Here is a 288,358-nt window from a genome sequence, read left to right on the forward strand (position 1 = left end):
TCATCATGATATATGCAAATCTTGAAATCAGAGCCATTTTAAAACCATACTAGGCTTTCAATAGGTGGAAAATTTAATAAATGTATCTCAGGAAGAATATTCTACCATACACAAAACAAAAAAGTTTCTCCTGGGGGGGGGGGGGCTGGGTGGCTCAGTCATTAAGCGTCTGCCTTCAGCTCAGGTCATGATCCCAGAATCCTGGGATCAAGCCCCACATTGGGCTCTCTGGTCCACGGGAAGCCTGCTTCTCCCTCTCCCACTCCCCCTCTGTGTGTTCCCTCCCTGTGTCTCTCTCTGTCAAATAAATAAATAAAATCTTTAAAAAAAAAAGTTTCTCCTGGCACAGAAAAGCTTGATACTACAAACTTCTTTACATTGCACTCACTCACACTGAATGTGAGATTTGTCCTGTTTCCCTCAGAGTTTATTAGAATGATACCCAGATGAAGTCCCAATAAAAAAGAAGATAGCAGGAGGGGAAGAATGAAGGGGGGGAAATCGGAGGGGGAGATGAACCATGAGAGACAATGGACTCTGAAAAACAAACTGAGGGTTCTAGAGGAGAGGGGGGTGGGAGGATGGGTTAGCCTGGTGATGTGTATTAAAGAGGGCACGTTCTGCATGGAGCACTGGGTATTATACACAAACAATGAATCATGGAACACTTCATCAAAAACTAATGATGTAATGTATGGTGATTAACATAACAATAAAAAATTTAAAAAAAAAAAAGAATGATACCCAAAGACTTCTGATAGGGTAAAAGGATGTAGATCTGCTTTCTCAGCCCCACTCTGCTAAGCACAACTGAAAACCCTGTAAATGACTCAAGAAACTACAAAAAAAAGTTCTGAGAGATGGTAAGAAGAATGCGATCTGGTTTGGGATCCCAGAATGAGAGGAACAGCACAGTGATAGGCACCTGGCATCTTCCCACCCAACAGAGGAAGTCCACTCAGACCTAGCATGTACTCATGTTTGATGTAGCAACAAAAAGTAGTTCATTCTTCCCCCAGACAGGAGGGAGTCCTTCTGACAACATCAGGTGAGCTGGACAACACTGCCTACAAGGAGAGTTATTTGAGATCCCTGCCAGAAGTAAGCTACCAGTGGAGGCACTCTCCCTTGCTGGGCATGAGACTTCTCCTTTTCCTCTAAGAGATACTGATATAAAAAGAGGACAAATGGAGCAGGTAGGAGAGAATTAGCTGGAGAGAATGACCTGGTTTGGGAAGCATCTTTGTCTCTGTGGGTCGGAGACTCTCCTTCCCCTTCCAGAGACATCAGAAGAGTACAGGTGAGAAGAGGGGTGGACAGTGGATGAATCCTACCACCCTTGCTCCTTCACTGAGAGATATCCTGCTGCCAGACCTGGGGAAGCCAGTAGGAATTAGTGGGAACCCCAGTGACAGTAGATTAACCAAACAGACCAAAGTAACACTATCAAGGCTCTGAAAATTAAACTGACATTGGAAACACAGCCCATAAAACTAACCAACACCCACATGTTAAACCTAAACAGGTGAATACTGCTAAAATAAAAGACTTATATAATATCCAGTCTCCTAACATAATAGATAAAATGCCCAGGGTAAATTAAAACCTGAAATCCAATACCCGTTTATGATATTCTCAGAAATTCTCAGAAAAAGGAATTAAAGGGAAAGTCCTCACCTTGATAAAGAATATCTGTAAGAAGCCTACAACTGCATGCTAGTTAGTAACATGAAAACATATGAAAGTATATTACTCAATGGTACAGGTAGATATATATCTAAATTCAAAAAACTCTAATACTGTAATGATACCATATAAATTACTTTTAACTCTACTAGAAAGACAAAAAGACAAAATGATTTAAAATAACTATAGCTACAGTACTTTGTTAATGGTTACACAATATAAAAATCTATAAATTGTGATATCAAAAACAAAATATTGGGGGGGCAAAAATGTAGTTTTTGTATGCCATTAAAACTAAGTTGTTAACAGTTTAAAACAGACTATTAGAATGTTAAGATGTTTTTTGTAAGCTTCATAACCACAAAGCAAAAACCTATAGTAGATACACAAAAGAGAAGAAGAAAGGGCGCCTGGGTGGCTCAGTTGGTTAAGCGACTGCCTTCGGCTCAGGTCATGATCCTGGAGTCCCGGGATCGAGTCCCATATCGGGCTCCCTGCTCAGCAGGGAGTCTGCCTCTCTCTCTCTGACCCTCCCCCCTCTCAGGCTCTCTATCTCATTCTCTCTCTCAAATAAATAAATAAAATCTTTAAAAAAAAAGAGAGAGAAGAAGAAAGGAATCAAAGCATATGACTCTAAAAATGATCAAATCAAAAGAAAGACAGCAAGAGAGGAACAAAGGAACAAAAGAACTGCAAATGAATTTTTAAAAATGGCAATAGTAAGTTCTTTTTTTTTTTTAAGATTTTATTTATTTATTCATGAGAGAGAGAGAGAGGCAGAGGGAGAAGCAGGCTCCCAAGGAGCAGGGAGCCCGATGCGGAACTCGATCCCAGGACCCTGAGATCATGACCTGAGCTGAAGGCAGACGCTTAACCATCTGAGCCACCCAGGCGCCCAAAAAATGGCAATAGTAAGTTTTTACCTATCAATAATTGTTTTACATGTAAATGGTTAAGTTCTGCAGTTGAAACATACAGTGACCAGGTAGATTAAAAAAAAAAAAAAAAAAAGACCAACCTTATGCTACATATACATGCTGCCTATGAGAAACTCACTTTAGCTTTAAGGACACACAGAAACTAAAGTGACAGAATGGAAAAAGATACAAACCATGCAAGTAGAAGCCAAAAGAGAGCAGGGGTAGCTACACTGATATCAGACAAAATAGACATTAAGTCAAAATCTACAAAAAGACAAGAAAAGCCATATTGTAAAGATAAATGTAGATATATCTTTATTTACAATTGTAAATATATATGTATCCAATCAGGACCCCTAAATAAGTCAAAAATTAACTAAAGAGAGAAAGAGACAGCAATACAATAATAATAGAGGACTTCCAAACCCCACTTTCAACAATGGATAGATTATCCAGAAAAAATATCAATAGGAAAACACTGGAGTTGAACTACACCTTAGATCAGATGGACCTAAGAGACATTGAGAACATTCTATTCCATAGCAGCAGAATATACATCCTTAAGTGCAAACAGAAAATTTTCTAGAAAGGTCATGTGGCAGGCCACAAAACAAATCTTAACAAATTTAAAAAGACTGAAATCATATCAAATATCTTTTTTAATCACTATATTGTACACCTGAAACCAATATTATACTGTATGTTAACTGGAATTTAAATAAAAATTTAAAAAATAAATTAAAAACAAAAGTATTTTTTAATCAAATAGCATGAAACTATAAATCAGTAATAGGAGGAAAACTCACAATATGTCGAAAGTAAAAAAACAAACTCCCCCCCCCAAAAAAAATACAGACTCCTGAATAACCAAAGGATCAAAGAAGAAATAAAAAGGAAACCCAAAAAATATTTTGGGACAAATAAAAATGGAAATATAATATACCAAAACTTATGTATGCAGCAAAAGCAGTTCTAAGAGAGAAGTTTATAGCAATAAATAGCGACATTAAGGACACAGAAAGATCTCAAACAATCTAACTCTATACCTCACAGAAACAGAAAAGAATACATTAGCCCAAAGTTGGCACAAGGAAAGAAATAACAAAGATCAAAGCACAAATAAACACAATAGAGACCAAAAAATGAAATACAGACATATTAGTCACTCTGTTCTGCTAAGACATGGAAAGTATATTTAACTTAGTGAATGGTTAAAAGAGATGAGTTAGAATTCTATTATACACACTTTACGTATTGAATTAGCATTAGTGATGTCTAAGATGATAAAAAATTGATGACTAATACAGGTAGATGGAAACTAATACAGGCAGTGGTGCTAGTTTGAGCTCCAAAGCCAGCCTCAATTTGAATCCTGGCTCCCCCTTGCAAGCTGTATGATTTGCATAAATTACTTAACCTTTCTGTGCCTTTGTTTTCTTATCCATAAATGGTATAAAATTATAACTAACCCAGATTTCTATGAGAATTAAATGTGTTGATTACAAGTAAAGTGAATAGAACAGTGTTTGGTTTTATTGGTAGAGATCAATAAATGTTAGTTTATCAAACAAAAAGTAGAAGCAGAACTATAAATACAGGGAACGAACGGAACTGATGGTTGCCAGAGTGTGGGGGGTGCAGGGATGGGCAAAATGGGTATAGGAGAATGGGAAGTACAGACTTCCAGCTATGGAATGAATAAGTCATGGGAATAAAAGGCGCAGCATAGGGAATATAGTCAGTGATACTGTCATAGTGTTGTATGGTGACAGATGGTAGCTACACTTGTGGTAAAGCATAGCATAAGGTATAGAGAAGTTGAATCACTATGTTGTACACCTGAAACTAATGTAACATTATGTGACAACTATATTCAAATAATTTTTTTAACTTAGTTTAAGAGGAAGAAAAAAAGAGCCTCCCTTGAGAGTTCTAGACTGTACGTACAAATGAGGTATTGAAGAAGTACTGAGATTGTGCCTTATTTTTTAACTGTTTTATTGCTGGTTATCAAATTATGTTATTTGGTAGAACATAGTGGGATAGTCTACAGCATTGGCTTTAAAAAAAAGGGGGGGGGGAGATTTGTTTTCCTCTAATTTTTAGTGCTAAGCTACAGATAAACTACCAGTTCTGTTGGATGGGAGTACTGTTTTGTGTGATAGGCAGCTATTTCAGTTAGGTCTACCCTACGAAGTATGCATAATGTGCTTTCAGACTTGACCAGGATCAACCCTGCCATCTAGGGTCATCCATGACCATGGTCATCCTATTATTACAGTTGATTAAGGTGGATAGCTGACCATTTGGGATAATTAGTTTCTTTGTCTCAAGCATTTAAAACTGGGATTGAAATATAGCATGTAGCTAGTTTCTGTTAATATTCAAACTGAGAAGGTATTTATTTTTTTTAAAGATTTTATTTATTTATTTGAGAGAGAATGAGATAGATAGAGAGAGCATGAGAGGGGGCAGGGTCAGAGGGAGAAGCAGACTCCCTGCTGAGCAAGGAGCCCGATGCGGGACTCCATTCCGGGACTCCAGGATCATGACCTGAGCCAAATGCAGTCACTTAACCAACTGAGCCACCCAGGCGCCCTGAGAAGGTATTTATATGGAGAAACAGGAGAAAGCATTTGGCTGAGAAAAGGATTAATGAAATGTCCATGAAGAAACAGGAATGAAAGATAATACATCCGTAAAAGACAGAGAGACACAGGTTTATTTCCTGGGTGTTTTCCAGGCTCCAAGTCAATTTCTCCTTTTTTCCTACCATCAGGTTGAGTGAGGTCTTTAGTACTATTCTTAACCAGAAAGCTTTAACCAAAACAGTCAATTTTTTTTCACATGTAGGAAATGGGTAAAGTAGTAATTCCTGCTGATCAGGCCTCTTCAATCAAATAAAATGGAGAAGCAATTGTGTGGGAAATTCCAGCAAAAAAGCAGCTGGAATATTTGGGCCAGAAGTAAAGAGAGGAATAGAAAGAAAAACTACTTTTTCTAAGTTTAATTAATCAGGCCGTTGCCTACACATAGATTAAATTTTCCCAGAGGATAGCAGTTCATAAAAGCATTGAAAATCAGAGTCCTTAGATGTGCAGTGCAGTAGATTCTACATTTGGAAAAGATCTCATCTGTAGTTAAGTTAAAATCTCCCTGACAATAGAAGAGTCTGTAATGAGTAAGAATATTTATAAAGCCCAAAGCTCAGAGTATCTAAGTGAAGACTAATTGGTGGTGATAGATATGCACTTTCTACCTCAGAACCCTCTCTGTTTCCCAGAGCCAAAGAGGCACTCATGTTATACTAGAATTTTTAGCTATATCTTTCTGAATGCAGAATTTTCCAAACCTGTAAGAATATTCTTTTTTTTTTTTCAAAGCTATCAGAATATTTTTAAGGGTGGAGAGTCCTCCTATGAGATCCCTGGAGTACCCTAAAGGACCTTTCACATTCATAATCTGGTTCTACTTACTCTTAGATTTCCCAAGGATTCACTGATTCATTCATTCCATAAACATTTATGGAGTAACCTCTATGTAGCCAGTTTAGAACTAAGTTTCTAAGAGGCAGGTATTGAGTCTTTTTATCTCAAAGAATTTGAGGCAAGGAAATAGAAAAGTAGAGAAATAGCTGCAATAACATGTCAACAGGAATATAAACATGAGTGGTTTGAATCAGAGAAGGGCACCTTCTCTTTTGCACAGAGGTACAAGAGCAAAAGTTTCTTGGGATAGATAAATTATGAATGAGTCTTTATGTTTGGGAAAAGAGAACCCTCCCATCAGAAAAAACAGCATGTGAGCAAAGCCATGGAGAGATGACAGAACACCATGTGGGGGATGGGGGGGAGGGATGAAACAGGCTGAAGATGAAGGCAGGGATGAAGTCTAGAAGGGGTTTATAGGCTTACACATTGAGATTTTGTCTTAAAGGCACTGAACTCATACTGAAGGACATAAAGAAATGACATGCTCAGATTTCATACATATCACCTATTTTTCATATTAAATAATGATGAAAAGTAACAACCACCATTTACTGAGCATCTATAGCAGGTTACTAGACCCTGTGCAGGATAACTAATATCCAGAAAATGATTGGGCAAGGAGATATGGAAAGGTTTATCAAGTTATGCTTAGTTGACCAGGTGATACCTTTTTGGAACCAGAACTGAAATCTAGATCTGAGTTCATGTCTTTTCTACTATACCACCTGCTTCCTGAATCAGAATCTATTTTAGCAGTCAAATTCCACTGCCTCTTTAATGTGTTCTTCTTGGTGCTTGCACTGGCACAGGTCTTTGGGCTCTGAGAGAAGTCAAGGCTCCTGCCTATGATCAGAAAATGACTGTTTGAGAGTTATATTGTTAGGACAATACGTCACTACCTTTGCACATCACACCCCTAAAAAGTGTTTATGTGCCTCTACTATATAATTTCTTGGTTTCCCATTAAACTATGTTTTCTTTAAGGACAGGGAATATGACTTATCTTCTTTCCCAATAATAATGATTTAAAAATTATTTACACTGTTCTAGGCAGTATTCTACGCAGTTCATGTCTTTAAAATCTATTCAGTTCAACCCTGTGAAGTATTGTTCCCATCTTAAAGATAAGGGAACTAAGGTACCAAGTGTTTCAGAACTGTCTAAGGTAACTCATTAAGTAAGTGCTGGATTCAGAATTGGATCGCAGGCTGTGTGAATCTGTACTATGCTATCATGTTTACTTTGCTTGGCTTGGCACATGGTAAGCACTCAGTAATTATTTGTTGATAAATGAATGAAGAAACTAATTAATTGATTCATCATATTTTGAAAATGAACAACTCTTAAGTAGTCATTCTCCAAAACAAAGTTGTTCACAAGATTTTTGTTGTATCTAAGCACACAGACGATTTAAATTAAATGCTGGTAAAAATGAGCTTAATATATGCAAACAATACTGTGAATGGAGTCTGAGCCTATATTTGTCAAATAACCAGACTAAATGAATATTCTAACTACCAACTTTGGTTTTTCTTATGTACATTCTGGTTTTATTTTTTTTTTATTTTATTATGTTAGTCATCATACATTACATCATTAGTTTTTGATGTAGTGTTCCATGATCCATTGTTTGTATATAACACCCAGTGCTCCATTCAGTACGTGCCCTCCTTAACACCCATCACTGGGCATTCTGGTTTAAAGTACTTGAATCATCAGTCCTGAAACCACCAGCTTGGTCTATACTATCACTGAGGAGTCTATACTATCCTATGGTACCCTATGATATCCTATGTACCCATCATGGAGGATTCTTCCTAGAGCATATGATTATCTCTTCAGGCATGTGCTAGGAGCAGGTGAAATTCTACAGCAGACTTAAGAGTACTGTCTCATGAGCCTTCCCATCCATCACTCACTTACTCTGAAACTTCTTTCTCTTAGTTTTCCCTGTCTTTTGTTTTGCTTCACTTTTAACCTACCTTTATCTACCTCCTCATTTATCTTCCTCCACTTTTCTCTAGATCTCTGTTTGATTTGGATTCAACATCTACCTTTGAAGCCAGTGCAGCCTCTGTATCATACCATTAAATGCTAGCCCTCTAGTCATACCTGTGTTCTTCACAGGTACGAGGAACTCCACAGTCAATCTTACCTGAGGTCTCAGGGGGCTCAGGGTGGTGAGGGGGGACTAGTTTTTATCTTTCCTCCATTGCCATAGCAGAGGGACCATATTTGTAAAATTTATTTTTAAGTATATCTTCCTATTCAGCTCACTTACTCTATCATTATATCATGAGAATTAGTTTCAGAAAGGTTTAGTGCATGGAATGAAGGCATCTGGATTTAACAGGCACTCTGCAACTGATTTGCATGCTGACTCACACAAGCATGGACTTTTTTGTCTGTCTCTCTCAAATGAAGCAAGTGATGCCTCTCCTACCTGTCCACAGATACTACTTGGTTCAAGTGATATAACCTATGTAAAGTCTTACTGAAAATATCTTTTAGGAGCAAAGTAAAAAATAAAATCAGAATATTGAAGTACGTTATTCAGAGACAAGAATTTAAGCAAGCTCATTTTTTTTATACAGAGAAAAGAAATGGTTTTTCTTTTGTTAATAATGTGATAAATGCTGAAGTATTTGTAGGTAATATAGAATTAAGTATAATAACAGATAAGTATAGGTTTAAAAAAAAGTGAAAGAGACTCTCCCATGTTAAATTTCGACTACTAAGGAATTTATTTTTCTTACAGAACCTTTGAAACTGTATATATTTTTTGGTATCTCTCACTGATTGGAATTAGGCTTAATCCAATGGGAACACTTAGCACTTATCAAATTTTCTCTTTAAATTGACAGAAATAGTGAATGTAACTTTATACTACTATGTGTATACTTACAACTTTCTCTTCAGTAGAGTAGAATTTACTTTTTGCTTTTATAAAATGTAGAACATTACTTAAAAAGGAGTTATTATCAAGTAAAGATTAAGATTCTAATAGCTGGAATTCAAGTTTTACAGCTTAGAACTTAGTGGCTCAAAGCTTGGTAAATAAGCACCTCTCTGAGCCTTTTAAATAGTATTTGAGCTGAGTTAAGTTTATGAGTTAGCTATAAAATTATAATTTGGTTCTGAAGAGAAAAGCTCATTTAGTGGCACTCAACAAACTAATATAGTGACCCTAAATCCCAACCTGACTGTTTAGTTATTACTACATACCACTATGAAGACTATTAACAGGCCTAATTAAGGCATCAATCACCTATCAGAACTTCAACAACCCTACAGTAACTCTTTTTATGGCATTTTTAGCAATTTGCTCTAATGCATGGGGCCCAAATACAAATGAATTGGATATTAGAGGCCCTGATGAGAGGAGGCCATTTGGCAAGCATTCCCAGCCCCTGTATTTCTACAAGCTCGCTGTAAAGCAGACCGAGTACCTTCTAAGAAGGACAGAGCGAAGCCTGAACAGGCATTCATTGACCACAACCCAATATGTTTCCAGGTTTTTAGACCCATGTAGGCATTCAAACAGAATAATATAGGCCATTGGGCATTTCCAGGTTTATAGACTCTTTTCTGTTCAGACTGCACTATCCAGAACAGTCATCTATGTGGAACTAATCACCTGCATGACAGCCACTTTGTATGCAGCTGTGTGGGGAAACTTTCTGAAGAGCGCATTAACACTTCTGACCTACTGTGTTAATGGACCTGACTTTCTCCACTGAATATCTCTCCAAAAAATCAAGGACACTTGAGTAAAATAGGAAGGGAAGAGCATTATTTGGTAAATCACCATGAAGTCACATACCTTAGTTCATCCTGATGTAGCCTTTAGTATTTCCTAACTGATTTTTCAGTTGGGAAATTCACAGAAGATCAATCCAGACTCCCCAGTGAAATCACCCTGGCTTCCTGCTTCATGGGTCATCAGGGCATCAGGGAGGGAGGAAGAGACAGGTGTGGAGTAAATGGCTGCACTGCATGAATACCACTTTCAAAATCTCCAGAGAATACAAATTTCATGACTGGGCAGCAGGGGAGGGGGTAGATGGGAGGATGGTAGTGGTAAGGATATGATTGATATTTGGGGGATACAGCATAGTAAGGTTGTTCATACTAAGACAGAGATATGAGTGACAAAAAAAAAAAAGAGAAGAGATTTGTTGCATTTAGCTTTGGTAAAAATAAAAATAAAAAATTTGCCTGTTGGTATAAGAGAAATTAATATTTGAGTAAGAAGGGCTGGCAGAACCAGATTGGAGTTTCCTGCTTTGTTGATATTCACATGGTTATTACGCGTGAAACAAAGGCCACATTATTCCATTAAATGAGTAGAGTATGGAAAAACACTCTTGGCACTCCTGGTCTTCCTCTGCTCCCAGCTATGCTGAATTTATCTGTAATAAAATTTATCCAGTGGCTTTCCAATTAAAGCACCACACATATTAGGTCTACTTCTAATCCAAAATGCCATGGAGACTGTTGTGGAATTCTTTACTTCTCAGTTGGGGGACTTAGCTAGGATGTGGGCTCAGTAGTGTATTATGATCACAATGTCTTCAAAGAATGAATAATAATCTGGAAAATGTGATCCCCAAAGTATAGAGAAAGATAATGCAAATGATTTTTCACTAAATTAAAAAAAAAAAATTCTGCATTGGCTGCAACCCCAAATTTATACATTTGCCTCTAGCAAAAACATTTTTGAAAATTGCAATGTGTACCCCACGTGGGACTGGTAAATGTTGCTTCTAGACTGGGCACATTGTCAATCTCAACAAAACCTGGATTATGTTGTTAAGGAAGAAGTAGAGACCCACAACCAATACCTTGACTTAAGAACCCCACCTCCCAGTGCCCACAGTCTCCAGCTATTCCTGGGACTGAGAGCTCTACCCGAATACCAGAGGCATTATAAAATGAAATGTTCTATTAGAAGAAACAACAGGGAAAATAATATTTCTTCTGAGGTTTAATTCCTTCTTCTTATTAATAAAAATGGCTTTTTGTTGATGTTGTTTTCCTTGAGCATTCAAATTCTATGGAGGGATATTGTTACTGTTGAGTAATGTCAGATCAGTGGCTAATGCTGCATCCCTAAATGCTTGTGGAAAACATTATTGTAAAGTTTATCATTAGAGCTTGAGGATTGTCATTAATTTTAAACCAAAGCCATTCAAAGCATGAAATGTCCACAATGATGAGCAACTCCTTAAAAAGATGCGAAAATAATTGTGCAGATTTCTTACAACTGCTCAGTCGATTTTAAAAAAGAAATATTGTTGGTATTTTTTCCATTCTTCATAAGGGATTCGTCTATGCTCATAGCATAAGGTGACTCATCACAACTCTGTCACAGTGAGTGGGCAGAAGGCATAAGCCAGAACTCCAGCATTATCCAGCAGCTGTCACTTCCATTTAAGGGACTGGCACATCCTCTCATGGACGCTTCCTGGGGCAGCCTTTTGCAAATTACTCACCTAATAATTGGAAAAACCTGGAAGGAGTTTTCTCCAAAATAATTTTAGGAGTTGACTTAACATGAATGGTAAGTTAGCCTTATTAGTATTGTTTAAGAATGAAATGTTTCTTATTGAGAGATCTCATGCAGATTTGGGGGATTTTGTAGTGCCATTTCTTACTTTAGATTATAAAGAGTGCTTTTTCCAGCTATTGGTTGGTCTGCAATTTGGTCTGCAATTTGGTACTTACTTTGGTCAATTCTTTCCTTATGGGAGAAAGTTATCAGTTAGAAATTATAAAGTTCCTGGAAGCAGCTGAGACACCACCACTCCTTACAACAACAACAATAAGTGGTTTAAATAAATTAAGGGATCTGTGTTTTCTTCTAGTAATGATAGTCTCGAGATAGGCTGTCTGATATTGGTACTATACTTCATTTTGTTATGTATAATTCAGGCCATTAACCCTCATATTTGTTTTCATGAAATGGTTGCTGTTCCTGCAACCCTCACATCTGAGTTTCAGGACAGTGGCAATAGCAAAGCCACGTATAAAAGCTGGTATGTCCTTAAAGAATGATACTCTTCCAGGGAAACTTCTGTAAGCTCTGCCCAACAATTTCCATTAATGTCACACAAGTCAGAAGTCTAACCCATGGATATCAGTACCCCACGTGGGACTGGTAAATGTTGCTTCTAGACTGGGCACATTGTCAATCTCAACAAAACCTGGGTTATGTTGTTAAGGAAGAAGTAGAGACTGGATATTAATAAGCAGCTAATGGTCTTTGTCATAGAAGGACCGAGAGAAAAATCTCTGTTCTCCCTTTCCCCTATCCATCACCCACATTCAATCCTATTCCCAAAGAGGGAGAATTAGCCACCCTGATTCATCAGAGATTAAAATTAATCTTGTCCGGTTTATTAAGAGGCAGAACAGTTGGCCTAAAAGATACAGATTTGCTTCTTGGATCCTCTCATGTGCCCTGTGGCAAACTAATAGACCTTTATGCATATATTCTATTAGTCTGAACTCCAAAGGGGAGGAGGAAGGCAAGAGACATCATGAAGCCCCCAGAGAAAGCAGCCTATGTGTTGGTTAAATTTTGAAATTTGCACTACACAGAGTGTTGTCAACTTCCTAGTTTGTTTGCACCTTTTCCTACCTCTCTACCACACTCATTTTCTGTTGGGGTTAATGTACAGCATGAAATCAGCCATAATACCTGGCTTGCTAAAATGTAACATGGAGGCTGCTGAGGGCAGGGGAGGTTTTGGAGAAGGGCGTGGGCCTTTGGAATGCTGGGGCCCCGTGACCACTATGCCATTGGACTGTCGCAGGGAGTTACCTTCCCCGAAGCTTTCTTAGCCCAGACAGCTGCCCCATGATCTAAGAGATGTATGCATTGTCCCTTAGGCTATGTTTAGCAGAACTCCTTGTAGAACACGCAGATTAGCATATTGTATATTGCCCGAAAACAGATCCTCCTAGTTTCAGTAAGACCCCTCGTCACACATCACGTGCTTGAGAAACAGAGATAAGGATTTGTGATCCTCCTGAAGGACCAAAAAAGTGGGAGCAAAGAAGAGCAAAGGGTCTTCGTCTCTGAGTGTTGACCCCCTTGCTGCCTTCTCTCTTTCACAGCAAAGTTTGGAGTCACCTTTCATCCATTGGTATAGGGATTGCAGGCCATTCCCGGCAGTTTTTTGTCTTAAGCGACCCAGGGTCTTCTCCTGATCTCTCCTACCAATGAAGTGCTTCCACCTGGTTTCTTTGTGCAGCATTGTTGACTTCCTTTCTGCTTGGGCCAGCCCTACATGCTCCACCCAGTTTTAGCAGAGTACTCAGCCCCTACACTGTCAGAAGGATTTCCTTGTTTTCCTCCACTAAGTGGGTAGCTTCCTAAGGATAAGGACCATGGCTTGACTTTTTGAATCTTCAGGGACTATCAGTATAGCTCTTAATGGTAATTAATTATTACTTAATATAGAGATGGAAACTAATTGCACTGAATCATGAGTTCTAAGCAGGCCAAAGTATTATCTTTCATAAGAAGCTTAGAAACTCAGCAGAAGTCAAAATCTTTATTTGTAGTAGTGGTTTATAGAGTCTGTTAGAAAGACCTACGTCAGGGAATTTTTAACGGGTATGTATGAGAATCACTTATGGTTCTACCTTTAACACTAAGATTCCATTCAATTTTGGAGGGGTGTGGGACTGAGGCTTCTATATTTTTACAATTATCCCCTAGGTATTCTACTTCATAACCTAGATCAAATTGGTGCAGAGATAACCAGTAGCATACAGGTTCCTTTACTCCCCTTCCCTGTGAGCAATGCTGTTTGGTCAGCTTTCCATATGCAGAACTCCTCAACGTGGGCTAATTCAATCACGTAGGGAGGGTCCAAAACTCCAATTGCCTAAACTACACTCAGGAAAGTTAATTTGGAATTTTGGGGGAGTTACCCAGTCATCAGTAAAATTTAAAGCTCTTCTGGTCATTCAAATGAGTAGCCAAAGTTGAAAGTCAGTGACATACAGAGATTCTATAAGAATTTTTACCTGCTGCCATAAAACAACAACAAAATAAAATATGAGCAAATAAATTAAACCCTACCAGTGACTTTAGCCATTAGTTTTACATGCCTAAATTTTTCATACCAGCTAGACATTGGCTGGGTATTAAGTAACTGCTTCATTCCAGGTGCCTCTTGCTGGCTTTGGTGCATGCGTGTTCCCAGGTCTTTGAACCTCTCATTCTTACTCTGCCCTCCAGAATATGTGAACTTCTAAGTTTTGTTCTCAAAATGGATCCTGACACACTGCTTTCTCTGATCCTTGCACATCATTCTCTTTCTATGACCCGCTGCCTTGACTCTTACCCATGACTTGCTTTACCTCTCATATTACCTGATCCCTTGAGTATTTCATTGTTACCATGTCCAGCTTTTTCTCTGCTTTCTCCATCTTGATCTCAATGTTACGTGTGACACAACATCACATTTTGATAAATATTCAACAACAATCTGTAGTATTCCAAAATTCCATGTAAGTATAAGGAAATTAATGTGAATTTTCAAAGAATTAGAACCCATTCTGATTTTTAACACATCCATTCATTTGCCCTGTTTTGCTTTCATGCACATGACCAGCCAGAGCACAGATGGGATGTGTGCCTCTGAATGTCTCATATTCTTACATTTGTCATAATGCCCATGGACAACCCTCCCAATTTTTAAGGGACGCTTCAACATCAGTTCTTAAATAAAGATTTGCCTCTCAAATGGCCCACATCACTCCTTTGCTCCAGTCCTCATGTTTTCACAGCTCTTTAGACATCTGCACATCCATGCCTCAGGCTTGACTTTGTCATTAGGTTGTCTTTCCTCTCACACAGGAGCTCCTCCCTCAGCCTCTAATTCCCTTTCTAATGATTTCACCAGCCCTTCACAGTGAACCTTTTATTCCACCCCCCCACCCGCCCTGCTCCTTTATGACGGACATGTGGTTGAGCGTTTTTCGCAATGCCTTTTGCATCCTTCACAAGCTTTCCCCTACCCTAACAATACTGCCACCAGTCTTCTCCCATTAATCACACAGTACTGCTCCCCTCCAAGTTCACTATTTTGTAATATGATTTCTCTGCTCAAACACTGGGAATGGAACACCTCAACCGAAGACTAACTCCTGGATCCTTCCAGGCCCATCACAAAATGGTTTTATACCTTATCACAGGGGACATCTGCTCTCCTCACAGTGAGCCTCATTTCCTATATACAATACGGGCTTTTCCAGATCTGAACTGTTATTCTCACTGAATATGGCACTCTGTTTAAATTTTATTCCTTTTGTATTTTTCTAATATGTCACCAACTGTATTAAAACTCCAATCATCATAGCTCAGTGCATTCTCCCTCTTCTGAATATAAAATACTTCCACCCATTCTCATTATACTTATTAGTTTCTTCCTTGTACTGTCGTTATTTATGTATAGCTTGTCTTTATTAATAACTTAAACTTTCCTTGATAACACAAAGCTTACTTATGTTTATATCACCCCACAACCCACACCATAAACACCTGCTCATTGACCTTGTCCATAGCAGTTTCTAGATAGTTATTGAATTATTTTAAATAATTGAATATTGGATTAACTAATTAATTCAATTAGTTAATGAACAAAAATATTCTTCTGAACAAAATGTATGTTTGTATTAGGGAAAAAAAGTGCTTCTATTTTATAAGGTATTTACATCTCTTTCTCTATTCCTTCACAGAATTGCTTGAAAAACAAATCAAATGCTAGCCTCCTGGCAGTAAATTATTGGGTAGCAATGGCATAAAAGTAAGACTGTTTAAACATTCAAGTCCTACAGAGTCAAACAGAACTCCTAGGCAACAGGAATTAGCTATGTGATACATTTAAGTATGAATGTACTTGCAATATTTGTACAAAAATAATGGAAACTGAATGTTGATTTCTAGGTAGGGGATTAATATGGGGGTATTGAATGCATCATATTAGGGAAAGCAAGATGTGTCTTGGCAGGACCTTTGAGATGCTCATGTGAATGTAATATCTCGGCACCAAATATTTTTGTAAAAAAAAAATGTTGCTTATATTATAATGGATGACAACTGGAAACTATGGTGCAAAATATACATTAAGTAATCACTACAGAACCAAGTGGTTGAGGTAAATAAAACTCTCTAGGGTAGGGGCGCCTGGGTGGCTCAGTTGGTTAAGCAACTGCCTTCGGCTCAGGTCATGATCCTGGAGTCCCGGGATCGAGTCCCGCATCGGGCTCCCCGCTCAGCGGGGAGTCTGCTTCTCCCTCTGACCTTCCTCCTTCTCATGCTCTCTGTCTCTCATTCTCTCTCTCTCAAATAAATAAATAAATAAATAAATAAATAAATAAATAAATAAAACTCTCTAGGGTAAAAAAAAAAGTCATTTTGAAAAACTTAAGATCTTAAACGAAAACATGTTTGGGAAACAGATTTCATGTGAACCTACTGAAAGCCACACACACACACACACACACACACACACACACACACACACACACAAACTTGCACCAAAACGAATCAACAAATATAAAGAAATTGACTTTAAATTACTTAAAATTTGTGACACTCTGGTCAATTTCTATTTTATGCTCATACATTCTCATTACTGCCAGTTTCAAGTGGATTTTTTTCTTTACATAATATGCATTTTCAGTGAGTGTATTTCAGAGTGGGTCTTCATCCAAATATCAAATCCCTTTTTCCATTTTAGAAAAAAATATTTTCCTAATGCCTTTACTGATAGGTTTTAGAACACTTCCAAAAGCACAAATTTTTTTCCTAACTCTTCTTACTGACAATAGTTCAGTATCAGTTCCGTTTAAACTGTTCTCCAGCTTTTAAAAATGATTTTAAGACATTTTTCAATAATATCTCCTCCTTATCAACCTTTAACATTCCTTCCCCCTTCTTTTTTACCACATGATATTTCTAAGTTTCTACCAATTCCTAGGTGATTTTACTTTATTTATTCTGGATTTGAAATTTTTCCAATAGATCCAGAACTTTGTGAAAGGGAGATCCTGTGGTTTTACAAAGATTTCTGAATATATTTTATACATAACTTAAAAGCTCATGTTTATTGACAAAATCAGGCAAAATTCTTGAGTTAATTCTATTTTTAAAGTATCATGATTCAGTTACAAGTGAACCCCACTATTTTCCTAGAGTTTTTACAGAGAAAAGTTTTTTTTTTCTCTCTTTCATATTTTGCTTTTCATGAGTTATTAAAACTTCCCTTGGTATTTGACTTAGGGCTTAGCAAAAAATATTATATACAATTTTTGAAAAACTGAGATGCCTTAATATAGAGTATTTGTCATCATAAAATGGTTTTCTGTAGTTGAGATTTTATCGATTGATTCTTACACTTCTCGTTGACCTAAGAAGTAAATATTGACAAATGGAAAACTCTAATTACATTCTTCATTGTGGGAACATTCCTGGACAGGATAATACATTTTGCTTTTTTGAGCAAAATCTTTACAGAATATGAAGACGGAATGCAAGGGGTTGAACAGAAATACTAGATTACTCTAATAAAAAAAGAGGAAAAACATCTTAATAGCATATATTCCCTACATATCTCTGTTGCCAATAGTCAGAAATATATAAGTAGTATTAATGACCTGACAAATAAAATGTTTTATGTTTCTATAAAAGCATCATAAGAACTACATTCTAGCTTCAAATGTTTTGTTGATATTTCATGGCCATGTAGGACTAACTGGAAATGGTCTCTTCTCAGTATGTAAAGCAGAACAGTTTCATGCCTAGGGAATCTAAATTGGAGCCAGTGTACTTCTGTATCCTTTGTAGCCCATAGTGATTGAAAAACAACAACAAAAATAGCACCATTAAAAATGGTCTCTATTCCATTTTCGACTAATTATAAAGGCAATTTGATTTAGGAGAGGATGCCCTATCAATTTTGCAGCATTCTTTTTCACCATGATGCTATCTCAACAAACTGATTATAGTAGGGAGGAAAAAAAAAAAGAACCGACTGCACTCTTAGAATATTCTAAGAACTCCTAGATGTACAATATAAACCTCCCTTAATATGTATACCTTCCATATTTTTTTGTCATTGTTTACCTACCAAACTCTAAACAAATCATGTCCTAGAAGCAATAAAAGTCACTACATCCTTCTTCAGATGCCAAGGAGCAAGCTGAGTCAATTCCAAATACACAGTGCTGAGCAACAGACCTAATTCTTAAATATAAGCAATTTGTTTTGGAAAAAGGCATTATCTGCTGTGAGTTTTTATCATCGTATTATAGATGCTCCCTTCTCTCTCAAAAATGCCACCAGAACAATGCAGTATTTTATTGGGTTTTAAAGTAGCAGCACTTTTTATCCTTGGATATCCAGATACTGTATAGACCTGCTATCTAAAATGTAGCCAATTCAGGGCGCCTGGGTGGCTCAGATGGTTAAGCGTCTGCCTTCGGCTCAGGTCATGATCCCAGGGTCCTGGGATCGAGTCCCGCATCGGGCTCTCTGCTCCTTGGGAGCCTGCTTCTCCCTCTGCCTCTCTCTCTCTCTCTCTGTCTCTCATGAATAAATAAAAAAAAAATGTAGCCAATTCAAATTGGAATGTGCTATAATTGTAAATAGCATACCAAATTTCAAAGGCTTGGTACCAAAAAAATGTAAAGTATCTCATTAATAACTTTTATATTGATTAAATCTTAAAGTAAAAATTTTAGATGTATTGAACTAAATGTATCATTAATTTACTGATTTTTAAAAAAAATAATGTGGCAACTAGAACATTTGAAATTACATGTGTTTTGCATCATATTTCTATTGAATATGGCTGAGAGAAACTGAACTACCCTTTCATAGGATTTTCTTTCACAAATTGATATACATTGACATTTATAAACTACTTCTGGTTGGAGCTATCACCAAAAGAGCTATGGTATGGTACTTGCAAAATCGAAGATGGCATCATTTACAAAAAGCTCCATAATTATGTAATGGTAAGAATTCATTAATATCATCATTAATTGTCACACAATTTATCATTTCTCCCTTGGTCTGAATTCAACAAATTGCTCTTAAATTTATCAGTATTTGGGAGAGGGAATATTGTTACGTGGCAACTTCTTGAAGACTAACACAGGATCCCTAGAGAAAATTGTGAAAGCCTCTCTCGTTCTTTGTATTTGGTTTTCCAACTTGTATAAACTGTGTGTTCTATCCAAATGTGGTTCATGTTTTCTTCATTATAAACCAGGCTTGTGGATCAAATGAAAATCAGGATACCTAGGAGTCAAGAAGAAATAGCTAGAGGAAATAAAAAGACAACTCAAGTTTAGTCTTTTGCAAATCATAAACCCTGCAGTGCACATTTCAGAGGAAAAGGCAGCTGCTCTACTAGGGAAGGGGCAGTAAGCTAGCCTTTGGAAAGGTGGACTGACAGAAAAATGAAAGAGAGAGACAGAGAAAGACAGACTGACTCACCAACACAGAGCTATCTTAGGCATGTGGATCTGTCCTTTCTCCTAACCCTTCAATTGTTCTGGCTCATAAGAGAAAATAACTTGCAATAACTGCTTCTAAGACACCATAAAATAATGCATTTATTAGGAAGTCTTTACATCAGGCAAAACTTGCATATTTATTAAAGAACCATTTTGCTTTCTTGAGTGGTAGTTTCTGATTCTTGCATCTGCAAACCAAACGCACAAGAAAAAAGGATCTGGGAGAACTTGAACCACAGAGAATATACTGTTGACTGTATTATTTTAATTTTTCAAAGGTCAAAATATTGCTTAAGAATACTCTTAATTTTAAGGAGACTGGTGATCTATTTACACAGCAATTAAAGTTTCTCGGATGTCTTTCTAACATTTTTGCTTGGAGGGTCTCAAATGTCAAGCTATTTAACTGGTTATGGACCACTGAAACCAACTGTAAATCTGTGGTCCTTTGACAATTGAGCTTATTTTTCTCCTGAAAGTCTTTTCAGGATTATGGATGTCTCGGTAATGATAGTGGGTACGAGACCAATATAAATTGGCAGATACAATTCTCTTTCTGCCTGGAATAATGTTCTACCAACTTTCCTCTGTGGATTGTGGCTTTTTTGTTTTCAGTCCTACGTGATGTATTCCCATAACGGAGCCCAGTGTTTATTGAAAAAGAGATGATCCCTTTTAGCAAAGAAGGTCCCAGAAGGAAGCAATGAGGAGCAGGTGTGTTTTATCTCAAGCCCAGCAGGCTGTCCTTCTACAGTAGGCTCCTCTAGCAGCCTAGCCAGCTGTGCAGTGCATATGGAGTGGAGGCCAAATCTATGCCTCGGCAGTTGTGCCCACATCACTAACTTCAACCACAAGCTGCTGCTCACAGCATCCTTTACTTCTTGGAAATGGCTGCACCAGAATGAATCTCATTTTCTTATACCTACTGAAACACCCAAGCTTGCTCGCTCACTCACTCTCTCTCATACTCTCTCCCCAAGCAGAGATTTCAGAGATCCATCATCAAACAGGTTATTTTAAGGTAACAGCTTTGTAACAAGAAGACTTAACCGTGGTATATTTACATTATATAAAGTAACTTGCTCAACTGACTTTGTCTGAGTTTGGGTTCCCCTGTGGCAGACCTTGAGACCAGGATCTCTTGTAAGTATTTGTGCGAAAAGTGAAGGAAACAGTAGGGAAAGTGAGACACAGGAGTGAAAGTACATAATCAAGCCCACTACCATTGTGGATCGCTGAAGCTTAATTCTGCAGGGGAAATCCTAGGAGCCAGTGTGAAGAGCATGCCTCCAAGTTCTCCCACACAAGGGACAAGAAGAGTGATGTATTTTTTTCATCACCTCCCTTTAGTTATTGGTTAAGCACTGCACCCACGTGGTCCTACGTCCTCAGCAGAAATGGTTCATGCTTGGGTTGATGAACCTTGCTCACTAAAAAGAGAACGACCTCAGGTAAAGAAATAGAGATTCTGCAATGGAAGACAGGTGAGCACGTACCAAATCGGTAAAGATAAGGGGATACAGGTGGCACACATACAATAGTGGTGACAGTTTTGTTACTCAGTTGAACAACTGAATCTTTTCAAGGGGACCTCTGTAAAGAATACGCTAGCCTAGTCTAGTTGCTGTGCATTTATAGTCAAATTTAATAAATGGGAAATTTGGGACAAGTTCACCCACACTTCCACTTAGTTCATCTCTGCCTGCCTTTTCTTGTTTATACAGAAAACATGACTTAGAAGTTTGTTTACTCTTTTTGCTGCAAAAGTTCTCAAATTTTCCATTGTCTAATTAATTAGCTCCTGGTTTTGTTTGGAATCTGATTCAAAACTAATAGCAAAGTTTTCTTAATACTTAAGCCAGAGTGATTGTTTTGTGAAATTTATCAGGTATCTCTTACTTACGCATTCTGCTACTTTCATCCCTCCCTGATCTCATTTTAAAGATGTTTATATTTTGCATTTGATCATCCACTGCAATAATTTTATAAAATTTTCTTTCTCTTAAAGTCCCATATTTTATGGAGCAATACTGATCAAGCAAACAAAGAACAACAACAACAAAACTATTCACATTGCAAAGGCTAATGGTTAACATATGCTTATAGTTATTTCTCCCGTTTATATTTGATCATTCTAATATGTACATGGTATACTTCAGCATTTAAACTGGCATGTTCACATATCCTGGGAGACAGGTAGCTTCTCTAGCATCTTCTAATTTATGTTAGTGGTCTCTTTCACATTAGGGACACCAGAGTATATGTCTTTGATCCACTGGTCTCATACTTGTCTTCACATGACCCTGTGCTTTCCACTAGCTGTTCCATGCCATGCATCTTATATCTCACATTTCTAAATAAGATTCTTGCAAAATTAAATTTTAGAATGCAGCTTCCTATATGAAAATCTTTGTTTCCATTTTTGGATTCCTTTTTCAAAATGGTTTATGGCTCAATTTTGAAAGCCTCACACTGAGTTAAGATTGAAATGGGTTGAATTGCTCTGATATAGATTAAACAGTGAGAAAGCAACAATGGAAATGCCACCATCTAATTTATTTCATGTTTAGATGATCAAAGAGATGTCCACACAAACAAGGCAATCACGCTGTTTTAAACAGCCCTTTCAAATTTCCTGAGGCTCTTCTATTGAATCATTATGGACACATGGAGTTAAATTTAAGGAAATCGATGGGAGTGATAATGAACAATCCTATAAATGAACCTTCTCTGCATTTCTTTTTAGCTCTGAATTATAATGCAATCTTGGCAGATCCTAAAGTATAGTGTCTGTTATATCTGTTCCAAGCACTGTTCCCTGAAAGTGCACAAGTCTGTGGCAGGACTATCAGAGAAACCAAGTTGAATAAAAAGATGGCTGAGTCTTTAACGCTAAGTGTAAGGAAAGCAAAGCCTGAGGAATCACATCTATGGCCAATATGGGATAAGGTACCTATTAATTTCAGTAACAGAGGAAGGAGTCTGCATTTGTGATGGCCTGAAGTGCATTTTCAACCTAAAATGCAGCAAACATCAGTAGGTGAGGAACATTTTCTAAATGTCCTCAAATACCTCATTAATGTATCATAGGAAAGAATACTGAAAAGCCCTAGGCATGCTCCCAAATATTTAGATTCATCTCTTTTTCAAAAAACAAACACATAAACAGAAGATTCAAAATGAAATATTTAGTATTTTAAGATATATCTGTATCTATATATAGACATGGATATAGATAGATAAATATAGATAGATATGCTAGAGATGTTCACATTAACTTCTATGAGGTGTTTGGTCCATAATTAACACTTACATATCTATTTACACATCTATATATATATTGCTGTATAAATAAGGGTCAGAGAATGTTGCATTTCACCTAAGCCCTATGATCCTGGAAAATAGCAAAGTTGAGAAATCTCCCCACCCTTTTGTGTTCCTGGAAATGGCTTGCAGTTAGATGTCTCCCTTGTTTACCTATGATAAGCCCAAAAACCAAAATGCACCCTCTGAATTTCTTCTTATCCGGATAAGTGATTAGCTGAGTTGTTTTGTCCCTACTGATTGATCAGAACAAAACACTTTGAGAGAAGGAATACACAAATGAACAATGTCCAGACCATATATAAAAATAGAACTGTGGGGCCCCTGGGTGGCTCCAGTTGGTTAAGCATCTAACTCTTTTTTTTTTTAAAAAGATTTATTTATTTATTTGAGAGAGCGAGAATGAGAGAGAGAGAGTACATGAGAGGGGGGAGGGTCAGAGGGAGAAGCAGACTCCCCGCTGAGCAGGGAGCCCGATGCGGGACTCGATCCCGGGACTCCAGGATCATGACCTGAGCCGAAGGCAGTCGCCTAACCAACTGAGCCACCCAGGCGCCCCAAGCATCTAACTCTTGATCTCAGCTCAGGTCTTGATCTCAGGGTCATGAGTTCAAACCCTGCAATGGGCTCCACACTGGGCGTGAAGCCTACTTAAAAAAAAAAAAAAAAAAAATAGAAATTTGACCCATAGCCTGCAACCTGTTCAGGGAACCAAATCCTTACCTACAACAAACCACCCAGGAAGCCAGCCTGCTCTAAATCAGACTTGCAGGAAGCCAGAATGCTATCTAAAGTGATAACTCAGAAAGCTAAACAATTACCTTTTTAGCAATCAGCCTACAATGGCCAGGACTTGATTAATAAACTATAGTGTTCTTAATTCTTTTTCCTGTTTTCAACTTTGGAGCTACCAGAGAAAGCCAAATGTGCAACCCTCACCAATCACATAGGAAACCCCACTTCTACTTAGCCCACCTATAGCTTCCTCAAAACAACAGCCTCCAATCAGTTCAAACCTGAGCTTCCCCTTTTCTCCACTAGAAAGCTTTCTCATTCTGCCTGCTTTTATGTCTCTGCCAAACCCAGGTGATGATGGCTGAAACCCCTGACTTAACAAGCTTTGAATAAATAACATTTGCTTCTATAATTTGGTTGCTCTTGGTTTATAATACTGCTTGTTAACCAAACTTTGGTCAAGCTTGTCTCTTTCCCCCAGGTCCCGGAACTTTGGCCCACCCTTGGCGCCAGCCAGCATATGACCTAAAAGCCCCTCCTGAGAATAGACTGGCCCCAGAGTGAAACAGCATGTGGTCTACTGCTCACCCTTCATCCTACTTCCCACACCCAGTTCCTCCCTGCCCTGTTCACTCCTCTCTGTAAAAGAAAAATTGTTTTTGTGGAACCTTCGAGACACCTGCCTATCTTTATGGTGAGAATGTTCTGACCGTGTTGCATTAGCGCCTTCCCCCTTGCAATAATCCTTTCATATCAGGTCTCCTCTTATCAGGTCTGAATTTGTTTTTGTTTTGTTTGTTTTGTTTTATTTGACAGAGGATTTGTGAAGAAGCTGCTGATCTATATGTATATTTTGCTTATGTTTAAAATTTTATTTTTATGTGAGAGTAAGAAAGATAATTTCTGTATGGCATGTGGCAAGGTGCCACAAAGTGCCTGACCAATGACAACACAATGAGTACCATCAACATATATGAAAAACTAGATGATTGTCCCAAACTAGTATTAAGACTGGAGATGAGGAGGGTTTTCACACAGGAATTCTCATGAGTAAATTCATCTACTTATCTAGAGAGAACAAGCTCAGTATTCAGGGAGAAAAGCTTTCACTGGATGTAGTTAGCCAAATTCTTAACATTTTTCCTCAGATTTATTGAGACCAAAAGAATCATGTGCTTTTATTGAATTTCCATTAGAAAGACATGAAAAAAAGTTTGACCTATCAGCCAGAGGTGATCAGCTTCTATTTTCTTGATATTCTAAAAACAAAGGTCCCTTTTGAGTAGGAAAGAGGTACAAACGAAGTGTCTAAAGCACTACCAGAAATGCAGGAGAGTTCTGTCGAGCCTCAGTCAGTCACCCTATCATGTCAGTGATACTCTTCAAAAGACAGCCTATTTTTGCCACAATTAATACTTTTGAAATCTTCTTAATTATAATACTGCTTCACATTTATTTATGGCTATTTGCCAATCACTATCCTAAAAGCTTTTTTGAGTAGTATTTTGTTTAATTCGCACAAATCCTCTCAGATGTAGGTATTATTATCATCAACTCCATTTTACTGATGAGGAAACTGAGTCACAGAAACACTAAAAACCATACCCAAGTTCATACAGTAAATGTTGGAGCTGAGAACTGTGCTCAAACCAACAGACTTCATTAATATTTCCTCCAATCACTATGCTAACCTGCTAATTTTATAAAAAGCCCCCAGATAGAATGGCCACCCCCATCTCTTCACCTGATATATAAATGCTTACTGAGATTATGGGACTGTTTGGTACAAAGCATTATCTTGGCAGACCCTGACTAATATAATTATATAATTAAATATCACATGGACCATATTATTATCGTTATTTAATGAAAAGGTCAGAGCATTTAAGTAACTTGATCAAGATAATATATTAATGAAGAGGCAGTCAGAACACAAAGATGGGAAAGTGTTTTTTTTTCATTATGTATTACTGTCTTCCTAAAATGTTTAAAGTCACTGAACACAATAGGATGAAGGCTATAACAAGGAAATTAATTCAAGTAATATGTGACTTAAAGTGGAGTAAAATGAGAAAACAAGGACTAGAATTGAAGAATAAAAGAATGGAGTAATTTTTAACAATTTATCAGGGGGAGATTCAGGATATTCAAATTTTGAAGTATCCCCAAGATCCTCCTTTTGTAGTGCTAAGTGAAGAAGATAAACCATTTAGCAAGCAAGTGCTAGATTCCCTTCACTGTGGTAAATAAAGCAGAAATTATTGGGAAAATTCTCTTCTTTCTGACACTTATACCCATACACAAAATCCTTCTAAGAAATACTCAAATTTTACCTTGGGGGAAATCTATACCTAGAAGAAGCAGCAACAAAAGTATTTTGAATTCTGTAATTTATCTTGTCCAACAGAGAGGATATGCGTTTATATCCAAACACTGCTTGACATTTATATGTGAAATACAATGCAAAAAAAAAAAAAAAGTGAGATAATTAAATAGACCATTATAAAACAATGTATGCATGTAGTAGTGGCTGGATTAATTCAAACTAATCTCCTTTTCCACATGTTAGTGATAAAGGAAATAGAATTATGCAAGTACGAACAACAGAAAAAAGTTTCAAGAAATTAAAAAGTTAGTGGGTTTATCTTCAGAGATCATATACTACAAATACACACACACACACACACACACAGCCCATTAACCACTGGGATAAATCTTGGATATACTGAATTATTAGTCCTCATTGATGGCATGAATGCTCAATTTAAATAGTTGCATTCTTACCAAGCACCATTATGGAAGAAGTAGCTTTTTGCCCTGGCTTCCACTAATAAAAATAATTGGACTCACACTGCCATGTTTGGACTTCCTATTGCCAAGCAATAGGTACATACTTAATACATGTGTATCATTCAGAAGACATAAACCATACTGGGAATTTGAAGGGAGAAAACTTTATGTACAGAATTATCAACTGGGTGGTGGAAGGTTAAAAGGAAACTATAAGGTATACAGAAGTAGAAAAGGCTTAACTCAGCTACTACTCTCCCAAGAGCTGAGGAAATGTGAACAAGGAAGGAACAGACTTAGACTATCACCCCGTTTCCATTTTAAATTCAGACCCCTTTGGAGAGTATGTTACTGCTACAATACCAGCCTTCCAGATATGAAGAAATTTGTGAGTGAACCTACCAGAGCTTAGATGCAAGAGTGGCCTGCCAGATTAGAAAAACCTGTAGGATTGTGAAAGCCAGAACTAGTCTATGAAGGTTCCTGAAGAGAGTACTGTCAGAACTCCTATATGCTGATTCACTGGCTGGCCTATGCATGGAAATAGCACACAGAAGCAGGAAGCTCCTTCCTCTTACACTGTCCCTCCAGCTCCTTCTAGTGACACACCCGACAGCTGCAAAGGGAGAAATGTCTACAGGGTACAGTTTCAGTACCTCAAAGGAGAATAAAGACGGGGAGATTTGGAACTGAGAGGCAAGGCATTTAAGTGGCATAGCACGTATCAGGGAGAGCAGAAATGCACCATAGTATATTTCCCACTTCCAGATATTTTCCTTTTTTAAGAAAACAGTCAAATGTAGCCTATTCTGTTTCACTGTCACATTCTGAACGAGTCAAAATTCCATGGGGAAAAAAAAATACAAAAGAGAGAGAAGTCAAAAATCCTGTCAAAACTTGGCTCAAAGGCAACTCCAGCAGTCTGATCTAGTCACTGCTGCCTCACAGCAACTTACATAGAGATGTCTCCCCTTACACTGGGATGTTAGTCTAATTAATTGAATAACTTTCCATGAAGTTATCAGAAAGACAAAGTGACATGAATGTCTTATTTAGCCACATGTTTCTGGAAACATTGATACTTTAATTATGTACATCTCTCTATAAAGAAGCAAAATGAAGAGAGATGGGGTATATGTCAATGTTCTTCAACCTGCTTTTATGGAATAGGGGACATTTCAGACAATTGAATGTTAGATTAACTTTATTTGCCTCATTTCCCTATGATTAATTGTATGATTCTTCACCAGAACAGTTTAACCTAATAATATGCCACAACAATCAATAAAGATATCCAACTAATCAAGGTGGCAAATACTCTTTCATACTTAGATTTTTTTAAATGATTATTTATTTATTTGAGAGACAGTGAGTGAGAAGGAGAGAGAGAGAGAGAATTTGAAGCAGACTCTACACCAGGCACAGAGCCCACGCGGGGCTCGATCCCACAGCCACGAGATCATGACCCGAGCCAAAACCAAAAGTTGGACACTTAACCAACTGAGACATGCAGGCACTCCCAGATTTTTTTTTTTTTTTTTCAAATTCAGGTCAGTTCAAAAAAGTACTCTTTTTTCTTTTCCCTTCATATTAATAAACTTTTTTTTTTAGAGCAGTTTTAGGTCAAAATTGAGCATAAAATACAGAGAATTCCCAGGTACCCTCTGTTCCCACACATATAAAGCCTTGCCTGCCATGGGCGTCCTACATCAGGGGTACATTTGTTTCAATCTATAGACCTACCTTGACACATCATTATCATCCAAAGTCCATAGTTTACATTAGGGTTCATACTTGGTGTTCTACATTCTATGGGTTTGGACAAATGTATAATGATATTTATCCACTGTTATAGTAACATACAGAGTATTTTCTCTGCCCTAAAAATTCCATGTGTTCTGCCTATTTATCCCTTCCCTCTTCCCTAACTCCAGGAAACCACTGATCCTTTTACCGTCTCCATAGTTTTGCCCTTTCCAGAATTTCATATAGTTGGAATCACACAGGATGATGACTTCTCAGATTGGCTTTCACTAGTAATATGCATTTAACTTTCCTCCATGTCTTTTCATGGCTTGATAGCTCATTTGTTTTTACTGTTAAATAATATTCCATAGTTTATTTATACATTTACCCACTAAAGAACATCTTGGTTGCTTCCCACCCTTGGTAATTATGAACAAAGCTGTTGGACAGAAGTTTTAAACTCATTTATGTAAAAACTAGAGAGTATGATTGCTGGGTTGTATGGCAAGAGTTTATTAAGAAACTGCCAGTGTCTTTCAAAGGAGATGTATTATTTTGCACTCCCACAACCAACTAATGAGACTTCCAATTGTTTCACATCTTTTTTTTTTTTTTTTCCAACTTGGATGTTATATTTATTAAGCAGAAAAGCACCTGGGGAGAAGTAGATCAAAAAAAACATCTGGAGCTCATCTACTTGTAAATCTACATAAATAATCTCTTCTGTTTTCCACATCTTTGCCAATATTTGGTGTCAGTGTTCTGGATTTTGCTCATTCTAATCGTTGTGTAGTGGTATCTCGTTGTTTTCTTATTGCTGAGTTTTATCAATCAAAGTACTTATGTATAATTAAGTAATTGTGGTCTATACTACAAAAGTATAATTTCCTCTTTAGTTCTCCTGTTATCAACTGTGTAGATGAAAGAAAATAACAAGGAGTAGATAAGAATAAAATACACACTATATCAGATCAAACAGTAACCCAAAGAATTGATGGACTGTCACAGGGACTGTATTAGTAAATAACATCAGGCACTATGGTTACTACTGTTACTACTACTACTACTACTATTACTACTACTATTAATGATAATAATGGCAGCTGCTGCTATTTATTAAATAAAGATTTTGTGCCGGCCTCATTCCACATGTTTCTTAATCATTAATGTACAGGCCCCAGTAAGGGAATATTGTATTTCTGGTTTTTATAGGTAAAATAAAGACTCAGATATTGTTAAATTACTTTCCTGTGGTCACATATATAGTAAACAGAAAAACTGATATTCCAGTACAGGTTTTTCTAATCTCAAACCAATTCAAGTTTTTGCCATACTATACTGCCTAGTCAAATGGAAATCATGTTGTAGAGCTTATTCCTGCCACACAGGTGGAGAGAGGACTTTGTAGCAGTCACATCCGCCTCCTCCCTCCCCTCACTGTCCCTAATTGCTCAGGGAACTACTTGAAGGAGGCACAGAGTGCTTTTTTCTCAAATCAACTCCTAAGCTTCCTGTTATCATCAACTACTTGCACCTTAACTTCTCTCTCTCCACTCTCAAATTTCTAATTATTCATTCTCTGTTTAAGGATTCTGCTCAGGCCTTGGCTGTGATGCATGCCTTCGTATTTCCTTTAGTATCCTTGGCAGAAGCAGCAATATTCCAGCAGCATTTAGTCAGTTTCTTCCACTTGTGACAACCAAAACTATCTTCTGGGTATTATGATTATCATGAATTTTGCTGATCAGATATTTCAGAATCGTCATCATTTAGACACATGGGCCAACCGTACTTGCTGACCCCTCGTGGTTGAGTAAGGTATGTGACTAGTGATGACCATGAGCTATAAGAACCACAAATGTGTCTCCTCTGGTTAGAACATTTAATTGCCAGTGCAAGACTCCCTTGCCCCACCCCACCCCAACTTTTTACTTCCTCTAACTCAATGTCCAGTAACATTCAAAATCCCAGTTGATTTGTCTGCTTAGGTTGCTAAAAGACTATTAGAAACAGAGCACTCAGTAGACATATGTCTTCATAAGAAAGAAATCTTTGCTTTAAACAACTTGGGATTTTTAGGATTGCTTATTATAGAAACTGTTACGGAATGTGTTATAGAAATTTGTTCTTAGAATTGGGGTACTATCATAAAAAAAAACTAAAATATGTGACTGACTACAGAGAGAAAACTAATATTGAGAGTTGGACCTATGACAATCCATGGAATGGACAGGCAAAATACTAGGTAATAATTCTGCCTGAGATTTGAAAAGCAGATAATAGAGCTAATATATATTATGACTTTAGAGATAGATGTTAAAAAATAGAATGGCAATATTATGTGTGGATTGGCTTCTTTTTGGTTGCATTTAATATGGTTTATTTAAGAAAAAAATATCCTACTTGCAAGAAGGAATTAGAGGAAATAAAAAGAGTTCAGGAATTTGTGGACATGAAGAACTGGGCATGGCAATTTATTAATAATCCTAAATAGTAAAAGATACAGTTGAGAAATGCTATGAGCAAGAAAAGTCAGTCAGAACTCAGCATAATGGCAAATGGCAAATCTAGGGTAAATTCAGGCACCAATGGTTAAAATGACTGAAGAAGTTGAGATACCTGGGAATCTTAAGAGTTGAACAAATTTTTTCAGGGTAAGGAGACTGCTCTCCCACCAAACTGATAGGCTCAGTGTATCCACTTTAAATCCAAAGATAGAGAAATGTCTAGATCTAGGCATATGGCTAATAACACATGGAACTCTATAAATTCAAATAGGTAAGAAGCTCTAAAGAGTTTTCTCCCAAAGACACAATATCCTGGACTAAAAATATTTTTGACTGTATGAAATTTGCAAAAATCCTCAGGAACTTAAATCCTTTATAAACAGGAAACAAGCTAAAACATCTCCTCAACTCCTGGTCCCACCCTCCTGGGAGAACTTATTCTCCAATGTCTACTTCAGAAGTGGCCAAGGAGAGGATGAAAATGCAAGTGTTAGGAGATAATTCTCCATGGCTTTCTCATGCTTCTGTCTATCTTGCTAGCAGAGGCATTAACTGGTTTGTTCTGGGCAATCTTTGTAAAGATATTTGTATAGTGAGCAGCTGTGGAAAATAGAAATAATGTCTATTCAGGCAAAAGTCTGGAATGTTTACTCTACAGTATAATGAAGATAATGTATCCCACGTACTGAATCAGGTACTTAATCAGGTACTCTTACTGCTCATTTTTAAGACATGAGTTCTCTAAGTTCATGATTTTTTTTTTTCATAATGCAGCCCACTGTGTGATCAAGTATCATCTGACCCTCTTTCTGTCTCCCTGAGGGAACTGGGGCTCAGGGGACAGGCACAAGAAAATGCTGATGTTCTGACTAGAGCTATTGCTATGAATAATAAGAATTTTTATCTCTGTCCCAGGAGTCTCATGTTTTCTGCCAATATTTGTGAAACTGTGGCAGGCTAACTTGTTAAAAGTTATAAATATGATAGAATCTCAGGTCTCAGGCCTTTTTGTTAGAAAGACCACAGATGATAATGTCAAGGCTACTCACACTCACACACTGTGTGTAAGTATATATGGAGTCAAATTCAAATCTTAAGAGGTTATTCCTAACCAGTAATCTCAAGGTAGGGGGTCCTTTGTAATGTCTGCTCAACAAGATATTAGAACTGCTACAGATTAATGAATTTTTTATGTTCCCTATTTTTGTCTTTTCTAAATATCAGTGTTTGTTGTCATATTTATGCAGTTTCTAGTTTCTGTTCTATTACATTTTTTTGATTTATATTCCTTCATAATTCTGTTTCATCTTAATTACTATAATTTTTTATAAGTTTTGCAACTACTAAATTCTCCCATTTTTTTTCTCTTTCAAATATATCTTGATAGTAGTGGTCCTTTCCACTTCCATAAAAATGCTGGAATTCAGATTGTCAACTTAAATACGCACACATACACACATACCCCAATTGTTGGAATTTGTATTGGGGTTGCTTTGTATCTAAAGGTTAATGTGTGGAGAACTGCCTTATTTATACATTTGAGTGTTCCAGAAACACTGTGTATTACTTCATTCATTTAGATCTTCTTGAATGATCCTCAAGAGTTTTATATTTTGTTCTATACCATTCTTATGTATCTTTGTTTAGATTTGTTCCTAGGTACTTTTATTTTGATACCATTGGAAATTAGACACAGATTATTTCAATATCTGTTTGTTAGTTTTACATAGAAACACAATCTTTTTAAAAAATATATTGATTTGGGGTGCCTGGATGGCTCGGTCGTAAACATCTGCCTTCGGCTCAGGTCATGATTCCAGGGTCCTGGGATGGAGCCCTCCATCAGGCTCCCTGTTCGGCCAGAAGCCTGTTTCTCCCTCTCCCACTCCCCCTACTTGTGATCCTGCTCCCCCATCTCTCTCTCTATCAAATACATAAATAAAATCTTTAAAATACATATATATATGTATATATTGATTTAATATTCTTCACAAACTTTCTTATTAAAAAGAATGTTTAACTAAAAACCCTATAGATATTCTTCCATACATAGCGTAAGTGAATAATGATTTTTCTCTTCCTAATTCCTTAAGCTTGATTTGTTTTTCTTAGATTATTCTACCTGTTAGTGACTCAAAATTGTTAACTAGTAAATGCTTACAGTTAGAATAGCAAGCCACTTTGTTCCTTTTCTCAAACATTTCACCTTTAAGTAAGATAGCTGTAGATTTTTATCCTGCTAAATTATTATATTCCAATCACAGAAGAAATAGGTATCTTTGAATTTATATAAATAAGGCATAAGTTAAATAATTCATTTGTTTAATAAAATTATATAGAAATATTTATTGGCTACAGCTGTATCTTGAAAACAAGCTCTAGCACATCTCTTTGATAAAACTTTCTATGATGATGACAATGCTCTCTACTGTCTATCTATACTGAGCCTTTGAAATGTGGGCTTGTGGAACTGGAGAACTGATTTTTTTTTTCCAGAGAACCAAATTTTTAATTGTATTTAAGTTTAATTAATTTCAGTTGCCATGTGTGGCTGCTGGTTTTTATCTATTGGATGTCGCATCTTTAGAGAAATTATTTTTGTCAAATAGAGGCCATATCTAGTACAAACTTACATCTGGTGTCAAGATTTAAGAGAACAAAGAGTAAAAAGAAAACATCTGAAACAAGATAGTAGGAAGGGAAAAATGAAGGGGAGGGAATTGGAGGGGGAGACGAACCATGAGAGAGGATGGACTCTGAGAAACAAACTGAGGGTTCTAGAGGGGAGGGGGGTGGGGGGATGGGTTAGCCTGGTGATGGGTATTAAGGAGGGCACATACTGAATGGAGCACTAGGTATTATACGCCAACAATGAATCATGGAACCCTACATCAAAAACTAATGATGTACTGTATGGTGACTAACATAATAAAATAAAATTAAAAAAAAAAAAAGAAAAGAAAAAGAAAAAAACTAAACAGGAAAAAAAAGAAGAAAACATCAGGACACATTTTAAAATCTCTTCACTCTTTTCACATATTCCCCAAATTTTTGATCACTGCAAAAGTAGGAGGGAGACGTCTCTATCATTATCCATAATAGAATGAGACAGTTTTATTTCCACAGTGATGAAGATCCCAAAATGCTTTTCTTCTTAGTAATATTTATGTGGCTATGCCTCCACTTAATACAAAATATTTCTCCCCTCTCACACATTCCATCAGGAAAAACTTTTATTTTTTTAATTTATTTTTAATTAATTAATTAATTTTTTTTTGAGAAAGAGAGAATGGACACACAAGCCGGGGTAGGGGGGAGTGGGGGTGGGACAGCAGAATAGGGAGAGAGAGGGTTTCAAGCAGGCTCCACACTCAGTGCAGAGCCCGATGCAGGGCTTGATCTCAGGATCCTGACTGAGCCGCCCAGGCACCCTGGGAAAAACTTTTAAATTTTCAGATGACAACTAAAAAATCTGATAAGCTAATGTGGTCAAGAGTATCAGTAGTTAGTGGGGCATAAGAAGGTTTCTTTTTTTTTTTTAGATTTTATTTATTTATTTGACAGAGAAAGACACAGCGAGAGAGGGAACACAAGCGGGGAGTGGGAAAGGGAGAAGCAGACTCCCCGCCGAGCAGGGAGCCCGATGCGGGACTTGATCCCGGGACTCCAGGATCATGACCTGAGCCGAAGGCAGTCGCTTAACCAACTGAGCCACCCAGGCGCCCGGGGCATAAGAGGATTTCAATCCAGATTTATTTACATTGCTTCAAACCTCCAGAAATATTATCTTTTAACAAAAAAAGAATAGATTTCAGATGGCCTTCAGAAGGCTAAGGAAAATTTATTTATGAAAGGCTAATCATTTAAGATGCTAGAAGCCTTATGAAGTGTTTGAGCTGGCAACCCTGACCTTGAAGATCAGAAGTCACATTAAGCACTGTCTTAGTTTGTACTGCTGTAATGAAATACCACAGACTAGGTGGCTTAAATAATAAACATGTATTTCTTATGGTTCTGAAGGTTGGAAATTTGAGGTTAAGGGGTCAGCATGGTAGGGTTCTTGGTGAAGACCCTCCTCCTGGTTATGTCCTCACAAGACCCTCCCCTGGTTCAGGCATGCAGTGAGATCTCCTGTTGCTTTCTCCTTTTTTAAGGGCACTAATCCATCATAGGGGCTCCACCCTCATGACCTCATCTAAACCTCATTACCTCTCAAAGACTCCACGTCCACAAACCATCACATTCATGATAAGGGCTTCAACATTTGAATTTGGGGTAGACACAAACATTCAGTTCATAGTAGGCATAAACCATATATTAAGAAAGACCCTGGGGGGTGGAAGAAGACAAAAAGAATGGGGGACAAAATAATATGTGTTTACCAATATCCCACATTCAATGCACTGTGCTACACACTGAATTCTGTTCAAAAGAATAGTTTAAAATATATGGTGGAAGGGGCGCCTGGGTGGCTCAGTTGGTTAAGCGACTGCCTTCGGCTCAGGTCATGGTCCTGGAGTCCCGGGATCGAGTCCCACTTCGGGCTCCCTGCTCGGCGGGGAGTATGCTTCTCCTTCTGACCCTCTCATGCTCTCTCTGTCTCATTCTCTCTCAAATAAATAAATAAAATCTTTAAAATAAATAAATAAATAAATAAATAAAATAAAATATATTTTCTATGGGAGAACAACAAAATTAAGCCTAGGGTGGATACTGATGATTGAACAATCATGCCTCTCTGACTCTCTAGTATGGTTTCCAGCATTTTTTTGATTCTCCATGATATTTGATTCCCATTAACGTTTCATTCATTAATGACTTCTACTCTAACAAGATCAAATTAAAGGGATATATCTTATTCTTGTTAAAATCATTTTTATTAAAATTTGATTTACTACCCTGCTGTTTTCTGCCACTTGCTATGATAGAAAGAGAGCATTACAGCATTTATCAAACTGAGTATGAAAAGAAATTTTGCTCTAAAGAAATTTTGTGGGTTCCTGGCATTTAGCATTTTTGGCAGGAACACATATAAACCACTCAATCCAGTCAAGCTTTCTTTGAAAGGCTGAGGGCTGTAAGGAATATAATAATTTGATTCGATTGTTCAATCTTCTTTTCATTTTCCTCACCACACCCATTTGCTTGTAAGATACTTAACTTTTATTTGAGGTAAGAAGAGATTTACAGTGATACCAAGTATAGCTTGACCTTAGAAAAACAGGGGAAAAAATCTAGAAGCTATTCCTATTAAAGAAGTTATTCATTTTTATAAGTTAGTTGAAAAATAAAAATGAGAAGTCAAGATATGGTACAAATTTTAACCCATTTCCAGCATAGTGTTCCTAGTTCCATACTCAGAGTGGTATCGCCTACTGCCTGAAAGATTGAAGGAGGCACATAGTACACTGTAATGCCCTTGAAATATTTTGACTACACCTTGAATTCTAGGTATCTTTCATAACTCCAGTAGGTGATTGTTAAAAAGCAATGTTCTTATTCCCTTCATAAATTAGGTAAAAATCATACTGAGTAGAGAGCTGGGAAGGTGGATAGAGGAAGTCCCAGGGGGTGGGAAGCAAGGGGTTTGATTTTTTAAAAGAAGTTTCAAAAGGAAAATGGGTGTTCACTGACACTAAAGTGATAGTCAGGCCCCCACCAACCACTTCTGATTATATTTCCCATGCAAAAGTTCAGACAAACCTAGACAATCTAATGAAGAGAGACAGTAACAATGGTTCATTGACAGGTGCGGAGTATCACAAGCAAAGCTGCATGTGATATAGACAGCCTACTGAATCTCCTTGTACTTAGATATTGTCTTATTCCAAAAATGCTTTTTTCGATCAAATATAAATCTAATGATGATGACCCCCCACCCCCCAAAAATCAGATGAACATATGTTCTTGAGTGGGGATTAAATGGTGGCAACCACATCAGAAATTTCAGTATGGTATTAGACAAGAATGACTTGGAGAGGTCAAGTCTCTTCATGGCTCTATTTTGCTTCACTTTGTTTTGGAGGAGAATGATGTTTATCAATGCTTTTGAGCAATAAAAGAAAATGGAACAATGTCTTACATGAATTAATTAGGCTAGATGAGAAATTACACTTAATGTCACCGAAGGAGAAATGATCTAAACCTAACCTATCATTACAATAGATGCCACAGAACTGTAAACCACTCACAGCTGCCAGCAGGTAATCCTGCTACATGTGGGAAGGATGCAATGCTTGTAATGGCTAGTGCGCCTCTGGCTGCAAATAATAGAACATCTGATGAAGGAAGCTTAACTATGACAAAGAAAAGATAACAACAGTTGGCATTTATTGAACAATTTCTATGCAATGAGCATTTTTCTAAGTGTTTTTTTCTATTTTATATCTTACTCATCCTCATAATAACTGAGATATGTTTATTATCCCATGTTTACAGATGAGAAACCTGAGGCCAAGAAGAAGTCTATACTATAAATTGACAGAACAAAAAATCTCCACACAATTAGAAGCACACAGGTAAATAGCCAATGACTGGTTAACTGGGTAATTAAATGATTTCAAGGCAACTGATCAGCGTCTCTGTGATTTTCTTGGATTTCCTCATGTGGTAACAAGATGGCTTCTACATCTCTAAGGGGATGTTGTTTCCCAAATAAATTCTTGGGGACACAAAGGCAGGATAAAGCCTATAGAACTCATATAAGCATTTTGGACAGTAACCTTAGGGTGGAATTTGCCCACTACAGGATGCCAGCCTGACAAAACATGAAACTTATTAGTACTCAAGGATGGTTTTAGTCAGTTTCCTTAGGACTCTCTCTCTATTGATCATTACATTTTTTTTTTTAAATAAAACACAACAAGACAAATGTGAGGTGAGATGAAGAACATAATGTCACCAAGAATTTTTAGGCAGACAGCTCTGATGAGAATAACTAGTACTCTGACAGGTGAATTCTAATTTTTATGGGATAAAATAAAACTCACAGACTGAGAAGTTTAATAAAATTGGGGCTCAGATGCAGCTTAGGTTAGGATCATCAAACAGAAGAGATGAAACAAGCTCAGAAGATATTTCTAGAAGTTGTCCGGTAAAAAGGTCCTAGCCTATGTCATTAAGATTTATTGCTGACTCTTAATGCCTCCTCCAAATTGTAAAAATTCCTTTCCTCAAGAAAAGTGTCCTCTTATATTATAGTAACACAGAGGTTTATTGATTTCCCAGAGCATGAAAAACACCACAAAGACAATTCTGAAATGGTGTCATGTTAGGGGAAGTGCATGTACACTTTTTCTTGCTCAGGGGCTCAGAATTTCTTCAAGGAAAATAACATAAGAAGGAGAGTCTAGGGATTGTTTGATTTCTCCAGGTGAGGGTGTCTGCAAGGGAGGAGAGGATCTAAGAGAAGAAAATTTAGGCAAGTCAAAAGCATCCTATGATTGCTATTACATAATTTATGATCATGCTTCTTTAGTATAAATAAGTACACTAATATTTGTGAAATAAAATTTTACAAATTTACAGAATGGCAACCCAGATGGTGTCTTAGGAGAATTCTTTCATACTGTTGATGAATGGTTACAAGTGTTAAAGAAAAAAAGATCTCCATTTTTCAAAAGCCAGTGTAACTCTGCTTCCAAAACCTAAAAAATAAAGCAGTATAATACTATAGAAGAAAGTTTTCCTGTATATTAAAAATGTGTATTGGAAAAATAGTGCTTTCCCTTCAGAATGTCACACAATCACATATTCATTTTTCCATTTCCTAATTCCACTGAAATGATAGAAGTATCCAGATAAAAATAAATGCAGAGCATTATTGCAATAGCAAGAAAAAAACTAGATGTTCAGAAACATTGAGGAATTAACTATAGAAAGGAATAGAAAAACTTGAAAGGGACACTATTTACTTCCAAATATGAAGTCTTTCCTCAACCTTCATTGCTTTGAAGGATTCTGGTTTGTTCCACTGCTACCCTTGCCGCCTTCTTCTTCCTATTATTATTTTTTAAACTGACCAAAAATGTATAGGGAAGATAACTGGAAGAAGGTAGGAAAGCTAAGTAAATGCATCTGAGAAATGAAATTTTCTACTCAAAGAAGAAAAAAAAATGTTTTAGAGGAAAGGGAGAGGAAGACTGGAAAGTTTTGGTAAGGGTAGGGTAGTTTGACAGCTGGTGGTAAAATGCGTTTGTTTGGGTTTTTTTCTTCATCAATGAGCACATTCTCAACTTTTTTTTTTTTTTGATTCTTTCTTTCTGAAATATATTTTACTTACTTTATAATCAGCTCTTTTAAAAACAAAGGTAAACTATAAGAAGGACTATGTAATCTCTAGGGCTGCTGGCTAGAAGAAAAAGAAAAAAGGATAAGAGGTATGTACTAATCTGTACAAGGTACTTTGCTTAACACTTTACATACATACATATTACTTTGTTTATTTTTTACAAGGGCACTGTCAAATAGCTATGCATTTTTAAACTTTTGATTAAAGTTTAACCCACATGCTGTAAGGTGCATAAGTCATGAGTGTATGCAAAATGAAAATATCCACGTAACTGTCACCTAGAAGAAAGAATGCAATTTCACTAGTGTCCCAGCTCCAACTTCACATTCCTATCTTGTACTTAGAACAATGAATACATAATTAGTTGATTTCACAGGTAAGAAACATGAGAATCAGAGATTATCCAGGCTCACAGAATTATTGAACAAGATATCTAAATATTAGTGAGCACTGAACTCATGTTTCATGACCTTCGTGACCTGGCCAATGGCTACCTCTCCTCCAACTTTATTAGCCCCCAAATATTATTTATTTTCCAAAAAAATCAGTGAAGATCGTAACTAGAGGTGTTCTGAGTTTCTTTCTGCCTGTAGTGTACTAAGATTATTTCTGTGGTTCACTCACTGTTATGCAGGTCTTTGATCAATCGTTGCCTCCTCAGAGACCACTGTATGTGAAACTGCATAACCTGCTTAGTTATTTTTTGTTGAGAATTGAATATTTGAATATTATAAAGTGGTAACTCTGGAAATTAGATTCTTCTCTTCCCTAGTGTGCTTTATTTTTAACTAATTTACTTATTTTTGATTGTTAAGGCAGTAGTGGTCCATTTGTTTAGTGATTTTCCTCAACTATTTTTGCAAAAACTATATTCCTTTTCATCTGTGGTCACTTGTCTCTTTCACTCAGCTTCTGTTCAACTAGTGTTGTGGTTTCACAATGTCGCATTTTTAAAGAGGTTGATTTGAACCAGGAACTAAAATAAAAAACAAAAACCTCCAAAACAACCATTTTTGGAGATATTCTTTATTAAGTTAATGAAGTTTCTATCTATTCATATCGTTACTTTTACCTTGACTGAGTGTTGAGTTTTTTCAAATGCTTTTTTTGCATCCATTGATATGATCATATGATTTAGCTTGTTATTGTGAATATTATGTAAATCCATTTTTGAATGTTGAATCCGATTTTCAAATCTGGAATAAATTCAATTGGTAATTGGGAATATTTTTGTTTATACATTCTTGGATTTGATTTGCAAGTAGTTTGCTGAGAATTCTGTATATACATTCATAGGAGATACTGATCTGTAGCTGTTTCTCTGTCATTTCTTTATCAGCTTTTATGACAATTTTGGCTTCACAGAATGAGTCAGGAGATGTTACATCTGCTTAAATTTTCTTAAAGATGTTACAGAAAATTGGAATGATTTTTTTTTCCTTAAACATTCAGTAGCATTTACCATCTGGGCCTAGTACTTTTTAATTTTGGAAAATTATTGATTATTGCTTAAATTTTTTAATAGTTATGAAGCTTTTCTGATTATTTATTTCTCCTTGCTTAGTTTTTGATAGTTTATGTCTTTCAAGATATTAAGTCCTGTTCATCTAATTGTTCATATTACTTTATTTTCCTTTAATGTCCATGGGCTCAGTAATGATGAATTCTCTTTCATTTTTCATACTATATGTGGTGATTAACATTATGTGTCAACTTGACTGGACCACTAGATGACCAGACATTTGGTCAAACATTATTCTGGGTGTGTCTATAAGGGTGTTTCTGGATGTGGTTGGCATTTCAATCAGTAGACTGAGTAAAGCAAACTGCCTTCTTTAATGTGGAGGGGCATCATCCAATCAACAGGAAACCCAAATAGAACAAGAAGGCTACGTAAGAGATAACTACTGTCTGGCTGCTTTGAGCTGGGGTGTCTGTCTTCCTGTCTTTTAGACCCAAACTGAATATCAAGCCTCCCAGCTTTGGAATAGAACTTACACCATTGACTTTCCTGATTATTAGGCCTTTGATTTTCTGTTTTTTTTCTCTCTCTCTCTTTTTTTTCTCCTTGGTTTCTCTGGCTACAGGTATACAATTTTATTGATCTTTTTAAAGAGTGAGGTTTTGATTTTGTTGACTTCATCATTTCTCTGTCTTCAATTTAATTGATTTTGTTATTTTTATTGATTTTATTCTGATTCCTTTAAGTTAACTTATTATTTTATTTTGGTTTTCTAAGGTGAAAGCTTAGATTATTGATTTCAGATGTTCATTCTTTTCTATTATATGTATTCAATGTTATAATTTTCCACACATCTTGCTGTTTCAGTGGTCACTGCCCAAAAAAACAAAGAAATAAAGCCGGCAAGCCACTTTTCAGTCTCAAGCATTACTGTCCTTAATTGCTAAATTCTTTCTGGTAACATTATTATGTTGCCTTCACAGTTCTCACACTGATATTTAAAGTATGTTCGATACACTGTTTGGATATGCTGGTAACTGCCTTGCTTTTGAACAGAGTCAACAACACCATAGTCTAGGCAGATGAGTTCTCTTTGGGCTACAGCCTTGGCTGAGTGTGACCCCAGAAGACAGGGTGAGTTATGTATCCAGCAGAACATATTTGGCAGATGGAGGAAGCATATGAGAATAAGACCATGGCTATTGCAGGGATTCTGTAATCTTACTGTTTTATCTTGCCATGTGTTGTATGTAATGGTGATTCATATTTCAATGTATTGAAAACTTTTCATTTTATTCAAGAAATGTGTCACATGTTAAAACCTTAAAAGTTTCTGTAATCTCAAAAAAAGAAAAAAACACTACCTTTTTTGTATCCCACAAATGTTGGTAAGATATATTTCCATCATAATTTAAAGCTCAAAAAATTATTTTTTATTAAGACTGTCTCTTTAGTGTTACAGCTCTTTTAGAATTTGTCTAGCAGGTTTTCCGGTTTTTACCGGAAGACCCCCCCTCCAAAAAAAAAAAAAAAAAAAAAAAAAAAGACTGTCTCTTTGACCCATGTGTTATTGAAAAATATATTTTTCAATCTCCAAGTATATTTGTGATTTTGTAGCTATTTTTCTTTTATTGATTTCTAATTTAATTCCATTGTGGTCTGAGAGTACATATTGTATACACTGTATACATTCTATCATTTTAAATATGTTAAGGTATATTTTCTGACCCAGAATGTGGTATATCTTGGTAAATGTTCCATGGGAACTTGAGGAGAAGATGTATTCTGCTGTTCTTTGGTGAAGTATTCTACAAATGCTGCTGATATCCAATTCACTGATGTTGCTATTGAGTTCTGCCTGCTGGATCCATTTATTACTGATAGAAAGGTGTTGAGGTCTTCACCTATAATAGTTGTCTATTTTCTCTTCTAGTCTAGTTCTATTAGTTTTTGCTCCACATATTTTGATTCCCTGGTATTAAGTACATACACGTTAAGGACTATTTGTCTTTTTGGAGAATTGACCCCTTATCATTATGTAATGCCCCCCCCCTTTTTTATCTCTGATGATTCTCCTGCTCTGTAGTCTTTGTCTGAAATTAATATAACTATTCCATTATTCCACCTTTCTTTTCATTAGTGTTAACATGGTATATCTTTCTCTATCTCTTTACTTTTAATCTAGTTTTTGTTTTTTTGTTTTTGATAATAGATAGGTGGGTCTTGTTTTTTATTCTCTCTGACAATCTCTATCTTTTAAATGTTGTATTTAGACCAGTCACATTTAAAATGATTATTAATACATATGGTTTAATATCTACAGCATCTGTAGCTGTTTACTGCATTTTTTTTCTTGCCGTCCTTTACCGCTTTCTAGGAGTTTTAATTGAATATTTTATATGATTCCATTTCCCTTCTACCATTTAATTTATACATATATGTGTGTGTGTGTGTGTGTGTGTATTTAGTTGTCGTCCTAGAGTTTACACACTTGAATAGTGGTGATGAAGTTCATGCAAGACCATGAACACTAAGGGTCGGCGAGATTAACAGACAGAAAGGAGAGCTGGATGTGAGGTAGAATAAGAGAGGAAAAGGTGAAATCGATTAAGGAAACTCATTAGGACAAATTGAAACTGAATCTGATTCAGCCCCGATTACTCTGATGACATACACAAGTTAAACCTTTCATTATGGAGCTGCACTTGTGCCTGGCCCAGAACTAGAAGTAGGAGGTCCTGTGGGATTCCAACACCTAGAGGCCAGTTTGCTGCCCCACCCAAGCAAGATGAGCCAGAAGATCAGCAACGTGTATGAGCTACAACAGTGCCTACACTTTATACCAACCTTCAGAGCTGCTTCACTTTTACCTTCCATATCTCACATACGTTTGTCTTGTGATCAACTCTAAAGCGGGACTATAAAGAAAGGTAATTTCTAGGAAATGTAGTATCTGTTCAGCAAGGTCAGATGTGTAGAAACTATAACACACAGCCTTTCAAAATACATATGGAAAAATAACTGTGTAAACTAGCACATGAAGAATGAGATAAACAACACAGATAATAATTCTTGCAGGTGAGGAGGAAAGGAAAGTTTCTTTCAGTTTAAGGCAATATAAGGACAAACAGAAATAATTTTAAATTGAAAATTAATGTTTGATACAGCTTTGATTGGGGGATGGATGTAAAGTGGCGAAGAAGTTTTGGTTGAATATATAATGGGTAGGAAAGTTAATGGGACTGGGGGTAGAGGGACATAAATAGACTACTTTAACTAGAGTTGAATAACCATATAGGGGAGCAATAGAAAATAAACCTGGAAAGGAAATGTAAGGCAGTTTGATAACTCACTGGTATAGTGAGACATTATTATTAACTAAAGTCCATACTTTACTGAATTTCCCTTAGTTTCTACCTAGTCTCCTTTTGTTGTTGCTGCTGCTATTGTTGTTCTGGAATCTCATCTTGGATCCTATATTACATTTAGTCATCAGTCATGTCTCCTTGGACTCCTGGCTTTGACAGTACCTCAGATTTCCCTTGTTTTTTCATGAACTTGATAGTTTTCAGAAGTATGGGCCAGGTATTCTATTGAATTTTCCTCAACTGGGATATATATGATTTTCTCTTTTTTTTCCTTATGATTATATTGGAGTTATGGTTACTTGGGAGAAATACCACACAAATCAAGTGCCATTATCATCACATCATATCAAAGGGTACATACTACCAACAAGACTTATTACTCTTGCTGTTAACCTTGATCATCTACAGAAAGTGTTTGCCAGGTTTCTCCTATAAAGTTACTTCCTCTTCCTTTTCCATACTGTACTCTTTGGAAAGAATTCACTATGTGCACCCCACACTTAAGAAGTGGGGAGCTATCTGGTAAGCGCTGTGAATTGTGCAAGACTGTTGAATCTCAGATCTGTACCTCTGAAACAAATACGGCAATATATGTTAAGAAAAAAAAAGAAGAAGAAAACAGCAGGAGGGGAAGAATGAAGGGGGGGAAATCGGAGGGGTAGATGAACCATGAGAGACGATGGACTCTGAAAACCAGAGGGTTCTAGAGGGGAGAGGGGTGGGAGGATGGGTTAGCCTGGTGATGGGTATTAAAGAGGGCACATTCTGCATGGAGCACTGGGTGTTATGCACAAACAATGAATCATGGAACACTACATCTAAAACTAATGATGTAATGTATGGGGATTAACATAACAATAAAAAATTAAAAAAAAAAGAAGTGGGGAGCTATGATACACCTCCTTGAGGACAGAACTGTGTATAAATTACCTAATGGTTTCTTGCCTGAAAACAAAGGGATGAAGAAAGGAAAGAAAAAAAAAAATTTTAACGATTTTATTTATTCATTTTAAGAGAGCAGTCACAATTGGGCACATGGGTAGGGGGAGGGGCAAAGCAAGAGGAAGACAGAGAATCTCCAGAAGATTCCCCCTTGAGTGTGGAGCCAGACTCATGGCTCAATCTCACAACCCTGATCATGACCTGAGCCAAAATCAAAAGTTAGGTGCTTAACCGACTGAGCCACCCAGGTACCCCAGGAAAGAAAATTTCTTAAAACAACTATTAACAATATAGCAAATGTGATAACTAGAATCAGCTTATTTCAGTGTTCTATTAAAATGGTGTACGTCATTCCCTGTATCATGAAAAACATCTACGTCAATTAAAATATGGAATCTGTCTTAATTTCTTAACAACGAAGGAAAGAAGAGGCATGCTTAGAGGTCTAAAATATACAATAAAACACTAGAAATTATGAAAGAGATTCAGATAAAATTTCCTGAGAGTTAATAATTAGAAGTTTATTTCACTGGCAAATTTGTAACATTGCAGACTTTTGACTAGTGCTGGAATTATTAAGAAAAATTCCCATTAAATTTGAAGCTGATAATGCCCCTGTCCTGGAATCTTAATGCAACTGGACTAAAATTCAGAGAAAGGGGGCCATAGTACTGGCCAGGATATTGATCTTGATTTTACCAAGAGGACCATTTTGTTCTGATACACAGTGGTGACAAGGAGAACTATATGTGGGGCCAGAAGATTCACAGAAGAGCCCATTTATACATTTATAACCAGTATTTCTGGTGAAGAAAACAGTGGCTGCCCAATAAAAACAAAACCCACCAAGAACTTAAATTATTATGTATGGAGTATATTGTTAAAATGTTGAATGTCTGCCAATATGGCAGTTGAAAAACATTTACACTTTTAGAGTCAGTTCTAGTAAAAGGCAAAATTGAAACCAGATTTCAAGGGGTTAGAGACTAAGCAAAGATATTTTTAAAAAATGAATAAAAGGGAAAGTGAAATTAAAGAGTAGAAAAGTCGGCCCATCCAGGAGGCTGGATAATAAGGAACTATCAGGCGTGGGACTTCAGTGCTGTTTGCTTTCCTTTTGTCTCCTAATTCAGCTATTTACTTCTCCTGAGCCAATGAGATGATGAAAAGCTACTGCTATCTGTGTGTCAGAAAAAGTTGGGCTCCTTTTGGCTCCCAAAGAAAATACCGGCAATAAATGACAAGAACAACTCCTTAGCCCAAAGTCCAAAGTAAGCCCCAAGAAGAGTGTGTTGGCATTCTCTGACAAAGAAAAGGCAATTTAGAAAGGGAAATAAAAGGCAAAAGGTCTTCCTTGCTTTTGAGGTGGGACAAGAGAGTAAAACAAAATAATCTGAGCCACAAAATATCCATTGATGTATACTGACATAAATAGTTAAATAAATAAGATAATAAATAAAAGAAAGAAAAAAAAAGAGACAAATCTGCTGCGTAGAGATATTCCAAATAATTTAGGTAGATACTTTGCCTTTAAAGAGGTGGAACACAATTCTCTATTCATTAAGTGTGGGCTGTGTGCACAGAAATTTCATTACACCATGTACATTAAGTGGAGAAGAAGAAACCAGACAAACACTACCTCAGCCAGCCCATCAAGGTCAACATCAGCATCGATTAGTCATGTTAGTTGTATGTACTCCTTGGTGTAATGAGAATGGCATCTTACCTCTGTGATCTTCCTCCCAAAACTCAGACCCAACCGAATCATGAGAAAAACATCAGACAAACTCAAGTTGGGGAACATTCTACAAAATACCCACCAGGACTTTTCAATATTGTCAAGGTCATCAAAAACAAAGGAAGACAAAGCAACTGTCACAGCCAAGGGGAGCCAAAGGAGACAGGACAACTAAAAGTAATGTGATATAGTGGAAGGGACCCTGGAAGACAAAAAGGATATTAGGTAAAAATTAAGGGAATCTAAATAAAGTATGGACTTCAGTGAACAACAATGTATAAGTATTGGTTCATTAACTGTTGCAAATGTACCATACTAATGCAAGATATTAATCACAGAGGAATCTGGGTAGGGGGTATATGAGTACTCTGTACTATCTTCATAACTTTTCTGTCAACCTAAAACTATTTAAGACTAAAAGTTTAAGAAATAGGGACAGTACGTAGGAACAGATGATAACACTGAGGAAAAGACAAGGTAGTGAATTACACATTCTGCATGAAATTACTAAAGTATACAGAAAGGAGTATATTGACAGTGCAGAAAATGTGTGAAGTTCAAAGTATGCAGCAGGTAGAAGGGGTATAAAATGAAGGGCAAAGAGCATCAATGTCCTATCAGTGAAGTACCTGGACACAGAAAAGATTTCACAAAGAATGTGTAGCTCTTCGCGTAAATGCATATAAATAAGGAAAACGACAGAAAGGCAAAAAGAAAATAGGAGTAGACCTGAGTCAATGGCCTAGCTATTCCCAAGGAACATGACACTTGTTTTTAATGAAGAAAAACTGCTGTACAAAACTCAACTCACACCTCTATGTGTTCTGGTAATTAGTTGTTGATATTGAATAGTAAAGCTTGATAAGAGTGCTCATTAGACCAGCAGACAATAAGATTTTCAAGAATTGGGACTATATTATTTAAATTGTAGCATCTAGCAGTTATTATGTAAATGTTTGCTAAATGAATGAATACTTATACATTTATTACAATTGCTCTTCCTTTTCTCTGTAACAATCTTCGCTATTGTGTACGTGTGTCTGTGCATATGTGCACACTGGATCTTTTTCATTCAGCTCATTGTTCAAATATCGTCATAGAGAGGCTTTTCCTGATCGCTAACATGAAATGGATTGGCTGTCACCCACTGCTGTCACTCCCAATCCCTTTACCTTTTTGTATTTTCTTTTTAACATACAACATATCTGAAATTATTTATTTATATGTCTTTGTTCATTGCCAACTAAGTTGTAAGCTTCCTGAAAACTTCAGTCATCGCGGTTTATCCCAAAATGATATTCAGAAATATTAACAAATTAGATTCCACAATCTAAAATGACAAGGTTGAAAAAGTGAAAGCAAACATAATTCAGAAAGTTCATAAAATCAGTAAACTTAAGGATATAAAATTCACCAAGACCTAAAAGGCAGATATACTACAACTGACTCAGCCTTAAAGCACACATTTTTTGATGCACTAAAGGCTTATTTTATATGTTAGGAACTAAATGTCCATTATTCTATAAAGCAATTTGGATTTAATATATGAGCAGAATCAAGAAAAATTGAAATAGAGACTTGATAACAGTTTCATAAACGTTGCTGCATCTACCAGAATCTCCAATTGTGTCCCACAGCCCGACCCTGGAGGTTTTTATCTTACCTATCTAAAATATCCTTCCTCTGTGGTATCATCTTATGTAGTGGCTTTAACTATCATCTATTCACTGACAACTCTTAAATGTTTCTGTTCCAGTCCCCTCAATTCCAGAATCAAATAGCTAACTACCCACCTAACAGCTTACATAAAGACATATTCAATATTTGAAACTTAACATTGTCAACAATTAACAACTGTTAATTGTCCTAACTGTTAATTCTCTAATACGTGTGTTGCCTCCCACCTAATCCATCTCAGTTAATGAATGGCATGTTCTTTTTTTTTTTTTTTAAAGATTTTATTTATTTATTTGAGAGAGAGAATGAGAGACAGAGAGCATGAGAGGGGGTAGGGTCAGAGGGAGAAGCAGACCCCCTGCCGAGCAGGGAGCCCGATGCGGGACTCGATCCCGGGACTCCAGGATCATGACCTGAGCCGAAGGCAATCGCTTAACCAACTGAGCCACCCAGGCGCCCCAATGAATGGCATGTTCTGATCAGTAATTTTAGTTACCCTTCACTCTTTTCTGTCATACTTCACATATAGTATGTGAGAATGTCCTAAGGATTTATGTTCAGAATATGTCCAGAATTAGTCACCTTCTCAATTCCTCCACCGAAATGCACCTGATGCAAGTCACTACCATCTCTCCCCAGCTACTGAGGTAGCCTCCTAACTGGTCTCATGTCTATTCCGTTGCCTTTTTTCAATGCAGTAGCCAGAATTATCTTTTTAAAATATAAATCAGGGCAGGGGCGCCTGGGTGGCTCAGTCAGTTAAGCATTCGACTCTTGATTTCAGCTCAGGTCGTGATCTCAGGGTTGTGAGATGGAGCCCTCCATAGGGCTCCACACTGGGCATGGAACCTGCTTAAGATTCTCTCTCTCCCTCTATTGCTCCCCCAACCCTAAAAAAAAAAAAAAAAAAAAAAAAAAAAAAATCAGGGCATGCCGCTGCTTTACTCAACCCTTCAGTTGTTTCCATTTCTCTGAGGGCAAAAGCCAAGTTGTTCAATGGACAAGGACCCACCTGATTACCTTTCTGATCTCATCTCTTGCTGCTTTCCCCTCATCACAGTCTTCCAGCCACGTTGAATCCTTGCTACTTCTTAAACAAGCCCAACATGCTCAGTTCAGGTCTTTGTGTGTATTGTTCCTTCTGCCTTAAATGATCTTCCCTCCAGATATGGGCATGAGTGTTTCTTAATCTGCTTCAGGTTTTTGACCCGAGTACCACCTTCAGTTAAATTTGAATTCCTCCCACCCAAACCTCCCTTCCAACATGACAGTGCAGATCATCATATCACATGTTAGATATTTAACTGATTTATAATATTTATTGCCTCTCTCTTCTTACCAAGCTCCATGAGCGCAGGGATGTGTGCCTGAATGATGCTGAATGACGACTCCTCAGAACCTAGTTCTGCGTATGGCATTATGGCATAAGTGGTCATAATTTGTTGTATAAATTTAGTAAATATGATTAAAATAGAAGAAAAAAGTTTACTATTTGAAAAAAAATACATTGTTTTAGACAAAAGCTTTCCAAAGAGTGAAGCAGTGAAAATATTATTATATATGTTGTAAATAACAAGGGCCGCTGGTCCATGTAATTACCTCAATTTTCCACATCAGTACCCATGAGGACTATTAAAATACTTCACATTTGCTTAGTGTTTTAACTTGTAAAGCCCATGGGTTGCCTTTGCTGATCTTCTAACCATTATACTACCATAAGCTGCAAAATCAAAGCAAAAAATAGATAATTCATTTGTGAAACAAAAAAAAATTGTGGAAAGAGATTCTTAAGACAAAAGAAAAGAAGAAACAATAAGCACAGTGTGCTGATAACAAGACACATTAGTTATTATAATAATAATCTGCTTGGGTTGTTATAAAAAGATAGCACAGACTGAATGGTTTAAACAGCATACACTTACTTTTTGTGTGTGTGTGTGTGTGTGTTCTCTCTTCTTTATTTTTCTGCTCTTTTTTTTTAATTTTTTTATTCTTATGTTAATCCCCATACATTACAACATTAGTTTTAGATGAAGTGTTCCATGATTCATTGTTTGTGCATAACACCCAGTGCTCCATGCAGTACGTGCCCTCCTAAATACCCACCACCAGGCTAACCCATCCTCCCACCCCCCTCCCCTCTAGAACCCTGTTTGTTTTTCAGAGTCCATCATCTCTCATGGTTCGTCTACCCCTCCGATTTCCCCCCTTCATTCTTCCCCTCCTGCTATCTTCTTCTTCTTCTTCTTTTTTTTTTTTTTCTTAACATATATTGCATTATTTGTTTCAGAGGTACAGATCTGAGATTCAACAGTCTTGCACAATTCACAGCGCTTACCAGAGCACATACCCTCCCCAGTGTCTATCACCCAGTCCCCCCATCCCTCCCACCCCACCCCCCACTCCAACAACACTCAGTTTGTTTCCTGAGATTAAGAATTCCTCATATCAGAGCATACACTTACTTTCTCACAGTTTTGGCGGTAGAAGTCGAAGATCAAGGTGTCATAAGGGCTGGCTCCATCTTAGGCTTCCTTTCCTGTTTTGCAGATAGCCAAGTTCTTGCTGTGTCTTCACAATGCCTTTCTTTTCTGTACATTCAGAAAGAAAAAGAGAGACCTCTGGTGTCTCTTCCTCATCTAATAAGGATACCCATCCTACTGGAGTGGGGCCCCAACCTTATGACTTTAATTACCTCCTTATTGGCCCTATTTTCAAATACCGTCACAATTGGGATTAGCACTTTAATGTATGAATTTTGAAGGGACACAATTCAGTCCATAACATGCACATATTCACTTTTTACATGAGTCAGGATAGTTCAAGTTGCAAGGAATAAAGACACTCTACCTCAGTAAATGGACATTTATTATAAGATACATCTCAGGATACAAAGCTCCAGTAACCTTGTTGTTTTTTAATGTACTGAAAATGCAAATATTTATTCCTTACCGTAGCACTTTGCCATCAGCTCACTAAGTCACCCTTTTTTATCTATTATCTATCTATCTATCTATCTATCTATCTATCTATCTATCTATCTATCTATCTATCTATCATCTCTCTATCTTTGCTTCTATGTCTCCTGGTGATTGACTCTCTGTCTCATATTCAGAACTCCTGAGAAGGAATAAGATTTTCCTGACTTATCACAACAGAATACTGAGGGGCCTGCTGGGTAGAACTATTTCACAAAGCCTTTTTTTAGCTGAATGATCCACCTACTAATGTCTGTCTTTTTGCTCTGAACTACTCTCTCTCTGTCCAAAGGGCTATGATTATTTTATGGTGGTAATGTACTAATAGTATTCCAAATGAGAGGATTTCCTTTCTTAATTATCTTTCAAGAATTCCCTATAGCAAGCCCATTCTAGTCTTGAGCTCTGGATATAGTTCATCCAGTATACTTTGTCTAGTTATTAAAAGAGACTTGAAGTCTCCTAGCCATTGACCATGACCACTTCTGACACTTAACAGGTGCCATACGAGTCTGCTGTGGGAGAGACTGTAATGCTTATTAAATATCCATTTGCAACCCTAAGTTTTAAAATATTTTGCAGAGCCATGAGACTTGGCTATTGGCTTGTGTAGAAAAGCAAAATATATAGCCAAATCAGTAAAAATATACCTACAGACAAACATGCATGGTTCTCTAGTCTCTCTTTTTATAACAACCAAAAGGTCATTTTTTTTTTCCCATGGGTGTGTGTGTGTTTCAATAATGGAGGCACAAGATAATGGAGCATAGCATAATCAAGCAATAGTTTGTCTTGAAAACCATTAAATGTCATCTGCCAGGTTGTTTGTAAAATTATTTGGGGGTTATTGTTATCACAGCATAGCCTTTCCTATTGGTTATTAAAAACAAAAAAGAGAGAGAGAGAAAGAAAAGGAAGAACTTGTTGAAACGAACAAAGGCCTAAAATTCATGGCTTTAGTTTAATAGTTAAGCTTCATTGTTGAGAGTGAGGGAGAATAAACTGTAAGTCCAAAAACGTAGTGGCCCACATAATAAAATGGCAAAATACTAGGCAATACTCTTATCTGTGGAAACCTGGAAAACAATTCCTGTATTATGAACTTTTAGCTCTGCACAAAGAGCTCGGCAAAGGACATTAGTGGTAGGTTTCGCTTGTTTTCAGATGCATCAGGAAGGCACTGAAGGAAAGAGCTGAACTCAAGGAAGGACTATTGGCTTTGTGAGCAGAAATGAAGGGAATGGAGAAATCTCAGAAATTGAGGAATAGTTGCAGTGTAGAAAAGCCAACTTTCAAGTGCACACAATCAAGGGGCACCTGGCTGGCTTAGTTGGTGGAGCATGCTACTCTTGATCTCTGGTCATAAGCTGAGAGTCAAATACTAGATTGAGAGAATTTAACAGATATCTAGCAAAACCTTTTAATTGATTGGATTGCCTCTGAGGAAGATTAGACTAAGGTGCAGCACCCAGTAAATCCTCTCCGTTTATGAAATAATTAGTAGGGAAACTTATAATAATGACTGGCTCTTTTAACTCATCACATAAACTCAAAGTACCCATCTTTAAATCCATTAAGTGTGTGAGAGGGTGAGTGGTAAGGAAGAGGGAGACGGTAATATAGAGCAAGGAATCATGTCCAGGATGAAAAGTATATTTGAAATAGAACTGTGGGCAGGATTACTGTCACGTGAAATGGATGAAATACAGTTCATTAGAAGCATAGTCACCAAGTTTTAGAATCCAGACTGAAAGAGACTATAACTTAAAGAGCATTGGGACACTAACCTTTTATAGAAAAAGTGGGTTGAGAAAGCTGCACAGCACCCAAAAAGAGGTTATTTCCCAGACTTAGATATGCCCAAGATGGATAACAGAGAAGGAAGACTATTAGAGAGAGAAAAGAATCTTGGAGGGTGTTGGACAGTGGAACAATTCTCAGGGTGAGAAATTTGGGCCCAATCAACAGTTTCCTTGTTTGGGGTGGGGACTCACACAATGTCTGCCCAGTGGGTTTTCAGAGTATTTATATAATTCTTCTCTGTCTTGAATTGAAATATTTATTTTAGCTACATCAATCCTATTTACCACTGCATATTGGGTGGGATAACATGTCTTTTTAAGTTATTTGGTCTTGAGACCAAGAGGAACCAACTGTAAGGTCAATGTAGAGAGCACCATACACTACCTAGGTATCCTAAACTTTGAGCTGCATACTCAAGAAATGTAGGGGTTGTCTCCCTCTGGAAAAGGGAGTAAGGGGAGAGCTTGAGACCAGGATGGCTGACTATGACAGAAACAATAATGTTCACCTGTATTCTGACAGACATTTTCCAGCTTCCTTAAGATCTGCACAGTCATATGGTAGTTCTACTCAATAGGCTGGGAGGGAAAGCAACCTCGGCCACCTACTGGTTTTATTGGTAAAAATCCTTGCATACCTTTTCAGCCTGTTGTCCCTAACACTGCCTGAGTGAGAAATAAACCTTTGCTGTGTTAAGCCTATGGGATTTCATAATTAATGTTTTTTAGCTGCACGAAATATTCAATCCTAACTAAACTTATGCCTGGTAGCCTCCCATTCCTGCTATGGTCAATAGGACTATTTCAGTTTTCCTTTCTCATTTGCATTTTTTGGGCTCAGGTAGGAATATCAGGCAAGGGCTATTTTAACCTCTGAAGGTTTTCTTTTAAATGACTGGCAGTGCAAAAATATTATTTTGTATCCTGGAAGGGATTTTAAAGCAGGAGTGAGTCAGCCAGATACACGTGATAAATGGCAATTCCACTTTTTCATCCCATAGTTGGTGGTCTTTTATTATTTCTTCAGTATTGAGCAGCATAGGCCACTGCTGGGTTTAAGTTTGTATCAGTGAACCCAAAAAGTTACGAAAGCTACCAAATATGGCTCATATTAACACACAGTGTGTAATCTCCCCATGCACCTCCACAAACAAACAAGGAACCAATCATCTCAGTATAATTACCTATCTGATAAGCTTTCTCATCAGGAGCCCTTAAAATTCATATTTATTCATTCTTTCTTGGTTTCTTTTAGAAGATTCTATAAAAATTCCCTCATAATCCATTTCTTTCTTTGTTAATCTGACTTTTTGACATTTTTCTCAGGTCCACAGGGCATTCTGACAGCATTTGGTCTACTGTAGGGATAAAGCAAGAACAGATTTATATGGTTTTTAAGTGTTGGGAATCTCCAACACCCCAGACACTTTCAATTCTTCCTAAATAATCACATTCAAATTCCTGGGTGCCAGACCTTTGACTACTAAGGTCCTGATCTTAACCATGAAATCCTATTATCTTTAGACCTCATTTCTTTAAAATGCACCACACATATTCAAGGGCTAGTTTTAAGTTATCTCAGAGCATCAGTTACAGGGAGAAAATATACCTTAAAATGTTCATCTGATAACACTGTCTTTTTTCCCCTTTGTCTTGTGTTTTTTTCTACCATAGTCATTTTGAGGTATGAGAAGTAAACTTTTCCATCTACTGTGCCTACATCACTTAACACACTGAAGTATTCCAAAGCTGCAGCCAGAGCTCTTTTAGTCTTTTGGTAGAGAAATAGTTTATATAATAGCTTAATCATCAACTTCACAGACAAATCATGAGCTACTACATGCTACCTTCAGCCTTGTACCACTGCATAACCTCCAAGCCTTTATGAGGATCGATCACTTACAAGTTAACTCGCAATAACTATTTTAGATGGCATTTTATTTTTTCATACTACAAGGAACATGGACTGGCTTTGGTTGCCTGTTAATGGTGGTTAATTTTAAGAAAAAAAAAGTTTCAAAAGCTGTATAAGCAAGACTCTTGAACTGGAAACTCATTCAGGTCACAATTACTATCCCTAGCAGTCCTCTATCCCGGGGATGCAATGTCTAAATTTATTTCCTTTTTCCCTCTCGACAGTTGCATATACTTACATACTTCACACACACACACACACACACACACACACACACACACACACACACACCTAGACACAGACACATACGTGCACTTTTCCAGGTCCATAGGTTTTTATTTCCTTTTCTTCCTATAGACTTGCTCAGATTCTGTTGCCACTGTATCCTGTTGTTAGCTGATGCTTTCACAGTAAAACTAATTCTTGATTATGTTAGTTCAGCCTGTCATGATCAAATACAGAGTACTTTTGTCCAGCAGAAACTTTAAGACCACCTCTTAATTTAATTCCTGGCCCAACTATCAAAATAGCTGATTTAGGGTTAGTATCACGTGATGCAAGATATGACGATCAATACAAAATGAACCAGCAAGCCTGCTTTCCTTAGATGCGGCCTATAGGGAAAGAGAGAGTGGACTAAGGAAGGCCTTCTTAAAGTGGTTAAAAGTGAAGGTGATGGTAGATATATTTTGGGATATTGCTGATGAATTGAATGAGACAGATAAAGAGAAAAATAAAAGATGAATAACAGATTTTTGACCCAAACAACTGGTGATTTGCAATTTACTTTACTGCATGAGAGAAGACAGGGACAGAAAGGATAGGAGGAGGAGCATCACATTTCACTTTGGGTATGCTAAATATGAGAGGCCCATCAGATATCTCAGTGCATTTGCTAAATCAGCAGCTGGCTGTATGTATCTAGTAATCAGAAGAGAATTTTGGCTGAAGATAGAAACTTAGGGATTACCAGCATTCTTTTAGAGGCTGTGGAGTGAAATTTATGACTATTAAGATTGTAGGAAACAGCTATGTATTACCATATATAAAGATGGCAGTAAACTTGGAGGTGATAAAATAATAGCAAGAGTGATAAGGGGCTACTTTGCATTTTTTAACACTTTATAATTTTTCAATGAGTAATCACAGCAATAGTCTATCCTTAATGAATCATGTCAGAGAGATAGGGGAGTTCCTAATGTCTTTTAATATGAAGACTGAAATACCAATTGTTAAAGTTACTTATACACAGATACATGCATAGACCACAGGAGATCTGGAACTAGCTTTTAGATTGTCCTCACAAGCCTATACTTGCTACCTCTACACCTTATGCTTTAGGTAGACTGACATCAAGAAAGGAGACAAAGATATCTCCAAACCTTACCAAGATTTCATATTTTATAAAACTGGAAAAATGGATTTCCCCAACAATTTTCTACTTAGGACAATGAGGGTAACATGGGAATTCCCCCATATCTAAATCTAGAATAGGGTTCCTATGAGGAAGAGATGCCTATTTATGATGTACTGTCATCATGTGTGATATTTGCCTAGATATTAAGGTTAACATGCTGGGGTTATATTCTATTTATTTCTAGAATTGATCCTCCACCAACATACATTTCCAGGTTTTTTCTCTTTGCAAATGGTCAATCCAGTTCCTATAACATTTACACTGCTGATACAAAGTCACAAGGCCAAATGCTGGGAAAGATGAAAATGTGTTTATTAAAATCATGCTTGTGCCTTCTCAAAAGCAATGCAAAGGACAGGATAAAGTCTAAGTCCCAGGGATACGAATTAAGAAAATCTTATAAAGTAGAAATTTGAACTTGTTTTTCTTTCTTTTCTTATTTTTCAACAAGAAAATTAACTTTTAGTAAGAAAATTCCTTGCCTGATAAAGATACTGCACCAAGAGGATTTTTATCAACACTGGTAGACATAGATACCTACCATCTTTTACCATTTCTTTTGGTATGTGTGCCCTGGTTTTCTAAAAGGAAACTTTCTTCCTCTCAGCTCATGTGGCCATGTAGGTCTGACCTCAACTACTGATTTAAGGAGAGCCAGGCCTACTCATTCAGGGCATATCACTTCTCTGACCACAACAATTAATCCATGGATGGCCACGTAACTCAAAAAGCTAATGGTATTCCTTCTCAAGCCTTTGTTAGGAACTATTAAAGAAAGAGAATTCTATCCTCACTGAAACTCAGTTGATAGGAAACTCACCTTGACATAGGTGGGGCTCACAATGTTGAGAGAGGCTGTTAAAGAATGAAGCCAGCAGAGAAAATAGAAAGTCTGACCTATAAAGAAATGGGACCTGATGACTTTGCTTGAATCTCTGTACATTAGAATTATAAAGCATTTATTTTCTCCTTATGCCTACTTAAATAGTTTCTATGTTTCACGCAACTGAAATATTCTCTTTTAACAAATTGATATTCAACTATAGTTATTTTTGTAGTATGGTCTCCAAGCTGTGCCAATGCTAAGATTCAAATTTTGCCTACTTATAAAATACTGGAAATTTTTGAAAGACATTGTCATGAAGGCTTTCACTTTAGAGGAACAAATAAAGAAATTAATAGGGAATCTGATTCTGGAAAAACCAGTCAATAGAATGACATCGGTTCCTTACCAGATCTCTTGGAATGGATTCAGATGACTATAACCTGAGGGGTCAGAAATCTAAAATAACAGAAACTCTTGACATTGATAAAACCATTTCAGTGTGTGTGTATGGGTATGGCTGTGTGTGTGTGCATGTGTGTGTAAACTGGGAGTGAGTACTGAGGATTAGATGATAAAATGTGACTGGAAACTCTACACTTACAGAAAAAATTTGGCAACTTTGGTAACTGGGAGGGAACACAACTGGTGGTCATCAGTTATCTTTTAAGGAACAAAAACGGCAGTGAGAGCAATGAGGCAACCTCTGGTTGTTTCCTGAGTCAAGAGCATTAACAGGAGAAAACCAGAATTAGAAAGGAAAACCTGTAGGATACTTCTTGGTTACTCCTGTAGGATCCACCTGGTGGATATTTATTAAGGTAAGGGGAAATTTCAAGAAATAGCAAGTTAAGAGATTTCAGAGGTTGTATGCTAACAGTTTAGAGACAGATCATGAAATTTAGATCATTAGTATCAATTTGAGTTCTATCTACCAACTATTTCATATGAGGATATCATGATGGCATTTTTTGAATTCCTTTTTCTTTAACCCAAAACCCAAAAGCATAATTTTTTCTTTACTCTTCGAAAAGAAAAAATATCTCTGCTCTGCTAGTCTTTAAAAATATCCTATTTCTAGACGAACCATGAGAGACGATGTACTCTGAAAAACAAACAGGGTTCTAGAGGGGAGGGGGGTGGGAGGATGGGTTAGCCTGGTGGTAGGTATTGAGGAGGGCACATTCTGCATGGGGCACTGGGTGTTATGCACAAACAATGAATCATGGAACACTTCATCTAAAACTAATGATGTAATGTATGGGGATTAACATAAGAATAAAAAAATAAATTAATTAATTAATTAAAAAACAAAACAACAACAAAAAAATATCCTATTTCTTAGGGGCACCTGGGTGGCTCAATCTCAGTCATTGAGCATCTGCCTTTGGCTCAGGTCATGATTCCAGGGTCCTGGGATCGAGCCCCGCATCAGGCTCCCTGCTTGCGGGAAGCCTACTTCCCCCTCTTCTCCCATTCCCCCTGCTTGTGTTCCTTCTCTCACTTTGTCTCTCTCTGTCAGATAAATAAATAAAATCTATAATATATATATATATATATGTACGTATATCCTATTTCTTAGAACCCTGGAACTTAACCATTGGAAAAAGATCTCAAAAATACTGCTATAGTTCTGTTGTTTTAGTCTTATTAATAGAACCCTTTTGGAGATTCAATGGTCCTTGGAAATCACCCTTAGAATCTTCTGCTTTATTTGAAATGATTGGATAATGGGTACTTTTATGGATTTATTCCCCTCAGAGATTACTTTTATACTACTAACTTATGTTTTTATTTAGGATGGTTGAGAGATGGGATATTATAGTTAAATAAATGTTATGGTAAATTATTACTAGATACTGGTATCATCCAAGTGTAATGATTTATTTATTTATGTATTCCAGGAGCCCTGTATATGATCTCCCTTAAAGAGTTATTATAAATTAACTGTCCTATAGGAACTCCCTGTACCTCCTAAGGCCAAAGGGCTTCCTACTTAGATTTTCCTACTTGTGACTATCTCTCCTTTTGGACTTCCTGCCATAGTTGACCCAGATATGAAGTTAATCACTTTTCTTATTCATCTCAACTTTGATCTTATCTATAGCCAGTACAGTCTTAGTTACCAAATCTAAAGAGTCAAGAAGTTTAATAAAATACACATTAACGCTAAAAACTTCTTGAAGTATAGTTTAGATTTCAAAATACTATGTAAATAATTTTAGCAGTGACTATTATTTGCTTTTATCCTCTTTTTTTTTTAAATTTTTTAACCTAATTTCTATGTTTTATCCCCTAACTCACTAGTTTTTGTTAAGTTCAAGTGTTTACATTTGGATTTTGCCATGGACACATGACACTAGGAGTATTTAGCATATGACATTAACAAAAGATATAACCAATTAACATGCATCAAGGAATACAGAAATTGATATCTTATTCAGAAAAAAATACAAAAATCTATCATGTTTATGAATATGCCTGATCAATCTACATATAAGCAGTGACCTTTTATATTTTCCTGGTTCTGTGTTAAATCTTAGAGATAATCAATGGATGTATCAAAATCCCTCCTAATCCCTAAATCAAAGTTGGGTGCTTTTGGCTAAAGAAATTCAAAATACTTTTAAGAAAACTATTTATTTCACCACTTCAAAATAAGCAACTACCTGGATCAGCTTTGTAAAAGTAAAGAATTATGACCCAGACACTGTGCTAAGTCTTTTGTATGTTATACCTTTTCTCTTTTACTACTACTAAAATTCATATTACCACATCACTAACCTGTTGTACTGGGCTATTCATCACTGAACTTATATCCTGACATCATGTGTATGATCCCTACTCAACACCAATAAGATAGAGATAGAAAGAAGCAACTGCAAATCCTAGGAAAATCTTTATAACAAAAGAATTGGGTCCTCAGTGGATAAAGTATTTACAAAGTAACCTCAGGCACTAAAAGGGAAGTAAAAGAGTCAGTCCGTGTTTTACACTGGCCAGAGAGGAATCTTCAGTTATAAAAGAGAGACAAGGAAAAGAAAAAGTAGCTGATGAGGCTGTTAGCCACGGATATCCAGAGCAACTATATGCTCATTAAGTATCCCCATCCTCTAGTAAATGAACATCGAGTAATGCCAGATTTTCCTTTTTTCCTGTTTCAAAGCACTGTTTCTTCTTGCTGTCATGAAGTCTACCATCCTAACACTAGCTGGGTCTTTCTTTCCCAACAAGACTCATTTTACTGCAATTTTCTGACAGTCTCTTGCCCCATGCTCCCACTCTATCTCTTCTTTATATCAATGATTTTGTGTTAATGTAAATGTGTTATCCTTTATAATGGTGTTTTCCATTTCACTCCTGGCCTTCTAGAGACAATCACTTAACCTAAAGGGACAGTTTCAATGGGAGGAATTTTAAGCAACATTCCAGATGAGCAAGAGACATTTTCACCAGAAGAGACTTACAACATTTCTGAAACCAAAGTGAATAATCTGCCTGCTCTTTTTCAGTTGTGAATTGACCTTCTTAGAGCCCTCTACTCTAAGACAGCATCTGGACCATACATATAAAAATTCTAAAAAAGTAATTAACTATTAAGATAAACTCATTATTCACCACAAGTTCAAGGACAAAAAGCAAACATGTTAATATTGGTTGATATAACTTGGCAAGATCACAGAGATGGTTAGAATACACATGGAAGAGGAATCCAGCTTTCATGACACTCTTCCCCACATGGTCCCATAAGGTTTCTACAGACTCATGGTCCTATTTGGTCATCCCAGCCCATAAATTCACATTGTCCATGCCAATAATTTGTCTTTGTATTAATTAATAGGCAAAAGATGCAGTTTTGGCCTTGATTTCTTTTCAAAAGCACTTAAACTGTAGGAGGTCAGAATAGGTCACCCCAAATATGTGATTTTGGCATAAAAATTATTTTGAGCTGAAGACAACTGAGAAGCAAAAAAAGCTCTCTGCCCACCCTACTCCATCTTCAATTTGCATAAAAGTAGGTTTAGGCTTTAATCACTGGTGAATCTTACCAGCCCAGAAAAGATATCAAGAGGAATCTACATAACAAACCTTACTAAAACAACACTTATTTCCCATTAGATTCCCTATATATTTACCTTCCCATGGTTTGCCTCACTTGGAAATATAAACCCTTTTATTCTGTCTTGTCGTTTGTCTACAAATTTGTTGTTCTTTGTTAAGATGCTATATAATCCCAAGTTCTAACCACTCGTTGACTAAGCTTCTCCTTTATATATGTGAACTACATGTATGAATAAATTGCTTGTTTTTTTTCTCTTGTTAAGCTGTCTTTTGTGAGTCTAATTTGCAGGGTCTCGGGGAACCTAAGAGAGTAGAGGAAAAAGGTTTATTTCCTCCCCTATAATACAAAATACAGAGTTTAAATAATATCAGAGTGAATTAGTTAATCTTACTAAGAGAAAAATCTTGGGCGCCTGGGTGGCTCAGTCATTAAGCGTCTGCCTTCGGCTCAGGTCATGATCCCGGGGTCCTGGGATCGAGTCCCACATCGGGCTCCTTGCTCCGCAGGAAGCCTGCTTCTCCCTCTCCCACTCCCCCTGCTTGTGTTCCCTCTCAGGCTGTGTCTCTCTCTGTCAAATAAATAAATAAATTCTTAAAAAAAAAAAGAGAGAAAAATCTTACCAAGATTACCAGAAACATATATGTGTTTAAAGTAAAACTCTAATCTCTTCCATAGAACTGATCTCCTAAGATATCTATTTGGAAATATTTGGCAAACATAATTAAATATAGTCACTGTTTATAATTCAAAGCATTACATCTGAATTTGTTAAAAATAAATCTGTGGTAGTTGAAATGGTTTCTGTGTTAAGGAATAAAAGTGAATGGAAAAGACTGTTTTCAGGCAACTTTTTGGGGAGATACACTGAAAGGTGGTCAGGGTATACAAAGGTATACAATCAACCAAAGATTTTGGCCTGCCTTTCTTTCTTTCTTTCTTTACCAATCAATCAAACAGTTTTAAGAGATTGTCTAGTCAATCTCTGAGATGTCTTATATGCAATCTCACTATGGCTGATTTCTGCTTCTTTGTCTTCAGCCTCTATCCTTTCCTTTAAGAAAACCCTCTCCCATACAAAAACTTAATTTTTTTCTTACTTCATCTGACTGAAATGGTTTCTCTACAGGCATGGTATTTTTCTTGGAAATTGCTTGCTTTCATTCACACTTGGTACATATTTTAAAATTTAGACATACGAATATACATATAAAACATAAATAAGATACAGCCTCGGTTAAAAGTTACTAGTGATATTTACTCATTTTTTTCTTTCAATATTTTAGATTCATAATGATGAATCTTTGCTTTATAAAAACTTGGACTTAAATGATTATTTTTGATACCTCATCTATTTATGTAAATTCTGTAGTTTCACTGATCTATTTTCTCAAAAGAAAGATTGCTCACATAATAAGTCATATTTTTCAGACTAAAGTGTTCCATTTGGAAACTAGGAAAATAAAGAATCCACTCTTTTCACATACAATCAATGAGCTCAACTGCATTTTCAATGACATATTTAAGAGGTGGGATAAGGCTATCCTGCTGCAAATCACAAATTTTACTCCATGTCTAAATGTTCAACTGCACATGAAATTATAAATCATATTTTCAGTATATGTGTTTGAATGTAATTTTCACTAATTCAAGTAGGCCTCTCATTTCAGAAAATCAAAACATCTTTATGGAGTACCTTCTGAATGTCAATTCCTACTAAATCTCAGGGGTTCAACGATGTATAAAGATGATGTCTTTACTCAAGGATCTCACAGATTGTATTTGCATATTTAAGCTTTCTTTTGAGCTCTGGGGGAAATATGCTCTCACAGCTTAAGATTTATGCTGCAAATTGAGCAGTTCTTTCATAATGTCTGATTGGATAATGCTATTTCTTTTTTGAACAATTTCTGCTTGCATATAAAAATTTGTTAAGGAGGCAAAATTCTAATAACAATTTCATTTTATTAATAATGGAGGAAAATATTCATTTGCAGAGAGCAACAGTTCAGGCCACTTCCAATCCTTTTATCCTCTCTTTTCATGCTTTCCTGGGAGTTAAACTTACCTAAATAAATGTGTGTGTGTGTGTGTGTGTGTGTAATATATATATTTTTAAATATACACATTTTATATATTTATATATAAGTATGTAAATATAAATATATATAAATACATAAAAATGTATTTTTACAGGAATAATACTTTTACAGGATAATATTTAAAACATTTAATTACAAGTAAGGCATGCTCACTAAAGCCAGAACTTTCTCCTGAGCAAATGAACAGATATTATTTATAACTGTAATAATTATCAGTTAAATATTAGCCCTAGTTTTAGCAAATGGAGTTTGGGCTATCAATACATCATCACTGACATCAAGCAGCAGAGTCGCACTACAAGAGTTATTTTTTTCGGGGCGCCTGGGTGGCTCAGTCATTAAGTGTCTGCCTTCGGCTCAGGTCATGGTCCCAGTGTCCTGGGATCGAGCCCCACATCGGGCTGCCGGCTCCGCGGGAAGCCTGCTTCTCCCTCTCCCACTCCCCCTGCTTGTGTTTCCTCTCTCGCTGTGTCTCTCTCTGTCAAATAAATAAAATCTTAAAAAAAAAAAAAAAGAGTTTTTTTTTCTAATTCATGTTACTTTGGGCAGGAGGATTTTGAAAGGATGTCAGTAACAGTTTTAGAATGTCTCTGAACATTTGCACAAAAATAAATATATGTGTGAGGATAGCAAAACAATCATATGGCCAGCACCCACAACAAAATTAAGTGACAAGGCACATCCATAGTCCCCAAAATGCAAGTGGAACAACAACAACAACAACAACAAAAAAAAAAGACCTGTGTTGTATGCAGTAGTATAGAAGGTAGCAGAAGGAAGGAGAAGAGAATTTGGAGGTCCCATTGGAGAGCTTAATGGAGCAAGGTAAGAACAGTTGCAGGCAATGGAAAGTGCCTTCAAGTCTCCAATGAATGGGGGAATTGACTGTTCTGAGGTAAAGTCAAACGGTGCTACAGTATTTGGGGATCTCTGAACTCTTGAAATGACCCACTAAAATTCTCTTTCAGGACAAAGCCCTCAAATTATGAAAAATTGTTGAGGTCTACTTGTAACTGATGTATGATTTTGTCACATCATGATTTGGCCATTTTGGAAATACTCGTCCACAATATTGTGCAATTCTTACAGACATTTATACATTTCATCATATGATATGAAAAATCGCATTCTTAATAATCTCACCCCAAAATTCTTACATTTTGAGAAGCTGTCAAGATTATGGTGGCCGATAACTAAGTTTTCCTAAAGTTTAATGTTCATTTGAAAGTAGAGATTTTTTTATGGGTAACAAATACAATCAGATTTTCTCTTGAAATTACAGGCTGAGTTTGTTATTTTTCAAAAATATTTCTTTCAAAAATCCAAATCTGAATAACCGTAATTTATTTGTCAGCCATTTTTTTTTTCCAAGTAAAAATAGTGTTTCATCAAAAAAGTAACTAGTTCAGCTTTCAAATCACACAACGGAACAAAACAAATGCTTTTCCTGAAGACACTCATTATACTTTAGTATGCAAGAAAAGTGCTTATGCATATTGCTTATTTTATCACATCATATATTAAAAGGACATATCCTTGTTGGTTGACATTTAATGAAGCTAATATTTTTAAATTACTTCATCAAAAACACTCTTAAAAGAAACTGGTTTTGGTTGTTTTCTTTCCTGTAAGTGTAAGACAATGAAGAATACAATGCCTACTAGTTCTATTTGGTGTCACTGCTTTGTTTGCTAAATGCCAGCATTTTTAATGCCCCAACCCCACTGATTTTGCATCAGCAGTAAAATGTTAATGTGGTTATTCTTGGATAAATTACGATATATGTTATGTATGTATATGTGTATACACACACACACACACACACATATATATAGAACCAGCACTACTTGTGTTTGTTGCCAAGAATTCACATAGAAATCTTCTAAAACTAGCTAGTGCTGATACAAGAAAAATATAAGCAAATAATAACAAAGTAGATTAAAGCTGCATATTTTTAAAATAAATTTCAAGAAATTAAGAAAATAGTATAAAAATTGAAATAATAGCATATATTACAATTAGATAAACTCATAATGAGGTAATTGGAGAAAAGGAAGATTAATTTGAAAAGGTACTGAAAGAATTTAGGGAAGTTTTAAAAGAATTAAAATAAATTATTTCAGAAATGAAGAATTGATGAAACACAAAGGTGAATAAACAACATGAAAAACTGCTTCAGATAACTAAAAGATGTGAAGGGAATAAATTTCAAAATGAATTAAAAATATAAAAAATGATTTGATTAATATAACATAAGCAAAGAAGAGTCAATTTATATTTAATAATAATCCGGGAAGAAGAAAACTAAAGCAATAGAAAATTATTAAATTTATACTACAATTCATAATTGGAAAAGCTTAACTAAATATGAAAAGTAGTTTTTAACTATTATTTATCTATTAATTAAACAGACACACTGTGTATCTGGAAAGCCAACCCATAGACATAAAGTCTAATAAAATTATTAAACTTAAGATATATTATGGGAGAAAATCATTTAGACATCCAGGTCCCAAATAACATAGCAACAACTTTTATAAAGCAGATATTACAGAAGATAAAAAAAAAAAAAGACACATACAGACTATAGACTACTAACAGAAGACTCTAATGCCTCTCTCTCAACCCAAGACAGATGAAGTGAGCAAAATAAGTAATATTAGTAATATTATATTTATAATATTTATATTAGTAATAATATAAAAAATATAGTATATATATTAGTAAAAATATAAAAAAATTTAAGAATTACAGGGTAACAGAATATGCTATCCTAAAATATGCCACTCTGATGTAAGGATTATTTTGAGATGAAGACAAATGAGAAGTAACAGATACAGGAAGAGCTCTCTATATTTCCCCTATTTGCCAAAAACAGGACTAAATTTTTAAAGGTGTCCCCCCACCTACCCCTCCTCTCTACCAAGAAAGACAAATGTTCATCACTGGCTATAAATTAAGACCCTTTATAGGCCAATAATACTTATATATATAAAACAGTGAACTCCAGTTCTGAAATTAAAATTTCTTTTCAAAATGTACAGTGAGCACTTCTTAGAAAAAAAATTACTAAATGACCATATCTTAGGTTACAAGGAATATCTCATAATTCAAATAATATAATTTAAATAGTGTTCTATCATTACTGTGTAATAACACCAGACATTATTTTAAAACAAGTTTTTAGCACTATAATAATTTTTTTAAAAAGCCATACATATTCTATTAAATAATTCATTGGTCAAAGAATCAATTAAACATTTGAAATTTGCTCACTTAATAGTAATAAAACATGACATAGAAGCAATAAGATACAGTAGCAAAAGTGCTTAGTAAAGGAAAATTTTCAGCATTAAAACCAAACAAAAATGCATTAGTAAAACAATCAAAAGTCAAAGAATAATAATAAAGTCCACAAAAATAATGTACAGAGAATAATCTAATAAAATAAAAGGATAAATTAATGAGTTAGAAAACAGGAAAACAGTAGAGGAAATAAAAATATCAAAATACTGCCTCTTGGAGGGGGAGGCAAACTAGAAAACTCATAGATAATTTAATTTAAAAAAGCAAACAAAAAAGACAAACACAAAAGCAGAAATGATACTGCATATCATTCAAATTATGTAAAGAAAAACAAAACAATAACAGAAATATAAACCACTTTGAACAAATATATCCAAATAAATGTTACGTCCTAGATGAAGTAATTTTGAAAATCATTGGTAATAAAAATTTGAATCAAATTAGAGATAGACTAGAGACCAAGATGGCTATAAATAAAATAAAAACAGCCCCCTCACACACACACATATACACACTCACACAAATAAAACAAAAATGAAGTAGGCTGAGAGGTTTTCTTAAGAAATTTCTAAAAAAAAAAAAAAAAAAAAAACCTTTTAAATATCCGTATTGCCAATGTACCTTAAATCATTCCAGAACATGGAAACATAAGCAAAAATGTCCACAATTCCTTTATGAAGCAAGCATAACACTGATTCAAAAACCAGAGAAAAAAATCACACCCAGGAAAGAAAACTATATACCAATCTCACTTTTAAATATCAAGAGAATTTGATATTATATTTGAAACTTACATAGCATTACTCCACTGTTTCAAGGGCACTCAGTATTAGGAAATCTATCCACAATTCATATTAAAATATCTAACAAGAAAAAAAATGATCCTCTCAATAGATACCATAAAGATATAGGACAATATTCAATACCTGTGTAGGCTAAATGTACTTAAAAAATATCTGAACCCAATAATTATCCTCCCTCTTACTGGGGAAACACCATACTCTCCCATTAAAATTACAAACAAGAAAAGGACATCCCATATATTCAGCAAATGTGAATGGGCTAGTGAAAGCAATTAGAGGCATAAAAATGAGAGAGAAAGAGGTAAAAGTGCCTCTACTTGTTGTTATATATTGATAACCTCCTAAAACAATCACGGTAAACCTATCCTGAAAATTAAGTGATTTTGTAAAGTAGTTGGTTCAAAAAACAACATAGAAAAATTCAGTAGACTTCATGGATACAAAGAAAAACCAATTCTAAGAAAGAGAAGAAAGTATTTACTAAACTATTTACTATAGCAAACAAACGAGAAAAGAAAATAGATAAAAATAGGCTAAAATAAGATGTGTCAATCCACATGAGCTAAACTACAGAACACTTCTGAATGAAACATAAATCCAAACATGCTGTGTTCTTACTTAGGGAGGATCAGCTTTATTAAGATATTACTTCTCCTGAAGTTAATTTATAAATTTAATACAATGCCTCCAAATAGTGGGTATTACCATTATTATATTATTACAATATGCACCAGTAATAAGGCATGAGGAATACATCCTGATAATCCTACAGAGTGATCTCTAGGATTTATTTTTGAGTGAAAATTTTAGGTGGAGAAATGTGTTTTAATATGTTACTGTTTAAGAAGCTAGAGATTAGTATCATCTATGCATATTTTTTCAAATCATACTATTTAAGATGAATACATAATCCATTATTTGTAAGTGGTATGTATGGGAAGAGAATAAAGAATAGGATCTAATTTTTATTTCTTTTTATATATATATTTAATTTTTAATCATCCAAATGTTAGATTATATACAACAAAGTTGAGTGTAATAAGCAGTGCTTAAATACATAAATAAAACCAATAATTCTAACTTTATATTGAGTATAAAGTACAAGTATACTGAATGGACTTTTTTTCCAAATGATTTTTAAATACATTAATCTCTATACTCCAAGGATTGGGAAAAAAAAAAGTAAATTAAGTAGTATGATTTACTAATTTTATTATTAGTGGCAAGTTTGACATGTTTTCCCTGAGATTGCAATGTTGAATTATAGGTTAAAATAAATGAGTAATTATTCAGTTTTATTAAATGGGTACTGAAAGCATAACATTTTATTTTTTTTAATTTATTTTCTTGCTCTGTCCACTGAAAAAGCCTAGAAACAATGATCAATCCAATAGCACTGTGCACTTCTATTGCTCAAATTATAATGTGTAAATACAATTACACACTGTAAAGAAGAAAGCTCCAAGTCCAGGGAAAGAAATACAAGAAAACTCATAACATTTTGTCATACCACAAAGAAAAGAAGCTGTCACAGGCTACCTGGATTATAACAAAAGGACTCAGGAATGAACTTAAGAATCAGCTCGAACAGTATAAAAAAGGCATGCTGTAAGCATCAGTTTGGATAATAACTTCAAACGGTTAAAACCCATACTATATGTTCAAATTTGTAAGTTTCTAATAATTTTAAAACTAAAAGAATTCCTCAGTAAATTTGTTGGAGAATGATAGGAAATCAATAATCATTTTGAAAAGTTTTAAATAAAGGGGAAAACTGAGGCATTTATCCTGCCTTTCCTACATGTACTATAGGAAAAGGTTTGATGGCAATAAATTTTCTTTATAGGAAATTTTAAATTAACTAAGAAGGAAGAGATGTAGAATTTCAAACTTTGGGATATTTAACAAATGGACCAAGCAAAGTTCATAAAAAAGTTTGTAAGAACACAAAAAAACAATATCTTAGACAAAAAGACCCACATAAGGGGAAAAATTACTTGCAAATCGCATATCTGATAAGAGATCAATATCAGAATATTAGAAGACTCTTAAAAATAACCCAGGGGCACCTGGGTGGCTTAGTCAGTTAAGCCTCTGCTTTTGGCTCAGGTGATGTTCCCAGGATCCTGGGATCCAGCCTGGAGACTAACTCCCTGCTCAGAGGAGAGTCTGCCTCTCCCTCTCCCACTGCCCCTCCACCCGGGCTTGTGCTCTCTCTCTTTCACTTGCTCTCCCTCTCTCAAAAAAATAAATAAAATCTTAAAAAAAAAAAAAAAAAAAAAAAAACTTAGAAAGTGGCAACCATTCTGGCTGGACATTTCTCTAAAGAAGGTAGACAAATGGCCAATAAGTAAATGAAAAGGTTCTCAGTATCATTAGGCATTAGGTAAATGCCAATCAAAATCACAGGATACTTCACACTCACTAGGATGGCTGGAGACTTTCAAATTGCTGGCAGTAATGTAAAACAGTGCAGTCACTTTGGAAAACTGTTTGGCAGTTCCTCACAAGCTAAACCAGTTCCCATTTGACCAAGTAACTCCCCTTCTAGGTACATAGCCACGACAGTTGAAAACATGTCCACACAAAACCCTGAATATGTATAGTAACATCATTCAAAATAGCCCCAAAGCGACAAAATACCAAATGTCTACCAACTGCTGAGTGGATTAAGAAAATGTGATATATACATTGGGATATATAATGGGGAATCTCTCAGCCACAAAAAAAGAATTAAGTACCACATGCTACAACACAGATCGACTTTGACAATATTATGCTCGGGCGCCTGGGTGGCTCAGTTGGTTAAGCGACTGCCTTCGGCTCAGGTCATGATCCTGGAGTCCCGGGATCGAGTCCCGCATCGGGCTCCCTGCTCGGCGGGGAGGCTGCTTCCCCCTCTGCCCTCTTCCCTCTCGTGCTCTCTGTCTCCCATTCTCTCTCTCTCAAATAAATAAATAAATCTTTAAAAAAAAAAAAAGAAAATATTATGCTAACTGAAAGAAGCCAATCACTAAAGTCCACCTATTGTATGATTCCATTTACATTAAATTTCCAGAATTGGCAAAACCATACAAAAAGAAAACAGACTAGTGATTGTCAGGAGCTAGGGAAAAGTGGACATGGAGGTGACAGCAGAAGGTTATAAGGTTTCTTTCTGGGATGACAGAAATATTCTGAAAACAATGACAATACTTGCACGACTTTGTAAATATACTAAAACCCACTGTATTGTACACAGTAATTTTTTTTTCTTTCTTTTCTTTTTTTTTTTAAAGATTTTATTTATTTGAGACAGAGAGAATGAGAAAGAGAGAGCATATGAGAGGGGGGAGGGTCAGAGGGAGAAGCAGACTCCCGAGCAGGGAGCCCGATGCGGGACTCGATCCCGGGACTCCAGGATCATGACCTGAGCCGAAGGCAGTCGCTTAACCAACTGAGCCACCCAGGCGCCCATACACAGTAATTTTTTTAAGTTTATTTAAGTAATGTCTACGCCAAGTTGGGGCTCAAACTCACGCCCCCAAGATCAAGAGTCATATACCCTACAGACTGAGCCAGCCAGGCACCCAGGACTGCACACTTTAAAACATCATTTATATGGTTTTATGAATTACATAGATCATTAAAAAATAAATTTAAGCAGAAGGTCATAGAAAGAGTTGGGATATCCCGGTCTTTTCAGCGTTCAAAAAGTCAGTTTACTGATCACAAATAGAAAATGACAGGATTAAAATCTTTTCAATAGATTAAGATGAAGCTCAGATCAAGGATGTAGTCTTCTGTTGCTACAGATGGTCTTAAGTTAGCTACTAATATTTTGAGTGATAGGGAGAGAAGTTCTCATAGCCTATTCCTCCAAAGATTTGTGTACATTCTTAAACTGTGCTTTAAAAAGAATGTAGGTTTAGTTGCTGACTTTTTTTTACTACATTATATTATTATTTAATAGTATTTAATATTATTATTTTTAATACTAAAAAGGTGTAAGCCTGTATTAACCAGCACGTGACTACATACGACTTACGAAGGCATTTGGGCTCCCAAGTGTCGGAGGCAAGAGGCTAGGGATGCTGCGCTACTTACTCTCCAAGCGGACTTACCTATGTTTCCCTTTCCAAATGGGACTGTTTATTTTGGTTATCCCAGCCTTGTCCACTGTTGTGTGGAGAACAGAAAACTGATCGTTTTAAATTTTCAGTCTTCAGGCCTTACTGTGGGATCATTTTACAACTTATAACAGACTTTGACTCACTCTGATTAGGGCCCCGCAGCCCCGGGATGGATGGACCTTCCGCAGCGCATGCGCTCTGGGGCTTAGCAGGTTCGGAGAATTTCAAAACGGTGCCCGACGGTGTGGCGTCAGCAAGTTAGAGTGAGATCCCAAACCGGCGTCCACCAGTGTCTGTGTGGCTGGAGAGAGTTCTCAGCAAGTTCCCGCCTCCGCCACAGACACTTTAGGATTAGTAAGTGTGTCTCCTTCACATACCCTCCAGGTGCTTTTCAGAGGGGACTTTACGCTGCATGCTGGTGCCGGTGAGTAGTTGCCCATATGGGCCCTTTAAGAGGAGGTTCTGCTTTCCCTAAGTTCTGTGATTTTCCTCTCTGTAATTCCCGTTCGTCTTCGGAGCCAGGAGTGTGGGTGCTCCGCTCTGTGCAGGATGTAGGGATTGGAGTGCCTGACGTGGAGCACAGAGCCCTTGCTTGTCAGGGAGAAGGGCTGTGTTCTGGAGATGCCTTCTGATGGTAGATTGCCACGCCTGGGATGTTTTTCGCTTTTTGTTTGTTTTTTGTATTTTGCTTTTTGATGAGACCCTACGTCTTTCACCCCTTCGGATGCTGCCCTTTTATCGTTTGTTGTGAAGACTCAGTTCGTCCAGTTTCCAAGTCTTTTTCTTGTCTTCTATTTTGCATGTTTTGGGGGGTTTTTTTAGGAAGGGCGTGGCCTCGCACCCGCGTGATTGTGCGTGTGCGCATGCCCGTGTGCACGCGGGAGGTGGGGGAGAGAATCTGAAGTAGCCTCCCCGCTGAGCCGGGAGGCGCGCTGGGGCCTCCATCTCAGGACCCTCGGGTCATAACCTGAGCCAAAACCTAGGCTCTGTGGCTCAACTGACTGAGCCATCCAGGCACCCCTCAAGTCTTTTTTTGAGGAAATTACTGCATGTGTTGGTGTGAATTTGTTTTGTCTGTGGGAGGAGGTGCGTGCAGTCTCTGTCTACACTATCATCTTGAACCCTGTCCTCCCAGAAATCCTGCGCTCTGTGCTGGAAAGCATTGGGATTATGTCCCTTGGGGTGGGGTCCATTGTGCTCTGTGTAATGGGGAAAATAAAATGAGTCCTTGAAATGTATCATGTTCAGAATTGTGGACTGAGCTAGCGGTCGTTAGCGCTCCCTGAATGCTACATTTATTTCCCTGAATGCTCCAATCTCTTTGCTATTAGGGTGGACACTGAGAGCTGTCCAGAAAAACGGACTGCAGGCAGGTGTGATGGGTATTACTTCAGAGAGATGGCAATTGAAAGCTGCTGTTGGGTGTCTCCTTCAACCTTGAGGTTACAGCCCAGAGACATGTGTTTCAGATAACAGGTGAGAGTAAAACCATATATATGACACCTGCCGTATATAAAACATCATGTGAGTGAGAAAGCTTTATTTCTTTAGCATTTTTTTCTTTAATTGCACCAATGAGTGTGTGTCTTACTGTAACTAATCCATTGGCTTTCAGTAACTCAACTTTATTAACCTTACAGTTTACGTATATAAAAATTGGGATAGTGATTGTACTTAATTCCTGCAACCACTTTAAAGGTGAAATAAATCTGTTAATGAGCTTATCCTGGTGTTACTGAAACTCAAGTTCAGCTTCCTGTCTCTAGAAAATCCTTTACTCAAGAGATGAGTTTTGATTGGAAAGGAATATGAGCTTTACTCAGGAAGCCGGCAAGGAGATGGTGGACTCTTATCCAAAAAGGCCAACTCCAAGCTTTCTGTCTGGCCCAGAGATTTTTAAAGGGATTTAGGGCAGTTAATCAGTAAGGGGAGTGCAGTGGTCATAATATTTCTTGATTCCCAATGTTTTTTTTTTTTTTTTTAAATCAATGTCCCTCTTTCAGGGGTTATCTGGATTGAGAAACAGTTGTCAAGAAATGGCAGGACTTTACTACAAAATTCCCTAAATTGATAGTGGGACAGGTAGCTGCATACAGACTCACTGCTATCCAGTGTGACGATGGGCTGTGGAGTCCTTTTCCTTTGACTTGGGAAAAAACCAGTAAATTCATTATGGGATGATTATTCAAAGGGAGCAGGTCCAAGGGAATAGCATAGACCATAAGGGAACATTACAAATGATGCAGTGAAAATCAAAACGTGATTGAATATGCTGATACTTTTTAGTGAATGATGACTCTTTTAGCTATATCATTTGAACTAAAATACCCATTTATACATTTGACACGTTAATTGTTTTATTTTGTTCTGTTTTTTAAAAAAGGATCCTAATGTTGTAGCAAACAGCACAGTACCTGGCGCATAGTAGGCACAAAGTATCCTTTAGTTATTACATGATTTGAAGTCAACCTTGATGTTGAAATTTACCATTTATCCTGGGCAAGAGAATTTACAACTTGTTCTCCCCAGAGGCTCAAAATCCAGTTACATCATACAGATCATTAATAGTCACACATGGTGTCCTAAAGGGATAGAGAGTTGGAATCTAATGACAATTACTCCCATTAAAAGTGCTTATGAATGGGGAGGCTGTGTTACCTGTGTTTCCTTTGCTTTTCCCATTGGAATATGCCTTATGTAATCCATCAATCAGGAGAATTAATGGTGTGACTAGCAATTCAGGCCATACAGAGATAATCAAGGCATCATAAATCGTGTTAGAGCAAATATAGCCTGCAAAATGGGACTGCTAGCACAGCAATCAAATTTCAAAACTGCCTGCCTACACTAAAAACTGTGTCAATAATGAAGAGCAAAGGTGAAAAGAGAAAATGTCATCTAGGAAAAAGTGTACCAACTATTAGGAACAGAGGGTGGAACAGATTTGGGGGGTCTTCTGGGAGGAAAAGTGAGACACCTTCAAACAAAGGATCTGTGTAAACACGCTCCCTCCGCCTCCCCAATCCTCACTGCTCAGTGCCTTGAGCTGTCTCTACTGAAAATGTCAGCATTTAGTCTCTTACTGCATTTGGTAGGATTTACTATCTCTTCAGAGCCATACACTGGGCACCTGTCTTACAGCCATTCTCTTTGTTCTTACATTCTTATTTGTTGCACCTTCACTAAGGAGATTGCAATTTCAGATAGCTAACTTCCTAGCCTGCCATACTTACAACCAAAGCCTGGATGAAAGAATTTGAAAGGAATTCTGCTTAAGACTTCTGGAGAAAGTTACCTTTCCTGATAAAAACATAGTCACTGCTTGCCTATCTATCCTGGGATATTGCTGTGAAAGGACATACTGTCTGGGGCAGTTGCGGTTATCCTGAACCTAATGAAGGGGCCAAATAAATTGATCTGTTAAACTGCCCCTAGGAGCACCCAACTTTAGCTCTCTTGGGATATGAGTAAATAAAGGTTCTTGTCCTTCAAGCCAGTGCTTCTTAATCTTTACCGTGCATACAAATCACTTGAGGATTTGTTAAATTAAGTTTCCGATTCAGGAGGGCCTGGGTGGTGCCTAAGAGTCTATATTTCTAACAGACTCTCAGGTGATGCCCAAACTGCCTACATAATCGGGTAACACATATTTCAGCCACTTTTAAGTTTGCGTTGAGTTACTTGAAATCAGATACATACTAAGTGGCAACACTGAATAGTGAGGGACTTGGAAGTTTAATCCAACCTAAAGGTATGCATGATGAAGCTTAAGAATTTACCAGCTAAAAAATTCATAGATAGGATTATCACATATGAGGGCTTTGAGGTCATTATGGTCTGTGTTCAAATCCTGGTTCTGTCGTTTACAAACTGTGTGACCCTGTAGAAAATCATTTAACCTCTCTGAATCTTGATTTCATCAAATAAGTGTCTGTCTCATATGGTTGGTTTGGGCATTCGGTGAGATTATATGACAAAAAGCCTAGGTGTTGAACATATCTGAGTTCCTCTTCTATTGATGATTTTGCATTTCTGTATTGTTAAGCTTCACTCATGCCAAAGATTACTTAGTTAAAATGGTACAATGTCTGATAGAAGACAGATTGTGATAATTAGCCTAGAGACTTTCCTTCTCAAGCTGCTCTATCAAAACCCTGTGATACTTGTATCAGACTATCTTAAACTTAATTGGAAATCTGAAAGAAAAATAATCAAAATTGTACTTCGATATGACTTTTTTTTTAATTTGCCTTGTCTTTGATGAGAAAGGGGATTTTTTAATTTACAGACTCTTTTACAAAATTGCTGGAATTTTGCCAAATGAAGTGACTGTTAGCAGATTTGATCAGTGGTAAACAAAATCTATTTCCTATAGTAATAGAAAAGTGGGAAGTAATGCAATTTTCCTAAGTCAGATTGCAAATGGGATTGTGGATGCCAGTTATGGCTCTAAATGTTGTAACATGCTTTCTGGATTTTAATGTTTGAAGACTAGGTGGAGTTTTCATGTTTACAAGCCTGGGTGCTTTGATCAACATAATGTTTTTGAATGCCCCTTGGAATGATTTTGGAATGTTCTTGGCATAATGTCAGAGCAAGGGATTTTACTAATGATATCCTAGGCATATAGACATTGTCTTCTCGGCAAGGGTTTCCATGGATGGGAATAATTCTCGTGTATCTCTGATCAAAAACAAAGTATATTTTAAATATTACATAAGTCCTCTTGACATCAGGGAATCCATGTAGCTTCAAATACGGGTATAGATACACTAGCCTATCATTTCCCTTTCAGTGTTATTGCTATAAAATCATTCTCAAAAATATCTGGAACTGTATATTTAAATATTCAGAATCCTTTGTCAGATGAAACCTTTCCTACCTTTATAAAGCAGAATGGCTGAGAACAGGGGCTTCTCAGATGGCTAGAGCTAGGTTTAGGCTATTCATTCATTAGTTATATAAAATGTGGGTGCCTTACATACTCCTCTCAGACTGCATTTTCTTTTTTTCTTTTTTTTTTTTTTAAGGTTTTATTTATTTGACAGAGAGAGAGACAGCGAGAGAGGGAACACAGGCAGGGGGAGTGGGAGAGAGAGAAGCAGGCTTCCCGCGGAGCAGGGAGCCCGATGCGGGGCTCGATCCCAGGGTCCTGGGATCATGACCTGAGCCGAAGGCAGACACTTAACGACTGAGCCACCCAGGCGCCCCATCAGACTGCATTTTCTTATCTGTAAAATGGGAATCAGGGCATGTTGAGAAGTTTAATTTGATAATAAAAGTAGAACACTTGGTACATGCTTGGTGCTTAGTAAGCATCCAGGAAATTTTAGGTAAAAGCAGCTTATTCTAAACTGAAAAGGAAGCACTTCTTTATTCTCATTTTGTTTGTTCATCCTTGTGGTAAACTCCTGTGGGCAAAAAGCTTTCCCCAGAAAATAGGGCCTGATGCATGTTTATTTTATTTTGAGAAATGATTCTAGGAGATACAAGTGAGGAACTGAGCCAAGTGGAATGGGGAAGGGGCAAACAGAACAGTGTTTCTGCCCACAGTCAGCTGTGGGCAGCTGAGTCTCATGGGGCATTCTAAGGAAAGAAAATGGGGGGGAGGGGAACGCCTGGGTGGCTTAGTTGGTTAAGTGTCTACCTTCCACTCAGGGAATGATCCCAGGGTCCTGGGATCAAGTCCCACATCAGGCTCCTTGCTCAGCGGGAAGCCTGCTTCTCCCTCTCCCTCTGCCTGCCGCTCCCCCTGCTTGTGCTCTCTCTCTCTGTCATATAAATAAATAAAATCTTTAAAAAGAAAGAGAAAGAGAGAGAGAGAGAGAGGGAGAGAGAGAAAGAAAATGGGGAACATATACTCAATTGCTCCTCTCTTCCATTAACTGGGTTTCAGTGTGGATACGTATTAACATCCTCATGTAGATTCGTAATGCATAAGTGATGAGTGTTGGTTCCAGTAGAGAGCTAACGTTACTTCAGAGAATCCCCAGAACAGAAAGTGAGAGTGCAGCCGAGGGGTCAGGTTTTATTTATGCACTACTTATTGCTGTATGATGTGAAGATGGGGAGAGCATTTGAGGAGGGACACGAGGTATTTCATACATGATTCTTTATACAAACCATGTGCCCTCAATGACTTTGAAACTTGAGAGCAATTCAGTTCCAGATTCTTCTGTTTCAAAGCCTACCGCTTGACAAATAATTCCCTGTATGGTAGAGACCAATGTTCTGGTCACCTCATTCTAGTAGATCTACAACTGGAATGTGCAGGACCCTCAAAAGTAATTTCTATATTAAACATCCAGTCAGAAAAGACACACTGTCAGGGTGAACCGAGAACCATGTTTTTGTTTTTGAGACCCAGGTTTTGAAGAGCATCTTCCTTTAGTTTCCAGGAAATTCAAACAGATCCCATGGTCTCTTTAGTCTCTAGCTGTTGAATTAGAGATCTCAATGGAGGCAGTGGACATTAAAAAAAAAAAAAAAAAGAAAGGAAACAACACTTTTCTCTTTTAAAATAGTTTCAAAAAGTTATGTGTTTATGGATGATTTGATACTGCTTACCTGTTTTTGTTGAATTTTTTATTTTATCTTGAGTTTTTTAACTTTAAAGGGCAAATCACACTTGAAAAGCTTGCTGCTGGAGTTCTAGGAAACCCTCAATGCACAAATTCACATGAAATAGTTGGATATAACCAAAGGCAAATATATAAAGGACAAAGTTCAGTTACGTGATTCCTTTAATAGTTGGTGTCTGTGTAGGTGAGCATTCCCTTTTCTAAAGTGGCCCAATGATTAAAACTCAAAGAATCATGGAGATGAAAAATTTCCACCTTCCTATTAAACAGTATGTCTTCATTTGAGATCCATTTAGCCTTTAAGGTGAAAGTGGGTTCCAGACAAATGTCTTTCACATTAGAAACTGTATTAAATTAATTGAAAGATAGATAAACATTGATAATAGTAATAAAACAAGAGAAATGATGAACAGTAAAAGGTAAATGCTTTTAAAATGTTGCTCAAATAGACATTCAATAAAACCACATCTTTCAGACACCATAATTATTTGCATCATAAAAAACTCTAGTGGTTGAAATTTAAAATAGTGATTAAAAAGCTTCAGTTGGACTTCAAATCAGCCTAAAAAGAAATTTCCATCTTAATAAAATAGGCAAAACTTTCCTTTTAAACATTAAACTTATTTTTTAAAAAATGTGTTTACTATTCTTGAAAAAGACCTGAAATGGGTCTCTCAGAAAAGTGAGCCTTTCCCATTTTAAACTGAATCCAGCGGAGCAGTGAAGACACAATTCCAAAGCATCCAGAAGAAAAGTCGAATATCCAAAAAACAATTTATATGCTTCCAAATACCCAGAGTTGGGGGTTGATCCTTCAAGAAAATGGGAGAGTTACTGAGCAGTTCTGTGACATTTTTGAGTTTGCTCCTGGTGTCTTGATGTCATGAGAATCCAACCTGTCCTGAGGAATTTGAGAGAAACCACAAAAACAGTACACTGCCTAGGTTTATCTAAACTTCTAAGCTCGATTACAGACTTTCAGACATTTTCCGACAGATCCCTTAAGTCACCAAAGTGATTTTAGTCACCAAATTTAATATTCTCATGACTTAAATTTAATCTCATGACTTTAATCTCATGACTTAAATTAAATCTCATGACTTCATACCGTCAAGTTTATTTTACACTCTCATTTACTTACTACTGCAAGTCAATACAGCACAAGAATTAATGCATTTGTGCCTTCAACTCAAATTAAATAGCAAACACTGCTGTTTGAACTTTTTTGGCCAATGAATAAAAAATATTTCATTTCTAATTCTCACCAGAAGGATTTAAATTAAACAGTAACAGATGAAGTGAGCAGGCACAGAATACTAAATAGGAACTGGCAAATGAAATAATCCAGTTCTTTGCTTTTACAATGAAAATGAGAATTGATTCTGCATTGAGAGAGAGAAGTAAAATGACCAAGTGTTTTAAAAAAAGCCTTCTCCACCAAAAGAGCAAAATAGCACTCGGTGGCATTGCATTGTTAACAAAATTTCTTTATCAGAAACTATAATTTAATATTTAAGTATCTAATTTACATGTGACAAGGTATCATATTCAAAAAATTAAATTGCAACTAGAAAACTATTAACCACTAAAAACAATACCAAACACAACCCAAACATTTATAGGAAAGCAATAGCTAGAATCTGAATTGGAAAAAATGTTTCATCATTTTTGGCTCATTAAACAAAGCATCCATTATAGCCTGTAAAAGAGCATCTCTTCTAATTCATCAGAAGTTTATCCTTTGTAGCATGAATAACATGTAAAGATAGATTTATTAACTGTATATGCACACGTGTGTCTGTATATTCTGAGACACACTCGTGTGTTGATTTAAAGATACTGTATCTACTGATAAGTGGCTGAACTTTGGAAGGTGCTGAAATCCATATTTCTACATGACCTTTGACCCATTTAATAATGTCTTTTTATAAACAGAAATTACATAAAATACTGTTTTTTATTAACTGAGTATTTTCTTAAGCATAATAATAGACAAGGAATTGCACTTATTGTAAAGATACAGTAAGGTGTTAGGTTGCAGCTCAGCCATCAAAGATCAGGGATGTGGTACTGATAAGTATGCATCATATGCAAAGATGATGGTGGCCACCGAAATTAAAATGAGAGCAACTAGTTACAGAACAAATTGGGGGATAACAGAAGAAAACATGCACTACTCCTACTTTAATGCAAAACTAATTTCTCCCAGGAAACCAACCCTTTAACCTTCCTTACACAAAGAAACCGGTTCTGCACCCTTGGCAACACAGTAGACTAGGACATCTGTATTCAAATTCTAGTTCATTGTCTCTGAGTGTGCTGTTCCAGTGTCATCTCCTTAAGCTGCCCTTGAAATTCTGGAGCATGTACAATATTACAGTCTCTTGGTTAGGTTTCATTGAGCCTCAAGATCCCCTTCAGTTCTATATAAATAGGGTCCATTATTCATCTTCCTCTGGTTCCTGTGGTAACACAGGGATTTCTTCCTTTAAACAATCACTGAAGAATCTGAGGATTGTGTTGTAGAGATGATACTTGCTCTTCTCAGATACATTATGGCCTTCATCTGGGTAGACCTAACATATTGAGGGGGAAAGAGAGTGAAAGTTACCAAAACAGATACTGTCCCTCAAAATTCATTCCTTTAGCCCCAGTGGCAAGGGAACTTTGGAAAGTAATATCTGACCAAAATCTAACCTAATTTAACTCTGGGTTTTTTGTGCTAAACTTTTCTCTCTTTTTTAATTACAATCCTGTAGTAATAATTGAGACAAACTACAGCTTTTTATGTATTTAAATTAGAACTAGGTTGGAAAAAGTAGAGCTTTCTATGTTCCTGTTGACCAGGACAGCATTAACATTCCCCTTAATTTGACTAAATTTAAGACCCATTTCTTCCTGACTCTAAGGCCTTGACCTTTCTTCTCTTAGAGCTATTTTAGAAAACTTGCGATTGTAAATTCTCTGCGCCTTTGTATGTAAATCTTCTTCCAGTCTTGCCAGTTCTACAATTTAGGAAATGTCTTTGTCAAGGACCTAAAAACCATCTCTCTGAAATGTAAATATTGAAGGGGAGAGCAGCCCTCCCTGTGGGAGGGTAGAACGCATGCTCCACATTGTAAAACTACCTCCTGTCGTAAACAGGAAGTTTACTTTTCCATTTGGTAAGGTGAACTACCCACCGCAGATGGCCTATGATTCCCTCCGCCCCAGTTACTGTAAACTCCCCAGCCCTGTGTTTCAACAGAGTTTAGTTTCTCTCCCCTCTTGCAATAGACTTAAATAAAGCCTGCCTTGTCTGTTTAACCTTGTCTGGTATAAGTTTTAATTTGACAGTGTCCCCTCTAATATAAATGACATAAGTGTTTGTTTCTAAAATTACAAAGACAGGTATTTGTCAATTCCTGGGTATAAAGTTTTTATTTCTTTAATTTTTTTAATTTTAATTTTTTTACTATTAAGATGACATCACTTTTATTTTTTCTTTTTTTAAATTCTTTTTCAAACTTTTTATTTTAATTCCAGTTAACATACAGTGTTACATTATTTTCAGATGTACAACACTGTAATTGATACAAAAATATGGAACATATTTCCATACAAAAAATATGGAACACTTCACAAATGTGTGTCATCCATGTGTGGGGGCTGTGCTAATCTTCTCTGTTTCGTTTCAGTTTTAGTATATGTGCTGCCAAAGTGAACACCTGCCTCAATGATCTAAATAAAGCCCCCTACTCCTTCACATTGTTTGTGGCATGATCTATTACTGTTTATTTCTACATCTTCTTCATTCATCATTCTGACCCTGGTACCTGTGCTTATAGATAAGTTGAACTACTTTTGGTTCTTTCAAATGCTGAGAAATTAAAATCGCTTTTTTTTTTCCTCCCTTCTGTGACTCCTTCCTCAGACTGAAAGTTCTCAAAGGTGTAAAGTCTGTCTTACCCACCTACCATAATGACCATAAAGTAAATCTTTGGTACTATTCACTACATGTGGTTGAATGCACAGATGTAAATGTTTTCTTCTCTCCTTTTTTCTCAATATCGCTTCAAACCACTTTTTTCCCTATCTTTTATGATAAAGGTGATAGAAAGTGAGGGAAAAATGAAGGTACTAGAGGGAAATGGAACATGACTCTTTTAAAAACAATTCATTATTAGTGATAGAAATAAAAGTCTGAGAAGAAAAAGACATTCTTGAAAGTTTTTGCAATTCACATAAAGCATGAGCTTCTCAGCATTAGGAAAAAAACTCACAATCTTTGGTACCTAAAAATCACAGTTAAAAAATAATAGCAAGGGGGATGGAGTAGTACAGAAGCTGTGTTCTATATCTCATAACTGAAAAACCAAGGTGGGGAAAACAGCCTTATGAAAAAGTAAAGTGACTTACCTGCATAGTATAATTCACTCCAGCTTTTATTAGGTGTTTGATTAATTCTGCTGAATGCTGGAAATGGACTTTTGCTGTAAGAAATTAAATTCTATTATTTGATGGAAATGCATTTATTAGAATTAGAACTTTTTATATCATTTTTTTTCAAGAAATTAAGTATTATACTTTACATACATTGCACATTTAAAGACTGATACCTGGTATGGGGCGCCTGGATGGCTCAGTCAGTTAAGCATCTGCCTTCAGCTCAGGTCATGATCCCAGGGTCCTGGGATCAAACCCCACATCAGGCTCCCTGCTCAGTCAGGAGTCTGCTTCTCCCCCTCCCTCTGCCCCTTCTCCCACTCATGCTCTCTCTCTCTCACTCTCTCTCTCAAGTAAATAAAATCTTTAAAAACATAAATAAAATAAAAGACTGATACCTGGCAGTCACTTGAAAATCAGTAAGATACAATGCTGATGAAACTTTAAGGTTTATAAAAAAAAATACTGAAACAGAAACTACTTCTAAGGCTCTGCTGATTGTACAAGATAGTATTTAAGTTTATTTTATCATCTGTTATTTCTGGTTGTTCACATATGTTACACAATTATAACAATTTTAATGCAGTGAATGCCTATCTGCATAGTAATATAGCAAACCATCTTTCTGTTCCTTTCTGAGCATTACTGGGGCTCAGTCTCCATTAGATACTGACATTCTGTTTTATTTTAAATGAGAAAAAAAACTACACCATGTTGAGAAATTAGTCTACATCTTGTTATTGAAGGGCTCAGTATTTAATGTGGATCATACTGGTTTCTTCTGTTTCCTTCTAGCTTCCCTCTCTGCCTGAACCTGAGGTCCAAAACTCCGAAGTATGCAGCACAGTAGACCAGGGTTGAATAGAACTGCCCTAAGTAGCTACGAAGTCTTGGATGAATCACTCAAATCTCTTTGTACAGCACTTTGCTCATATGTTGCCTGGCTATTTATTCCTATACTTTGTGCATCTTCAAATTTCTGTAAATAACTTTGTTTTTTTTAAAGATTTTATTTATTAGAGAGAGAAAAGAACAAGCACGAGCAAGGGGAGGGGCAGAAGGAGAAGCAGATGCCCACACTGGGCTCGATCCCAGAACCCCAGGATCATGACCTGAGCTGAAGTCAGGCGCTTAACTGGCTGAGCCACCCAGACCCCTGTAAATAACTTTTAAGCCAACCTTTTTTTAAGTGTCTTTGTCAGACTAGCTGTGACACTAGTTAATCCTACCACATAGCAGACAATAAAAGATTCCAAAGATCATTTAAATTTTTTTTAAAATCTACCCAAGATCCTTTCAACATCTTCCTATTGTACTCCATGGGAGTATTACCATGTTACTTCTAAATAAATTTGCAAATTGCTGAGTAAATGTAAGTTATGAGAAATGCTGATAAGTTGGGGCAGTGACTAAGGTAAAATGACCCCTTATATTGCTCATTTGTTATTTAAAAAAAAAAAAAAAAAAAATTGAAAGGGACTCCAGACTTTCTCTTCATGGATGGAACTGAAAAGATAAATGTACAAAAGCATAGTTTTTTTTTTTTTTTTTAAGATTTTTTATGACAGAGAGAGACAACACGAGAGAAGGAACACAAGCACGGGGAGTGGGAGAGGGAGAAGCAGGCTCTCGGCCGAGCGGGGAGCCCGATGCGGGGCTCGATCCCAGGACCCTGGGATCATGACCTGAGCCAAAGGCAGACACGCTTAATGACTGAGCTACCCAGGCGCCCCTAGTTGGATTTTTTTTTCTGTTTAGTTTCTGGTATGAAGCCTGTTGATATTTGTTGTTTGTCTACTTCCTAAAACAGGAACATTAAAGGTATAATTGTCTTAGTGAACTAATTTGCTGGTTGTTTTTGATGATGATATTAATAATGGTAGTATTATAAGGTCATTGAGCACCTATAATCTGCCAGATCCATATGAGGTGTATGTGTGTGCATGTGTTTGTGCTTTTCCTTTGAAGTGACCAGTGCTGAACCTCTGCTTGCATATTATCAGTGGGTGAAGAACCAGATCCGTGCCTAAGTGAGGTAGGAAGAACATGATTTACCTTAATAGCTGCAACATATTGACAGAGAAATTTGAATAGCACTAATATATTCTAGGGTAATGGCCAGACGTGAAATACTTTAACCTCAAATATAATTTATTCTCACAGTTGAAGCTTCAGAGCACAATGAAAAAGAGCCTTCATGCCAGATTCCAACCCCCTTTCTTTGAATTAGTGGTTGTATGATTTTTGGCAAGTTATATAAATTCCATAATATTTATTTTCCCAATCAGTTAAACAAGATAATAGCCCTGCTGCCCAATATTTTTGTGAAAATAGGTAGTATAACATTAAAAGCTTTTGGCACATTTTCTGAAATATACTCAGTACTTAGTTTCTATTTTTTGTTACTACTAAGATCTTAATACCTAGAACAAGATTCTAATGTCCATCAAAATGTTTATTCTCTTTTACATAATGTTTCATCCAACACAGGTATGGCATCATCTAAGTTCTATTTTTTAAAATTTTGTAATAGTTGTAGATTTTCAAAAAAGTTGCAAAGACAGTAGAGAGAGTTCATGTAGATGGCTTACCCAGTTCCCCCTATTGCTCACAACTCACATTATTATGGTCCATTTGTTACAAGGAAGAAACATTTAGATATCATGACACCTTAATCTCTTACGATCTACGAGAAATTTTCAGACTTGTTTTTGATGACCTTGACAATTCTGAGCAGTATGGGTTAGAATATTCCTCATCTGGGTTTGTCTGATGTTTTTTTCATGGGTAGACTGAGGTTAAGGGTTTTTGGGACAAGACCATATAGAGATAATGCCATTCTCATAAAGTGGTATCAAGGGTGCATACCATCAACATGACTTGTTACTGTTGATGTTAACCTTGATCACCTGGCTGAGATGATATTAAGTTTCTCCATTGTAAAGTTATTCTTTCTTCCCTTTTCCATACAGTACTTTTTTTTTTCTTTTTTTAAAGATTTTATTTATTTGACAGAGAGAGACACAGAGAGGGAACACAAGCAGGAGGAGTGGGAGAGGGAGAAGCAGGCTTCCCTCTGAGCAGGGAGCCGGATGCGGGACTCGATCCCAGGACCCTGGGATCATGACCTGAGCCGAAGGCAGACGCTTAACGACTGAGCCACCCAGGCGCCCCTTCCATACAGTACTCTTTAGAAGCAAATCACTAAGTGCAACCCATTCTGAAAGGGGAAGAAGAAAGTTAAGCTTTGCCTCCTTGAGGGTGTGTATCTACATAAATTTGGAAATTCTACCTTAGGAGGATTTTTGTCTCTTCTCTCCCATTTACCTGTTTATTCACACACATACACTCTGTATATACATACACTGTATATTAACATATATACATATCTACACCCTATATGTGTGTGTGTGTACATAAGTACTGATCTAAACTCTAATAATGACCTGGCATGCTGTAAAGTTAAGTTAAAGAGCTGATACCATCTTTGCTATTAAGACCTTTTTAGTGATATTCTCTGTGAAATGAGGTAAAACTACTGAGGCAGGACAGGATGGACCAACAAAAACAAGTTCAGATGTTAGGACATACTGATTCAAGGCTTTGACTCCCTTGAAATTGATTTTTCTCATCTGTGAATGGGGCTATAAATACTCGGTCCTCGGTTGTAAAGTATCACATAAATATATATGTATATATATTCTTTGACCCCTAAACACTTCAAAGTGAATATAAAATTATATTTATTACTAGTAATATCAATCACATCCATCTCCAATGTTTAAAGTGATGAAAAAAAGGGAAGTGACATAAACAAGCATTTTAAAAGGTTTTTGTTTTAACTGTGAGTGATCCTATCAGAATTTTCTCTGTGCTGGCATCTTTTTGCTGTCCTGCTTTTTTCAAAGTTACTTTCGATTTGAAGTGTGCTGAATAACACCCCACAGTGGTAGTCACTAGCCATATGTGGGTATTAAAATTTTAATCAATTAGAAATAAACAATTTAAAATTCGGTTCCTGATCATATTAAACACATTTCAAGTACTCAAGAGCCGTATGTGGCTGGTGGCTACAGTGTTCTACAGCGTAAATATGGAACATTTCCACCATCCCAGAAAGTTTTGTTGGATGGCGTTGCCATCGAGGCTCACAGCTTCTTTCCTCTTGGTCCCGACATCCTTCTTCTAACTTCCTATTATACATTGGATTCTTTGTGCCACTATCCTCTGCTATCTTCTTCAAAAAGTTTACAGGGCCCCTTGGAAGCAAGTTCTTAGATGTACCCCTTTGTTCAAGGTCAGACCCCAAAACAGCAGCAGCAAATACAATACTTACTGTCAGCAGTCCCATGAATTATTAATATATTTTCTTCTTTTAAGCCATGAATATTATGTAGCACACTGGATGCCTATAAAGGAAAGCACAAATATCTATGTATATATAGATCTACCTGTATTTGCAATTTGACTGAATTTTTAGAACAAATATACTCTTCTTTCTTCATTATTTTAAATTTGTTACCTGGTAAGTGCTTTCTTCCCGAGATGGCATACCAAGGTATCTTTCAGAGAAGGCTGAGGCTGGGACCCAAGAAAACAGAAATTTAAGAATAAACTAGAAACCATTTGACTAGTGTATTTCATTATTTAATTTCTACATTTCACATTTAATCGTCATGCTCCAGTAAAACTGATTGAATCAGGAAGGTGATAAACAGTTGAAAACCTCTCTGATAACACATGATAAATGAGCTCAATTGAGCTCTTCTGCATTGGGATTTTCTTTTTTACAAATCAATATGTTATATTAAGTCAATCTGTAGGAATTACTCACCATACAACTTCAAGTCTGTGATGGGTGCAATCACTGATCCACATTTAAAAAGCTTTTCATCTGATTTTAATATCATTGATGCAATATAGCCACCATACCCCTGGCAAAATAAAAAGTATATATATATATGTATATATATATAGAGAGAGAGAGTGAGAGTGTTTGTATCAGTTATCCTTGGAGATATTTTTAGCTTTTGATCACTGGTAATATACATAATAGAATGTCTTACAATGTCCCAGACCTGAGAAAAGAATACACTAAGATCACTTTGTACAGATGAAAATTTTGAAAAGAATTTAAGTTTTTATATAACACGCTATTTGAATAACTTTAGGTAAAATAGAAAATCAATTATATATCAACATTGTCCAATGTTTGCTCTTTGATTTCATGTGGTATATCTGGGAATAACTCCAAATAATTAAAAGGTAAGGAAATACAGCACTTATTAAATCATATATCATTTTCAGCAAATCACATATATACATTTAGTGAAATATTTAATAATGATAGTTATGTAGAATTAGGAAAGGAGAATTAAATATTTAAAATCTATTATCGCAAATACAGATTCTGCTTTCAGTTCCACACACCTAAATATTTGAAGGAAGTGAGGTTGATAATGTTGCTAGTTACATGAGTTGGATTATTGTTTAAATTTAATTTTAAATATCTGAATTTATCTTGCAATGCTGTTGAACTAATTTAATTATAAATTCTTAAAAAAATAAAGATGTCTAGTTTTCTTTTTTTTATTATATATATATTTTTAAGATTTTATTTATTTATTTGACAGAGAGAGCAGGAACACAAGCAGGGGAGTGGGAGAGGGAGAAGCAGGCTTCCTGCCGAGCAGGGAGCCCAATGTGGGACTCGATCCCAGGACCCTGGGATCATGACCTGAGCCGAAGGCAGACGCTTAACAACTGAGCCACCCAGGCGCCCTCCAGTTTTCTTTTGTAGCCTATGATTTGACCGGGAGAATTCCAGAGGAGATTTTAACAATTTAGTAGATTGGGGCTAAGGGCATGACCTACTGAGTTACATATTCATTTTAGAAATTAATTTTTAGCCGGGCTCTGGGCAATGTTCATCTTGCTGGACATCAGAGTACCCTGGGAGATATTTAAAAAAAAAAAAAAAAAAAAAAAATTAAGACCCAGGACTTAGCCTCAGCAATTCTGATGCAATTGGTTCATGATGAGGTCTACTTTTGAAAGATTACCCAGATGACATTAGTGTGGTCCAATGCGATAGGAATCTGTTATTCTCACTAAATTCTTGAGATGAGAAATACAGAATTTCATTTATGCTTATTTGGAACATTATTTTTAAAAGTGGGATGATTGACATCAAAGTCCCAATTGCAAAGATTACTTAAGTGTCTGAACGAACCTATGTGAAGAGTAGCAGAATATGCCACTTTGGCCTATTGATTATTTTGAGCTGCAGACACTTGGAAAAGAGCAAATGCAGGGAAAGGCTTTCTCTGAACTCCACTTATCTGCCTAAAGACGGATCCTCCAAAAGGAACTCAGTTGTCATAGATCCCTCCCTGGGAATTTCATCAACCTAGAAGATTGATTCTTTTCTTTTTTTTTTTTAGTACTCTTTTTTTTTTTTTTAAGATTTTATTTATATATTTGAGAGAGAGAATGAGTGAGAGAGAGAGAGAGCATGAGAAGGGGGAGGGTCAGAGGGAGAAGCAGACTCCCTGCTGAGCAGGGAGTCCGATGCGGGACTCGATCCCGGGACTCCAGGATCATGACCTGAGCCGAAGGCAGTGGCTTAACCAACTGAGCCACCAGGCGCCCTAGAAGATTGATTCTTGTCACTAGAAGTCCACAGCACACCTAGAGAGACTGTCATAAACTATTACCCTTCCCATCTATTCTTCTAAGGGCCCATTCCTCTTACCTAACAATCATTCACTCTCCTAAAAGGCCTATATCCTGCTCTCCTTTTCCTATTAAGGTGCTATTTAAGCCTGAATTTTAAGCCCACCTCAGAGAATTACTCACTTTTCCCTGCGTATGTCTCATGTATGTATGTCAATTAACTTCTGTTTGTTTTTCTTTTGTGAATCTGTCTTTTATTACAGGGGTCTCAGATAAGAGCTCAGAAGGATAGAAGGAAAATTATTTTTCTTCCTTTGCATATGTTAATTTAGTACTGAAACATTTAGCTAGTATCGAGAAGCTTGAGCAAATCTTCTTCACCAATTGGTAAATGAGGGAAATAAAATTATCCTTTACAGAGATAAACCACCACAGAGTGTCTTTATTCATTCTTTTTGAAAGATACAAAAATATCCTTAGGTCAGCAAAGTTCCGAAGCATTAGCCTTAAAAGTGTGAAGGCATCTAAAGAAAGAAGTGGGGAGGGGGGAAGAAAAATAATTTCCCTCTCTCTTTCTGAGTTCTCGGCTGACATGCCTTGTAATAAAAGATTATCAAGAAAAAAAAAGTTTATTAACATGAATACCTCACATACACATGGGAGATATCCAGTGAAACTGAATAATTCCTTGAGGTGGCCCAAGGCAAACCTCAAATACCATCTTTAGCCAAAGACAAAAGAAAGATGTTGGAGGGAGCTCAGTTATGGGAGGTTACCAGGAAAAGAACTATAATCAAGGTTAAGCTTTGTTAGGCAGATTTAAATCCAATTTGGAGTCAGTGCCTTCTCCATTAATAAAAGTTTCCTATGATTTAGAGTCAACCTTCTCATCCTGGTACAGGGAGGGAGACACAAATGGAGATTTCTTTTATAAATGTAAACGTCTCTTACAAAAGACTAATTTCTATTCTGTTTCCAAAGCTTCTCCTGTGTCTGCTGTTTCTTAAAATAATCAGCTCAAAAAAATCCTTATGCCAAAGAGGCATAGTCTGCTCCCCTTCAGAAGTATGCAGGGTGGGATGAGTTCTGCAAAGTAAGTAAATAGCTATTATAGAAGAAAAGTGTAGAGATCCCCTAAAAGTTCTGTCCTTAAAGGGAGCTTTTCCAGTGTATTGTCCCACGTTCATGGACACGGAGTTAAGACCAAGGTGTTGTAGCCAGAAGGTTTCAGGTATTTCCCATGGGGCAACACTGTTCCCACAGTGAAAAATGCACATCTCAGTTGGTAACTTTTCTGGTTCTAATTAGAGCAGACTTTTCAACTGATGATGATTTTGGTTGTTCATATAACCTGATGACTTTGAGAGAACAGCTGAATATTCCAATCCATAGAACAACTGTACATCACAATTTAATAATAGAAAATAATAAATTGGTATTATGTTTTTTATCTCTGTTTCACATAAATCTCAGTCTGATTATCTCCAGGAACTAAGTAGAATGGTGTCTTCCAAAGGAAGGGCAGATTCTAGAACAGTGCTTCAAAGTTCATTCCAATCACTGGGAGATCTTCTTAAAATGTGGGTTATGCTAATTCAGTAGATCTGGGGTGGGGCCCAAGATTTTGCATTTTTAACAAACTCCCAGGGAATGCCTAGAGGGAAATTATTTTTCCACATTTTAAATAATAAGTTCTTATGCTATAATAATATTAACAAATATACCTACCCAAACATCTCCCTAGCTTCAGTCAGCATTCCCTAGACCAGTGGAGATTTAAACATATATCTCAACGCTCTCTGAAACAACTTAGTCTGTGGAGAATGGGCTGTGGAGCTTTCCATGTGATTTTAAAGTGAAACTAGGGTTGTAAATCTTTGCTGCTGCATAAAGAGTTGCATTTTACTATTTTTTATATGAAAATTTGAGATTAATGAAGATAAATACTCTTTAAGATTTAATGATAGTGAAAGCTGTTGAATAAAATTCTCTCCATAGCATTCAAAAACCTAATCCAAAATGCTGCCTTAATTTGACTTATTTCAGCAAAATAACTTCTATTTTTAAATGAAAATCAACACTGGGAGGCATTAGAATAAATTAAATTTTAATTGCCCACCTTCCTCTGTACTATTTTATATTTACTCACTGAATGCAAGAGTAGATCATTAAGGAGTTCTCAGAAAATATATCCCGGACAAGGGTAGGAATCGGATGTAAGTTCTAGGTAGACAGAAGATGGTGATTTTAATTTTTAAAACAACTCCTGTCCAAGAGGAAGATGCCAGAAACTGTGGGTCATCATACTGACTTAGTCAATTGGAGGGTGTTTTTTATTTGATACAAATCAAAAATAGTTAATGGTATAGGCTTTTCTGTTCAATTGTGCTGTCATTTTATTGGTTTCTCAGTAATCACATTTTTCCATTCACTGTTACATCCTTTCCATTTGCATAGCATTTTAGCATTACTTATACAATTTTAACAGATTTATCTTTTAAAAATTTTTATTCAGTGGACCTAAATATTTCCTGAGAATATTTTATCTTAAAAAAGTTATATTGTGGGGCACCTGGGTGGCTCAGTTGGTTAAGCGACTGCCTTCAGCTCAGGTCATGATCCTGGAGTCCCAGGATCGAGTCCCGCATCGGGCTCCCTGCTCGGCAGGGAGTCTGCTTCTCCCTCTGACCCTCCCCCCCTCTCATGTGCTCTCTGTCTCTCTCATTCTCTCTGTCTCAAATAAATAAATAAAATCTTAAAAAAAAAAAAAAGTTATATTGTACCCATGATAGAAGAAACTGAATCCAATAGATAGATGGACATAGAGGAGCCAGGGGGTGGGGTCTGCAATAACCATTTTACTGAAAACATATCTTCATCATGTGTTTTCAGATATTCGTTAAGTGACTTTTTTGAGTACTCGAAAGTTGATGAATACAGTCAAAAAGAAATACAGAACTGAGAAAAAGGTTTTTCCTAGCCTTAGACTTAAGATTCTTTGTGAACCACATCACTTATGGCACACGATATTTTGAAATAAAAACACACTACTTATGAGTAACACAATTTATTGCATTGTATTATTTTACATTAAATCTTTTTAATTTGTTTAATGTTATCACAAACATTTTATCACAATTCTTACAATCCCATCTTGTATCCTTCATATTATATATATTAAAAGCTTTAAACCTTAAAAGTGACTGCCACTAACAAGCCCTATCTCAATTGAGAGTATATAAAACTATAAGTAATAATTACCTCCCTAGTTTTTTTCTGTTTTTTTTTTTTTTTTTTTTTTTTTTAATATTTATTAGAGAGCACAAGCAGGGTGGAGGGGGAGAGGGAGAAGCAAACTCCCTGCTTAGTAGGGAGCCTGATACAGGACTGGATCCCAGGACCTTGGGATCATGACCTGAGCCAAAGGCAGATGCTTTTGGTACTGACTGAGCCACCCAGGTACCCCCTAAGTCAGGTTTTAACAAGCTTCCATATTAATGCATATGTTTGTACTTTTTTTTTTTTAACCTTCCTCAGATATCCATGTTTCTTGCCTTCTCAAATTCCCTTTTCCTAGGTTAAATGTGATTTCTTAGTCAAATCTTTCCTGTCTTAGAAATGGAAATTGCTGTATCTTCCTTAATCTTGGGCCCCGATTTTCCTCTCTGCTTAATTTTCCTTAATTGTTCTATCACTGACATTTTATATACTTTACTGATTTTTTAAATTTGTTTCTTTCCTCACTAAACTAAAAATTCCCCCAAAATGTGTGTGTGTGTGTATGTGTGTGTGTCTGTACGTACGTATGTGTATGATTGCCATATGTCCAGCACTTTGAAAAGTAGTAGGCACATAGTAGACATTTGATAAATGTTTGTGAAATTAATTAATTTTATTCCCCATTGATGTAGCCTGGTAATCATAGCAATATCAGTTCTACATATGATGTTTATAGGTTTTGAATTTTGCCACCTACTCAATTCATGTAATTAGGTTGGTTTTTTTTTTTAATGAAAGTCAGAAAATTTTCTAGTTTTCTTAGCTTTAACACTTATAATGAGAAAATGAACATAAGAATTATTATATATTTGAGGTTAGGTTAGGTTCTGGGGATAACGATATGAAGTTTTTTTAAAAAAAAGTACTACCTATCAGTACTAGTGGGAAGTACCTAAGGGAGTAATGCAAAGGGATTTCATAACTCAAAGGAAGGCTGCTGAAAATTAATAACCTAGCCATTCAAGTCAATAATTTAAGAACAAAATAGATTTAAAAAGTAGAAGAACTAAAATAAGGATAGTAAGGGTAGAAATTAGTGAAATAGAAAAGACAAATTGAGAATGACTAAGCCAAAATATGGTTCATTAAAAGAGTTAAGGATGGGGAGATGGAAGAGAGACAAGCAGGGGGAATAAGAGCAATTAAGAGGAAGTGCTCTAGCAAAGGCAGAAGGGCACTCATAAACCAAATGAGGCGTCAAATGGGGCACTACCCCCATTAGTGAAATGATTAAACATATAATAGAATATATACTATGCTTCGACAACACTCTTTAAAAATATATGAAATGTAAAATGTAAAAATGTAAAAAAACTTTTAAAAATTCTTTTAAAAGTACTAAAACTGATTCCAGAAGAAATGGAAAAATCTTAATATTCTTGTATTGATTAAATAAATTTAAACATTAAATATTTCCAACAAAGAAAACAAAGCCTCATATAGCTTTGTAATCTAATTCCTAAAAAGCAAGATCATTACTCCCTAACCAATTTTATGAGTTTAAGATAACTTAATTTGACACTGGAATGAAATAAGTACATTCCAAGAAAAAAAAATATAAGAACTATAGAGTCTTAAAGCTAACAGCGTTCCTTTATATGATCAGAAAGCTAACTTCTAAATTATAATTCGGTTACAGATACTCATATTTGTTTAATTGAAATGGGATATTTTTTCCATGTAAAATCTAATTGTTTCATTTGTTTATATCCCATGTCTTTTGTATATTTAGATTGCCAGAGTCAGTTACCTGAGGCTCATCAGTTCCCTAATAAAGTGATAAATATGGGGTTTTGAACTTCTAAATCTGAGGCCTTGAACTTTATTTTTTCCTGTTTGCAGACTAAAATCTAACTTTTTGTTAATATGAAGGACTCCCTGAAGTCTGTGCCCAGATTTACTCTCAATGTTGTCACCTCTCATTCCTTTATGTGAGCCTTAATTATAGTCAATCACTTTATTTATGTTCCTCAACTATGCTCTCCCTGCTGACACTGGGCATTATATGAAAGCCTTCTCCTTGTCCTCTCCTTGCTGAATGACTTTTACCATCCAGTAAAAGTTCCACTTTCTCTGTGAGTCATTTCACAACCTTCGGAATCTAAATGTCTGTAGCAATGAACGTTTGTATAGCTCATTTGATCTTTTAGACTAATTTATGTGTGTAGTGAGTAGAGCCTTGAAATAGATAAGCCGTAAGTCCTTCATAATTATTACATGTATCAGGACCGTTAAAGAATAAAGTGTTCTCCACTATATGCACTTTTTTATGTGTGTGTGGTAAGAAACATATAATATTTACCAAAGTAACCACTTTTAAGTGCACAGTTCAGTAGTGTCAAGTGTTTTCACATTATTGTGAAACAGATCCCTGGAACTTTTTCATCTTGCAAATCTCAAATTCTATTACCTATTAAGCAGTCCACTTTCCTTTTCCCCTCCCCCTGACAACCACCATTCCACTCTCTGTCTTCATGTATTTCACTACTCTAGATAAGTTACGTAAGTGGGATCACACAGAATTTGTCCCTCTGTGACTGGTTCACTTCACTGAGCACAGTGTCCTCAAGGTTCATCCATGCTGTAGCATATGATAAGACTTTGCTTTATGCACTTGTTAATTTGTCTGGAGTTTCCATTTTTGTGGAATGATCACTTTCTTAGACATTTCCATTTTTTTCACTAATATCTTTATTGTTAGCGATGGGCTTTCATTTATTTGTTTGTACTTATGTCAGAGGAGCACTGTCCCTATTGATCTCTTGAGTATTACTGAGAACAAGAATAAAATAAAGCAAAGACATGATGCACTGCAGGTATCTGAAGTCAGGGAAGAATATGTGCTGATTTACATGTTACTCATTTGTTAAACAGCTTTTCTTATACCTGTCAGTGAACACCAGTAAAATTTATACTCCAGTAAGATGATCAGATATTCCTGTCATGTATCTCTGGGTTCATTTATGGATAGTAAAACATATTTTGTGTTTAAATCCATGAACAACAATAATTTGCTTTGTCTCTAAATTAAAATAGTACCAGATCTCCTTCCTTTCATCTTAGTGTCTGTGTGGTGTCTAGCCTCGTGATACAGATAAACTAGGTGACTAGTAAGTATCTATATGGAGTCTGTTTCCCTACTGTGAAAATGATGTTGAAACTGACATAAAAATTATGGCAGTGAGAAATAAATATCATGCAGAAAACACTAAAGACATAATTATGCATATTGGTCATCTTTTAGTTTCTAAGCCCTGTCCGTCTTCCCCAAGGCTGTGGTACTTGATCCTTCTATAGGGAACACCCTGCCTCAAGAGGTTTATAGGACTGGCTCCCTTTTGTTATTTAGTTATCAGCCTAAATACCACTTAATCCAAGGGACCTTAGTTGACCACTTAATTCTAATAACATTGGCCCTTCCTAGAGTTAACTTTTGTCTACTTATTTTTTGTTTTCCTTATAAGACGTACTGCTATATGAAGCTATGTTTTTAATGTATGTGTTTATCTATTTCTCCTTTCTAGAAGATAAGCTTTATGAAAACAGAATTTTTTGTTGTTGTTCAGTTGTTGTTCTACTTCTAATACCAGCGCCAATTAGATAATAGTTTCATGATTAATAAATGACAGAATGTGTATAGTATTAATTATAATATTACATTTTAAAGAATAGTACAGAGATATCATAGTAAAGTGAAGAAATTATATGTACAAATACAAACACATAATATACACATATGTATAAATATGTACTTTATATACATATAAAAATGCATATATACAACATTTCTATTTACCTTTCCAAAAATGCTTAATCTTTTGGAGTCAATGTATGGCTGTTTCAGTAAAAATCTGCAATGAGAAAAAAAATAGTTATATTTTCTTGAGTCAAATGCACATGGGAATTCATTCTGGGCATCCACACACGCGCACACATACACACAAAACCCAGATCTCAAATTAGGAATACTTTAGTGGCTGGAGCTCTATTCATGTTGAAGGATCATAGATTCCAAAATCTTGCTACTCAAAGTGATGGTCCGGTTGTTGATACAAATGCAGAATTCTGGGCCCCATTCCAGACCTACTGATCTACATTTTGACACTATCCTAGCCAATTTCTTTATACTGTTTTAAAGAACCTCCTAGATTTCTTGGTCACTCATGCCTGTGTGGGAATGGTATCTGTGAAAGTTTAAGAATTGTAGTTAACTGGGAAGTAATAGACATGTAGATTATTGTAAATAAATAATAGAGTGGTTAAATTAAGGTTTCTCCCATTTTTTTTTTTTAAGATAGGGAGTGGGGAGGGGCAGAAGGAGAGGGGGAGAGAGAATCTAAAGCAGGCTCCATGCCCAGCACAGAGGCCAGTGCTGGGCTCAGTCTCACAACCCTGAGATCATGACCTAAGCTAGAATCCAGAGTTGGGACGCTTAACCAACTGAAACACCCATGCGCTGTAAGGTCTCTCCCATTTTCATAAACCCAAAGTAAATTTTAATTCCAGAGGGGAAGTAAGATAATTGTTTTATTTGGTGCTAAGAGTGAAAAGTACTTGAAAAAATGCACTAGTCTATGTGACTAACTTAGAAAAACTGTCCATTCGCTAAAGGATAAATCTCTGAATCAATATTAGTAGTATTAATGTATCATATACTTAGCTTCTGTCATTATAAGAAAAACAGTAGGAAAATGTGCACCCACTTACTTCACAGCTGCTATTTGGTCCTTTACTTCCACTGAACCTAACCTTCGATGAATCTCCTGCAAAATTTTCAGGCCCTGGAATCCACTTCCTCTGCCATCAAATCGTGCCGTGATGACATTATCTGTGTCAACAAGTACTGAATCCCAGTCAATATGGAACTTATCTGTAACCAGCTGGCCTCCTGGTTCTTCATCCCTGTAAATACCAACACATTGGACCAAAACAAGAGCAATTGGCACTTTAAAAAGAGAAATTTTAGCTTTCACACAGTTTAAAAATTTTGGAAAAGACCCATGTGGGCTATTAAAATTTCTGTTAATTCTTGATAATAAACCTGAAAGTATAATGCAATTTTCCTTTGTGAAATTTCAAATAAAAAGTTCTCTAAAGAACTGAAAATATGAAACAAGATTTAAAACTGTTCTAGGAGATTTTAACTCATTTTTCAAATGAGAGAAATGAAGGAAAATACATTCACATTTCATTGTCATTTCTAAAGAATAATGAACAAGTTGACATAAAGGTCCTACTTTATTGAATTTCTTCCAGTGTGTTTTAGAAATGTCCTGCAGATGGTATACAAAGGCCAAAGGATCTGATAGAGATCAGAACCATTTATGGAGACTTAATAATAGTTTAATAAGCATATAAGGACAACAGACCCAAAATGAAGTCACTTTTACTAAATTTCACCAAAACTTAATACCTAACTTAAATGCAATTTCATCCTTTCCCAGGATTGGAATTTTAAACCAATCACATTGGAATTTCATGATCTATACTAGTGAGGTAATCTACATGTTAAGACCCTTCCCGTAGCCCCCATCTTCCCCTTAAGGGAGGGTGACCTGGGATGAAACAGTCTTACTTTCTTTTGCTAAAACCCTTCTGTCCTACCCCATTCCTGCCTATAAAATGCTTCCACTTTGTACAGGTCTATTTGCTAGATGGGATGCTGCCCAAATCATAAATCATTGAATAAAGTCAGTTAGATCTAAATTACTCAATTGAATTTTGTTTCTTAACACAAGAAATGGACAATCCTAAAGAATTTCTGACTCAAAAAGAAATATTGCATTAACATTCCCTGTATTTTTTTTTTTTTTTTTTTTTTTGGTGGTGGAATTCTCACTAAAGAGAATTTAAGGATACATTGAGGAAAAATTATTTTGCATCACTAAAGTTAACAACAAGAAAAGGAAAGACATATGTTTGAAAAATTTGAATGCTATAAGTAAAGAAAGACATGCAGGTTATAAAGCATGAACATTGTCTCTGGAGGGATAAGGTGATAAAATTTTAAAAAGTCAGATTACAATGGTACAGTGGTAGCTTATTTTCTAGAATATAGAAAAGGTAAAAAAGCAGCCTCGCATAAAATCACAGATTATCTAGATCCAAACCTAGATATAGTTCAAACATGCATTTGTCCATGTGATAGATTTAAAGAGCATCAAACATGCAATTTTCTGAGAACATCTCCAATTTTATTTGAGCTGCATACCAGAAATTTTCACCCTATTCACTCTCCTGTCAAGACACCAAACTTTCTTGGTTGCTTTATGCAAATGTGTTGCTTAGAAGCACCAGTACATTACAATACACAAACTAATCCTCATCAACAAGCTTTAAGGTTATCAGATTTGCTAAAGAAAATAACTTCTGGGCAGCAAATGGAACTGAACCGGGGCTGTGTGAAACCAGTGAGTTTAGGTAAAGGAGGAGGTAGGGAATGGGACAAAATAATGGACAACTAAAATTTACTAGATGCTGTTATCAGCTAAATTTTGTCTCTCAAAATCCATATGTTGAATCTCTGACGCCTACTGCCTTAGAATGTGACTGTATTTGGAGATAGTGCCATTCCAGTGGTGAGTCCATTAAAATCAGGACTTTAGGGTGGGCCCTTATCCATTTGACTGGTGTCCTTAAAAGAGAAAATTAGGACACAACAGAGACCTGAGGTACAGGAATCATGCAGAAGAAAGACCTGTGAAGAGGCAGCAAGAGGGAAACCAGCTGTAAGCCAAGGAGAGAGGTTTCAGAATAGGTAAAACCTGCTGACACCTTAATCTTAGACTTCTATTCTCCACAACTGTGAGAAAATAACATTTCTATTATTTAGTCTGCCCAGCCCTGGTAAACTACTACAGATGTCTTTTGTGGTTTAAATACTTAAGATCTATTATTTTATTTACTATATACTACCAAAATTTATTTAACCTTTCTGGGGAGGAAGTTGTCTTTTGCATGGCTTGTTACATGTATTATTATTATTCTGTAAATAAACTGTGCCATGAAAGTGGGTTAATCATGATCTCCCTCCATCCCCCTTTAAATCACACAATTAATGATGATCCCATGACCCAAATCTAAATCTGTTTTGTCCTTCCATGGTGTCTGCAATCTTTAGCTCTTCTTGTAATTTTATTTTTAATTTTAATTTTTAGTTTTTGCAACATTACCTCTTTATCAGATTATTGGGAATTGTTACTACAAATATCCACATGCTTGTGCCTAGAATTCTGATTGCCTAGTTCAGAATTAAGTGTGGAGTTGCTATTTTTTCCAGATTCCCAGGTGATACTGATATAACTTGTCTATCATTTGAGAAATAGCATGAATCATTATGCTTAGCACATTATGCCGGAACACAGAAAATGCTGTTGAACTAGATCTTTTCAGGGAAAGTAGGCTCATGTGAGGTTTTAAATGGAAGGACCTTAAAAAGCCTTTAGTTTATATAAAGATAACTATATTTTGAAGCTTGGGGATTTACTGCAAATACTAGAAAGCAAACCATGATTCACAGAGAATAAGGTACAATGATTAACTTCAGTTTTTAAGCTGAGTAAAAATATGACCATATGAGTCCCAATTTACTCTGAATATAATAGATAGGCAAGAAACTAAAACTCCCAAGTTTCAGTTTCCTTATCTTTAATGATGGCAAGATACTGTCCTTTTCCTCAAAGAGTTTTATATGCATTAAATGACATAATGTATTTGAAAATACTCTCTGAAATATAGTAAGCAATTTAAGACAATTATTAAATTCATGAAACAATAGAAACTTATTATTCTTTTGTTTGCAGCCAGTGTTGCTTATTTTGAGCATATATTCTTACAGTTAGAATTGGAGAACTGTATAAAAGCTTTGGGCCAATTGTGCAGAAATTAAACTGGGCAGTGTCTATGGATAAAGGTATTGTGCCATGTCATATGAGATATTATGTCAGATGGACCAATGATACCTAAAGACCTATAAGAAAATACAAAAGTGTAATCCACAGATCCTTGGGAGTGATGATCAGAGTGCTGTCCTTTATTAAAGCAGAATTTTCCAACTTTACACACTGGCAGCTGCTCTAAGGTAGCATTGTAAAATGTTTTGTTGACATGGAAGATAATTTTCCAATTTACTTATGAACTATTGCATTGTTCACAGCTACTTAATGAGTTTAAAACTAAGTGTAGACAAAATGTTAATAAGTCACAGACATCTTACGGCAGGCAAATAAATTATTTTTTAAATACAGTTTAAAATAACGCACATTTTTCAAACTTAATGATTAATAAATGGTTGTAGATTTTTATAAACAAAAACCTTCAATCCCTTACTCAGGCTTGAAATACCCAGAGGAAAAAATAACAATTCCACTCCTTTGGTATTTTCTCTAAATGGCCATTTTTAACTTTCAACCTTGTCTTCACAAGTTTTCAGTGTTAGAACACACAATGATATCAATACATTACCAGTCAATGACTTTAACACATTTCTCCCTCTAGGTGGGTTTGTTGTTCTTTCTTTTTTGGTGCATGGTACAGGCATATCTATTTCAAGATGAGTTATGAAAGAACATGAATTGGTTATGCAGAATTGGTGAGCTTCAATTTATTTGGTTCTTCTTTGTCTTTCCCTGAGTGTCATCTTCATCTCTTTTTTAAGCTCTAAGTGCTTATTATTTTTTTAAAATTTTAATACCAGTATAGTTAACATACGGTGTTATATTAGTCTCAGCTGTACAATCATCTTCATCTTTTTTACTATGCTATTTTGTTTTACTCTCTGTTTTAGAAATCTCTGGGGGCCCATAGAAAGGAGGGTGTTTCAAGGTTGAGAGTAGGGACATACAGTTTTGTTGAGGGTTGCGGTAAAAGAACAATCCCACCTGTTCTAAGCAGTGGAAAGATTGCAGCAACATGAAATGTGTATTTCCTAACACAGGCAGCAAAATCAAATTAAGACTAAACTTTTCTTAGAAGTTAAAGTCTTGGAACATTTATTTCAATACTTTCAGCACTAAGCATGTCTGTATGGATGAAGAGTTCAGGGTATGAGCATATAATAAAATATAGAAAGAAAGATGAGTAAACACAATATCCAGTAGACTTCTAAAATGACAAAAGAATCTTTATGACTTAACACCATGTACATCAAAACTGAATTCAAGTGAAGACCAACCAAACTGTTCAGACTACGTGTTTGGTCAGGTTCACAAATTGCTATTTAAATTCATGTAAAGAGAGCTGAAGATCTACATTTCGGTCCTGACTTTGTTAGGATATGCTGAGTTACCCTGAGTAATTATATGCTGCTTTTATTTTTATTTATTGTTTTTTTTGTTGTTACAAAGTAGTATGTTGTAAATAGTTAAGATCACATCCAGTACATTTTAAGAAGTCTTTTCCTAACCAGTAAAACTTGGTTACAATAGATGGAAGGAAAGTATTTTTGAAGGAGTATACTTTCCTTGACTAGTCTATTGCATGGCAGAATTTCTTTTCCTACATGGTAGAATTTGAAAACTGCTACACTAATAGCTGCTCATCTGTCCACTGGGGCGTGGAAGGAGGGGCCACAATAGAAGGTGAGTTTGACATAGGACATTTGCCTTAAACAATATTTGTCTTGCCTTAATCTGGAATTTACTTAATAGAAATTTATAGTTAGTGATGGTTTAGTTGTAACATATGAAGTTTGACCTCTTTCAAGCAATACATGCATAGTGATACATACATTGGCTAAGGGCTTCTTGGCTAATTCCTTCTATTTCTCATTTTAAGATCCTTAGATTTCTTCTCATGGGTGGATTGTTCTACATGCAGAATAACAAAATGACTTTTCTCATATATTTACTTATTGCAACATGTGAGAAATAACATTATTTTTTTCCTATCAGAGAACTGTTTCTTGTCCATATCCCCGTCTTCTTCCATTAAGAATACCACTAATATCTGCAACTTTCTGATCCGTGGTTTGTTTACAATATAAGTTTTGGCTGAACAGCTTTGTTTTTTTCTGAGTTATAGGGAAGTGTTTGATATGGTCAGTGTTATTTAGGCTTCTGCCTACATCCTTTCTTACATGGCAAAGCCTGTGTTTCTGGTGGTGGTTATGATAAGGCCTACCTGATAATAACACACAAAATTAGGCTTATCAACCAAATTCTCAAATTCTATTACTCTTCAACACTTGTGTTCATATACTTGCATTCATAGATCCTGTTCAGTGTTAAACGTTTTAGAAAAATTGCATTAATCCACTGGGGTTAGGGATTATAGAAATGTGGGGTGCCATCCTGAAAAGGGTACAGGTGGTATGATGATAGGACCAGACTGAGTTGAGCCCAGGTGCAGTGGCTTTAGACAATTTAGATAATTTCTGAGTCTTAGTACAACAACAGTCAAGTTTTTTTCTTTTATTTAGTCTAAGGGAAAATTCAGTTGCATTAAAAATGTTCTGCTTTTCACAGTGGGTGGGTCTTTTAGTTAATTCAGAATAAAAGGATGTGTACATGTAGGCATTTGTTTTGTGTGTGTGTATACCTGATTTCTTTCCACACATAGTCATGTGTATTTGTACATTGCATATAATATGTGTGTCCCTGTATGTGTAAGTTCTTTCTTCTCCTGCTTCCAAAGATAATTCTTCTGGCACTAAAACAAAACCAAGAGAATCTTACCCTGGTATACTTTTCTGGATTATAAAACTTGTGACATTGAAATTAGGGTTTTTTTTTAAGTCATTTTTTTTCCCAGTAGGTTTTCTTTATATTCAAAAAGCTACTGAAACAAGTAATTTAATGCTTTTTCTTGATCAGAATTTAGATCTCTGAATTTGGGAGGCTATTTCGCTCTAGTAAAATGGGATCTTTTTTATCCTTCTACTTCTCTACTCAATCTCTTCTCCTTTCCTCCTATTTTTTTTTAATAGAATAGGCTTCCTCATATCAGGGTCAGTTTCTTTCTATTAAACATATTTTTCCTTGTTTTGAAAGGGTTTCAGTTAGATTTTGTTCATTGATTTCTCTTGAATAAAAGCCAGAGATTGAATCCTTAGTATGATATGAAAACTGCATAACAATTATCATTAGAGCAATGAAGAAAAAGCAGAATCCAGTTCATTAAATCAAGTTATTTCTATTGTTATAGGAAGCCAAAAAATGAAAAGCTTATCAGAACGCAGGTTGAGACACTGAACAGCATGGATATTAATGAGCCAGCTATAAAACTCAAAAATGGACTGTTAGTATTATCCACACAAAATTAACCTCAGGATAAACATCTTAGCACATGAAAATATTGGAAGAGAACCAACAGAAAAGGGCCTCAGGGATATCTCACAGAAATGGCGCAATAAAATGGGAGCAAGTTCCAATCTCCTAATCATCTCTGCTGTCAGAGTCTTACTACATTAATTCTTATCCATTGGCCAGTTTCCATTTGGAATACTTTCTAACAGAGTGGCTGAGGAGGTAGAAAGAAAAGGGAGTTTGGTGATATTTACTTTCAGTTGCTGGGAATGACTATATCATCACTGAGGTAGGCCAGCATTTGATCCACTTCTTTGGATCTCTTTAGAGAGGGTCACAGTCAAAAGAAAGTTTAGCACATTGCATAAACAGATCAAGAACAGATAAACTGGCCTTATTCTTGATGAGTATGTAACTGTTAGGTAAATCTCCTATACAGCAGGTCTGCTTTAGATATTATAATACAAAATATTCTACATGTTGGCTTAACAAACGGAGGAATTTTCCAGATGAAAATAGAACAAAGCATGTATATTTTAAAAAAAGGAGCAGTTGACTATCTCCTTAACAGTGTCCTATTTCTTCATTTTCTAATGGAAAATACAATTCAGCATGGGACTGTTGTGAATGTTAAAATTGAGGCAAGCAATACATGGGCTATATATCAGGGATTACAGTGGATTCCTAGTAGAGAAATGGATGATAATCACATGCAAACTTTGAATCTGCATGTTATCCTCATTAGGGCATCATTCACCTTCAATAATATTTGGTGGTTATATACTTTTTTTTTTTCTTCTAACTACAGGACCTGGATTCTAGAAGTTAGTTTATCAACTGAAAAATGTGCCTGTGTAAACACAGGTGATACTAAGCTTACTTTATGTGTCAGTTAAATAGAAATAATAATAACTATAGTGCTAATTATGGACAATTATTAGAAGAACAATTTTACAGTTTAGTAAACTGAGACACAGGTAAAGCAGCTGTAAACCATAGATGAATAACCCAGATCTTTGAAAGAACACAATTATTAAAGTAGACCTTAGTGAAATATTAATTTTCTATCTTTGACATGTAAATAATTACATTCTTAAAAAGAATTTATGATTCTTAGCTGGAATAAATAATATAAGATTCTGAAAGTCTTATTTATTTATTTTTTTTACCAAGTTCTAACTCTGGGCCTTTTCCTGAATTTATACAATATCTTTTAAATGCTTTTCTCCCTAAAATTGTTTAGGGAAAAGTAGTAAAAGTCCAAAAATGTACCTTTTGGCTAAGTTTTCACCTCTTGGTAGATGTCTACCAGGTGACACACTACCAAGCACTTCTGATTACAACATCTGTCCTATTGTACTCATTGGACTATGAGAAAAAAAGTAAAATAATGTATAAGTATTATCTTGTAAACAGCATGATATATAGATGATTTTTCCATGAATATCCATATATATTAAGATTTATGTGTACATATATTTTTTAAAGATTTTATTTATTTGACAGAGAGACAGCAAGAGAGGGAACACAAGCAGGGGCAGTGGGAGAGGAGAAGCAGGCTCCTGGCCGAGCAGGGAGCCCGATGTGGGGCTCGATCCCAGGACCCTGGGATGCTTAACGACTGAGCCACGCAGGCACCCCAATGTGTACATATTTATGTAACACTTTTTATACTTTTAATTCTTAAAGATGTAGTAGTTTCTGTTCAACATGTATTCATTTGGTATGATATGTTTCATGTGATGGATTAAAAGGGAGATGATGCCAACATAGATGTCACTGGGGTTTTTGCACAGCTTTTCCAAAGATGTTAATATTTGGAGGTAGTCAGGGACACACTTTATTACAATATAAGAGAAAGCTCTAGCAATATATTAAGACCTCGAGAAAAAAAATTGAAAATCAGTAGAGGCACCTTGATTTAGGGCAAGTTATAGATGGCACAGTAGCTCTCAAACTCACTGGGTCCTTCTGTGTTAGGCTCTTTGGTGAGAACTGAGAGTTCCAATTATAGAGGTTGCAAAACATGGACTAGAATAAGCAGTGAGTGAAGAAGGGCACACGTAGACTGGGTTTATAATTTTGATAAAACTATGATAAAAAGGGCTAGAAGAGAATGCCCTCAAAGAGGAAGTGCAAATACCCACTTCCATGCTGAAAAAAGCAGTAATTCTAGGTAAAAATTTTATTTATGATTTAACCCTACAAGTATCTTAATAGGCATATTATTCTTTAAATATGGTTTTGTTTATGAAGTTTAATAGTTTTGAGTTTCTTCCCCTATCTCATTTCTCCTAGATACCCTGTAAATTTTAGTGTGTGATTTTGTATAATACTTGTTTCTCAGGGAGACACATGTGATGTTATAAGAGGAAGACCTTTGCTTCTGGCAGACCTTTTCATTGTCACTGCCAACCCTTAAGTCTGCTTTGCCTATATCTGCATAGCCTTATATGAGGCATAGTGCAGTATTTTTATATTTAAAGCAAACAGTTAGAAGAGATAAGAGAATCCTCAAGTAATATGTCATTGATGTACTCTAACTTGGGGTTTTGTTGAATTACCAAGGGAAAAAGCACAGTATCTCAGCATCTCTAGTTTAAATTTTCAGAGACATGTTTAATTACTAATATATTTAATATTCTATCATAGATTTTAGAAAAAAATAAATCATTAAACCAGAAAAAAAGAATGATTTAAATATAGGTATATCCTTACATCTATGACCCAATATATGACCATTGAAACTTTAAAAAACAGAATAAATTCGCAAGTATTTCTTATGAAAAGCATTTAGTAGCATACCTTTAAATATGAACCATACTTGTAGGTTTTAAACAGTATCATTCGTATGAAATTATAATTCATGCCATTCATATGAAATCATTAATATCTGTATTAAGAGAGGAAGAGAGCTAAAATGGTATATATTTGAAAGTAATAGAAGTGATTTTATATATGTCTCTCCCTCTGTATATAGATCTGTCAATTTAAAAGAATCATCAAAGAGAATATAACTTCTGCATTATTTACACATTTTCTGTAAATTTAGAATTTTTTTCCCTGTGGCACCTTCTCAAGACATCAACCTTTGAATGTGTACACTTGTAAATAGTACTAAGAAGTTAATACTGACATTTACAATGCATTATCTCTAGATTGTGAAAGAACAAGGCCCAATTTATTCAAGAAAACTGTGAAACACAACAATCACTGAGATTCTCCCCTTCCATTACCTAGATTAAATGCCACTGTCTTGTCTTAATCATTTCATCTGCATTACAGTGTGGGTGAATTTTTCATCTACTTAAATGTGGAAGATTAAAAAACGAGAAAAATCAGAAACTTAAAATTTAAGCTTTGACCCGTATTACATGGAAAGCAATAATAATCATTCTTTGAGGCAAGTACTAGCTATCTCTATTGTCCATATACATTCAATATATGTTTTGTAAGAAATGGAGAGTGAAATAGATATATATTTGGCATGAACAAGTGGAAGGTGAAATAATGTTAGAGAAGTTTTAGAATATATGTCTTTACTCTTGGGAAACAAAACAAACTTCTTACAATCTCCTCCACTCAAAAGTATATGAATCCACAGAATAAATGATGGACATAAAGACTTTTCAAAAAGTGAACATTTTAATTAGAATTTGGAATTTTATGAAATAGTCTGGGTGAGAATTTGATCTCTCATGTGGAATATCTAGGAACTTAATCATGATTTCTATAATTATTTTACACCAATGCATTAACATGGTACAGGTGGAAAAGGTTACATTCTAGAGATTATTATAAATTTAAGTGGGAGGAAAAATAATATCTAAGAATTTGGTTGTTGTGAAGTCTCTATTGATTCTGGTCAGCATTTTTGATAATTTTCCAATAATAATTATGCAATGGGCTATGCAACAAGATGGAATTGAGTAATAAAAAGAGCAGCTTTTTGATCCATAAAAGAAATAAATTAAATCTCGAGTTCCAACCCTAATTTTGTCCTGCTGATAATCTTTGAGATAATATACATGACATATTTTAGTCACAGTTTCTTTGTGTTAAATGAAGACAATGATATTTATCCTGCATGGTTTCTGTAAGATTTAAAGGTGGTATTTCCACATTCTTTTTTATTAAAGATTTTATTTATTTATTTGACACAGAGCGAGAGAGAGAGCAAGCAGAACCGAGGGAATGGCAGGGAGGGGAGAAGCAGGCTCCCTGCTAAGCAAGGAGCCTGATGTGGGACTTGATCCCAGGAGCCCGGGATCATGACCTGAGCCGAAGGCAGCCACTTAACTGACTGAGCCACCCAGGTGCCCCGGTATTTCCACATTCTTAAAATGATGTCCCTTATCCAATAAATAATCTTATTATTTTAAGATGCTCAATAATCAAGTGTTAAAGAGAAGCATTGAAAAGATAACATGAAAATCAATCATTATTGGGCATTATCCAGAAAGATTATTAGAGAAATGAGAAATGGACCTCACATTTTTCTGAGTGGGATACCACATGGCAGAGAAACTGATTCATTCAAAAGCTGAATTTAAACACATTATAAACTCTCAAATCATTTGTATCTCCCTCAGTCCCTATCTTGATTAAGTTCATTCCCAGTGACTAACTCAGGGTTGATTGATTTGTTTGACATACATTCATTCATTCATTCTGTCAATATTTTCTGAATACAAATAATATTCCTGTCAGTGTTAAGGCAAAACAATACAAAAGGAGTTCTTATAATCAAGGAGTTTACAATTAATGGAAAAGAAAGCAAAGCAAACATTGTAACCTGGTGTGGTTATATAATATAACAGGTGTGCATAGAATTTGAAGAAATACATCTTCAAGTGTTGAGAAGTTTTCCAGCTGGCAAAAAAAACAAACAAACAAACAAAAAAAACAGGAATGATTGAGAAGCTGGTATTTTCCTGAATAAAGCAGTTTTTTTTGTTTTTTTGTTTTTTTCCTTTTGTTTTGTTTTGGTTTTTTTTTTTTCAATATCTAGAGACTGAATCTCTACTAGGGGGTAGGTGGAGTCAGATTAAATCAGGAGAGCCACATTTTCAGATATTTATCACACAAAGTTCACCCTAGCATCAGAGTAGAAAAGCAACTAAAAGAAGATAGAGCAACAAACTATGGAAAAAGAAGTGTAGGAAGAGAGCAGGGTGGCAGATTGGAATTGACTCATCCAGATATGGTGTCTGTCTGTACGGGGCTTCAAAAGAAGAGTGTGGGCTCTTGGACAACCCCATTGGTTCGAAGATGAAGGCAAGACACTTGCAGTCCCATGAGCATGTTATCAAAATTTTAAACAGTATCCATATTGTTTGTTCAAAGTAGGTTTATCAAAAATAATGATATCTTGATTGTTGGATATCAATCAATCTTGATTGTTGGACATGAGTGGCTGGATAATTTCACTCACTACATATGTATTAATTAATTATATCCTGCTATTTAACAGAATAATTACATAGAAAAGAGCTGACGAACAGCTCACTTCCATCTAGATGACCACGTTTGAGTACTCTGATATGCATGACATTGTGTGAATGCTGAAACTACCTACATAAAAATGAATCATGATCTCCAGTTAGAATGACTTAGTGGAAAACCAGTAGTGGCTGCATTCATCTACTTTCTGGACATCATCCATTTATTCATTCAACATGTATTTGTGGAGTGACTCTTAACTGCAAAAGCTAACTGCTATGAGACATATGGAATACATAAAGATTTTAACATTTCTATTAAGGTGCTGAAATATTCCATAAGCCATTCTATAAATTATTTTTCTCACTTACTTCTAAACTGGATTTTCCTCCAGAAGCCTTGGTCCAAAATCTAGTGGGAGTCAGATTTCCCAATAAGCCTATAAAAAAGCATCCTCATAAAAATTGTCACTAGAAAAGTGACAATATGATTGATATGGTTCAAGATATATGGAGGGCCTTTGGATAGAAGGCTATGGCTCTAGAAGGAAACACAGATTTGGAATTGTAATAAGATACAGATGGACAGATGAGGGTGAAAAAGTTTCAGGAACATAAGATTTGATGGGTGACCATAAATTCATTAGGATTTCAAGGAAGATGGATTTAGCAAGAAAGAACAAAGTCATAGAGGCATGCCAGAGTATGTTACATTCTGGAAATTAATTTGTTTCACAGTCACTGCCTCCCAGAGTTAGACATTTGTCAGGTGTAGCAATGATATGTTGAACATGAAAGAGTAGAAAATGGAAGAGATGATTTCTTACACTGAACTAAACTTCCCAGCTCCATACTGCTTCTCTTCATGGATATAGCAAACAAACAAACAAACAACTGTTCATTTTCAATATCAGTATATCTGTCTGGATTGTGTCCTACCAGGTTCTAGGCATTTAGGTTCATATGTATTTATTGAATAAACATCTATAACTCTAAGCTATCTCCCGCGTAATCTATAGTCTTACACCATAAAAGAATGACAGATTAGTAAGTTTTTATAGGGTTCCTCTATGTGTGCCAGGCATTATGGAGACACACTTAGCAAATCTAAAAGGATTATAGGTTTCAAGATGCTTATCTTTTTATCTCCCCCCAGCTGTGGCATAGCTTCTTGTACAAAAAAGCGACATGTAAATGTGTTATACTAAATTACATATATATGAGTAGAAAATAAAAATAACAATTCAAGGTAATAAATGCTGAAATGGATATAGATATATATAGTATAGTTATAAAGATGAATATAGACTACTGGGTTCTTAAAGGCACCTTATAATGTTAAAGACTGGAGAAAGACAGGCATCTGAAGGGAGAATAAAGAGTAGGAAAGAAAAAGGGGGTGATGACCCCATAGAGACCACTGTAAATGGAGGTCACTGAGATTTATCTGTAGTGGTAATGCTTCACAGATTTTCTATTACAGTAAAATATTCTGTTGCCATTGATTCACTTTTACTTTCAAGATCACGAAATTAGGTTGGGGTTTCAGAAAATATGGCCACAGAGAGGTCCTCAGGACCATTTCTTCTGAGGTTCCATAATGAAGATTTAGTAGAAAGGGGATTCCAAATTGTCAGAGGCTACTTTCTTCAAGGCCAATCTTCTTTCCAGCTACTCAGGTATTTGCTGCATCCTGTCTCCAACTGATGTATTCGTCATAGGATTTCCTGGATGTAAATCCATCTGTATAGGTGAAGAAAGGACTCATAGTCTGTCAGGTAAGTTGAACATGAAAGTCTGTCAGGTACTAGATACACTGCACAGAAGAGCAAAACAGTAGTGACACCAAAATCACTAAATCATCTCTTAGCCTAATTTAAGTAATAGTCACTTTATTATTTCTCACTGTCTCTTTGCCCATTTAGGAAAAAAAAATTCAATTATACTTTCTTTTTTAGTGGGGATTCCACTTGTTACTGAAGACAGAGTTTAATCTTAAGAGAAAAAAAAAATATGCCTTTAAATTATAAGCAACCTGCAAAAACACATTAAAAAACACTTAAGCCGTTCTCACCCATATAGGTTTACAAGCATAAATATTTTAGAAATTATTATGCATCTTAAAACACTAGACCACTTTATAAAAATGAAGTCAAAAAAGAAAAATCCTGAGTTTGGTTTAGTAAGTCATATTCTGTAAAACTTCCGAGTATTTACCTCTGAAAACCAAGGAGTTTGGATAAAGTAAATTAATATTTGCTATAATTGGCATATATAAATAAAAATACTTTCATTTTTCCCTTTATCAACCAAAAAAATAGCAAAGTAAATTCTGTAGGCTTGACTGTTTTTTTTAATCTGTTTTCATGATGAATGTGTATTACATAACTATAGGTGCTAAATTACGTATTACATATTTCTATCGATAATTTTAAAAGTATTTGTGTTTTTATTTTTTGTTGTATATTATGTGAAAAATCAAACAGCTTTCCCTACTAGATCATCTTTCTCTGTTATTTTTTTCCATAATTTGTAATGGTCTTTGATATTTTTTGAACTTTTTCATTTTAATTCTAGTACAGTTAACATATAGTGTTATATTAGTTTCAGGTGTATGAGATAATGATTCAACAATTCTATACATTACTCAGTGCTCATCATGTAAGTGTACACTTTAATTCCCATCACCTATTTCACCCATTCCCTCACCTGCCTCCCCTCTGGTAATCATCAGTTCTCTCTAGTTAAGGGTCTGTTTCTTGTTCTCTCTCTCTCTCTCTCCCTCTCTCCCCCCCCCCCTTTGTTCTGTTTCTTAAATTCCACGTGAGTGAAATCATATGGTATTTGTCATTCTCTAATTGACTTATTTCGCTTAGCATTGTCCTCTCTAGTTCCATCCAAGTTGTTGCAAATGGGAAGATTTCATTCTCTTTTTTATGGCTGAATAATATCCCATTGTATATATACACCACATCTTTTTTATCCATTCTTCTATTGATGGAAACTTGTGCTGCTTCTACAATTTGGATATTGTAAATAATGCGGCAATAAACAGAGGGGTGCATATAGCCTTTCAAATTAGTGTTTTTGTATTCTTTGGGTAAATACACAGTAGTGTGATTACTGGATCAGAGAGCATTCTATTTTTAAGTTTTTGAGGAACCTCCATACTACTTTCCAGAGTGGCTGCAACAGTTAGCGTTCTCATCAACAGTGCATGAGGATTCCATTCTCTCCATATCTTTGCCAACACTTGTTTCTTGTGTTGTAGATTTTAGCCACTCTGACAGGTGTGAGATGTTATCTCATTGTGGTTTTGATTTATACTTCCCTGATGATGAGTGATGTTGGGCCATTTTTTCATGTGTCTGTCAGCCATCTGCATGTCTTCTTTGGAGAAATGTCTGTTCATGTTTTCTGCCCAGCTTTTAATTGGGTTATTTGTTTTTGGGGTGTTGAGTTGTATCAGGTCCTTCTGTATTTTGGATACTATATCGGATATGTCATATGCAGATATCTTCTCCCATTCCATAGGTTGTTTTTTTAGTTTTGTTGATTGTTTCCTTCGCTATGCAGAAGTTTTTTATTTTGACTTAGTCCCAATAGTTCAGTTTTGCTTTTCTTCCCTTGCCTCAGGAGATGTAACTAGAAAAATGTTGCTATGGCCTGGGTAAGAGCAATTACTGCCTATGCTCTATTTTAGGATTTTTTATGGCTTCAGGTCTCACATTTAGGTCTTCAATCCACTTTGAATTTATTTTTGTGTCTGGTATAAGAAAGTGGTCCAGTTTCATTCTTTTGTATGTAGCTGTCCAGTTTTCTCAACACCATTTGTTGAAGAGATTATCTTTTTTCCATTACATATTCTTGCCTCCTTTGTTGAAGATTAATTAACCATATACTTGTGGGTTTATTTCTGGGTTTTCTGTTCTGTTCTATTGATCTGTGTGTCTATTTTTGTGCCAGTGCAATACTCATTTGATTACTACAGATTTGTAATATAACTTGAGGTCTGGAATTGTGATGCCTCCAGCTTTGCTTTTCTTTTTCAGGATTGTTTTGACTATTCAGGGTCCTTTATGGTTCCAAACACATTTTAGGATTATTTGTTCTAGTTCTGTGAAAAATGCTATTGGTATTTTGATACGGATTTCATTAAATCTGTAGATTGCTTTGGGTAGTCTGGACATTTTAACAATATTTGTTCTTCCAGTCTGTAAGCATGAAATATCTTTGTGTTGTCTTCAGTTTCTTTTTATCAGTGTTTTATACTTTTCAGAGTATCGGTCTTTCACCTCCTTGATTAAGTTTATGCCTAGGTATTTTACTATTTTTGGTACAATTGTAAATAGGATTGCTTTCTTAATTTTCTGTTTCTGTTGCTTCATTATTACTGCATAGAAATGCAGTGGATTTCTGTACATTGATTTTGTATCCTGCAACATTACTGAATTCATTTATCAGTTCTAGTAGTTTTTTGGTGGAGTCTTGAGTTTTCTATATATAGTACCATGTCATTTTGAATAGTGTTAAGTTTTACCTCGTCTTTACCAAATTTGTTGATTTTATTAGTTTTTATTATCTGATTCCTGTGGCTAGGATTTCCATTACTATGTTGAATAAAAGTGGTGAGAGTGGCCACCCATCATCAATGAATGTTGTACTTTGTCAGAATGCTTTTTCTGGCTCAGTTGAAATAATCATATGGTTTTTATCCTTGTTCTTAATGTGATGTATCATGTTGACTGATTTGCCAACGTTGAACCACCCTTGCATCCTGGGAATAAATCCACTTGATTTTGATGAATAAGTTTTCTAATGTATTGTTGGATTCAACTTGCTGATATTTTATTGAGGAGTTTTGAATGTATATTCATCAGAGATATTGGCCTGTAATATTCTCTGTATAGATAGATAGATAGATAGATAGATAGATAGATAGATAGATAGATAGATAGATAGATCTTTTATTTATTTTTATTTTTTGGGAGTGTCTTTATTTCATTATGGTATCAGGGTCATGCAGACCTCATAGAATGAATTTGGAAGTTTTCCTTCCTCTTGTATTTTGGAATAGTTTGAGGAGAAAAGGTATTAACTTTTCCTTAAATGTTTAGTAGAAGTCACCTGTGAAGCCATCTGGTCTTGAGTTTTGGGGAATTTTTTGATTGCTGATTCAGTTTCATTGCTGGTAGTTGGTCTATTTAAATTTCTATTTCTTCCTTCTTCAATTTTAGTAGCCTACACATTTCTAGGAACTTATCCATTTCTAGGTTGTCCAGTTTGCTAGCATATAACATTTCATAATATTCTTATAATCCTTTTTATTTCTGTTATATCAGTTGTGATTTCATCTTTTTCACTTCTGGTTTTATTTATTTGAGTCTCTCATTTTCTATGAGTCTGACTAAATGTTTATCAGTTTTGTTTATCTTTTCAAGGAACCAACTCCTGGTTTCTTTGATCTGTACTATTTTTTTTTTTTTTAAGTTTTTATTTCATGTATTTCTGCTCTCACCTTATTATTTCCTTCCTTCTACTGGTTTGGTGTTTTGTTATTTTTCTAGCTCCTTTAGGTGTAATGTTGGGTTGTTTGAGATTTTTCTTGCTTCTTGAGGCAATTTTGCTGTATTTTGGATCATTATGTTTTCCTTTTCATTTGTCTCCATGTATTATTTTTTTTTATTTCCTCTTTGCTTTCTTGGTTGACCCATTCATTGTTTACTAGCATGATATTTAGCATCTTTGTAAATGTGTTCTTTACAGAATTTTTCTTGTGATTGATTTCTAGTTTCATAGCATTCTGGTCAGAAAAGATTCCTGGTATGACTTCAATCTTTTTAAATTTGTTGAGACTTATTTTGTGGTCTAACATGTTGATCTATTTTGAGAATGTTCCATGTACACTTGAAAAGAAGGTGTATTCTGGTAATTTTGGATGAAATATTTTGAATAGATCTTTTAGGTCTATCTGGTCCAAAATGTCATTCAAAGCCACTGTTACCTTGTTGATTTTCTTTGTATGATCTATCCATTGAGTTAAAAGTCCCCTACTATTATTGTATTACTATTGATTACTTCCTTTACGTTTGTTATTAACTGCTTTATGTATTCGGGTACTCCCAGAATGGGTGGATAAATATTTACAATTGTTATATCTTCTTCTTGGCTTTTCCCCTGAATGATTATATAGTGCCCTTCTCTGTCTCTTGTTACAGTCTTTGCTTTAAAGTATTTTGTCCAATATAAGTATTGCTACCCTGGCTTTCTTTTCACACACCTATGCATGATAAATCCTCCCCATACCTTCACTTTCAGTCTACATGTATCTTTAGGTCTGAAATGAGTGTTGTATACAGCATATAGATAGGTCTTATTTTTTCATCCATTTTGTCACCCTCTGTCTTTTTTTTTTTTAATTTTTTTTTATTTTTATTCTTATGTTAATCCCCATACATTACATCATTAGTTTTAGATGAAGTGTTCCATGATTCATTGTTTGTGCATAACGCCCAGTGCTCCATGCAGAATGTGCCCTCCTCAATACCCACCACCAGGCTAACCCCTCCTCCCATCCCCCTCCCCTCTAGAACCCTCAGTTTGTTTTTCAGAGTCCATCGTCTCTTATGGTTCGTCTACCCCTCCGATTTCCCCCGCTTCATTCTTCCCCTCCCGCTTCCTTCTTCTTTTTTTTTTCTTAACATATATTGCATTATCTGTTTCAGAGGTACAGATCTGAGATTCAACGGTCTTGCACAATTCACAGCGCTTACCAGAGCACAAACCCTCCCCAGTGTCTATCACCCAGTCACCCCATCCCTCCCACCCCACCCCCCACTCCAGCAACCCTCAGTTTGTTTCCTGCGATTAAGAATTCCTCATATCAGTGAGGTCATATGATACATGTCTTTCTCTTTTTGACTTATTTCACTCAACATAATACCCTCCAGTTCCATCCACGTCGTTGTAAATGGCAAGATCTCATTCCTTTTGATGGCTGCATAATATTCCATTGTATATATATATCACCTCTTCTTTATCCATTCATCTGTCGATAGACATCTTGGCTCTTTCCACAGTTTGGCTATTGTGGACATTGCTGCTATAAACATCAGGGTGCCCGTACCCCTTCAGATCCCTACTTTTGTATCTTTGGGGTAAATACCCAGTAGTGCAATTGCTGGATCATATGGTAGCTCTATTTTCAACTTTTTGAGGAACCTCCATACAGTTCTCCAGAGTGGCTGCACCAGCTTGCATTCCCACCAACACTGTAGGAGGGTTCCCCTTTCTCCGCATCCCCGCCAACATCTGTCGTTTCCTGACTGGTTAATTTTAGCCATTCTGACTGGTGTGAGGTGGTATCTCATTGAGGTTTTGATTTGGATTTCCCTGATGCCGAGCGATATTGAGCAGTTTTTCATGTGTCTGTTGGCCATTTGGATGTCTTCTTTGAAAAAATGTCTGTTCATGTCTTCTGCCCATTTCTTGATTGGATTCTTTGTTCTTTGGGTGTTGAGTTTGATGAGTTCTTTATAGATTTTGGATACTAGCCCTTTATCTGATATGTCATTTGCAAATATCTTCTCCCATTCTGTCGGTTGTCTTTTGGTTTTGTTGACTGTTTCCTTTGCTTTGCAAAAGCTATTTTTATCTTGATGAAGTCCCAATAGTTCATTTTTGCCCTTGCTTCCTTTGCCTTTGGCGATGTTTCTAGGAAGAAGTTGCTGCGGCTGAGGTCAAAGAGGTTGCTGCCTGTGTTCTCCTTTAGGATTTTGATGGACTCCTATCTCACATTGAGGTCTTTCAACCATTTGGAGTCTATTTTTGTGTGTGGTGTAAGGAAAGGGTCCAGTTTCATTCTTCTGCATGTGGCTATCCAATTTTCCCAACACCATTTGTTGAAGAGACTGTCTTTGTTCCATTGGACATTCTTTCCTGCTTTGTCAAAGATGAATTGACCATAGAGTTAAGGGTCCATTTCTGGGCTCTCTATTCTGTTCCATTGATCTGTGTGTCTGTTTTTGGGCCAGTACCACGCTGTCTTGATGATGACAGCTTTGTAATAGAGCTGGAAGTCCGGAATTGTGATGCCGCCGGCTTTGCTTTTCTTTTTCAACATTCCTCTGGCTATGCGGGGTCTTTTCTGGTTCCATACAAATTTTAGGATGATTTGTTCCATTTCTTTGAAAAAAGTGGATGGTATTTTGATGGGGAGTGCATTGAATGTGTAGATTGCTCTAAGTAGCATTGACATCTTCACAATATTTGTTCTTCTACTCCATGAGCATGGAATGTTTTTCCATTTCTTTGTGTCTTCCTCAATTTCTTTCATGAGTATTTTATACTTTTCTGAGTCCAGATCCTTTGTCTCTTTGGTTAGATTTATTCCTAGGTATCTTATGGTTCTGGGTGCAATTGTAAATGGGATCGACTACTTAATTTTTCTTTCTTCTGTCTTGCTGTTGGTGTATAGGAATGCCACTGACTTCTATGCATTGATTTTATATCCTGCCATTTTACTGAATTCCTGTATGAGTTCTAGCAGTTTTGGGGTGGAGTCTTTGGGGTTTTGCACATAAAGTATCATATCATATGCAAAGAGTGAGAGTTTGACTTCTTCTTTGCCAATTGGGATGCCTTTGATTTCTTTTTGTTGTCTGATTGCTGTGGCTAGGACTTCCGATACTATGTTGAATAGCAGTGGTGATAGTGGACATCCCTGCCGCATTCCTGACCTTAGGGGGAAAGCTCTCAGTTTTTCCCCATTGAGAATGATATTCGCTGTAGGTTTTTCATAGATGGCTTTTATCATACTGAGGTATGTACCCTCTATCCCTATACTCTGAAGAGTTTTGATCAAGAAAGGATGCTGTACTTTGTCAAAAGCTTTTTCTGCATCTGTTGAGAGGATCATATGATTCTTCTTTCTTTTGTTAATGTATTGTATCACATTGATTGATTTGTGGATGTTGAACCAACCTTGCAGCCCAGGGATAAATCCCACTTGGTCTTGGTGAATAATCCTTTTAATGTACTGTTGGATCCTATTGGCTAGTATTTTGGTGAGAATTTTTGCATCCATGTTCATCAGGGATATTGGTCTGTAATTCTTCTTTTTGATGGGGTCTTTGTCTGGTTTTGGGATCAAGGTAATGCTGGCCTCATAAAATGAGTTTGGAAGTTTTCCTTCCATTTCTATTTTTTGGAACAGTTTCAGAAGAATAGGTATTAATTCTTCTTGAAATGTTTGGTAGAATTCCTCTGGGAAGCCATCTGGCCCTGGGCTTTTGTTTGTTGGGAGATTTTTGATGACTGCTTCAATTTCCTTAGTGGTTATATCTGTTCAGGTTTTCTATTTCATCCTGGTTCAGTTTTGGTAGTTGATACATCTCTAGGAATGCATCCATTTCTTCCAGGTTATCTAATTTGCTGGCATAGAGTTGCTCATAATATGTTCTTATAATTGTTTGTATTTCTTTGGTGTTGGTTGTGATCTCTCCTCTTTCATTCATGATTTTGTTGATTTGGGTCATTTCTCTTTTCTTTTTGATAAGTCTGGCCAGGGGTTTATCAATCTTGTTAATTCTTTCAAAGAACCAGCTCCTAGTTTCATTGATCTGTTCTACTGTTCTTTTAGTTTCTATTTCGTTGATTTCTGCTCTGATCTTTATTGTTTCTCTTCTCCTGCTGGGTTTAGGCTTTATTTGCTGTTCTTTCTCCAGCTCCTGTAGGTGGAGGGTTAGGTTGTGTACTTGAGACCTTTCTTGTTTCTTGAGAAAGGCTTGTATTGCTATATACTTTCCTCTTAGCACTGCCTTTGCTGCATCCCAAAGATTTTGAATAGTTGTGTTTTCATTTTCATTGGTTTCCATGTATTTTTTTAATTCTTCTTTAATTTCCTGGTTGACCCATTCATTCTTCAGTAGGATGCTCTTAGGCTCCATGTATTTGAGTTCTTTCCGACTTTCCTCTTGTGATTGAGTTCTAGTTTCAAAGCATTGTGGTCTGAAAATATGCAGGGAATGATCCCAATCTTTTGGTACCGGTTGAGACCTGATTTGTGACCTAGGATGTGATCTATTCTGGAGAATGTTCCATGGGCACTAGAGAAGAATGTGTATTCCATTGCTTTGGGGTGGAATTTTCTGAATATGTCTGGGAAGTCCATTTGGTCCAGTGTGTCATTTAAAGTCTTTATTTCCTTGCTGATCTTTCGCTTAGACGATCTGTCCATTTCAGTGAGGGGGGTGTTAAAGCCCCCCACTATTATTGTATTGTTGTCGATGTGTTTCTTTGCTTTTGTTATTAATTGCCTTATATAATTGGCTGCTTCCATGTTAGGGGCATAGATATTTACAACTGTTTGATCTTCTTGTTGGATAGATCCTTTAAGTATGATATAATGTCCTTCATCTCTTATTACAGTCTTTGGTTTAAAATCGTCTGATATAAGGATTGCCACCCCAGGTTGCTTTTGGTGTCCATTAGCATGGTAAATGCTTTTCCACCCCCTCACTTTCAATCTGGGGGTGTCTTTGGGTCTAAAATGAGTCTCTTGCAGACAGCATATCGATGGGTCTTGTTTTTTAATCCAGTCTGATAGCCTGTGTCTTTTGATTGGGGCATTTAGCCCATTTACATTCAGGGTAACTATTGAAAGATATGAATTTAGTGCCATTGTATTGCCTGTAAGGTGAGTGTTACCGTATATTATCTGTGTTCCTTTCTGGTCTATGTTGCTTTTAGGGTCTCTCTTTGCTTAGAGGACCCCTTTCAAGATTTCCTGTAGGGCTGGTTTTGTGTTTGCAAATTCCTTTAGTTTTTGTTTGTCCTGGAAGCTTTTTATCTCTCCTTCAATTTTCAATGACAGCCTAGCTGGATATAGTATTCTTGGCTGCATATTTTTCTCATTGAGTGCTCTGAATAGATCCTGCCAGTCCTTTCTGGCCTGCCAGGTCTCTGTGGATAGGTCTGTTGCCAATCTAATGTTTCTACCCTTGTAGGTTACAGATCTCTTCTCCCGAGCTGCTTTCAGGATTTTCTCTTTGTCTATGAGACTCGTAAGTTTTACTATTAGATGTCCGGGTGTTGACCTATTTTTATTGATTTTGAGAGAGGTTCTCTGTGCTTCCTGGATTTTCATGCCTGTTTCCTTCCCCAAATTAGGGAAGTTCTCTGCTAGAATTTCCTCCATTATACCTTCTGGCCCTCTCTCTCTTTCTTCTTCTTCTGGGATCCCAATTATTCTAATGTTGTTTCGTCTTATAGTATTGCTTATCTCTCGAATTCTGCCCTCGTGATCCAGTAGTTGTTTATCTCTCTTTTTTTCAGCTTATTTTCCATCATTTCATTTTCTATATCACTGATTCTCTCTTCTGCCTCATTTATTCTAGCAGTTAGCGCCCCCATTTTTGATTGCACCTCATTAATAGCCTTTTTGATTTCTACTTGGTTGGATTTTAGTTCTTTTACTTCTCCAGAAAGGGTTTCTCTAATAACTTCCATATTTTTTTCAAGCCCAGCTAGTATCTTTAAAGTGATGATTCTGAACTCTAGATCTGACATTGTACTAATGTCCGTATTGAGTAGGTCCCTGGCAGTCGGTACTACCTCTTGTTCTTTTTGTTGAAGTGATTTTTTCCGTCTTGTCATTTTGTGTAGAGGAGAATAGATTAATGAGAGAACAAAATGCTAGCAGAGTAACATGTCCCCAGAAAATATACTCTAAAGAATCACAAAAGACCTGAAACAGTGGAACAAGAAACGGAAAGAGAGAAAAAAGAAAAAGAACAAAAAAAAAAAAAGAAAAAGATAAAGATAAAAACAAAAACAAACAAAACAAAACAGCAACAACAAAAAAAACCCAGAATGTGATCACATATGTTCAGTCTGGTATATAGATCAGTGCCACACACGAGATTTGGGGTGTATTTTGGTCTTTTAGAAGAACGTGCCTCCCAAAATTTTAAAGAGAGAAAAACTTATATATGTAGAAAAATAAGGGTTGATATGATGAAGGGATGGAATATGACTGTAAAGATGGAAATTTTAAAAAAATTTATAAAAGGAATTGATAAGAAGTTGTTTGAAAAAAGAAAGAAGAGTTTTTAAAAAAAGAAAAAAAAAGGGTGGGAATGTGATCAGGCAGGGGGATAGAAAACACCATATACTAGAGATTTAGGGTATATTTTAATCTGTTAGAAGAAACTATCTCAAAATTTTAAAGAGAGAACAACTTATATATAAAAGCCAAAAATAAGGGTAACTACTATGAAGGGATAGAATATGACTCTAAAAATGAAAAATAAAATTTTTTTTTAAAAAAGGGATTGATATGATGTTGGTTGAAAAAGGGAAAAAGAAAAATTCAAAAAAAAGAAAAAAAGACAGTTAAAAAAAATTAACTTTGAAAGACTAAAGAATCATCATAAAAAAGCCATGAATTCTATGTGCAGTATTCCCCTACCGCTGGAGTTCTGCCGCTCTCATTGATCGGTAAACTTGGTCTTGGCTGGCTGTTCTCGCTGATCTTCTGGGGAGGGGCCTGTTGCCGTGGTTTTCAAATGTCTCTGCTGGAGGCGGAATTGCCCTGCCCTTACTTAGCCCTGGGCTAAGTAATCTGCTCGGGTTTGCTCTCCGGGGCTTTTGTTCCCTGCGAGCTTTCCGTACAGCTTTGGAGGCGGAGAGTGAAAATGGCGGCCTCTGAATCTCTGCCCCAGAGGAGCCGAGAACTCGGGCCCCGCTCCTCAGTGAGCCCCCAGAGAAAAGCAGTCACTCCCGTCTCCCCGGTCTCCGGCTGCACTCCGTGCTCACCCAGCCTGTGACCGCGCGTTTCTATCTCTGGCACCCGATCCCGGGTGGAGTCTCCAAACCCAGCAGATCCCTGCGGTGCACTCCCGCACGGCTCCTCCCGGGGAAGGAAGGTGAGTCTCCCCGGATCTGCCGCTTGTTTGGTCCCTGCTGGAGGAGCAGTGGCCCGACTGTGCCGCAGATCACGGTTTATGGCAACCCCGAGCTGAGAGCCCGCGCCTGGGCTCCGCCTCTGCAGCCGGCTTCCCTGCTCTGTTACCTGGGAGCTCTGCCACACTCAGGCACCCCTGGTCTTTCTGTGACCCCGAGGGTCCTGAGACCACACTGTCCCGGAGGGTTCCACCCCCGCTTAGCCACCAGAGTGACGTCCCTCGGCGGAGCAGACTTTAAAAAGTTCCGATTTTGTGCTCCGGGGCTCTATCACTTGCCAGAAGCGGCGGACGGAGGCCCCTCCTCCGCCGTCTATCCTCCCGAATATCGAATATCGCCTCGGATTCACTTCTCCGCACGTCCTACCTTCCAGAAAGTGGTCGCTTTTCTTATGAGAGAGTTGTTGCTCTTCTTTTCTTCAATCTCCTGTTGAGTTTGTAGGTGTTCAGAATGGTTTGATCCCTATCCAGCTGAATTCCTGAGAGGAGACAAAATCCAGGTCTGCTACTCCTCCGCCATCTTGCTCCGCCCCCACCCTCTGTCTTTTGATTGGAATGTTTGGTCCATTTTCATTCAGTGTAATTACTGATAAGTAGGTACCTATTGTCATTTTGTTACTTGTTTTATGGTTGTTTTTGTAGTTCTTCTCTGTTCCTTTCTTCTCTTGCTCTCTTCTCTCAAGATAAGTTGGTTTTCTTTAGTGATATACTTGGATTAGTTTCTCTATTATTTTTTTTTTTGCATATTACTGATTTTTGATTTGTGGTTACCATTTGGTTTGTATATAACATCTTCTGTATATAGCAGTGTATGTTAAGTTTGAACTCATTCTTTACAACTTTACTTTCCTTTACTTCATATCCTTTTATTTTGTGAGTTCCTTGACTGATTTTTATAAATATACTTATTTTTACTACTTTTGTGCTTCCTACTTTCTTTACTCTAGCTTATGGTCTTTCCTTTCCACTCAGAGTCCCCTATAACATTTCTTGCAGGGCTCGTTTAGTGGTAATGAATTCCTTTAACTTTTGTTTGTCGGGAAGAATCTTTATCTCACCTTCTATTCTGAAGGATGGCTTTGCTGGATAGAGTATTCTTGGCTGCAGCATTTTGAATATATCATGCCATGCCCTCTGGCTTGCAAGATTTTTATTGAAAAATCATCTGGTAGCCTTATGTGGTTTCCTTTATATGTAACTGCTTTCTTCTTCTGCTTTTAAAATTACCTATCACTTCTTTTCCCACCTTAACTACTGTGTATCTTGGTGTGGACCTCCTTGGGTGGATTTTATGTGGGGTGGGATCTCTGTGCCTAGGTTATCTGGATTTGTTTCCTTCCCCAGATTTGGGAGATTTACAACTATTATTTCTTCAAATAAATTTTCTGCCCGCTTTTCTTTCTCTTCTCCTTCTGTGATCCTATAAGGCAAATGTTATTACACTTGAAAAAATATATATATATATATTTTATTTATTTATTTATCTATCTATCTATCTATCTATCTATCTATCTATCTATCTATCTATCTATCTATTTATTTATCTATCCCCCCCCCCATCTGCTCAGCTTATTTTCTATTTTTCTGTTCTCCAGGTCACTGGTCCGATCTTCTGCTTTGTCTCTTCTACCTTTATTACATCTAGTGTATTTTTAAATTCATTTATGGTGCTCCTTATCTCTAATTGTTTTTTTTTTTTTTTTATCTCATTAAGTGTCAGAGATGTCTTTTACTCTTAAGTCTGGTGAGTATCTTTATGATCATTACTTTAAATTCTCTAACAGGCATATTACTTATCTCCATTTTGCTTTGGTCTCTTGCTGTGATTTTGTCTTACTCTTTTACTTGGGACATATTCCTCTGTCTCCTCATTTTGCCTAACTTCTGTATAGGTTTCTGTGTGTTAGGGGAGACAGCCACATCTGCACTTGCAACTAATGGCCTTATGAAGAAGAGGTCCGGTAGTTTCCTGCTATGTAGTATCCCCTTTTCACCAGAATCTGCCCCTTCAGGCGTGTCTCCTATGTGTGATGTATCTACCCTGCTGTTGTGGCTTTTTCCTTCAGTCCAGTCGTCTGCAATAGCTTTCTTGGCCTATTGTGGGCAGTGTCTACTCCCTGTGATGTCAGTGGGCCAGCCTGGAGATGCCATGGGCTTGACTTGAAACAGACCAGGCATTTGCCAGAGATATAGCACCAAACTGCAAGGCACTTTCCCTGGTTGTCTCCTGAGAAGCTTTCATTGGTAGGGGTGGGGCCTGAAGTCAGACCAGTTGTCTGCCTCTAGCCTACTACTGGTTCTCTGACTGGTATGGGTGTTTATCTTTCCTCTCTCAGGGGCATGCGTCACATTGAAGTGGTGCTGGCTACTCTACGGGCTGCTTTCACACTGCCAGGGCTGCAGCATCCTGTATGGGGTCTGGTCAAGAGTATATTGGAGAGGGTAGTTCCACTGAAACACAGCATAGGGAGGCAGGGTGGTGGTGCTAGCAAGTTTTGAGTGCTGCTGTTTTTTTGTAGGAGGGGCCCTGAAGGGGTTGGTCTGTGGAAGCTGATAATTTTAACTATTAAAACTACTAGTGCTAATAATAACTATGTTTATGGTTACAATTTATTAAACTCTAAGTGCAAGTGTTTATGCTCCACCAAACGCTATGGTGACACATCTTTAAGTTATCATCTTGTTTATTTATAAGGAAGCTGATGCTTAGAGAAATTAACCAATGTATTGTAAATCTTTGTGTTGAGATTTGAACCCAGGCCTACCTGACTCCTGAACTAGTACCTTTACTCTATTATCCTGCCTCTAAAAAAGACCTGATTATCCCTTTTCTAACAAGAGAAAATAAGACTAATCTGTATTACCCAGAATAAAGCTCATATCAGATGCCAAAACAAGTCGGTTAGCTTCTCTGACTCAAGGCTACAGAGAGAATCTGTAATTCTTGTCTACTTTTCACCCCAAAGTGTGACATTACTCTGGAGCCAGTGGACAGGCAAGTGATAATAATTGCCTACATGTCCATCTGCATGAGTGAGGCAGTGCTTCATGGAAGAATGCCTAAAAGGGTTCCTTTCCCTGAGAACCACCTGTCCCCCCAAAGTGAATAAAAAGAACAGCCTCTTTTCCCAACGAGAGAGATGACTGAGACAGAATATAGGGTTAAGAATTTTTTTCCTTTTTTTTGGTCTCATTTTAATGCCTTAAATATTTTCCTCAATAAAACACACACATACTTCAAATAGGAATTGAAGAAAAGTAGGTGAAAGAGAAGGGACAAAAAAGGAATTGTAAAAGAGCAAATAAGAACTTCCGCAGGAAGTCACCAAGAACTTTCAAGGTCTTCTGGTTATTTAGAGACAAAGGAGAAGGGTCTGGGCATGAGAAACTAGATGAGGTCAAGACATTAACAGTAAGAATAAATACCAGAATTTGGGGAAATATTAAGTATAATGTTTTCTGTGTTTAGCTGCTTAAAATTAAGTGACAGATTGTTTCTATTAAAGAATCTACAATCTGTAAAAAATAATGAACTATAATCAAAATAATTAAAGCAATCATGTGCATGGCACTTTACATGCTGTATTTCATATAATCTAAAAAGCAGCCTTAAAACATAGACTGTACTTTAATGCTTGTTTTATATTTGGAGAAACTGAGCCTTAAATGAGGTTAAGCAACTTGCTTAAGGACACCGCTAAGAAATTGACAAAACTGGAATTTAGAGCCAGGAACTTTGATTTCATAGACTGAACACTTATCTTCTATATTCAGTAGTCAACAAGTAATGCTGTTTTCATTTCTCTTTTCCTAATAAGGTTCTGATATAATTTTAGACAACTTTAAGCATTGTCCTAGCAATATATGCTGGCTGGGTTCTTAATAAGGAAAATAACCAATAACTCTCAGGAATAAAATGCTACATCAGTATCAAGTTAGTCAACCATTAGATGTTAGGGGTCTCTGTGCCCAGTACTATTTCAGAGTTTGATCTCATAGAAAGTATGAATGAATTCAATTCCAAAGTCAATTCTAAGTTGGAAAAAACTAAAAGGTTTTCTGAGCATGGGAGGTGCTTCCTGCTGGCCATGAATCCAAGAAGGAAAACTGGCAGGAGTGATATAAATATAACCAATGGTTTCAGCAGTGGAAATCAGTGTTTCCTCAATGTTGCATAAGCAACTGATAAAGAGCGTAGGGCCTGACTGTGACAACACAGATGCACCTTTGGCATTATCCTAAGTGAAATAAGCCAGTCACAAAGGTCAAATACTGCATGAATCCACTCTCAAAAGGCATCTAAAATAATCAAACTCCTAGAAGCAGAGAGTAGAATGGTGTTTGCCAGGGGAGGGGGAAATGGGGAGTTGTTATTCAATGGGTATAAAATTTTAGTCATGCAAGATGAGTTCTACAGATTTGCTATGCAACACTGTGCTTATAGTTAACAATACTTTATTGTGCATTTAAGATTTGTCAAGAGAGTAGATCTCATATTAAGTATTCTTACAACAATTAAAAAAGTTGCTCTTATGAATGCAGCATAACTTTGATATGACAAATATATTGCAAAGAAAGAAATAGACCAATATTATATATGAAAAAAAAAATGAGCATAGGGCTTGAGTAATTGCTAAACAGACATCCATAAGCCAAACCACATGTGTCACTATTCCCAGCAGTAACACTGAGTTCAACTTGGGAGTTAAGAAGTACAAACAAATTCCACATCCCTCCATATTGTTTTGTGGTGATGTCCTTGACGAGCTCATACCACTGACAGCTGCACAATTAACTACACACATAGGACTTCTTCTTTTGTTTTTTAATCAGAATGCTGTCATGTGAGGCATAAGAAAAATTATAAAGCCTTTAGATTCCTTCATTTCAAAAACAAATAAAATACTTACATTATTAACAGAAGAGCATACTGGTTTCGGTCCGTAAAATCTTTGGGAAAGGACAACTGTAAAGGAAGTTCTTTTAAAGAAAGAGCAAAATATTAAAGATGGAGAGTATTTTACATGTAAAACTATAAGATGCAGAGAATGTTGTTCTTAAATAACATAGCATGCACAAAACTTTACCATAGTCGTCAATATGAAGCATTTTAATTTCTGACTTTACTATCTTCTTCTTCAGGATAGCTTCCTTCAGCATGGAATTGCTTTCCAATATAAAATATTCTATAAATCAAAAAAGTTAATTTAAATAATTACTATATGTTGATCAGGAATCAGTACAACACAACAAATAATCAGTGATTATCATTTGGCAAGCACTGTGTTAGGCACTGATTAAACTCTCATAATTTCTCTCCTGGCTGGATTACTACAACAGTTTTCTAACTGAGCTTTCTTATTCCAGTGAAATGTTCTCTATTTGCCCTATTCTTGGAATTAGCATTTACATTTTCAAAATGCAAATCTGATCGTTACTACTCTGCTTAAGAATATTTAAAAGAATACAAACTTATCTAGCACCCAATAAGATAACATTTACCATTCTGGGATTCCAATACAAAATTATGAGGCATGTAAAAAATCAGGAAAATATTACCTATAATGAGTACAAAATATAATCAATAGAAATAATGTAAATGATATAATCGATTGGCAATACCATTTAAAAAGAGAATATAATTATATCCCATGTGTTTACTAAGGTGAAAAAAAATAGGCATGAGGATATTAAGGAGAAATATGAATGAAATTTTTTAAAAAGACACAAGTTAAAATACTAAAAATTAAAAACTGCAAAATCTGATATAAAGACAATCTAAGATGAAAAAGAGTAGATGGCATTAATAGCATTTTAGGTACTGTAAAATGATTAATGAATTTGAGAATATAGCAATGGCCAATTAAAAAAAATCAAAAAAATTGACAAAACATGAAACAAACATCAGTAACTTGCTGAAATTTTGATTGATATACTAAATCTATAAATTTATTGGGAGATTTGACATACTGAAAAAAGTGAGCCCTCTAATCCATAAGTATGTATGTATATCCACTGATTTCTCTCAATCTTGGGAGAAAGCAATCAGTCTTTCAACATTAAGACATTAAGTATGGTATCAGTTGTAGTAGTTCATCTAATTAAGAAATTTCCTTTCTAGTTATTATTAATATATTGTTGTGTTTACTGTTTTTCAATTTTATCAAATACTTCTAAATCCTCAGAGTTAACAGTAAAGTGAATTACATCGACTGCTGAATGTTACAGCAATCATGGATTCTTCAGGTAAACCCCATGTACTCATAATATATTATCCTTTTATAAATTGGTAGATTTTACTTGCTAGTACTTAGTGAACTTTGTATCTATATTCATTAGAAAAAAAATTAAAGATTTTTTTTTTTTAAGTAATCACTACATCTAACATGGGGCTCAAACTCATAACCTCAAGATCAAGAGTCTCACACTCTACCAACTGAGCCAAATAGGCACGTGCCACCCCCTTTTTTATTTTTATCCTTGTAAGGTTTATGCTGGATGTGGAATCTGGAATGTTGGCCTTATTTTTTCTGAGATTTTGTGTAAGTTTGGTATAAATATTATTGAATATTGCACAGAATTCACCAGTGAAGCTAACTGGAATTTTCTTTGTGGGAAGAATGTTAGTTGAAAAATTTTTTAGTAGATAATATTTATATAGTGTATTTCCTCCTGTCTGGTTGTTTAGCAATTAATGTCTTTTAAGAAATGTACCCACTTCATCAAAAATGTGAAATTCGCTACCATAAAATTACTTACAGTGTTCCATTACTATCATTCTAATGTGTGTAAGATCCATTATTAACATTTGCATTTCATTAATGAAAATAGTGTACAGTTTCTTTGATGACTCTATATAGAACTTTATAAATTTTATTGATCTTTAAAAAACTTTGCTTTTATATATTTTCTCTACTGCTAGTCCGTTTTCTTTGTCATTTATTTCCACTCTTTATTATTTCCTCCCTTTAACTTAATTTGCTCTTCTTTTTCTATCTATTTAAAGTGGAAGTTTAGATGATTGATTTTAAAGTTTTCCTTCTTTATTAAGCAAGATTTTAGAGCCGTAAAATTCTAGTCAGATTGTCAGGTATCTCCAAATATGAATTAGTTATATTTTCATTTTTCTGTGGCTCAAAGTATTTTCCTAAATTATTCTTTTATCTATGTATTATTTAGAACTGCAAGTCTGATAACAAAACATTCTCAGCATTTCTTCTGTATTCTTTATTTTCCCTTCACTTTTGAAGGCTGTTTTCTAAGATCATTTATTCCAGGTTGAAGATTATGTTTTCTTCTCCATCATCATTTAATTAATTAACTTTAATTCCAGTATACTTAATATACAGTATTATGTTAGTTACAGGCATGCAATATAATGATTCAGCAGTTATACAGTGCTCATCATGATAAGTGCACTCTTAATCCCCTTCTATTTCACCCACCCCACCTCCCACCCACTGTCCCTCTGGTAGCCATGTTTGTTTGTAGTTTTTGGTTTGTCTCTTTTTTCCCTTTGTTTTGTTTCTTAAACTCCACATATGAGTGAAGTCATATGGTATTAGTCTTTCTCTGACTGACTTCGCTTAGCATTATATTCTCTAGATCCATCCATGTTGTTGCAAATGGCAAGATTTCATTCTTTTTTATGGCTGAATAATATTCCATTGTGTGTGGGTATATCACATCCACTTTATCCATTCATCTATTGATGGACGCTTGGGCTGCTTCCATAATTTGGGTATTGTAAATAATGCTGCAATAAACGGGTGCATATAGCCTTTCAAATCAATGTTTTTGTATTCTTTGGGTAAATATCCAGTAGTGTGCTTACTGGATTGTATGGTAGTTGTCGTTTTAATTTTTTGAGGAACCTCCATACTGCTTTCCAGAGTGGCTGCAACAGTTTGCATTCCCATCAAAAGTGCATGAGGATTCCATTTTCTCCACACCCTTGCCAACACTTGCTGTTTCTTGTGTTGCTGATTTTAGCCATTCTGACAGGAGTGCAGTGATACTTCATTGTGGTTTTGATTGATTTGCATTTCTCTGATAATAAGTGATGTTGAACATCTTTTCATGTGTCTGTTGGCCATCTGAATGTCTTCTTTGGAGAAATGTCTGTTTATGTCTTCTGCCCAGTTTTTAAGATTGAATTGATTGATTGATTGATCTGACAGAGAGAGAATGAGCACAAACAGGGACATGGCAGGCAGAGGGAGAGAGAGAAGCAGGCTCCCCATGGACAAAGAGCCCAAACCCTGGGATCATGACTGGAGCCAAAGGCAGACGCCTAACCGACTGAGCCACCCAAGCACCCCGTCTGCCCACTTTTTAATTGGGTTATTTGTTTTTGGGGTGCTGAGTTATATCAGATCTTTATATATTTTGGATACTAACCCTTTATTGGATATGTCATCTGCAAATATCTCCTCCAATTCTGTAGGTTGTCTTCTACTTTTGTTTCCTTCACTGTGCAGAAACTTTTTATTTTGATGTAGTCCCAATAGTTCATTTTTGCCTTGTTTCCTTTGCCTCAGGAGACATAATTAGAAAAATGTTGCTATGGCCAATGTAAAAGAAATTACTGCCTGTGCTCTATTCTAGGATTTTATGATTTCATGGCTCACATTTAGGTCCTTATTTTGAGTTTATTTTTGTGTCTGGTGTAAGAAAGTGGTCCAGTTTCATTCTTTTGCATGTAGTTGTCCAGTTTTCTCAACACCATTTGTTGAAGAGACGGCCTTTTTTCAAATGCATTAGCTTGCCTCTTGTTGAAGACTGATTGACCATATAAACATGGGTTTATTTCTGGTCTTTCTATTCTGTTCTATCGATCTATGCATCTATTTTGTGCCAGTACCATATTTTTTTGATCACTACAGATTTGTAATATAACTTGAGGTCTGTAATCGTGACTCCTCCAGCTTTTTCAAGACTGTTTTGACTCTTTTGTGATTTTATACAAATTTTAGGATTGTTCTAGGTCTTTGAAAAATGTTGTTCATCTTTTGATAGAGATTTCATTAAATCTGTAGATTCCTTTGGGTTGTATGGACATTTTAACAATATTTGTCCTTCCAATCCATGAGCATGGAATATCTTTCCATTTCTTTGTGTCCTCTTCAATTTCTTTCATCAGTGTTTTATGGTTTTCAGAGCATAGGTGTTTCACGCCCTTGGTTCATTTTATTCCTGTGAATTTTATAATTTTTGGTACATTTTTAAAAGGGACTATTTAATTTCTTTTTGCTGCTTTATTATTAGTGTATAGAAATGGAACAAATTTCTGTATATTGATTTTCTATCCTGCAACCTTAAATTCACTTATCAGTTCTAGTAGTTTTGGGTGGAGTATTGGGTTTGCTATATATGGTATGTCATCTGCAAATAGTGAACATTTTACTTATTCCTTACCAATTTGGATATTTTTCATTTCTTTTTGTCTGATTCCTGTAGCTAGGATTTCCAGTATTATGTTGAATTAAAGTGGTGAGAGTGGACATCCCTGTCTTGCTCCTGATCTTAAAGAAACTGCTCTCAGTCTTTTATCATTGAGGGTGTTGTTAGCTGTGGGTTTTTCATATAAGGCCTTTATTATGTTCAGGTATATGCCCTACTTTATTGAGGGTTTCTAGCATATTGTACTTTGTCAAATGCTTTTCTGCATCTATTGAAATGAGGATATGGTTTTTATCCTTTATTTCTGTGATATGATGTATCACGTTGATTGCTTTGTGATTGTTGAACTACCCATGCATCTGGCAATAAAACCTACTTGATCATAGTGAATGATTTTTTTATGTATTGTTGCATATGGTTGGCTGGTATTTTGTTGAGCATTTTGGCATCTATGTTCATCAGTGATATTGGCCTGCAGTTCTTTTTTCATAGTGTCTTTATCTAGTTTTGGTGTCAGGGTAATGCTAGCCTCATGGAATGAAGCTAGGCAGATTTCCTTCCTCTTCTGTTTTTTGGAATAGTTTGAGAAGAATACATATTAACTTTTCTTTAAGTGTTCAGGAGAACTCACCGGTGAAGCCATGTGGTCCTGGACTTTTGTTTGTTTGGAGTTTTTTGATTAGTGATTCAATTTCATTGCTGGTTTTTGGTCTGTTCAAATTTTCAATTTCTTCCTTATGCAGTTTTGGGAGGTTATATGTTTCTTGGAATTTATCTATTTCTTCTAGGTTCTCCAATTTGTTGGCATATAATCATTCTCTTATAATTCTTTTTATATCTGTGGTATCAGTAGTTATTTCTCCTCTTTCATTTCTGATTTTTTTTTTTTGAGTATTCTCTTTCTCAATTTATTTGCTTGTTGATGTATTGACTTTGATGAGTACTGCTATAGGTTTGTCAATTTTGTTAAACTTTTTTATTTTTTTAAGATTTTTATTTATTTATTTGACAGAGAGAGACACAGCGAGAGAGGGAACACAAGCAGGGGGAGTGGGAGAGGGAGAAGCAGGCTTCTCGCGGAGCAGGGGGCCCGATGTGGGGCTTGATCCCAGGACCCTGGGATCATGACCTGAGCTGAAGGCAGACACTTAAAGACTGAGACACCCAGGCGCCCCAATTTTGTTAATGTTTTCAAAGAACTAGCTCCTGGGAAACGCTTCAGATCTCCTTCTAGTCTTAATGATAGCCTTGCTGGATAGAGTTGTTGTTGGGTTTTTTTGGCATATTTTTTTCCTTTCAGCATTTTGAACATATTATGTCCCTCCCCTCTGACCTGCAAAGTTTCTTGCTGAAAAATCAGCTGATAGCCTTATGGGGTTTCTCTAGTATACATTTGTTTTCTTTTCTATATAATTGTTTTCTTTTCTCTTGCTGCTTTTAATATTCTTTTCTTTTTATTGTTATGTTAATCACCATACATTACATCATCAGTTTTTGATGTAGTGTTCCATGATTCATTGTTGGTGCATAACACCCCGTGCTCCATGCAGAACGTACCCTCTTTAATACCCATAACCAGGCTAACCCATCCTCCCACTCCCCTCCCCTCTAAAACCCTCAGTTTGTTTTTTAGAATCAATTGTCTCTCATGGTTCGTCTCCCCTTCTGATTTCCCCCCTTCATTCTTCCCCTCCTGCTATCTTCTTCTTTTTTTTTTTTTTCTTAACATATATTGCATTATTTCTTTCAGAGGTACAGATCTGTGATTCAACAGTCTTGCACAATTCACAGCACTCACCATAGCACATACCCTCCCCAGTGTCTATCACCCAGCCACCCCATCCCTCCCACCCCACCCCCGACTCCAGCAACCCTCAGTTTGTTTCCTGAGATTAAGAATTCCTCATATCAACTGGAGGGTATTATGTTGAGTGAAATAAGTCAAAAAGAGAAAGACATGTATCATATGATCTCACTGATATGAGGAATTCTTAATCACAGGAATCAAACTGAGGGTTGTTGGAGTGGGGGGTGGGGTGGGAGGGATGGGGTGACCGGGTGATAGACACTGGGGAGGGTATGTGCTCTGGTAAGCGCAGTGAATTGTGCAAGACTGTTGAATCTCAGATCTGTACCTCTGAAACAAATAATGCAATATATGTTAAGAAAAAAAAAAAAGAAGAAGAAGGTAGCGGGAGGGGAAGAATGAAGCGGGGGAAATCGGAGGGGTAGACGAACCATGAGAGACGATGGACTCTGAAAAACAAACAGGGTTCTAGAGGGGAGGGGGATGGGAGGATGGGTTAGCCTGGTGGTGGGTATTGAGGAGGGCACATTCTGCATGGAGCACTGGGTGTTGTGCACAAACAATGAATCATGGAACTCTTCATCTAAAACTAATGATGTAATGTATGGGGATTAACATAAGAATAAAAAATAAAAAAAAAGAATTCCTCATATCAGTGAGGTCATATGATACATGTCTTTCTCTCATTGACTTATTTCACTCAGCATAACACCCTCCAGTTCCATCCAGATCATTGCAAATGGCAAGATCTCATTCCTTTTGATGGCTGCATAATATTCCATTATATATATATACCACATCTTCTCTATCCATTCAATCTGTCGATGGACATCTTGGCTCTTTCCACAGTTTGGCTATTGTGGACATTGCTGCTATACACATCGGGGTGCACGTACCTCTTTGGATCCCTACATTTGTATCTTTGGGGTAAAAAGCCAGTAGTGCAATTGCTGGGTTGTAGGGTAGCTCTATTTTCAACTTTCTGAGGAACCTCCATATTGTTTTCCAGAGTGGTTGCACCAGCTTGCATTCCCACCAACACTGTAGGAGGGTTCCCCTTTCTCCACATCCCTGCCAACATCTGTCATTTCCTGACTTGTTAATTTTAGGCATTCTGACTGGTGTGAGGTGGTATCTCATTGAGGTTTTGATTTGGATTTCCCTGATGCCGAGTGATGTTGAGAACTTTTTCATGTGTCTGTTGGCCATTTGGATGTCTTCTTTGGAAAAATGTCTGTTCATGTCTTCTGCCCATTTCTGGATTGGATTCTTTGTTCTTTGGGTGTTGAGTTTGATAAGTTCTTTATAGATTTTGGATACTAGCCCTTTATCTGATATGTCATTTGCAAATATCTTCTCCCATTCTGTCGGTTGTCTTTTGGTTTTGTTGACTGTTTCTTTTGCTTTGCAAAAGCTTTTTATCTTGATGAAGTTCCAATAGTTCATTTTTGCCCTTGCTTCCCTTGCCTTTCTTGATGCTTCTAGGAAGAAGTTGCTGCGGCTGAGGTTGAAGAGGTTGCTGCCTGTGTTCTCCTTTAGGATTTTGATGGACTCCTGTCTCACATTTAGGTCTTTCAACCATTTGGAGTCTATTTTTGTGTGTGGTGCAAGGAAAGGGTCCAGTTTCATTCTTCTGCGTGTGGCTGTCCAATTTTCCCAACACCATTTGTTGAAGAGACTGTCTTTGTTCCATTGGACATTCTTTCCTGCTTTGTCAAAGATGAGTTGCCCATAGAGTTGAGGGTCCATTTCTGGGCTCTCTGTTCTGTTCCATTGATCTGTGTGTGTGTTTTTGTGCCAGTACCATACTGTCTTGATGATGACAGCTTTGTAATAGAGCTGGAAGTCCGGAATTGTGATGCTGCCACCTTTGCTTTTCTTTTTCAACATTCCTCTGGCTATTCGGGGTCTTTTGTGGTTCCACACAGATTTTAGGATGATTTGTTCCATTTCTTTGAAAAAAGTGGACGGTATTTTGATGGGGATTGCATTGAATGTGTAGATTGCAGGTAGCATTGACATCTTCACAATATTTGTTCTTCCAATCCATGAGCATGGAACATTTTTCCATTTCTTTGTGTCTTCCTCAATTTCTTTCATGAGTATTTTATACTTTTCTGAGTACAGATCCTTTGTCTCTTTGGTTAGATTTATTCCTAGGTATCTTATGGTTTTGGGTGCAATTGTAAATGGGATCGACTCCTTCATTTCTCTTTCTTCTGTCTTGCTGTTGGTGTATAGGAATGCCACTGACTTCTGTGCATTGATTTTGTATCCTGCCACTTTACTGAAGTCCTGTATAAGTTCTAGCAGTTTTGGGGTGGAGTCTTTTGGGTTTTCCACATAAAGTATCATATCATCTTCAAAGAGTGAGAGTTTGACTTCTTCTTTGCCAATTTGGATGCCTTTGATTTCTTTTTGTTGTCTGATTGTTGTGGCTAGGACTTCTAGTACTATGTTGAATAGTAGTGGTGATAGTGGACATCCCTGCCGCGTTCCTGACCTTAGGGGGAAAGCTCTCAGTTTTTCCCCATTGAGAATTATACTCATTGTAGGTTTTTCATATGTGGCTTTTATGATATTGAGGTATGTACCCCTCTATCCCTATACTCTGAAGAGTTTTGATCAAGAAAGGATGCTGTACTTTGTCAAATGCTTTTTCTGCATCTGTTGAGAGGATCATATGATTCTTGTTCTTTCTTTTGTTAAATTATTGTATCACGTTGATTGATTTGTGGATGTTGAACCAACCTTGCAGCCCAGGGATAAATCCCACTTGGTCATGGTGAATAATCCTATAATGTACTGTTGGATCCTATTGGCTAGTATTTTGGTAAGAATTTTTGCATCCATGTTCATCAGGGATATTGGTCTGTAATTCTCCTTTTTGATGGGGTCTTTGTCTGGTTTGGGGATCAAGGTAATGGTGGCCTCCTAAAACGAGTTCGGAAGTTTTCCTTCCATTTCTATTTTTTGGAACAGTTTCAGAAGAATAGATATTAATTCCTCTTTAAATGTTTGGTAGAATTCCCCTGGGAAACGATCTGGCCCTGGGCTTTTGTTTGTTGGGAGATTTTTGATGACTGCTTCAATTTCCTTAGTGGTTATAGGTCTGTTCAGGTTTTCTATTTCTTCCTGGTTCAGTTTTGGTAGTTGATACATCTCTAGGAATGCATCCATTTCTTCCAGGTTATTTAATTTGCTGGCATAGAGTTGCTCATAATATGTTCTTATAATTGTTTGTATTTGTTTGGTGTTGGTTGTGATCTCTCCTCTTTCATTCATGATTTTGTTGATTTGGGTCATTTCTCTTTTCTTTTTGATAAGTCTGGCCAGGGGTTTATCAATCTGGTTAATTCTTTCAAAGAACCAGCTCCTAGTTTCGTTAATCTGTTCTGTTCTTTTAGTTTCTATTTCGTTGATTTTTGCTCTGATCTTTATTATTTCTCTTTTCCTGCTAGGTTTAGGCTTTATTTGCTGTTCTTTCTCCAGCTCCTTTAGGTGTAGGGTTAGGTTGTGTATTTGAGACCTTTCTTGTTTCTTGAGAAAGGCTTGTATTGCTATATACTTTCCTCTTAGGACTGCCTTTGCTGCATCCCAAAGATTTTGAATAGTTGTGTTTTCATTTTCATTGGTTTCCATGTATTTTTCTAATTCTTCTTTAATTTCCTGGTTGACCCATTCGTTCTTTAGTAGGATGCTCTTTAGCCTACATGTATTTGAGTTCTTTCCGACTTTCCTCTGTGACTGCGTTCTAGTTTCAAAGCATTGTGGTCTGAAAATATGCAGGGAATGATCCCAGTCTTTTGGTACCGGTTGAGACCTGATTTATGACCTAGGATGTGATCGATTCTGGAGAATGTTCCATGGGCACTAGAGAAGAATGTGTATTCCATTGTTTTGGGATGGAATGTTCTGAATATGTCTGTGAAGTCCATTTGGTCCAGCCTGTTATTTAAATTCTTTATTTCCTTGTTGATCTTTTGCTTAGATGATCTGTCCATTTCCGTGAGGGGGGTGTTAAAATCCCCCACTATTATTGTATTGTTGTCGATGTGTTTCTTTGCTTTTGTTATTAATTGCCTTATGTAATTGGCTGCTCCCATGTTAGGGGCATAGATATTTACAACTGTTAGATCTTCTTGATGGATGGACTCTTTAGGTAGGATATAGTGTCCTTTCTCATCTCTTATTACAGTCTTTCATTTAAAATCTAATGTGTCTGATACAAGGATTGCTACCCCAGCTTTCTTTTGGTGTCCATTAGCATGGTAAATGTTTTTCCATGTCCTCACTTTCAATCTGGGGGTGTCTTTGGGTCTAAAATGAGTCTCTTGCAGACAGCATATAGATGGGTCTTGTTTTTTAATCCAATCTGATAACCTGTGTTTTGATTGGGGCATTTAGCCCATTTACATTCAGGGTAACTATGGAAAGATTTGAATTTAGTGCCATTGTATTGCCTGTAAGGTGAGTGTTACTGTATATTGTCTGTGTTCCTTTCTGGTCTATGTTGCTTTTAGGCTCTCTCTTTGCTTAGAGGACCCCTTTCAATATTTCTTGTAGGGCTGGTTTCATGTTTGCAAATTCCTTTAGTTTTTGTTTGTCCTGGAAGCTTTTTATCTCTCCTTCTATTTTCAATGAGAGCCTAGCTGGATATAGTATTCTTGGCTGCATATTTTTTTCATTTAGTGCTCTGAATATATATCATGCCAGTCCTTTCTGGACTGCCAGGTCTCTGTGGATAGGTCTGTTGTCAATCTAATGTTTCTGCCATTGTAGGTAACATATCTCTTCTCCCGAGCTGCTTTCAGGATTTTCTCTTTGTCTCTGAGACTCGTAGGTTTTGCTATTAGATGTCAGGGTGTTGACCTATTTTTATTGATTTTGAGAGGGGTTCTCTGCCTCGTGGATTTTGATGCCTGTTTCCTTCCCCACATTAGGGAAGTTCTCTGCTATAATTTGCTCCAGTATACCTTCTCCCCCTCTCTCTCTTTCTTCTTCTGGGATTCCAATTATTCTAATGTTGTTTCGTCTTACGGTATCGTTTATCTCTCAGATTCTGCCCTCGTGATCCAGTAGTTGTTTATCTCTCTCTTTCTCAACTACTTCATTTTCCATCATTTGGTCTTCTATATAACTGATTCTCTCTTCTGCCTCATTTATCCTAGCAGTTAGCACCCCCATTTTTGATTGCATCTCATTAATAGCCTTTTTGATTTCAACTTGGTTAAATTTTAGTTCTTTTATTTCTCCAGAAAGAGTTTCTCTAATAACGTCCATTTTTTTTCAAGCCCAGCTTATATCTTTAAAGTGATGATTCCGAACTCTAGATCTGACATTGTACTAATGTCCGTATTGAGTAGGTCCCTAGCACTCATTACTACCTCTTGTTCTTTTTGTTGAGGTGATTTTTTCCATCTTGTCATTTTGTCCAGAGGAGAATAGATGAATGAGAAAACATAATGCTAACAGGGTAACAACATCCCCAGAAAATATACTCTAAACAAATCAGAAAAGACCTGAAGCCAGGGGAAAAGAAAGTGAAAGAAAAAAGAAAAAGAAAATGATAAAAGCAAACAAAAACAGAACAAAACAAAAAATACAGAATATGATCAAATATGATCAGGCTGGTTCATAGATCAGTGCCCCACACTAGATTTTGGGTGTATTTTGGTCTGTTAGAAGACAGTGCCTCCCAAAATTTTAAAGAAAGAAAAACTTATATACGTACAAAAATAAGGGTTGATATGATGAAGTGATGGAATATGACTCTAAAGATGAAAATTATAAAAAAATTTATTAAAGGAATTGATAATTTTAAAAAAACAAAAAAGGATTAAAAAAAAAAAAAGAGAGAGAATGTGATCAGGCAGGAGACCAGAACAAAGCCATATACTAGAGATTTAGGGTATATTTTGATCTGTTAGAAGAAACTGTATCTCAAAATTTTAAAGAGAGAACAACTTATATATATAAGCCAAAAATAAGGGTACCTACTATGAAGGGATAGAATATGACTCTAAAAATGAAAAATAAAAATGTTTGTTTAAAAAAAGGGATTGAGGGGCACCTGGGTGGCTCAGTTGTTTAAGCGACTGCCTTCGGCTCAGGTCATGATCCTGGAGTCCCAGGATTGAGTCCCGCATTGTGCTCCCTGCCCAGCAGGGAGTCTGCTTCTCCCTCTGACCCTTCCCCCTCTCATGCTCTATCTCATTCTCTCTCTCAAATAAATAAATAAAATCTTTAAAAAAAAATTTAAAAAAATAAAAAAGGGATTGATAAGATGTTGGTTGACAAGGGAAAAAGAAAAATTCAAAGAAAAAAAACTTAAAAAAAAATTAACTTTGAAAGACTAAAGAATCATGGTAAAAAAGCCATGAATTCTATGTATAGTATTCCCCTAGCGCTGGAGTTCTGCCGTTCTCATTGATCGGTAAACTTGGTCTTGGCTGGCTGTTCTTGCTGATCTTCTGGGGGAGGGGCCTGTTGCCGTGGTTCCCAAATGTCTTTGCCGGAGGCGGAATTGCCCTGCCCTTGCCGGTCCAGGCTAAGTTACCTGCTCAGGTTTGCTCTCGGGAGCTTTTGTTCCTTGCAAGCTTTCTGTACAGCTTTGGAGGCCGAGAGTGAAAATGGCAGCCTCCCAATCTCCGCCCAGAGGAGCCGAGAACTCGGGGCCCCACTCCTCAGTGTGCCCCCAGAGAAAAGCAGTCAATCACTCTCGTCTCCCTGGTCTTAGGTCACACTCTGTGCTCACCTGGCCTGTGACCGAGCGTTTCTCTCTGGCACCCGACCCCGTGTGGAGTCTCCAAACCCCGATGATCCCTGCAGTGCGCTCCCGTGCCGCTCCTCCCCGGGGGAGGAAGGGGAGTCTCCCTGGATCTGCCACTTGTCGGGTCCCTTGTTGTGGCCCGACTGTGCTGCAGATCACGGGTTATGGCAACGCCGAGCTGAGAGCCCGCACCTCGGTTCCATCTCTGCAGCTGGCTTCCCCGCTCTGATAACCTGGAGCTCTACTGCACTCAGACACCCCCAGTCTTCCTATGACCCCGAGGGTCCTGAGAGCACACTGTCCTGTGAGGGTTCCACCCCCTGCTTAGCCACTGGAGTGACGTCCCTCAGCAGAGCCGACTTCTAAAAGTTCCGATTTTGTGCTCCACCGCTGTATCACTTGCCAGAAGCGGCGTACAGAGGCCCCCTCCCCCGCAGTCTATCCTCCCGAATATCACCTCTGATTCACTTCTCCGCCTGTCCTGCCTTCCAGAAAGTGGTTGCTTTTCTGTTCAGAGTTATTGCTATTCTTTTCTTTGATCTCCTGTTGAGTTTGTAGGTGTTCAGAATGGTTTGATCCCTGTCCAGCTGAATTCCTGAGGCCAGAGGAAATCCAGGTCTCCTACTCCTCCTCCATCTTGCTCCGCCTTAATAATCTCTTTATTGCTACTTTTTGCCATTTCAGTTACTTTGTGTCTTGGACCTTCTTGGATTTAGTTCAGAGGGGGCTCTCTGTGCCTCTTGGATATGGATGTCTATTTCCTTCCCTAGATATGGGAAGTTTTCAGCTATTTCTTCAGATAAATTTTCTGTACCTTTTTCTCTCTCTCTTCTCCTGGGATCCCAATAATGTGAATGCTGTTGATTTAAATCTATTCTTGTTTTGTATAACTTTTTTTCTCTCACCTGCTTAGTTTGATTGCTTTCAATTACTCTGTCCTCCAGGTCCATTCTTCTTCCTGTGGTCTACTATATTCTGTCTAGTGTGTTTTTAATTTCATTTATTGAGTTCATACCGATTGTATTTTTTTTCTGTGTTTTCTTTAAGTTTCTCAATGATGTCCTCTACTCTTTTCTCAGGTCCAGCAAATATCTTTATGATCATTACTTTAAATTCTCTATCAGGTGTATTACTTGTGTCTATTTCAGTTAGGTCATTTGCTATGATTTTGTCCTTTTATTTGTGACCTACTTCCTTTTCTCATTTTGTCTAAATCTTTATATCTGTTTCTGTATGCTAGGAAAGTCAGCTATGTCTCCTGCCTTATGAAGGAGAGGTCCTGTAATGCAGTGTCTCCAGTTCACCAGAACCTGGCACTTGAGGGGTGATTCCTATGTGTGTTGCGTATGCCCTGCTGTTGTGGCCGAGTTGCTTTTTCCTTCAGTCCAGTCATCTGCAATGGCTTTCTTTGCCTGTGGTGGGCAGTGCTTGGTCTTTTTTGTGTTAGTGGGCCAGTCTTGGGCTGCCTTGGTCTTGAGTTTTGTGAGACCAACCATTTGCCAGAGGTAACAGTAGCACCAAACTGCAGGATGCTTACCTGTTTTGTCCCCCTGAGAAGCTTTTATTGGTGGGCAGGGCCTGTAGTCAGACCAGCTGTCTGTCCCTTGCCCACTGCTGGGGCCATAGGTGGAGTGGTGTGTGTGGTTATCTTCTCCTGTTCCTGTGTCACTTTGGAGTGGTGCTAGCCCCTGTTGGTGTGCTTGCACATTGCTGGGCTTGTGGCACCTCTTTGGAAGGGCTCTGGCTAAGAGCATTTTGGAGGGGTTGACTCTGCAAAGGGGAAGGGTCCACAAACTCTGTGGGGGGAGGGGATCTGCATTCACTAAGACTAAGGCCAGCCTGGCTGGAGAGGTCAGATCTGAAGTGCAGGGGGTGAGGGAGGTGCAGGGCATGCAGTGTTATCAAGGAGGGAGTATCTGGGCTTCTCTGATTCCTGCAGGTCGCCCTGTGTTTATGCTGGTAGGTGGAAGTAGGTAATGGTGCCCACCAGCTCCTGTTTCTGAAGAAGTCTCTCAGGGGTCCCTGACCTTCCATCACACTCGTGAGATTACTGAAGAAAGCCCCCTTCTGTATGCCCCAGGCATTTTTCAAACTGCGGCTTCCATGCTATATCTCTGTGGGCTGTTTGTTATGCTGTCTCTTTAAGGGCGGGGACGGATTCCTCTTGCCCTCCAGGTTCTCCCAGAGCTGAAACCAATTATTTTTATAGTTTCAGGTTTTGAGTCTCTTTGGTTGTAAGAACTCATGAAATTCAGCCCCTCTGGCTTTCAAAGTCAAATGTTTGGAGAGTCCACACAGGGAAGACAAATTCCCCTGTATGAGAGTACTTCTCTCCCCTCTCCATTCCAGCAGCATCCCTCCCACCCACAGACAGCCCCATGTGTCCCTTTAGTTGTGGAATTTGTTCTCCTAGTCTTCCTGTCATTTTCTGGGTTATTTATACTGATGTAAATGTTACCTAGTTGTATCCCTGAGATGAATTGTGCTTTGGGTTGTCCTAATCTGCCATCTTTTCTGGAATTCTTCCATCATCATCTTAAAGATTTTGCTCTATTTTTTTCTTCTTTCCTTTCTTTTCTCTTCCTTTCCTTTTTTTTTTTTTTTTCCTGATGAGACCTTTGCAGTAATTCTTGCCTTCACTACCATGTATGTAATGTGTGGATATATAGGTGTCCTTTTATTTTTGATGATATAAGGTTTAATTTGTTGTGTTTTTAAATCACCTTTTCTGTTGGGATACATCTCGCTTGAGGTTTGTTGAGCAATTCTATACTTTTCATCTTATTTGGATTTGGCCATTATTTCATCAAATATTTCTTCTTACGTGCCTCCCCTTTTGACTCTAGTTAAAAACATCATATATATACGATGGCCTGCATTATACCATATATATATATATTATATATATATATACACATATATGACTACATTAACTAGGCTCTGTTCATTTCTTTCATTATCTGGAGGTTTCTATTGATGTTTCAAGTTCACTGATCCGTTTTTTATAGTGTCTAATTTGCTTTTAGTATTTTCCAGTGAAGTTTGTATTTCAGATTTTTTTTTTTTAAGGATTTATGTATTTATTTGAGAGGAGAGAGAGCACACGCAGGGGGAGCGACAGGCAGAGGGAGAAGCAGGCTCCCCGCTGAGCAAGGAGCCCAATGCAGGACTCGATCCCAGGACCCTGGGATCATGACCTGAGTGGAAGGCAGATGCTTAACTGACTGCACCACACAGGCATCCCAATTTCAGATATTTTAAGTTCATGAAGTTCCTTTAAAAAATACCCCATTTATATTCACACTGTATTCATTTTTTCTTGACTTTCAAAATCATATTTATAATAGTTGGTTTATTGTATTTGTCAGAAGGTTCCATCTCTCTCATTTCTGAGTCTGTCTGTTCACAGTAGCTTTTTTTCCCCAGTTATGAGTCACATTTTCTAGCTTCCTCACACACCCAGTAATGTTTTACTGGATTCTGACCATTTACAGTGTTTTGGATTTTATTCTATTATTTTGGAAGTTGTTGGACTTTGTTCCAGCAGGTGTTTAGGCTCTTTGCAGGCAGCTAAATCATTTCAATACTTTTAAAAATATCTCATTTGGTGTAGGTTTGGGTGATCTCTGCTGTGTGACTAGCGTAGCCCTACTACGAAGGCATGACTCTTGTGGGCTGTCTCCTGCACATTCCAGTATTCTTTTTTTTTTAAGATTTTATTTATTTATTTGAGAGAGAGAGAATGAGAGAGAGAGAAAGCACATGAGAGGGGGAAGGGTCAGAGGGAGAAGTAGGCTCCTCGCCGAGCAGGGAGCCCGATGTGGGACCCGATCCAGGGACTCCAGGATCATGACCTGAGCCGAAGGCAGTTGCCCAACCAACTGAGCCACATTCTGCCTGGTTGGAACTTTTAGCACATGCCAGCGCTTTTGAAGCTCTGGCCTTTCCCAGATACATGCTCAGCTAGGGATTTTCTGCAGTAGACTCAAGATGATCCCCTGAAGCCCTATTAAGATTTCTGGGCTCTTTTCTCCATTTCTTCTCCTCTTTTCCAGTGTATTTGTCCATGTTCTCAACATTCCAAAATCTTCAGCCTTTCTGAACTCCAATGTCCATCCTCATTCTGACTCTAAGATACCATTACACTCTTCTTGCATTGTTCTTCATTGCACTGAGATTCAGAAAATGATTCCAGCCAGAAAGCCAGGGCAATTACAACATTATTCTTCCAGGGATCAAAGTCCTACCTTGACTATTGTCACATACTTGAAAATTGTTTGTTTTTTATATATTTTATCCAGTTTTTCTCTTTTCCTTCCCCCCCCCCTTCCTTTCTGGCAACAGGCTGTTTCTACTTTGAGTTACTCCATGGCCAGAATACAAATTTATTTTTTAATTGTCAGTGGTTTATCATTGATACTTTAAATCCAAACTCCTTAGAGTAAAACATAAGACTTTTATGACCTGTCTCCAGCTTGCCCCTATTGCCTATATCCTTTTTCTTTTTTTCTTAAATGTTTTGTTCCAGCCACATGGGACAACCTTTATCTTGCATGTTTGAATATTTTTATGCCTTCATGTTAGTATGTTTACATTCTTTTGCCTTTCTGCTGACTTGCTGTCTTGGAATTATGTCCACTTCTGTCAGAGAAATTATCGTATTCTATTAGAACCATCTAACTTTGTTTCCTGCACTGTACTCTGAATTCTACATGTGATTTCAGGCACATCAGACCACATCTCTTGTAAATAAATGTCATTTGTTACAATACAGATTTGGGAAATGAGATGTTCTCAGAGGTTTATTCTATCCCTAAAATGTAAGAAGTTTTAGATTACCTAAAGAGCATATTTTCAAGGAAGCTATCATAAACATTCAGTTATAAAATTTAAAATGTGAATACTTAAACTCTGTATACTTTCACCAAAGATTCAGCATTTATAACCTAAGAACGATCATAAAAATGCACTTAATTGTGGATAAAACCATTTGTTTTGTATTTAGAGGAAGCCAGTGTCACCTGATATTTGCTAATAACTACAATAGGACAGCTTTTTGAAGAATAAATCTTAGTAAATTTTTACCTTTATACCTCTAACTAAACTACAGATCTTGTTGACTATTTTTTTAAATAAATGAACAATAGTTTATTGTATTAAAATGACTGACAATTTAATAAATGGATACAGCCAGAGGCACCAATATGAGTATACTAATAATTTCTCATGGTTTCTCTTAATTATCAAATGTCAGTGATAAACCTAATTACATGTATTTAGGGACAGTTGAGAAATTTTTACTTCTAAATCAAAGGCTACTCATTTATTCATGGGGAAAAAAAAAATCCATGGTCACAGGGAAATAAGTTCTATTTAAGGAAAAAATATAGGAAATACTAAAGCCATTTTTGAAAATATTAAGAGCAGACAGCTTTTTTTTCACGATAAATTTGCAAAACACGTAATACGCAGTTTTTTTGGTGAAATAGTTTGAAGAGGAAGGAATGTTAAGACATGGTTTTAAGCATGGGATTGAAAAGAGAAGAAAATGAAAACAAAACTGGGAAGAAGAAAGGGAGAGAGGATGAGAACAAGAGATGGGATGGAGAAAAAGGAAACAAGCATATATGCAAAATTAAGGAGAAAGAAAATGGTAATGATATGAGACAAAGGACCTTTGAAATATTAACTAAGTAAAATTTTGCATATTTATACCTTAACTCACTGAGCATTTTAATGAAGAGTTTCTTTTTCATTATAAAAGTAATATATATAAAAAAAAATACTTGTTCATTGCAGAACACCAGGCAAATATTCAAGAAGAAAGAAGAAAAATCACCTGGAAGGCTGCTAGCCAAATGCAAGAATTTTAACATTTGTGAGCATTATTTTCTTAAATTTTTAGATGCATTTTCAAACAGCTTTGTTAGAGTGGCATAAACATTTGGACTCCTTAATCACTTGGAACTCTAGCTTAAACATTTTTGAAGAACTTTTGTCAACATTTTTAATCCTAGTAGGAAACTGATAGTGACTTTATTAGAATGATTTGATAACATTTTAATTAAGAACTATTTACAAATATATGAACAATGGGCAGGAGTTCATAAGGGGCAATCTAGTAACCCAGGGCTTAGGACTGTGGCTAGGCCTGCAGGTCAAGGGCAATGAGTAGCAATAGGTCTGTGAGAGATCCATGGTGACCTTCAGCTAGGAGTCCTGGCAATCTTGGGTAATTCCACAGTGATAAGTAGCCCTGGAAATATAGATACACCAAAACTACTTTTCTCCCTATCTTCAGTCACCCATGGGATTCACTTTAGCTAGAATCTAACTGGTAGCCAAATGGTAATAGAACCTAAGTCATCTGTATAGATTACTTTCTGGGCAGAAACCAAAGGGGGAAAAAACAGAGATCCAATGGTTCTGGAGGGACAAATGGAAGATATTCAGGGCACTAATTAATATTCCATTAAAGTTCATTTACAAATCCCCCTCTTTTATGTTTTTTTCATTATTGTCAACAGTGCTATTAGGTTTTCTCTATTTAGAATTATTTCCTCAGTAAAAACCATTAAGAGGAAATATGCCAGGTACATAGGTATAAAAGATTTGTGACTTATTTTTTCCAAGAGATTGCAACAATTTATATTTCTACCTGCAAGTTATGAGAGCCTTACTATATCCTTCTTAGCAATGTAAATTTTTTGATGCTGTTAAGTTGTTTGGCAAATTACACGGCAAATGTTTTACTCTGCATTTCTTTGATAACCATTGGGTTTAAAGGTGTCCATGTTTGTTAAATTTATTTTCATTTTCTTTTCATACCCTGTTCTATTTCATGTGGCCCCCAGATGTGTTATTAATCCAAGATCCATTAACCAAAAGATTTTAATCCAAGATCCATTAACCAAAAGATTTACTTGAAACTGAATGTAAGTTTTTGAATAGCACCTCACCACTGCTCACTTTTTGTTTTTCTTGATGCTGAGATGATAATTGGCTTATAAATGGGAAAATTAGATTTCATTTATACAAAAATATTTCACTATTTGCCACAGAAATTACTAGGAAACAACATTGCCTTGTAACAGTAGAATAAAGTTAATTAAAATCAGATTGGAAATTTGGCAGAACATGCAGTATAACACAAATCGTTCCCAGTTATTCAGTGCATCCTGTGTTGCAAATATATCTCTTCATAAAAAATTCATTTGCTAATTTCCCTACAAGAAAATTTATCCTATGAGAGATTAATTTGTTTCAGATCTCACAAAATGTATATAATGAACTCATTTTATATACTGATTTTAATCTATAAAATTCAACCTTCTATTTTATCCAATATACTGTTTTGTTGTTTAATACTAAACAGATTTAATTTGCTCACCATAACCTCTTTAAGGTTTATACTGATAAGTAGAAACTAAACAATGTGCTCACCTATTTCCAACCACACAAAACCCCATTACAGATTTGCACTTTTGTTTTTTCATAGAATAAAGAGGAAGTCTCCATATGTTGGAATTTAAAGAATATGAATGAATGGTCTTCCTCTGTTCTCTAAAAATAATACAGATGTGAAGGACAAAATCACAATAGAATAAGTTGCCATCATATGGTAGTGATAATGAGGTAGGGAAGCTGGAGGGAATCCATTTTGGAAAGGCTATGTCTCTGCTGTTTTTCTGGTAGGCCGAATTTCTATATTTTGCTTCTGAACAAGCCAACGAAGCTATGTTCACTTCAAGGGGAAAGCAAGAGTGAATCATTCTTTTTTCCTAGGCCCCAAGCACGTAATAAAATCTAAGAAGAGCTGGATACCAAACATGTTCCAGAACATTAGCTTCAAACAAACTTCTGCTGACACTGGCATCAATACCTCCTACCTTCGATGATTCATGAAATAACACCTGTTACTCACCTCTCATCATCTTTGATTGGACCCTACCCTGGATTCCTAAAGGAACACATACCCTAGATCTTTTCTAATATAAACCCCTAGCCCCAAGCACTGATGAGACTCATTGTCCTTTCTAAGTCTCCTAGACACTCTGCTATTCTTAAACTCTGTTTTCACTTTCTCCAACTCACATTTGATTTCTATCCAGTGTGAAGCCAGGGACCCCCTCCAGTCTGCCGTCATCAGTTACAAATCCTGTTCTGGAGTCAGACTATTTCCTATGCTTCCTGGCTCACCTACCTATTAGGATGAATTAAGCAAGTTATTTTACGTCCCCGTGACTCGGTTTCATCTTTAAAAGAGGATAATAAAATTAACTATATATCAGGGGGTGTTCTGAGGATTAAGTTCATAAATATAAGCCTAATTTATTAGATCATAGTAGCCTAATGTAAATCATTAGAGCATTAAGAGTATTGATTGAATAAAATTGAAAGAAGGCAAAGAAACATAGGAAGAAAGGCAGGAAGCAATCTTGCTAGTCATTTTTAAGATTACCTCAACCACGCATTTACTTACATACTCTACTGTAATTTCATAAACACATTGACCATATTTTACTAGCAGAGTCCACCCAACCTTGGTTATATTGCTTGATAGAGTAGGTGCTCACTTAATAGATGATGAACAGTTAAATGCATAAAAGAATAAATGAATAGATAAAACTAGGAAGCCCTGGATATCTGGAACAAATAGGATACAAAAAATATATTTATTTTTCATATTTTTCCCAAAAGTACACAAAAAACATTGTAGGAATAATCTATATGAGACCAAGGAAAAAAATGGACCAGAAGCGTACCTAAATGAGCCTTATCAACCAGTCTTCACTAAATTTAGATATAGTAGATACCCTGTTCCAGACATGTAAGATCCAATTCCAGCTGTAACTTGGCTCAAACCACTTGCTTTACGGTTTCTCCTACATAAACAAAGTCAAATTGATGGTACCTACACATTTCTCTCCATGCTGGAAACTCCTTTGAAAAAGGTTTTATAAGAGTATGACATTCAGAATAAGTAATACCTAAGACCAGTGCCTGCCATGACTGTCCCACGTCGTCATGTTTGTGTACTTACTTGCTGGGTTGTCCGTGCTATGTAGACTGATCACTGGGACACCTGGGCCTGGATTTAAAAAACATGTATAAAAAATATGTATAAATATTTTAAAGACATCTAAGTAATAATTATTGGAAAGGCTACATGACAGTTACTTTTTTCCAAATTGAAGCATTTCATAGTTAAAACATAATTATGAAACAAACCACATAACTAGATTTCATTCCTATCTACGGATATTTTATTCAGAAAAGAACATATGGGGAAAGGAACCATTTGCAAAGATTGTTAAGATTTCCCCTTCTCCAAAATGCCCTATCCTTCTATAATTCTATGGTACCCAGTCTTATGCTCCTTACTCTCTTTCACTAGTCTTTTATAGCGCAGTCACTGATGTCCAGAAAGCTGATTCATGACCCTGTGACCCCTCACTAGTTCATCCAAGATTAAATTCTATTTACCACTCAATCAAGGAAGAAAGAATGCATGCATAATAGAAATATCTCATCCATAAGATAAAAATTTGGTTCTAATTATATATTAATTTAAAAAACATTAACTGCAATCATCAAATATTTCAAATATGCTTGTTACTTCAGTGTAACCATAAGATGTTATCCTGAAACTTCACTCCTCTAAGGAACTATATCTAGAGGTCTAATGGTTTTTCCCTGTTATCATCAAACAAGAACTTTTTTGATATCAAGAGAAAAAAAAAAAACTAAGAAGAGCAAGGGTTGATCTATTCCTCAGGGTGTCTTAAAACAGGACAGCTTCAGGTACCCACTGGGGCAAGAGCAGTTAGTCAGTCCATTACATTATAAGGGATACAGGTCTTCCATTTCATTCTGGGAGATACAGTGTCTATTTAAGGGGCAGCGATTCCTATCAATCAGTATAACCTAGATAGAGCATGCTAATATAGAAGTTATATATATATATATACATACACACACACACATATATGTATTTTTACCAGATAGAAGTAATTGGGGTGAATGTAATCTCTTAAAATTGAAGGGTGCTAGACCCAGGCAATTAAATTTCTGTAGATCCTAAATCTCTTAACAACCAAGCCATTATTTTAATAAGAGGACTGTTCTTTTTTTCTAAAGAGTAGGTAAATTCTGTTGTTATAGCATGACTTTGCTGATGTAAATGTTTATTCACTTTTTTAAAAGTTTCACTCTCAAACAGCCTTTATTGATCATGAGTAAATGTTCACTCCCAATTTCATTTTCTAAATGAAGATACAATTCATAGCTCAGTAAATTCTTACTTTATAACTTAACGAATGCACACATTTAGAATATCAAATCATATAGCTAGAGAATAATAGTTACTCATGATAGTAATAGATACTGATCAAATAAATTTCATCAGAAATCATGTATTACCTTTACAGAGTAATAAGAAATGTTGATTCATAGGACTAAAACTGGCATCAAAATATGTACATTGTTCTTTCATAAAATTACATGAAATGCATTGACGATTCAAAAGTCCTTCAGTAGAAGCACTGTGGAAAGAAAAAGAAAATTAGAAATGGTACTTTTCCAGGTACTTGAATGTGTGGCATCAATATTTAAATATTAACATAAACTGAAGAGCTCCAGCATTACTTACATTGCAGTTCCTTGTAAATGATGACTTACAGTATAAATGCAAAGTCAGTTTCCATTACTAATGTTAAGACTTACACATTTTTCTTCTCTGTAATAAAATTAAAATCATGTATGTCTACATGTATAAAATGTATGTGTGGATGTTTATAAATAAAGGAACTGATTTCCACAGGACTCAATGTAATTTATTCTTACCTGCCTTTTCTCTATAGATATTTCTTTATAAATATAGCTTTAAAGGAATTGCCCACAGAGACTAGCATAAACTCACCATCAATAAATATTAGTTGAAAGAACCAATACATTGTTTCACAAGCTACACAAAGAATCAAGCTCATTAAACAGTAGAATTTGATATCAGTGTCAAATTTTTCCCACTAAATATACTGAAAATACTTGCCTTAAATACCTGACTGAAATTTTTAGTAAAGTTACTTTTGTATGATAATGTTCGTGATCATACACACTTTGAGACGTCAGGGAGGTAGGTAAAAAGAAAAGCAATCATCTATTTTACAAATAGATATGAATCGTAAATTATGCCAACAGATGAAAATGGTGGTGAAGCTATATCTTAAACTTGGACAGAATATTCTGTTTCATTTAGAAATGAAACATGATTTTGGCTATACCTTTGTAAATGAATCCTAGTCATTTTGATGTGCAGTAGGCTGCATACACAGGGATAGGAACAGATGTATTGACAATGGGCAACAGAAGCACCAGAAGTAATTGAGGATCAATGTTAAGTATAGTTCATAAACTCACAATTTCACATTTGAAACATTCCGAGCTCATTATAAGCCAAAATTTTCCTTCACTGGTCAAGGCAATTAATATAAACTAAGCACTTAAACACATTAACCAGTTTCACCTTTACGATAACTTACAAGGTAGTCACACCTAATATTTTCTCTTTAAAATTGCTGTGTGTGTATATATACCTTCACACACACACCATAGCATTTGCCATTTTAATTATTTTTAAGTATATAGGTCAATGTCATTAATTCTATTCAGCGTTGTGTAACAATCTCCAGAGAGGCTGAGAATGCATGCCAGTTGTCCACAGCTACTTAAATATTATAACTGGAATTTAAAACCCTTTTCTCTCTCTACTCCTTCATATAATTTTTCATATTCAAGTTCCCCAAAATTTGTTGGTAGTTTCTCATTATTTAGATTACTTAGATTATTTAGAAATTACTGAAATAAATGCACATTTTGAGATAAAATTCTAAACTGACCGTGGCAGCAGTTGTGATTCTTCAGGGGTATCTCATCCCATAAATTTAATCAACCAATGATTATTTTTATGACCTGGACAATGATTGAGTTTTTGGGTTAAACACTAACGTTATCTTAACAGTCAAGCCAACTGGCATTTGCTACGCTGTTTAAGGGGAAATTCATTGGTACTGCATTTTCTGTATAATGATCTTTTTTTTTTTTTTTTTTTTTTTAGATTTTATTTATTTGTCAGAGAGAGAGAGACAGAACACAAGCAGGGGGCGAGGCAGGCAGAGGGAGAAGCAGGCTCCCCACTGAGCAAGGAGCCCAACGCGGGACTCGATCCCAGGATCCCGGGATCATGACCTGAGCCGAAGGCAGCGGCTTAACTGACTGAGCCACCCAGGCGCCCCTGCATTTTCTGTATAACACAGCCTACGCCACTAGTACGTCATAGATAGGCTGACTATTCTGCCTCGGTCACTAGAAAGCGAAGACAAGCACAAATCTAAGAAGTCATTTTGATGCAAATCACATTTTAGGCGAATGAAGGGAAAAGAGATTGAGATTCAGTTCCATTGGCTAAAATTGGCCAAGTCCAGTCTTTTGACACCGTCACTTTTCTTTAAGAATTTCATAAAATGAGAGAAATAAAACCTTGGTCAAGTAGTTTCAGGACCTTAAAAAAAATGGCTCAGGACTACCAGTACCAACCAGAGTACATGTTTCAAGACAGGCTTCGGTCACCAAAAAGAAAAAAAAAAGTAACCAATACTTTAATGAAGAACTCTAAACCCAAACTAGAATCAGTCTCTTTAAATAAATAGCTCTTCTTCCTTTGGAAGTCATTGAGAGTATGGGTTCTGGACTCTAAGAGGAAAACAACAAACACCCAAAAAACGAACACAGAAATAACATACTGGGAGAGGTGATAAAAATGAGACATTTGCTTCAGATGAAAGCAATTTATGCATAAATAAGAGTATGTGGTGAATTAGAGGGAGTTTAGGATGCTTTAAACATACATTTTTACCCTCAAAGGAAAGTCTAGGCTACTGGGTAAGAATCAGTGGTGACACTTCTTCAAACATGATGAATTTCTACTGAGAATATACCATGGCAGTTTTGACACTTTAAAAATGGATCTGTGAAATGGAAATTAGAAAGTGTATATAAAGTCTAGAATTAATGTTGCTTGCCAGACAAAAATAAAAGTCATTGTTGTGAGGTCCTAGTGAAAGCTTTCTGAGTGAGGAAACATTTTAGTACTAAATAGGTATGACCTTAAGTACCTTTTATGAGTATAACTTTCCATCTGGGAAAATTGGGCAGATGAAAACATTTCCCATCTACTGTTTTATTTAAGCAATGAGCATTCCTGGCTTCAATAACAATCTTACTAGGTTTTGTACACTATGGGGGCATGGGGGGTGGGGAGAAACACTTTCTCGATCCACTCTTCTAAGTGTTCACAATGGTTTTATTTTGTTTGGGAAAAAATTACCAGTGTACAATATTCTTGCACTGAAAATTCAAAATGAGGCTTAGCAGAAGAAAAGTCCACTGAGGAAAATATGTAAATGCCTATGATGTGGGTAGTTGAGAGAAGCAAGCCTTAAAAAAAAAAAGGATATTTTGAGACTGTGAAAGCAGGTGAGGAGAAAAATAAAGAAGGGGCAGCTAGATGGTCTTCACTTCAGGTCCAACCAACCCTTCAGGCTTGCTAATGTTCAGAGCTGAAAGACTAGACCAAAGTGTGAGGTTTCGTCATGTCAAAAATGAAACTCAGATTTTCCATCCTATCATTACGCTGTGTAGATGGCCACTGAGAAATGAACGTGTTCAGGGCAGTCCTTGCACCTTGCTTACCTGTACAGCTGCCTCCCTCTGGGAGAAGACTCTGTGCTCAGAAAGTAACTGCCCAGGAAAGAAAACAACACAAACATCAGGCACAGATCAATTTTTGCCAGGCTGTTTTCACTTGAATTTTCAAACTGTCAAAGAACAGGCAAGAGCTGTTCCATTATTCAACCGCAGAACTTTGCTCCATTTGGGAAGCACATCTTTTTTTCTTAAAATATCATCCTATCACCCCTTTGTGTGATCTCTGTCTGGGGGTGTGTGCATGTATCTGGGCAAGTAAGTGTGTCTCTGGGTGAAGGACAGGGAGAGTCTTTACAGAAAAAGTTGCTCTTATATAGCCGGGGTGTCTGGAGTAGGACCATAGTAAGCAAAACATAAATCTGGCAGAAAAGATTGCATTTGGCAGCCCAGACTTCCAACCTGACCAGAGAACCAAAAACGCTCACATTTTTTGAGTATTTTCATCATATGCCAAGATCTTTATCACTTCCCAGTTTCCTGATGTCAGATGCCGCACAGTAATTTGCTCACTTTTACTCTGCAAAGAAATAGAAAATATTGATTTTCCTTTTTATTTAAACAGCATCTCTCTGGTCAACACCAAAGTACCAACTGCCTGTGTCACTTTTAATTCCGTAATTCTCAGCTAACATTAAGTTTCTTGTTTTCAGTCTTAAAAATTCACACACATTCATGCAGACATTGACCAGGGTAGGATGGTGTCCTTTCTCCTATACTGTAGGGAAACCATTCGGAAAACACCTCTAGGTGAGGCTTTCCTCTGCATCACTTTGACACAGGATGTCATCTTGGCATTTGATACAGACACAGGACTTCGGTAACTCTCATCTCAAATGACTGGGACTTGTGCAGTTTGCACAGCGTTAAATAAAACATTGCAGAACAAACTTTATTGTAAATAAATACCATATAATAGCATATTATTAGTATATATTACATATACATATGTAATAGTATTATATAAATACTATTTTATGAAAGTATATAATACTTTTTTTTTTAAAGATTTTATTTATTTATTTGAGAGAGAGAGAATGAGAGAGAGCAAGCACATGAGAGGGGGGAGGGTCAGAGGGAGAAGCAGACTCCCCGCTGAGCAGGGAGCCCGATGCGAGACTCGATCCTGGGACTCCAGGATCATGACCTGAGCCGAAGGCAGTCGCTTAACCAACTGAGCCACCCAGGCGCCCTGAAAGTATATAATACTTTGAACTTTCAGAGCATGTTCATCACTTTAAGATTTGCTATTTTCCCACAATAACTTATTCCTGAGATTAATTCATATTGAAGTTTGTAGCCATAGTTTGATTTCACTGCTATATGGTATTTTATATGAATATAGCATAATTTCTGTTTTATCAACAGTTGAGCATTTACAAATATCTTCTCTTAAAAACAAGTTGCCTGTGAACAGTTTTATTAAAATCTCCTGGGGCGCCTGGGTGGCTCAGTCGGTTAAGCATCTGCCTTCGGCTCAGGTCATGATCCCGGGGTCCTGGGATCGAGCCCCGCATCGGGCTCCCTGCTCCGCGGGAAGCCTGCTTCTCCCTCTCCCACTCCCCCTGCTTGTGTTCCCTCTCTCGCTGTGTCTCTCTCTTTCAAATAAATAAATAAAATCTTTAAAAAAAATAAAAAATAAAAAAAAATAAAATAAAATCTCCTGATGCACATGGCAGATTTTCTTGAGACAAACACCAGGAAGTGGGATTGGTCATTAGTACACATGTCTTCTACTTAACTAGGTAGTGACAAAATATTTTCCAAACTTGTCCCTATTTACAGTCTACTAGCAACATGAGTTTTCATTGCTCCACATCTTTATCACTTCCTTACCAACATTAATTTCCTCAGACTATTTTTTTGTCAAATTAATGAGTATGAAATTATATCTTATTTTCTTTTTATTGAGGAAATATTCAAACCTACAGAAAGGCTGAATGAAAAGTACATGATTATCTGTAAAATCATTACCTAGACTCACCAAATGTCAACATATTGAATATTTGCCCTCCCTCTTTTTATTGTTTGCTCAATCATTTAAAAGTAGACTGCAGGGTGCCTGGGTAGCTCAGTTGGTTAAGCGACTGCCTTCGGCTCACGTCATGATCCTGGAGTCCCTGGATCGAGTCCCGCATCAGGCTCCCTGCTCCGCAGGGAGTCTGCTTCTCCCTCTGACCCTCCCCCCTCTCATGTTCTTGCTCTCTCTCATTCTCTCTCTCTCAAATAAATAAATAAAATCTTTAAAAAAAAAAAAGTAGACTGCAAACATCAGGATATTTTTGCCTACGTCTCTTAAGATTAAGACTATTTTCACATGTAAGCAAGTCACATATCACACCCCGGAATATTAACATCATCTAAATATATAATCTATACCCTAAATTCCACAACAGCCACAAGTAACCCAAATAACTATACACACACACACACATAATGTATTTCATGTTTAAATATATATAAATACATACATACATACATTTATATATTTATATAAAATAGATGTCTCAATCAAGGTTTCCATATCGTATTGGATTGTCATCTCTTTAGTCTCAAAGAAAAACACTTGTCTTTTCTGATTTCTACAACATTGGCCATTTTTTAGACTCTTGGTCCAGTGGTCTTACAGAATGTTCAGAATTTTGAATTTATCTGTTTTCTTATGCTTTAATTTAGCCTAAATATTTTTAGCAAAAATATTACAGAGGTGATACCGGATACCTCTGCTGCTTATATCAGGAAATATACCATTATACATCTTCCCACTCATGACAATGCTGTTTACATGGTAACTGTGAGATATAGTCATTGTAAAAAACATTTGCCTTATAATTAAAAGCGGATGATACTTGAATATTATATGAATAGCTTTTTCCCCATTAACTTTTCATTCAGTAGGTTTGGCATCCATTCATGACCTTTCCCTAAATAAATTACCATCTCAAAGTGATTTTCTAATTCTAATATCACTTTTTTATTTATTAGGTGGCATACTTCTGTAAAAAGAACTTCTATTTCTCCTTCTGTGTTTACTCTCATTTTCTCTTTCTCTCCCTCTTCTTCATATTACTATACACTTAACGCATGTTTAATGCAATGTTACATTCCATTACTGTTGTTACTCTTTATGATGCTGAAATTGTCAAAATTTGGTTAGCAGGGACTCCTTCAAGTCAACCCCTCTATTCTTTGGAAATTATTACATTGGTCTTTGAGTACTTCCATGTTTTATTCACAATCACATGTTCTTACATCATTTTACTTCCTCTACCTCCTAACTGTAATCAGTTATTTCTCCGTGAAGTTTTTTTCTACTGGATTAAGGTATTTAGATAGAAGGATGCGGGGTTATGTGTGTTCATCGCTACTCTAATGTTATTAGTGCTGGGCCTTTTTAGAAGAGATAGATGGATAGCTAGACAGATTTCACTGTTTTCTCTCTGTGCATGTGTGCGTGTGTGCGTTCTTAGTATTATCTTCAATTCAAATTTGTATCAGTTTGATTTATATTCAGGTGCATTTACTTCTCTATTTCAACATAGGCTTTGTTGTCCTCATTTTTTGTATTTAATTTTCTTTTAAAAATATGTAGATGGGGGACACCTGGACCTGCCTTCAGCTCAGGTCATGATCCCAGGGTCCTGGGATCCAGCCATGAGTCAGGCTCCCTGCTTAGTGGGGAGTCTGCTTCTGCCTCTGCCCCTCCCCTCCACCTGTGCTCTCCTTGGCTCTCTTTCTTTCTCTCCAATAAATAAAATCTTTTAAAAATGTAAAAAAAATATGAAAATATGTAAATGATTCAAACATACACTATATATATGTATGTATAAAAATATTGGAGTATAGAAGCCCAAACCTCTTGCCCTCGTTTGGGACTTCTCTGAGGGCCATTCAGTCTAGAATTCTTATGGGGTCAGCTGAGGCCTTCATTCAGATGGCCCTGCCGCTCAAACTGTTCTGCCCAATTTTTCTTCCTTGCATTCCTTTCCAAAGTTATTGATATCCTCTGTAATAATGGTCCTACAGGCTAATCTTCTCAGTTGGCTTCCTATGAAACTCAACTTGTGACAGGTATATTGGTATAATTTCATTTTGCATTTCTCTTAGGAAAAAAGTTGAGCATCATATATAGATATATATGTATAATACAACATATATAATGTGTCATTTGCATAATTACAAAGGAGATTCGGTAATTATCCCTCTGCTATTGTTTGTCTACATTATCTATCAGATTTGTTTTGGTCTTCTTTATTTTTTAAGAACTCTTTGTCTTTATATCCATTATGTGAGATGTAAGCTGCAAATATGTTCTCCTGATTTGTCATTTTATGTTGACATTGGTTATGGTACTATTTTTCCCCAAAAAAGTTTTTTCTAATCTTTATGTAATCAAATTTACCATCATATTCTTACATTGTCTCTACATATTGGTGCATAGTTTAAAAGCTTTCTTCAAACTAAGGTTATGAATAATTTATTAATGTTTTCTCCCAGTACATGTAATGCTTTATTTCTCAAAGTTAGATCTCTGATCACTTTAGAATTATGGTGGTAGTATGTAACTACTTTTATCTTTTTCCTAATGATATTCACTTTTTCCAAAACTATTTTATGAAAAAATTCACTTTTTCCAGTACTTTGAAATCCCATCTTTATCATATATTAAACTTCCATATGTGTCTAAGGCTATTTCTGTACTGTCTATGCTGTTCCTTTAGTCTCTGTTAATTCACGTCCCAAAACCACACTTTTAATTACAGATTTTTGTAACATCCATATTATTTAGAATCCACCCCTTAGTATTTTTTTCAGGATTTCCCTAGATATTACTTATTAAAAATAAGCATGTCTCATTCAAGCATATAAAGACTTGCTAGCATTTCTTATTGGGATAAAATAAAATTTCTAATTAATATTGACCTCTTTATGATCTTCAGTCATCTTATCCCAGAACAGGGATATTTTCCCATTTGTTCAAGTCTACTTTATGCCTTTCCAGGAATGTTTTAACATTGTCCTCATAGAGGTTTTGTACATTTTGCACATTTATATTTCATGTTTTATATTTTGTTGCTAATGTGAATGGCTTCTATTCCATATCCTTTTTAAATGGTTATTATTTGCAAATAGGAACATTATTCGTTTCCATATGCTAAATAGCTATCCTGCTATCTCACTGAATACTTTTCCAAATCTTATGGCTTATGGTTTATTCTCGCCTGATTTACACGAATGTCTCCCAAAACAATATTGTGGAGATAGTGTGCATCCTTCCTTGTTCCCAACCTTAATGGGAATGCCACTCTATTGGATTATGGACTGAGGCATATATGTTTTATCATGTTAAGAAATTAACCACCAATTCCTATATTTTTAATTTTTTTAAACCAGGAATTGGTATTAAATTTTATAAAAGGCTTTTTTTACAGCAACTGTAAGTAAACCAATGATGTAGAACAATTCAAATTGTGTTAGGCATTACTTTTGAAAGTCTGATAAGATTCCCTTATAAAATCATGTGGGCCTTGGTACTCCTTTGTGGTGTAGTTCTTTGATGATATATTTCTTCTATGTCATTAGTGAATGTAAGTTGTCTGTCTCTCTTGGGGCAGTTTTGGTTAAATGTATTTCCTCATAAAATTGCTCATTTGATCTAAATTTTCAAATTAATTGACATAGAATTCTGTAAAATACTCTCTCAGGATCTATTAAAATGTCCTTTTTTAATTCCTACCAGTCATTTCTAATTGTGTTTTCTTTCTCATTTTTCCTCAATTGGGAGAGCTTGTGTTTTGTCTTCATGTGTGTGTGTGTGTGTGTGTTTTCAAACAGCAAGCATTATTGTTTTTTATTAGTTCTAAATTTGTCTGATTTTGCTGATAGTTTTCTAGCCATTTGGGTTAGGAATTCAACTCATTTAATTGCATTCTTCCATTTAGTTGTTAAAGTTTGTATAGCTATGAGTTTTATTCTGACATCTGATTCTTAAGAAGGTATTGTCATTCTTGTTACTGTTATTACTATTTTATAAATTTGCAAATTTGCAACTTCCAAGGAATTGTTTAATTGGATTTACTTTTAAAAAGTCTTCTAGCCAGAAAACTTGTTAAAAATATATTCTTGATTTCTAGGCTTATTACATTGTGATCATAGCATGCTTTCCTATAATTTCTACTTTATAAAACTTAATGAGCCTTTAAAATAACTAATACACATTCAATTTTTGTCAATGTTCCCCGTATACTTGAAAAGGATTTATCTCTTATTTGGATGTGTTCATATAACATATATATTATATAATGTAATCAACTTATATATGTGTACATATAAAAATCATATAATGTGATTCACTTTAGACTAAGGATGGTACGAGAAGGCTTCCACATTCCAAGTAGCTTGTGTGCATTTTCACCTTGTGAAGGTAGCTCCTGCACTATCTGAGGCGCAGACAGACTTTCTGACTATTATGCCCTCCTTGTAATTTGTGCCCTTGAAAAAAAAAAAAAAGTATCTTCTGCTCTTTTTTAAATGCTTTGGGGCATGAAAGCTCTTTCGTCCAGCATCAGGATTTAGCCTTTCTAACTCCTTTTGTTTTAAATGTGTATTTTCAAAAAGGTTGAACTGCATTAATTTCAAGAAGACATCTGAACATTTTCTTAAAAGTTTTGGTACATAAGTTAAGCCAGATAACATTTAATGGGTATGACTGATACCTTTTGAAAACTTCTCTATCATATTTTATATATTTATTATGGATATCATGTTTAATGAGTTTGCTGTAAGCAGTTTTTTGTAATTTTTAAATTTTCTGAATCTAGTGCTAGGTTTTTATTTTAGTTTTACACGTTACCATTGTATTAATAACTTTAATAATGCTCTTACCAGCCCCCCCAAAGTTATCTTTTGTTTCTTGACCATTTGTGTTGTTTTGGTTTATTGCTGGATTATGGTTTTAAATGTTGTCTCTCTTCTGTTCTGCTTCTCTTTTTTAAGAAATCCAATTAAATGTCATATTCATATTATTATGTTCATATTATTTCCCTGTTCATATTATTTCATATTATATTCCCTGTCTTAGCTATTTCTGATCCTCTCCATTTTATTTCATTTGTTTATTCATTTGTTTCCATTTATCTTCTTGATACCCACTGGTATATTTTCAACAATATCTGTTTAGTCTTGGTCATCTTTCCATTAATTTACTATTTTGTACTATTTTGTACTTCCTGAAATCTATTATTTGGTTTACAACTTTTCTTTCTACTTTATGAAGACTTTTCTGAGTTTTAAGTTTCACATTTGATAATTTTATATATACAAGTGCTTATTTGATGATATTTAATTCTTTTGGGAGTATTATGTTACTGTATTCTTCTGCTTCATCGTTGATTTGGGGGGAGGGGTATCTTTATCTATTGAATATTTTTTATTCTCAGTTTATGTTTACCTCATATAGTAACTTTGCATATCTGTTGTCAGCTATATTTTCTTTTTTAAAATAATCTTAGGGCGCCTGGGTGGCTCAGTTGGTTAAGCCACCAACTGATGGCCGTGATCCTGGAGTCTCGGGATCGAGTCCCGCATCGGGCTCCCTGCTCAGCGGGGAGTCTGCTTCTCCCTCTGACCCTCCCCTCTCTCATGCTCTCTCTATCTCATTCTCTCTCTCAAATAAATAAATAAAATCTTTAAAAAATAATAATCTTAGATTTTCTAGGATATAGATGCATAATGGTGGTAAAAGATTAGATAACTCACTAGAATACTATTAGTAGTACCCTAAGGAGCCATGTCCCTAAGGAATACTATCTCTAGTACCCTAAGAACTTGTTTCCCAAGGAGCACCCTAAGGCAGCACCATTAGGAGTGGATGCATATTTTCTGATAGCCATATGTGTATATATATATATTTCCTGCAGGGTCCCTATTTATATATATATATACACACACATTTTTTTTTCCCCCTTGCAGGGTCCTTAATTTCTATCACTAGTTTCTACTTTCCACCTTTCCCTTCTCCAACAATATTTCAAGAAATGGCTCTGTCAAGTTTTTTTTCTGTCTTTCTTAGGTGGTAATATTTAAAAACCGTCATATTTGGCTTTGTGCATAGTCAAGGTACTTCACTTTAATTCCTTGTCTCAATGCTGACTTTTATTTTTAAAATTTTATTTTTGTTTTATTTATTTAAGTTTAATTGACATAAAATATCTTATACTTTCATGTGTACCTCATAATGTTTCAATATTTTTACACATTAGGAAATGATCCCCAGGTTAAGTCTGGTTACCAGCTGTCAATATACAGAGTTTCAATGCTGATTTTTAAAAGGAATATAACTAATGGTCCACTGTAGACTTCGCTAAATTAGTTAAGTTTTTGGTGAATGCCTTTATGACTTTAAAGAAGTTGTCTTTGTTCCTATATTTCTCTTTGATTATGGATTTTGTGGAATTTATTAGAGGCTGTTTCTCCACCTATAAGACGATTATATCTTTTCATGTAGGTGCAAATGCAGTGAATTAAATTATAGATACTTAAATTTTAATCAAACTTAGCATTCCTGTGTGAAAAGTAACAGTAATTTTTTTAATCCACTGAAGAATTCAATTGCCACTATTTGATTTAGGAGTTCTTAAGTGACCTATAATTGTCTTTTCTCATACTGTTTTTATTTGGTTTTGCATACGATACCTGTATCATAAAATACACTGAAAATTATTCCATCTTTTTCGATTTTCTGAATATGTTTCTATATAATTTAAATGTGTGCTTCTTGAATATTTTGAATATTTGATAGAGCCCACCTTTGAAAACCACCTGTACTTGATGTGGAGACATTTTAAAACACTGTTCCATTTCCTTAATAATATGGGACAATCAGATTGTTTCTTAAATCGGATTTGGTAATTTTTTTTTCTAGAATTTATTCATTTCACTCAAGTTTTCAAATTTGTTGGCATGAAGTTAGTATTTTAAAACACATTTTTAAATCTGCAGTTATGCTTCCTTTTCATTACTTATACTTTGGGAGTTTTCCTACTTTTTAAATTAAACTTAGTAGACATTATAGATTTAATTTTTTTTTCAAAGAGCCAAATACTTGTTTTGCTAAGCCTCATTTACCTTTGCTCTAGTTTATTAAATTCTACTATTGTATTTCTCATTTTCTTCCTTCTCCATTTGAATTTATTTTGTTATTTTTCTAAATTCTGATATTGAATGTTAATTTATATATTCCATATTTCCTTTTATAGATTATATATTACATCTATGTATATGATATAATGTATATATTTCCTATTAAACCACCATGAATAATGCAGAAATTATATTTTATTTCCAAATGTATGGCTTTGAGACAGTTATAAATGTTGGAACTCACCTCTAATTCAATTGCAATGTCTTTAGAGACTGTAATGTATTAGCTGAGTAATACTTCACATGTGTTTTTGGTATAAATATATCCAGAATCTGGGGCTTTTTCATGTGGGAGAGTTTTATTATAACATCAACTTTGCCATACTATTGGAAGCAAAACTAAAAGGGCATTCTACTCCACTTCATCTATTTAGTAATAGAATTTTCCTTCAAAAAATTCTCCATGTCTTCTTGGTACATGTCTGTATTTCAACATCTCCCTAAATCATCTATTCCTTGTTTTTTTTTTTTTTTTAAGATTTTATTTATTTATTTGTCAGAGCCAGAGATAGCGAGAGCAGGAACACAAGCAGCGGGAGGGGGAGAGGGAGAAGCAGGCTTCCCCCCAAGGAGGGAGCCCGATGTGGGACTTGATCCCAGGACCCTGGGATCATGACCTGAGCCGAAGGCAGATGCTTAACGACTGAGCCACCCAGGCACCCCATCTATTCCTTGTTTTTAAAGGGAGTTCTCTAGACTTCTAGCTTTTAACGTCAACAACAAACCTATGACTTCTTTTTTAACTTTTTTTTTTTCATACTGACACATTATAGCACTCTATAAGTATTTGCTGAATGAAAGTATAAATGCAAAGATGAAACCAAATTTCTGTGATTTGAGGCAGGCACAGGCCAAAAGGCTTACATAGAGTTCTGAAGTCACATATTTAATAGCCAAATTCCCACAGGTCAACATCCCAATAGATGGTTTCTCTTACTCATTTTCAGACCCTGCTTTGAATGAGACATGGACAGGATACTAAGATGTTAAGGTTTTTAGTGCATCTTTGGTGCCCAATTTTAAGATGAACAACATCTCAAAACATTAAAAGGTAAAGAAATTTTGCTTTATATTTGTACATATCTAGAAATGCTTTTGGTTCAGAGATTTCTAGGTTGATTATATTTTTTTCAGAAAATTTTGTTATTTGTAGGTGTGTGTTCAAGGATAGCAGAGTATCCACATTAAAAGTGATAATGAGCAAAAATCCAATGCTTGAAACAATGTCTGAACACAACATACACAAGATTAAAAACTGCACATTATTAATTTCAATAATGTATCTAGCATAAAAATATTATGCTTCTAATTTAGGACCAAAAGTTCTCACGTTGGAAGCCTTAACAATAACCTCACAACCATTGGATTTCACTTCAAGCATCTGGAATTGCCCTGCTTGCTTTATATACACTAGGGAAAATCTGGGCTGTAGAATAAGTTGAACCTCATTTCACATATAATAGCATAACCTATCTTTTATAGTTCTATAGTTGTATTTATAAGACTCAACTATTTTCCACTAATGCGTATCAGATTATGTCATAGCAGTGAACATATTACTTTTGATCTGGACTTCAGGTAAATAATTCCAATATAAATCAGCATATAGTAGATGGCCATACAGTAAATTCAAAATAAATACCAAGGAACTTGACTAGTCTTTACAAGGGAGGTGTCTGTATCTCAGTTTTCAATCCACCTTCAAAAGACAAGCAGTCACAGCCAAGATAATTTAACAAAGCAGGAAAGAATAATCATTTTTACTGCACAATAATTCTTTCCAAGTAACTATGGTCTCTATTATATTAACTTGGTAGAACAGAAAAAAAATGATTGTGAATATAAAAGCACAGTGGACTTTTGATAAGGGCAACATGGCAACATACTTTAAATTAAACTCGTATTTCACTTTTAATTTTAGAATAAACAGCAATAAAACTAATAATTTCCTTCACCAGGGGGATGACAATCTAGGATGCAGGTAAAGTGTTTTTATTCCCAAATAAAGTAAAATTTGAGAAGAAAACATCAGACACAATTAGACATCAGATACCTCTCCTCGCATTGGTATAGATTTTCGCTTACTCAGAAAAATTAAATATTAATCTTGTATTTCTATTTAAAAATTTGAAAGATATTGGTATCAGTGAAAATTTAATAATGCATGTGCTTTTTACCTGATTACACACTATTCATTCAAATTTCTTATATTAAATTCTATTGAACTTCTACAGCTTCTAAATAAGTGAAATATTGTAGTGCTTAAAAATAGCATGCTTTAATTTACTGTCTATTTATCACATGAGGTGAGCTAATTGTTTTCAGACAATGTCCTAATCAGATGCAATAGTGTAATTTAATGAAAAAAAAATTATTGGGTTGATTAGATGATAGAATTGTGAATTGGGGGCATGCCATTTTCTACAGTATTTGTAATGAATAATGGCATTTAAAATTGTTCCAAGTGAAATCATCAGCTCTCATGAGCAAAATTTTCTATTGCTGCATAGAGAAAGAGAATGGATTCACCAACATATATAATTTTTCATTTAACACAATTTAGGAAGATGACAGGGCAATTCTTTATGTTTATGAATTTGAACCACTTACCATGATTGAAACTCTGCTTACTCCATATTTGAGAGAAAAAGGTAGCCATGTCTTTGACAAAAACCTTTTACTTAACTGCAGCCTGCATTACAGGATACGGGGAATTAGAGTTCCAGATAGGGCAACTCAGAAGTTAAAGGTCTACATAAGGAATACCACGGAGGGATGAGGAAGGGGAACATTTATGAAGCAATCACAAGTTTAATGATCTGAGGTAAAGAAGTTCTGCATCACTGTTTGATTCAGGAACTAGATTGATATTAATATTGCATATTGCATATTCTACTCAAAAGAACAACTACTTTATATAGATTTTTGGAAAAGCCAATTTTTATTTTTATTAATATTGTCTCTAATGCAACATATAAAAGTGGAGAAATTCTGCTATCACATATACTGAAAGTAATCTAGAAATAAAAAATAATATATATGTATGCATATAGATATATGTATATATATATTAGTGTATATATATTAGTGTATGTATATATGAGCTTAGAAATATTTTACTTTTGATGCAGGAATTCCAGTTTTGTTAATCAAAACTAAATAATCTATAATATAAAGTAGCTTTTTGTACAGTGACAGATATAATTACAGCAAATTGCCACTGAGTTATACACTGAATAATACTGGTTAAGTATCTACATCCAGTCAACTAAATATTGATCTTCTAAAGAATTGTTTTTCAAAATTATGTAGCATTATGGGGAAAGTATGCTTTATAATTATAATTTAAAATATCAGAATGAAATACTATAGTTTACATAAAATTATAAACTTGTCTAAAAAGAGGAAACTACATAAATTCTTTCTACTTCTGTTTTTTGAAATTACATTAGTAAGGATCAATCATCTTTGTAAATGAGAAAAAAAAAACACTAAAATATTTATAATGACAACCATCACACTTTATAACAAAATGGCCTGAAAGAGTAATTTTATAGCCTGGCCTCTAATTAATAGTTTTTATCTACCTATTCATTGTGAAAGAGAGCAAAATGTTTACAAAAATTTACTAATTTCATTTAGTAAGATACTTCAAACAAATATATTTTCAGTCAGTGAGGAAGCTCTCAAATATAGCCAAGCATCAAATACTACAAGGGTGGTCATCCTGACTGTTGGCTGTCAAACCCTCTGTTCCTGTCAATTCTCACTTTAAGCATGTCAAGGGAAGAAAGAAAGGATAAAAAGTCATCAATGTTAGTATGCATTACTGTTTAGACTGTAAAGTATTATACTATTTTTGGAGAGTCAGTTTGGTACTCCATATCAAAACCTAAACAAATACATATGTACATATATGCTTTGCCTAGGTATCTTTTGATATCTTAAAATATATTTTTGTGATAATAATCACAAATATCTATGTATAAGAATGTTTATCTCTGAATAATTTCTAGTATCAAAATTAGAGTAACTTTAATGATGATTAAAATTGATTCATTTAAAAACAGTATACTAAATCTATTTGGCAGAATGTTGAACAACTATTAAAACATACTTAAGAATAATATTAAATATTAAGAATATAATAAATGATATGAAAATGCTTATAAATTATTCGTTAAATATTACAAATACATATATGTGCTTTGTAATATTTAAGGGAAAATCAAATATTTTTAATGTTAAAAGGGATTAGAAATATATATATGCACCAATTGATTTATAGTGTGAGATTGTGGGGTGACAAGATTGCGTTTGATTTTAAATTAGTTCAGTTAATTCAGCTTAGAATTGTACAAATCTTTATAGAATATGCATCAATTTGGTAATCATAAAAGAGCTTTTCTTGTAAACTATTTAAAAAAATGAGGCAAAGGAATTCAAATATTTTCTAAGATTGTGTGGGTGTGTAGACTTAGGTGTAACTTATATTTGTCTAACCACTAACCTCTAACTCATTAACAAAGTAGATTAATTTCATCCGCATTGCCAAAATATCCATAAATAATCATGCAGTCATGTTTATTTCTCAGTGAGGCAAACCACAGATTCTCTAAACTGCAACCAGAATAGATCAAAATATTTTTACTTCAATGAAAACTTTGTTATAATCTTCATATAGAAGAGGAACAAAGTAAACACACCTGCTCTATGAAGTTGTTCTGAACATTTCAGAAATAATGAATTAGACTGCATGTCAGGATCATTTGATAGGAGCAGAAGATATTTCTTCCCAAGGCTTATAAAGAAACTTCTATTAGGTTCATAAATATCTCAATTCCTACGTGCCCACATCAGCACCCCCATTCCCTGCCAATCCCACACTTTCTAAAAGACGCTATTTCTTTTTTTAACTTGAATAGATTGTCTTCTTGGAATTGTATATATAAAGATGCATTACATATCTCTCCCCATCCTTCATTCCCTATCTTATAAATATATACAATTTGTATGTAATTTTGATCACCTGGGTTTTCACACAACTTCTTGAATATAAAATACTGAGGTTTAAAAATTTAATAAAATGTCACAGTCAATTTTAAGATTGGGGAAGTGTGATTTATTATTTTTGGCCAAAATATCTTCCTAGTATTTATAACAAAGTTTACTATTAGCTCGCAAGAGTTAATCAGGTAGAGCAATTTGCTAGCGAAGCTTCTTCCAGTTCACATTAAAAAAAAAGAAAGAGGGGCGCCTGGGTGGCTCAGACGGTTAAGCGTCTGCCTTCGGCTCAGGTCATGATCCCAGGGTCCTGGGATCGAGTTCCGCATCGGGCTCCCTGCTAGGCGGGAAGCCTGCTTCTCTCCCTCTGCCTCTGCCTCTCTCTCTGACTTTCATGAATAAATAAATAAATAAGATTAAAAAAAAAAAAAAAAAGAAAGGAAAAAAGAAAAAGAGTTCCCTGTGTCCTACCTGTCTGATATAATCATTTTAATAGATATAAAATTTTCAAAAACTTTATGCATATATAAATAGATACATTTATTTAGGACATAAATGAGATCACATTATATATTAGTCTATAACCTGTTTTTCCAACTTTATAATGATAGACTATGAAATTAATCTACATCTCTATTGTAGAAATTATACATGTTCCAAATTATTTCAGCTTTGATTAAAATTAAAGTCATGACAATTATTTTAATAGGTACAGACCTTAGACAAGTGTTAAATTTTAAACTACCAACACAAGATTTTGAGAATTCAAGGCACTGAGTTGCCGAACATAAATATGTATGTAGATAATGATAAAATTTTGAGAATATGCACAAGGCTTGAAGGTTCTAATGGCATAAAAGTAGCCAGGTCGTTTAGGGATATTTAGGCACATTTATATTTACTCTATATTTTGTAAGTATGAAATTGATTCTTAGCAGTTGGTTTGTAAACTCTTCTAGAGGATTCCAATTTATCCACACAATTTTATCTTTATAAATAATCTTCTACATGAGACTAGGATGTTTATTTGATTGTGAAGGAAACTAGTTCTCATGAATATTTGTTATTGACCATTACATTCAAATTGATTCATTAACCTTGTCTTATTTCAACCATTTCTGAATTCTCTAATTTTTTAATAATTGGATAAAACTGTATAAATTGTTAACTGTTAACTCATTTGGAATTTAAAGGAAAAATAACCCTTTCCTTTTTTATCAGAATGTCTATAAAAATATAGCACAGACTCTGTATCTTTATCCTAGTTTTTCAAATCTGCATTATATTTCCTTGTAAGGGTATATATACAATAACGGATTCAACTTTTTGATGGACATTTAGTTTGCTTCAAGATTTTAAAACATCTGTAGCACCTTGAAAATACTGCTTGTACAAAATAAATAATATATATTTGTTGAATGAAAAATTTTCTCTAGTTTGTCCTCAAGTCTATGAAAGTAGGGGTTGGATAAAATTTTCATGTATTCAATTCTATATCCCAAGGCTCTCACCTTTTCGTATACGTGTGTGACTCACTAAATTCTCTGAGTTCAGTTGAGACTCTTTTGTGGGAAGCTACAGTTTGAATTTATAGCTGTGGAGGGGGATCCTCCTCCTAAAACCTAGTCCTTGGGTTAAATATATGGCTGGACTTCATAGGCATTAACTGCAGGTTCAGAATATGCCACAAGAATTGTACCTCCGTGAGCATCACAGCAATGACAGCAAACAGAGAAGAAGCCAGCACTGACCTGGACGAGAAACATCGCTATGTGGTGAAATTCTCCACGGCCCCCTTGCTTAACAGGAACTGTCATGAAGAATTTGCTGCCATCTCTAGAAAACACCGGCTCCTCATTCTAAAACACAAAAGTGCATATAACAATCTCGAGATTGTGCTTTGTGCTGCCAACCATTGCTAATTCAAGCATGGGTTATGCCATTTTTTATTTAGAATTGGTTTGTGAAGTGGTTAATTATCTCTAAAAATAATGTGAATTATTTTTGCCACCATCTAGCTTCAGAAATTTTTCATGTTTCCCAATGAGAAACTGTGCCCATTAAATAATAACTTCCCATTCCTCCCTACCTTACTCCCCATCATTCCCCTTTCTGTCTCTTTCATTTGGACTACCATAAGAAGCTCTTTAATGAATGGTTTACAAAAAATATACAATTTTTAATATATTTTTTCTGAAATATTTCAACAACTCTGGTTATTTGAACATACATTTCTGTTAATGTATACAAATTTACTGAAAAACACAGAACAAAAAGGCTGCAAAATTGGAAGGAGTCCACTGAAAATCATTTAATTCAAACTTTCCATCTTCACTGTTCACCCCTCCAAAAATACACAAACACAAATGCCCATTTGATGATTTTTTTAATTAAACTCTAGTGGCATGTTAAATCAATAGAATTTTCTGAATATTAAATGATGGAAGCTATACATATAGATTGCTTTCCTTTTGCTCCAGGGCAAACATTAAGAAAATGGATTTGCCTGCACTGCGTTCTTTCCTATTGGATTAGCGAAAGTGATTATACTAACGGTAAAAGAAAGGCTTTGCTATGGTTTCTTCTGCAGGTCTTTAAAATGGAAGAATGAAAGGGGGCGGAAATCAGAGGTGGAGATGAACCATGAGAGACGACGGACACTGAGAAACAAACTGAGGGTTCTGGAGGGGAGGGGGGTGGGGGGATGGGTTAGCCTGGTGATGGTTATTAAAGAGGACACGTTCTGCATGGAGCACTGGGTGTTATACGCAAACAATGAATCATGGAACACTACATCAAAAACTAAGGATGTAATGTATGGTGATTAACATAACATAACAAATAAATAAATAAATAAAAAATAAAATGGCCTACAAACTGTTTCAGGTGATCTGGCCCTCCACTCTCTTTCTGATCTCCTCTCCTTTTCTTCTCCTGTTTCCTCATTGTGCATGCTCCTTCTCCAAGGCCTTTGCACTTTTTATTCCCTTTGGTTCTTTCTTTTATCTCTTTGTTATCTTGCCTCTATGTCACCTTATCAGTGAGATGCTTCCTATTTACCCATGTAGAGGGAGATCTTGGAAGCGAGATCATCCAGCTCTATCTAAATCCCTCATCCCTTTTTACCTCCTTCCTGTTTCTCTCCATAGCACCTAACAGCATCCAACATACCAAAGTTCAGGCAGGTATGCATATTTTGGGGGTATATGTGTGTATGCATGCAGGTGGGCAGGTAGATAGGTAAGTAGGTAATGCTTCTCTGGAATGGAAGCTCCATGAGGGAGGAACCTTGTATTCTTCACTGCTCTATCTCCAGCACCTAGACAATGACTGTGTGCTTAATACTTTTTTTACTTAATGAATAAACTAATGACTATTTTAATAAACTCAAGAATCTGATTTTAGCTTCACTAGTGAGATCGTCCCTTGATAGAAATATAAGGATAATACTGTCCTTGTCTACTTCATGGACACTCATGAAAATATAAGATGATATATGTAAAAATTTTTAAAACTGTGAAGTAATATACAATTCAAGGATGAAGACAATGCACTGCTAGGCATATAATACTGACAAGAGACCTGAGTGAGTGAATTACATCTTTCAACTATGATAGAGTCAATAATTCTGTAGGTTCCATCTCTTGCCCTCTGGGATCTCTCTCTCTCTTGGCCTTTGCACATGAAGCTTCTCCTGTCTGGAACAGCCTTTCTGTTTTCCTTTATGTACTGAATCTTACTCTTTCTTTTTTTTTTTTCTCCCTTAAATTCAAGGAACAGAAACCATTTCCAAATTTCCCTAGTTAGAGAGTGTCTCCTAGTTAGGAAATCTCTCCTCAGAGATTCTATCACCCTGTGTTCATCTCTATCATGGCATTCAATGCATCCTATTATATGGTTGGCTTCCTTCACTAGGCAAGTAATAATTAAACTAAGTTTGCAATTTTATCTTTTTAGCTCTATTGCCTAGGACCTAGTAGGTATCCAACTCATAATTGTACAGAGATATCTGAACATTCTTCTTTTTGTATTTGTGCATCCATCCCCTTAAAATTCTAGTGCCTTATAAATGGCTCAGTGAAGGAGCAGATGGGGACTATATTCTCAAACGCACTGCTGAGTTTAATAACCTTCACCACTAGGCAATATCTGCCTATAAACAGAGCTCTATGCCAATCTTTTCCTAGAATCCAATAATAGAAATGGAGCCAATCACACTGGCCACTTTCATGATTGTAAGCAAGTCAGTGTTTATGACGTACAGAACAATGAATTGGGGATACCAAATTCTATCTCTTGGCCAAAAATTTTGTACATAGGTTATCACAAGTTTCTTAGAGGCCAGGCCAAATATACCTACTTCTTCTCTGTCCTTCCTACCATCCAAAAAGTGAGCATATGATGATTATATTAAGTTTCTAATCGTCTTAGAAATTTGTTTCATCTCATTACTACTACCATTCTCATACTTTATATTTCATCAAATTCTAAATATTTTATAAAATTCTCTTAAGAGCTCCTAGAGAAAAACTCAACTGTGACAAACTACCACCTGCATTTTTTTTTACTAAATAATTGATAACTAGTTTCTTTGCTTTAAAAAACATTTCTATTAAACATTCATAAATTTGGGATTTAAAATGTAGATAACATAATTCCAAAAGAGCATGCATTATGTTGATGCATGTTACACTATTACGAATGTCACTGGAAATAAAAATGATAGCAAAATAGGTTTAATAATGCAGGATAATTGAGACTATGCATCAATATCCATTATGTTATTGCTTGTCATTGTTTTTATTTTCATTATCTAACTTAAGAAAGTCCATTACTGACTATAAGATAAAAGTTGGGTTTTTTCCCCAATTTTATTAAGATTAAGTAGTTCATATTAATATTTACTTATTTACCTATGGGTAGATTTGGTATGCTTATGCTTCAAACAAAAAAAGGTTTAGTTTATCCACAGCCCTTCTTACTTTTTCTTCCTTTATTCAGCAAGTATTTATGGAGATTTTGTTATAATCAGACTCTATATAAGCATTTAGTTTACAATGGGGAACAAAAAAATGAATATCCCTCCTGCCCTTATGAACTTAGGAAAACAATACAGAAATAATTGTATAAATATTACAGAAAGATTACACTCGACTTAAAAAATAAAAACTTTTATTGAGGGATGTGATTTGGTTACAGAGGTTGGAGGAGGTGATTTTTTTAAGTAGGTGATTTAAGCTGAGGTTTGAAAAAGGAGCAGCCTTCACAAAGTGAAAGTAGTTGAGAGACTTCCATTTAGAAGAAAGGCTCATACAAAGACCCTGTGAATATGAGAGCTCATGTGCCTAGAATGGAGAAGGAACTGACAAAAATTTCGGTTTCAGTTGTGAGAGAGATATGGGTAGTGGCAACCAAGCACACACTTTGCAATGGTCCCTCAGGCAGCCTGCAATCTGAAGAGATTGGCATACGCCAATTTGCAGTTCCTGCAGTTTGATCCTGGATGCTGTTTGTGAAATGGAGAAAAGTAAATTGACTTGAGATCTTTGAATGTAAAGTTGAAGAACCTGGTGATGAATAATATAGAGAATAATAGTCTAATAATAATAATACTATGCAGAAAAGGATAAGAAAAGCTTAAGAATGACTGATAGGTTTATGATTTTAATAGCTGGATGAGTAATTATGTCCTTGACTCCTAGGATAAGAAGAGTACATAAGACTAGAATATGTTCAGTTTGGACCTGTGGAGTGTGCAGTTACTTTTATAGATTTAGGAGAAGATGCCAAGCATGAATTTTAGAACTCAGTGATGTGAGCTGCCCAGGGCTATACATTTAGAGGTCTCAATACATGGTGGTAATTGAAACCATACATGTGTATGACACTTTAGGAGAGAATATTAAATAAAAGATTGCTGTAAAGAACAAAACAAATCGGGGTGCCTGGGTGGCTCAGTCGTTAAGCGTCTGCCTTAGGCTCAGGTCATGATCCCAGGGTCCTGGGATCGAGCCCCACATCGGGCTCCCTGCTCAGTGGGGAGTCTGCTTCTCCCTCTACCCCCCCCCCAACCCCGCTTGTGTCTCCTCTCTCACTGTCTCTCTCTCTGTCAAATAAATAAATAATCTTAAAAAAAAAAAAAAAGCAAAAGCAAACCAAACACAACTCTTCCCTTTGCAAAAAATAGTGATGGAGTTAATAGTAAAATGGGTTCAGCCATATTCAGATAATCTACTTGTGTTTCCTTCTGAAATGTCCAGTATGAGACCATGTTGTGGAGACATTTGGTAGTTATTCTATTGTTATCTGGATTCCAGCCTCATTTATGTCATAAACTAGCATCAGGACCTAGGATACATCTAAGGAAAGAAGCATTCATCTAATTAATCTCCACATAAGCAATTTATGTGGAGGTTTTATCAGTTTTCTGGGCAATCTGAGCAATGCTGATGGTTTCCAACTTTAATGGGTCACAACTTTTTTCTCTTTTCATCTACACAAAAGTTTACTTACATGAATGATCCTAAAAATGGATCCTAGTAGTTATTCTGCAACTTATACTGTATAGAAAACAGAAGTAGCCTTTTTATAAATGATGTCATAGAAAAGACAAGTCATAAATATTTTAATGGAAAAGTCTCAGTCAAACATAGCAAAGCCTAAAGTCATAATACTGAGATAACTTTTGAGAGAAAGTTCTTACATAGCAAATAGAATGAGCACAATGGCCAGAATGTGACCTAAAGCAACCTCCTATGCCATACCTGTTTCGAGAGCCAAGTATCTGATGTCATCTCATATTTCTGAAAAGAAACAATGAACTCCATGAAGCTTCTAAACATCAAAATGAGCATGCATCAATTTAACTTTTTTTACACATAGTCCGTTAGGCATTTTTTTTCTCTCTCTTCAACTGGTGAAATACCATGAGACATCCCATTGTCATTACTGATTTCAACTGAATGAGTAAATACAGAACTGGGATTAAGTGATAATTTAATTATAAAATCTTTCCTTTGGTGAACTCCTTTAGAATTCCCCGTAGTATGTCACCAGGGATAGAAGATCATTTTCCAGTGCTGTTTGATTACCTCATTCAAACTGTTTTGAACTACTAGGCACTGTCTCTTTTCACCTCTAGGCATCATTGGGAACCAAAATTATTAAGCCCTTCAAAAGAACTGGGCAAACAGCCAGGAATAAAATGAAAAGGTAGATGTTCTTTCAACATTCATCCACTCTCCATCATAGTCATATTCTTTTCTTCAGGAAAAACAAACATTTGAAAAGGACAGAATTTTATGTTCCATTAAAGTAATCTTACAAATGATCAGAACCAAGATCATATTTAACAAAGCAAAATGAGATTAATTTAATCTCAAGTTAAATATGTGTAGATGCAATAAATTTTACTAGTACTGTTTACATATAAGAACTTATGAAAATCTTGTACTTTAAAAAATGAGTCTATAATAAAAATATTTAAATGAAAACTAAATCACTATATTGCAGATTTTATCTATATGCAGAGGTATTGATTCCAAATTGTTATTAATTTATAGGGTTTTTTTTTTTTACCAGTTTCCTCTTTTAAAGCCATATTAATACATTATAATCAAACACTTTCTCTTTTCAGGGCCTGTTTTTATTTTTGTTTATTTCACTAGATTTTGCTACATGTAGATATCAAGGAAACATCTAACTAAATTGTTCCTTGATTTTCTATTTGCATCTCTGCAATAACCATCCTTGGTATCTATAAAACACAGACACACAAAAATATATCAATGCCACTTTTCATTAATATTACTAAGTTTTATTAGAATCCATGGAAGTCCAAATTTTCACATGCATTTATTTTCTTATTATTTCAATTATAGTAGAGAGTAAAATCTTTTTTTTAAGTCCATAGTTTAGAAATATATTAGAAATATAACAGAATATCAATAAGGTACCAAATCAATAATATGATAGGGTTCCTATATCTATTTTCTACTGAAGCATTTTGATACATTCTTGCCATTACCTATACAGATTATCATTATATAGAAAAGATGACAGGTTTCTCTAACTAGAATATATACATGACAATTTCTAAATAATTTAGTATCACCTGAAGAAGAAACCATCCAGAATACTTTAACAAATAAATGGTGAAATCCTAGTCAGCCTATCAGATGAAAGATGATGATTGAAATATTTTCTAATAAATACAAACTAAATGTAAAGAGCATTAGTCAAATCCAGTAAGTAAGTGGCTGACTCATCAACTTTATCTCCACATCTATGCTCATCACTCCAATCAAAGACAAATTTCTTCCCCCTTTCCCTTTTATATACCATTTAAAAACTGTTTTAATATTGGAGTATAATTTGCATATAGTGATATGTACAGCTCTAAAGTGCTTGTGATGAGTTTTGACAGATATATTTACATCCCATCAAGATAAAAGATCTTGATCTACACTTCCTGACACCTTCTCCCATGCCCCTTCCCAAAGGTTCAAAAAAGGCAGTCAGTCTTCTGAAATAGTTCCCCATAGATCAGTATTGCCTATTTTAGAAGTTCAGATAATTGAAATTACGTATTATGTACTCTTTTGAGTGGGACTTCTTTTACACTGTGTTTTTGAGATGCACGCATATTGCTGGGCATATCAGTATTCCGTTTCTTTTTAAATTGCTGAGAATTCTGTTGTATAGATATGGCTCATTTTGTTTATTCATTCCTTGTTAATAGATAATTGGATAGTTTCCAGTTTTTAGCTACTGTAAATAAAGCTTCTCTAAAGATTTTTTCTTTTTAGCAAATCCTTGGTGGACACAGGTGTTATTTCTTTTCCAAATATCTAAGAATGGAGTTACTGGAGTATGGAGTATATCTATATCTATCTATACACACACACATATATATATGTAATATACATTATAATAAATGTTTTTATATGTGTATGTTTAACTTTACTTGAAACTGCAAAATCAATTTTTAAACAAGCTGTATCATTTTACACTTCTACTCATGAAGAATAAGAACTGCAATTTTCTACATCCTCACCAATAATGTCACCTTTGTGTTGTTTTAATTTTGGTCATTCTAATGGTATGTAGTATTATCTCATTATGATTTAATCTATGTTTTCCTAATGTCTAATAATGTTAAATACTTTTTCATGCATTTATTACTTCCTTGCGCATTTCTGTTCACATGTTTTGCTCTTTTCATTGGATTGTCTTTTCATTATTGAGATGTATATATTTCTTTGTCAGATACCCATTTTGCAAAATATTTTCTTCTAGTTTGAGGTTAGCTGTTTCTTAACAGTGCCTTTGATGAGAAATATCTGATTTTGATGACGTCTAATGTATTATTATTTTTTCTTTTATGATTAATGACTTTTTGCCTATTCAATATAGCAAACTTACATCCCATATCTTTATCTAGAAGATTGACACTATCATCTCTTAGATTTGGGACAGCAATTTATCTCAAATTAATTTTAGAACATGGTATATGATAGATGTCAAATACCATAGCATTTTTCATTAGGTTCTTGATTGCTCCAGCACCATTTTTCCCCCTTTGGATTGTCTTGGCACCTCTGTTAAAAATAAATTGATCATATAAATATGGATCTATTTCTGGAAACTCTGTTAGTTCTGTTGATCTGTTTGTGTGTCCTTATGCCTCCACTGCAATCTCTCAGTTTCTGTTGCTTTCTAGTTATTCTTGAAATCCAGTAGTGCAACTTCTCCAACAGTTTTTGTTTTTTTACAAGGTTGTTTAGGTCATCCCAGGTTTTTTGCATTTCCAAATACATTTAGAATCAGCTTGTCTGTTTCTACCAGAAATTCCCAATTCTTCTGGGAATTCATATTGCAGTGAAACTACAGTTAGTTCACTTTGAGTAGAATGCCATCTGTAATATTCAGTCTTTCAATTCCAGCATGTGGTATAGCTTCTATTTATTTAGGTATTCCTTAATGTGTTTCAAAAATGTTGTAGTTTTCCATATGGGGATTTTGCACACTATTTGTTAAATTTATCCTTATGTATTTAATGTTTTAAAAATTTTAGTGGCATTTTTATTTTCCATTCTAATATTATGAGTACGTAGAAACACATTTTGTTGTTTCTCAATTCCTTATTTTGAAAAAACTGCAAACTTACAGAGAAGTTAAAAGACTGGTTCAAGAAATATCTGCATATCCTTTAGACATATTCCTCATTTATTTATATTTTGTTCCATTTGCTTTATTATTATATCTCTCGGCAGTTTCTAAACTATTTGAAAGGAAGGCAAAAGTATATTTTTTTCAAAATCAATTAAAAGTTGTTAGGAGTATACTTTTTTCTAAATAATTTATAGAAATTTTGAGGCATTATATCCACCTACCCCTAAATAATTCATTAAGCATTTCTTAAGAAAATTACACTATCCTGTATACTTACATGTTTTTTACAGTAAAATGATCAAAATCAGGAAGCCAAACAATTTAAGTTGGTACACTGACTTGTGAATTATGACCCATTCTAGGTGTGTTTTGTTTTGTTTTGTTTGTAGATTTCTTACTTTTTATTTATGCAATAATGCCATCTACAAATAAAGAGAATTTTATTTCTTCCTTACCAATCATCATATTTATTCCTTGCCAAGTTATTCTGGTTAGAGGCTCTAATAAAGTTTCCACACCACAGTGAGAATGTATATCCTTACCTTATTGCTGATATTAAGGTAAGTAAGGAAAGTATTTTACCATAGAGTATATCTTTGAGGTATTTTGTGGGTATCCCTTATCAAATTAAAGATATTTTTTCTATTTATTTATGTTGAAAGTTATCATGAATGAATGTTAAGTTTTGTCAACTGCTTTTTTTTTTCATCTACTGAGATACTTGTTTTTCTTCTTTTTTTTCTGTTAAAATAATGAATTACATTGATTGGTTTTCAATATTAAACCAATCATAAATTACCAAAATAAACCCCATTTAGTCACAATGTACTATTCTCTATATTGCCACAGATGATATATTAATATGTTTAAGGAATTTTTGGTACACATGTTCATAAGATGTCTCAGTCTAAATTGTTCTCATAATGTCCTTGCCTAGTTTCGGTAATAGGATTATGCTATGCTTAAAAGATGAACTGAAAAATTTCCTTCTCCACTTTCTGGAAATTGTATTAATGGTAGAATTTATTCCCTTTTTTCCAGTTTTATTGAGATATAACTGACATATAACATTGTATAAGTTTAGGGCATACATCATAAAGATTTGATACATGTATATATTATGAAATAATTACTGCAAGTTTAGTTAACATTCATTACCCCATGTAACTACATTTTTTTTCCTTATGATGGGAACTTTTAAGATTTACTCCATTCACAACTTTCAAATATACAATGAAGTATTGTTAACTATAGTCATCATGTTGTACATTACATCCCCAGAAATTATTTATCTTGTAACTGGAAGTTTGTACCTTTTAACCACCTTCACCCAATTTCCACACCCTCACCCTCACCTCTCACAAACACAAGTCTAATCTCTTTTTCTGTTTTAATTTTTTATTCCACATATAAGCGAGATCATACAGTATTTGTCTTTCTCCATCTTGTGACTTATTTCACTCAGAATAAATGTCCTCAAGGTTCCTCCCCTATTGTCACAAATAACAGGATTTCTTTCTTTTTTATGGCTGAATATTATTCCTGTGTGTGTGTGTGTGTGTGTGTGTGTGACATTTTCTTTATCCATCCATCCATTGATGGACACTTGTTTTGTTTTGTTTCCCCCCCTGTCCTGGCTATTATAAATAATGTGCAATGAACATGGGCTTGCAAATAGATCTTGGGATAGTGATTTCATTTCCTTCAGATACATACCCAGAATTTGAATTGCTGGATCATATGGAAATTTTATTTTTAATTTTTTGAGGATCTGCCATACTGTTTTCCCCAGTGACTATAGCAATATGCATTCCTACCACAGGGCACAGGGTTCCCTTTTCTCCACTTCCTCGCCAGCAATTACCTCTGGTCTTTTTTGATACTAGCCATGCTAATAGGCATGAGGTGATAATTCATTGTGATTTCGATTTGCATTTCCCTACTGATTAGTGATGTTGAGCACCTTTTCATATACCTGTTGTCTATTTGAGTTTCTCCTTTGGAAAAATGTCTATTCAGGTCCTTTGCCCATTTTTAAATTAGATTATTGGGGGTTTTGTTTGTTTTGTTCATTTTTGTTTTATTTTGCTATTGAGTTGAAGGAGATTTTTAAATATATTTTAGATATTAACCCCTTATCAGATAAATGATTTGCAAACATGTTCTTCCCTTCTACAGGTTGGCTTTTCATTTTGTTGATGACTGTTTCTTTTACTGTGTATAAGCCTTTTAGTTCGACAGTTTTGATTTACTTAAGTTATCCATTAACTTTAAAAAAAAATAAAAACTAGAAGATATTTTTATTTTACTCATATATTTGTCATTTGGGGCATCTTTCTTTCCTTCATTTAGATTTTAGGTTTCATCTGATGCTATTTCTTTCAGACTGAATAACTTCATTTCGTGTTATTTATGCATATCTACTTGTGATGAATTATCTCAGCTCTTATTTATTTGAATATGTCTGTCTTCATTTTTGAAAGATACTTTCATAGGATATAGACTTCTGGTTTACCCTGATTTTCTTCCAGTCTTTTAAAAATGTATTCCACTGTTTTCTGGCTTATATCATTTCAGACGAGAGAGAGGTAGTAATTTTCATCATTCTGTTCCCCCATATGTAACGTGTTTTTCTTTCAGCCTGTTTTAAAATTTTTCTCTTAATCTTTGGTTTGCAATAATTTGAATATTATGTGCCTACTTATTTTCTTTGTTTTTATCCTTGTTGTTTTATACTAACTTAGATATATGGGTTATTGGTTTTTCTTCAAATTTGGGATATTTTAAGTCATTATTTTTTTTTTCTGCCCCAGTATCTCAAACCTTGCCTTCTGGGTGTATTACATTCCACATATACAACAGCTCAAATTATTCCATATGTAACTAAGGCTTTGTGCATTTTTTTTCAGCCTTTTTTTCCTCAGCATTTCAGTTTGGAGTGTTTTTATTTCCCTGACTACAACAATGTCCAATTTGTATTTAACCCCTCCAAACAATTTTTCATTTCAGATACTGTTCTTTTTAGTTTCTGCAATTCCATTGTTCTGTATTTTATAGTTTGTTTCTCTACTGAAATATGTCATCTATTTATTAATTAGGGCCTCCCTTTAATTTGCTAAATATCTTCCAAACAGCTTTAAAAAAATCTGTATCTGTTAATTCTAATATCTCTATTCTGTGTAAGTCTGCTCTTATAGCTATTTTGGGGGGGAGGTAGGCAGGTTACATTTTCGATTTTCCTACATATATAGTATGTTTTAATTGTGTAATTGATATTTTAAATTTTAATTCTCCATTTAAAAGAGTAAACTTTGTTCTAGGAAGACAGCTAATTTATAGGCATGCACTTGATCCTTTCCAGCTTTGATATAAAGGTTTATTGTAAAGAGTATAGAACAGCCTTATTTCTAATGCATTTTTCTTTCTGGACTGTGAGTTGAATGCAAAGGGTTTTCAACGAGAGCTCTCCAATTTTGCTGTTCAGCACTCCAAAGTCTCCAAGCATTGTGCAACCTGCAGATTCTCTATTTGCTTCTCTCTCTGTGAAGCATGTCTTGTACTTGCACAGTTAAGCATTGAGCTAAAGTCTTAAGAGGTCCTTTACATAGATTGCCGGAGTTCTTCTCTCTATAGCTCCAAATCTTGTGGTACTTGTCCACTTGCAAATTTCAGCCACCACAATAGCCTCAAACTGATTCTCCCTGCCTACTTGGATCAGTTGATACCACTGTGCTTTTCTAGGGCTCCATTAGCTTGCACTGAGGTCTCAGTGTGTCCCCTACAGGAAGCTAGGCTTCTCTTATATATTTACATTATTTCACTTTTTATGTCCTGATCCTGCTATTGTCCAATATCTGAGAATAGTGGTTTAATTCATTTTGTAGAGTTTTATAGTTGACTACAGCAGAAATGCTAGGCTGGCAACATTTACTCCATCCTATCCAGAAACAGAAGTTTGAAAATTCTGTTGTTAAACAATTGGGAATACTTTACTAAGTACCAATACAGGCATATACACTATAACAAATCAAACTGGTTACAGTATACCCTCTGTTAAGAACTTTAAAAATTACACATATAGGATTTATTGCAGAGCTTATAAAAACTTATTATAGAAATAGAAATACAACCTGCTTTCAAAATACAATGGTTCAAGGACCAGTTTTTGTTTTTGTTTTTGTTTTCTTTACTCTTCTTATTTAATTTAAAAACACACACTGTCCATTATTTTAGAAGACTAATCTGAACTATCAAAAAAATGGAATTTTCGGAACATGTTTGAAGAAGACAGGAAAAACATTCCACATTCTCAAGGTAATCAAACTCAAAATATGGAGAGAAAGATGTATTTCAGAATTAAACTAATGTGGCTTAGACTCCCCTTCATACATTACAAGAATTCATTTTTTTTACATTTGGGTTTGTTTTCTTGTGCTTATCCATATTTCTCACTTCGAAGTTTGGATGATCTATGGATTAAACTATATACTTCTAATAGAATGACTCTTTCCCAACTACCTCTGGGAGTTAAAGATCGGTCTTTGTCCAATGGATTGCCCAATATCCCTTTGAGAGTAGCATAAAGTACTTCATTTTAAGCCTAAGAGAAAAGTACGTTATACTCACTCTGCTGCAAGCACCAGTGGTAGTCTGACAGATGGTGAGGATGGAGATGTTCTGAGGCCGGTTTAGCCATCTGACCACCGTCTTCGTATTGCTTACCCATTTAACCATGGTGATATAATATTCTCTAGTTTGGAAGCAAAAAATAATTTACATTTAGAGCCAGAGAACCTGTATAGTACCAATAATACACACTTGTCATTTCATATGCAAGGAGAAATGAAACACTACAAGGATGCCATATCATATTAATTTCTCTTTATGTACAAATGCACATCTGCGATTCTGAATAATCACATATATAAATACAAATGTGTGTATATGTATATAAACACATGTACATATACATACACATACAAATGTACCAAGAATTTAAGAATAAATCTGAAAGTGAATAATATCCCAGAAAGGAATTCCTTAGAAAAATAAAAATAATTAAGATGATAGTCATTTTTTTAAACTGTCTATTGATTAGCACTAACATGTGCAATAAGCATAAATTTTTAAGCTGTATTCTATTTTTGTAAAAAATACAATCACTAATCAATTAAAAGGCACAACTTATTCTTCACTTAATAATTATTTTTTATGCATGCTCTCCATGTTATTTCACTTTATCCTGGGGACTTTACCATGACAGAGCAGTTAGTTTTTATTTATTTATTTTTGTGTGTGTGGTCTTTCTCAATTGTGAGCCAAGGGCCAGTCCCAGTCCTATTCATTATACACACACACACACACACATATATACATATATACACATATATATACATATATATTAATTTTTAAAATCTTCTTTATTTGAAACAGTTTAAAACAAGGAATTAAAATGAAGGAGATGAGGGACTACTGAATTTTCAGAATAGTGAGAATGCTAATTACTGGAGACTATGATGTTCTCAGGCTACTTCTAGATTGGGAAAGCTTTTATTTTTCCTATAGTTAGTTTATATTTCTTTCATTGTAGAGTCTATGATTGGAAATTTACATACTATATCAAAAAACCCTCAGACCACACAGACAACATGCAGTGGTCAACACTTACTCAATTTATGATAAAAAGAAAAAAAAGAAACTTTCCAACAAATTTGTCCAGTTTCAGAACAGATGAGATGATTTAAAGTGCCATCTGTGAGAACTGTCTTTTTTCTTTTTTTAAAGATTTTATTTATTTGAGACAGAGAGAATGAGAGAGAGAGAGCACATGAGAGGGGGGAGGGTCAGAGGGAGAAGCAGGCTCCCTGCCGAGCAGGGAGCCCGATGCGGGACTCGATCCAGGGACTCCAGGATCATGACCTGAGCCGAAAGCAGTCGCTTAACCAACTGAGCCACCCAGGCATCCTGTGAGCACTGTCTTAAAATTAATCCACCCAGGGGCTCCTGGGTGGCTCAGTCAGTTAAGTGTCCAACTCTTGGTGGTGATCTCATGGGTCGTGAGATCAAGGACCATTTCAGGCTCCACACTAAGCAGGGAGTCTGCTTTAAGATTCTCTCCCCACCTCAAATAAATAAATCTTAAAAAAAACCACCAGTTTTTATGTGACTTAGAAAAAAATCAAGTATGGGGAGAAAAGCTTTGTGATACAAATCACCTGTCCTTAGACACATGTGGGTTAGACATCTAGCTACATGAATCTTACATTTCTAACATTTCTGAGTAGCTACTGCTTCCTCCAGAAAATCAGTTAGCCCATCAAAGTGAAGATGTCAGCAGAAGGGCAAGCAAAACTTAGCATACAGTGAAACCTGCCATATTTTTCAACAATCTCTTCAAGACATCAGACAGCTTTCAAAACCAGCTACGTCTCACTTCAAAATGCCAAGAAACTAAGTGAAATCATAACATAAAGTTCCCTAAATAGTTAACAAAGACAACTTTGAATCACTTGTGAACTGGTTTAGGATTAAACTTTGGTCAAATGAGCGGGTCTTGTGATTCTTCAAAGAATGATATCCTGTTCATTTTTACTGTGTTTTTGTTTAAACTGATTTATTTTGCATGCATTATCATGTTCAGCAGTATGAATATTAAAAAGGGGAAAATATAGATATTAACCTTCAATGGATTTATCTAGAGAGAATTTAGCATGGAGGAAAATGATAATGGATACTATAATCAGGAAAAGAAATGCTGAATTCTGACAATATATATTTCCGATTAATTGGTGTAAATGTTGTTTAGAATTGAAGTAAAAAATAATTTGGTTATTGTAAACAACTGACCAAAGACTGCAAAATCAAGGAGGTTATATTTATAGAAACATCTAGATAGAACTGGTATATATAAATTTTCACACCCAATCAGGAATTTATCTTAGTTAGCTAAAGCGAGTAATATTACATATTGTGTCAAATAACAACCAACATGAATAATTTTTTAAAATAAATAACAACTGCAACAACAAAACATAATTTAAATATTCATCTTGAGTGCTTTCCCTTTCAAAGTAGCCCTCAAGTGTAATGTTGCAAGAACATCTTCTTCATAATGTCTTCACACTGACACATATTTATTATCTATGATGGAAAATCTTGACTAAAAGGACTTCATATTAGAAAAGCAACTAAAATTCAACCAATGCAAATCTGGTGAATAGGTGATTTTTTAAGGGGAACACTAATTTAGGTGTAAAATTAAGTTAAAATAATTAACTCACAGTTACACCACTTATCTTTCTCTTTGATTAAATAATGTGATTATTTTGTGTGTTTGTATATAATGTACCTAATGCCTATAAGCAGAATTTAGCATGATGTAAAGTATCTTAGTATAGACCTTATTTATAATCTGAAAGATAAGAGTTGTCCCCAAAATTGAATTTATAAGGTTTTTCAGGGATAATTTCAAGCCACTGAAATTTCCATGATAAAGTGTTGGGATTATCTAAAATGAAAGTTAAAATAGAGCTTGACACACAAGAAGTAAGACACATCCTGCCTGTATTCTTTCTTTCCTTGTTCCAGGATCCTAGGTGCAACTCTCCTTAGTTTGCTCCTAAGTAATCAGGCTTCCTCTGAATGAGGGATTAGGGAAGGGCCCTTACCTGGAAATCACACTCCTTGGCCTGCCTGCTGCTGATGTAGCTGTCTTCCCGGAAGTCCATTTCATGAACACATTAGATCTGGTGTCCCATGACCAGTGACTAGCAGAACTGCCCCCTCCTTATAACTGGCTTTCCTGCTTGTTCCTAGTCTCCATGGCTCTGGATTACCCAGGAAATCCACAAGGAGCTCACCCTTTTGAGCCACAGAGACAGAGACAAGCGGGTTAGAGGGACTGCACTCAAGTTAAGAAAGACTTTGTTATCGGCTGGGCGGTCTGGCACAGAAGGTCTAATTGTTCACAAGGGTATGTGGAATGGGGGCCCCAGCATCATCAGCAGACAGGTACTATGTTAGAAGTCACACCTGTGTTTTCACTGGCTTTCTGTCCAATCACTACTCTGTGTTCACAACATAATTTTTGTATACGTATAGTTGCACTGAGCTCACACTCTTCCAGATAATCCAGGATCTCTACCCATAACTGTACTGTAATGGCAAGCATGACCAAGTCATAGCTAGTGATCTGCAAAGACCTTTATTAATAACTATGAATTACTTGTAAGAAGGGTCATTTAGGACATTTCCATGAACGTAGAAAAATTTCTTAATTTGATTTTTTTTTTGTAAGATACAAATATTCCTTGGCAGAAAAAAAGATGTAGACTAGGCATACTTCAATGATACAAGAAGAAAAAGCGTGGTGCTATCAAGCCCAGGTGACAGGTAATATGACAATGTCACTTCAGTGATACATACTAAGAATAATGGGTCACAAAGGGTGGATGACTAAAGAAAGATTTCAAATAAAATAATGTCAAAGACACAGAGTAAGGAGAAACCAAAGACAAAATGCTACCTTTACACTTCATCCTGGAGATATCTGAATACAAAGGATAATCACTTCTCAAAACAATGTGACAAATGCTAACCTGTGGAAAAATCTACATGATTCATTACTATAAAAAAATCTTTCCACCAGGGGGCGCCTGGGTGGCTCAGTCGGTTAAGCTTCTGACTCTTGATTTCGGGTCAGGTCATAATTTCAGGGTCATGAGATGGAGCCCCTTGTGGAGCTCTGTGCTGGGGGTGGAGCGTGCTTAAGATTCTCTCTCCCCTAACCCCTCTCCCCGCCAAAAAAAAAAAAAAAAAGAATTAAAAAAAAAAAAAAAAACTTTCCACCAGAACTTAAATACATATTTTTTAAAATCTTAATGATAAATGCCAATAATGATACAGAATGCTTACAATACCTTGCATTCATAGTGTAAAAATTTATAAAATGTTCCTTCCCCTTAAAATGAGATGAATCATCTAACTCCCAAATGGATCTGGAATGTTCTTGAAGGGGCATTATCTGAGTTCCTACTGTGCTACATACTGAAGAATCCACACAGACAATAATTAAAGATAAGAATACAAGCTGAATTCCTATTGAAGAAAAGTTGTATTCATGATCTGAATTTGTTGATAAAGGATCTTTAGCTGAATCACAAATATATTTTTTGAAAAAATGAAGGGGTGTGGGGGAAAGAAAAAGGAAAAGAAATTATGTCTTTCTCCAAGTTATGGTATCCTTTTAATTTCTTTTTAAAGCCATATAAATGAATTGAAATTTATTTTACATTCTTTGACTAGAGTTTAAGTATCTGGTGTTAAGCAAGGTCTACTGAATGCTGATTCTAGCTTGGAGACATATTTCTATTATACTTATAAACATGAGTTGTTATCAATCAATCAACCAAATAAACAATCAACAGACCAAAACAAATGATTTAACATCTTCAAATTCTAAAAAATCTTGCTCTTTGGAGTGGGAGTCAAAGAATACAATTTATAAGGTACCTCAAGTCATAAGAGACCATCTTTCTATTTATCTTACAAATCTTCCTATTTAGGTGTGCACATATATATTCAATAATTATTATAGCCACAATGGTGATTTTATGAGAGAAAAAAGAAGGATAAGAGATGAAGTTCAAGTTTAGTGGAAAAAAGGAAGGACCAAAAAGGAAAAAAAAAAAAGATAGTTTATAACTGCACAGAGTAATAGAATATAATTCATTAATTGCCATATGCATATATAAAGATAATATAAAATATAGATGCTTAGATAATATCAAAAAAAGTAAACAAGTAAATTATTACAGAATGAAATAATTATTTGGGTATACTGTTATTGAGAGTTTAAATAGAACCTCAAATGATACGGATAGCTATGAACACAACACAAACTCCAAAAAAAGAAAGTACATTTGATGGTCTTAATAGGGCAAGGAGTATGTTACTAATAAGTTAATTTTTGCATGTTTATACTTACACATTTAAAAAAATTTAAAAAATGATATGTATTTCTTGGAATTTGTAGGAATACTGTCATTAATAAATATGAGAATACTGCTACTAATACTACCAAAAATTTACCTTATATATTTATATATTTAAAATTTTTTAAATATAAAAAAGAATTTGAGTTAGCTTAGAAATATTTAAGAATAACATGGTAAAGTAAATTAGGAGGAGAAAAAGGAAAATAAGTTAGAGAGGGAAACAGGTGTTAGTTACCATAGTAAACTCCAGGTCCAAAGTACACTAATGCAACTTAGTTAAAACACCCTCAGTTACATGGCTCACAGTGCACGTGAGAAAAGTATGGCAGTTTTGTAAGAGAAGCACATGCATTAGTTAGATAAATCATAGATGTGTGTATGTGTTTGCATATGAGTGTGTTTGTGTGTCTGTATACAGAGACTGAAACACACACACACACACACACACAGAGGAAGATTCAGAGAGTCATAAATAGAAACAGCACCAGACAGATACTGCTTTCTCACGTGGCTTCAGAAAAATCATTGTGTGCTCGTGTGGTCATCGCCAACACATGCATAAAGTCTAATAAACTTCTTATGGCAAATATTATCCTTAAATTATTTATATGGAATATTCTCCACTTGCCAGGTCCATTCTCCAGCTTTCCCCATGCAGTTTCCAGAGGCTGGCCTCTACAGTGAGGCTGCCTTGCCAGGGGAAGGCCTCTGCAGGAACTCCAAGCTTGAGAGGAGAGAGAGGTCAGAGTATTAACTCCCAGGATCCGCTTCCTACTAGGGTGTGGTTTGGCAATGAATGAATTGCTCAATCTGTGGACAGGTCCTCCTGGTCCATCCTGTTCTTCAGCTACAGGCCTCTTCAGGATTCATAATTGAGCCTGTACCTCATTCCTTCAGTCCAGAGACAGCAATAGCTTTCCCCTAATGCAGACTCAAAGTTGCTTTCTCATCCTTTGTGAATTTCCCCTTAATCCTGCTCACATTTTTGTTAATAGTCCCTTAATTAACTGCGGTTCACTTACCCTACTTGAGTGTGTCATCTGTTTAATTTCTAGGACCCTGACCACTAAATTATGAAAAATGACATGCTCTTTTAGATCTCTAACTAGGAGGGCACAATAGTTTTCTAGCAAATTTCTATATGGTTAACATACCATGTATTAAATATTAGAGATGTTCATAATCCTAAAACAAAACCAAGGAGAAAACAGCAGTTTCGTTTCCATATTATGTGCAGCTAGATGAATGAAGTTTCTTTAATTCACACCATTGATCTATCTATTTTGTTCATTTGTATGTTTCTGAGCCCATCTAAGTAACACCTGTGCTCAGAGTGACTAAATGCAGATGATCTAAAATTCACTTATTACTCTTCTGTGAATTGGACTGAAACTTCCTACCATAAACAGATGAGTAAGGAAATACATTTCTGTAAAACTGAACCAGGGTAATATTTAAAAATATCAATTTTGAAGTAAACTTTGATCTTGAGTTTTTCAACAAAAATCATACATTTTGGTACATTTCACATGCCACAGGTGGCACTTAACGTAAGACCCTGAGGGAGAAAGAGCAAAATTGTCTGGTGCATTCTATAGATAAGGTATCTATATCTTTCCCCGAATTGTAGACAAAGTTCATCACTAAACCAATATACTTGGGTTACATCTAAGAGACTTTTCTTCACAAGATTCTTCCTCACTCTTAGTGGGATCTTGTATTTTATTCTGTGCATTGGATTTTTATCTAAGGATAGGTGATACCTTTTTGCCATGGATGACTAATTTTATCATATTGTACTTCAAATATTATAGATATATACTTAACTAATAACCCAATAAATGACAACTGATTCTGTCTTTAAGAATTTTTGTGTTTGCTGACATTACTATATCCTATCTATCTGGAGAATCCACTAGCAACCTCGTGGGTTATAACATCAAGGTCCAGAATCATTACTTTTTCTTAAAAAGAAAGCCAGATATTGTAAAGTTGATTTCTATTTCAAAGATCTCAAAAGACTGATGAAAATGAAAAAATATTACTTTAAAATGAGGTTATTCAGACTCCTAGAGAGGTAGAGTGACTTGTCCAAGTTCACATAATGAAATGGTGGCAGAGATGTGACTCAAACACTCCAGTTTAGTGCCCTTTCCTGTTAATTCAGAGCATTAAACAAATCAGAGAAAAAGATAAGGGCTCAGGACCACATAAAATACTAATGGCTTCCATAATTGCTTCATTTGTGACTAATTCTTTCATGGCTGGTAGATCGAGTTCAGTAGAGTTCCTATCTGATTTGGTCAACTCTACTGCATTCTACATGTCAATTCGAATGGCCCTGTAAGGTCTTCCATCATGACCTGCATGAAATGCTCTATAACTTGAAACAGGCTTTACCATATTTTCTACCTCTGTTACCAACTAATCTTGGGGTTCTGGGCCTCATCTTTTCCCTCAATAATAGGAACAGATTGTATTAGGTAGTTATGAGCGCCCTTCCAGTGTAAGCAGTCCATAAATTTTTAGTAACTTTACAGGAGGGAAATTTCCCACATACTGCAGGCTGCACTGTCTGTGAAAATCCCCAACTGTGATAGAATTTTCCCAAATACATCAATGGAACAGCGTTTGAGTGGAATTTATATTTGTATCAGTCCCCTAGCACTGATTGTTGATGGCATCAAAACAAAGTTTGAGCTTAGCCCCATATCATTCAATAGTGTGGAAGTATTTTCCTAAATCAGCTACCTATTCCAGCTCCAGGACCACTGTAAAGTTTCAAAGGGTTGCACTATTTGAATGAATACCCTTGAAGTTTGAGACCACTCTGAATTTTAAAACCCACATGGTTATTTGATTCATTGTGTGCTACTGGAAATTTTACTAATATTAAAATTATGCTTCTGACACATAAAATGTGTTGTTGTTGGTTTTTTCCCTCTCCATTTAAACTTCTTAAATAAGAAGCCTTCTTATATAGAATATTTTGAAACCCCATCTCATTACACTTCCCTGCCTGGAGGAAAAAGCTAGGGAATCACTCCCAAGCTATGGGGAGAATTTCTGTTGGAAAAACCACACAGATTCTAGGAAGATTGTGCTCTTTTAAAGAGGACCATTTAAAAAAATGGGGTAACTATTTTCAGGAAGAACATTCAATGGAAAATTATCCTTTGCCCCCATCTGCCTGTCACATCTCCTGCAACAAGTCTAATTCTCAATATTACTACATTTAATCATTTTCTGGTGCTGCTAATCGCCTTGAAACTTTAAATGCTCCCTGGGAACAACAAGAAGCCCAGAATGAGTTCATTCCTGCACTAATGGGGCAACCTCAGATTTATTTTCATGTGGATTTGTTGAGCTGATCACATCTCTCTAAATTGCAATAAAATGATAATTGAAGTTAAAATAACTATTTCCAAGTAAAAGTAAAATGGAAATCGCATACCTTGATTTAAAGCTGTCAGGTGGCATGAGTTCCAAAGTATGAGTTGGTCCATATAGGTTTACAACATATAATTTGATGGTTGGGTTCATTTGACCTGCCTTTGAGAGAATGAACATTGTGACACAAATATATTAAGCATTAAATATATTGAGAAAAAAAGAAAATGTGGTGTGATTCTAATTTTGCATTAGAACAGGGAAAAAGTTTAATTTCTCTGAAGTAGAAATGATTTTAAATTCAGCAACCTGATTGCCTTCAATTGTTTTTGTAGATTGCTGTTTCTCAAGCATTTTAGTCAGACAATTAAAGGTGATGGAAAATTATGATGAGTTTATTCATTAGGCAGTGCTACTGTGTTCTTTCCCTAGAATGACACCAGGAGGGCTGGCTTAACAAAACAACTAGTAGAACAAGCTGCTACTCACATTATAGGATAAGATATGCAATGAGAAAAAAGCTTGGCTAATTAAAAAAAAATAAGAAGAAAAAGATAAAGAAGATTTGCCAATCTGGGTGACACATGCTTAAAATTCCCCAATACCTAATCCATCCCATTGCATTAAACATTCCTACATTCCTAAGTTTCCTTTTTTTTTCATTTCAGGGGTAGAATTTAGTGATTCATCAGTTGCATGTAACACCCAGTGCTCATTACATAAAGTGCCCTCCTTAATGCCCATCACCCAATTATCCGATCCCCCCCAACCTCCCCTCCAGCAACCCTTAGTTTGTTCTCTATAGTTAGGAGTCTCTTTTGGTTTACCTCTCTCTCTGTTATTATCTTATTTTTCCTTCCCTTCCCCCAGGTTTCCTTTTAAACTTTAGTGAATACCAGATGGGGTCCGGTGTAAGTGCCCCTTGGGAGGTGGTGGGCCACAGAGCAGTCTGCCCTCACTAAGTATGTAGTCAGATGAATAGAAGGACAGTGACAAGAATTGGTAATAACTAGCCTAGAGCATTAGTATGTTTCTGGCTCAAGTATGTAGTAAAGGCACTACATGAATAATCTTACTAAATATTCTTACTTCCGTCCTAAGAATAATTATAACCATTTCCAAATGACAATGGAGAAGCTCAGCAAACTGTGGAAGATGGATATCCAATAACTGAGGAAGCTCGTATTTAAACCCAGGATGCTCTTCCCTGCTATGCTTTGCTTCAGTTCATTCCCAGGCAATGGCCTCCACAATTTTTCAAATACTATGAATTTGTAGGGGGCACAAAAGGGACCTTTTACCAATATATCTCAAGCAGTTTGAATGAATGAATAGGAGAATGTTTATGTGAATAAATGATGTATAGAATCAGTTGACTACTTGTGGCACAATGTGTTCCTAAACAAAATACTGATACGTCATTGCGGAGAGGCTGATGTTTTAGGAGAAGACTATATGAGATGTACAAAGAAAGACAAGGAAATTAGAAGTGGGTTGAGTTAGAAGACTGACAAAAATCTAAGGAGAATTACAAAAGTGATTTAAAGACGAGAAAGAAAAATCCATGTTCAAGTAATTGGCATTGACAAAACCCAAAGTTGAACAGGACAAGAAGCAACATAATACATTCCACCAATAGTCTGTAATAGCTCTTCAAGGACTGTGTTGTTAGGCTAGTAAATACAACTAGTACAGGGGGAAGGCAGGAGGATGAACGAGTGGAGCCCAGAGGATTTTTAGGGCAGTGAAAAATACTATGTGATACCATAATGCTGGATGCATGTCATTATATATCTGTCCAAACCTAGAGGATGTACAACACCCACAGTGAACTGTAACATCAACTATGGACTTTGGGTGATTATGGTGTGTAGCTTCATCAGTTGTAACAAATGCACTGCTGCAGTGAATGGTGCTGATAATGGAGGAGGCTCTGCAATTGTAGGTGCAGGGGGCATATGCGAATTCTCTCTACCTTTCAATTTTGTTGTGAACTTTAAGCTGCTCTAAAAAATAGAGTCATTTCTTTTTTTATTTAATTAGCCAACATATTGTACATCATTAGTTTCTGGTGTAAACAAAAATGACTAGCACATCTGTGGGGGTGCATCATACACAAGTCAGAAGTTTTGAGCCAAAGGAGTCAGGAAAGTCCTTTGGTACAGAAACACAATGCTATAAAGAGAGATTATGGAAATGGTTTATATAGTGAAGGGCTTCCTGGAAGATAAGCTATGATCCTGCCTCACAGAGAAGGCTCTCACTTCAGATTTCATAAAGCTTTTCATTGTTCTAAACCCTTCAAGTGCCTGGGCACATTTGTCTTGGGCAATTTAACCTTCTACCACACACAGGAGCTCCCTTTCACATCACTCCCATTTCAGTTTAATTGCCATGATCCTCCCTGAAAATATTGGCCTTATCTATATTTTTCAATCTAACCGTTTCTCTAATTTGACCAGGTATATTAAAAATTAGAGCTGGGACGTAATATTCAGAAGTGCCATTCAAAGTATTGATCTTTGACTGGCAGCATCCATCAGCATCACCTAGAATCTTAGAAACACAAATTATGGGCCTCACATAGACTCAAAAATCAGAATCTCTAGGTGTGGGCCTGGATTCTCTATTTTAATAAGACTCTCAGATAACTATAATAATATGTAAATTTACAAATGGACACTGATATATATTTTTTTCAGTGATATATATTATTACTAGTATATGTAGTAATGCATATATATCCAATAATATATATGTTATCATATACATACATGTACACAATAATATATATTACAGTTCAGTGCTTATCAAAGGTGTCAGCCTGCATCAGAATTACCCAGAGAGTCCCTGGGTGGTGCAGTCAGTTAAGCGTCGGCCTTGTTTTTGGCTCAGGTCACGATCTCAGGGTCCTGGGATTGAGCCCTGCATCAGGCTCTGCACTCAGTTAGGGGTCTGGTTGTCCCTCTCCCTCTGATCCTCCCTCCACTGGCACTCTCTGTCTCTAAAATAAATAAATAAATCTTTTAAAAAACAAACAAACAAAAAAAAAGAATTACCCAGAGGACTGGAAGGCTTGTTTAACAAGATTTACCCAGCATTTCTCATGTCATGGGACATGAGAATCTCATTTCTAAGTCTCCCAGATGAGGAAAAGTACCACATTGTGAGAACTGGTTTAGCTTAACCTGTGAGTCAGAGAAGCCTGGGTTTGGACTGTGACTGCTATTTACCGAATATAGACCGTGGGCAAGATGTTAAAGATCCTCAAGTGTTATTTTATTGGATTATCAAAAATGAGACAATACTTTGCTGAGAATATGTCACAAGTCAGAAGTTTTGAGCCAAGGCAGGTTTCCTTTCTGTAGCTATAAATATCTTATAATTTTGTTATATGGACTAACAAAAAAGATTATCTATAAAAATGTCTAAAATAGTATATAGTAGTGAGTTAGAAAGAGTTTTTAAAACACTGACTTTTCTAGTTGATGAAAAATTCTGCCAATTTTTAAAATTCTTCAATAAGCTCGTTAAGAAAAAAAAGAAAATTAAATTTGATCTTTTTGTCAGTTCTTATCAGTGATGAATAATTTTATGACATCCTTTGTCAAAGACATATATGGTTATTACCATATCATCAGGCAGGTTTTTTTTTTTTTTTAAATGTCTGCAGCTCTGTATGCTTATACGTGTATAGGATCGCTGATATCCCAGTTAGCTTTTACATGGGAACAAATTAAAAGTTGTATACAATGTGGCCAATTTTAGACAAAAAACAAACATCAGGTTGTTTCTAAAATTCAGCCATCCAGCATTCTACAATCTCAATTAGATTTTTATCTCTCCGCGGAGTTTTGAAATTAAGTGCACATTGCAAGTTCATTTGTACCTTTTTTAACATTTGGATCGTTTCAATAGTTTGCAAATTAGAAGAGTTCATTTGTTTTTTACAGTCACATTTGCCAGAAAGACTGCATATCTACAGAATCCTTCCTCTACGACTCTGAAACACAAGCCTCAATAATAATTAACCTTATTTTACTGGCAACTAAATTGTCATTAAACAAGATAATGCTTTAATTAAGAAGATTAACCTGAGGTTACTGAGATAGAACTGTGCATCTCTTTTGTGCTGAATTGCTAATGATAGGGTATTTTATGAGTTCTGAATCATGCTGAATTAAGTAAAATAGAAATATATTTGTTTAGCGTAAGTATTTCATTAGTAAATCTGACCACATTGAGTATTTGCTGCACTCATTTTAATCTAGTTTAATTTGAAGTACAATTTAGTGTGACCTCTATGAATTACTTCAGTGTCGAAAGTACTACTTTTTAGAAGTTTATTACCAAAGTAAGAGCAAATCAAAATAATATAGTTGTTAGTGGGAGAACTAGCAAACATTTTTTTTTTTTTAAACCAGAGTAGAAAATAGTAAGACTTTCAAAGTTCAAGTAATATACCCAAAATGATACTGAAACTTATCTGAGAACAAGGATCAAGCCCATATCTTGTTTTTTTGAGTCCTGTTGTCTTATGTACCTGAGCAGGGATTCCTACTAAAAACCTCCTGAGGACTTAGGTTTCTTTCTCGGCTTGGCCACAGGAATAGCTACCTTTTTTTATGCTTAATACTCCTCAGTGGTAGTCATTAACACACACTCAGGACTTCTACTTTGTATTACAAATCCCTATTTCTCTCTCTCTCTCTCTAAGATGTGAGACTGTCTAAGAGTCCTACATATATCCCACTACATATATAGTTAAGTCATTAGGAGTAAATGGAGCAAACAGAGCTCCACATATATTTGTTAGCTTCACAAGAAGATAATTTTGATTCCAGCTATGTCTTCAGAGATACAAGTTAACCTCTGGTAGTTTTACGGAGAGGGACAGAATCAATACATTTGAGTTATTTCCCTGTTCTCAAAATAACTGTGACTTTTATAAAAGCACTTAGCCTTTTAGAGAGCTTGGTTTGTCCATTCGTAAATGGAGGCAATTGTGAAGAGGTCCAAATAAGGAAAAAAAAGTGAAAAGTCTCTCTGAAAATATGAAGCATATTATTAGCACACCCGATTTATACAACAGCAAACATTATTATTTTATGCCTAGCTTTACTATTAAGAAATATTAAATAATTAATAAAATAATAACTTATTAATAACAAAGTGTCTAGGCTTGTCAACCCAGTATCTTATGAATTAATATTTCTCAGACATTTCTGTGTGTCTATTCGTTTGCCTCAGTCTGTTAAAGTTATGAGGCCTAGGAGTGTCCAAGTTCAAGCAGCCCCTAACTGAGAAGGCAGTTTGAAATACACCTATGGCATCTGGCTCTTACGTTGTGAGTCCTAAGGTCCCCACTCCTCTTGGGAAATGAATGACAAAATGTTGTTCCTCCCCTGGGGCTGGTTTTATTCCCTTTGTGCAGTAAACAAACTAAACAGTTGTGTGTGAATATCTTGCCTATTCACATAGGCTTCCCACAATATGCCACTTGGTTTTGTATTTAAACTGTCAGGTGAACTTTCATTATCATAAGTAAATCAAATGATGTGAGAATTAATACATTTGAGAAGTCTTCTCAGTCATTCCCTGGGGGGAAAAAAAAGGTGCAGCTATGCTATACAGGAACAAACTGTCATTCATCAAACATGACTAAATCTATACTAGAGAAGTCATAAGTCATGTACCTGAAGTACAGTAAAAATCTCTTGGTGAGTTATGATTTTTTTTTTTTGTTAGGTCAAGTTGCCACTTTCTCCTGAAGAGCACTGAGTATATGTGTCTTCTAATTTATATCCAGAGAAGACCCTAAAAATAATATTTGAAAATCATAGAATCAGATTCCTCTCAATCTTGTTGTCCTTCTCAGCTATAAGCCAGTCATTTAATACCACAATCTATGAAAGGAAGGTAGGATTGAGAGGGGGAAAAAAATACAAAAGAAAAACAGACAGTACAGAATCTCACCGAGGAAATGCTCTTCTTATCCCAGACTCTCTAAATTCAAGACTGACTTTCATCCTCCCTCCCTCCCTCCTTCTTTACCTATCTAAGATGTGAGACTGTCTAAGAATCCTCCCTCCCCCACCTTCATTCCCTACTTTAAGTACTTGAGTTTGGTGGATGACAGGAAAATAAGAAAAGTCATGCCTACCCTAAATCATGCCTTTACTGCAAGTATAGAATAATCTGTGTGATGGATAATTTGTCCAATACCTTGCCCAATTAATGTAACACACAAGTTGAAAGGTATAAAACCTATTGTGATTGGGAAACAGTACAACTCACTAAAGGAATGGCTTAAAAATAGCTTCTAAGGGGGACTGGGTAGCTCAGTTGGTTAAGCGTCTGCCCTCAGCTCAGATCATGATCCCAGAGTCCTGGGACCGAGTTTTGCGTCAGGCACCCTGATCAAAAGGGAGTCTGCTTCTCCTTCTCCCTCTGACCCTCCCCTTTGCTCATGCTTTCTCTCGCTCACTTGCGTTCTCTCTCTCAAATAAATAAAATCTTTAAAAAACATAGCTTCTAAATTGAATTAGCAGCCATCTCTTACTAATTAAGAGCTGAAATGTGTAAAACAGTTTAAAATTTTTCCTATAAGACATCTTTACATGATTAATGCATAGGAAGCCTCATTCATGAGCCTTTTTCTTTGTAATATAAACATGGGGAAATGTATTTTTAAAAAAGAGACCTTAAGTTATCAAAAATGCCATACAATAGAAAAAAATCATTACACTCCAGATGTTTTTGCAACCTGCTCCCTACTTGAAAATAGTTTTGCTCACTGGGCAAGAGTTCTGTATTTGCCTCACTCAATAAAACAATTCCATCTATCTTAGCTACGCCTGGCTATAGCTCTACCCCGTCACGTTATAAAGTATGTTCCAGAGTATGCTCTGCCAAAATAATGCTGATGTTAATACTAATACTAATAAATTCTTTATGCTTAGTCTATTCTTTATAGAGATTCTTTATGCTTAGTCTATTCCTTACTGGAGATACTTTATGCTTAGTCAAATTTTTTATGGGAGATTTATAATGTACATTAACATATAATATTTTAAGTGCTCTAAGAAAATGTCTGCAAGAAGTTGGATTTTATTTTTAACTAAGAATTTTCAAACTATGTGACCATGGGACTTTTTCTTCCCTTATAACACCTAGTAACAACTAGAATATAACAAATATTAACACAGAGAATGTACTTTGGAGAAACCTGTGCCCTGGCATAATGCTTGCCCCTTATCTTTTCTCACTTTCTTTCCAAATGCTCGGAAGGCAAGGGAAACAAGAAGGAGAGAATCAAAGAGGAAGCAATGCAGTCAAAGTGGCCGTTCCCAAGCCCTGAGCCATCTCTACTTCTTCCTACCAGAACACTGTACAGGCTACTGAATACTCTAACAAATGAATCTGCCGACCACGAGTGAAAAGCTTCCTTTCGTTTTTCTGCAAAGACAACTTGCTCCTGAAGCAAGGATACTATCAATCAAGTCACTGGTGCAGAGAAAGAGAACACACCAGTACTTCCACGTTACTTACCTTAGGATATGGATACTGCTTTCCTTTGGGATACAATGCTCCAGTAAATCGAGGGATAACCATGTTAGGCACCAACGAATCATTTATCATCAGGAAGGCAAGCCTTTCTCCATCTGGCGACCACCAGTGGGCAATGTGAGAATGCAGAAGTTCCTCTAGAATAAATGAGTGTTATTTGAAACCAACTGTAGAGATGTGGGCTCAGTGACCCACAAACATCTGTCCTTGAAATCTCCATTGCACATATACATTTTTTTTCTATACAGTGGTTGGATTTTATCAACGTCATAGAGAATTCTGTATTTCTGAGTTACCCTTTTAGTCCCAGGAGAAGCAGATGCAATGGCAGGAAAGAATGAAGCAATGAAGTCAGGATTTCATAGACTGTCAGCAGCATGAACAGAGAAAATGAAAGCACTACTGGGGTAAAAAGAATAAGAACAGTAACTGAAGACCGAAATACGGCATAAAACCGTATTTATGTCCCCATTCATTCACATTTGCTTTCAATCATATTTCCATCATCAAACAAGTTAAATACCCACTCTCATCATCGAACAAGTTGGATAACCACTAGACTCATGAAACTATTTTAAGCTCTAAAGAAAGAGAATGAGAAATAGACTGGATATCTTTCATGTGACCCCAGATCCACTATTCACTTGTCTATACCTGCTTTCTGGTCCAGAAAATTAACGTGGGTGAACAACAGCAGAAGGGCAGCCATGCCCTCCAGAGCATGCCCTTTATTATACTATGGCAAGAGATTACAAGGAGGAGAGTGAAGTCAGAGTATGTGTTCCCTTGGCTCTACCCTGAAATGTCACTTCAGTCTAGCTGTGGGTTTTAAATGATGTCACTACCCCTGTCAGTGCACTCTCTTCTGTGAAATTTTCTCCTTTTGTATCTTGTAATGACTCATCTCTATGGTCACAGGGGTGATTATAGCTTGGTTGTTACTAGTCTAGATTATAGCTCTGTCCTTTACGGTTTCACTTTGTAGATGTGGTCTCTTCGTAAATAAATCTTCAGATTACTGAAAGTGCTAACTTTGTACCCTGACAGATACCATGATGAATACCAGTAAGAGACTCGGAAAAGGGACCTTTAAAATTAGAGTTTGAGATTAAGTTGGTGATCTGTATCTATATCCATCTCTATTTGTACTATCTTTGATGTAATCATCTCCTTTCCAGGAGGGAACTGGAGCATAGATAATCCATAGCAATGGATGGACTCATGAGTAATCCATTGTCACTGGTGATGATACAGAATGAAATGCAGATAGAGAGGAAAGGTTTGGGGAGGATAATTGGTGGTGGCACTTAATTGCTACAATCGCGGCAACTGTAAAGATTATAAAATGAAGCTCCCACGGTTCATGTGACACCTCAAGGAGATTCCATAGGGATAAACTGAAATGGAAACCATGTCTGCAAAATCAAGAATACAAAAAAGATCACCACGGCATCTTTAAAGGAGTCCCTCTCTTCTTCTGTTGTTGCAGGCAGATAAGGCAGAGGTCCAAGAGAACATAGTAAGGGTGGCAGAACTACAACACAAATTAGGGGCTCAACTCCAGTTGTTTTTTAAAGCTAATACAGATATATTGGAGGAGAAGTCCTGGGACACTGGCACCTAGGATAAAGATGCTTGGGTAAACATGTGCAGTATACTTATGCTTTCTGGACCAGTCTCATAAATAACACATTATTGGGGAATGTTGCTGTATGTGTCTAATATTATGGCTGAAGATACTGAACCTCAAAATTCCCAGAAGTCTCCTTGCTGACAGAGGCAGCCTCTATCCCAGGGAGCTAGGCATTCTCTGCATTAAGGCAGAGTGGAAGATAAATTCCTATAAAGTTTAAGAGTCTACATCCCTAGAGGAGAGTTTAGAGATCTAGTAGCATAGTATACACTGGGATATCTCTTGTAAAGTGAGAGAAAACTTGTTGGAATTGTACTTATGCAAAAGTAAAGAGGGAATAGACTCTTCTGATTTTGAATAACAGCTTAAACCATATTCACATATGTTGCCCTGTTCTACTTCCCAGATAACCTATAAAGCTGCCTGTTCTGAGCAGAGCTTGTGCAAGAAAGGGCTATGCAGCAGATCAAGGCCATGGTACAACCTTCCCTACTGTCTTTACCTGGTGACCCAGAAGATACACTGCGAATGTAAAGGTGCACGGTAAACAAAGAGGCTGTGTGGAGCTTCTGTCACTCATTATGTGGCAATCAAAACACAGGCATTACAAGCTTTAGAGGAAGGCCATTTCCTCCTGTGCTGATATTCTCCTTTTCAAAAGCAGCTCTCTACTGGGCTCTTGCAGAAATAATTAGCCTGACCATGGGATACCAAGTGGCTATGCAACCCAAACTGCCCATCATGAACTGACTGTTCTCTGAATCACTGACCAACCATAAAATGAAACACATAGAGCAACATCCCACTATAAAATAGAAGGGGTATATATGGGATTGGGTAGAACGCATTAAGTAAAATGTCCAGATTATTGCATCCTCTACTTTACCCTCTCTCCTTCAGCTCATACCTAAACCTCAAGATGTGTTTTCTAATACAAGTTGGCAGGGGAGAAATAAATGCAGGCCTGGTTTATGGGCAGGTTTGCATGATGTACTTGAAGGCTCTGGAATTGGATAGGCTCTGTACCACAATCTGACTGAGGAGTGGCATTAAAAGACTAAAGAAAACATAAATCCTCCCAGTTGGCAGACTTTTGAGCAAGATATTTAGTTTTGTACTTCTTGTGGAAGGAGAATTGGCCTGAAGCATGGATCTACCCTGCCTCATGCACAGTAACTAATAAAAGACCTGATTAGGGTTATGGGAAGACAAAAATTAGTGACAAGGAAGTTTAGAGAAAGATAACTGCATTGACTTATCAGGAGGGGTAAAAATGTAAAAATATGAAGATATTAGTGTCCTACTTAATATCCATCAGAACACACCCATAGCAGAGGAGGCTCTCAATAATCAGATGGACAATATGACTACAGAGCGCATGTCGGTCTGCTTTGGCTCTCACCATTACCTTCCAATGGTAGTGGCTGTCATTAAACTCGACATGGCATTATTTCCCAGCAGGGCCATCTGGCTACCTGGTGGCAGGTAGATTACATGGGAAGCATTCCATCAAGAGGGGGTAGCATTTTGCCATTACAGAGATAGACACACACTCTGGAATAGCTATGCCTCTGCTACTTCAAGTCCTGTCAGTGCTGCTCTTCGTGGGTTCACAGAGTAGCTTGTCCATTACCACAATAATCCACCCCGCACCACCACCAAACAGAAAGTATTTTATAGCAAAAAGGAGGGCAATAGGCTCAGACCATGAGATTCACTGTTTTCTATTAGCTATATGTACCTCATTGGATGGAAGCGTTAACTAGTCTTCTCTATCTCGGTTTTGGTACTATAACCACCTTGAAGTTGGGATGTCATATACAGCATACATGTGCCCCTCTCACATAGCCAGAAAGCATAAATCTAGGAACTGAGGGGTAGAAGTGTAGCATTCTCTACCACTATCACACCATTACTCCACTAGATGTATTTTGTTTCTTATCTTCATGAAAAGGAGATCAGTGGGTTTAGAAGTCCTCATGCCTAAAGGGGGATTGCTTCCAACAGGGAATGTCTTAATTCTGTTCCTCTGAATTGGAAGCTGAGATTTCCCCCCTGATCATGTGGGGCTCAATAGGACTGGGGAAAAAAAAAAAAAAAAAAAAAAACCTGACAGAATACATAGTACTATGTGTCTGATGATTAAGCTCATCTGCCAGGAAAAATATGTATCTTCACTATACAAAAGAGAGTAAAGAAGAATATAACTGGACTCAGCAGATTCAGAAATACTCCCTTGTCCAACTCGATCTCATTTTCCAATTCTACATTTCCACATTCTAATTTCCATTTCAATGGAAAACTGAAATTGTAGCAACCTAATTAAGGAAAAGAAGCAAAGGAATAAGATTTGGCAAGGATAAAATTTTGGCTTGATCCACCACGTAAATGACCTGTGTAGTCAGAATGCTGGCAGAAGGAAAAGGAAAAATGAATGAGTAGTTGACAGAGGGAGCTAGGATTACCAGTTAAGGCCATATGATAATCTTATTTCTTTTCTTAATGGGGGCATTTGCCCCAAAACCTTATATGAAAAGCACAAGTGTTGACTGTAGTTATAAATTTCAGACAGCTATATAAACTGGACTAATACCACTCTACAAAGAAACAGTAGCAGATGGAACTTTGTGTGTTCTTTCAAGGACACAAAGGTTTTATTTGAATAAATAATAATATCCCCATGATTTCTGAGTTTTTGTTGGCTGTGGCCAATATGAAACCAGACAAATTAAATGAAGAGAATAAAGTTAGTGCATGATTTACTTTCTTGGTTCTCATCCACTGGAAACATGTAAGTCTGGCTATGTTCCTCAACCAAAACTTACTGCTTCTATTACTTCAGAAACTATAGGATTCCCTCCTTCTAGGTTCTAATAACAGCTTACTTACCCTTCTCACTTCAGGTGTTAATGGCTAAATCAGTACTAGCCAAGGTTGTTACATATCCCTTGTCTTTGACAAGTGGCCCCTTCATAGATAAAATTTTGTACACTACTTTGAATGTGCCGTTTTTTCCCAATTGTAATCCTGACCCTGATTTGTACAAATTACGTACAATTCATATGAGGAGACATGAGTCATCCACATGACACACTGAGGGGAAAAAAATGCTAAATGCCAACTGAGTGTAAACTCTTAGTCTTATGAGCCTTGAAGGTACAGAGAGATCAGATTGTGCTGTCTAAAATCAACACTCAGGGTTTCTAAAGAAATGGGTTCTATCTAGGTGCTAAAGTGTGTGTGTGCAAGTACTTCTCAAGAATAAGAATGGCCCAGATTTGAGAGCACCATTCAACTGGAACTAGGTATCATCTACTCTAATTTATTTTAGAGTGATCTATGCCTAAAGTTACTCCTCATAAAAAATGCTAAAATAGCAAAGTAGTACACACAAAGAGTTATGTGACTTCCTTCAGGTACAAAAGTAAAGCTAACAGAAATGGGAAGGAGATAAATAAAAGAATCTTTAATATGCATCTGCTTAAGAGTGCTCTTGGATACGCACACACTTCTTTAATTGCAACTAATAAGGACTCTCACTCATGGATTGAAACTTCCTGTGTTAATGATATTATATTATTTACAAACAGTGAATTTCTACAAATTGCATTCCATTCTATTTCAGTGAAGGTTTGGTTCTTCTTTGTCTTTATTACAATGATTAGAAAATCTCACTGGAGAACAGATGGAGTTTTCAACATATGTTGTTTTATATCAAAGACACTTAAAAACATAGCCTCAACACAAAGTACTCACAGAAAACTGACTAATATATAATCATTGTGTTCAGATTAACATGCTATTCTGAAAAGTAAGCTGATTTTATCCATTTGTAGTTTATCAATTTAGACAGATAAGATTTCCTGAGTATGCTACTGCCAGCCAGATGGGTCTATGGTTCATTTTTTTCCCCTTTATTTTCTGTATCTCACTGTCAAGTTTCTTAAAAGAATTGTCTATATTCATAACCTTCTCACTTCTCATTTACACCTCTATCCACTGCAATCTTGCTTCTGGTACCACAAATTGACTGATTTTGCTCTTAACAACTTCTGGTAGAAAATCCAACAGTAACTATGGAATCCTTAGTTTGTTTGACCTAATGAGACTCAGCTTTCTATCTTCCTCTGGCTTCCATGGCTTCATCTCTAATTTTTTCTTGTATCTGTCATTGTCCAGTTTTACTGGGATTCAGTAAGTGCTCAATAAATATTTGTTGAATCAATGAATGGATGAATGTGATTTCCTGTATCCAAGAGAAGGCAGAAAAAAAAGTGAAAATAGATATCTTACATTGTTCTCAGTAAACCACCAAAAAATCTAACAATCTCCATCTGTTGATAAGGATATTGTTTATCCTGTCAATTTTTTCTCTCACTTCTTTATTCTTTTCATTCTTAAAGCTCAATGCAAATACCATTTCTTTCATGAAGCCACTCTATATTCCCCCATTCCATTAGAATTAATCCTACTTTTATTTCTAGTTGGTACGCGGACATGCAGTTCTATTTATATTTCTATTTACTATGCTCCAAATGGTTCTTTATATAATAGGTGTTTACAGGTTTTCACTCCACGAAGTTGGAAATGCCCAAAACACAGAAACCCTATTTCTCTTCATATTGCTCTCAAATAATGCTGGAAAGATATATATACTTAATAACTGCTGAACTGAATATCATAGAATTCCTTAAAACACATTTATAAATCATTTGGGCACATTAGTTCCAATATTTTATATGCTCAGATAACTTAAAGTGACAGTCATTTTTTTCTATTTAATAGATTCAATACTTTATGGAAATTGTCAAAGTTGTAGACTTGGTAGCTGTGAACTTCTTTTTAGCAAAGAATTCATCTGATATTTTATTTAGTTGAGTTACTATGTTAAATGCACCAATTTATATCAATAACATGAGATGCATTTGTGTGAACTGTGTTTAAAATGATGTTTCATTTTGAGCATGATGTTTTATTTTTCTTCTGAACTTCACCAACTCTTTAAAACACATTTTATTTTATTTGCCTTTACTTTCCTTAGGAATTGAATAATACTAGGAATAGAGACCAAGAGGCTTTAAAATAACACTTTTAAATAAAAACTCGACATAAGTGCCTGTGATTGGGATCAATAGCCACACTCACAGATTGGCCTGGACCTAAAAAGTTTAAGCCATGCCTTTAAAATGTGCCAGAAAAACATTTTACTATCTTTTGTGTGACTCCTTCTCTAATCTTTTTTTCTATGATATTTACAAAAGGCAAATTTCAACTAAAGAAAGTGGAAAGGTTACATGTTACTTCTTGAGTTTCCCACACATACTAATTTAGATTGTAATTGATTTCTGTAAAGTAACAAAAAAAGGATATCTCCACACTAGAGTATCACACACATACTGTTGAAGATCACATGCATTCCTAGTAGATGGCACTGTGTTGTGGTGAGTGTACTGAAGGGAAAGAGAAAATCTGGAATCTGGGAGCTGTTGGTACCTTGGCAAAGTGGTAGTGGAGATGAAGGTACAGGGGAGACTCTTGAAACATAGGTTGGGGATGACAGGTGAGGGAAAAATCAGTGACATCCAAATGGCCTAAATCCCTCTGTCAAACCTTAACACTGATTCCCTGATACAGTCCCTTCTCTTGGAGATAAAGCAAGAATTGAGGTAAGTCTATGATAGATAGGGTTCAGAATCTTAGGTTGAGGAAACAGACCAGTTGAAATCTAATGGCTTAGGTCCATAATGTATATCATTCCTTAGGGAACGATGAAAGGCACTGAATTCTAACAGGTAGAGTAGACCAGGAAGAAGTACTGGCTTTGAAGATATACATTCAAGGACCAGCTCTGGCACTCATGAGCTTTGAGGCCATGTCCAAGCCACCTGTCCTCCCTGAGTCCTTGTTTCTTCAGTAAATGAATAAATATGCTAACATTGTGAGGATTCAATCACATAGCACAATTGGAATTGGCTAGTATACCTACAACATAAGAGCCCAAAGGATTGAGTTTAATTTGAATGGCAAAAACTGTAATTTTTCCATTTTTCTTTTGGAAAGTGTCAGACCTACAGTGTTATTCCAGAGTTTTTGTCCTATTTGTCCTATCTATGCCCCAACACAGTGTTCAATTTCCACCCAAATATATAGAATTTTATGCTCTAATTTTATTCTTTATTTCTATTAAGAAAATAACCATATTTGTCAGATAATGGTCTTTAATTTCTCTTCTGGCAATTTCCTTAAAAACATAATGCCATAAATTATATAAAGCCTTACATAAAGGACAAAGGCCCAAGGCATGTTGTTTAGTTGTCCAGTCAGTATATTATACATTGAGTTAACTTAAAAGTTCTTCGATGTTAAGGATCACATTTTGTTACCCAAGGTAGCGTGCAGCATACTGTGAAGCACCAGTGTTCCCACGAAATTATTCTTTCCCTCCCTGAAGCCCACTACTCTTATAAATGCTTGCTGTGTCTGTTACCACTATTTACTAGAGATCCAAACCAGAAGCCAAAGAATCATTCTTGACTTCTTTTCATCTACCCCATCCATTTAACCACTAAGATCTATCTGTTTTACTGCCTCATCAACTTCAGAATCTTCCCTCCTTCTTCTTGCTTTAACCCTAGTAATATTACTCATTATCTCTCAACAGAACACAGAAAAACTTCCCAGCTTCTCATTGGTTCTTTCTGCTATTCAATCCAGCTTTATACTATAGTCAAAATGATCTATTTATATGGAAGATGTAATATTGACACTCCCTTATTTGAAAAGCTCTATTAGTTACCCCATTTACTAGTGAAAAAATAATTGAAATCCCAGATTATTTTTAGGGTCACTGTCCCTTGGTTCTTGCTGCCCTCCTTTTTCTCAAATTTTATGCCCCAATAACACCAAGCAGATTTTAGTTCCCAAGGCACACACCCTGCTATTTAACCTTGCTATGCTTTTGTAAGCTTTTAACTCTTGCTTAAATTTCCTTACCTAGTTTCTTCTTCTTTTTTTAAATTACAGTTTTTTATTTAAATTCCAGTTAGTTAACAGACAGTGTAATATTAGTTTCAGGTGTACAATATAGTGATTCAACATTTTTATATAACACCCAGTGCTCATCACAAGTGCCCTCCTTAATCCCCATCACCTATTTAACACATCCGTCCACCCACCTCCCCTCAGGTAACCCTCAGATTGTTCGCTATAGTTAAGAATCTGTTTCTTAGTTTCCCTCTCTCTTTCTCTCTCTTTTTTTCTTTTGCTCATTTGTTTTGTTGCTTAAATTCTACGTGAGTGAAATCATATGGTATTTATCTTTCTTGACTGAATTATTTCGCTTAGCATAATACTCTCTAGCTCCAAGAATTCATTCTTTTTTATGGCTGAGTAATAGTCCATTGTATATATATGCCACTTCTCCTTTATCCATTCATCAGTTGATGGACACCTGGGCTATTTCCTACCTACTTTCTTCTTATACTTCTTAATCTTTCAGGCTCAACTCAGAGGCTTTCTCTTTTAGGAAAATGTTTGCAAATCCCTAGAATCAGCTAAGTCTCTTTTGTTCTTTCATAGAATCCTGTGTTTACTGTGATTTGATTGCTTGTCACACTGCACGGACATGGTTTCTTCATCTATCAGGGTCTCACACAGTACTGACAATATTTTGAAGATGAAGGGCATCTCTCACCTAACTCTTCTACATCAGAGATGCTTAGTTTTTGCTACCTAGATTCCTGGAACCACCCAAGTTTCAATTTTGTTTTCCACCTATCTCTTTAATTCATTGGACCATCTCAGACCCCTCCAATAATTTATCCTTTCAAAATAAGAAAGCCAGAGTCAGCTTCTGACACTCTGAACCAAAGAAGCCCACTTACCATTTTGTGCTTTTGAATTTTTAAAAATTCAGAACATAATTATTTTTATACTTCCAAAGTAGTTCCTACTACTCCTCAGAATAAACTGTAGCCTCTAAAATATTTTGTTATTCGATACTGGCATACACACAAAAATATATTTTAAATATACATGTACACATATGCATATAAATATCAAAGGCTACAGTGTCTCTTCATTAATAAAATATCTCCACCCAGCAAAATGTCTCTCTTAATGTAAGGTACTTTGTTTTGTTCCCTATCATATCTCAGCACCCTTACAAATACTTGTAACATAGTAAGTCTTTAATAATATCTGTTCAATGATAGAATAGATGAATAAATGAATTAGGTAAGTGATTAACTTTTCTTACAGAATTAAAAATATTGACTCTGAGGTAGAAAGATTGCATTTGCCAATATTGCTCAAGAAATAAAATTTATTTTCTAGATGATCCTTAGCTTTATAAATTCTAATCAAACACGACTAACTGACTTTAAATCTTGATGTATTTTGCCAAGATCAGTTTCAGAGTCTGAAACTTAGGTATTAACCTCAAGCCTTGAGTCTTCCCAAGGAAATCTGTACCTATAACCCAGCTGACAACTGGTGCATGATCAAACTGGATAGAGGTTTTCATTACCTGATTCCTTTTTATATTCTCAGCCATCATGAAAACTTGAGTCAGTAGTTATTACAAATAACCCTTTGGATGGGTTTTATTTTGCTCCACATGCAATGGCTTTTCAACTGTGACAGACTGTTCTTAATGGGAATGACTTAAAATCGAGGGGTTTTCATGCACTTTTTGAGCAGTAAAGGTTTTTGTTTCTTCTTTTCCATCGTCAGAAAAACTCAGCATTTAATTCCAGAGGGACATAAGATGATTATTAACTTTCATTAGTTAAGCATCACAAAAATTAAATCTACCTAGCCTGAACAAAATGTGTATGTATGTATACACAGACGCACATACACACACACACCCCTCAAGTGTGGTAGATGTGAATCACAACCAGCCGAAATATAGCACATGCAAAGACATGAAAGCATGAAGGCCATTTTGAGAGGAAATAAGAGGAAATGGAGCTGTAAGTATTGTTCTAGAATGAACAGATTTCTCTCAGATTTTGTATAAAAATATGTTGTTTGTGTTCTTTTGAAACTAAATCTATTCAACTCACCTTCATATAACCAGTCAGCAATCCCATTAAAGATAATTCCTTCTTTTCCAGAAGATGTCAGTCGCAATGAACTGCTCTTTATATCAGGTTGATAGTAGATATTATTTTCAAAAATATAAATCTGAATCCAGAAACATAAAAAACAAACCAAAAAACGCAACATATTAGGAAGCTTTTTAAAATACTTTCATACTATAGGATAATAGCTGAAGAGCTAAGTGTTGTATTATTTGCCTGCTTTCAGTTTGTGTTTATTTAATACAGACATTTGCACTGCTTTCAATTATTAATGGCAGTTTCCTTCCTTATCACATCAATATCAAATTGTCACTTAGAAATTACACAGTACTGGTATTGAAGCATGTAAATCCATATTTTCAACAACAATTTTTCATCTACTTAATCTCTTTTATACCACAAAATTGATTTGGGTTTGAGATAACACTTTGCATACTTAAGAGACTGATAAACTACAATGGATGCCATTTTAGTAATAGCCAACTACTTAAAAGCTTCAGTTTGGGGTCTTTAACTTTTACAAAAATGGATTTGGTCATCAATAAAATAATCTCTACAGAATCTTTTTTTTTAAAGGTTTTATTTATTCATTTGACAAAGAGAGAAAGAGAGTAAGAGAGAGAGAGAGTGAGTGAGAGAGAGAGAGAGAGAGAGCACAAGCAGGGGGAGCAGCAGGCAGAGGGGGAGGGAGAAGAGGCTCCCCGCTGAGCAGGGAGCCCAAAGCAGGGCTCGATCTCAGGACTCGGGGATCATGACCTGAGCCAAAGGCAGATGCCCAACCAACTGAGCCACGCAGGTGCCCCTCTAGAGAATCTTTCTAATTCCATCCAGCTTGACTCACAAATACCCTGATGAAAGGGTGGCAAAATTCCTTTGAATTGATAAATGGGACACACCCTGCTATGCTCCACTCTTCGCTGGCAATTCTTTCGTAAATAGCACGTTATTAATAATGACCATGTGCTTCAGGGTTCAGGAGAGAGTTCTAATTTTAACACATCACAAAGTCTTCCAAAATAATATCATCATCAACAACAGCAGCCCCCGCAACAGGAACAACAATAGAAATTAAACAGGGTCTGTTCACACAAAATAGAATTCAGGATAAAATTATCGACAATCCACGTTCAAATATTTTTAATGCCAAACATTTCAAACTGCTGGTCTGTGTGATAATATAACCTTCAGAGAACCATGTTTCATCCACATGTTGGGGAAACAGAATATTATCTAATGGAAGCCAAATTTCTATCTAGATTGAACATTCTACTAGGAAGGTAGAAGACAGCCTAGAGCCCTTGTGTTCCAGCATGCTACAGGACAATTACATAATAGCAAATGGAGCAAACACTGGAATTTCGTAGATTGTAAATCTTGGTGTGCAAAATGATAGAAGCAATTTTAATATCCAGAAGATTTCATTGATATTCTACTTTCATTCTGATGATTTGGCAAGTATATAACAGTGAGTGGATCTAATTAATCATTTCAACACTGCATGTCATTTACCTTACAGGTGAGAATGCCAAAATAAGAAGAATTTTTGAGGGGTGAGGGTGGGGGGAAAAAAGATATAACACAGTGTTCAAAAGAGAGGGCTATATCATCAGGCAGCCTAAATTTGAAATCCAAGGGACTTATATAATTTTCTTAACCTTTTTAAATCTCAGTCCTCCCCTTTATAAAATGTGGGTAAGTCTCACACCTGCTGTGAACATGACATGATGAATACAGAACATATAATCCATGTGACTTTTACTAGAAACCAGTAATTCGGTTCAAAATCCTAAGCTTTATGGAGGCTACAAATTCTAAATCAAAATAAAACTTCTACAGCTTAAGCCAATGTGTAAATTATCCCAAACTACTGACCAGCATTACATACTATGTTGGTAAAATATGGACCAGGAGCAGCAGAATACTAACAGCAGTAACGCTAGTACTAATAGTGGAAAGAGGAGAGGTGATAACAAATGATATTTACTACTTTCACTTCATTTAGAAAGTTTTCAAGTGATGATAGGAAATAAGAAATAAGCTTATTATTGAAACCATGTGGGTCATACTTAGCTGAAAGTTTGAGAACTATTACCTCCGGTGTCTGAAAACTGGACGGAAGTTGGCCTTAATGACTGTCACAATCCCTTATAATAGAAAAAATATATTAACTTTATTCTAGCCATCTAAAGCTTAAGCTTTACATCTTCTGTATACTACCTCCTTTTGCCTTTCACAAATAGTATGTGAAATAGGCACACAAAGTCTTCCTTATTTGGAAGGAATCCTCTTTTCTGTACCTGAAACTTCTATTAGGACTTGTAAGCAATAACGGTTCAGATCATTCACACCCATGCCACTTAAGCACATGTGGCTATTCTTAGGAGTAGAGGTGACTTAGTCCAAAGTAAGATAGCTCCAGATCCTCAGCTTTCTGAAAGGAACAAACTCTACGTCAAAACAATTGATAAAACCTCCACGATTTCAGCAGATGTATAAATTATCCAAAACCATTGACCAGTAATTACATTTATATTTGAAGAACAGATTGGATGATATTCAGAATCCATATGAAACTGACATCTGCTTCAATGTAAAAGAACAAGCAATATGGAATCAGAATTTTAATTCCATTTGCTGAAAGCTGCAATACCAAGGAATGTCCACAAGATCTTTTTTTGATGGACAAAAGTTAGTGACTGCCTTCATAAAAATGTACATTTATAATCTTCTTTTTTTGTTTTTAAAAGATTTTATTTATTTGAGAGTGAGCAAAAGAGAGAGAGAGTGCACAAGCACAGAGGGAGAGGGAGAAGCAGACTCCTGCTGAACAGAGACACACCCCCCCCGCCCCCAGTATGGGGCTCGATAACCAGGACCCTGAGATCATGACCTGAGCTGAAGGCAGACACTTAACAGACTGAGCCACAGGTGCTCCTTCTAACTTCTTTTAAATAGCCAAAGGTTTTCCTTGGATTATATTAGTTTCAAATAATAATCACAAACTGTAACTACTAGCTTAACAATATGAGAAGTGCAAATATTCACAGGTACTACCTGGGCACTCTGATAAAATTAAACTGGATCCAGGGCCGCCTGGGGGGCTCAGTCGTTAAGCATCTGCCTTTGGCTCAGGTCATGAGCCCAGGGTCCTGGGATTGAGCCCCGCATCGGGTTCCCTGCTCAGCGGGAAGCCTGCTTCTCCCTCTCCCACTCCCCCTGCTTGTGTTCCCTCTCTTGCTGTGTCTCTGTCAAATAAATAAATAAAATCTTAAAAAAAAAAAAATTAAACTGGATCCAAATGTCAATCATCAAGGGCTGCAACTAGATTTAAATCACGTTGAAAATATGACAAACACTAATGCCATTTGTCCTAATGTTACTGATTAAGATGTCATAATATTTTTGATACCATTAATCAATTCCTTCAATGAGCCACCTAAACGGTATAACAAATAGGAATGGATAGCTATTTGACCATTTTACTCTTCAATTTAGATAGCAAGCCAACTATCCAGTTTTTCAAAATCAATATTAATACACTTACAAAATTATTCAAAATTGGTAAAGTCTCCAGAAAGGGAACAGGAAGGCAACTGAAGTACTATGTGCTGAGTCATGATAAGTTAAGAAAAATGTAATAAATGTTATAAGAAATTAATCAATGTGTTAGTTGATACTGGTCATTACCAAGTGATTGGACATAGCGGTGTCACTTCTCTGCAGGAGTCTATAATGGCCAATTTTTCACCTTTTCTTCCCACTGCCACAACCACCATCAATGCTTATGATGGTGGACACCTCAGGAACTTGGAATGCTGGGTGAAGAGGCTTGGAGCAAATCCCCTCCCCACCCCTAGCCAATTTGTAATGGACACACAGAAAGAAATGAACATTTGATGTTAAAAGTTGTTAAGATTTTGGAACTGAGACTAATTACAGTGTAAATTAGCCTACTGTGACTGGTCAACCAGAGACAATGCCTGATAATAGCAGACTCTTGTGAACTTTTAACCAGATTAAAAAAATAATAATCAAAATAAAACAGGAGTATAATTGAATATTAGACCTATTTTTGCTGAAATACTACTGAAAAGCTATTCCACCTTCACTGATTCTCATAATTTTAAATCAGAAAACTCTGAATCATTCAAAAATCCCCAGGCACTATAATGATGTTAGAGGATCTGTAACAGTCTAGTTGGGATAGTATTTGGGTTGCTTTCTGTTGTGACTTGCTTTCTGGGGAAAAAAAAAATTAATTAAGAAACTATCTCAGATAATAGATATTGCTGGCAGGGATATAGTGAAAGGAGTCCTTTCCTATATTGATTGTGAAAACAAAGTGGTATGCCCTTATGGGAAAGCATTATGACAACTGAAAACAAAACACAGTCCATCTCATCAATCCCAAACCTGGGACCTCACCTTGTAGGGGGAAAAAAAAAAAAGCACCAATATGTAGAAAATGCTGATGCATGATATTTATTTCAACAGTGTTTATGATGGCCAAAAAGAAGAGTCAAAGTGAAAATCCATCAAAGCAAATGCCTGGATGGATTATGATTCATCTACATCATGTTATAACATCAAGGCTTTGTGGAAAACCAAGTAGTGTTACATGAATTGACATGGAGGAGTTTCACTGAGATATTGTTAAGGGACAAAGACACAAAACAAAAAATTATTTCATGCACTAAATAATTACAATACTAATACAAACTTATACCAGCAAGAATCTCACCAACAGATACACATTGGTCATTGTCTATTGGTAGTCAGCTCCATGCCTGCCCCTATATAGTCTTTGATTACTGTGGGCCATTAGAAGCCCAAAATTCATATTTCCCAGACTCTCTTGTAAACTAGTCTTCTCAGCTTGTTTGCTAGATGGGTTCTAGTTACTTTCTGAAAAAAGGAGAGAGTTGGTAGTTAGGAATTGAAGGCATTTGCCTTTGGCAGTTGATCTAGCCAACTTCAGCCATAGTGGTTCAGTGACAGTTTATAATATTTACAAATATTATAATATATATGTATGTTTAAAACCATGAAGAAATTATAGGGATACATATTTACATATATATTGTATATATATACAAATGTATACATTCACATAAATCTATGTATGTATGACTGTGACTCTGGAAGGATATATGCTAGCCTTTTAATATGGTTGTATATATTGGAAGGTGGATATACAGTGAGAGAGAGGAATAAAAAACAGGTAATCAAACAGAAAAGACTGGGAAAATATGCTAAAAAGACTTGACTACATTTGTACATGTATGTAAATTATATAGGTTAGTATATGTATAAATAAAGTACCAACAATAATGTCAGTGATAATAAAAAATAATGACAGTGATATAGAAATTAGCCTGGCATGTAGGCTACATGAACAGTAGGTGATCCTTTTTATTAATTTTTATAAAATTTGAAAGTAATGATAAAGGGTATCTTCTTAACTTGGAGTAGGGTTTTTCAACCTACTGACATTGAGGACTAGATATTTTTTGGTTGTGGAGGACTGCCCTGACATTGTGGGATGATTGGCAGCATCCCTTACTTCTACATACAAGATGCCAGCAGCAGCCCCTTCTCTCTCAACCAAAAAGGTCTCCGGGCATGACCCAATGGTCCCCTGGAGGAAAGGGGCAGAATCACTTCCAGTTGAGAGCCATTCATTTTGAGGTAAGTCTTTTGCATGTGTATGTTCCATAAATGAAATAATTTAGTTTAATTTCCAAACCTTTAAAAGCCAATTTGCAATTTGTTGTTCAAAAGTACTCTGCTAAGTGTGCCTGGGGCTATAAAGATTTTAATGTGTAGTCCCTCTCTTCAAGAAGATTATAATTTTATGTGAGAGATAGGCAGGTAAACTCCTAAAATCCAATGAAAAAAAAATACACATCACAAGGCTTAGCCATGAGTGGCAGAGGTCAGGTGGGGGAAGAGATTCCTGAAGACATTTATGAGATACTGAACTTAAATTGTGTCATAAAGGACAAGCAGTGATTTCATAGGATAAGGAAGGTAGAGAAGATGAAATGTCAGGCTAAGGGAACAGAATAAGCTAAATCCAAAACTGAACCACTATGGAAATATTAGAAGAATTGTACCTTAAGATTCAGAACACCTCTACATACCTATGACTGTCTAAAAGTTAAGATGGTGGCCAACCATGGAGCAGCTTGAACACTAGACCAAATGGTTGGAATCCCATTTTTTCAATAATTGACAGCTGTAAGTTTATGAGCAGGTGAGCAATTAGAAAAATAATTGGTGGCACTAAATGAATGGAAGGTGGAAATGGGAGACTCCTGGCAGGATGATTCAAATATTCTGCTTAATAGGGACAATAATTGTAAAAATGGAGTCATTAATCCTACATATGACTTCCTGCTTGTGTCTAAAACATTTGTGAACTCCAATGCCAATGTTTTAGTATCTCCCACTTGGACCCTTTAAAGCTTCACTCTCCAGAGTCAATCATTACAGTTTTTAACACTAGATTCATACCCCTCAAACCATATGCAGTCCTCACCTTTTCCCCTGCCCATAGAGAATCTAAATATCCCGTCCACCAAATCCTTGCTCCCTTCTGGCTTCTGGTCCACCAGTTATACTCCAACCTCACCATACTCCCAGGCCCAACAGTGGCCACAAAATTTGTGTGGAACCTTTGCCTTCTGCTTTACCAGGAACAGATTTTCTATTTTCAATCATGCCTGCTTATAAAGAATTTATATTAAATATTTGTTATTAAAATGAATTTAATATAATAATATCTTGGAAATAAGTGACACAAAAGAAGATTCTGCAGTGATTTGGAGTCATTGCTAGTGTCAGATGTTACTATTTTTCAATAAATGAGAAAGTTTCATCATATGGATAGTATTAAAACATAATTATGCATACAATTATTTTTTTATCAAGACAAAAAGGAAGACTATAAAAAATAAATCACCTTGAACTTCATCATACACATAAGCTGTTTCAAGATACTTAAAATGTTTTTAATATATAAAAGTATTTGAAATATTTAAGCCCTATTCCATTAATGAATCTAGTTTCACTGAATTTGAAATAAAATTTTCCCCTTTAAGCAATATGCTAACATTTAAGTCTAGGAAACATTGTGAGGAATAATTCTTTAAAGTCTTTAAGTATAAACTTATAAATAAAAAGCCCTTATTTTGATTTATGGTACTTAAAATCTTTGGGTAACATGAAAGAATATGAACAGAAAAAAAATGGAGTGGTTTGGTTTTACAGTTAGAATGGCTAAAACGAAAATGGGAGCCAAAAGTTAAGTGTTGCCAAGGATGTAAAGAAGCTGGAACTTTCATGAATTCCTGGTGTGAGAGTAAATTGGTACAATCACTTTGTAAATCTCTGTAACAGCCCTTATCAAAGCAGAACATCTGTATAACTGTATGACTCAGCAACTCCATCCAAACGGTATCCTAACAGAAACGAATACGGATGGATGGATGGATGGATAGTTTTACATATATTTAGGAGAACAGGGACATATATATATATGTTTATATATATATTTCTACATATATATACATAAATCAAGACATATATACAAGAATGCTCATAGCAGTGCTATTTATAACTGCTAATACTGCAAGTCAGGGTAAAGACTACCCTTGGAGGGGAATAATGAATGGTAAAGGGCAGAATAGGGGTCCTGGGATATAAACAGTGTTCCCTTTCTATTGTGAGCACTATGTAGATGGGAGTGCACACAAATCATACTTGCTACATGTATGTTAGAACTAAAGAAAAAGGAAAAAATAATATGCAGAACTTTATTAGTAAACAATTCACTTAAAATACTACCATAAAGATTACCAATATTTCACTGAAAACTACAGTGCATCATTCAACTTTATAAAAATTCTGTTTCCTTAATTTGCCAGTATGTAATAAATTCTGAGTGTCCATTTATATAATGCAAAGTAAAGCTATGAGCACAAGTTAAATAGTTTGATTACCTCTGACATTTTGGCTTTGAATAAATCTCTCTGTGGGTTATAGAGTACTGCTTTCACTTCTCTGCAGGGCCATCTCTCGGATATAGAACAACTCACTCAAATCATTCATGTCACCTTTGCACCAGTACCTGGCATTCTAGAGATATAATCACTATCAGAGAACTCTCATCCCTTGACATTTGCAATTATTCATATCAGGAAGCCCTTTCAAAGAGTTCTTATTTCCTAAAACCTTTACAGAACATTATGCATTTTCAAAGAAGTGAAATATATCCCCTTATCTTAAATTCATAATTATGTAAGTCACTTCCCAGTTCCAAAGCCCTTTTATCCATGTTTTTTAAGGAGAAAAGTGGACACGAGATACAAGTTAGCAAACAGACGACTGACAGCAAACTCTAATCAGTGAAATGTAACAATGGCAGACTCTATGTTGGATATGTCAGTCTGTCAAACTCATCTAGGGTAACAGAAGGCCTTATGATAAATAGAACATTTTGATAATTGAATTTATAAAAATATTTATGGGCCTCCAGTAATAAACTGGGACCTACAGAAGACAGTCATCAACATTATTACATTATTAAAAATATCCTTATGTACTGGTTTATGTGTCAAATGCTAGAGGATGGTATGACCTAGTGACTGTGTATCCATTTCCTCCTCTACCCCATGTTCTTCTCTTTCTTTTCTCCTTCATCACCCATCTTCTTGCCTTTTTTCCCTTTTACCAGTTCTCCATCATAAACTGAATATGTATCTGGCACCATTTATATGCTAGGCACTGTGCTAAGCCTTGGGTATAAGATCTCATGATCTAATATGACTTCACAATACAAGTATACACAAATTAATGTAGGTGTGGTAGGTAACAAAAAATAAAGCCAACATATGGGGACATTAATTCAGACGAAAATATGACTGCCTAATATGTGTCAGCAGTGGAAACTGAAATTGAAAATAAAAGGAAAAGCAAAAGTGTGGGAAAATGGGATTTCTATCAGAGAGACCTGGGACCTAATCCTGAGAGAGCTCTTTGTAAAACCGGGCAACAAAGTTATTTCACTTCTCTGATACTGTGTCCTCATTTGTGAAGTGGTGATGTTAATACTTTGCTTGGTGATGAAAGAATGAAAGAAACCCAAATTAGGCCATGAGTGTTGTTCTATGTACCTGCAATTAGATGCTCAACTTTTCCAAAACCTACTGAAACTAGTAAGTATTGGCCATAAAAAATTTATCATAATTTGAAGAGAATCAAACATTACTCTCCAGTTATCCTAAAAAGAAGCTTAAGCATTTGAAGAAGGTAAGTTAATGACTTTACCCTCTGTTTCTCTATATCAGCTACATGATGTACCTTTTTTCTCTTATCAGGCTGGTAAGATCTGACTTCCATTCTTATTTTGGAGGATTTTTACATTATGTGAGTACTGGGGGAAGCAGAGCCTGATCTCTAATCATAAAGATAAAAAGCCAGATAAACATCTCTAGGTCATGATCCCACCTATGACTCTGAATCCTGAAGGAATAGGTTGAGAAATTATTCACAAGAGCAACAGCAAACCCTCAAGGGTCCAGCAAAGGCAGAGGCGAAATGTCCACTGATGTATTGCCAGTTCAGCATCCTAATCATATTTCCTGCAGCATCCCCATCAAATTTTCCTGAACACATGCCAGTGTTCAATGATGCCTGGCTCCTTGTGACTCCTGCTCATTTTCCAGTCCTGGAATTCCAACCTTCTCACTGATTCCCACAGCTTTCAGATATCCTTTTAGGGAATTCCTTTTCTCTTGAAATGAACCTGAGTATCTCTCTTGCTGGCTTCCAGGAATCCTAATTGCCAGAGGGCATTCAACAGTTCAACAGTTAAACAGTTTAACAGTTAAACAGTTTAACAGTCATGGCTAAGGAAAGCCCTTCACTGTCTTTTATGTTGGGAGCAAACTGAATTAACCCCTCTTTTTGCCCCAGCTAGCTGTCCCCCCTTTCATCCCTCCACAGATTTGCAAAAATCATGGTGCATATGCACCTTAGCCTCTGATGCTAAAACAGTTTGTTTTGTATTTGTCTTATGACTCCTTTTATTTCGAATGGGGACTCCTATATTCGTAGAAGAGATTCCCTGAAGGAGGGCTGAGGGAGACTAGAAGAAATTCTCATATGCTTATCAATGAGTCTGTGCCTAATGCCTTCCAGTTCATAGGCATGCTGATAAGAAAACAAATTGAAAAATGCAGAAGGTGGAACCAGCCTTGGCTATCTCCCATGCACATTTTCCCATAGCTCTAGACTCTTTATTCCACTTCATGCAATTTCAAGGCATCCTTGGCCACAAATGCAGAAATATAGGTGTTTGTTTGGCTGGGCTTTTCTTCTTCTTCTTTTTTTTTTTTTTAACAGTACAGAAACATCCAAATACTATTTTGCTATATCCATCTAAAATAGTGGATATCAGTAAAATGACCATGGAAGAGTTGACCTTAACAATGCAATGTCTATGTCCAGAATTAATTTCTTTACTCTAGTTAATGTTCTTATGAAGTCAAATTTAGTCAAATCCTCAGTCAAACTGAGGATGGGAATCATTTAAATTCAAGCATAACTTGGGATTCAGAATAAAAACACTTGAAATATTTCCCTGCCCCGTGAGGTTCTACAGAAATGGCTGTCCCCCATGCTTCAGTTAATCTGCCTGCTGCAGTGGGGTATAATTAAACCTGACCTATGATGTATGTGTATCTGCGGCACAAGACAACCTAATAACTTTTTTATTTTGTGGATGAAAGCATGTAAGAGGGTGTGTAAAAGAGCAATTTCTGACTCTTCGTATTTCATGTTTGGTTCTTTGCCATAGATTATTCGCTGCTGTCCCTCCCTTTAGGTCTCCACTTCCATCCATTTAATAAAATGACAAAACTGCATCTTTCTGTCAGTGCTCTACCTGAGGATCCAATTAAAGAACTATACCAGGGGCACTTGGGTGGCTCAGTTGGTTGAGCGTCTGCCTTTGGCTCCGGTCATGGTCCAGGAGTCCTGGGATAGAGCCCCATGTTGGGCTCCCTGCTCAGGGGGAGTCTGCTTCTCCCTCTCCTTCTGCACCTCCCCCCACTCATGCGCATGCTCTCTCTCTCTCATAAAAATAAACAAAATCTTTAAAATATAAAAAATAAAGAAGTATTCTATTACTCAGTATTCAATAAAGAATAAAGGCTAAATTCTTTAGGTTAAGATTCTGAGCAAAGTATATTGTTTAGGACTTATATATTAATCCACCTATAAGGCGACCCTCACCTTTGTCAATCTCATCCACTTGTCATCCCATACATATGGTTTTTGAGTGCATTTTTTTTTTATTTGCTTCTCCCTTAGAAAGGCAGTGACACACCAAACAGACAAATCAACCTTGAACAGATTCATTATATAGACTTTCTAGTGAAATGTCACTTTTTTCGAAAGCTAATGTCAGATGATATTGTATGTTTCATATTATTTGAAGACACATGTAAATATGTATTTACTACTGGGAAAAATATGTTTAACTCTCTTAATGAAGAAAATTTAAAGATGAAAGAAGATAGTAAGTTATGTGTGGGGTGGGCTATACACAGAGGGATGATGGTTATAAACTTAAACTCACTCATCTGCAATTCTATGACACTCCTACTGTGTTTAGACAGATAGCAAAATGCTTTTTGAGAAAGTCTGAACTCAGCTGCCACTGATGACTGGGCATCATAACTCTTGAAGAGATATATGATTGAGGAACAAACAGTGGGATTCTGGGGTGCTATCACCAGTGTGTATTCATTTATGGGTCTGCAAGTGGAGAATGGTAAGAAAAGATGAAAAGTAATCATGGTTTGATTTAAGCTAACTTTCAGAACAGTCTTCCTGAAAAGATTTTTTTTCTCACAATTTAAAAGTAATAATGAGGGGCGCCTGGGTGGCTCAGTTGGTTAAGCGACTGCCTTCGGCTCAGGTCATGATCCTGGAGTCCCAGGATCGAGTCCCGCATTGGGCTCCCTGCTCGGCAGCGAGTCTGCTTCTCCCTCTGACCCTCCTCCCTCTCATGCTCTCTGTCTCTCATTCTCTCTGTCTCAAATAAATAAAATCATTAAAAAAAAATAAAAAATAAAAAAATAAAAGTAATAATGAGAAGGATGAGAAAGCGGAGAAGTGCAAAAAGGAGGAGAATGAGATTTGAGGAGATACGAAGATGACTCTTTTGAGGGTCAGAATTTTAAGTTATTTCCTCAAAATCATTTAGGCTGCAAGTCTGTTGTCCAGAATCCATCTCACAGTTTAAGCAATAGGATTTTATTTTTTAGTTTCTTTTTATTTATTTGAGAGACAGAGAGAGAGAGAGCTCATGTGCACCAGTGGGGGGAGGGGCAGAGGAGAGGGAGAAGCAGACTCCCCACTGAGCAGAGAGCCCAATTACATTGGCCTTGATCCCAGGATCCCAGGATCATGGCCTGAGCCAAACAATAGGATGTTTTGTAATAGCATGTATCCAACCAAAGACCATCAAACTTGCTAAGGATCCTAGCATCACAACAATTAAGTCTCCTCATCCCAGGCTTTGTGACAACCTTCCTCACACAGACTTCCTCAACTAAATCTCTCTTGTCACTTATTCCAGTTTGTGTCAGTCATCCCAAGATTGTAACTGTTGCCACTAACAACTGATCCTCCACCTTGCCATCATCCCAGTAATAATGCTTAGCATCCCTGGCCCTTTGTCATCCCATCCTTCCATACTCTTTCGTGCTACATTTGAAAACAGGCACTCCCAAACCAACCAACTTTCCCCTACTCGGTTTCTTCTCTTGAAAGTTCCTTCTTCCTCTTTGCCTTAACTGAACCTGGTGTCCTTTGAGGAATGTCATGACCCAGCAGCCCTATCTAGTGACTCCTGATTATTATCACGTATCTCAAGATGCTCCCTGCTCCCTATTGTTCCTTTAGAACATAACTTTTCCAACCCATTATAAAAAAAATTCATTTTCATATGAGGTTCATGCCAATCAGCTTTACCAATCCCTGGCTCTTCAAATTAGAGAAATGATATTCTGAAATACTAATTATAATAGGTAGGCATCATATGAAAATGAATTCCATGGTCTAGGGCAAGGTTCAACAAACTATGGTGCATGAGCAAAATCTAGTCTGTCTTTGATACTGCATGGTTCACAAGCTATGAATGGTTTCTGCAGACCAACCTTTGTGATTTGATGAGAGGGGACACTTACTTGGGATCTCAATTATGTACAAAGTTTTCCCACAAAAAAAATACTTTCATTTTTCTCATTAGTAGACATGTATTGCAAAACATTGTACTTATTATTTTGTTGTTATCACAATAAAGTTTGTGGCAATTTGTTTTTTGTTTTGTTACAAAAGTACCTATGGAATACCCTCTCAAGTTTGCCTGTTGTCCTGCAAAATCAAAAATATTTACTATTTGGCCCTTTACAGAAAAAGTTTACTGACCCTTGGTCTAGGGGAAAACAACAAAACATTGAATTAAGCAAAATTACAGTTTTCCCTTCCTTCCTTTCTTCCTTCCTTCCTCCCTCCCTCCCTCACTTTCTTTCATTTCTTTTAAATTTGTCATTCTTCGAATCTTTTGTTAATCCCATTATGAATCATTGACATTCATGACATCATACTGCATTTCTTAAATGTATTTGACCATGACTTTTTTTTTAATCAGAACATCTTGCAGGCCAAATATTCTAAGGGAAAATTTTAAAAACGCATTTTAAAACAGGTCCTATTTCTTAAATAAAAATGAACTGGTATTTGGATCATTATTTACATCCTTAAGGACCAATTATTTTCACAGCTTTCAAATTGCATAGCACTTCTCTAAGATGTGGGTCAACTCTATGTCAGCAAAGTTCAGTAGCAATCACAAACCTCATCTTGAAGAAATTAAATGTTAAGGATTGACTGGAATTAATGTGATCAATTTAGAGCAACATTTTCATTGTTTCTTTAAAAACATGGGTGAGGATCTCCCAAACCAACTAATTCATATTTATATATTACCCTTACTTTAAGCGCCTAACTACTCAACCACATGATACTTAACAGGGAAGCCTCATTCCCAGACAGGCTTCACTTATCAGCTTCCCATTGTTTTCCTCTTGGATCCACCATTTTCTTATGCCTTTCAAGTCATGCATGAGAAGTTAGCTCTGATCTTTCTTATCTTCTGGGTCCCCTCACATGCCCATGGTTTAATAAAAATCCACAAAAATAAATCTTATCCAAACTATTTATAAAACTATGCAGCTTTTTTTTTCATACCCACAATTGTAATGGGTTAGCATTTCAAAACTTCCTTAGGAGACAGTCACCTCAGTGGACTCCATCCAACTCTACCTACACCCGCTAGAGTTACTTAAACTCCATTTGAGATGCATTAAGAATCCAGAGTGACTCTCGGGGCGCCTGGGTGGCTCAGTCGTTAGGCGTCTGCCTTCGGCTCAGGTCATGATCCCAGGGTCCTGGGATCGAGCCCTGCATCGGGCTCCCTGCACTGCGGGAAGCCTGCTTCTCCCTCTCCCACTCCCTCTGCTTGTGTTCCCTCTCTCGCTGTCTCTCTCTGTCAAATAAAATCCTTAAAAAAAAAAAAAAAAAAAAAAGAATCCAGAGTGACTCTCAATTTACAATCCCATCAAAAATATAGCCACCATAGTATTCCAGATCAACCGAGCCAACCCCATTCTATCCTAGCACATCCTCCATTCTTATCATCTTTTAGATTCTCTGATATAAAAAGCCAAACTTCCAGAGGAAATATGTCAAATCTTCCCCAAATGTCTTTGCAAATAACTTTGTTTTGTAAAGTCTCTTTTTACTTCCTGTGAATACACACACATCACTTCCAAACCCCAATCAAGAAACCATGATTTCAAGAACACAAACCCATTATTTACCCCCCTTTAAAAAGAGATGCAGTTAACAAGCCTTATATGCATGTTACTGTGCTATATCCATTACAATTTTGTTCAGAGTATTTCTTGACTTACACCTTCTGCTTCTGTATTTTACAGTCTCAGCAGTTTGTGAGTTTCATTCCAACCAGTTCTCTAGAGTGACTGACACAAAGCAGATTCTAAAAACACACTTCCTATTCTTTCAAAACTCAAGTGCTTATTATTTATTTTTTCTTACAGGAAATATTTCCCACATTTTACTCACTAAATTTTTGAATGTCATGATCTTTGGGAGTAATACATGCTACCAGGAAAACTGAAATATTTCATTAACTATATGATTAAAACTAGATTAGCTACCAAGAGAATTCATCTTAGGTTTTGGAAATAAGACCAAGGACAAAAACCTCAACGGTTTACAATGTTATAGGAAAAAGTTGAAACAGTTATAAATCACTGATCATTCAAGAGGCACTTTCAAAATGACTTGTTTCAATTTTTCAAATATACTAGGAACAAAAATGTTAACAAAAAAGGAATGCTGTTTATGAATGCATGATTCCACCTATTGTTTGACTGATGGAAATAAATCATCACATACCCTAAAGTTCTAAAGTTACCAATTGGATTTTTATTAGTCAACTAACAACTTGAAGTGCCTTTTATAAGCTATCATTATGGAAGTTAATAAGCTCATGAAAAATATAGGAATGTTGTAAATGTACAGTTTCTTACTTTCCCACCATTTTCATTGCTATGGCTGTCAAGAGTTTCACACATACATACGTTATATACCCTCAAAGCCTTATGGCCATTTTTTGCTTTTAATGGTAGCATGTTTTATACAGAAGACACAATTTAGTGCTTGATGCTTACCCCTACATATAACATTTCCACTGTTCTTTCATTCCTAAGATCTGATTTCCTCTGGAATTCTTTTTCTTCAGACTTGAGAATATTTTTTGTAGCATAGGTCAGGCGAAGACAAATTCCCTTATTTTATTTTTTAAATCTGAAATTGTCTTTATTTTACCTCCGTTCGCCATGGTTTCTGACAAGAAGTCTGCAGGCATTCTAATTGCCGTCGCTTTGTATCTAATTTGTCCTGGTGCTTCTCTGGCGGCTTCCACATTTTCTCTTTATCTTTAGTTTTCAACAGTTTGACTAATATGTGCACAGGAGTGGTTCTCTTGGAATTTATTGTTTTTCCTTGGGGGAGTGTGGTCACTGAACATCTTGACTATGTACATTTTTGTCTTTTAATAATTTTAGAATATCTGGCTATCATTTCTTCAAAGATTTTTCCTGTTTTACTCTCTCCTCTCCTTTTAAAATCCCAGTTACCATAATGTTAGAATTTTTGTAATTTTCTTTCTGGTCCCTGGGGCTCTATTTTTTTCTTTTTTTAATCTTCTCACTATTTTTTCAGATAGAATGATATGTATTGATCTGTATGTCAACTGACTGCATTGTCATTTCCATTCTGCTCCAAGTCCCATTTGGTTGCTTTTTTATTTTAGATGTTTTGGTCATGGTCATTAGTCATTAGTCATGGTCAGCCAGGGGCTCTTCCTCGGGATCCTGTCTGAAGATAGTGGGTTTTCCTTTCAGAGTCAGCTCCCCACATATCCACCTCTGCCTCAAATACAGCTGCTTTTAAGATAAAACCCTAAAGAAAACAAACAAGATCAGGACTCACACCTTGCTGTTCACTTTACTACGAATTTTTACCTCCTTCCCAATTTTTCATGGTTTTGTTCAGTCTCCAGAATCCTTGGGTAGTTTTGTTTTGTTTTGTTTAATGTTTTGTCTAGAGTTTATAGCTGAATTCACATGAGGCTTGTTTTGTTAACAGCTCACTCTTGCATATCTGAGTTGAGAAATCATTTATTCAACTTAGTCAAAGTTCTTTTAATTGGAGAATGCTCTGGAAATGGAAGGTTATTTTCCAGTATAAAATTTATCATATTCCTGGTATAATACATTTCTTTTTCCTTTTCACACTGAATCTCTTGGTATTGGGCAAATGACAGAATTTCAAAAAAATGATAGTGGTTTACATCTGAGGACAACTCTAGTTCAAAGCATCACTTAAAGATCTGATATGCCACTAGATATATGTCATTATTTTTCTGGGGACAAGACAGGGCTTTTTTAGAGACAAAAAAATTGGTTCAGAAAAAAAAAAAAACAGAAACAGAAAATGATGTAAATTCTCTAAGAGTGTTCTTTTGGAAGACACTGAATTGGGGTAACATAAACAGAAGTCAAAGAAATTAGTGAAAAAGCTTTTTTACCCTCTAATGAACAGCCACACTTAGCTATATTCATCCCCTTGTTCTAGTTTAGTTCTGGGACATACAATGTAATTACTAGGATAATTTTGAATAGATAAGGACTTGAGTATCAAATTTTATATATAATAGATATAAAACATGATTTTATATATAATTTTCTTCATTCTACTGCTCATATCAGAGCACATTAGAAAAAAATCATGATACTGACCAAAATCTTTTACCATTCCTCTCCAACTTTAGCATTTTTTTTTCCTAACAAGTAAAACTGAAGGACCAAGCCATGGTTCTTTTATTCAGCTTTAAATATGTAATTCTTTATGTCCCTTGTTCGTTCTCAAACTATAATTCCTCTTCTAACAATAAAACAACATAATATCAAATATATTTTAAAGACTAAATTACCTACTATCCTACTATTCTAAACCAGTAATTATTTTTACTTTAATCTATTCCCTTGCTACTTTGTTCCCAATTATGTTTCATATTCGTAGCAGAGATAAAACCTCACGCCATTCTATATGATCATTGCTAATATGTACTTCAGAGTACAAAAGATATATAATCCTGCTTATCCACTTTATCTTTACACACACACACACACACACAAACACGTGTCATCTTTTTCTCTATTTTGAAAGTCCCTGAGGTGCCTTAGTTTCTACATGGTGTGTTAAAAGTAATCACTTTTGTCTTTAAAACTTTGTCATTTATAGGGGCGCCTGGGTGGCTCAGCCGTTAAGCGTCTGCCTTCGGCTCAGGTCATGATCCCAGGGTCCTGGGATCGAGCCCCGCATCGGGCTCCCTGCTCCGCGGGAAGCCTGCTTCTCCCTCTCCCACTCCCCCTGCTTGTGTTCCCTCTCTTGCTGTGTCTCTGTCTGTCAAATAAATAAATAAAATCTTTAAAAATAAAAAAAAAAAAACTTTGTCATTTATAATTTTTAAAATATATTTCATTTAAAATATAAGAGATGTTCTGAAAAAATATTAAATTAAATGATGCAAAATGTCACTCTCAAACTCCATTTTTCTCCCAGGGGACAACCACTCCTAACAGTGTCTTTTTATATATATATAAATAACAAAATATAATATAAAAGGATAAATGATATAAAATAGGTGTTTTGTTTATTATAATAATGAGAGCATACTGATTAGTCATATGGGCTTTTATTGATGGATGGCATTGCATATCTGCATATGCAGAAGGATCATAGTAATTTTAATGACTTCTTAATATTTTATATTTTATGTACCCTAATTCATTTTACTAGTCTAATAATGAGGACTTAAATTGTTTCTCATCTTTTATTTTGCTTTTTAAATTATAAATAATGTCCCAATGAATTTTCTTTTTATATGCCCTTAGGCACATATGTAATATATCTTCAGGATGGATTTTACATTTGGAATTGCTAGATATATAATACAATATTTCTTCTGGATATATTCTTAGTCCAATAAAAATGTGTGTCTGTGTGTGTGTGATCTTTGTTTGTTTATTTCCAATTTAATTCTTTTGTGGTCCAAAAACATGCTCTGTGTGATTCCCATTCTGTTCTACTTACTGAGATTTGGTTCATGGCCCAGCGTGTGCACTTGTATATGCCGTGTATTCTGTAATTGCTGGGTACAGTGTTCTGTAAACGTCAAAGACATCATGTTGGTTGAGTGTGTTGATCCAATATTTTATATCCTTTTCGATGTTCTATCTACTTGTTCTATATTTTACCATAAGACAAGTGTCAAAATTACCAGCTAAAATTGTCAATTTGTCTATTTCTCTATGTTTCCAAAAATGTGGTTAAGTATATATTTGCTTTTAATCTTTTTATGTCTCTTGGGAATTATTACTTTATGATCCTTAGAGATTACAGTTTAGGCTGTGGTTGATTAACAGTATCATAAAAGATAGAGTTTCTTTTCACATTTTCATTTCCTTTGTTGTTTTTAAGGAGAACAAGGGGAGAGCTCCTCTATGCACCATTTAATGGATGTCTGAAGTTATTTCTGACAAGAAGAATTTTGCCATTAATGCAGACATCAGTTCCCCTCAGAGAGTTCTCTTCATGTCATTTAATAAAACAAAGTAAATCACTAGAATACTAAACTTTCCATAATTGGGATCTCTTTACCTCAGGGGTTGTGTAGGATGGCTCACATCTTACAATAACTCTATTATAATTTTATTTTTAAAGTTTCTATTTAGACCACTGATGGAATATGACTTGACATCACTGTAGGAGAACCCTGTATGTTCAGAGTAATAATAAGAGATATGCCAAACCTTAGTTGCAATGAAACAGAAACTAGGACATTTCAGTGATTATCATCTACACTGTTATTCCATTCAAATGGTTTCTTAGCAGTAACTGTCCAAAGTGTTCAGTACATTGGATTGTGCATGACCTAGATTTATAGTTAAAAAATCTGCAGCCATGGAGCCTCCACGGTTCTTACTACACAATTTATTATTTAATTTAATGTTAGGAGCAGCTTGAGAAAAGAACTGCCAGCAAAATTGCTATTTCTATGGGAAAACAGGGAAAAAAAGATATAGTTGTTGCATTTACCTCATTATTGCTAAATAACTCAAAACTGTTTAAAGATAAGGGAAATCTAGTGAATTCTTATTAGAACTAGGAAACAAACAATGGTTCTTTCTGGTACAAATCTGCTGACATATTTTATATTTCTGGCTATTTGATTCATTTTTATCTTTTCACATTTGTCAGCAATATCAAGTCATAGTTTTTTGTCATTAAAAATATAAACAAATGAATTAAAGCATGTGATGTCATATGCATCTATTCTATTTCTTTTCATATAGAGAACTTCCTTATAGTCTAGAGGAATGCCTTCAAATAAAGGTCCTGCTATGTACAGTTGACCCTTGAGTGACATGGGTCTGAATTACGTGGACCCACTTACATGTGGATCTTTTTCGACAAATACAGTACAGTACTATAAATGTATTTTCTCTTCCTTATAATTTTCTCATCAACATTTTGTTTTCTTTAGCTTACTTTACTGTAAGAATATAGTACATAGTGCACATAACATACAATATATGTGTTAATTGATGAGGCTTCTGGTCAACAGGAGGCTATCAGTGTTAAGTTTGGGGGAAGTCAAAAGTTACAACTGGATATTTGACTGTGTGTGGGGTTGGCACCCCTAACCTCTGTGTTGTTGTTCAGAGGTCAAGCGGAACTTCAAAACTCAGCTTTCAGATCATTTCCTCCAGGAAATTGCCCTATCATGTCAGAGAGTGCCCCCCCAACCCCCGCCTTTGCAAGATGAAGTCTGTGTTAGGACCCTCCTGTTTCAGGTGTTTCAAGAGGTGGGTATCCCCACCTTTAGCTCTATTTTCTGTAAATTCCTGGAATACAGAGACTGCCTTTTATACCCCTAGTGACTCGTATATTCATAACACATAGTCAGAATCTCTATAACATTTTATAACTCATGCTGGATAAACCAGGGGAAACACTTTAAATAGGGATAAAGATAACCCCTCTCCCCCAAAAGAAATAAGTAAATTTCAGATGTCCCAATATTAATACTGGGCTACTTTTTTTTAAAGATTTTATTTATTTATTTATTTATTTATTTATTTATTTATTTATTTATTTATTATTTTTTTAAATTCTTATTTATTTATTTGATACAGAGAGAGAGAGAGACAGCGAGAGAGGGAACACAAGCAGGGGGAGTGGGAGAGGGAGAAGCAGGCTCCTGGCTGAGCAGGGAGCCTGATGTGGGGCTCGATCCCAGGACCCTGGGATCATGACCTGAGCCAAAGGCAGATGCTTAACGACTGAGCCACCCAGGCGCCCCAAGATTTTATTTATTTATTTGAGAGAGAGACAGAGAGCATGAGAAGGGGGAGGGTCAAAGGGAGAAGCAGACTCCCTGCTGAGCAGGGAGCCCAATGCGCTGCGGGACTCGATCCTGGGACTCCAGGATCATGACCTGTGTCAAAGGCAGTTGCTTAACCAACTGAGCCACCCAGGCGCCCCAATACTGGCACTTTTTATGATAAAGTATTGATTTCCGTTTGGTTCTTCTGAATGTGGAATAAAACATTAAAAATGTAACATAGGCAAAGGTTATCTCAAATAGCATTTATTAGATAGATGCTTTTCTTTTCTTTTCTTTTTTTCTTTTTTTCATATAAGCCTGGCAATATTTCTCCTTACTCTCTAAATCTCTAGAGCTGCCCTGAACTAGAAACTGTCAACATTTAAATAACTTCTATTTTCACATGCTGACAAAGGGTGCAACATCTTCCCTCAGCAACTTCCCTTCTATTATTTTCAGTGGAAAATCCATGCCTGCTATCTCCATAGCTCAGTATACAGTTATACATGCTATGAGGATTACTGAATTTGAACACCTACCTTGAGAGGGTTCACAGTCCAAGGCCAAGGCCAAGTCAACATATATTTATCAAGTAACTTCTAATAAGGCCAGTGCAAACAGCTTAAAAGCAATGTGGGTACATCTAACAGTATGCAAGTTGCTCAGTTTCTCCTTATATTGAAATATTCAATGCTTGGGCGCCTGGGTGGCTCAGTCATTAAGCGTCTGCCTTCGGCTCAGATCATGATCCCAGGGTCCTGGGATCGAGTCCCACATAGGGCTCCCTGCTCGACGGGAGGCCTGCTTCTCCCTCTCCCACTCCCCCTGCTTGTGTTCCTGCTCTCGCTGTCTCTCTGTCAAATAAATAAATAAAAAATATTAAAAAAAAAAAAAAGAAATATTCAATGCTTAACTAGAGGAAATGTGTGCTTACAAAGGATCAGAACTGTATTTTCTTTTTTTTCCTTAAGAAAATACAGAACTGCATTTTTTTTCTTTTTATTTTTCTCATGACCCTAAGATCAAGACCTGAGCTGAAAACAAGAATTAGACGCTTAACCGACTGAGCCACTGAGGTACCCCAGAAGTGCATTTTCTATTTCTTTTGAAAGATCTCTGAATTTAGATAGGAAAATTATAAAAATGCTATTTAAATAATTATCAGACACTAGAGGTCTACAGGAGTGCATAACTGATATGTAGGTAATTTTCACAGCAATGAAAATTAATTTTCTTTTATAGTATATATTTTAATTGTATATGTATATTTTTCCTTTTCTGTACATACACCTGTGCTGTTATAATATTTTACTTGTATGAGAATGTATTTCCTGTCACATTTATGTATACAATATATTAATGTAAATATATACCTGAATACATTACAAATCCAGTCAAAAATGTTTGGGACAATTTAAGGGTGTTTTATTGGATTTTGTTAAATCCAAACAGTTATCCTATTACGGTTCATTAGGTTATTTCCAGTCTAATATTGAGTAAAGAAATTATATCAGCTTCTTGATACTAACTTTCCTCATGTCAAATTTGAAGTGAGACCTATTCGACCTTAGGTGTGCCTACTACTAAATGTGCTAAGAGGGACTGCTTTTAGTTTCTGGAACAAAAAACAAGAACATTAAATTTTGTTACAGATAACATGAAGAAGGTAATTTGTTTTCAATTATCTCCACTAATGAAGATGAATGAGGTAAAAAAAGATGCTCAAAATTCATTTATTTATTTTTTTTTAAAGATTTTTTTTTTTTTTTTATTTGAGACAGAGAGAATGAGAGAGAGAGAGCACATGAGAGGGGGGAGGGCCAGAGGGAGAAGCAGGCTCCCTGCCGAGCAGAGAGCCCGATGTGGGACTCGATCCCGGGACTCCAGGATCATGACCTGAGCCGAAGGCAGTCGCTTAACGAACTGAGCCACCCAGGCGCCCCATAAAATTCATTTAAATGGGAAACAGTCATTGCAATAAATACTTGAGGATGTTAATTGCATAAATTTTTTGGTTTCACTGCCTAGAAGTTTTCCTGCACCAATTAATGTATAGAAATGAGCATCATGCACACTACAGTGAAGACCTGACTTGAAATAGAACTTGAGGGCGCCTGGGTGGCTCAGTTGGTTAAGCGGCTGCCTTCGGCTCAGGTCATGATCCTGGAGTCCCTAGATTGAGTCCCGCATCGGGCTCCCTGCTCAGCGAGGAGCCTGCTTCTCCCTCTAACCCTCCTCCCTCTCATGTACTCTCTCTCATTCTCTCTCTCTCAAATAAATAAATAAAATCTTAAAAAAAAGAAAAAGAAAAGAAAAGAAATAGAACTTGACTCTTACTGGTCCTTTTTTCTTTATTTCTACAACACCTTGAGTATGCTAGGACTCTAGGCCCAAGACTTCTATCCCAAAATGTACATGACATCAGCAGCAGTGTGTGTGTGTATGTTATGTAGTGTGTATGAGTGTATGCATGTGTATATCTTATATTTGTATGTTTGTTATATATTTCCTAAACATATCTTAATGATAATTAAAATAATTACTTTTATACTGAAAAAATGAGTACTGAATAGAATGTGAAATAAGAACATTTTGATTTTCAGTAGGAAACATGAGATTTCAGTGACACCTCCTTTAAACCAATAAGGACTAAGGACCTATGGGAAAAGCCAATGAAATTGTTCAAAATCTCCACTAATGAAGATGTAAACACATCAAGGAAATTGAAAACTTCCTAGAGGCACAGAACCATCACTAATCTCTTAAGATTTTAATGTAATTTTAAATTAAATCTCTAGTAATAGTGAAAATGCAGGTGATAGGAAGGTTTGATAGTTTGTATTTGTATTTGGAGAATTACCTAAAATATTACATTTTTCAATGATATAGGTAATAAAATACAGAAAAAGTGATTTCTTCAAATGCCTAGATTGTGACAAGTAAAACACTGGATACTTTTAAAGCTTTATGCCATTGGAAGGATGGGTCTGGTGATTTTATGAGCAATATCAAAGAAGAAGTCTTCGTCATGTTAAGTGTTTTCATCACACACAAAAATAAATAGGGCCATGGGAAACTTTTGGACGTGATGGATATATGTATGGCTTGAATGTGATGATGGTTTCACAGGTATATACTTATCTCCACCTCATCAAGTCTTACACCAAAATATGTACACTCTTTTGTATGTATCCAGTGCAAAGTACAGCCATTTGTATGTATCAATCTTTATTTGTTCTCAATAAAGTGGTTTAAAAAATTAGTAGTCTAGAATGAGATTTAGAAATATTCGACCTTAGGTGTGCCTACTACTAAATGTGCTAAGAGGGACTGCTTTTAGTTTCTGGAACAAAAAACAAGAACATTAAATACATAAATACACTTGTATACTAAGTGTAAAAATACATTGATATAGTATTTGTAAAATTTAATGTATTTTAATGAGTATAAGACAATTTTTGTTGCTGGACTGTGATCAAATTTTACATCTCAGTTTAACAGTTGATGTATTTATCTCTTAAATATATTATTTATAATTCAGTTCCAGATTATAACAATAGCCTCTAAACCTAGCTCTTTGCCTGGAAACTCAATTGCTTACCGTCTAACATGAACTCTAACACCAGACCTGTCCTTTCATGCAGGACTTCTCTTCACATCATGCCATCCTCAAAACCCTCTGTGGTATCTGATCATCCATGCAAACAGCCATCAGCCTTTCATTAAATGCTCAATGCAACCAGATATTTATTAAACTCATTTTACCTTGTGCTAAAATTGAGTTTTACAAAAAAGAAGGAGGAAGAGGAGGGAAAGACAGACAGACAGAGAGACAGAGAGGGAAGAAGGCATATGTTTAGCATATTCTGTATTCCATCTGCTCTGGAAATGACCATAGGTCAGCTGTAGAAGACAGCAATGTAAATAAATAAAATATTAAATAATTTGAGATAAAATAGAAGTAAGTAATTCACTTAGCCTGTAGAAATATTGGAGAAAAATTATCAGAGAAGAGGAATATTTTAGCATTTTGTATTTTAGTCTTTGGACAAAGACTTCAGATGGAAAGAAAACAATGACCTGGTACACAAAGGGGAACAATGCAGGGGCATGAAGGAGCAATATGTTACCCTCTGGAAATTGCAAAGAGTTTGGTCCACGTAGAGAAAAATCTGTGCTTCAGCTCTGCAGTGGAGTGGCAGGAGCCAGATAAGGTGTCACCTTAGCTCCATCTCGTGTGTCACATCAATGGCATTTTATAACCTATGGGAGCTGTTCAGTATCTGCATTTTTAACACACACCTCTGCAGATGCTGGGTGGCGAGCGACTGAAGAAGGGATATTTAGGTGAAAGATGATACAACTGAATTACAGTGTGTTACCTTAGGGAAGGACAAGTGCAAGTCAAACTGATAGGTACCATTCATTAAGCAGTTACTATGTCGTGATGGCTAATCTTAGGGGCTAACTTGGCTGCGTTATGGCGTTCAACTGCTTGGTCAATTACGAAAGCAGTTTGTAGATGTGATTAACATTTACAATTAGTTGATTTTTAGAAAAGAATAAGGTGAGGGGTCCTTATCCAATCAGTGGAAGGCTTTACCAGCAAAAACAGAGTTTCCTAAAGAACTTCTGCCCCAGGACTGTAGCTCAAGATTATAAAATTAACTCTTATCTGAGTTTCCAGCCTACCAGACTGCCCCATAACCTCATGTGGCTCAGTCTGTTAAGCGTCTGCCTTCAGACTGGGTCATGATCCCGGGGTCCTGGGGTCAAGCCCCGCGTCCAGCTCTGTGCTTGGGGCGGGGCGGGTTGGGGTGTCTGCTTCTTTCTCTCTCTCTGCTCCTCCTCACCCGGCTCGTGTTCTCTTTCTCTCAAATAATTATAAATAACATCTTAAAAAAAACACAACTGAATAAATAAAATAAAATCTCTTTCTTACCCTCCTTCCCTTTAGAGAGAATCCATATATCCATATACGTCTGTGTGTGTGTGTGTGTGTACTGTTCTGTTTTCTGGAGAATCTTGACTTGGGCACATGCCCTATCTTATTTAAACTTCAGACAAAAGTGTGAGTGGTGGTGATTTTCTGTCATTTTTAATATAATAAGTAAGCTCAACCTTAGAACTGGCAATCTTCCTTATGTCACAAAATGCAAAAAGGAATCTGGGCTTGAGCTGAGGCTTTTTGAATTCTAGATTTCAAGTTCTAATCGGTGAAATGGTTTTCCCTGCTCAAGCTCAAACCTGTTCATCTGGTTTTCAAAGTCTTTAAATTCTTGTGGTAGAATTATAGATAAGTATATTTTATTTTTTACATATGAATTTCTATGAATTCATATACTTACGCAAATTTTGAAAATGTCCTACAATAAGTGATTTTAACTTTTATAAGACAAAGTTATTTTTGAAAAGTAAAAGGACATAACCTCTTAAACCAGAAGCCTTTCCAGTCAAATGATTAAGATAGTTTTTCCTGTTTTAGGACCCACTATTTCTTTTTATAAAACATTTCCTACAAATAAAGTGGTCTACTCACCACTTGCTCTAAATAATGCATGTCATACTGTATCAGAGTCTTGTTTCTTTTTCCCCACAAAGTTTGCCACATTCAAATTGACTTCTCCTGTGTCTACTGTTACTGCAAAATTCTCCCTGTGATTTCTAATTCAGACCCTCTTATCTATAAATTATGTCAATCTCTTACCTCTCTCCTGTACAGCCAGGGATTTCTTTTATAGCAAATAAAATTAGAAACTGAGAATTAAGGATGAGAAATTAATTGCCTTTAGTTTATAAACACTACAGGACTCTTTAATTAATTGAATGCAAAACTAATTAAAGTATTATAATGACTCGTCTCTAATAAAAGCATATTGCTGAGTTTGCTGATGGCTTTAAATATTGACAAAGCCTGTCATACTCACATGAAATGGACCATTAGCATTTGTGGAGATGCGTCCTTTAATTTATATTGAATTTAGGCTTACATGTACGCCAAAGAGAACCTTGACAAATACGGACTTTATCCCAAAACTTTCCCGAAGGACTCTGGGATACGCCATTACAAAGAACTTAGGCTTCATTCCCCAAACAACTAGCGAAACTAAAACTCCCAGACAAGTTCAATTTCAAGTGACAAAGGTATTTTTTAAATTTTTTTAAAAAACAATAAAAGTGAGGGCGCCTGGGTGGCTCAGTCGGTTAAGCGACTGCCTTCGGCTCAGGTCATGATCCTGGAGTCCCTGGATCGAGTCCCACATTGGGCTCCCTGCTCAGCGAGGAGCCTGCTTCTCCCTCTGACCCTCCCCCCTCTCATGTGCTCTCTCATTCTCTCTCTCTCAAATAAAAAAAAAAAAATTAAAAAACAATAAAAGTGAACACCTCTAAAATACTGTATGCCAGATTTTATCCCAAGTGCTTTATGCTTATACATTAAACGTGAGAGTAGCATTGTTGGTGAAGTACTGTTATTATTGCCACAATAATAAGATAAGATAAGGGAGGAAGGCAGACAGAGAGTAATATTCTCAAGGTCAACAGCTAGTAAGAAATGGACCCAGGATTTAAGCACCTGAAAAATGACTCCCATGAGAGAATCTATGATTTTTATAAATTTTCAGTCTTTTTTTTATTTTATCAACTATATTAAAGAATAAGTAATCAGTAACAAGTAGGAATCATTAAAGAAAATGTATGCAATTAATACTACTTCCTTGAGGGTGTCAAATTATTATTTTGGCACAGGTGTAGGTTCCTCTAAGGCTTGGAGAATGAGAGTTATTTAAAACAAATGAAAGTTTCAAAGAGTTTCCTAAGGACTCTCCAATGACACAAACATGAAGTTGTCTAGGGTTTCTGGTGTCTGGAAGTTAGGGTGTTTGGAATTTGCCTTGGCCTAACAGAGCAGCTCTCTTGTTGACAGCATCAGAGTAAAACAGGCAGGACTAGAGCCCCTGCCCATTTCTTGCTGCCCACTCACCACTGTCTATGGAGACACTGATTCATGCCTTCTCTGAATCAAACCTGGTGTCTCTATACCTAGCATAACCTATGCAGCTTCTGCTTCCACTTTTTAGGGATATTATAATGGAATGGACCTAGAGATAGTCCTATATAGTTAAACTAAGTACACTGTCATAAAATTTCTTTAAATATGCAAAAGATAAAGGCAAAATGCTATTTATAATCTATAATCCATTGCAAGAACATTTTAATAAAACAGAAAATATAAAAATTGGAATGGAAGAAGCAATAATGCATTACTAAGAAATAATATGGTAGTCCGGAAAAACTCGGTATCGGTAAAAATATGGTATACACAGGGAACTCTCACACTGTCACTGGCAGGAGTATAAACACTCAAGCAATTTAGAAATAAATTTAACAGCACATACTATATTTGAGCTTTCACATGCTATATAAACAAGAAATACCACTTGCTGAGCAATATCCCCTTAAAGTCTTTATACTTTCACCATGAGACATGGACAAGAATATGGTGTTGGTCAAACTGCTTTTATACGTCAGTAATTCTCCTTTGAGTCTGTGATAATTTGAAAATCTAATATGACAAGAAATCTTCCCCTAAGAGACCACTGTCAAGTGTAAACCACTGTCTTAAATTTCCACCCTGAACAATGCTTTAAGAAGAAATAAACTTGACAACAGTATGGAATGGAAATTCCACAGAACTAGACCTCAGTATTCTTGGATCTCTTCTAGGTTTCATTACGAGCTAGCAGTTTGATCACACATTATTCTACAAGCTCTTTTTTCTTCTTTAATTGATAAAATGATACTGGTATTATTTGATATATTCTTAAATTGGAATACTAGATAGAAGATGTAAAGGTAAACAGAAAACATCAAGTGTAATAGGCTAATGTGACAAGGAAGTGGCTTCTGTAAACATTTTCCACAAGACTGTGACTGACAGCACTTGGTGAGGACCAGTGCCTGTGCTTACCAGCTGCTGCCCTTGGACACCCCAGGCCGCATACTGCAAGACGGAGTCCTCTACTTCTGGGGGATTTAACTCCCAAACTTCCCTTGAAAAAAGGTAAATATTTTTACATGAACAAGTTGACATTTACACCAACAATTTAGTTGGACAATTCCTCATGAAAACCAGAAAACCAAAGAACTTACCTAGTGTGTATGTTGTAAATCACATACGAAGCAGTATAGGAATAATGAAAAATCTGAAATTTAAAAAAAAAAAAAAAGAGTTATGGACCCTAGTTTGGAATAAAGCTCCATGTTAATGTGTAGACATATTCTCGATCAAATCCAGGAAATCCAAGAACTGATTTTAGAGAGAAATCAAAATGTGAAATATTACAGTTCTGAGCCTTACTCCAGGAGTTTCATGACTGTTCTGTCAGTTCAATCCATTTATTCAATCCACTCTATTCTTAGTATAATTGTGATTATATTGCTGTCTTATTCGAAATGCTAAATGATTCCTCATTGCCTTTAAAATAAAGTTCAAGCTGCTTCATCGATGTTCAAGGATATTGGTACTTTGTGTTCTACATGCTTTTCCAGCTTTACCATCCACTACTTCCCTTTACCTAGTCTACGCTTCAGTCACATTAGACAAATTCCTCTTCTATATCCTGAACTTTTTCTGTTTCTCCTTTCCCCTCCCCAGGACATCCAAGGGGAAAACTTACATCAATACTTTCTTTTTTCAGCACACAATTATAAAAGCTTCTTTTATTCCTGTAGTGGATGGGCACTGCACAAATATTATAATACTGTCAATTAAAACTTCCTAGAAGTCAACTTGTTATTTCTTCTTGCTGCAATAATAGCTTTAATTACACACAATTGGCCACATATTTGGTAAGGAAATACTAGTGTTGTCTCTTTTCATGGAAATTGCAATTGTTCCAACTATTATAGTATTGTGTTTTATAATGAAGCTTTATTCTCCTATTCCTTTTAACATAACTATCAAATCTAAGATTGCCTTTGCTATAGAATTGTAGAAGCAAAAATAATTTTTCCTGGTGTCTATTTTGGCATTCAGACTGTATTCTATAAAGTTACATATTTGACTACAAATTTTAAACCTTGAATTTACTAGTATAGCTGACAAAAAGATAAGAAATGTGACTACCTCTATAAACATTTTTTTCCCCATCTCAGAAAGTTCTGTTGCCAAAGCAAACTGCCAAGTGAGCACTTCATCTTCCAAGCAGACAAATGTGCCAATGATGTTATGGGTAAAAGGAGTCTGTCTATTCACCCTGTTAATTACCTAACACACTGTAGCTGAATTCCAGGCTCACGTGCATCTTGAGAGAAAGAGTTCCTGTGCATTATTATTTTAGTCAAAGTAGGCCAAAACAATCAAGACAAACCAGATATAACAACTGAATTTTGCTCTCTTTCTAGAATGCTTGTTATAGAGATTGCTGGCTCTTCTTAATGTATGAATCCAAAGGAATTCAAATGATGTCCTCCAAATGAGGTACTTCAGAGAGGGGGATATATAAACCCACTTTTCGCTTCATAGTTCTTAGCCCAATACAACATATTTCCCTTAGCTCATGTACTGAGGTGGAAGACCACAATAAAGAAATTAATCTTGACTTGTGTGCAAACCCAGAGCAGGTGGAAGTAACAAGTTGCAGAGTTTCACCTCCTCTACACGTATCTTACAAAGCCAGGAGTTTGCCATCTGCAGATAATTAGAACCTAGCCCTTTATTCCTAGCTTACAGCTTTCCTCTCAATCTGCTCATCTTTGGTGTGTGTGTGTCTGTGCATGTGTGTGTGCGCATGTGCGTGCTTATTCCCAGTAGATCTCAAATACTTCTTGTTTTATAATTTCCCATCATTAAAAAAAGCACTCTATGCCCACAAGAGAATAAAACCAGTATGGAGTAGGAGGGATCCTGAACAGGGTTAGAGGTGGAGGTTTCCTTTTGTTTGTTTTCATAGTGTTACAGAGATTTCAAAAAGATTTTTCAAAGAGAATTGTATTTAGCTTTACTGAACACCTGTATTAAGGTGCCCTGGTCTAAATTCACTATGTTAATCTGCATTTTTCTCTCTCTCTCTCAATCTCTCTCCTCCCTACCCCCACTCCTTGGATAGCATGTCTATTATTATTATCATTTATTCACTTCCTTTTATCCTAGATTCCTCTTCTACATTGGCTAAGTAGGTCTTACTTCAAGATGAGAGGATAAAATTGGAGTCACAAAGGTTAGGAACAGTCCTTTCCTGTAATGATTGGCTGCTACATAATGAGAACCAAACTGAACATCTGATGAGATCCTTGGGGAGAAAGACATTTCACAGCCAGAAATCACATATTCATCGCATCTCTGCAAATGATGCTCCCCTGCCTGTTACAGAGTGTGAATGGTTATGGCAAAGGCAGTGGGAGTGGGGCAAACTTGAGAAATACCCTGTAAAAACTTGATCAAAGCTTACTCCTGGAAGCTGGCCTTGCGATGTCCCATCATTAAATCTCATGATGCCAAAGGCACTGGGTGGTACAGAAAGCTTCATAAGACCCGGCAATGCAAGCTCATCCCTATCATTTCTACATTACTTTGGGAACCTCAAGAAGAGGCTGATTACTTAAAGGTTTACAACTAAGAGTAGAGTAATTGGTTCTCATTATTTGCTGTAGCTTTATTCTATAAGTCATCGTAAACACTGAATTAGCAAATACCGAACCATAGCCTCCTAAAAGAAATACAGGGTTAGGTTCCTGTGTCTGGTTGTAATGTTTTCTTTTCTTTTTTTTAAGATTTATTTATTTGACAGAGAGATAGAACCAGAGAGCACAAGGCGGAGGAGAGGGAGATGGAGAGGGAGAAGCAGGCTCCCCACTGAGCAGGGAGCCCGATGCGGGGCTCGATCCCAGGACCCTGGGATCATGACCCAAGCTGAAGGCAGACGCTTAACCATCTGAGCCACCCTGGCGCCCCGTGGTTGCAACATTTTCATCAACCCATCAGTACATAACCTTGTTTCATGTGTATTTCTTTGTAAAGACACTGTATTTAATATTTAATATTGTTGATTCCCTAACACTGAACAAATGGCCAGCAGCATTATAACTTATGGCTGAATACAATTTATCTGACACGTGTGCTTTCCCCATAGAGCACATCACAACCTCTTGAGCCCAGCAGCGCACTAGACAGCATTTCAGCACTCTGCTTGGGGGGCATTTTAAACAGCAAACCCAGCAGCAAAAAGCACAGACATGAGAAAAACAGACCATTAAAAAGACCATGAAAAGGACGCTAATTTACTGTATGATCGCTGAAATAAGGAGGCAGAGTGTCATCTCATTTGTGCGTATCTAAGATCAGGCAACTCAAATGTTCTGCAGCTCTGCACTGTCTGGGAATGCCTAAGAAAGCACAGTGAGGACTGGTTTTGAGGTTACAAATAAATTTTAGAAAGCGGATGAATTTGGAAATCTGGAATCCAGAAATAATGAAGATCAAGTGTACTGGTAATTTAGACATAGCATGATATATTACTGGAGGGAAGAAAAAAGCAGGCATATTTAAGGCCTGCCAGAACTTGGACACAAGAAAAATACAGAAGTGCTCTGGAATGGTTGCATTCATGTTCTATAAATGAAAACTAGCTACCACCGTTCATTCATCAAATACCTGTTCAGCAACTTCTTTGACACAAGCCCTGCACTAAACACTATTAAAAAAAAAAAAAAAAAAAAAAAAAGATTGTGGGGCACCTGGGTGGCTCAGTCGTTAAGCGTCTGCCTTTGGCTCAGGTCATGATCCCAGGGTCCTGGGATCGAGCCCCGCATCGGGCTCCCTGCACTGCGGGACGCCTGCTTCTCCCTCTCCCACTCCCCCTGCTTGTGTTCCTGCTCTCGCTATCTCTCTCTCTGTCAAATAAATAAATAAAATCTTTAAAAAAATTAAATTAAAAAGATTGTGATAAAGATTATTTTAAAAATAGGATATAATACAATATCAGTTGATCATTTTATTAGTATATTTTATCTGTCAGTATATAAACATTTATTGAATACTAATTATGTGCAAGCTTATAAGTTAAGTACCTTGCCAAATGCAAAAGCCATAATAAATGTAATTCCTATCCCCAAGGAACTCTTGATCCAGTCAGGGTGACAAGGTTAAGAAGCATTACATTAGTTTAGAGCACTCTGTTGCAGGTCATGGTTAAATTAGGATTTGTAGATTATAAATCTGTAGGCTTTTCCAAGATGCAATTATTCTTTTTGGTTTCAAGATTGTAACTATAACAGTAACAGTTTTTGAATTGAGCATATACTATATACCGGACTCTCTTGAGTGCTTTAAATATATTATTTAACATTTAAATGCATCTTAGGAAATGGATACTATCATTCATAATTCACATAATAGGCTCTGGAAGCACTGAAAGTTTAAGTACTAGACAGAACAATAATTTGAGCTCACGTCTATCTGATTATTGTGACTTAATCTTTTTGCACATTCTCTTTCAGGGAACTGGGACAGGAAGCACTGCTCCAGCTTTGCAAAAGATTCATTTCTGAAAGACCTATTAAGCCATCATCCAAAGATTTATTGACAGGAATAGGCATTAATTAATTGTGATTACCACAGTAAAGAGAGATTTCATTTTGGAAAGATGATGTAATAGATCAGATTAAAAATGTAAATCCCCTTCTCCTTTAGCTGTTTTTCACATTTGTTTTTCTTGGAATATCAGTTATTACCTAACACTCTATGGAGATGCATGTCAAGGAGAGTTACACTTAAAAGAGAAAAGAACAGGGCACTCTCGTAATTTACGATTAAACCAGAGGTTTATATCTCAGGGTGCCAAAGCTTTTTCCGCACTGCAGTTTAACTGCCGAATTGGTATAAATAGCATGCGTTTTCATGGCCTGGAGAATACTTAAAATAGGATTATGGATTTGCCATTGACTCAAACAGTTAGGAAAACTAAAATGCGAGGAAGCAAGTCTCTGAGTAAACAGCATTTATGAAAGAAAGCCAGTGAGAGAAAAGACAATATAGGCAAAAGGGCACTTGTTTCTCTTGGAAGTTAAGTGGTACGATGATGCCACGTTTGTTCTAGGATAATGGAATACCTTTTAAAATGAGTAAGTAGTGACTCTGGTGCTGGAAAAATTTTATCTATATTACACAGTGAAGAACTAGACTATTAGGATACTCTAATGTAGTAAATACACTTCATAAAGTTACAAGCCGCAGTGCTACAGAAACATTTATAAAACTCTGTATGGAAAAAGCTTTGTGAATGAACAAGAATTGGTTGAAAAGGAAAATAAATATGGGAGGAAATTAAAGGTATATTAATATTTATTGACCAGTATTTTAATTTACTGTCATTTGTTTTCTCATCCAATGTTCATCATCAACTTTCAAATATTATTCATCCAGGATATACAGTTAGTAAAACCAAGATTGGAATCTAAATCTTAGATTCCAAATACATGAAGACTGTTTTAATGTGGTACCACAAAAAAGAATTATGCAGGATTCTTTAATTGTATCACCGTTATGGTAAGTCGTAGACGTAGTAAAATACTCAAGATGGTGAAACGAAAATAGATGTTGGTGAAGAAGATAAAAGTTTAGGTGTTGCTCTAATTCAGCTCTATTTATGCCAAAACCTATATAAAAAAACAAATAAAAATAAACTTGCTAATAGAAAAAAAAAGACTATTTGCCACAAAACCAATTTAGTCATTCTGTTCACCTGTAGGCATCATGATGCCATCACCACACAAGATACATAGTAAAGTAATATTTATATTTTTCCTTGCCTTAATGGGGTTGTGTTCCAGTTGTGTTCCAATCTGGAAAAATAGGGTATTATTTGGGCTATTTTAGCATTCATCATGTACTCACTCTGAATTGAATAGTACAGTCACCCTGAATTGAAATATGATACTTTCAGCATAGTATGTAAGTAGAAATCTAATGAGAGTGTATTAGGTAAACATGTTTCCATTTAATACATTTATTTTACTTAAGAAAAGGGATGGCTGATGATTTGAGTTTAAAAAGCAGACAGCACACCAAAAATAACCTGGGCATCATTTCCCAATTTCAGGTAGGACTGCTGTGCCCAGAATATAATCTAACTGGACTAAATATTATCAATAGCCAGCACAAGAAGAATATACTTTATTATACAATAGGAGATCTTTGAGTGAGCAGAATAAATCATTCTCTGATATATTCCCTGTTAGATAAATTAACTGCTCATCATAAACAAACCCCCTTCAAGTTGATCTTAGAATTCAGTTCATGAGATGTCTATAATGCAAATTTCATCTCAATGATACTCCATAACCCAAGTTGCTCAATTATTTGACATGGAACTTTCCCCATAATATACCTCTGATTAAAGTACCAACCTCATTGACAATGCCACTCTTTGTATTAAAATATTTTCATATACCAGACCTTTCCACACTAATTAATGCAAATGAGCTACTTTCACACCAGTTGGCATTAAACTATTTCCAATGTACCATCATTGAAAATATCTGGTTTGATAACCTGAATAGCATTTAAAGGTCAATTACTAACAGTGGTGAAATAATTTGTACTGAAATAAATTTATACATCATCTAACCACGTATAAACTAATTTTCTCTCTGTCTTGTCAATGCAGAAATAAATATATTGCAAGAGGACAGAGTGAGAGACAAACTCAACCTTGTTTCCATGTAGTGCTAGAACTAGAAAGGCAAGAATGAAAATCAATCTTTCCATATACAGGTATTTTACAGGTGAGCCAAGTATGTAACTTAGAAAAGTGGTCAATTCATTCGCCAGCAACTTTGGTGAAAAAGTTATTTCTTCACTTCAATGGTATCAATTCTTTTTTTTTTTTTTTTTTAAGATTTATTTATTTATTTATTTGAGAGGGAGAGACTGAGAGAGAGCACATGAGAGGGGGGAGGGTCAGGGGGAGAAGCAGACTCCCCGCCGAGCAGGGAGCCCGATGCAGGACTCAATCCAGGGACTCCAGGATCATGACCTGAGCCGAAGGCACTCGCTTAACCAACTGAGCCACCCAGGCGCCCTCAATGGTATCAATTCTTAATTTATGTTTTCTTGAGCAACTTATTTAAAATATTTAATCTGCTCTTTAGAAAAATGCAGAAAGCAGGATATATCCAACTGTTTTTTTTACAAAAATGAGAGGAAAAACTGTATGGAAATTATGTAGTTATTACATGCAGTTATACCAAGAGAATAAAGCCAGAAAAACTCAAACCTATTTCAATTGGCAACATGTTCCTTTTTTTTTTTTTTTTTAAGATTTTATTTATTTATTTGACAGAGAGATAGCGAGGGCAGGAACACAAGCAGGGGGAGTGGGAGAGGGAGAAGCAGGCCTCCCACCAAGGAGGGAGCCTGATGCAGGACTCGATCCCAGGACCCCGGGATCATGACCTGAGCCAAAGGCTTACGCCCAACGACTGAGCCACCCAGGCACCCAGCATGTTACTTTCTTGAATAAAAGTCTTACTAACAGAGGGTCCAACACAGCATAAGAAGACCCTTAATTCACCTCCTCCCACAGACACCCCAAATCTACACCTACATATAGAGCAATTTCTCCAAAGAGATTGCTGGCTGATTGAACAGCTTCTGCACAATAAATGCTAGAAAGACCACATAGACAAAGGGTAGAAGAGACAGAGTCACAGTAATGATAGGGAACCCACCCCCTGATGTGATACCTGCAGTAGGGAGAGATATGACTAAAGGGTCTGTGAATGGATTCTCCCCTGCCCTGGGGCACAGCAAAAAACAAGCAAACAAACAAACAACAAAACAAAAACAAAAACCCCAGTAGTTGAAAGGGCAACTAGAGTCTACGTGAAAAAACAAGAAAAAATCTATTTACTAGCCTTAGAGCATCTGACACACAGGTAGGAAATTGCTGGAAATCTTTCTAGAGTCAGAGGTGCTGGCGAGCACCATTTTTTATGTTCCTTCTCGACCTTGATAGCACAGGTAGGAGTAGGGTCCAGGCATTCTCTCTGGCCTGCCAGGGCTGCTCCAGTGCACCTTGGGTTCCTGGCACACATACCAGCTCCAGCAATCTCAGCAAGGCAGTCCAGTGCTACACATCTTGGGATCGTCCCCAGCCTGTGCCTGCTTCAACCCCAGTTGGCTTGACAAAGCCATCAGGCATACACAGTTCATAAAAAAGAATACTCTGACACAAGGCCACTCCTTCAAGACTGGCAGAGGTAGCTATACCACTTAATTCAGAATGTTTTTATGTGTTTGTTTAACATGGAAAATCAAACAAAATGAGGAGGTAGAGGAATAGGTCCCAAATAAAAGAGTAAGATAAAACCCCAGGGGAGGAAAAAAAAACAAGAAACAAAAAAACAAAACAAACACTAATAAAACAGAGACTAGTAATTTACCTGACCATTCAAAGTAATGGTCATAACACTGCTCAACAAAAGCGGGAGAAAAATGGAGGAACACAGTGAGGATGGACTTCAACAAAGAGAAAATATAAGAAAGAACCAACCAGAGCTACAGAATATACTAACTGAAATGAAAAAGACTCTAGGGGGAAGCAACAAAAGGTTAGATGATACAGAAGAATGGATCAATGGTCTGGGAGACAGAATAGTTGAAATCACATGAACAGAACGAAAGAAAGAAGAAAGAAAAGAAAGGAAAGAAAGGAAGGAAGGAAGGAAGGAAGGAAGGAAGGAAGGAAGGAAGGAAGGAAGAAAAGAAGGAAGGAAGGGAGGGAAAAAGATTTTTTAAAAATAAGAATACTTTAAGGGATCTCAGGGACAACATCAAAAGGACATTATAGGGATCCCAGAAAGAGAAGAGAGAAAGGGGCAGTAAACTAATTTCAAGTAATAATGGCTAAAAAGTTCCTTAACCTAGAGAAACAGACATCCAGGTCTAAGAAGGATAGAGAGTGTCAAACAAAATGAACCCAAAGAGATACACACCAAGATATAACATAATTAAAATGGCAAAAACTCAATGTAACAGAGAATCTAAAAGGCAGCAAGAGTAAAACAAATTATCACATATAGGGGAAACACTGTAAGACTATAAGCTGATTTTTCAGCAGAACTTTGCAGGTCAGAAGGGAGTGACAGGATATATTTAAAGTGCTAAAGGAAAAACAAACAAACTTACAACCAGAAATACTCTACCTGGCAAGGCTATCATTCAGAGTTGAAGGAGAGAGAACAGTTTTCCAGCAAAGAAAAAATTAGAGTTTATCACTACTAAACTAGCCTTACAAGACATGTTAAAGGGTCTTGTTTAATTGAAAAACAAAAGCCATAACCAGAAATAGGAAAGTATATGAAAGAAAAAAATCTCACTGGTAAAGGTAAATATATAATAAGGGCTGTGGATTGGCCACTTAAAAAAGCTAGTATTTAGGTTAAAAGACAAAAATAGTGAAATCGTCTATAACTACAATTAATAGTTAAGGGATACACAAAAGAAAAAGATGTAAAATATAATGTCATTAAAAAACAGGGTGGGGAAGTAAAAATGCAGTGCTGTTAGAATGCATTTGATCAGTTTAAAATAGTTTGCTATACAGATAAGTCAATATGTATGAACCTCATAGTAACCACAAACTAAAAACCTAAAATAGACTTACAAAAAATAAAGAGAAAGAAACCCAACCATAATGCAAAAGAAAGCTATCAAATCATAAAGTCCAAGAGAATAAAGGAACAGAGAACTACAAAAACAACCTTAAACAAATTAACAAAATAGCTATAAGTACATACTTAACCAATAATTACTTTAAATGTAAATGGGCTAAATGCTCCAATCAAAAGACATAGGGTGGCTGAATAAATAAAAACAAACAGACAAATGAAAACAACAACAAAATAAGACTCAGCCATTGTAGAAAACAGTAGAGAGGTTTCCCAAAAAATTAAAAGTAGAATTACCATATGATCCAGTAATTCTCCTACTGGGTATGTACCCAAAGAAAACAAAAATACTAATTTGAAGAGATATATGCATCCCTATTTTATGGCAGAATATACAATAGCCAAGATGTAGAAGATGAATGGATAAAGAAGATGTAGTATATATACACAATGGAATATTACTGGGTCATAAAAAGAATGAGATCTTGCCTTTGGCAACAACATAAATAGACCTAGAGTATACAATGCTAAGTGAAACAGGTCAGACAGAGAAAGATAAATCCATATAATTTCATTCTTATGTGGAATTAAGAAACCAAACAGAGAAAAGAAAAAAAGAGAGAGAGAGACAAACAAAAAACACTCTTAAAGACAGAGAACAAAGTAATGACAATCAGAGGGGATTAAGAGTACACTTATCGTGATGAGCAATGAGTAATGTGTAGAATTGGGTGAATCATTATACTGTACACCTGAAACTAATATAACACTGTATGCTAATTATACCTCAAAAAAACAAACAAAAAACAAGACCCAGTTAAATACTGCAATCAAGACATATTTCAAACCAAAAGCCATACACAGACTGAAAGTGAAGGGATGGGAAAATATATTCAATGAAAATGGAAAGAAAAAGAGTTGGATTAGCAGTACTCATACCAGGCAAAATAAACTTTAAAATAAACACTGTTAAAAAAATAAATAAAATAAACACAGTTACAAAGACAAAGAAGGATACTACATAATGATAATGTCATCTAAGAAGAGGACATAACATTCATTAATATTTATGCATCCAACATAGAAGCACCTAAATATATAAAGCAAATATTAACAGACATAAAGAAAGAAATTGGCAATAACACAATAATAGTAAGGGACTTTAATATCCCACTTACTTCAATAGATAGATCATCCAGACAGAAAATCAATATGTAAACATTGGCCTTAAAACACAGAGTAAACCAGATGGACTTAATACATACATATATATATATATATGTATGTATTAAGTATGTATATATATGTATACACACACACACAGGTTAATATTTCATCCAACTACTGAATACATATTCTTTTCAAATGCACCTGGAACATTCTTCATGACAGATCACTGGTTAGGCCATAAAGCAAGTACCTATAAGTTAAAGAATATTAAAATCATATCAAGCATCTTTTCTAACTAAAATATTATGAAACTAAAAATCAATTACAACAAGAAAACTGGATAAAACACAAATACATGGAGGCAAAACAACATGCTGTTGAACAATCAATGGGTCAACAAAGAGGAAATAAAAAATACCTTAAAAGAAATGAAAATGGAAATATGATATTCCAAAATCTATGAGATGCAGCAAATGCAGCCCCAAAAAGGAAGTTCATAGGGATACAGGCCTACCTCAAGAAATAAGAAAAATCTACCCCCAATCTAATTTTACACCTAAAGGATACAGAAAAAGACAAAAAAAGAAAGAAAGAAAGAAAGAAAGAACAAAAACAAAGTCAAACTTTAGTAGAAGGAAAGAAATGGTCAAAGATCAGATGAGAAATAAATAAATAAAATAGAGACTAAAATTTCAGTGAAACTAAAAGCTGGTTCTTTGAAAAGATAAAATCAATAAACCTCTAGCCAGACTCATCAGGAAAAAAAGAGACAGGGATCATAGAATAGAATCCAAAATGAAAGAGAAGTTACAACTGATACCAGAGAAGTACAAAGGATCATAAGAGACTACTATGAATAATTATATGCAAACACATTAAAAAACAACTAGAAGACATGGATAAATTACTAGAAGCACACAATCTTGTAAGAATGAATCATGAAATCGAATATCTGAATAGATTGCTTATAAGTAATTAAATCAAATCAGTAATTTAAAAACTCCCCCCAAAAGGACCATATGGCTTCACAGGTGAATTCTACCAAAAATTTAAAGTGTTAGTACCTATACTTCTCAAATTGTTCCAAAAAACTGAAAAGCCAAGCAGTACCCTGATACCAAAACCAGACAAAGACATTACAAGAAAGAAAGAAAGAAAGAAAGAAAGAAAGAAAGAAAGAAAGAAAGAAAGAAAGAGAAAAGAAAAACAAAATTAGAAGCCAATGTCCCTGATGAACATAGATGCAAAAGTCTTCAAAAAATATTGGCAAACTGAATACAATACATTAATAGTATATAACACAATCAAGATTTATTCCAGGGATGCAGGGGGGTTCAACATCAACAAATAACTCAATGTGATATACTACATTAACAAAAGGAAATGGAAAAATCATATGAGCATCTCAACAGACACAGAAAAAGCATTTGACAAAATTTAACAGCCATTTATGATAAAAACTCTCAACATAGCGGGTATAGAAGGAACATATGTCACCATACAAAGGGCATATATGACAAACCCATGGCTGACATCATATTCAACATTAAGAAGCTGAAAGTTTTTCTTTAAGATTAGGAATAAGAGAAAGATGCCCACTCTTGCCATTTTTATTCAACATAGTACTGGAAGTCCTATCTACAGCAATTAGGCAAAGAAAATAAATAAAACATATCCAAACTGGAAAGAAATACATAAAATTGCCACTATTTGTAGATGACATGATAGTAAACAGAAAACCCTAAAGACTCCACTAAAAACTACTAGAACAAATAAATGAATTCAGTAAAGTGGCAAGATATAAAATTAACATACAGAAATTGGTTGCATTTCTTTTTCTTTTCTTTTTTTTTTTAAGATCTTATCTATCTATTAGAGAGAGCAGGAGCCAGTGGGGGTGGGGAGAGGCCGAGGGAGAAGCAGACTTCCCTTGGAGCAGGGATCCTGATGCAGGGCTCAATCCCAGGACCCTGAGATCATGACCTGAGCCAAAGGTAGATGCTTAACCAACTGAGCCACCTAGGCGCCCCAATTGGCTGCATTTCTCTACATAAATAATGAGCTATCAGAAAGAGAAATGAAGAAAATAATCCCGTTTACATTTGCATAAAAAAACCTAAGGATAACTTTAACCATAGTGGTAAAAGACCTGTACTCTGAAAACTAAAAGACACTTATGAAAGAAATGGAAGATTATATAAATGAATGGGAGAATATGCTGTGCTCATGAATTGGACGGATACTGTTAAAATGTCCATACTCCCCAAAGCAATATGCAAATTCAATGTAATCCCCATTTAAATACCAATGGCATTTTTCACAGAACTGGAACAAAGAATCCTAAAATTTGTAGGGCACAACAAAAGACCCTGAATAGCCAAAGGAATCTTGAGAAAGTAAAACAAAGCTAGAAGTATCATGCCACCTAATTTCACACTATGCTACAAAGATGTACTAATTAAAACAGTATTACACCTGCACATAAATAGACACATAGATCAATAATAAATAACAAACCCACAAATAACAAATAACAAATAAACCCACACCTATATGGTCAATTATTCTATGGTAATGGCGAAGGAGGCAAGAATATAAAATGGGGAAAAGACGATCTCTTCAATAAAAGGTGTTGAGAAATCTGGATGGCTACATGCAAAAGAATGAAACTAAATAACTGTATTTCACCATTTCTAAAACCAATTCAGATTACAGACTTAAATGTAAGACCTGAAATCATAACACCCTAGAAGAAAACACAGGTAGTAAACTCTTTCATCAATCTCAGCATTTTTTTTTTTTTTTCTTGTTGGGGAGGACCAGTCTCCTCAGGCAAGGGCAACAAAATCTAAAATAAACAAATGGGATTACATTAAACTAAAAAGCTTTTGTACAGTGAAGAAAACCAACAAAATGAGAAGGCAACCTACTGAATAGGAGAAAATAATTACAAATCATACATTCAATAAAGGGTTAATACCCAAAAATATATAAATATGCCTCACAATTCAATATTTTTTTTTTTTAAAGTTAAAAATGGGAAGAGGGCTTGAATACACATTTTTCCACAGAAGACAAAGAGATGGCCAATAGGCACATGAAAAAATGCTCAACATCACTAATCATCAGGGAAATGCAAATCAAAACCACCAGGAGATATCACCTCACACCTGCCAGATATGATTATTATCAAGAGGACAAGTGGTGTCCTTGTGGCTCAGTCAGTTAAGCATCTGAATCTTGGTTTCAGCTCAGGTCATAGTCTCACAGTCATGGGACTGAGCTGCATGTCAAGCTTTGTGCTCAGTGGGGGTCTGCTTGAGCTTCTCTATCTCTCTCTCCTTTTGCCCCTCCCCCACTTATGCTCTCTCTCTCTCTCTCTCTTAAATAAAGAAATCTTTAAAAAAATAAGTGTTGGTGAGGATGTCGAGAAAAGGGAACTCTTGTACGCTGTTGATGGGAATGTAAATTGACATATGTATTATGGAAAACAGCATGGAAGTTCCTCAGAAATTTAAAAATATAACTATCATACAATCTGCTAATCCCACAACTGGGTATTTGAAGAAAATGAAAATACCAATTTGAAGATATATATGCACCCCATTGATCATTGTGGCCTTATTTAAAATATCTAAGATATGGAAGAAAACTAAGTGTCCATGGGTGGATGAATGGATAAAGAAGATAGATAGGTTTTTGTTGGTTGGTTGGTTGGTTACCAGAGGGGGTAGGGATGGGGGGCAGGCACAGATGTGAATGGGATTAATAGCTATAAACTTCCAGTTATAAAATAAGTAAGTCATGGGGATATAATTTACAGCATAGGGAATATAGTCAATAATATTATAATAATTTTGTATGGTGACAGATGTTAATTAAACTTATAAGTATAATTTTCAAGAATGTATGATAATTTATGTAAGTCTTTACATATTAATAGTTACATGATCATATTTTTCACATATTATACAAAATCTGAGATTTTTTTTCATTTTACATTTATGTATATCCTTAGGATATATTCCCAGAGGTAAACTTTCAGGTCAGAAGATAACTCACATTTTACATTTTGATTGATATTACCAAGTCAAATTCTAGAAAGACTGAAAACAATTCATATTGCTATGTGCTACGCAAGTGTGTGTGTATGCTTGCACATTTGTTTGTTTTTTGTGTGTTTTTTGTGTTTTTTTAAAGATTTTAATTATTTATTTGAGAGAGAGAGAGCACAAGCAGAGGGAGTGGGAGGGAGCAGGGAGCCCAATGTAGGACTGGATCCCAGGAGCCTGGGATCATGACCTGAGCTGAAGACAGATGCTCAACTGACTGAGCCACCCAGGTGCCCCTGCATTGGTTTGTTTAATACCACAATAAAATAATGTTATCCATTGTGCTGATTTGGATTGTTTGAAAGACAAAAACAAACACAAAACATTATTTAGAGTTGTAATTTAAATTATGATTTAGCTTGAATATCTTGTCATAGCTTTTAATATTTTGTGTTTCTTCGTTTGTGTCTAACAGAATATTTTCTATGAGGTTATTCATGTTTTTTTTTTTTCTTGTTGATCTCTAAAATCTCTTTTCATATTGTAAATTATAATTTTATTTTCATGAATTCAACAAATATTTTACTCAACTCTTTGCCTTTTCACTGTGTGCATGTTCTATAGAAAAATTTAAAATCTTTATGTGATTATTTCTAAAAGTTATTTCCTCTTTTAGACCCTAGTAGTACATCAAGAGAAGCTTCCCTAACTCAACATTACAAACTTTACATGATTATTTTTTATAGTAATTTTTAAAATCCATGATCTCTTGTACAAACTTGTCGAATCACTATGTATAACACACTTAAACTAATATAACCATGTGTCAATTATACTTCCATTAAAAAATTTAAAAATTTTTAAAAAGCATTTATATTTATTCTCTAAATCTTATTGAAATTATAGTTTGTTAAAGATTTAAAATCTTTGAAAAAATCATAAAATATATTAATAATATTTATAAAATTAAAAAAAAATATATCAATCTACCTAAAATTATTTTTTCTTTAAGGTGTGAGGTATAAATCCAATTTTTTTGTCTCTTGGGTTTTTTTTATTCTCCAAATAAGCAGGGAGTTGCCCAACATAATTAGTTTACTATTTTTTTTTTCTTTATTATAATGTTACCACTACATCCCATATATGCTTGATCTTTTTCTGGATGATTTTCATCTTACTTATTTCTTTGCCTTTACTTGACTAGAATCACTACAACACAACTTTAAAATAAATTTTCACATCTGAGAAGATTAGTTCATTTTAATCTTTTTTTGTAACATATATGTACTCTAAATCTTGATTACCAAATGCAGGTCTCAAACTTTAGATTAAATTCTAGTTAAGCTGAAAAGAGGATTCAATATTGTGAATGGAAACTTTATTGTTCATTACCTTTAAAAGAAAACTCGAGTCATTTCCTAAAACACCAATATTTTGATTGGTGATGAACACCATTTATTTGCTCATGTTTTTATTTAATATCTGCCATCATCACATTAATCTAAGTCTGCTTGGTAATGTAGTAGTGAAGATTGTTTGTGGGGTGGTAGAGTGCTTGTGTGGATGGTGTGTCTGGCTCAACCATTAATGTGTAGACTTGGACAAGTGACATAACTTTGCTTGCCTTAGTTTCCTGGAGATAACATCTTTGAGTAAAATCAGTGCTTTTCTTTTAAAGCATGAGAAGCTACTGGAGGAGTTAATAAAGAGAGACTCTTATAAGGGAAAGGGTTATGCATTGGAAGTATTTCAGAATAACTGACCTTTTGATAAAAATACAAGCAGGCATTGATAAAGATTAATGCTCATTTTTATATGCTACTTAAGAAAAATGACCTGAATACTAAGCTGATGAGAAATATATGTATATATATTTTTTCCAAAAGGAAACAGAACTCAAGACATAACTTTACAGAGGAATTATTCTAATGGTTATATTAATATCTGAAGAAAGTTGTTTTCTCCCATAGCAAAGGTTACAAAAAATCTTCCTAACATCTCTATTTGTAAGGTTCCTGATGGCATGAACCTCAAATACATAACAAATTGATTTTCAATCTCACACACATCATGTATATTCAACTGGACTGGCATGTGGTCCATGCCATTCTGGTGATTACCCCAAACAGAAGTGTCTTCCAGAAGACACCAAATCTTCAGCCCTGAAGCTCAACCAAACCAAGTGAACACTGAAAATGCCAAAGAGATTGTCCAGAAACCATCACGTAAAGCAGGAACCAGAGCCTGAAGTTCAAAAGTAGTCTTTTTCTCACCTAGGAAGCTAAATGCCACAAACATGTAATTACTTGCAAAGGGGAGTTAGTATATATGATTTACACCAAAAATCACAAGATCAAGGGAAAATTATTTAAAAATTGAAGTATGCGGATCTATTTTCTTCACTTTTGTGTCCATTTCTGCTTGATTTGAAAAGCCCAGTTTACACTTTGACTGATTAATGTTTTATGACTCCAAATTATCCTTTCCCTCCCATTTTTAAAAATATATTCTGGGTGGAGCAAGATGGCAGAGGAGTAGGAGACCTGGATTTTGTCTCCTCTCAGGAATTCAGCTGGATAGGGATCAAACCATACTGAACACCTACAAACTCAACAGGAGATCGAAGAAAAAAATAGCAACAACTCTCTCATCAGAAAAGCGACCACTTTCTGGAAGGTAGGACGTGCAGAGAAGTGAATCCGAGGCGATCCAGAGGATAGACGGCGGGGGAGGGGCCTCCGTCAGCCGCTTCTGGCAAGTGATAGAGCCGCGGAGCACAAAACCGGAACATTTAGAAGTCTGCTCCGCCGAGGGACATCACTCTGGTGGCTAAGCGGGGGGTGGAACCCTCCGGGACAGTGTGGTCTCAGGACCCTCGGGGTCACAGAAAGACCGGGGGTGCCTGAGGGCGGTAGAGCTCCCAGGTAACGGAGCAGGGAAGCCGGCAGAGGCGGAGCCCAGGCACGGGCTCTCAGCTCGGGGTTGACACAAACCATAATCCGCGACACAGTCGGGCCACTGCTCCTCCAGCAGGGACCCAACAAGCGGCAGATCTGGGGAGACTCACCTTCCTTCCCCAGGAGGAGCCGCGCGGGAGTGCACCGCAGGGATCTGCTGGGTTTGGAGACTCCACACGGGGTCGGGTGCCAGAGATAGAAACGCGCGGTCACAGGCCGGGTGAGCATGGAGAGCAGCCAAGGACTGGGGAGAGGGGAGTGACTGATGGCTTTTCTCTGGGGGCTCACTGGGGAGCGGGGCCCCGAGTTCTCGGCTCCTCCGGAGCAGAGATTGGGAGGCCGCCATTTTCACTCTCCACCTCCAAAGCTGTATGGAAAGCTGGCAGGGAACAAAAGCTCTGGAGAGCAAACCTGAGCAGATGACTTAGCCGGGAGGGGGCAAGGGCGGGGCAATTCCGCCTCCGGCAGAGACATTTGGAAACCACGGCAACAGGCCCCTCCCCAGAAGATCAGCGAGAACAGCCAGCCAAGACCAAGTTTACCGATCAATGAGAACGGCAGAACTCCATCCAGCACGAGGGGAATACTGCACATAGAATTCATGGCTTTTTTACCATGATTCTTTAGTCTTTCAAAGTTAATTTTTTTTTAACTGTTTTTTTTTTTTTGAATTTTTCTTTTTCCCTTTTTCAACCATCTTATCAATCCCTTTTTTTAAAAAAACATTTTTATTTTTCATTTTTAGAGTCATATTCTATCCCTTCATAGTAGTTACCCGTATTTTTGGCATATATATATATAAGTTGTTCTCTCTTTAAAATTATGAGATAGTTTCTTCTAACAGATTAAAATATACCCTAAATCTCTAATATATGGTTTTTTCTACTCCCCTGCCTGATCACATTCTCTCCCTTTTTTTTCTTTTTTTTTTTTTTAAAACCTCTTCTTTCTTTTTTCAAACAACTTCTTATCAATTCCTTTTATAAAATTTTTTTATAATTTCCATCTTTACAGTCATATTCCATCCCTTCATCTTATCAACCCTTATTTTTGTACATATATAAGTTTTTCTTTCTTTAAAATTTTGGGAGGCACTTTCTTCTAAAAGACCAAAATACACCCCAAATTTAGTGTGTGGCACTGATCTATATACCAGCCTGATCATATTTGATCACATTCTGTTTTTTTTTTTGCTGTTGTTGTTTTGTTTTGTTTGTTTTTGTTTGTTTTTATCTTTATCTTTTTCTTTTTTTTCTTTTTCTTTTTTCTCTTTCCGTTTCCTTTTCCACTGCTTCAGGTCTTTTCTGATTTGTTTAGAGTATATTTTTGGGGGACGTGGTTACTCTGCTAGCATTTTGTTCTCTCATTAATCTATTCTCCTCTGCACAAAATGACAAGATGGAAAAAATCACCTCAACAAAAAGAACAAGAGGTAGTACCGACTGCCAGGGACCTACTCAATATGGACATTAGCACGATGTCAGATCTAGAGTTCAGAATCATCACTTTAAAGATACTAGCTGGGCTTGAAAAAAATATGGAAGTTATTAGAGAAACCCTTTCTGGAGAAGTAAGAGAGCTAAAATCTAACCAAGTAGAAATCAAAAAGGCTATTAATGAGGTGCAATGAAAAATGGGGGTGCTAACTGCTAGGATAAATGAGGCAGAAGAGAGAATCAGTAATATAGAAGACCAAATGATGGAAAATAAAGAAACTGAGAAAAAGAGAGATAAACAACTACTGGATCACGAGGGCAGAATTCGAGAGATAAGCGATACCATAAGACGAAACAATATTAGAATAATTGGGATCCCAGAAGAAGAAGAAAGAGAGAGAGGGGCAGAAGGTATAATGGAGCAAATTATATCAGAGAACTTCCCTAATTTGGGGAAGGAAACAGGCATCAAAATCCAGGAAGCACAGAGAACCCCCCTCAAAATCAATAAAAATAGGTCAACATCCCGACATCTAATAGTAAAACTTACGAGTCTCAGAGACAAAGAGAAAATCCTGAGAGCAGCTCGGGAGAAGAGATCTGTAACCTACAAGGGTAGAAACATTAGATTGGCAACAGACCTATCCACAGAGACCTGGCAGGCCAGAAAGGACTGGCATGATATATTCAGAGCACTAAATGAGAAGACTATGCAGCCAAGAATACTATATCCAGCTAGGCTGTCATTGAAAATTGAAGGAGAGATAAAAAGCTTCCAGGACAAACAAAAACTAAAGGAATTTGCAAACACAAAACCAGCCCTACAGGAAATCTTGAATGGGGCCCTCTAAGTAAAGAGAGAGCCTAAAAGCAACATAGACCAGAAAGAAACACAGACAATATACAGTAACGGTCACCTTACAGGCAATACAATGGCACTAAATTCCTATCTTTCAAGAGTTACCCTGAATGTAAATGGGCTAAATGCCCCAATCAAAAGACACAGGCTATCAGACTGGATTAAAAAACAAGACCCATCAATATGCTGTCTGCAAGAGACTCATTTTAGACCCAAAGACACCCCCAGATTGAAAGTGAGGGGGTGGAAAACCATTTACCATGCTAATGGACACCAAAAGAAAGCTGGGGTGACAATCCTTATATCAGACAAATTAGATTTTAAACCAAAGACTGTAATAAGAGATGAGGAAGGACACTATATCCTACTTAAAGGGTCTATCCAACAAGAAGATCTAACAATTGTAAATATCTATGCCCCTAACATGGGAGCAGCCAATTATATAAGGCAAATAACAACAAAAGCAAAGAAACACACTGACAACAATACAATAATAGTGGGGGACTTTAATACCCCCCTCACTGAAATGGACAGATCATCTAAGCAAAAGATCAACAAGGAAATAAAGACTTTAAATGACACACTGGACCAAATGGGCTTCACAGACATATTCAGAACATTGCATCCCAAAGCAACGGGATACACATTCTTCTCTAGTGCCCATGGAACATTCTCCAGAATCGATCACATCCTAGGTCATAAATCAGGTCTCAACCGGTACCAAAAGACTGGGATCATTCCCTGCCTATTTTCAGACCACAATGCTTTGAAACTAGAACTCAATCACAAGAGGAAAGTCAGAAAGAACTCAAATACATGGAGGCTAAAGAGCATCCTACTGAAGAATGAATGGGTCAACCAGGAAATTAAAGAAGAATTAAAAGAATACATGGAAACCAATGAAAATGAAAACACAACTATTCAAAATCTTTGGGATGCAGCAAAGGCAGTCCTAAGAGGAAAGTATATAGCAATACAAGCCTTTCTCAAGAAACAAGAAAGGTCTCAAGTACACAACCTAACCCTCCACCTAAAGGAGCTGGAGAAAGAACAGCAAATAAAGCCTAAACCCAGCAGGAAAAGAGAAATAATAAAGATCAGAGCAGAAATCAATGAAATAGAAACTAAAAGAACAGTAGAACAGATTAATGAAACTAGGAGCTGGTTCTTTGAAAGAATTAACAAGATTGATAAACCCCTGGCCAGACTTATCAAAAAGAGAAGAGAAATGACCCAAATCAACAAAATCATGAATGAAAGAGGAGAGATCACAACCAACACCAAACAAATACAAACAATTATAAGAACATATTATGAGCAACTCTATGCCAGCAAATTAGATAACCTGGAAGATATGGATGCATTCCTAGAGATGTATCAACTACCAAAACTGAACCAGGAAGAAACAGAAAACCTGAACAGACCTATAACCACTAAGGAAATTGACTCAGTCATCAAAAATCTCCCAAAAAACAAAAGCCCAGGGCCAGATGGCTTCCCAGGGGAATTCTACCAAACATTTAAAGAAGAATTAATACCTAGTCTTCTGAAACTGTTCCAAAAAATAGAAATGGAAGGAAAACTTCCAAACTCATTTTATGAGGCCAGCATTACCTTGATCCCAAAGCCAGACAAAGACCCCATCAAAAAGGAGAATTACAGACCAATATTCCTGATGAACATGAATGCAAAAATTCTCACCAAAATATTAGCCAATAGGATCCAATAGTACATTAAAAGGATTATTCACCACGACCAAGTGGGATTTATCCCTGGGCTGCAACATTGGTTCAACATCCGCAAATCAATCAATATGAAACACTACATTAACAAAAGAAAGAACAAGAATCATATGATCCTCTCAATAGATGCAGAAAAAGCATTTGACAAAGTACAGCATCCTTTCTTGATCAAAACTCTTCAGAGTATAGGCATAGAGGGTACATACCTCAATATCATAAAAGCCATCTATGAAAAACCTACAGCGAATATCATTCTCAATGGGGAAAAACTGAGAGCTTTCCCCCTAAGGTCAGGAACGCGGCAGGGATCTCCACTAACAGCACTGCTATTCAACATAGTATTGGAAGTCCTAACCACAGCAATCAGACAACAAAAAGAAATCAAAGGCATCCAAATCGGCAAAGAAGAGGTCAAACTCTCACTCTTTGCAGATGATATGATACTTTATGTGGAAAACCCCAAAGACTCCACCCCAAAACTTCTAGAACTCATACAGGAATTCAGTCAAGTGGCAGGATATAAAATCAATGCACATAAATCAGTGGCATTTCTATACACCAACAACAAGACAGAAGAAAGAGAAATTAAGGAGTCAATCCCATTTACAATTGCACCCAAAACCATAAGATACCTAGGAATAAATCTAACAAAGAGGCAAAGGATCTGTACTCAGAAAACTATAAAATACTCATGAAAGAAATGGAGGAAGACACAAAGAAATGGAAAAACGTTCCATGCTCATGGATTGGAAGAACAAATATTGTGAAGATGTCAATGCTACCTAGAGCAATCTACACATTCAATGCAATCCCCATCAAAATACCATCCACTTTTTTCAAAGAAATGGAACAAATAATCCTAAAATTTGTATGGAACCAGAAAAGACCGCGAATAGCCAGAGGAATGTTGAGAAAGAAAAGTAAAGCTGGCGGCATCACAATTCCGGAGTTCCAGCTCTATTACAAAGCTGTCATCATCAAGACAGCGTGGTACTGGCACAAAAACAGACACATAGATTAATGGAACAGAATAGAGAGCCCAGAAATGGACCCTCAACTCTATGGTTGACTCATTTTTGACAAAGCGGGAAAGAATGTCCAATGGAAAAAAGACAGTCTCTTCAACAAATGGTGTTGGGAAAATTGGATAGCCACATGCAGAAGAATGAAACTGGACCATTTCCTTACACCACACACAAAAATAGATTCCAAATGGTTGAAAGACCTCAATGTGAGACAGGAGTCCATCAAAATCCTAAAGAAGAACACAGGCAGCAAACTCTTTGACTCAGCTGAAGCAACTTCTTCCTAGAAACATCGCCAAAGGCAAGGGAAGCAAGGGCAAAAATGAACTATTGGGACTTCATCAAGATAAAAAGCTTTTGCAAAGCAAAGGGAACAGTCAACAAAACCAAAAGACAACCGACAGAATGGGAGAAGATATTTGCAAATGACATATCAGATAAAGGGCTAGCATCCAAAATCTATAAAGAACTCATCAAACTCAACACCCAAAGAACAAAGAATCCAATCAAGAAATGGGCAGAAGACATGAACAGACATTTTTCCAAAGAAGACATCCAAATGGCCAACAGACACATGAAAAAGTGCTCAATATCGTTCGGCATCGGGGAAATCCAAATCAAAACCTCAATGAGATACCACCTCACACCAGTCAGAATGGCTAAAATTAACAAGTCAGGAAACAACAGATGTTGGCGGGGATGCGGAGAAAGGGGAACCCTCCTACGCTGTTGGTGGGAATGCAATCTGGTGCAGCCACTCTGGAAAACAGTATGGAGGTTCCTCAAAAAGTTGAAAATAGAGCTACCATATGATCCAGCAATTGCACTAGTGGGTATTTACCCCAAAGATACAAAAGTAGGGATCAGAAAGGGTACGTGCACCCCAATGTTTCTAGCAGCAATGTCCACAATAGCCAAACTGTGGAAAGAGCCAAGATGTCCATCGACAGATGAATGGATAAAGAAGAGGTGGTATATATATACAATGGAATATTATGCAGCCATCAAAAGGAATGAGATCTTGCCATTTGCAACGACGTGGATGGAACTGGAGGGTATTATGTTGAGTGAAATAAGTCAAACAGAGAAAGACATGTATCATATGACCTCACTGATATGAGGAATTCTTAATCGCAGGAAACAAACTGAGTGTTGTTGGAGTGGGGGGTGGGGTGGGAGGGATGGGGTGACTGGGTGATAGACAGTGGGGAGGGTATGTGCTCTGGTAAGCGCTGTGAATGGTGCAAGACTGTTGAATCTCAGATCTGTACCTCTGAAACAAATAATGCAATATATGTTAAGAAAAAAAAAAGAAGAAGAAGGTAGCAGGAGGGGAAGAATGAAGGGGGGGAAATCGGAGGGGGAGACGAACCATGAGAGACGATGGACTCTGAAAAACAAACTGAGGGTTCTAGAGGGGAGGGGGGTGGGAGGATGGGTTAGCCTGGTAATGGGTATTGAGGAGGGCACATTCTGCATGGAGCACTGGGTGTTATGCACAAACAATGAATCATGGAACACTACATCTAAAACTAATGATGTATGGGGATTAACATAAGAATAAAAATATATATATATATATTTTTATAAAATAAATAAATATATATATATATATATTCTGTAGTTCTTCAAATTTTCTGAGTCATAAAATTCATTAGAAGCACTTTATAAAATTATGAATTCTAGGAGATCACCTGAGGTGAGATTTTGAAATCTGTATTTTATGGGGTGCCTCCCTTATTGTCAGGTAGGTTTGGGAAATGTTCTTCCGCTCTACCAAGACTCCCTTTATTTGGAGCCAAACTAAGACAGAACAATCCAGAGAAAAAGGCTTCAGAGTCAGTGTTCTTCCTCATTGTGAAATTAATCATCTTTTTCAGTTTAGACTACAATAAGGAAGTTACTCTTCTAAGCAAAAGTAGAAGGCTTTAAAATCTCTTCCCAATGCTATATTATGGTCAGAGTCCAGAAGTAAACAGGTATTAAATATCTTTCCTGGCCCATACAAAGAGAGAAGCTAGGCTCAGAGTAATAAACATTACTCTGGTATTACACACTCAGTGGTAGGAAAACCACCCTTTTAAAGTACCATTGAAAAAGATGCCATATTTTCTTTAACTTAGAAGAATTATTCCTAATTGAGGCTTCGAACTTTCTGAAATAGAAATAAGAACCCACAGATGAGAAAACAGTGTCACAGTTCTGACTCGAATTAGAAGAAGATAGAATGGGGATTCAGGGAAGTAGCAAAAGACACTGAACAACAAGCAGATGACAAAGACTGGACAGAAGAAATACAGTTTTCTCAACAACTTGGTTAAGGCATTTGATGTGCTACTGGGATTTAGTCTCAGCAACCCACTACATTTAAACTCCAATGACTACATTCTGGATAGGGGAAGGTTTAAGTTCCATATCTGGAAAACAAGGATGATAATGGGACCTACGCCATAAGTTTATTGTGTGTATAAACTGAGACAGTGTTTGTGAAGTAGTTGGTATATCTTCAGGGTTTAATAAACATTACATGCTGTTATTGTTGTTTCTGTTGTGATTAGGAATATCATGTTTGAAATAATTATGATTTTTTAGAGTTTTTATTATACAGTGTCAATTAATTTAGTCATCCTGAACTACACTGGGTTTTAGTTATACCATTCTGAGATAAGTTAATTTTCCAGGTATTCTTAGAAATGTCTAGACTCCTTAAACTCCTGATTAACAATTGCATTCCAGATTATGATACTTGGAATGGAATGAAGAGATAGAAAAAATTCCTTACAAAATTCCTCCTTAACCTATATTATTCTTAATTAGACATGTTCTCCATGATATTAACTCATTGACATGTATTTTTAGTAAGAAAGCAATTAAATTAACTTATCCTGAGGTTGAGTAAGAGATAGCCAACTCAACAACAGAGGTGCATTTGTTTGTAAGATCACTCTACTAAATACCAGCATACCCCAGGATAAGAAACAAAAATCAATGAAAATGAGGAAAAATAATAAAATCACTGAAAGCAAAAGCATGTTCTTTCCAAAAATCAATTAGATTGATAATCTTAAAACAAGACTGACAAAAGGAAAAAGGGAAAACAAAACTAGAAACATTGGAAATAAAAAAGAGAATATCACCAAACCATACTACCTTATTGGCGATAATTAGTACAGTTCTATATCTATAAATTTGATAACTTAAATGGCATGGACAAATTTCTTGAGAGACACAAAACTACAAAATCTTCTTAAAATGAAATAGGTTATCTACACAGTACTATATGTATTAAAGACATTAAATTAATAACTAATAAAATTTAAAACACGAAAATGCAGGTCCAGGTGGCTTCAGTGGTGAACTCTATTAAACATTTAATGAAGGATGAATACCAACTCCACACACACATTATCAGAATACAGGACAGAACAGAATACTTGCTAACTCATTTTATGAGGCCAGCATTATTTAATACCAAAACCAGATGAAGGTATTAAAATAGATATAACTGCTCAATATGCTTAATGAACATAGGCTCAAAAAGCCTCCACAAAATTCTAACAAATATCCTCTAAAAGGAGAATATCTAATGACCAAATACGATTTATTCTAGATGCAAGATTGCTTTACTATTTGAAAATCATATATTATATTTCACATTATTAACAGCCCCCCGAATCATATTATATATAACTGATACAGAAAAATCACTTGACATTCAATACCCATTCATTATTAAAACACCTGAACAATTATAATTAGAAGCAAACATACTCAATGTGATGAATAGCATTACCAAAAACATACAGCTAATGTCATTCTTTATGGTGGCATATTAAACGCTCATCCTCTTGGAAACAAGGCAAGGAATCCATTCTCACAATTCTTGTTAACATTATACTGGAATTCCTAGCCAGTACAAAAAAATGAAATAACATATATACTTAATAGAAAGAAAAAGAAATAAAACTGTGTCTATTCTCAACTGACATAATTGCCTATGTAGAAAATCCAAAGAAACTAGAATAAGTTTCAGAACTGATAAATGAAACAATGATAATAAATTAACAATGTTAAAGGATAAAATGTCAATGTAGAAAAATGAGTCAAAAAGTAGCAATAAATAATTAGGAATTAAATTTGAAAAAGCAGTGCCATTTATAATAGTGTCAAAATTATGAAATGTCTAAATATAAATCTAAAAAAGGTATGCAAAATTTATACACTTAAAGCTAATCACTGGTGAGTCAATGTAGGTATACTGTCATATATGGTATTCATGGATTGGAACATTCTATGTACTTAAGATGTCAAATCTCCCAAAACTAATCTACAGATCTAATACAACTCCAAATGAAATTCCAGGAAATGTAAAAATATATTGACAAACCAATTCTAAAATATACATAAGTTGCAAATAAAACAAACCAAAACAAAATTTAGAAAAGCCAGGACAATTTTAAGAGCAAATTTGGAGGATTCACACAATCTGATTTCAAGATTTCTTATAAAGGTACAATATTCAACACAATATATTAGAGAAATGATGGATACATATCACAGAATAAGCTAGAACCTAGAATTTCATAGTGAATTTCAAATAAAGATTCATGGCAAGTCAATGATTTAATGGAGAAAGAATAATCAGACTTTTCAGCAAATGGTGCCAGAATAATTAGATATTTACATACAAAACAATAAACCTTTAACTGTATTTTGCACCATATGTTAAAATTAAGTAAGAATGAATCCTAGACCTCAGCGTAAAACCTAAAAGTTCCAAAAGGGAAACAAGGCTGGAGAAAAATCTTTGCAACCTTAGATTAGGCAAAATTCCTTAGCTAGAAAGCCAAGCACCATGCATAAACGGAAACAAAATAAAACAAAAAGCTAAACTGGATTTCACCTAAAATAAGAATGTCTGATTTTCAAAAAAAAATCATTTATATCAAAATGAAATGGTTAACTACAAACTGAGAGAAAGTATCTGAAATCTTATATGATAAAGGACCTATATCCAAAATAAATAAAGAAATCATAATTAAATAAAACTCTCCTCGCCAAAAAAAAAAAAAAAAAAAAGGAGAGAGATTTGAACAAACATTAACCCAAAGAAAATATATGGATATAAATTGAGCACATGAAAAAAATGTCAAGATGATTAATCATTAGGAAAATTCAAATACCACTAAACGCTTAACTAAAATGGCAAAATAATTATAATACTTATGATACAAAGTCATGATTATATTGAATAAGGGGAAGTTTCAAACATTTTTGGTTGTATTACCAAATGGTACTTCAGAAAATAATTTCACAGTTCTTTATAAAGATATATATTTACCAAAAGATTCAACAATCCCCATTCTTAAATATTTCTCAAAGTGAAATATAAATCTATGTTTATACAAAAGTCTGGGTCCAGAGGTTTATACTAGCTCTTTGGATAATCATCAACACCTTAAAACTACCCAAATGTTCCTCAACTGGAGAAACAGATGAAGAAACTGTGGTATATCAATTCAATCAAATATGATTCACCAATAAAAAGAAACACGCAACATGCATTGACCTCAAATGCATTATGCAAAGTAAGAGACCAGATTTAAAAGGCTACATTATTTCTATTTATATGATATTTTAGAAAACACAAAACTGTAGAGACGAAAAACAACCCTAAAGTTGCCATGAGCTGAGATTAAAAAGAATTAGCACCAAGTAACATGGGGTAATTTTTTGATGTGTTGGCACTGTTCTACATCTTAACTGTAGTGGTGGTTCCATGACTATATACAGTTATTAAAACTTGTAAACGTGTACACTAAAAAGGTCAGATTTTCTTGCATTTAAAGTATACCTTAATAAGACAAAAACAAACAAAAAAACCCCACAAAAAACAAAGAAGAGCTATTTGCTGTCTGAGATAAAGTCAGATATAGATGAAGAAAGGAATAGAGAGATATTTTCAGAAAACTCTCAATCCATTAAGATACTACCAAGAATAATTTTCTACATTTAAACTGTCTTATTCTACATCACAAGAGCTGATTTTGTAAAGATTTTGCTTTTTATATTTCAAGAAACCTGAGTTGTGTACTTTTTTCACATTTTAACATCTCTGAAATTAGAGGACACCGAAACCAACAGAAGGTCAAGTTTATTGGAACACAAAATAATGGTGTGTCTTTCAACTGATGATATGTCATATTCTATGAAATGCAGTAATTAGTCTACTTTAGCAAACAAGTTGTGATAAAAGAAGTATGTCTTTGTCAAAAGGGTTAAAGGCTAAAATGCTGCCCTGTTGCCCTTCCTTCTACAAGATACCAATTACTTAGCGTCAACTCCTAAATGGGAAGGACACAATCCATATGGGAATGGAATTTTATTACATCATTGGAGTATTTAAAGCAAGATTCCAGGGAACTGCAAATTAAAAATGAAAATTATTTTCTAAGTAAGTGCTTAGGCCAGCATGGTCAACTGGACGTTCTGCAGGGACAGAAATGTTCCATCTGCTCTGGCCACAGGCCACAGGTGGCAATGGACTACTTGAAATGTGGCTAGTGCCACTGAGGAGCTGAACATGTCATTTTACTTAGTATTAATTTAAATTTAAATGGCCACATGTTGATTAGTGGCTTTGTACTGGACAACACAGACTTAGCCATTGGGTTAAAGCATTTTTAGGATTAGGATAAAAGGAACAGGCAGTTGGTGGCTCTACGACAGAGCTCTGACGTATCCGTTCTGCTCTGGCCTTTATGGTCCTGCATCATCAACATTCTGGCGATAAGGGAGATACAACAAATAAGAAGATTAGCACAGGAGGCAGTTGGGTCAGCAGTAAGAACACCAACACTTTCTCCTTTCTAACATCCTACCTAGAGGCTTCCAGGCTTTTCATGCAATTAAGCATTCCCTTTTCCAGCAGAGAAATGTCCACTGGCCTTGATTTTTATCTTCATTTTTTTCTCAGTGTGGTAGTAAGAAGATTAACACAATCTGAAGATGCAGATGAAGTACTAATATTACTTATATTTACTAAACATATAACAGCTAAGGTTGAGAATAATTAGATTCAGGACTATAATGCAGATCTTACCAAGATTAAACAAAAGTCACAGCCTTTCCTGCAGATGAACCAAAAATTTATAATCAGGCATTGACATTTTATACCACTTTTGACTATTGCGCTTTGTAATTTTCCAGGATATTTTTGTACTTCATTTATTATATACTTTGGACCAAACAGTTTTGCAAATAAAAAAATGTTTTTGGTATCAAATAATTAGTAAATTCAGACTATTTACAAAGTATTTTAACATGTTTAAACTATAAGCAGTAGATAGTTATTTGACTCCCAGTAAAACCTAATGACTTACCAAAGTTAACTTTTAACTTATTTTAATACATCACTGGTATAATGCATGTATGTACATAAATGCATACATACATGTGTTTTTTATACACATACACACACACACACATATATTATATCAGGACTATTTCATATGGTTGTACAGCTTGTTCTCTACACAAAAAACCGCAGCAAAAGAGACAGGAGATTGAAAGCCAATCTGCATGTTGGCTAACCTCCTGCACAGAGCTGTATCTGACAGGAAGAGGAAGCAGCTTTTTTTTTCTTTTTTCTTCTCTTTTGCTTTTTTTTCAATTTAAATTCAAGTTAGTTAACATATAGTGTATTATTAGTTCTGGGATAGAATTTAATGATTTATCAGTTGCATATAATACCCAGTGCTCATTACATGAAGTGCCCTCCTTAGTACCCATCGCCCAATCACCCCATCCCCCGACCCAAGAAAGCACCTTTCATCACACAGCCTGCTGAACCCTTGTCAAGCAGTGTGCCCATGGATGCAAATGCTTCAAGAAAGAGCTTTTCATAATTTGTCTACCCGGAGCAAGAGTACCACTGTTCAACACAAAGGTGAGGTGGCCCTGTCATGTTCCTAGATGTGTTCCATATATCATGCAATGTTTATTCATATTTAGATCTCCATTATGTGAACAAAGGCTTAAGGAAAGCTCTATCAGAATTCTTGTACAAGTGACAGAATTGGATTTTAGCTAATTAAACCTAAAAGGTATGTATTAGAAAGATATTAGAGATCTCAAAGAAGAGTTGGGAACAGTAAAAAACCAAAGATGGGGGCTAAGTTTCTGGAAATATTAGTTAAAACTATACCATGAACCTGACTGGTGGGAAAAAAACAAAACAAAACACTGCTGATGCATGGAACTCTATAGAAAACTCCCACCTCCCTCTCTCCACAAAAACCATTTCAGTAGTAGGAACACAACTGGTTGCAACTGATGCTGGTGAAAGCCAAACACTTCTGTGACCACCAACTTAGAAAACTTAGAGACACCACAGAGAGCCTTCTCTTTCATACTGAATGATTCTGAAGTTAATTCTTGGTGGTCTAAGTTACAGGCCTACATCCTAAGTCTAAGAGATCCCCACGTTGAGAGCACCAAAATATGGGAACTATAGAAAGGCTTTCAAAAGATGATGGGAAGCCAATTAAATTATCTTATACACAGCCAATAGAAACATAACATTTCATGTAAAACATTAATGTTAGCGTCTGTAGCAAATGGATCATTAACTGATTAGCCACTTATTTCTCATTATTATTATTCTTGGGTTTTATATGATGACACAGAACACTTACTGTTTCTTAAGAACAGTTCCAGAACTCATGTTAGCCCAATAATTAGTCAAGAATTTGGTCTATAAATGTGGTACAAAGAGGATATTCTCGTAGGTACACTATTAATTCCAAATATAAACAAAGATTTTCACGATTACAGCAAAGCAAAGTAGAACAAGAAAACACACATCCATGCAGTGCAATTGTGAAAATAAAATTAGAAAAAGACATAAAACCAGAGAAAAATGAAAGGAAAGCCTAAGAACAGAATTATAATGGGACCTGTGATAAGATGGTAATTTCAATAAGGCTGTTCAAATCCTTTGAAGATTGCTTTCCAAGGGATTTAGATTATATAAATAAGCAATCTGAATTTTTAAGGCTCCAAATACTTTATTTTCACTAAAGGAATCCCCGTGTCCGAGAGACATTTGTGTATTACAATTTTGGACCCAGAAAAAAACTTAGTAAGTTATTTAGCCTAAGCCTCTCATTTTACATCCAAATATTTGTTGCATTACTTTATTTTATGACAATGGATATGGTCACAGAAATGTGAAGAACAAGGCAAACATCTCAAAAACAATTCACCTTGACTGTGCTTCACCCTGGGGAGGTGAAAAAGAAAACAGGCAAGGTTACTGGAGTTGGTTTCTTATGGTTAAGAAATCTGAAATGTAGCTGTGAAAATGAGAAACAGACATCTGGAGTAGATAATGATGTAAGAAACACAGAATTAAATGATACAGTGAAAGGTGCTGATTGAAGGGAAAACAAGATTAATAGAGGCTACAGAAAGCAGAGAGGGCCTCCTGGGACTCTTGTTCCAGGACTGCCCTCCAAACAGATCTCTAAAATGCACTTCTGATTTCCCTTGGACAATGTTCTCTGTCTGGAATAGTTTTCTCTTTGGTCTGATTCTTTTCTCACAGTTTTGAACAACTTATCATGAAATCTTGGCTTTTTTTCCCCCCCTCACTTTCTGTTTTTATCTTTGGTGGTACTTTCAAGGCTCCAATATATATTGTTGGAGTTTTGATTTATCTTCCAAAATTATTTTTGGCATTTAGAACATATTGATGAGGAGATTTGTCCTCAAGTGTCATTGGATAACTCCAAAATTAAAAAAAAAAAAGCTATAATCTCTCAAGTGTCTACTGTGCCAAATGACATATCTATCTGGGAACGATGATTATCAGAGTTGGTTCAAATAAAACTCCAAGATATGGATGGGCACAATCATCCCCATTTATAGCTGAGGTTATGTAATTTGCCTGTGTTTACATAGCTGGCAAACAGAAGTATAAATTTTCTTATTCTAATGCCCATGTGTTTTCTCCTAAAACAAATACAGCTTAAATTCCAATCTATGTTAGAGGCTTTGGAGTCACCAATAAAATGATGCTATAATTCATTCACTGTCAAATTTACCAGGTATTCTTTAACACTTCCATGACTTTTGAAATTTCCCAAATTTCAAAGAGACATTCTCATAGGGGAAAAAAATTCTGAAAAGATGTCTTTAATCTCCCTTTACGTACCAAGTATTCTGAAGATACAGCATGTTTTTACCTCTGCAGGTACTACTGGCTGAATTGGCTTCATGGGTATGTGACTGGTTTTTACCATCTTGACATTTTTAACAATTACATCTCTGAGTTTGTGTTTTGTAACTGAAGTTTGTTGGGACAGCAGAGCATGCATGTAAGCAGAGGAGATACACAGAATAGGCATGTCTGCCATTGCTTGCCATCCATTCATATACAGTATTTACGATGCCTCCTAAGCATAGAATTCTGGTAAACCCATAATGTGCTAAAGTTCAGTAATACTCAAATTGTGTACAAGATAAGTGCATTGCATTTACAACTGAGCAAGGAGGGGATGCTGACAGCCCTCAAGAGGCCATGTTCTCTGTTTGAACCAGAGCTTATGTGAATAAAGAGAGAAACATGAATGATCAAGGGACCATACTGTATTCATTTTACAAGTGTTACCTCTCTGTGTTAGTCAACAAGTTATACTGAAAATAATGCCACTGAAGGAAAGAGGAAGAGAAAAGCCCATAATTCCTTTACCTTGTAAGTCCTGTCTTACTCATCATTAAGTCAAAGGTAGAGATTGTTGGCAGAATATGTGCATATCAAAAAGTAAATAAAAACAGATGAATTAATTTCATTCTGTATTTCCGTTGCCCAGTTGGAAAGAAATACATATGCATATACAAGCTAAGAAATATAAATTGTATAATTTCAGCAGTTCTACAGATAAGATAAAAACTCATATTTTCGGGTGCCTGGGTGGCTCAGTTGGTTAAGCTACTGCCTTCGGCTCAGGTCATGATCCTGGAGTCCCGGGATCGAGTCCCGCATCGGGCTCCCTGCTCGGCGGGGAGTCTGCTTCTCCCTCTGACCCTCCTCCCTCTCATGCTCTCTGTCTCTCATTCTCTCTCTCGCAAATAAAATCTTTAAAAAAAAAACCTCATATTTTCATTTAAAATTGGTATTGTACAGTATAAGTACAAATGCTAAAATGCAGGCTAATAGTTAAAATTTTAATTTTTCTTTATTTAGAATGACATTAAATAGCAAATAATAATAATAACAATAACGAAACCCAACACCATGCCAAGTTGAGAAAAAGAAAGCATAAAGAAAAAAAAGTCACATATTTTAGTGACTTTAATGACATTTTCTCCCTGCTTTTTGAATAAGGGGTCTCATGTTTTCCTTCTGCCCTGGGCCCCACAATTTATATAGCTGGTCTGAATACTATCTGAGAGTTAGATTTTGTTGACATTATTTACTCTGGGGTATTTATCATACCATATTTTCTTCTAGCATTTATTTAAATTCAATTTCAAACCATGTGAGCAGTCAAACCACCTTTGCAATAAAGTATTGCAAAAAACACTTGCAATAAAGTATTTTGCAAAAAATAATATTTTGCAAAAAAACTAATCAAGAAATCTGACATTCAGGAATGGTCACACTATCTACTGACATGGTTTTTCCTTAGTCTATTTCTGCAACTGAAGATGACTTAAAAGACCAAAGTTACCACTTCTGAATTCTCAGATCTATAAAATCAGACTGGTGTAGAGGCAAAAACTAAGAGTCAGAATCCAGAGAACAAGAGCTAGCTAGCATTGGGTTTTCCACTCACCAGTCATTTAACCTTGGGCAATATACTCAAATTTTCTGAGCCTCAGTTTCTCATTATGTAAAGGGAGGGATTTCAATGAGATAGTCCTTAAGCAGTTGCCAGTTACAAATTGGAAATGATATAGGGAAAATGCCCAGTACACTGTTACCAAGCAGGGCTTCAATAAATGGAAGCTATTATAAAATTCTAGGACAATCTATTTCTTAAACTAACCTCCATAGCATGTTTTTATATCCTTAGATGACATAATGATTAATCCATTTGTGGCTTGTTTATGAGTACAAAGTGGCAAAACTAGAAATGATGACATACAAAAAATAAATAAATTCTTAAAATGACTCATTGCTTTTAGCACTTAGGATATGGTTAATTAATTAAAAAGTGAAAACAGAAAGCAGCTGGCCTGAGGCTGGTAGAATTGGCAAATGAATGAAAACTAATGGATTCTTTCTTGTAATGGTTACTGACTGAATTCCTTGTCAAACTGACAAAGATTCAATATCTTTGGAAGTTTCTCTGTACAGTAGACATATAAAAACCTATATTATTAAAATTGTATTATTAAAGCTATCATCTTACATTTAAATGCATGCTATGAAAGTACTATCTCAACATCAAATTCATAGTCATCTGGGGAAAAAAAAGTGGTTAAAGGAAACCACCGATTTGTGACTACATCAACCCAACTGATGAAAATTTGGTTCTTTCCACATCTAAATGTAGTCTTGAGGCCTGGGCCGAACTGCAGCTTTTTACAGATGTATATTAAAGTGAATTCTATCTGCATTTTAAAGCTAATTGGAAATAGATTTAATCCTAAATATGTTTTGCAAATCCCTTTCAGTGCAGGAAAAGAAAAAGCACTCTGTAGGAAGTGGGATCGGGAGTTGGTCAGGAAAAGAGTTCTGGTCCCATGTTTGCTAAAGACTCATTGTACTATCTGGAACAATTCCCCCTCTCTGGTCCTTGCATTTATATAGTTTATTTATAAAACAGGAGGTTGAACAAGCTTTCTTTCATGTTTAATACTCTCAGCAGCTTTCATTTAGTCTGTGATTCCACATAAAAAAAGATTAGTAATGATTTTTTGCAGAGCTTTTAGACTATCCCATGTTATAATGGAAGGACTAGTCAAAGATGAAAGCCATTTTTGTTTATCTAAATTAATGGAAATCTACCTTCCTCGGTTATCTTTAAGATTTAGTTCCTATAGGGGCACCTGGCTGGCTCAGTCATTTAAGCCTCTGCCTTAAGGTCATGATCCCGGGATCCTGGGATTGAGCCCCGCATTGGGCTCCCTGCTCTGTGGGGAGTCCAATTCTCTCTCCCCTTCTACCTCTGTGTGTGTGCTCTCTCTCTCTCTCTCAAATAAATAAAATCTTAAAAAAAAAAAGATTCAGTTCCTATAGATCTAAGTGATTTGTTGCACCCAAGTTAACTGACAAGGTCATAGCTCTGCAAACATCACATTGATTTGATTCAATCAGCATCAATTATTCCCTGGTGATTGATAACAACCAGTGCCTACCATGGGTCATAATTTATAGATGATATTAATATTCCAGGGAGTGAAATATAGCAAGTCACAACTAATGTTTGCTGCCAAAGCAAAATAAATATAAAGAGAGGGAGACAGAGAGACACAGAAAGAGAGAGATGTTAATACATCTAATCCATCCTTAAGAAAAAGGGTTGTCAAGTAGAGAAACATGGTAGGGAAAGAGACTTGGGCAGAGAAAGGACAAGTGAATGGGTCAAACCCAAGAGCATTATAATAGTTTCAGCAGAAAGACAATGAGAGGATGGTGAAGAGAAACCTCTGCAGAGTGCTTATCAATTAATAATCAATTACGTTCATTTTAAGCAGCTATCGTCTTTTTCAGATTGCTGTTGGTTTACTAAGCTTTAAAGACATACTGCTAGCATTCCGATGCATACTTCTAACACAACACAGTAATCCAGGATAGGTGAATTATTTCTTATAAAAAAAAGTTTATACAATGTATCTAGAAAGACTAATATATCACTGTCACACAAAATGTAATTAGTTTTATTATCTTGGAATCATACAACAATTTAAATATCACACATAATGCCTTAAATATTGGAGGAAAAGGGGGCAACATGAATATATGTTCTACTTTGAGCTACTGAAGTGGGTTCTCTATAGATGTGCAGATTCAAATACTATTTTGCGAAAGGTATTTCCTATATTCTAAGCCTTTAAGAGAATTTTTTGATACTATTTATTTCTAGTAGCCATTAATATGGAAAGAACATAAATATGAAGCACTTAATACAAATTTCTATCATTCTTTTTTAAATCTTGTGATTATATATCTTAGGTTCATTTAGATTACACGACATTAAAAAACCCAAGAATTTCTAAAAATAATAATCACTGACCATTCAGATTACTAATTTAAATTCTGAAGAAGCTTTTATGGAACTTTGGTTGCAAATTCAAGGCATAGCATAATAAAGCAGAGCAAGTGAACTTAAATGAGTGAAAAGGAGTAAGATTAAAAGGGAGAAAAATGCAAAGATAAAGATTAAGAAAGTGTCTTGAAAAAAGAACTAGAGAAAAGTACTGTATTTTCTAAATTTTATAAATTATAAGAAATGTACTCTTGTTGATTTCAGATTCAAGGGCTACAATAAATACTGAACCTAATATATGAGTGCCTAATTTTTAAATGGCTGGTTTTAAAGTTATGAGAGGTTTGTTCTACCATTATTATCACCTTCTATTAATCAAGTTCACATGCAATTTTCTGAGAAAATCTATTGCTGCCATTGTTTTCTCCTTATCTATTTTTGGCTTTGTACAAATATTCATTTCCTAAATATTCGTTTCCTAAAAAGTAAGAGGTTTACCCTAAACTTATTTCTGATACACAGTTATGTTTTAATGCCAATAGGAGCAAAAAAATGTTAATTTTCTAGGGTCGATAAACATAATTTAAGATAAATTTACCATATAATCATGGAAAGATGGCCATGACAAATTATATGGAAAAAAACCCACTATATATATTTTATATAGAGTGATTACATTTTTACAAGGCAAATAAGCATGTCAACATTGCAGTTGTGCTTATATGTATCTTATGTATGCTCTTGAGGAATATATGCCAAACATAATGGTGGTTCCCTTCAACTGGTGGCATTTCAGTTCATTTAAAATTTCTTCTTTATAAAATTTTATATTACCTGAAATTTTAACAAGAACACCTCTAATCATAATCATGAAAAGTTTATAAAGAATAAACCCCTAACTAGAATTTCTAATCTCCCTTTTCATACCCACAAATTTATCTTTCTCCTTTTTTATGCAAAGATGTGAGAAGAGGAGAAAGCAAGGTTCTTTCATATTTTCAGTACTATATATAAAATATTAGTAGTATTCCAAAGCTATTTCAGCTTCCAGTTTTTTTAGTTCCCCAGAATTAACAAAAAATGAGTAAGCACCAAATTTTAAATTTGAGATTAAGAGAAAGCAATTCAAAATATGAACAATATCTTGCAATGCCTCACTGTCTTACTGACTTTCCCACAGTAATTAATAACCAATCCCCAAGGCTCCTTCTCTTTATCTTTTCTCTTCAGACTTCCCCTAGAAACTTATTTGTCTTAAATGAAGAGCTAATTTCTAAAGATTAGAATCAACTCATTAGGAAGATGTTGAGTAATTATGTGGTCAACCTCTCCATAATTTGTATATTTATTAATTTTCTTTTGTTATTGATTTAAGTAAGTGATAAGAATTGTATATTTGAAGAAAATTTACCAAAGGAGGAAAAGGACAAGGGTCCATATAACTTGATAATTGCCTATGTACCTGAACCAATCCCTCAAGAGTCATCTAGAAGGAAAGAGGATGGAATAGGTAGGATGTAAACAAATATAATCAATGAGTAAAGCACAAATTGTGACTTTCACAGGTTCCACATTTATATAATATGATTTAATTTTCATAGTATTTGATGTGAAAATTTTTCTAAAAATTGGTATACTTTGATTAAAACAAAAATTAAAGGTTTATTGTGATACATGTGCACTATTAAGAAGTAGCTTTTTAAACAGATACCACATAAAGAATACATATTATAGGAGTACCAAATTGTTTGGTATTTTTTGTTTGTTTGTTTGTTTTTCAAATCTGAGCCCCAGAATCACAATTAGAAATTTCTACTATGCTTATTTGGCCATTACGTATAATTAAAGACACTTAAAGAAGTTGTGTATTTGGGACACTTTAAATATTACAAAAAGGCATATGTAACTTTATATAAAAGGAATATATGAAGTGATAATGAAGTCTAAATTTCAACCCACCTCTACTTCCAGTTAAATGCATTTACAAAACTACAACAGGGCAAAGTGTCAAAAAAATGCATTCACTGCTGTCCAGTTATTTACTTGGAGAGATTACTTACCAAAAAATCCTGAAAAATACAAGGGAAATTAGAGAATAAATGCAGAATATTTAAAAATTAGAAAAATGAAGTTGAATTCCATGAAAAAAATCCAATCTAAATGTCAGAGTTGTGGGAATTAATGCTGGGAGCCTGCTTTCTCTGTCCCTGATAATTACTCTAATGAGTCTATGAGCTACTTTATCTTGTCCATGCTAACATTTATTGCACCTTCTTTGCCCTCTCCTGTCTTGGTGGTGACAAAGAGCTTACACATTACGATTGAAAGACATTGATTGGTCTATAAACAATAAAGACCATTATCCTACCTTTTAAAGGGCAACCATACAAGGGATTCATTGAAAGGAAAAAAGTAGGAAGAAGCATGTGGTGTTTTCCTATCAAAAGATTACTTAAGGCAGATTACTTAATTTCCATGCTTTCTGTGACTGCTGCAACAACAAACCCCACCCAAAACAATGATTTATAGACTGTTCTGTTTGCTTAGCCAATCACTGTCAATTTGGTACATTTCTTGATCTTTCTGTTTTTATATCCTTTGGTACTTCTCTTTTCAAAGACTTCCCTTAAATAATAATTAAGAAAAATAATTAAATTTTGTGCTTATTTTCATCCAGTTCATATATCTATTAACATTGCCATAGAAGGGAATTTTAATAAGGTTTTCTCTCTTCTAATACTTAATATAGCAAAGGCAATTTGCTTTCTTATTTTTATTATTGGGTTTATGGCCTTCATTTGGGTAAATTTAGAATTTATCTTTTTTATGTTTGTTTATGTTAATAAAAGATTATAAAGTGTTTATGATGAACTGAACACTGTGCAGGGCAAGGGGGAAGCAGGCTGGACGGAACTCATTCCTAGACTCAAGGAAATTAAATCAAATTGAGTAGACTGATGTGTAAATAATTCTGACATAATTAGATACAATATAAAGAGAACATACTGGAAGGCTTTACGAGTTTTTAAATTTTACTATTAATAAAAGAGTTCTTAGAAACATCCATTTTGACAGTTTGCTGAGTGGATTTGGTATTCAGACTGAATGAAAATTATTCTTATTGAGTGAACTTACCAACATAAACTTGCTTTTCAAGGAATAGGGCTCATCAATTGGAAACGGTGGATGGAGTCATTTAGGGAAGAGAAGGAGTCTAAGTTAATTGTAGAGTTTAGCACATATAGGGGGAACAGTGGCAAGAAATGAGACTGGAAATGAAAAGCAAGGCAAATTGTTAGGAGTGTTTATGGGATACAAAGTAGTTTGAATTTTATTTAGACAGTGGGGATTCCCTAAGACATTTTTGAGCACGTTGATGGAATTTTGACTTATAGTTTTAAAAGCAAACTTCTGGTACTAATGAGGATAAACTGAAATAGGGTACAACAGGAGAAGCTAGAGTTTGATGTTTCTTATGCACAGTCATCATGTGTTACTCTAAAATTATTTTCCTTTTTTTTTAAATTTGCATTAGAGAAATTCTACTTTACATTTTGTCTGGTTCCTAAAGACAAGTTATCTTAAATACTTGAGCTAACTGGATATACATCATTTCCCTTCTGCTTTACCTATATTGTCTCCTCTTTTGACTTTATTTTGTACTTTGTCCTTTGAATTACCTGTAACTATTCTAAATTTGGGATATCTCTAATTAATTGATGATCTCAATTATTCAGTGAATAAATATTTTTTGCTGTGTGGAGAATCCATTCTCCTTTGTGCTTTCCCCCTCGTGTCCCTTGTAAAAAGTGATTATAGCCTTCATGTTGAGAATTCATTTTTAAGTGAATCCACAAGTATTTCCCTCCTTTGAAATGTATTATGATGGTTAGTTTTATGTATCAACGTGACTGGGCCCCGGGGTGCCCAGTCATTTGGTTAAATATTAATCTGGGTGTGACTGTGAGGGTGTTTCTGAAAGAGATTAACATTTGAACCAATAGATGGAGTGAAACAGACTGCCCTTCTAAATGTGGGCATTGTATGCCCTCCTCATCCAACCCATTGAAGGCCTGAGTAGAACAAAAGGCAGAAGAAGAGAGAATTTGGTTTTCTCCTGCCTTTAGACATAGCCTAAGACTAGAATTTAAACTATTGGCTTTCCTGGCACTCAAGCCTTTGGACTCTGACTGGAACTATATGATCACATGTCCTGAGTCTCCAGCTTGCTGCTGATGGCCAGTTTTGGACATCTCAGCATCCACAACTGTATGAGCCAATTCCTGATAATGAATCCTAGTGCCTTTCTAGATAGATGATAGATAGATAGATAGATGAATATATGAATAATGCATGAAAACTATTTGCTCATTCTCTTTACAAGTAAAATTTTCAGTATAAATAGAGGCTAGAGAACATGGTTAAAAGAATGTGCCATTTCTCTCTTTTTCCAATCCTTACATAGTATGATCAGTTGATGTAGCAGATTTAGATCCCTCTACTCTGAATGATAGTGTTAACATTACTCCATGGATCATCTTCATCATATTCAACCTTTTCATCTTGGCATTTATGGGAAACATTTTGGCCTCCGTATCTTAGAGGCCTTTCCTAAAAATCAGTCAGTTTCATTCTTTTTTTCTAATTCTTTAGCTTGAAAATTAAAATTACTTTTCTTCCTCTAATTGCTTAATATAAGTTAATTAACTTTCTACTTGGATAAACCATTTTAGAAGAGAATTCAGGGTAGAAAGGGGAAGAAGGGCAAGAGAAGGAATGAAAGGCCCCAGTTATGTTCTTACGAAGCTTATAATGTGATACCCTATCTTTAATTTTCAGGATCATTAATTTTCTTCCAATTTAACAAGTAGAAAGACTAATTTACATGTCTACTTCCATTATACAAATAGGGTTCATTTCTATTGTGTGGGGTTGTTTGTTTTGTTCTCTCTTTTTTTAAATACAAACTTGTGGTTTCCATTTATTCCTTCCTTCAAAAAAGAAAAGTTTTAGCCCTAGTTACTTCTAACAAAGACAGACAAGACTCGGACTCTTCCTTCAACTTTCTGATCATCTGAATGGGAGAATTACACACACACACATCTTACAATACCACAAGAATTTGGTAGGTGGTAAGATAGTACAAGGTATGGTAGAGAAAAACTATCCGGGGGTGTGAGAAGGCCTGAGTAGGTGGGGGCACTTGAGGTGAGTCTTGAGAAATGAGTAGGAGTTCTTTCTTTGTTTCTTCTTTTTCTTCCCCATACCGTGTTTTTTAGTGCTGCCAGAAAAGAAAGACTATGTGCAAAAGCATGGTCTCCTAGGGAGATCAGGAAGTGTGTCAAGATTAAACTAGAGCAACATTGCTAGAGCAGAAAATACCATGAAAAGAGGAGAGTAGATGAGGTTGGGGAGCCAGATAGGAGTCACAACATGAAGGAACTTATGTGTCATTCTTTTTTATTTTTAAGATTTTATTTATTTATTTGAGAAAGAGACAATGAGAGACAGAGAGCACGAGAGGGAAGAGAGTCAGAGGGAGAAGCAGACTCTCTGCTGAGCAGGGAGCCCGATGTGGGACTTGATCCCGGGACTCCAGGATCATGACCTGAGCTGAAGGCAATCGCTTAACCAACTGAGCCATCCAGGCGCCCCATGTGTCATTCTAAGAAAAAAATAATTCTGCAAATAGTAGAAAGATACTCTACTTTTTTTTCCCCCAGCAGGTGGGTTATATAACAAAATATATGAGACAGAACCAAGAACTTTGATAGCAATATGTAGAATAAATTAACAGGAAAAGTTATACTCATAACCAGGCTTATACATTAACACTTCATTTATCAGAAAAGAGTAAAAACACAATTATCCTTATTGAATGCCAATGTGTAACTCCCTTACCACCCTATGCCAAAATGTACCTTTATCTTGACACAGATTTTTCAAGATCATGGAGGTAAAAGTTGTCATGTCAAAAAGTTCCTCAATGATTTAAAATATTCCCTGAAATTATCAAATTAATAGGAAGTCTTTCAGCAGCACATAGATTCAAACTGAAGTGAATAAAAGGCACTTTTGAGTATCTAACTGAAACACACATACACTCCCAAATGACTGAAATTCTGTATCACTAAGATCTGTTGATTTAAAATCTCTTTTGAAAGTGAGGCCATCAAAGAGAAAATTGAGTATCATTCATATGATAGAAATTCTTTGTGCCAACAAATTATTACTGGTCACATGGAAAATATCATACACTCTTTTGAAAGTCTGTTTTCTGCCAACAAATCCAGAAGTTAATTGAATTGACATATTTGATGCACCATGAACAAAAGATGTGTCTTAGTTCTTCCATATTAGAGGAAATGTGACATTGGGCAGATGACCTTAGCAGCAGCCAGCCTTCCTTATAGGTATTAAAGATGGAAACAAAGTCTGGTGGCTGGTTAGAGGCCAAATATAAGAAAAGTACATAGGAGGAAGAATGAAGGTATACTTATTTTCTCATGCCTTGAATTAGTATGAAAAACTAAGGGAGAATCTACTCTGAAAATATGGGGCACATTTCCATTCTAATTAAATAGTATAAACTACATAAAAATCCACATGGTGAGTAAATGTAAAATTTAATTCTCTCCTTTTTCACGATTGAAAGCAGAACATTGTTAATACCAAAGATTATTTTAAAGTAGACTAAAAGCAGCTTAACTTTATTTTGAAAGGTAATATAAGGGAATGAAAATATTAATAGGACATTGATCAATGGTATCCTAAAAGTATCATATTTCTATATAAAGAGTGTCTTGAAGAAAAAAAGACTGAATTACAAAAATATGAATATAGCAAATTTTAATCTATACTTTCTAAAATGTATTTTATGAAATTAATATTAACCTTGGAATATTCTCCATAATAAACTTCCATCTTACTTTGTTGACTGGCACTTAATCCTGTCCAAGTCCATAATAATTCTTTTGGTTGTTAATGAACTCAGAGAAAGTAACATAAGAGTAACTCCTCTCACTTATACTGAATGTTTGACCCAGGCACTCTGGTCATTTATAAATATTAATTCACTAATCCCTGCAAGGACAGATACATTATTTTTTGTCATTAATACTCTCCTTCTTGCTGTTGCACTGTTTCCTCTATTTTCTCCCCATGTCTTCCTCCCCATAAATGCTGGAAAGACATTTTTAGGAGAATCACAATAACACAGAATCACCCATGCCAGCACCTCTGCCTGGTCTCAATTATTGCTTTGCTTTCAAACTGAGTTGGTGTCCCTACTCCATTAATCTATTAAGTTTTGGCTCCTTTTACTTTTTCTAGGTGCTAAAGGAACAAAGATGAATGATGAGGATCCTACATCTGATTTCAATTATAGCTTTGCTTTCCAACTGGTTTGAGATCCCTATTCCATTAATCTATGAACTCATGCTTTACTCTACTCTTGCTTTTGTAGATCCTCATTACCTCCCTCCCATGTTGGTATAATTGATATAAATTAGTAAGGACATCCTAGGTTGAACAAAATTCCTATGGATTACTTTTAAATAAAGGAATCATAAAGGCTCACCATTCTTTTTGCTGTGGTAGGTGCTTCTCATAGTGCCTTAAGTGAAAAATTGCATTTCTCTCTCTTGGTAAGCTAAATTGGGATGGGGTGGTTACTTGCTATCCTTCTGGATATACTGACAAAGTAACAGTATGAAATAAATTCTTCCTTTTTCCCAAAATAAAAATGTTAATAGTCTTTACTGGGTGTATTTAGTCACATCCTTACCCAAGTTATCATAGTCCTCTGTTTATTAATTTATTTTTTATCATGCATTATTTCTAACACAGCATTTGTCCTGTTATATTTTAATTATTTGTACTCCTCATAGGAAATATTGTGCCTTGTATAAAAGCATTCCAGTCACAGTGTCTGGTAAATACCTGTCACTGAGTTATTGTTTGTACAAAGAACTAACGAAAGAGTGTAATCATTGTATAACCACTTGGAGGGGTTTAGAAAGCTTCCTTTGTGCCAGTATTTCATCTTCAACTGCCTACTTTAGTGCCTGAAATTCTATCATTAGGAATGTATTTCTGTGCACAATGCCTAAAGGGATGCTTGTTAAATCAGTGATACCCATGAGAGAAGCTGTCCTCCTCCTCTGACAGCTACACACTAAGGAAAGGAAAGGTCCTGATGAGGCTTCAGATTTCTGTGTTCTCGTCCTTCTTTCTGTCCATGTTCCAGAGCCCAAAGGAGGTGCAAATATATAGACAAATCTCTACTCTCTACAGTGAGGTGAATGATTTTCCTTCATTTCAATGTGATGGGGATAATTTTTTATGGTTACTATAAAAGGAATATATCTTACTTCATATTCATGACCTACCATTTCTGATTAATTTATATACCAATGATCTCCCTCATCTGTTGAGACTGATCCAGGTACAAGCAATGCACACACAGTGGCAGGGACAAAATGCATTAGAAAGTTATTTTCTAGAATTCTAAAAATGCTTGATCTGAATGGAACTTAGTAATGGTACAACTCAACATCTTCAACTCAAAGAGGAGGAAACTGAGGCTCAAGGCTGTCAACTTTCTCAGAACTCATTTGAAATAATTTTTTAACCTACCAACATGAAATATTTTGAGAATAGGATTCATTCAAAGATCTAAGAATATGTTAAACTGGGTTAAACATAATCTTTCAGTACAGCCACCCACACAATATTTCCCTACCTATCAGTCATGGAAGACAAAGGAAACATCTAAATGTATAGTAAACACACACATACACATAAAACACACAAAGAAACATACTCTCACCTATATCTTAATGGTATTACATCTTACATCCACTGGTGTTTCAGCACTAATAATAGTGCAGATGGGACTGACAGAATTACCATAGCCCTCCTGGGAATCAATTTTATTTTCTGTCCCCTTATCTCTTAATTTTGTGGATATATGATAGGATTCCCCATATGTTAAGTCCTTGAGTCTTTTACCAAGAATCAGGCTGTGTTCCTATTCACAGTGCTTATAGCCCCACTATAAGGATCCTCAAAGACCTAAGTTGGATGTGCTCTTTTGTCTGAAACTTTTTTGGTCTTCATGAGCATATGAATATGATACCTAGGAGCAGTGTGCCACTGTCTGGTCTCCATTACTCCCAGACAGAAGCAGGACCAATACAATGATTGACTTGTAACAAGCACTAAACAACTCTCTATTGCTCTACTGAATAAAATAATAAATAGAAGAGTGAAAGGGAGAAAAACACGCATGTGTGTATGTGTGTGATGGAAAGGAAAAAAATATATTATGTCTATCAGTTATCAGTTAGGGTTCTATTTGGTCCATTTAACAAAAGTCAACCACAATGGCTTAATATATTCAAACTATCTTTCCTGACTATGTTACTTACGCTCTTTGTCTCAATAATTGTTGCATTATGGCTGTTCCAGTGTCACTTTAACATCTTACATAGGAAAAAGGAGGTAGAGAGAGCTGACAAAACTTTCCCAGGAATCCCCAGGATATTTCTGCTTGTATAATATTGGAACACGGTATGTCACATGACCAATCCTTTTGCAAGGCAGACTGGAAACTTAAGGATTTTATGCTTTCTTTTATTGTTTTGTTTTTAAATTAGACGTATAGCACCTGGCACAATATATATATTTTTTTTATAGTAAGAAAGAAGGGCATATGGTATGATGGCTTTTTACAGGTAAGTTTCATTTTCCATAATTTCAGGCAAATTATTTTCTCTTTATAACTCAAATATTTACTTGGGGGAAATTGAAGGGTTTAGGCTAAATAAGGGGTTACAAACCCATATGATTACAGAGTCCAGGCAGGTGATGTAAAGAGAAAGTGGCTGGTGGGGATGGTGAAGCTCCAGGGATCACATGACTCATGTGAAGGGGGATACAGCTTTGCAGCTCCAATGGATCATGGTCATGCAGGAATGTGTACCAGGTCTTCTAAATTTTCCAAATAAATTGAAAATTGCCATCTTTGTTTCAAAACTCATCATTTTCAATATTGGTAATTAATACAAAAATTTTAAAACCTAATACAACAAAGCAAAAACACATCTGGGGGTTGGATTTGGCCTAGGAGGAAAAAAGTTTAGGACTTTAAGGATTTATCAATTCTCAGAAACCCTTTTAATAAAACAGTCTGTGTCTTGGCTTCCCATCTGATCCCATTACAGGACACTTTTCACAGCATCACTAAGTTAGACACTTAAATGCTGTAAGCCCGAAAGGCAAGTTTCTGTGCAAGTTGCCTTTGGAATCTGACTTTACTACTCTATAAATTTTCCGCTGTCTCATTCACCACTGCAAAGAAACATAGAACACAATTATGTTGTTGGACATGTTTATGTTTCACCATAAATAATTACATCTTTGGTGGGTATAATTTATACAAACTGCATTAAATTATGGGGACTGTTAAATTCCACCCCACATAAACACTCCAATGAATGTGTAAACAAAATGTTTGTTTTCTATACATTAGACATGGTTATGTTTTTCTAATTTCCAGAATGGTAACCACAATTGGTGTGCAGTGTGCAACTGGATTCAGAAATGTTAAATGGATTGCAGACAATCAAATTCGACTGACCTGTTTGGCCAGCTAGGTGCTGATGGTTCTGACAAGTAGGACAATGAGAGGAAAACACCAACAAGGAGGACCACGGGAACCACGTGAAGCATCTCTAAGTGCACTTCTAATACAGTTTTCACCAGACAGTCCAAAAGGAGTGCTTAGAAAATCACTTGCCTTGTCCTGAGCTACCTGTGACCACACACAAAATAACTAAGTCCATCAGGGTCTGATATGTAGTAGGAATTCATAAGTATTTGTTAAATTAAGGGCTACCTTAACAAAAAAACTGTGAATGGTACTGATGGCATTTCATGGAAACACACACCAAAAACCCTGTGATCAACTTTCTAAAAGTATGCTGAACGTAACTACATTTCAAGCAAACTTAATGTTACCAAGAGTATAAGTAATTCTTGTAACTTAAAAAGAGACCTGGAGAATAATTCTGTTGACATAACCTCATATGGACCTTACCACCCCCCACTCCAGATGTCATCCAGTATTCAGAATTAGATACCTAACCTCTTGCCATGAGTTCATCCACCATGTCATGGGTTAGTCTTTCTTCACCTTTTCATATCTTTGTGTGGAATATGCATTCCACAATGTGCATAGGTAGAGCCCTTGAGCCTTCAGTTTTACTGTCTCTGCAATTTTTCATTTTACTACTCTTCTTTATTAGCAATCATGTTAACTATAAAATACAATGACTTAATTCTTTAAACTCTCTATGCAGGCAAAGTAGCCAATGTCACAGTGGAGTGTCTAGAGGAATTAAAAAGAAAAACTGCTAAGCATAACTTTGAATGAGTTGTACATCTTGTAAGAGCTTCTTTAAGATGAACCCACTAAGGCAGCAATTTCATTAATACTACTGTTGCCACACTTGCTCTACCCTTTTTTTTTTTTTTTTGGCCCCAAAGAATTTTATTGACAGGGCCAAGACTGATGTTAATTGCTAAACCAGAGGAAATGAACTGAGTTCATTCCTTCATTTTTCTTCTTTAATATATGTTAAATAATTTAAAAGATGTCATATTTCATGGGAAATTACTTATTATCTCTTGATTCTTAGAAGTAATCTACTGATAGGGGCGCCTGGGTGGCTCAGTTGTTAAGCGTCTGCCTTCGGCTCAGGTCATGATCCTGGGGTCCTGGGATCGAGCCCCGCATCGGGCTCCCTGCTCCGCGGGAAGCCTGCTTCTCCCTCTCCCATTCCCCCTGCTGTGTTCCCTCTTTCGCTGTGTCTCTCTCTGTCAAATAAATAAATAAATCTTTAAAGAAGTAATCTACTGATAGAACTTCAGAAGTGACAGATGGAGCCAGTGACATTTAATTGAATTAATAACCAGATAAATATTTGTACAGGTCATATAAACTTTTCTCAGTAGTATATTTTAAATCTATACTTTGAGATATGTCTGTATAGGTCAGGGTCCTCCAGAGAAATAGAACCCCAAAAAATCAATAATCAATCAATCAATCTATATATCTATCTGGAGAGACTTATTTTGAAGAATCAATTCACATGATTATGAAGGACTGGCAAGT

At 35.8% G+C, this 288,358-nt stretch overlaps 1 protein-coding gene and 2 non-coding genes across 3 annotated transcripts; 1 reads left to right on the plus strand and 2 right to left on the minus strand.

Moving 5' to 3' along the window:
* Positions 1-41,944: 41,944 nt before the first annotated feature.
* On the plus strand, positions 41,945-42,006 carry LOC123840068 (U7 small nuclear RNA). The gene has a single exon (XR_006789882.1). It is a non-coding gene; the product is annotated as a U7 small nuclear RNA (small nuclear RNA).
* Positions 42,007-78,586: 36,580 nt separating this feature from the next.
* On the minus strand, positions 78,587-210,033 carry DPP10 (dipeptidyl peptidase like 10). Its single transcript, XM_064586433.1, has 19 exons — positions 209,918-210,033; positions 199,199-199,353; positions 191,712-191,809; positions 182,889-183,012; positions 174,854-174,892; positions 169,841-169,948; positions 154,313-154,404; positions 153,873-153,920; positions 150,546-150,667; positions 149,167-149,214; positions 127,230-127,328; positions 127,053-127,122; positions 97,204-97,398; positions 96,293-96,347; positions 87,377-87,476; positions 87,065-87,123; positions 86,879-86,951; positions 82,516-82,589; positions 78,587-80,693 (listed from the first exon to the last, which is right to left on the minus strand). Exons 2-19 carry the CDS (start codon positions 199,286-199,288, stop codon positions 80,559-80,561), a joined length of 1,629 nt encoding a protein of 542 aa, XP_064442503.1. The 5' UTR covers positions 199,289-199,353; positions 209,918-210,033; the 3' UTR covers positions 78,587-80,558.
* On the minus strand, positions 81,720-81,824 carry LOC123839997 (U6 spliceosomal RNA). The gene has a single exon (XR_006789831.1). It is a non-coding gene; the product is annotated as a U6 spliceosomal RNA (small nuclear RNA).
* Positions 210,034-288,358: the final 78,325 nt, after the last annotated feature.

This window comes from Mirounga angustirostris, unplaced genomic scaffold (assembly GCF_029215605.1).
Source record: "Mirounga angustirostris isolate CCGP_5_RB_7025 unplaced genomic scaffold, mMirAng1.0.hap1 SCAF_3, whole genome shotgun sequence".
In the NCBI taxonomy this organism is placed as follows: domain Eukaryota; kingdom Metazoa; phylum Chordata; class Mammalia; order Carnivora; family Phocidae; genus Mirounga; species Mirounga angustirostris.

Excerpts from the sequence above, each read along its gene's own strand:
- DPP10 (XM_064586433.1), bottom strand. The coding sequence starts at position 199,288 with ATGATAAATGATTCGTTGGTGCCTAACATGGTTATCCCTCGATTTACT. Across the intron at positions 169,949-174,853 it reads ATACTTGGCTCTCGAAACAG|AATGAGGAGCCGGTGTTTTC; the intron begins GTATGGCATAGG and ends TTTGTGTTTTAG. Across the intron at positions 149,215-150,545 it reads TTTCTTATTACTCTGTAAAG|GCCCAGGTGTCCCAGTGATC; the intron begins GTAATACATGAT and ends TTTTAAATCCAG.